At 45.1% G+C, this 222,040-nt stretch overlaps 3 protein-coding genes and 1 long non-coding RNA gene across 14 annotated transcripts; 3 read left to right on the top strand and 1 right to left on the bottom strand.

Moving 5' to 3' along the window:
- Positions 1–8,417: 8,417 nt before the first annotated feature.
- ube3b (ubiquitin protein ligase E3B) lies at positions 8,418–75,956 on the top strand. Of its 6 annotated transcripts, none has more exons than XM_073065864.1 (28): positions 8,418–8,515; positions 18,288–18,480; positions 19,309–19,477; positions 21,470–21,590; positions 23,573–23,632; positions 27,468–27,572; positions 28,608–28,704; positions 30,956–31,041; positions 32,137–32,219; positions 33,775–33,880; positions 36,908–37,028; positions 39,307–39,484; positions 45,367–45,536; positions 47,826–47,993; positions 50,472–50,643; positions 50,999–51,117; positions 52,265–52,379; positions 54,977–55,076; positions 60,945–61,064; positions 63,731–63,907; positions 64,151–64,261; positions 67,400–67,537; positions 69,254–69,319; positions 70,034–70,092; positions 71,486–71,668; positions 72,385–72,496; positions 74,262–74,354; positions 74,747–75,956. In XM_073065864.1, the coding sequence occupies exons 2-28, from the start codon at positions 18,423–18,425 to the stop codon at positions 74,936–74,938; spliced, it is 3,279 nt and encodes a 1,092-aa protein (XP_072921965.1). In that variant the 5' UTR covers positions 8,418–8,515; positions 18,288–18,422; the 3' UTR covers positions 74,939–75,956. The 6 variants fall into 6 exon arrangements, with proteins under 6 accessions (XP_072921965.1, XP_072921963.1, XP_072921967.1 ...); XM_073065862.1 differs by having other exon boundaries at positions 19,282–19,477; XM_073065866.1 differs by having other exon boundaries at positions 19,275–19,477.
- On the bottom strand, positions 52,379–110,361 carry mmab (metabolism of cobalamin associated B). Of its 3 annotated transcripts, none has more exons than XM_073065874.1 (10): positions 110,116–110,361; positions 107,533–107,585; positions 105,547–105,640; positions 104,622–104,679; positions 90,896–90,968; positions 90,040–90,137; positions 88,247–88,311; positions 84,451–84,510; positions 78,661–78,782; positions 52,379–52,396 (listed from the first exon to the last, which is right to left on the bottom strand). In XM_073065874.1, exons 1-9 carry the CDS (start codon positions 110,208–110,210, stop codon positions 78,692–78,694), a joined length of 687 nt encoding a protein of 228 aa, XP_072921975.1. In that variant the 5' UTR covers positions 110,211–110,361; the 3' UTR covers positions 52,379–52,396; positions 78,661–78,691. The 3 variants fall into 3 exon arrangements, with proteins under 3 accessions (XP_072921975.1, XP_072921976.1, XP_072921974.1); XM_073065875.1 differs by lacking the exon at positions 52,379–52,396 and adding an exon at positions 66,321–66,338; XM_073065873.1 differs by lacking the exon at positions 52,379–52,396 and having other exon boundaries at positions 77,313–78,782.
- Positions 110,362–110,450: 89 nt separating this feature from the next.
- Positions 110,451–142,356, top strand: mvk (mevalonate kinase). Of its 4 annotated transcripts, none has more exons than XM_073065869.1 (12): positions 110,486–110,561; positions 112,244–112,328; positions 112,411–112,502; positions 113,032–113,179; positions 114,885–115,032; positions 119,680–119,835; positions 120,817–120,920; positions 133,533–133,578; positions 135,920–136,010; positions 138,017–138,136; positions 139,175–139,328; positions 140,547–142,356. In XM_073065869.1, the coding sequence occupies exons 3-12, from the start codon at positions 112,425–112,427 to the stop codon at positions 140,708–140,710; spliced, it is 1,209 nt and encodes a 402-aa protein (XP_072921970.1). In that variant the 5' UTR covers positions 110,486–110,561; positions 112,244–112,328; positions 112,411–112,424; the 3' UTR covers positions 140,711–142,356. The 4 variants fall into 4 exon arrangements, with proteins under 4 accessions (XP_072921969.1, XP_072921973.1, XP_072921970.1 ...); XM_073065870.1 differs by lacking the exon at positions 110,486–110,561 and adding an exon at positions 110,602–110,782; XM_073065868.1 differs by lacking the exon at positions 112,244–112,328 and having other exon boundaries at positions 110,451–110,561.
- On the top strand, positions 113,196–114,712 carry LOC140738507 (uncharacterized). The gene is made up of 2 exons (XR_012101386.1): positions 113,196–113,301; positions 114,382–114,712. It is a non-coding gene; the product is annotated as an uncharacterized lncRNA (long non-coding RNA).
- Positions 142,357–222,040: the final 79,684 nt, after the last annotated feature.

The raw sequence follows: 222,040 nt of genomic DNA, 5'->3' as shown, positions 1-222,040 counted from the left end.
GCATGGCTCATGCCCAGCTTTGTGAACAGCTTACCCCCTGGCAGGTCATTCACCCGTGGCGATGGGTACTCCTCCAGCTTGGAGACCCGGTCCACCATAAGCTTGTAGTGCCCACATATCCCCACAGTTTTAACTGCCTTCAAAACTGGAACAATGGGAGCCGCCCACCTTGAAAACTGGATGGGCTCAATGATGTCCAGCCCCTGTAAGTGTTTCAGCTCCGCCTCGACTTTGCCTTTCATGGCATAGGGCACTGACCTGGGCTTAAAAAAATGTGGTGTGGCCTCAGGGTCGACATGGAGTTTCATGGTCACGCCCTTCAGTGTGCCCAGCTCATCCCCGAAAACATCACTACTTTATACTGCTGCAGAATGTCCTCCGTCGTGTGTGCATACTTAATTCCATGCCAGTTGAGCCGGGTTTTGCAAAGCCAATCACGGCCCAAAAGACTGGGCCCTCTGCCCATAGCTATTACCAGCCTGGCTTCAGCCTTCTGACCCCCGGCTGAAATATCCACAAATGAGGTATGGGCTGCCCCATATAGGTCCTGAGTTGGAGTTTAGATGGTCTGATGGGAGGCAGGTTGGACCCCCATGTCCTCCTGTAGGTCTCCTCACTAATGACTGATGCAGTAGCCCCTAAATCAATCTCGAACGTAATGTCCTTTCTCTTGACAGTAACTGTGGCATAATATGGTTCAGGTGGTTCCTCATCCGTTTCCACTCCAAACATGCTGTAGGCACACGCTGCCTCCTCGTCTGCTTCTTCTAGATGATGTGGCTGCCTGAGTCTGTTGAGCTTTCCCCTGCCCAGGCTTAACCTTACCCTTTATGCTCCTGCACTTTTTAGCTAAATGTCCCTTTTTGCTACAAGGATGGCAGACAGTGTCTTTGAATTTGTAAATATTTGCACAGTGCGTCCCTCCGCACTAAAAACACTCCACCCACCTTGCCTGTTTACCAGACTCCCTCATGACTTGGTGCACTGCCGCTGACTGCGACCCCCCCCCCCCCCCCCCCATGTCCTTTCTGGATATCCTTGGCATTATTAGCAGCCATCTCCATGCCTTGGGAAATCTCTAGGGCTTTCTTGAAAGTCAACGGTGGGGTTTCCCCCAACAAGCAGCGTTGTTCAGCGTCATTATTAATGCCACATACTAATCTATCACGGAGCATGTCATTTAACCCTGCCCTGAAATCGCAATGCTCCGACAGCTGCCAAAGCTTGGCCGCAAAATTGGCCACAGACTGACCTGGCTTTCTGAAATGGCTGTGAAACTTACACCGTTGGACTATGTTACGAATGTGCCACAGCTCTGAGGGGCCGAAGGGTGCGGGGTAGCCCCCTCCTTTGTGAGAATCGCAAGATCACTATTAAGTCGGGCTTGTAAGTCCAAACTTGGATCTGGTTATGCGGGTAGCCAGACAGGAAACCAGCAAAGATGGACGTGGGTGAATTTATAGAAAACCCAACTCTGGAGGTGCTAGAGGCGGCCACAAAGTCAGAATTGATAAATATTGCGAAAGAACTAAACTTCGCAGAGGTGAGGTTGTCGATGAAAAAGCGGGAGGTACGGAGGGCCATAACTCAGTATTATATTGTGAAGAATGTGTTTTCTGCTGAGGTATTGGAAAATATCCCTGAAAAGGTACCAGCTAGTGGGATGGCTCAGTCAGAGTTGGAGAAATTAAGGTTGGAACATGAAATTAAATTAAAGCAGCTGGAAGCAGCTGAGAAGGAGAAAGAAAGGGCTGAGAAAGAAAAGACAGGGCCAAAAAGGAAAAAGAGCAGCAAAGAGCCGAAAAGCAGCGGGAGCATGCGCTCCAGCTAAAGGAGTTGGAGGTGAAGAGAGAGCAGGAAAGAGCTGAGAAACAAAGGGAGCATGAAATTCAGTTAAAACAGCTGGAAGCAGCTGAGAAAGAGAGGGAAAGAGCCGAGAAGGAGAGGGAGGTGGAGAAACAGAGGCAACATGACTTGGATATGGAGAAGTTAAGGCACGAGCGAAGAGCTCAAGGGTCTGACCGAGAGGAGCGGTTTAATGTTAGTCGGGAGTTGAGGTTAGTACCTCCGTTCGAGGAGACGGATGTTGATAGTTATTTCTTGCTTTTTGAAAAGGTGGCAGTGAATCAGAAGTGGCCCATAGATCAGTGGGTGGCACTGTTACAAAGTGTGTTAAAAGGGAAGGCACAGCGGGCATATACAGCGTTGTCCATGGAGGAGGAAGAGGAGGAGAGTTATGACAAAGTAAAGGTGGCCATTCTCCGGAGTTATGAGCTAGTACCTGAAGCGTATAGACAAAAGTTCAGAAATTTAAAGAAAGGGTGGAATCAGACGTATACCGAGTTTGCCTATGAGAAGGGTGTGCTCTTGGACCGTTGGTGCACCGCAGAAATGGTGGACGAGGATTATTGGCGTCTCAGGGAGTTAATTCTGATTGAGGAATTTAAAGGTTGTGTTTCGGAGGATATCCGGATGTATTTGAATGAGAAGCCGAGTAAGTCCATCTCAGAATTTGCTAGGTTCGCAGATGAATATGCCCTAACCCACAAGACAAAGTTTTCCTCGAATAAAAGTTCCCAGAGAGACCGTGGGAACGATCGAGAAAGCCCGCCGGCTGAGGCCGAGGTCCCGCCGGGAGCTAGTGGTAAAATTGAGGGGGAAAGGCAAGACGGCCAGAGATTTCTGGGCTTGACCTGTTTTAATTGTGGAAGGGGGGGGGGGGCATATTGCATCTAGGTGCTTTGCTCCGAAGAAAGAGACAGGAATAGGGAAAGCAGCAGTCCCTATCGGATGTGCCGTGGTAATCAGTAAATTGACAAGAGAGCCCCGGGTAGACAGAGTACGAGAAGGGTCTGAGACTTGTATGTCAAACGGAACCATGTCTGTGAGGGAGGGAGGCACCCCAGTTCCAGTACGGATCTGGAGAGACACGGGGGCTGAACTATCATTGATCAGCGGTAAGGTACTAGATTTTGGTCGCAAGATGGGAATGGTAGCTGTGAAAGGAATAGGCAAAGGGACGGAAATGGTGCCCTTGCATAGGGTCATTATGAATTGTGAGCTAGTCTCTGGACCAGTCGAAATGGGGGTGCGATTAGAATTCCCGAGAACTGACGCGGACGTCCTTCTGGGTAATGATTTAGCCGGTGGTAAGGTTTGGTCAGCAATGACGCTGACGAGCCGGCCGGTGAGCGTTGCGGTCCCGCCCCTAGCATCCAAGATCTATTCCGCATGCGCGGTTACTCGCAGCATGTCGAGAAAGGCAGCTGAGAACGAGAGCAGTTTAAATCCGGCCAGTGTCGATTTGGCCGAGACGTTTTTACCGACCCTGTACCATGAGGGTTTAGAGGGTGGTAAAACGAAGAGTAGTAAAGTGAAAGAGAGTAAGGGAGAGGAGGTAGACCTGTCCTTAGCGAGGAGAAAAGTTCTAGAGGCAGGAGATAAAGATGAGAAACAGATAGAGCTGTTAAAAGGTCCAGAGTTGGACATGGATGATCTGTCGGGTTTGGCAGAACTGTTTGAAGAAGTTGAAAATTCTAAAGGTGTTCCCGATAATGAAATGAGGGCAGTCCTAGATGAAAAGGATGCCATTACCTTGAAGAAGTCTGCTGGGTTGGCAGATGAGGTTGTTTCAGCCCGCGGGGTTGAGTTTACTCCGGAAGGGAGTTGCCCAGAGAGTAGCTGGGAGAAGCAGGGGAATTTAGAGTTTGGACCGGGTACGGGTATTGAAAACCTGGAAGAGGCAAATGTCCCGTTGGAGTGTGTCCAAGATGTGGATGCTCGTGGTACTGAACCTAGTAATGAAGCTCAGAAAAAGTCTGAGGTATTTGATTCAGTTGACAAGGAAGGCAGTCCTTGTGGGTCAGATAGACTTGGTTCAGCAAAGAAAGGGTTAACCTTGGTAATAGTGGGAAGTGAGAGTTCCCAGGTGTTTGTGCTCGAAGGTGTGCTAAAAGTTAATGCGGAGATCAAAAGTAGGGAGATGAATATTATCATTGAAGAAAACGGGAAATATGTAGTTCCCAAATCGAATGAAGAAAATTTAAAACCTGTGGATCACTTACAGGTTGAGTTGGAAGATGACGGGGCCCCCCATGCTATTGTTATTCCAGAGTGTGGTGTGAAAAGGCAGAATTTGAAATGCTGCTTGAACAAAGAGTTCGAACTGAAAACTAATAGCCTGAAGGGTCTTGACGAGAAAGCTAGCAACTTGCGTACAATTAAAGAATTGGGTGGAAATTCAGAAGATGGTCTAAGTTTGGGACACAGTGTTGATAAAATAACTCCTATGAAAGAAGCGGGCAAAAGCCTATTTCGCCAGGGTACCCAAACTCCCCACGTGGGAACTAACCGGAAAAGAGACGAGGGTTAATAGGGACGCCATTTTTTAAATAGCAGAAACCGGTTTTAAGGGATTTCGACAAAGCCTGTGAATAATAAAAGACAACCCCCATGGAAGCCTGCCTGTTAAGTTTGAAAGCAACATAACGATTGGTATTTGCATGAACTTTTGTAGTATACACGTAAGCTTAAGATCACAACTCTTTAGTTTTGTTTGCTGAAGAAAAAAAATAGGTGGTTACTAAATTGGAGTCTGATGCTACAAGACTTTAGTAGGGTACAAGATGTTAAGATATTAAAGGAAGTGACAATTGTAATCGGTAACCATCTAGATGCTGAATTGAATGTATAACTGTATTATTCTGTAGTGAAAAGGAAAAGCTTTTATATTGTGTTAGATTCTCAAATCCTGTAAGACTCTGTACTACTTCGTTTTCACCGCTGGTGAAAACGCTTTGAAGAAAGGGGGTGTTACGAATGTGCCACAGCTCTGAGGGGCCGAAGGGTGCGGGGTAGCCCCCTCCTTTGTGAGAATCGCAAGATCACTATTAAGTCAGTTCAGGGGACACAGGAAATGAGAGAAAGACATGTAGAATCCACAAAAGGGTAGAATGTGTCCTGGCTTCCGAAAGGCGGACCCATTGATACTGGCTATTGTCTCTTGGAGACGGACTTGTGTATTGCATCCTGCACGATGCATCAGAGCCCCCCCAGGCAATGAACCGAGGGGGGAGGTTGGTGGAAGGATTGCATCATCCCAACCTGATCGACATCTGCGACCCTGTGAGTCAGGATAAGAAGAGGGTCTGGGGGAACAGCCCCTCAGACGCACCAGAAGAAACGCTAGCGATCCCGTAATAGCGAAAGCCGGTGGAAGGCCACGTGCGTCCGCTTCCATTTGCCCCGGAATTGGTGACCTTTGCCACGGAAAAACGGTTTTTAGCTAACAACGGGGAACTCAACTTCCCAATGACTCTTGAAGGATTGACATCATAAAAGGAATCGGCAAGTTTTTCTCTAAATCTCTCTCTCCCCAACGGCTGCAGCCTGTATGAACTGAACGAACTATATATTTCCATCGGACAATTCATTATCCCCTAGACAGCGATACAGCTTATTTCTTATTGATTATTATTATACCCGCACCTTTAGATTTAGTATTGATGACATATAGTATCTGTATATTTGCATTGATATTATTTTTGTGTCTTTTTACTAATAAATACTGTTTAAAAATAGTATCATCAGACTTCAACGGACCTCTCTATATTTGCTGGTAAGTGACCCAGTTACGGGGTACGTAACAACTATCACACAAGGTTTTGGATTGTGGTGGTTCCCCACAAGCTTGACCAGTTCGTCATATGGAATTTCTCCTGGTTTCCGCAGTGTGGCTAAGTTCCTTATCAACTTGTAAGTCTTTGTCCCACACACACTCAGGAGAATAGAGCCTGAAACCAGCCTCTTTTTAAAAACAGCTTCCCGATTGGTATTAACTTACTTTTAATAATACTCACATTACAACATACATGTTTCATCGTTGAGCATAACCTGCCATTCCAGGTTTGTAAGCACACAGGCAAGCTATTCAGGAAAATGTTTCCTGATTCAGAAATAGCAAAAAACTATGCCTGCTGATCAATCAGCTGCAATGTGATGGTTGGCAAAAACAACTCTGACTCATCCTGAGTGAAAGCACAGGCCCCTCATATTTACAGCGTTGGCTGTCCAAGTCACCTGGTCAACATTCGTGCCAAAACTGCTGCTAAGGAGTTCTCAATGTCACCTGAAGAACTGCTCATTGACATCTACTACTACTCTGAAAAAAGTTCCAAACGAAGAGAAGACCTAAACCAGCTTCAAGAGTTTTGCAATGTTGCCCAGCAGGGAGTACAAAAGCATTGTCCTACACACTGGCTTTCTTTAGGAAAAGGTTTGGACCATCTGCTCCACCAATGGCCAGCCTTTATTTCATATTTTGAGTCAAAGAGTGAGAATCAGAAGTCATCTCATATTCAGAAGAGGCTGAAAGACCCCCAATGAAAATATACACATGCTTTCTCCATAATGTCACACAATGTTTTGACAAATTCAGTTTGATTTTTCAAAACAAGGCACCTATCCTCTTCAAGTTGGATCAGAGTGTAGAAGAGCTCCTGCATGACATAGCAAACAGATTTACTGAGCCAAAGGTATTGAGAGAACAGAACATTCAGGAGATAGATGTGAGCAACCCTGAAATACACCGCCCAGATGAAGAGCTTTTTATTGGGTACCTGGCAAGGAGGCAGTTGCTAAGTGAGGAAGCACAAGAGATCCTCCCTTACAAGACAAAGCAGTTCTTCAAAGATGCCAGAACATTCTATGTCAGGTGCTTTCAAAAAATCTTGGAGAAGTTCCCAATGAGAGACCAAATCTTGAAAAATCTGTCAGTGGTCAATACAGAGAGCCAAGATGAGGTGAATCCAGAGCAGATTTTGACTTTTGCAGACAGATTTCCAAATATGATCAAGGCAGATGTGAGAGAACAGCTCCACTTGGAAGTCCTGGATTATGTCTCAACTAACCTTGAAGGACTGGTGCCAAACTACAAAAGTTTGCCAGTTGATGAGTTCTGGGGGTAGCTGTCCAAAGTAAAATCTGTGAGCACAGGGCAGTTGAGATTCAAAGAGCTGTGCTGCCAAATTCTAATTGTGATGTAGAAAGGGCATTCAGCATGGTGAGTCACATTAAGATAGAATTCAGAAGTCAGCTGTCTCACAAAACACCTGTGAATTCAATGTCTTGCAAAATGAACAAATTAATTGACACAGACTGCTATGAGGTTGAGACTTCCGGCAAAATGCTCAAATCTGCCAAGCAAGTCACATCACAGTACAAGGAAAGTTTGAAAAATAAATAGAAAAGCTATTTGCATTAACATTTAGCTATTAGCATTGAGACTGCCAACAAAATACTCAACAAGGAATATATATATAAGTGTGTGTGTGTGGTTAGTTTCAATGTTATCAAATAAATTGTTGTGTTATTTCATAATTAAATGTCCTGTATACATACACCCTTGGAGGTCGACCGGGGCGGGGGGGGGGGGGGTGTGGGGGCGAGGTGGTGGTGCTACCTCCCTGTAATTAGTTTCTACAGGGTGGGATGTCTGCATTTCCCTCTATGGATGCGGTCTGACCCGCTGAATTCCTGTTGCCTCGTGTGTTGCTCCAGATTCCAGCGTCCGCAGTCTCTTGTGTCCCTGTTCTCTCCACCTTCCCATATAGGATAAGAGGCAAGGGAGAGGAGGAAGAGTACAAGCTGGAAGGTGATAAGTGAAAACAGGTGAGGGGAAAGTTGTTGGGGGAGGGGATGATGATGTGAGAAGCTGGGAGGTGATAGGTCGACCCCTCTCTACCTTCTTATTCTGACTTCTGTCCCCTTCCCTTTCAAGTACTGATGAAGGATATTGTCTTGAAATACTGACTCCGTAATTGACCTCACGCATTGTGTGTGTGCTGCACAAGATTTCCAGCACTTGCAGAATCTCATGTCTTGCATCACTTAAACTCTCTTGGTTTCCATTGTGCTGATAATTATTCTCTCAGTTCCCTTCACTATTTCTAGTTTTTCCCCCCAGTTCCAACCAAGGACCACTAAGTTAATCTTATTTTTTTTCTCTCTCACAGATTCCATACATATTTCTAGCATTTCCTGTTTCCTACCTATGACCTAAAGTACTGATTCATCGCAGAGGAGGGACCAATAGGCAAAAGAAGATAAATTGTCCAAAAAATACAGAAAACATGAATTTGAAGAGAAAAGCTTCAAAAGAGAAAAGTCTTCCTTATTGGGTGATCATCCATCCAATAAAGAAAGACAATATTTATACAAAGTTTCTAAATGTGTTTTACTAAGTCTTCAGATATATTACTCCCGACTGTGGGCAACGTCTGCTACCAGTGTCTCCCGGGGCTCCACTGCTGGACAATCGCAGACGCACGCACTCCTTTACCAAGATGGCGGGGCGTCACTGCCTCCATGGAGACGGTCAGCCATGCGTGCGTACTCGGGTTTGCGGTGCAGACTGTGTTGACGCCGGCTCTCGCTAACCCGGAAGCAGTCGCGGTGGATCGGTCTGGTCTTGGTGGAGTTGTGTTGTGCGAAACATAAAGATAAAAATAGAGACAAGGTAAAGAGCCGCGTATTTACTTCTACAGCTAATATTAGTTTATCATTATTGATAATAATATGCTGAGTTATATATATTTACCAGAAAGAAGAGTCCAGAATCATAAGAGGAGGTTTTGGCCTAATTTCTTGTTTTTGTGTTTTGTTTGACCTGATTTCTGAGCATTATACGTTATGTAAATATTACCGGCGGAGTGAAATGATCTTACTTATGCGCTGCGTATAGTGCTCTTAATAATACTAATTTCTATGACATGATACAGCTGGATATTAGGAGCATAGAAACTGGTGCTGTCAAAACAAACCTGTAAAACTTTAAATGGATTACTTCATGTGGTAGTGATAATACTTGAAAACAAATCCTGTAATTTTGTTAATTATGTTTTTACTAGCATTTTGGAAAAAGAAAATGAAAAAGAATAGCTTAAATCCGTGCTTATTATCCAAATAAATTATGCAGTAATTGATTAAGTAATTGAAAATATGTCAAGAGAGCATCATTTTTGGTATTAATTTATTATTGGAACTGGTTTATTATTGTCACGTGTACTGACATACAGTGAAGAGCTTGCCTTGCATACTGTTTTTCAGATCAAATCGGTACACAGTGCATTAAGTTAGAATTAAGGTAAAACAATAACAGTGCAGAGTGTAAAAAATAAGTGCAGAGCAAGTAAGTGATAAAATACAAGATCATTATGAGGCAGATTGTGAGCCCAAGGGTCCATTTTATCTTACAGGATGTCCATTCAAGATTCTGGTAACAGTGGAATAAAAGCATTCCTTGAGCCTGACGGTACATGATTTCAGGCTTTTGTATCTTCTGTCCAATGGGAGGATGGGAAAAGAGAGATGTCTGGTTGGTGGAGACTTTGATTATGCTGGCTGATTGACTGAGGCAGCAAGAAGTACAGACAAGGTCCATAAAAAGGAGGCTGGTTTCCATGATGTGCTGGACACAGCGTCCACAACTCTGCAGTTTCTTGCAGTCATACGCAGAGCATTTGCCATAACAAGCTGTTATATATTCAGACATAACGCTTTCTATATTTCATGTCTAAAACGATGTTGATTTAAAACTAGTATCATTGCAGGGTTGTGATTGTGAGCAGAATCTAGTCCAGTCTAACTTGTGTTCTTTTAATCCACCCTCCCATTCATTTTTCTTATTGATGTTAATGAAAGTACTGGTTTGAGATTTTGGAAGCATTGTAATATACAAGAATTCAAATATCATCTGTAGTCTTACCAATATGAAGTTAAAATTGCTCTATTGTAATTATATTCAAGTGTAATATTCTGAATTTACTCTCCCAGCAATTAATATCTGTTTTAGATGTATGTCTTTTTAAGTGACTCATTGCTCGGGCTAGAGAGGGTGCTAACTTTTGGAAAAGTGTTATTAGCATGAGGGGAGTAAGGAATAGGGAAAATTAGCTTTAGCAGAGTAGTCATTCTGATAGAATGCTTGGGATCTGATTTTTGCCATAACCAACAGCTTATTTCATCAGAAGGCAGGTACAAGTCTTCACAGTATCATCTCCAATCAGCTTTTAAGTAAGCGACTGAAAGGTTGTCTACCTCCTTTGCTGGTCAACCTTTGGACTAACTATCTAATCAGTTTAGTTACCTCTATCACCTGGCCCAGAAAATACCACGGCATCAGAAAATCTGCCGCAGGGGAAAAAATCAATGCCAAATAACAAGGGCTCTCATGAATGCTACCTGATGACTCCTAGCCAACAGGAACCACAGTGCTTGAACAGCCTTGAGATCTACTGTCAACAGTGCCGCGCTTTCTCTGCCAAAAGACTCCATAACTGGTTTGATGAGAAGAACTGGAAATCCACTGTGCCTCAATAGAAAGGAATAGCTCTATTGGCAGCTGATGGTGGACATTGAACATAAAAAAACTGCAGCATAAAGAATACAATGCCGGGTGGAAAGAGTATGGGAAGCATAGAAGCTTTCCGATAATCACGATATGCATAGATTCTTTGTCACTGTCAAGGATACCCACCATCCAAACATCCCGTCTTGTTTAGAGACAAAAGGAGAGCTTATCAAGTTACTGTCTGCTTGAAGGAGAACTTTGGAAATACTAAGCCATGAAAGCATCATTGATTCCATCCAACAACAAAGCTCTGTCTTAGTCTTGCTACTATCCCAGACCGACAGGAAGTTGATATTCTGCATGTCAATTAAAAACAAGGCTTGGAAGCAGGCTGTTCCCCTTGTGTACTAATATTCTACAGAAATGAATTTTGGATACATTCACAACTTCCTTTTCCACATCTGATCGAAGGAAGATAATGCCAGGGGACTTGGTGATACCTTCATCATATTATCGTCATGTGCTGTGTTGTATCACGTGAGTGATTAAGGTTTTGTGATTGTTCTCGGAAAATTTTTTGACGAAAGTGGTTTGTCATTGCCTTCTTCGGGGCAGTGTCTTTACAAGATGAGTGACCCCAAACCATTAAAGGTTCAGAGGTTCAAAGGTCCAATTTAATGTCAGAGAAATGTATACAATGCATCCTGAAATACTTTCTCTTCACAAACATCCACAAAAACAGAGAAGTGCCTGAAAGAATGGACGACAGTTAAATGTGAAAACCCCAAAGCTCCCACGCCCATGCGTCAGCGGCAGCAAGCAACGATCCCCCCTCCCCCCAGCAAAAAAAAGCACACAAGCATGAGCTAGGCAAAAGCAAAGATACAGACCTTGCAGTTACCCGAAAGAGGATCACATTTCATCTGGCATTCGACAAACTACAGGTTCTCTCTCCCTAATAAGGGAGAGGGAGGTGTCCCCCATTTTCACAGCGAGCGGGAGACATAACAATAACCCGCTGGTTTACAATGTTAAAAAGTCCATTTCATTTCTTTTTACGAGCTCTGTGCCTGAAGATCACAAAGACCTCGGGTTTTCGGGCCCACAGTGAAAGATTTTCTGGCTTCCCCGGCGACACACGGGTCTCCTGCTGTGACACTGACTCTCGATCCACCTATCTCCAGAGCCCCGAGATCTTAGGCTTTCAAATTCGTGCCAGACTCTCAGGCCGAACCCTTATTTTTACTTTTCAGAGATTGTCTGCCTGGTGTCAGTGGTCACCTAACCAGGACTTATGATATACACCAGCAGCTCATACGACCATCTACCACCTGCTCCCATGGCTTGATCGGTGGGGGTGGAGGGGTTGTGGTTATACAGGCACTACACCTTGCCCAATGGTAACCTGCAAGCTAGTGGATGGAGGGAGAGCCTTACCCCTCCTATGGCAGAGATGTAATTCCACCTGCCGCCTGACCTTATTCATAGTCAGGTTCAAAGAAAGGAGTCAAATCCAATTATAAAACGTTGCAATACCCTGCTGCCTGCCAGAAGGGAAATCAGTTTTGCTGACCGCTGCAGTTATTACCTCCTAGTGACTAAAATGCCGTGTGAATTCTGTCCAAGTAGAGACACAATGGATATAAGAAATAGGAGCAGGAGTAGGCCATCTGGTCCATCGAGCCTACTCTGCCATTCAATAAAATGATGGCTGATCTGGCTACCTGCCTTTTCCCCATAACCCTTAATTCCCCTACTAGGCAAAACCTGCTGTACGACATCTCGGGGAGACGGGATACCCTCCGTACGACAGCTCGGGGAGACGGGATACCCGCCGTACGACAACTGGGGGAGACGGGCTACCCTCCGTACGACAGCTGGGGGAGACGGGCTACCCTCCGTACGACAGCTCGGGGAGACGGGCTACCCTCCGTACGACAGCTCGGGGAGACGGGGAACCTGCCGTACGACAGCTCGGGGAGACGGAATACCCGCCGTACGACAGCTCGGGGAGACAGGATACCCGCCGTACGACAGCTCGGGGAGACGGGATACCCTCCGTACGACAGCTCGGGGAGACGGGATACCCGCCGTACGACAGCTCGGGGAGACGGGATACCCGCCGTACGACATTTCAGGGAGACGGGCTACCCTCCATACGACAACTGGGGGAGACATGCTACCCTCCGTACGACAACTGGGGGAGACGGGATACCTGCCGTACGACAGCTGGGGGAGACGGGATACCCTCCGTACGACAGCTGGGGGAGACGGGATACCCTCCGTACGACAGCTGGGGGAGACGGGATACCTGCCGTACGACAGCTGGGGGAGACGGGATACCCTCCGTACGACAGCTGGGGGAGACGGGATACCCTCCGTACGACAGCTCGGCAAGACAGGATACCCTCCGTACGACAGCTCGGCAAGAAGGGATACCCTCCATACGACAGCTCAGGGAGATGGGATACCCTCCGTACGACAGCTCGGGGAGACGGGATACCCTCGGTGCGACAGCTCAGGGAGATGGGATACCTGCCGTACGACAGCTGGGGGAGACGGGATACCTGCCGTACGACATTTCAGGGAGACGGGCTACCCTCCATACGACAACTGGGGGAGACGTGCTACCCTACGTACGACAGCTGGGGGAGACGGGGAACCCGCCGTACAACAGCTCGGGGGGACGGGATACCCTCCGTACAACAACTGGGGGAGACGGGATACCCACCGTACGACAGCTCGGGGAGACGGGATACCCTCCGTACGACATCTCGGGGAGACGGGATACCCTCCGTACGACAGCTCGGGGAGACGGGATACCCTCGGTACGACAGCTCAGGGAGACGGGATACCCGCCGTACGACAGCTCGGGGAGACGGGATACCTGCCGTACGACAGCTCGGGGAGACGGGATACCTGCCGTACGACAGCTCGGCAAGACGGGATACCCTCGGTACGACAGCTCAGGGAGATGGGATACCCTCCGTACGACAGCTCGGCAAGACGGGATACCCTCCGTACGACAGCTCAGGGAGATGGGATACCCTCCGTACGACAGCTGGGGGAGATGGGATACCCGCCGTACGACAGCTGGGGGAGATGGGATACCCGCCGTGAGACAGCTCAGGGAGATGGGCTACCCTCCGTACGACAGCTGGGGGAGACAGGATACCCGCCGTACGACAGCTCAGGGAGATGGGATACCTGCCGTACGACAGCTGGGGGAGACGGGGAACCCGCCGTACAACAGCTCGGGGGGACGGGATACCCTCCGTACAACAACTGGGGGAGACGGGATACCCACCGTACGACAGCTCGGGGAGACGGGATACCCTCGGTACGACAGCTCGGGGAGACGGGATACCCTCGGTACGACAGCTCAGGGAGATGGGATACCCTCCGTACGACAGCTCGGCAAGACGGGATACCCTCCGTACGACAGCTGGGGGAGATGGGATACCCGCCGTGCGACAGCTCAGGGAGATGGGATACCCTCCGTACGACAGCTGGGGGAGATGGGATACCCGCCGTACGACAGCTGGGGGAGACGGGCTACCCTCCGTACGACAGCTGGGGGAGACGGGCTACCCTCCGTACGACAGCTGGGGGAGACGGGATACCTGCCGTACGACAGCTGGGGGAGACGGGGAACCCGCCGTACGACAGCTCGGGGGGACGGGATACCCTCCGTACAACAACTGGGGGAGACGGGATACCCACCGTACGACAGCTCGGGGAGACGGGATACCCTCCGTACGACATCTCGGGGAGACGGGATACCCTCCGTACAACAACTGGGGGAGACGGGATACCCACCGTACGACAGCTCGGGGAGACGGGATACCTGCCGTACGACAGCTGGGGGAGACGGGATACCTGCCGTACGACATTTCAGGGAGACGGGCTACCCTCCATACGACAACTGGGTGAGACGGGCTACCCTCCGTACGACAACTGGGGGAGACGGGATACCTGCCGTACGACAGCTGGGGGAGACGGGATACCCTCCGTACGACAGCTGGGGGAGACGGGATACCCTCCGTACGACAGCTCGGCCATACGGGATACCCTCCGTACGACAGCTCGGCAAGAAGGGATACCCTCCATACGACAGCTCAGGGAGACGGGATACCCTCCGTACGACAGCTCGGGGAGACGGGATACCCTCGGTGCGACAGCTCAGGGAGATGGGATACCTGCCGTACGACAGCTGGGGGAGACGGGATACCTGCCGTACGACATTTCAGGGAGACGGGCTACCCTCCATACGACAACTGGGGGAGACGTGCTACCCTACGTACGACAGCTGGGGGAGACGGGGAACCCGCCGTACAACAGCTCGGGGGGACGGGATACCCTCCGTACAACAACTGGGGGAGACGGGATACCCACCGTACGACAGCTCGGGGAGACGGGATACCCTCCGTACGACATCTCGGGGAGACGGGATACCCTCCGTACGACAGCTCGGGGAGACGGGATACCCTCGGTACGACAGCTCAGGGAGACGGGATACCCGCCGTACGACAGCTCGGGGAGACGGGATACCTGCCGTACGACAGCTCGGGGAGACGGGATACCCTCGGTACGACAGCTCAGGGAGATGGGATACCCTCCGTACGACAGCTCGGCAAGACGGGATACCCTCCGTACGACAGCTCAGGGAGATGGGATACCCTCCGTACGACAGCTCGGCAAGACGGGATACCCTCCGTACGACAGCTGGGGGAGATGGGATACCCGCCGTACGACAGCTGGGGGAGATGGGATACCCGCCGTGAGACAGCTCAGGGAGATGGGATACCCGCCGTACGACAGCTGGGGGAGACGGGGAACCCGCTGTACAACAGCTCGGGGGGACGGGATACCCTCCGTACAACAGCTCGGGGAGACGGGATACCCTCGGTACGACAGCTCAGGGAGATGGGATACCCTCCGTACAACAACTGGGGGAGACGGGATACCCACCGTACGACAGCTCGGGGAGACGGGATACCCTCGGTACGACAGCTCGGGGAGACGGGATACCCTCGGTACGACAGCTCAGGGAGATGGGATACCCTCCGTACGACAGCTCGGCAAGACGGGATACCCTCCGTACGACAGCTGGGGGAGATGGGATACCCGCCGTGCGACAGCTCAGGGAGATGGGATACCCTCCGTACGACAGCTGGGGGAGATGGGATACCCGCCGTACGACAGCTCAGGGAGATGGGATACCCTCCGTACGACAGCTCAGGGAGATGGGCTACCCTCCGTACGACAGCTGGGGGAGACGGGATACCTGCCGTACGACAGCTGGGGGAGACGGGGAACCCGCCGTACGACAGCTCGGGGGGACGGGATACCCTCCGTACAACAACTGGGGGAGACGGGATACCCACCGTACGACAGCTCGGGGAGACGGGATACCCTCCGTACGACATCTCGGGGAGACGGGATACCCTCCGTACGACAGCTCGGGGAGACGGGATACCTGCCGTACGACAGCTGGGGGAGACGGGATACCTGCCGTACGACATTTCAGGGAGACGGGCTACCCTCCATACGACAACTGGGTGAGACGGGCTACCCTCCGTACGACAACTGGGGGAGACGGGATACCTGCCGTACGACAGCTGGGGGAGACGGGATACCCTCCGTACGACAGCTGGGGGAGACGGGATACCCTCCGTACGACAGCTCGGCAAGACGGGATACCCTCCGTACGACAGCTCGGCAAGACGGGATACCCTCCGTACGACAGCTCAGGGAGATGGGATACCCTCCGTACGACAGCTCAGGGAGATGGGATACCCTCCGTACAACAACTGGGGGAGACGGGGAACCCGTCGTACGACAGCTCGGGGGGACGGGATACCCTCCGTACAACAACTGGGGGAGACGGGATACCCGCCGTACGACAACTGGGGGAGACGGGGTACGCACCGTACGACAGCTCGGGGGGACGGGATACCTGCTGTGTGACAACTGGGGGAGATATGGAAGGAGCAACATAAATCACCACTATGAATGACCTTCTTTGATCTTGTAAATGATTTTGACTGTGTCAGTTGTGAGGGACTAAAGATTAGCTTATTTCTTTATTTGTCACATGTACATCAAAGCATATTGTGAAATGTGTCACTTGTATGAAATCAAGTTAGCAAGGATCATGCTGAGGGCAGTCTACAAGTATTGCTACACTTCCAGCATCAATGTAGCATGCCCAAAACTCACTGACCCTAACCCGTATGTCTTTAGAATGTGCGAGGAAACCGGAGCACCTGGAGGAGACCCACGCGGTCACTGTTAGAAAGTTCAAGCTCCTTACAGACAGCATTGGGAATTGAACCCCAGTCAGTGATTGGTAGCGCTGAAAAATGATTGCGCTAACCACTATGCTACTGTAGAGGATCTGTAGAGAATCCCAACGTCAAATATGTTTGCACTTCAGAAATTCGTCTCCATTGGACATGAAGTACAGGATAACATTCAAGCTGTGATTTTAATCATTGGGTCCGTAACAAGTAATGTCATTAGGGACTGATTTCAAGCAAGGGGGCACCAGTTTTTCATCTGTGCCACTGTAGTGCTGAAACTCTGCTCTAGTGAGCTTCCAGTTGAGTGGAGCCCAGCTGCAGGGCAGTTGGGAAACTGTTCTCAGCATCCAAGGCCACTCATCCCACAGACATTCGGATCCAGTTAATACTGTGTTACTGGGTGAAGTTTCAGATGGCCAGAGCTGAAAATGTGAGATTCACACCAGTCTTCAACATGGGCTGAGAAGTAGAATAGGTGAGCAGTTTCTGGTCCTTGGGTGTTGGCATCGCAGAGGATCTATTGTGGACCCAACTTATTGATGCAGTCACAAGGAAGGCATGCCTTTATTTATACTTCATTAGGAGTTTGAGATTTGGTATGTCACCAAAGACTAACAACCCTAGCATATTTCTACAGCTGTACCATGGGGAGCATTTTGACTGGTTACGTCACTGTTTGGTATGGAGGCTCCAAAACACAGGATCAGAAATAGTTGCAGAGGGTTGCAGACACACCCATAGCCATCATGGACACAAGCGTACCCACCATTGAGGATATTTTCAGAATGCGGTGCCTCGAGAAGGTAGTATACATCATTAAGGGCTGTCACCATCTGGGATGTGCCTCGTCTCAGTACTATATCAGATGTATATCAGATGAATATCAGAATATCATAAAAGGAGCAAGAGTTGTTATCGTGTGGAATATATTATCCTAATAATGAATTGGGGTCATGCCGGTCCTAACATGCGAAGTCAGTTCGTGGATGAGATCCAAGTGCCAGGAAGGCGGTTCTGCAGTGCTCCATGGAAGTGAAGGACATGACAAAGCACAGAAGATGTCATGGTCATCACAGCAAACAAGGAAGACAGCAGTTTGTGATGCCTGTACATACCACTGAACCTGGACTTATGAGATTGAGAGAGTGGAAGTGTCCCAGTCCAATGGCTTTTCCCCTTTAAAAACTTGCCTGCACAGGTTTCCTGTCATCACGGACAACCACCACACTTAAATTAATGGTTGAAATTAATTAATCATCTTGTTGAAAGGAAGTTTAAAGATCGTATTTAATTGTAAGAAAATGGAATTGGTGTGAAGTTATCAGTGGATCAGCAAAATGACGTGTTGAAGTGTGTGAGGTTGTTTGGGCTCATTATAGCTATGTTGTTTAAGCTTATATTAAGTGCTTACTTGAAATGTCATAACTAAATAGTATTTGCTGTTGAAGGGTCTCAGTCTGAAATGTAAACTTTTTATTTCTCCTCCATAGATGCTGTCTTCAGCATTCTCTGTGTATGTGGCTAAATGGTATTCTTGGCAGCCAAAATAATAGTAGATTTTTAACCACTTCCTTTAATGTGTGTCAGTTAAAATGTGCATTTTTCTAACTCTGACATGCTTTGTTCTTTTATAGAGCTGTCAATATTCCAACTTGAGCAAGTAATTTTGGAAAGGGTAACAGTCCTGAAAAGATGGGTTTGAAGTGATGCAGACTATTCATGTTTTTGGTGTGCATTACCTCAGTCCAGGTCTCTTTGTACCTCAATGAATGCTTCGTGACCATGCACAAGGCCTGAAGAACTTGTATCCAGTCCTGGAAAGCTCAGGTAAACTGATCTTTTACTTAATTATCTTAATTCTCTTTCTACATGATTGTTAAATTACTACGACAGCACTCCGTGTAGATGTACTCAGTGGTAGGGAGGGCTTTACCCAGGATGGACTGCATCATATTTACTACTTTTTGTAGTCTTTTCCATTCAAGGGAATTGGTGTTTCTATACCAGACTGTGATGCAGCCAGTCAGTATATCTCCACTACACATCTTTTGAAGTTTGTCAAAGTTTTAAATGTCAAGCTGAATCTTCACAACCTTCTAAGGAAGTAGAAGTGCTGTCCTGCTTTCTTTGTTACAGTCCTTATGAGCTAGACCCAGGACAGATCCTCTGAAATGATAGCACTAAAGAATATAAAGGTGCTGACTCTCTCCCCCTCTGGTCCCCCTGATGGGGACTGGCTCATGGACCTCAGCTTTCCTCCTCCTGAAGTCAATAACCAGCCACTTGGTTTTGCTGACATTGAATGAGACATTGAGTGCCTAGAGAAGGAAATTTAGAATTGTGTAGCAGTCTGTATATCTGGTTCTGATCTATTCTTGGTGGGAGAAACAGTGTAGTTTAATGCACAAGTTTGTGGCTTTATCTTTGCAATTGCATATTAGTACCAATATATTAAAGAGTAAAGAAGCCCACGAGGCTTTAGATAGAAAACAGTGTGTGCATGCTTTTATGAGGCTGTCAGTGGACTTGCTTCAATTATAATCTCAGTCTTGAATTTCATGTTTCACTGTTCAGCATTTTCATTTGGGTGTAAAGCTGGAAGAAAATAATAATTTAAAAAGGAAGCAGTGGCTTTCCTTGTTACCTTGTTCACAGGAGCAAGAATGTTTAGCACGACACAAACCTCGAAAACACAGTTCCTGGATAAGGCCCGGGCTGCTCGGGAGGAAAGGAAAGGGCAGAAGGAACGTGAGCGTGCAGCTATTCAGATTCAAGCTGTGGTCAGGAGGTATCTCTGCAGATGTCGGCTGCTTCGAGAAATCAGGTCCATTTTAAAAATTACCTTTCATAGTTAAAATATCATGCATTAATAATTGTATCATTCTCTAGTGGAAAAATAACAAGTAAATTAAAATGGCAAAAGTCATAACAAGATGGTAATTATAAAACTCTGATAATTCTCCAGAGGCTTTGGAAATCGCACTGGTTTTGCATGTGGCTTGTCACCCAGTTCCCAGGCTCAGTGATTATTTTACGGGCCCCTGGGCTTCAGTTCTTGATTCAAATTTGTTGATTCTGTTTCCTTTGAAACTTGGCAGGTTAATTGAAAAGTTACTGTGTAACTTTTTTTTAATATAACCAATGAATTAGAGATGTATTGAAATGTCAATAAATAAACATCTGAAAACCAGAACCTCTCCAGTCTACCACCACTGAAGTCCTGAGTGTACCAGATCAACAGATTTCCTGTAACTCTTCTGCACAGTCTAAAAAATTCAACAAAGAACACCATTTCTTTATCAGTGGGGAATTTTTATGAAGTCACAATCTCTCATTCTACATGCAGTTTTCAGAGATTTTAAGTTTCTACATTGTTTTGCGTGAACACTTCAAATCTTAACAATCGGTGTTGTGTTGGTTAGACCTTCTCCACAGAAAGGCACCAAATAAGCCAATTAGTCTATGCTCAACTGGAGAATTCACCAAGGAGTTAAAATGTTGAAAGGAATGAAGTTCTAAAGGCTGTTATTAAATGTCAACAGTTTTGGCAACAGAGATGCCCAAAAAATACCGTATATTCTTCTCAGAATATTTGGCTGTGAAATTGTTAGCCATTCAACAGTACTTTTTCAATCATGATGGCTTAGCACTATAGTGCAAGGGTGTTTATTAGGTGTGTCAAAAATCAAACTTACAAAAATTAACAAAGATAATGAAAACTGTCGATATTTACGAAAAAAGTAAGCACAATAACAGCTCTGCACTTTGTCTAGTGAGAACTCCTGGCAGAGCCAGTCTCTCCCCCTCCCTCCCCCCTTTTTCTAGCCACCAGGACCTACCATCTTTAATTACCCACAAGGTTAATGTAAGACTACACATGAATTACAACATGATGTACCCCACAATGGAGTTACAATCATATTACACAATAAACAGAAGTATCTATTAAATCCAGTAAATAAACAACGTATGCACATCCCCATCACTAAAGAAATGGACTATTCCACCATGAATGGCAGGAAAGGCCTCGTAAAGTCAACTGGAGGGCATCAGCTCAGTTTAGGACCCATTGTGAGAATTTACTGGGGAAGACATTGAAGTGCTAGCATTCAGTGCAATGACAGCAGAATGACAAGGCAGTGTTTGTCTCTGTATAAATACACATGTGTAAGCAGTGTGTTTACCGATTGCCCTCCGTCACAAAATTACAGCATAAACTATATCAATAACCATGCATGACCGCTTCCGTATACTGATCGTCATGTACACCAGTAAATCTCCTTTCTAATCTGCGAGTGAACTGATATCAATAGGGATGATCATAATGGAATGAGGCAGGAAAAAGGGGGTTAATATGCCTGCTTCTCTCACAATAATTGCTTGAGTTTATGCATGGATGATGGATAAAGGCAGTGGGGTGCTGTCTACATGCAGGCTTCAACTAATAAGAAAATGTGTAGAGGATTATTGGATGTAAACAGACAAATAGGCTGACATTTAGAAGTACAGTATGATTGCCCCTTTGATTGGATGTCCTGACTGGTAGATCAGGGGTCATGTGGAATGCTATCTGCTGCCCCTTTCCATCGATAGTGCTTGGCATAGTAATGCCATTCCAATGTTGTAGCCCAATTTCTTTATTTTATTTTTTAATAACTGGCTTGATATAATCTAATTTCTCTGATTTGTATAAAACTGTCTTTTCATATAGGCTTTTAAAATCATTAAAAAATCTACTGTGACCTTCTGAGAGTTACTTTGTGGTTATTTTTTAATAACATGAACATTGATTAATTCAGTAATGTTGCCTTTACAGACAAGAAATCGATAATTTTTTTGACATCAGTGAAAGCAATTCATCGAAAAGAAATGCACTCGCTATTTTTAAAATCGCAAGGAAATTGCTCTTTGTGTTTCATATTAAAGAAGATAATGAGGTAACTCTACAGGCTGGGGCTAAATCTATTACCATAAATGAGGATGGCAGATTCACCACAAGAGGTACTGCAGATGTGAGAAATCCAGAGTAACACACACAAAATGCTGGAAGAACTCAGCAGATCAGGCAGTAACAGAAAGGAAGAAAGCAGATCAGAAAGGAAGAAAGAGTTGATGTTTTGGATTGAGACCCAGTCCTTTGTTCCTTTCCATAGATGCTGCCTGACCTACTGAATTCCTCCTGCATCTAGTATGTGTTACTCTGCAGATTAGTTTTGATCTCTTCCTTGCAGAAACTTATAATTGACCAAGGATTACTAGTACATTTAAGATAGGTTTAATCTAGGGATTGGGATTTTCATATATAAAATATTCATTCTTGTTTGAAAATTAATTTTATAAATTAGTTTGTGACTCAAAGGACTTTAGGCATAGGTTTGCATCCAACTTCAGGAATAGATGGTATGGCAAAATATTATGCCGTTCTTGTAGGAAGTGCAATTTTGTGTTTGAAAAAAAAAGATTATTGGGACAGATATTGAAGAGGCTTCTTAAAATTTAAAGAATCTGAGAATTTTAATTTTTCCAGGATAAACTGTTCTTCTTGTATGTGGAAAATTATCAAATAAAATAAAAATCTTTTAGCAATTAAGACATAATGAGAGAACACCTGGACACCACCGAGACTGAATTTCTTATGTTTAACTTTGTCAGAGCCACATTAAGTAGCAGTCTGCAAATTCGATCTTATGCCAAAATTTTGGTCTTCATCACTATCATCAAATGTAATGAATGGTGGTGCAGTAGTTAAGTTCAAGTTTATTGTCATCCACTCATGTGCCTGTATACCACCAAACAAAACAACATTCCTCTGGACCAAGGTGCACAATAGAGTACATATGCTACAATACGCTAACACCATCATCGGCATCATCATTATGTGCTTTGTTGTATGACGTAGGCGATCATGGACTTTTGACCATGATTGTTCTTAGCAAACTTTCCTACAGAAGTGGTTTGTCATTGCCTCCTTCTGGACAGTGTCCTACAAGATGGGTGACCGCAGCCATTATCAATACTGTTCAGAGATTGTCTGTCTTGTGTCAGTGGTCACATAACCAGGACGTGATATGCACCTGTTGCTCTTACGGCCATCCACCACCTGCTCCCATGGCTTCCATGTGACTTTGATCGGCAGCTATACAGGTGCTACCCTGCCCAAGGGTGACCTGCTGGCTAGAAGAGGGAAAGGGTGCCTTACACCTCCTTTGGTAGAGATACATTTCCACCCTGCCACCCGATGTAACTAACACACAACATATAAAGTAATATTACCACAAATAACTTAACAAATAATAAGGTGTATTTACGAAACAAACTAAAAAGTAAGCAGCATAACTGTGCTCTATTCATGATGGGACCTGGCTGGTGACAGGATATTCAGTAATCTTACGGTCTAGGGGAAGAAGCAGTTTCCCATAATTCAGCCTGGACAAACAATATGGAAAGTGGAGGCCAGATCTCACCAGGGCAGTTGGATTTCAGCTAATTAAATAACATGGAATTTTTATTTTAGGTTACATTTATTTAATAATTAGTGTCAATAACATTAACCACTTAATTGCAGTTTTCAAAACAAAATCTTTTTCAAAAAAGTTTTTCTGTATTTCTACCTTGCTTACCCATCTGCCCCATTTGTGACTGCAATATAGTTTTCTGAATTGTTCTCTACAATGGCTAAATAAGATATTTTTTGTTGTCAAATTAGAAATAAATAGGGCAATAGGCTGGTTTGGATTGCTGTTTGTTTATTAAACTTGCAAGCTGTGATTTAGTAATTCCAAAGTTGATAGTTTTTGTGATTGATCTTCCTTTATCAGTTTGTGCAAATTGGGAATTTCTTTAGTTATTGTATCATTGGCATATTTCTTCTTTAAAACTGTGTTGGTTATTTCAGTAATGACTTGTTACTCTGTTCCAGAGACTTCAGAAACTGTGTCGCTGTATCCTTCATAGCATGGATGTAGAGAGTGAATCGAAGGTCAGTAAGCAGCAGTGGTGCTTTTCTGTTCCATTATGTATTACCCATTCTCTGCATTTCCAAAAGCTTGGGGAAACAGTTGTACAGACACTCAAAACCATTTAATTTCCCAATCATATCAGATTCCTGATATTTCCATTGTGCCCATGCTGCTGGTCATGCAAGTGATCTCCAGCCTAATCTTATCTCCCAGTATATGTTCTATTGGTCCTAGGTCACATCCAGGTAGCCTTTCAATGTGTTTAGCATTTCTGTCTCTGCCAGTGTTTTTCATGCAATCAGTACCGGACTTCCATGTTGTTTGGTTGGAAAAGTGTCTCCTTCTATCTGAACCGTATCAGATCGATTGTGAGAATGTAGCGAGTGAGCATGTGGCTCAATTGATCACGCAGTGAATTGATTGGGTCTCCTTTGTGAGGCGGGCTCTCTCTTGTGTGGGGTTTTGAGTGCACGTGCTTTTGTGTCAGTGAACTCAGCTTGTAACTTCCACACTGTAGCTTGTCCAGAGTGTACCGTTATCAACGTGACTCAGTGGAAACGGTTAATCATACTACCCTGTTGAAGTTCTTCCTTTGCGCAGACAATCTCCTATAATCTTCTGTTTTACACCATGGACTCTTGTTTTTGACACCTTTCCAAGGAAAATCGATCCTTTCTATTTGTTCTTTTTGCACATTTTGCATTTTCATACAGCTTAACTAAGTCTTCTCTCAGCCCTCATGTAAATAAACCAATTCTATCTGATTCAGTTTTTCTTCATGTTACCAGTTACAGATATTACAGTCCGGGTTAAGATGGCGCTGGTGAACCTCAGCGACTTCTAGCTGGTGACTAACGAAACAAGGAAAGCAACTAAATACTTCGTTAACCACACTTTTTCTGGCAAACGATCATCACAAGTAATAGCCTGTAACTTTCCTTTGGACATGGATGCGATTCAATGGGGCAGAACCAAAGCCTGTCATGGGAGTGTGGAAGAGCGTGAGAGGGCAGACACAGGCCAAATCGAAGCTGTGGGGTCCAGGTCCCACAGCGTATTGACGCTACTGAACTTGATGTTCGGACAGAGATTTACAGGCTGAATGGAGGTGGCAAAACCTGGCATATGCCCAATGTTCGGACGGAGAGTTAAGTGCCGGGCCAGATTAAAAAGGTCAAGGTGTCGGGCCCGAGGCGAGGTACGGGCTGATTAAGATTGCTGCTCCATGATGCTTACTCAGCTCTGCACTGAACCAAGGATCTTGGACTCTCTTTGCAGACTTCTGTTCCGAAACACAATTTGCTTACAGTCACTGTTTGCATGATGCTTTTTTTCATTACAGACTGGGTGTTTGACATCCAAGATGGCGGCGCGACGCGGCTTGCAGCGGCCACTCCGGAACTGGTTATCTGTTATTTGTGAAGTGGAGTGCCGTGCGCAATCATAATTGATTGAAAACGGACGTGGAAGCACGGAGAAACATCGGGAAATTCCAGGAAGACCTTCTTCGTTGCTGCTGCTGCTGTGAGGTCCGGGACTCTGCTGGGAAGAACAGGCCCCTAGTCCTTGGGGTCGTGTTGCCGATGGCCATTGGCAGGGCCGTCTTAATATGCTCGGCAGAGGATGGTGCTCGGAGAAGCTGTGCTGGAGGGGATGGTCGTCGGCTCGGAGGTTCGACGGACTCGGAGTCCTTTCGATGGACTCAGGTCGCTTTCGGTGTGTGCTGCGTCTGCGAGGCTGGTTTCGACGGAGCTTCCATTGTGTGCTGCGTCTGCGAGGCTGAGTTGGGCGGCGCCTTGGAAGTCCATAGCAGGGGTATTCCCTTCTGCTGCCGGTGTGGGATGGGGAGTCTGTCGGGACCCTGGGGACTTGTGGAAACTGTGGTGATTTCTTTTGAACTTACAGTCCTTTAACATCTTGGACTATTTTTACTGTGCCCATAGTCTGCTTTTTATCAATTATGCTATTGTTTGTACTGTTGTAACTATATGTTGTAATTATATGGTTTTGTGCAGCTCTTGTAGCTTTAGTTTTTGGTTTTGTTTTTGTCTGGTGGATTTGGAGCTCCTTTCCAGGGAACGCGCTAGATGGTAGCACGATATTAATACACAGCAGCCTCTCCGGACTCTGGATTGGGGATTGCCAAACGTTACATGGATTTTCTGGTGTAGTCTGTTTTGTCATATGCTTTTGTGATATTCTGGGGGAACGTTGTCTCATTTTTTAACTGCATTGCATTTGTGGTTTCTAAATGACAATAAACTGAATCTGAATCTGAATCTGATGGTCTTTTTTATGGGTTATTGTTTTCTTTTATTTTCTTATGGGTATGGTGCGTATTTTTATTCTCTGCACATTGGGTGTTAGACAGTTTTTTCATATATATGAGGTTTGTTTATGGTTTTCTTTGGTTTTCTTTGTTTCATGTCTACCTGTAAGGAGACAAATAATGTAAAGTTGTATAATGTATACATTCTTCGAAAATAAATGTACTTTGAATTTTGAACTTGCAAATTCTGGCAACTTTGCACCTCTTCGAACAAATTTGAACAAAGGTCTCCTCTGCACTTCTCCAGTGCAATCATGTCTCTTCTATAATGTGGTGATCTGAACTGTAGGTGGTATCAAGCTGCAGGTTGTAGCTGCCAATTGGCCATAAAAACTGAGAACTAAGCAGATTTGGTAATCAAACTTGTCTCATTTATTCTACTGAAACTAGGAGAAATATTAAACCAATGTATTTAAAATTGTGCAAAACATTTATATGTACTGTCTTAAGTACTGGTGACTGTCTATAACATTCCTTTTTGTTTTGCTATTTTGATTTGTGAATGAAAAATATGTAATGGTTGTTAGATATTTGTCTGAGTTCAAGCAAATATAGTATAGTGCAGAGAAAATGTACATTGCCAGGATTTGAAGGCCTGAGTTATAGGGAAAGGTTGAATAGGTTTGGACTTTATTCCCTAGAGCATAGGAAAATGAAGGGAGATATGACGGACGTGTACAAAGTTAGGATGGGTATAAGTAGAGTTAATGCAAGCAGGCTTTTTCCACTGAGATTGGGTAAGATGAGAACTAGAGGTGAAAGGTGAAATGTTTAAGGAGAAGCTGAGCGGGAACTACTTCACTCAGAGGTGGATGAGAGTGTGGAACGAGTTGATTTCAATATGCTGGGAGAGTCCAGTACCAAAGGGCATGGTTTGAGAATAAGGGGTAGGTCATTTAGGACAGAGTTAAGGAAAAACTTCTTCTCCCAGAGAGTTGTGGGGGTCTGGAATGCACTGCCTTGGAAGGCAGTGGAGGCCAGTTCTCTGGATGCTTTCAAGAAGGAGCTAGATAGGTATCTTATGGATAGGGGAATCAAGGGATATGGGGACAAGGCAGGAACCGGGTATTGATAGTAGATGATCAGCCATGATCTCAAAATGGCGGTGCAGGCTCGAAGGGCCGAATGGTCTACTTCTGCACCTATTGTCTATTGTCTATAATATTTGGATAAATGCATGGATGGGAGGGGTATGGAGGGCAATGTCCTGGGTGTAGGTTAATGGGACTAGGCAGAAAAGCAGTTTGGTATAGACTAGATGGGCTGAAGGGTGTGTTTCTTTTCTATGGCTCTAATATGACAATTTCTTTTAATTATCTTTTGCACATTATTGAAATCCTATTGACAAGAATGGTGAATTGTGCAGATAATTTATGAAATTTACTGATGATTTTATTTTCACTGGGGCTTCGCAGCTTTTTTGGAACAACCAGGGCATGACAAGGGTACGAAACAGGTCTATTGTGATTGGCCAGATCATTACTGCCATTTAATATTAAGTTTCATGATTCTTCATTTATTCTCAGGTATGGTATGTCTCAATAGCTCTCACCAAAGATCTCACCCTGCTGTGGATCAAACAAGTGAAAGACCTACTCTGGCTCTGTTGTGAATTTCTAAAGCAGCTAAAGGTAAATTGAATCCTTTCATTTTGAATCTCCGACTGTATGGAGAGAAGTGTGTGTGAATAGAAAGCAGTAAATTAAATGTTTGTTCTTAAATGACTAAGTGTAACCAATTGGATTTCATCAGATGAACTTCAGGAGAGGGAAACCAGAGTTGACCCTGATATAGTTATTCTATAGATTTGCTGAGTATGCCCGCAGGAAAATGAACCTCAGGGTTGTATATGGTGACATATATGTAATTTAATAATAAAATTTACTTCAAACTTTAAACTTTGAAGCTGAGTCCTTAATGAATGTTTTTTCATTCCTTGCAGAACTGACTGATCCACTGAGCTAAATGTTCCTGTTATTTTAATAAATGATCTTCTTGCTCACAGAGCTTGTTACTTACAGTTGTACAATCTACTGTCAGGAACAAAGTTGAAGTTAGGACATTGATGTGTAATAACCTGCTGTTGCCATCGGCAATGACCCCTATCATCCAGGCCATGCTCTCTTCTCACTGCTACCATCAGGAAGGAGGTACAGGAGAAACCCCCAGATTCAGCAGCAGTTAATACTCTGATCAGGCTTCTGAAGCAGCTTGGATAACTTCACTCAGCCAAACTTTGAACTGATTCCATAATCTACAGGCTCACTTTCAAGGACCCATGTTCTCAGTATTGTCTGTCTATCGTCTTTTGCACATTGGTTGTTTGTCAGTCTTTGCATGTAATTCTTCATTGATTCTACTGTATATCATTATTTCTCTGTGAATGCCTGCAAAAAAATGAATCTCAGGGTCATATATGGTGACATATACAGAATGTGCTATGATAATAATTTTACTTTGAACTTGTATTGCTTTGTAACTAAAAATGAATGGGAGCATTAGCTAAAGTAAATTTTCTCAATGCAGTTAAACTTAAAACTTTTTTCATCATGACAGTAGAAGAGTTGCGCTCCAGAGTTTGGAGTGGCTTGAAATCCTGTTTCTTTTTATGATGAGGTAACCTGTGGAGCTGTATAACAGGCTGGAAATATTTCTACTTTTTACAGCCAGATGTTCTGCAGGACTCCAAGTTCATCACATTGTATCTCACCATGCTGATCACATTCACAGATGCCTCGAACTGGAAAATACTGAGGGGAAAAGGTCAGTGGCTAATTTCATTTAGCAAAAGACATTTGGATCGGAAAGGTTTAGAGGGATATGGACCAAATATGAGCAAGTGAGACTGGCTGTGGTGGGCATGTTAGTCGGCATGGACAAGTTGGGCCGAAAGGCCCGTTTCTGTACTGTATTGTTCTCTGACTCTATGTGTGTTAGATTCAGTTTTGATATTGCAAATGTTGCTGACAATACCCATCTGGGTTCAAACTAGAAGAAAGCTAACAATATAAGTGGAAAATGTTTTCAGTACCCAGCAGGTCAGGGAGCATCTGAAAAAGGAAGAAGTTAGCATTTCAGCTTGATAACACTTCATCAAAATGTTGATGTGAAGTGCTTGCTCTGTTCTGTCTCCGCAGATGCTGCTCTCCCACTGAGTATTTCTAATGTGCACTGTTTCAGTTGCTCTTTTTCAGCATTAGCTGTATTTTACCAAATTAATAATGAGCATTTGGATAAGCACAATCTGCATAATGTGTGTAAAAATGTCATCTAACAGAAATCAATACTTTCAAATTAAAACAGTTCAGGAAAATGGAATATATTACATTAAAAAATCTTGTATGAGCAAAATCATACTTTTTATTCCAAAAAATGTCACGTTCTTTATTACTTTGTTAACAAGGAATAGAAGATAATGGTAACAATCAACTGTTGCCATAGAGCAAGTTCTTGTTTTCAATTTCAATGATAGGAGAGCACTTTGTGTAAAATAAGCAATTCCTCAGAAATGTCAAAGGGAAAAGAAAATCAACAGCAAACCTGTCCAATTTTCCTTGAGGCACAATGAGGGACTGACACAAGTCCCATGGTTTTAAAATGTACAGATTTAAGATTGCTATGTTTTCTGGTGTTTGGTTCTCTTTCCCTGTGAAAACGTCATCATGCATTCATCTTATTTATGCCCCTCATGATTTTATACTCATCTTTAAGATCATGCCTCATTCAAAGCTTAGCCTGTATGAGTACCTGACAGAAACCCACAAGGTCATGAGGAGAATGTGCGACTTCCTTACAGACATCATGGGAATTGAACTCAGATCACTGGTGCTGCAAAGTGTTATGCTATTTGCTACACTACCAAGGAATAATGCCCTAGCCTGCTTAACTTATCCCCATTAACTCAGGCCTCATGTCTTGGCAACATTCTCATGAACCTTTCACTCATTCCAGCTTAATGATATCTTTCCCATAACAATGAAGTGATCAAAACTGTGCACAGTCTTGTACAACTGCAACATAACATTCCAACTCTTCTACTCAGTGGTCTGACTGATGAAAGCCAAAATACCAATTGTTTTCTTCATCACCCTATCTGTGACACCACTTCCAGAAAATTATGTACTTGTACATCTAGGACTCTCTGTGCAGCACTTCTTAGGGCTCTACCATTTGCTATATAAGTCCTACCCTGATCTGTCTTACCAAAATGCAAAACCTTGGACTTAACAAAATTGAGAGCCATTTCCCAATCCTTGGCCCACTTATGTAACTGATCAAGATAATTTGTGATTTTGGAGAACTTTCTTCACTGGCTATAATATCACTTACTTTATAGTATCATCTGCAAACTTAATAACTATGCTTAATAACTTCATTATTTATACATATGATCTTAATCATTAATGAACAACAAGCATCCCAGCGCAGATCCTTGTGACACACTGCTAATCACAATCTGAGGAACAGTCTTCCTCATCGTTTTCTGCTTCCTACCGTCAAGCGAGTAATGAATCTAGTTTAGCTAATTGTGACTAGCCTACCACGTGGAATTATATATGTGTGTGTGTGTGTGTGTGTGTGTGTGTGTGTGTGTGTGTGTGTGTGTGTGTGTGTGTGTGTGTGTGTGTGTGTGTGTGTGTGTGTATGTCAGACACCGTATGTCTTTTTGTCTAGTGCCCACACAAGTAATTCCAGCAGAGATAAGGGGGGTATATTGAGCAGTGAAAATTCAGTTTTAAGTTCTTTTTTTCCAAAGGCATTTGGGTCACTTTGATCTCCTGATCATCACTACCTAATTCAAGTATGTACATAGTTGTATCTCCAGTACAGAAAATTTACCTAATTTCATCAATTGGCGTATTCAATATAGAGTTGATCATTTGTATCCCTGTTTCGGTAAACCAGTTAATTTTCAATTTTTAACAGCATTAAAATATAATTCTTTTGGAATAGAGTAGAGATTTGGAACTTAATGATCCAGGTTGCCAATGCCATTGATTTCTCTTGACGACAGGAGAAGCCCTGAGACCATCCATGAATCATATTTGTGCTAACATCATGGGACATCTCAATCAAAAGGGTTATTACACAGTTCTGCAGGTATGTGCAAAGTAAATTTATTATCAAAGTACATTTACTATGTCATCATTTTCTTTTGGGAAAACTCAATAAATCTATAGAAATCTCAGAGTGGACCAGTAGCATAGTGTTTAGCACAATACTTTACAGTACAGGTGACCCCGGTTCAATTCCCACCACTGCTGTAAGGAGTTTGTCCATTCTCCTTGTGACCACATGAGTTTCCTCCAGGTGCTCTGATTTCCTCCCACAGTCCACTGGTTGCTAGGTGAATTGGTCATTGTAAATTGTCCTGTGATTAGGCTGGGATAATAACGGGGGATTGCTGGGTGGCACGGCTTGAAGGGTTGGAAGGGTTCTATTCTGTGCTGTATCTCAATAAATGAATAATAACCAGAACAGGATCAATGAAAGACCACACCAACTTGTGCAAAATACAACAAACTTTAGAAATACAAAAAAAAGAAATAATATTTTTTAAAAAATCATTGATAAATATTGAGAACGTGAGATTAAAAAGTCCTTGGAAGTGAGTGCATTGGTTGTGGGAACACTTCAGTGATGGGGCAAATGAATTTGAGTGAAGTTATCCCCTTTGGTTCAAAAGCCTAATGGTTGAGGGGTAATAACTATTCATGAACCTGGTGGTATGAGAGCTGAGTCCTCGTGGTATGTGCAAAAATTCAGCAAACAGTGTGTTGTTAACATTTGGGTTGGGATTATCATTTGTTAGCTGGATGTCTAATTAATAAACCATCATTAAGCTTGAAAAATTTTGAAGAATATTCCTTGGCAACCTACAGAAGTGAAATTACTTTGTGCTACAAGACATGGGCCATGCCCTCAAACGGTTGCATTCTACTTCCTGAATATAAGACAATATCTTTTGTTAAGTTGCAATGTATAATGACCAACATGTATCCCAAAACATGTTGCTATTATTTATGAATGATGTTTGGGCAATTAATCTTAATACAAGTGCTCAGACGGAAGTTGACTGATGTTTCAATGTCTGAATAATTAAGGCTCATGTTTATAGTATGTGACATTCATATGTGGTATAGTGAGTATTTATGTTTTTTGTTGGTGGTGAAATCTAACTTTCTTTATCCCTAGATATTATTAACAAATGGGCTAGCAAGATCCAAACCATCTCTGTCAAAAGCCACTTTAACAGCTATTTTCACCCTTGCATTAAGGTAAGAGAACATGCTGAGCAAACATCATATTTTCTGTTATTTCTTGCTGCAAAGTTACCTAAAAATTGCCAGCAAAGCTTTAAAAATAAATCAAGTCAAGTTCATTGTCATTTAACTATTTATATGTATACTATCAACATGTTTCTCCAACCAGGGTGTACTCGTACAATAGTACTCATAACACACAATAACTTAGGAAAGTAAAAATGAAATCTTCAAATGAATTACACATAAGTAAACGAAGTAAGGTGCATAAATTAAATATTGTCAGGTACAGAACAGATTAACTGGTGACACATTAAATGCGATGTGGCAGAGAGTTCAGAAGCCTAATGGCCCAATAGAAGAAACTTTATGTTTTTATGCATCAGATACCCCTGTCTGATGGTAGAAAGTCAAAGAGGATGCTGAATGGATGGGTGGGATCCTTGATCTAAGGGTACTGGGTACGCAGCGCTCCTGATAAATGTCCCTGATGGATGGTAGGGAAACCCCTATGATCCTCTTGGCTGTTCTCACTGTTCTTTGTAGGGACTTCCGGTCCAATGTTTGGTTGCTCCCATAGCAGATGGAGATGCAGCTTGTCAATAAACTTCACTGATACAGAATTACTCTCTTGAGGAGTTCAGATCAGATCAAGTTCCTTTATTTATCACATGTACAGAAACACCCAACACAACCTGAGGATGAGCTGGGGGCAGCCCACAAGTGTTGCCACACATTCCAGTGCCATTGTAGCATGCTCACAATGTTCAGCAGAGCAACAGCAACAGTAAACCAAGCCCCTTTCCACCCTCTTGTCCACTCACTGACACACAGAGACAGTCCTCCAACACCAAAGCAGACTGCCTCCGGGCCTTCGCCACAGTTACATGAAACATACAACAATAAAGGTAATCAAGCACCATGTGGCACATATTTTAGCTTAATCATTGGTGCTTTAATGCTGCTCATGGTCATATCCAAGTCCTGGCCCAGTATCTTTGTATGAAAACTGAACATGCTTATCTTCCCTTGTTCTTGCTTTTCAGTAAGGGGGATGATATTGCTAAGTGGGCCCATTCAGTGTTCCATACTAACATTTAAAAAAGGTTTTTTAAAATGTTACTTTTTCCTTCACCATCAGACCTACATTCCACATATTTGTTACGTAGATTGTTGGTTTGCTTCCAAATATAGACTTCCAGGCAGATTTTATGGAAATACAAAAAATTAATTTTGCCAATCTTATTATGTCTTTCAAAGATTTTAGAGCTTGTCATGTAGGGAAACATTTCCAAAAGGGGAAGTTGGCAGATTCAGTGCACAATATGATCACACAAATAAGTTAAAAGAATAATTGTTGGTTTTTTTGACAATAATTTAGGATGTTATCTTGTCTAGATGCAGACCTTCCAACATGTGAGTGCATGCAGACAAAACCTCAGCTGAATACTGCAAATTGTCTGCTTAAAAAGGCTTGATACTATAATTCTGGATTCCTTGTGAATGTGTTTGGAGAAAAAGCATCGACTACTAATTAATTTCTTCCACTAATTATGTTCTTTTTCAATAGACCGGTGATTGCTGCACATTTCTCGGATAACCTGCTCCGGTCCTTTCTACTGCATATTATGTCAGTCCCCGCGCTGGTGATGCATCTCTCTACCATAGTACCCGAGGTAAAGCAGGCTCACAGGACATCCAGTGGGGAGGCATGAGTGGACAAGGGAGTCAGGTAGAGAGAGATCACTGTGGGAACTGGAGAGTAGAGGGGAGGCAAAGTGGTAGGATCCCATTGAAGTTGGTGGACGTTATGGAGCATGATGTACTGGATCCGGAGGCTTGTGAGATGGTAGCTAAGGACAAAAGGAACCCTATCCCTGTTATGGTAGTGGGGAGATGGGGGTGAGGGTGGATGTCCAGAAAATGAAGAAGATGAGGGTGAGGGTAGCATCAGCGGTAGAGGAATTGAAAGCCGGTCTCCTGAAGAAGGAGGATACTTCAGACGTTATGTATTGGAAAGCCTTATCCAGATGTGGTGGAGAAGGAAGAAATGAGAAAAGGAAATAGATTTTTTTTAACAAGAGACAGGGTCGGAAGAGGTATCGTCAAGATAGCTGTGAGAATCTGTAGGTTTATAAAAGGTATCAGTAGACAGTCTGTCTTCATCATTGGAGATCAAGAAAGGGGAGAAAGGTGTCAGAGATGGACCAAGTATGTTTGAGGGCAGGGTGGAAGTTGCAGGCAAAGTTAATAAACTGAGCATGGGTGCATGAAGCAGCACCAATGCAGTTGATGTAGTGCAGGAAGAGTTGGGGAGCATTACCAATATATAATAAAATATCTTTCTAAGTCCTCCTTAAGTTAGCAAGATAATTTCCTTCAGTTTTCAAGTTCTTCCAAAGCATTTCTCTGCTTTTGAATAGGGCAACTCATGACTAAATCTCCGTCAATTTCAAATGATGACGATAGTTAACAAATGAGTTCACCCAATGCTGTCTCATGTGTGCAGCTTTTTAAAAGAGATATCTTGAATCGATTAATTGGCATCTCAAGGTGAATCATTTCTCTTCCCCAAGTTCTGATCCTGTCTTGTGGTATTCCATTTCCGACATTTTAATTCTAAATTAGTTATTTTGATAAATTTCTATATTTTCCACACTGTATTCAGTACTCCATGTTCAATTTTCCTGCACTGGCTAGTTAGTGTGTATTGTTTTTCTAGATGGTAGCTCTTTGGGTGCTATTCAAGAAAGCTGAAATCCATTTTGCAGAATTCCTAGAAAACAATATCATCAGTAAGTGAAAACTTCAAAAAAAAAACAATAAATGCTCAAAATACTGGGCTAATCGGGCAAAAGCTGTGGAAAAGGAAGCAACATTAAGAGTTCAGTTTAAAACCCTTTATCAGGGTTTGGTTCTGTAACCGGAAATTCTGTTTCTCATTCCATGAATACTGGTGCAGCGATATCATTGCCAGGTTTGGGCAAGGGTCCACTTGTGTATCAAGAGAATTGATTATTAAAACATTTTTAGTATAGAATTGTTTTGCATATTAAAAGCTCATGATGCATTTTGGGGAGAACGTGGCTTGGGAAGAGAATTCAAAGAGGTTTCAAGGTGGTTCAGGGAAATTATGTAGTAAACAGCTGAATGTTGTTAGAATGGGGAAAATGGGAGTTCCAACCAGATTTGAGTGTCCTTTTGTACCAGTCAATGAAAGCAAGCAATTAGGAAACAAATAATATGTTAGTCTTCTTTGCAAGAAAATTTAAATACAGGAGTAATCTTAATGGACTTGTACAGGATCTTGATATGACCGTTTTGGGAGTTTTAAGTCTGTCGCAGTGTCATTATCTGAGCAAGATTGTTCTTGCCAAGAAGGTCATGAAATGAAGATTTAATATAGTGATTCCTGGATGGAGAATTTAATGTAAGAGAAGAGAATGGGTCAATTAGGCTTGTTTTCACTGGAATTTTGAAAAATGAGGAGAATCTGAAAGAAACATGACATTCTAACAGGACTGGGCAGACAGAGAGGATCTTCCTGATGGCTGAGGAATCCTGCATCGGGGATCACAGCCTTTGGATATATGAAGTGCCATTTAGAATAGAGATTGGGAGAAGTTCTTCACCCACGGCCTGGGAATCTGTGGAATGCTTTTCCTCGAAAGGCAGTGCAGGTCAAGTCATCAAATGCATTTCTTGCTGACTAAGGGGTACTTAAGTTCAAGTTTATTGTCATTCAGCCATAGAGCTAAATGAAGCATCATTCCTCTGGGATCAAGGTGTAAGACACAGTACATAGTCACACAGAGCACATAAAATTATGATCCAACACATAGAGTCACGAAATAAATCAGAAGTCCATGAGTGCTATGTCCTGAAGATTGACAGGTTGGCATAAAGTGTGAATGTATGTTTATATATAATGTTACTGACACTATTATAATAAAACAAGCAGTCGTATAAATATGTGAAACAGGATAAAGGTGGGAATAGAGTACAGTACTGAAGTGGATAAGCATACTGAGCCTTGACCTTCTGCTCTGTTTTTCTATTTCTGCATATTTCTTTTTGTCTTCAAAAACTGTGACTTGCTTCAATTAAGTTCAGACTTTTCCACTTGAGAATAGTTTTCCTCCAGCATATGCCTCGGTTTCTGCTGACCCACTCAATTTTTGTATTTCATTGGGTGCCGCAGTAGCAGAGTGATTATTACAGTTTGGGGCATCGGAGTTCAATCCTGGTGACCTCTTTAAGGAGTCTGTCCGTTCTCCCCACGGAATGTATGGGATTTCTCCAGGTGCTTCAGTTTCCTCCCAGAGTCAAAACACATACCAGTTAGCAGGCTGATTGGTCATTGTAAATTGTCCCTTGATTAGGTTAGGCTTAAATCAGGGGTTATTGGGGGTTCCCGAATGGTGTGACTCAAAGAGTTGGAAAGACCTATTCTGTGCTGTACCTGTAAGTAAATAAATAAATCTCAAGAGAGACGTGTAGGTCTTTGCATAGTGTTTTAAACAAGTTTTGCAGAGTTCAAGGGATTCACTTTGGTGTTGCATAAGTCAGTAATTTGTGATGACTGAGCTGCATGAGGTATAAAATGTGTGAAAATACCTTGAAACATTGTTGCATCTCATACTCCCTTGCTCCAAGTACCCTCTCAGTTCTCACCAGGCCTGTAATTGTTTCTGTACATTTAGTGCATGTCTACTATCCATTCCCATGAGCTGCTGCGAAAATTTATCCTGTTTTTAAGTCGAGATGAACAGTGCAGCGATATCTGTGTGTGCCTGGAGGGAAGCCATACGCTTTGTTTGCTGGGTGAGTGTTCCAAGGTTATCTTTTTATTCAAGGCTATGCTTAAAATGTTGCTTTAATTTTGCAAAAGCAGTCTTTGTTTAGTATTACATGTGCAGATGCTTTAAAGAGTGCTGGGTGGGTATACCAGGCACCCCAGTGCTCTTGATTACAGAACAGGCTCCTGTTGTCCATGTTTGGAAATGAGAGGATATCTAGACTCACTCTGGTGAATTTATAAAAGACATTAAAAGATTAGGAAGCTTAAAACCAAGAATCTAATTCACAGAGAACCAAGTTTAAAGTTCTCTGTATTAAGATTGGAATAGTCTTAGCATCTCAGGAAAAGAAAAAAACCTTTATTTAGAATCAGAATCACTGACCTATGTCATGAAGTTTGTTGTTTATGTGGCAGCAGTACACTGCAAGATGTAAAACTTAACATAAGTTACAAAACAAGAGTGCTAAAGAGGAATAACAAGGTAGTGTCCATGGACCCTTCAGAAATCTGATGGTGGAAGGGGAAGAAGCTGTTCCTAAGCTCTTGCATCTACCTCCCTGACAGTAGAAGAGGGCATTTCTTGAATGGTAAGGGTATTTAATGGTGAATGCTGCCTTCCAGAGGCATTACCTCTTGAAGATGCCCTTGATGGTATGGAGATGACTGAGTCTACAGCAGCTTGATGATCCTACACATTGGTGCCTCCATGACAGCCCGTAATGCAACCAGTCAGAATGTTCTTCTGTGGAAATTTACAAGAGTCTTTGGTGATATATCATCTTCTCAAACTCTAAAGAAGTAAAACAGCTGGTGTGCCTTCTTCATGATTACATCAGTGTTGGGCTAGATCCTTTGTATTATTGTTATCCCTGAACTTGAAGCTGCTCACCCAATCCACCACTCACTTCTCAATGAGGACTAGTTACCCCCTGTCCACTTCCCCTTCCTAGCCTAATTGTCTGTTACACCGTTGGCATTTAAGGCAGCACTGAAGGTCCTCAGTCACTGGTGGTGCCCTGGGCTTCATTCATCATGCCAGTAGCTTCCTCTCGGTTTTCACTACTGTCAGTCATGCAAGTCCTGGGTAGAGACTCATGAATGTCATGGCACTCAGATGTGGAAGGATTCTTCACTGCTATTTTTGTAACAATTTTGTTTTACCAGTCAGGGTTGTTAGCTCTGGGCTGAACCCCCAAACCTGGAGGACCACCTTTTGACCTATTTGGCATAGGTGATGCTACCAAGAGCCAAAGCATAAAGCCCTAACTCCAGCCAACATAGCTCTTGGGTCATTGAGGCAGCAAGCCTTCAAACCACGACAAGGTTGTGGTCCTCTTGGAGGTCCCCTTCCACAATTAATTTCTTTGGCTTGCTGATGTTGAGTGTGAGGATGTTATTGTGATGCTACTCAACCAGCCATTCTATCTTACTCCCATATACCTCCTCCTCGTCATCGGAGCATTTGCAGAAGGCATTTGGGGTGTGTCTAGCCACATATTCACTGAGACTAGACAGAGTAGAGCACTGGGTGAAGCATGCATCTTTGAGGTGTATCTGTGTTGATTGTCAGTCAGGACAATATAATTACTGCTGCACACTGACTGCCATTACCTGATAAGGAAGCTGATGATCCAGTTACAGAGGGAGGTATAGTGTCCAGGTTTTGAAGCTTGGTGATTAGTACTGAGAGGATGATAGTTTTGAACACCGAACTGTAATCGGTTAACAGCAGTCTGATGTATATTTTGCTGTTGTATAGGTGTTCCGAAGGTGAGCCAGTAGATCCATTGTGGTGGTAGGCAAATAGTGGGTCCAAGTCTTTTCTCATGTAGGAAGTCAATTCTAACCATGAACAAACTCTAAAAGCACTTCATCACAGTAGATGTAAGTGCTACTGGACAATAGTCATTGAGGCAGTTCAACCTGCTCTGTTGGCCTGCATGATTGAGGTGGCGGCGACCTCCGATGTAGCAGTGAGAGGCTGAAGATCTCATTGAACATTCTAAACAGGTGAATGGCACAGGCTTTCAATATCCTGTCAGCTACATTGTTGGGGCTGGACACATTGTTGATTTTTGCTGGAAAACTGGTTCTAAATTCTGCTTTTTTCTGTTGAATGACTGGCTGGTTCTTGCTGCAGTTTCTTTTTCAAAACCAGAGGCCAGTGTATTTAGAGAAAACAAGAAGGAAACAGAGGAGAGGTGAACTAAGCTTTGCTTTGGATTACAGAATAGAATATTGACTCAAATAATTTTAAATTTTTAACCTTGATTTTTAATTAAATCTGCCCATCTGATACAGGGAATCTAATTTATCTGGCTTATGTATCGGAGAAGGTTTTGGAGGAGGAGACGAATCATTTTATCAGTGGGCTGACTGCAATGCTGACATATTGCCAGCAATATGTATCTCAGAAGAAGTCAAACCTGACACACTGGCACCCAGTACTGGGCTGGTTCTCACAGACTGTTGACTATGGGTATGTACTAGCATTCATTGTCTGCACTGTTCAATTAACTGTGTCAAACTAGTGTGCTATTCAGTTTTATGGTTTTTGTGTCTCTCAGCTCCATTTTACTCTTTATATTACTGAAAAAACTGTTGGTATCCTGCTTTATGTTATTGGTTGGTTTGCCCTCCTATTTCATCATTTCCCTTCTTATTGCCTTTTGTTGGATTTTAAAACTTCCCTTTCACCTTTGCTACCTTGTATGTCTTTTCCTTGGCTTTTATGCAATGCTTAGCTTCCCTTTTCAGCCAAGGTTGCCTATTCCTGCCATTTGAGAATATCTTCTGTTGGACATATCTATCCTGCACCTTGTGAACTACTCCCAGAAACTTCAGCCACCTCTACTCTGCCACCATCTCCCCCCCCCCCCCCCCCCCCAAGTATCCTCCTCCAGTCCATCTGGGCAAGCTCCTCTCTCATGCCTCTGTAATTCCCTTTATTCCATTGTGATACTGATACGTGTGACTTATGCTTCTCTCTCTCAAACTGCAGTATGAATTCAATCATATTATGACCACTGCCTCCTAAGAGTTACTTTAAGCTCCCTAATAAAATCTGGATTATTACCCAATACTCAATCTAAGCCTTTCCTCAAGCAGGCTGAAGCACAAGCTGCTCTAAAAAGCCATCTCTTAGGCATTTAACAAATTCCCTCTCTTGTGATTGGACACCAACCTGATTTTCCCAATCCCCTTGCATATTGAAGTCCCCCATTACAATTGTGACAGTACCCTTATTACATGCCCATTCCAGCTCCATCTGCAATCTCAACCCAACATCTTACTATTTGGAGGCCTGTATATGATTCCCATAATTTTGTTTTACCCTTGCAGTTTCTTAATTCCACCCACAAAGATTTGATGTTTTCTGACCCGATGTCACCTCTTCCTAAAGATGAACAGGTAGTCCCCGAGTTACAAACATTCGACTTACGGCCAACTCGTACTTACGAACCAAGGAAGGAGAACACCGTCTGCCATTTTAAGTCAGATCTCGACGCCATCCACCATTTTAAGTCATTGCTGTTGACACTGTGTTGAGTGTTTAACTTTGTATTTGGCATAAAATTTTCTTAGTAAGATTCACCCTGACCCCCCCCCCCCCATTCCGGTCGGCTGGTGGCACTGTGAGATCAGCGCTGGGCTGGAGAATGGCGGTTTTCGAGTTCGATCCCGTGACAGACTGCACCCGTGCTGGGTTGATAGCGAGCTCGCAACTCGACCTCGTAAAAAAAAACACTGCGACCTCCAGTTTAAATTCCCACGCGGAATATTGTGGATGATCAAATACCCAAACCCAGCACAGCCCCTACTTGTCCCATTCAGCCTGTCTCAGTGTGGTGGTCCTTAAGACCCAGCGGACCTCGGGAGTTGATGGAGTTTGGGACCCGACGCCCACAGTGTTTCTGTTTCATTGACAGGAAGCGATCGTGATTGAAAATAAAGTGGAAATAATAAAGCGTTTGGAAAGAGGTGAAATGCCATCGGTCATTGGAAAAGCGTTAGGCTACAGTCGGTCAACGATCGGAAAAATTTTAAAGGATAACGGATAAAGTGAGAATAATGGAGCATGTGAAAAGCCCTGCCCCGATGAAAGCTACAATTATTACTAAGCAACGCAGTGGTTTAATTATTGGAATACATTCGTCTCTTAAGTGTTTTATATGCATAGAAAGGTAAAATATATAATATATACTAAGACAAATGTTTGACTAACTGATGCTAAATAATACCAGATGTACTTGTTCCGACTTACCTACAAATCTGACTTAAATACGGACTCAGGAACGGAACTCGTACGTAACCCGGGTACTGCCTGTAATTCCATCTCTTACCAACAGAGCCACACCACTGCCTATACCATTCTGCCTATGCTTTCAATTTCAAAGTTTATCCTTTGATATTAAGCTCCCAACTATGACCACCTTTCAGCCACGACTCAGTGATGCCCACAACATCATACTGACCAATCTCCACAAGTTCATCCACCTAATTCTGAATGCTAAGTGCATTTAAATACAATACTTGGTCCTGCATTCTTCTCCCTTTTGAATTTTGCCTCTGTGGTACAATCTTAACACTTTGCACTGTCTGCATTTGTACTCAGTCATTGGTTTGTCCTTCTTTACATTCATATTACACCCACCATCTACTTGTAAACCTGCTGGCTCATCCTCAGCTCCATCATACTGGTTCCCATCCCCCTGCCATATTAGTTTAAACCACTCCTAACAGCTCTAGTAAACCTGCCCACAAGAATATTGGTCCCCCTTGGATTCAAGTGCAACCCGTCCCCTTTGTATGGGTTTCACCAGAAGAGGTCCCAATGATCCAGAAACCTGAAACCCTGACCCCTGCTCCAATTCTTAAGCCATGCATTTATCTGCCTCCTCATTCTATTTCTATCCTCACTGTTGTATGGCACAAGCAGCAATCCTGAGATTACTACCCTTGAGGTCTTGGTCTCAACTTCCTTCCTAGCTCTCTGTATCCCTTTATCAGGACCTTCTCCCTTTTTCTAATTATGTTGTTTGTACCAATATGTATCACGACTTCTGGCTGCTCACCCTCCCTTTTCAGGATATTGTGGACGCGTTCAGAAACATCACGGACCCTAGCACCTGGGAGACAAACAATCATCCGTGTTTCTTTCTTGCATCCATAGAATCACTTATCTATTCCCCTAACTATTGAGACCCTTTACTGCTGCCATCCTCTTCAGTTCCCCCTCCTAACCTAGCCACAGGGCCCGGCTCAGCGCCAGAGGCACGGCTGCTATTCCTTCCCCAAGGTAGGTCATCTCCCCCAACAGTACTCGAAATGGAGTGCCTTTTGTTGAGGGGGACAGCCATAGTGGTGCTCTCCAGTATCTGTCATTCCCCCTTCCTTCTGCTGACAGTCACTCATTTATCTGCAGCCTTAAGGTGCTGGTCTGTAGTAGCCTTGGGGTGACTACCTCCCTGTAGCTCCTATCTGTCACCTCTTCACTTTCCCTAACAAGCTGAAGGTCATTGAGTTGCAGCTCTAGTTCCCTAACACGGTCTTTAAGGACCTGCATCTCGATGCATCTGGTGCAGTTGTGGCCATTGGGGAGGCTGGAAATCCCACATCTGACACCCAGAACTGAAAACTAGCCCTACAGACATACCCCCTATTCTTTCAAGAGTTAAACAAGAATAAGAAATAAACTTACCTACTTATCTTGCCTCCATCTGTTCTCAGCAAAACATGTTGAGCAAAAGTCTGACTCAGACCACTCCCATGATGACCTAGCAGTTTGTGATACTGAAACTGAGTTTCCAACCTGAATGTGGCTTCATCTTGACAGTAGAGGAGGCCATGGATAGACATATCAGAATGGGAATGGGACGTGGAATTAAAATGTGTGGCCACTGGGAGATCCTGCTTTCTCTGGTGGACTGAGCGTAGGTGTTCAGCGAAATGGTCTCCCAGTCTGTGTCGGGTCTCACCAATATATAAAAGGCCACACCGGGAGGACCGGACGCAGTATAACACACCAGCCGACTCACAGGTGAAGTGTCGCCTCACCTGGAAGGACTGTCTTCGGCCCTTAACGTGAGATAATTGGTTTAGGGAACATCTCGATGGATGGGCAAATGTATGTAGTTATCACCTTTTATTGAAGAGCCTGATGGATGAGGGTTAGTAACTGTTCATGAACTGGTGGTGCGAGTCCTGAGGCTTTTGGGCCTTCTACCAGATGGCAGTAGTGAGAGGAGAGCATGGCCTGGGTGGAGCAGATCTCTGATGATGGATGGTGCTTGCCAACGATAGCATTCTAGAAATGATCAGAACCAGATTTATTTTCACTGACTCATAACATGAAATGTGTTGTTTTGCAACAGCAACACAGTGAAAAGACAATACAGTTGGCCCTCCTTATCCGCGAATTCCGCATTCGTGAATTCAACCAACCGCGAATCGCGAAAACCCGGAAGTGCTCTTCCAGCACTTGTTGTTCGAGCATGTACAGACTTTTTTTCTTGTCATTATTCCCTAAACAATGCAGTATAACAACTATTTACATAGCATTTGCATTGTATTAGGTATTATAAGTAATATAGAGATGATTTAAAGTATACGGGAGGATGCGTGTGGGTTATCATGGATCAGGATAAAAAAAATGGCAAGTTCTCTTACTAAGTAAGTCGGAACAGGTACATCTGGTATTATTTAGCGTCAGTTAGTCAAACGTTTGCATTCGTATATAGTATATATTTTACCTTTCTATGCATATAAAACACTTAATGTATGTTTCAGCGCCGGGCTTGGGAAGTTCCCGAGTTTGATCTAGTGAGAGATCGCTCCCGAGTGCGCTCTCCACCGTGCCGGGTTGATGTGGAGGATCAAAAACCCAAAACCCAATAATTAAACCGCTGCGTTGCTAGTAATAATTGTAGCTTTCATCGGGGCAGAGCCTTTCTCACTTTATCCTTTAAAATTGTTCCGATCATTGACTGACATAGCCTAACGCTTTTCCAATGACCGATGGCGTTTCACTTCTCTCCGATTGCTTTATTATTTCCACTTTATTTTCAATCGTTATTGTGATTATTTTCGTGAACAAAAACACTGCAGGTTCAGATCTTTGCCGCTGGGTCCTAAGATCCACCTCATTGATACAGATTGAATAAGGGACTTGAGCATCTGCGAATTTTGGTATCTGCGAGGGGTCCCAGAATCAATCCCTCGCAGATAAGGAGGGCTGACTGTATGTTACTCTAAATTGCAAAAAGAAATAGAAAAATAAAAATAACAAGATAGGTTTCATGGGTTCATAGACCATTCAGAAATATGATGGCAGAGAGAAAGAAGCTATTCTTGAATCACTGAGTATGAAGCAAAGTGGGGCCTGTACCACTTCTCCAAATTTAGTAACTTGGAGAGGGTCCTTACTGATGGATACCACCTGCTCGAGGCACTGCCTCCCGAAGATGTCCTTGGTGGTATTTAAATGGAGCAGTTCCTTCTTTGTTGAATGTAAGAGTTGTGTAAATGAAACATTTTCTGACAACTTTCATACATGTTGTTGGATTGAGTCCAAATTATCACAACATAATTTGTTACTAAATTCTGCCATTTCAACCAGTGATGCCAAAAGAGCAGCTAATATGGGAAAAGCTGGTGCACAACTTTCTCAAACTGACACTTCCAATCCAAGAGACACCAAGATAGATGATATAATAAAACGGAAAATCTCCCAGTGGTGCAGTTGAAAATGTTCTAATAAAGTGGGGCATGTTGTATCTATACAGAAAGTTAACTAAGCCTTGTTAGTACTGCTTATCTGTTGACCACTGGTACAGTTTCAGATGTACAACCTGCTGTTGGCTTTGAATATAAAAAATGCAAAATGCTCTTTTAGTTCAGGAACAGTTTGTACCCCTCAACCATCAGGCTCTTGAATAAAAGAGGATAACTACACTCACTTGCCCCATCATTGAGATGGCTCACAACCAAAGATCTAATTTTAAAGATTCATCTCATTGTTCTCATGTTCTCATTATTTTTGCTATTTACGTTTATTTGTATTTGCACAGTTTGTCGTCTTCTGCACCCTAGTCGATCTGTCATTCTGTTACAGTTACTATTCTGTAGATTTGCTGAGTATGCCCACAGGAAAATGATTCTCAGGGTTGTAGATGGCGAAATAGATCTACTTTGATAATAAAGTTTTACTTTTTTACTTTGGAGTTAACATGAATGAACATCACAGTTAGAACTTCAGATTTTAAATAATTTCCAGTTTGGTTTCATTTTAAAAGACCATTTATACTGTTTTAATGAGTATTGATGATAACTTAGTGACTGTTTGATTGTGCCCTCTCTTAGGATGAATGAAGCAATGCCATTAGTGACCAAGCAGTTGCAGTACTTGTGGAGTGTCCGGGTCATTCGCATGTTGTTTCACGATGTGCTGAGCAAGAAATTAACTGAGACTCAAGACACGATGCACTCACCTGCTCAGTTCTCTAGCACTTCAAATAACATTCAGGTCAAAAGTAAGCATGTTTTAGTCTTGTGTCTGAGAAGCATAATTCTGAAGGGTTGTTGTAAATAAAAAAAATTGGTGCTGAAAATCTGTGGTAAAACAGAAAATGCTGGAAACACTCAGTAAGTCAGGTATAAATTGTGGAAAGAGAAATTGAATTATTGGCACATAGGACTGAATAACTGTTGCCTTCTAATTCTCCAGCTTCATCGCTATGAGGGCCCAGTGCCTGTCTGAATTGTTCATTGTGATCTTGGGCCCATTTGATTTAACTTTAAGCCCTACAATTGGCCTGTACATTCTTTCACTGTAGGTACTGGTTCAGCACATTGTAGTCAGATTTCTCAGCTGGCTTCCAGAGGCCTGGACATCAGGTCTTGCGATGTGTATTTAAATCCAGTGATAATAATTGGGTATTAAATGAAGAATTAAATAAAGATCAATGATTTAAAAACAAGAATAATAGAGCTGGCTTTGAAGTTACTAGATTGTCCTTAACTAGTCAAATGATGTTGTTTAGAGAAGAAGACTTACTTTTTAGTATCCTGTCTGGTCTATGTTAAAGTGACTGATAATCTCTAGGGATACAACAATTGTGATTGATTATTAATTATCCCCTGATGTAGCCTAGCAAGTAATTCTCTTTGGGCCATAAATGGTGGTGTAGGCACTGGCCATGTCCAGTGAACCTGAAACATTGACTGCTTATTCCTCTCCATAGGTGCTGCCTGACTTGCTGAGTTCCTCTAGCATTGTGTGTGTGTGTGTGTGTGTGTGTGTGTGTGTGTGTGTGTGTGTGTGTGTGTGTGTGTGTGTGTGTGTGTGTGTGTGTGTGTGTGTGTGTGTGTGTGTGTGTGTGTGTGTGTGTGTGTGTTGGTAAAGAAAAGAAATGAATTTTTGGTGTAAGTGAGAAAGTATAATTCATTAATAATACTGTATCTAAATATTAGCTGGGCTTTTATTTACTCACCATTTAGTAGATACAGCAGGTTACAGCTCAGTGCTTTCATATCTAGGATGTGAGTTTGAGTGCAGCCTAGTCTGCCCTGTTCTATACCAGTGAAGTTCCATAACCAATGAATTTGGGGAAAAATACTTTCCTCCCCTCCCTATACCCTGCCACCAGAAGCACTTGGAAAGGAGTGGAGGGAATGCACAAGCTAGTTTGTTAACCTTTTTATATGTAGTAAGATTTCACCCAATTGTTTGGTGTGGTATGCTTGTTAATAGTAGTGTATATGTTTGCATGGTAGACAAGTGCAGATTAGATGAGTACGAGAGTAAGACGAGGATGGTGTAAGGCAAGCTTTTGGGGTTGCATTCAATGCTATTTCCACTATGTTGTTCATCAACATCCCAGGAAGAAAGGCACTATCTAGGCTGTCTCTTCATGTCTGCTTCTCATTGCTGGACAGCTGACAGCAGGGGCAAGTCCCTTCACGTTGATGAGATGGTCCACTGTATACTACATTTATCTATATCTCTGCAATTACTGCTGGGCTCTGTTGTGTCATGTGACCCATTGCATGCCAGCTGCACACATGCATGGTTTGTACATCTTTCAGAGTCATCAGTAGTATTGTACATTTCTGGACCTTGTTACTCAATAACCAATCTCTGGCTTGTGCTGGTGCCTCAGGTATGTCCATGAGTATCATATACAGTGAATATTCATTTTCTATACCCTAAATCCTTCCAGGAAATGCAGTCCCTGCCCTTTGGAACATGCTTTTTAAGGTCTAGGCAAGGCATTTGCTGGAATGTGGAACTAGAAAAAGCAGAGAAGTGTGTTGACTGATTCCATGACCAACCCAAGGGTCTTGTTTCTTATTATAGAGAAGCTTGTAACTATAGAAGCCATAAATTCTGAGATCAAAGATTAGACAGAGGCTGAAGAAGTAGTTATTTCATGATACATCTGTAAAATTTGCTGCCAGAAAATCTGGTGTAAGTAGAAACTTCAACAGATTATAAAAAATTGAAAAAGCACCTGCCATCCATAACCTAACGGCTGATGGATAATGGGAGGACAATGGTTAAATGCAGACTTGTGGTGCAGAAATTTTAAGATTTTTCTCTGCAAAATGTAGATGTTCAGAACAATTTGTCCAAAAATATAATTCTGCTCAGCCCATTTCTAGAGGTATTAATGGCCATGGAAGGATTCAGATTTATGTGTAACAAAACCAGTGGTTTTGTTCCATTGTGTTTAAGTAGTGAAATCTTTGCATTTCTCTGATCCAGTGTTCATGCATAGGTTAGCATAAAGGGAAGTTAAAAGGTTTAAATTTTATTGTAGATCTCTTCAGACGAGCTTTTCAAAAGTCAGCATCCATGCGGAACATTTTGAAACCAATTGGTGGGAAGCGTGTGGACTCTCCTGAGGTGCAAAAAGTCTGCAGTATCTGTGTGTTGTATCAGACGGCATTGACCACTCTCACCCAGATCCGACTCCAGATTCTCACTGGTAAGTCATGATCTGTGTATGTAGTGAATCTGTAAAATAAGCTCTTTGGAGGTGTACAATTAAGATATTTTTCTCATCACTCAAAACCAGAAAAAAGGTGATGGAATTTCAGCTGTTAGCAAGGAAGTTCTGACCTGTGTAGTCCTGGACAGTTTACCCCATCTCAGCTGTCAGCAAGGAAGTACTGACCTGTGTAGTCCTGGACAGTTTACCCCATCTCAGCTGTCAGCAAGGAAGTACTGACCTGTGTAGTCCTGGACAGTTTACCCCATCTCAGCTGTCAGCAAGGAAGTACTGACCTCCATGGTCCTGGACAGTTTATCCTATCTCATGCTCTCGTTTCAAACATGTTTCCTCGTTTTCTCTTAAAATTATAGTAAATTCTGCCTCAACATCTTTCTGAATATTTTCTCCAAACCTTTGTTTTCATCCTTTGGTGATCATCTTGAATTAATGTCCTCCATTTACCAAATATAGTTTTCTCTATTTACCTTTCTGTCTATAATGCATAGTTTCCAACAACTAACATTTAGTTGGTTAAGTAAACAAAATCCATACAACCATATAACCATATAACAATTACAGCACGGAAACAGGCCATCTCGGCCCTTCTAGTCCGTGCCGAACACTTACTCTCACCTAGTCCCACCAACCTGCACTCAGCCCATAACCCTCCATTCCTTTCCTGTCCATATACCTATCCAATTTTTTTTAAAAATGACAATATTGAACCTGCCTCTACCACTTCTACTGGAAGCTCATTCCACACAGCTACCACTCTCTGAGTAAAGAAGTTCCCCCTTGTGTTACCCCTAAACTTTTGCTCCTTAACTCTCAACTCATGTCCTCTTGTTTGAACCTCCCCTACTCTCAATGGAAAAAGCCTATCCATGTCAACTCTATCTATCCCCCTCATAATTTTAAATACCTCTATCAAGTCCCTCCTTAACCTTCTACGCTCCAAAGAATAAAGACCTAACTTGTTCAACCTTTCTCTGTAACTTAGGTGCTGAAACCCAGGTAACATTCTAGTAAATCTTCTCTGTACTCTCTCTATTTTGTTGACATCTTTCCTATAATTCAGTGACCAGAACTGTACACAATACTCCAAATTTGGACTCACCAATGCCTTGTACAATTTTAACATTACATCCCAACTCCTATACTCAATGCTCTGATTTATAGAGGCCAGCATAACAAAAGCTTTCTTCACCACCCTATCCACATGAGATTCCACCTTCAGGGAACTATGCACCATTATTCCTAGATCACTCTGTTCTGCTGCATTCTTCAATGCCCTGCCATTTACCATGTATGTCCTATTTGGATTAGTCCTACTAAAATGTAGCACCTCACACTTATCAGCATTAAACTCCATCTGCCATCTTTCAGCCCACTCTTCTAACTGGCTTAAATCTCTCTGCAAGCTTTGAAAACCTACTTCATTATCCACAACATCACCTATCTTAGTATCATCTGCATACTTACTAATTCAATTTACCACCCCATCATCCAGATCATTAATGTATATGACAAACAACATTGGACCCAGTACAGATCCCTGAGGCACTCCACTGGTCACTAAATCTATCTTCTCTACTCACTGTTATCATTGCAGTCCACTTCCATCACCTTGGCGTCATGATTAAAGAAAATTAGCATTACCTAACTATTAGTTCCTGAAAGTTTAGATTTATTTTTATTTTCTATAAAAGCTGGTTTACAATATAGCTTATCGTTTTGTCATCTTACCTCCGTTCACTTTTAAGGTTAACACCAGGCATATTTACTTCTATATTGGATTTAGATTTAGATTCAGATTTATCTATTGCATTTGCATTGAAACATACGGTTAAATGCAATATTGTATTAACAACCAGCACACAGAAGTATGCGCCGGGGGCAGCCTGCAAGTGTTGCCACACATTCTGGCACCAAAGTAGCATTTTATAAACATGAGAAAGTCTGCTAATACTGGAAATCCACAGCCACACACACAAAATACTAGAGGAACTCAGCAGGTCAGGTGGCACCTATAGAAAGGAATAAAGAGTCAACGTTTCGGGCTGAGACCCTTCTTTGGGATTGAGAAGGAAGAGGAAGATGCCAGAATATCCCTTCTTTCCTTCCCCCTTCCTGCCTGACCCGCTGAGTTCCTCCAGCATTTTGTGTGTGTCACATGTGTTGCCAGTGTAGCATACTCACAATGTTCAGCAGCACAACACAAGCAACAACAACAGCTACAGCAAAATTAAGCCCTTCTCCCATCCCTCCCTCTCACACCCAGTTGATGATTAATTTTATTTGTAGATAAAAGTACATCGTTCATAAATGGGGAAAGGGATATACTAAAGATAAGTATGTACTTATTTTTAATCATATATGGCTCTGAGGAGGAGAGTTGAATGAGCATCCTCAACTCTTATTGTACCCAGGGATGAGTTTTTTAGTTTGAGTGATTGCATTTCTTTGTTTCAGGGTTAACCTATTTAGATGACTTGTTGCCCAAATTGTGGGCATTCATTTGTGAACTGGGGCCCCAAGGGGGCTTGAAGCTATTCCTTGAGTGCCTAAACAATGACACTGAGGAATCCAAACGGCTTCTTGCAATGCTGATGTTGTTTTGTGACTGCTCACGGCACCTTATCACGTAAGTTAACCTGGGTTTGACTTGATGCAGTTTGTAATGTGGGCCCTTAACGTCCTTTAAAAAGGTTAAAGCTCAGGATTTTTTGCTCCATTATTCGGACATTTTATAATACCGTACATTGGGACCAGTACATTTTGGCCTAATTAGCTGAAGCTTCATGGAATGACCATAATAATTCAATTTTTATTCCTCAGCATTGGGAATAGTAATTTCCTTGAGAAATGCTGTAATTTAATTAAATTTCTGTCTGCTATGGAAGTAATGGGAAATTAAATATAATTTGTTTACTATGACAGTTCTTCTGTTTTCTTTCTCATTTGTTTTAAATAATAAATTCTTATTATCTTTATTACAGGATTTTGGATGAAATTGAGGTGTATGACGAGCAAGTATCATTTAAATTGGAAGAGCTGGTCACCATCTCCTCTTTCCTAAATAGTTTTGTATTTAAAATGATCTGGGATGGTATTCTGGGTAAGTTGGCTTGCATAGTATCAGTAATAGTCACTGATTTATCCTCGTGGCAAACCAAGTTAGTGAAAACACTGGCGATTTGAGCATCAAAATGTGAGGAGCGTATATATCTGCTATTCAAATACGTCTTTTGGCCACATTATTAGCTATCTCCTGTACCCAATAAAGTGACCACTGAGTGTATGTTCGTGGTCTTCTGCTGCTGTAGCCCATCCACTTCAGGGTTCCACGTGTTGTGCATTCAGAGATGCTTTTCTGCACATCACTGTTGTAACACCTGGTTATCTGAGTTACTGTCACCTTGCTGTTAGCTTAAACCAGTTTGGCTATTCTCCTCTGACCTCTCACCTTTTCATCCACAGAACAGCCACTCACTGGATTTTTTTTTGTTATTTGCACCATTGTCTGTTCATTGGTCTGAACAGCAACTGAACCTCTTGATCTTGTCTGCATGTTTTTATGCATTGAGTTGCTGCCAGCTAATTGGCTGATTAGATATTTGCATTAAAAGTGTACAGGTGTTCCTAATAAAGTGTATATAAATAGGAGGGCTTTGATGACTTCAATTTGACTTTCAGGGGTCTGTAACTGTTGTGCTTGACAATGTTAGTCAATATCTCCTGGTAGCATGATTTTTCTAGTAGTTTATCTTTGCAGTGCCAATTATGGTTGCTTTATCATCCAAGGATTATTAGTTTGGGCAAAAGCAAACTTTTAATTAATACTGACTGCTGATTAAGTATAGATGTAATGGAAAGTAAGGGACAAGGGTGTTATTTTATGACACTGTACTACTTAAGCTGCCAGATCACCCAGATGAACAGAAAAGAACTGTAAAAAGTTGTTGCTTCCCAATTTTAAAAATATGCATTGTTCCAGCCAGTCATGAAAAACAAAGATGAACTGCTTCTTGAACAATGTAAACACATGCAGAATTGATTCACTGAAAATTACCTCAGCAAATCTTCTTAGACATAAATGTCATTGTCTGACATTCCTCAATGTATAAATGTGTAAAGTAAACAGAATGATTATTTTGTGTGATGCATTTGACATTGTTTCTCAGCTTCAATGTGTTGGGGAGGGGAGAAGCTAAGAGTTATAATTGTGAAAGATCTAGATGAAGAGATTGGTCTTGTATTTGTAGAAAATGCGAATGGAGAGCAACTGGAGCTGTTCCATTCTGTTCATGGATGGTTAATGACCTTGTACGAACGAGACTGCCGACGCCGCTTTGCTCCTGAGGATCACTGGCTGCGCAAGTGAGTGAATAATAGATCTGTAATGTAAGAACATAAGAAAAAGGAGTGGAGTAATCTGTCTGGCCAATCGAGCTTGCTTTGCCATTCAGTAAGGTCATGGCTGAGTTGGCTGTGGACTCAGTTCTGCCTGCCTGCCTTTTCCCCATAACCTTTAATTACACTGCTGTTTGAAAACTGTATGTTTAATGTGGTCACAGTCACTAAAAGAGTAATGCCCTTGTTTGTACCCTTAATCAAAAATGACATGGGCTGCAACCAGACTCTTGTAGGGTTTGTACCTCACCATCAACATCCTTGAGGTTGCCATTGACGAAAACTCAACTGTCTTAGCCCATGTACTGAAAATACACGAAGAAATCGGAGGATGAATATCCTGTGATGAGTGACTCGGTTCCCTAACTCTCAAAGCTTTTCCAAATCTCCTAAGCAAAGTTCAGTGAAATGAAATACTTTGTATTCCCTGCACGAGTGCAACTTCAGCGACAATTGTCGCTCAACACAAACCAGTATAAAGTAGTCAGAATGGGTTCACAGTTCAAAGTAAATTTATTGTAAACGTACATACGTATATGTTACCATATCATACCTTGAGATTCCCATTTACAGGGAAAAAAGAAATCCAATAGAACTTTACCAAAAACTACATAAACAAAGACAAACAATCAATGTTTAAAAAAAGACGAAATGTAAGAAAAGACAAAAAATATTGAGAACATGAGTTGTAAAGAGTCCTTGAAAGTGAGTCTGTAGGTTGTAGAATCAGTTCAGAGTCGTGGTGAGTGAAGACATCCACACTAATTCAGGAACCTAATGACTACCTGAACCTGATGGTATGGGACCTGAGGATTCTGTACTTCCTACTCAGTGGTAGTGAGAAGAGGGCATGGCCTGGATGATGGGGGTGTTTGATGATGGGTGCTGATTGCTTGCAGTAGTGCTCCATGTAAATGTGCTCAATGGTGGGGAGGCCCTTTGTCTGTCACGGACTAGACTGTATCCATCTCTTTCTGCATTCACCACTATAAAGGTTCTCTCTACCAATCACTGGTGCACCAGTGCTGCAATGTGGATGATCTTGCTGAAACTGCTTTCTTAATGCTACCCTAGACTATGACCTTAACCATCTAGAACGGTGGTTCCCAACCTATTTTTTTTTGCCATGGACACCTACCATTAACTGAGGAGTTTGTTGACTCCAGGTTGGAAACCCCTGATCTAGAATAATCCAAATGTAAATGACATTTAGACACAATTATGGGATAAATTAAATGTGTTATTAAATCAAAGGAAGAGGAGTGAGCTCTTTAAGACTGAAATGAAGAGAAATGTCTTCACTCAGGCAGCAGTGAACCCTTGGAATTCTCTACCATTTAACAGATTATTTAATAGATTTCAGGATGTTAAGGCATTTAGAAATAGTGTTGAAGAATGGCACTGAGGTAGAAGATCATCTGTAGTCCTGATTAATGGCAAACTCTTTCAAAGGACTAAATGGCTCCTGCTCCTATTTCTTGGATTAACGAAGAGAGCAGTCAAGCAGGAACAACATCTATAAATTTGTCTCCAAGTTGCGCACTCCCTTGACTTAAGAAAATAGTGCAGTTCCTTGGTAATCTGTAGGTCCTATATACAGAACTCCCTTCCCTAGAGCACTGTAGAAAGACCATTACCAGGCAGATTGTAAAAGTTCAAGAAGATGGTTTGTGTCACCTTCTCAAGAAGATTTTAGGCTTGCAAATTAATGTCGTCATTGTCAGTGAAGCATGTAGGTGATTTTTTTTAACTATATTTTTCTTTTGGATTACAAAATGGACATCTTTTAAAAAATAAAATATGGTTTGATCATTCACTTTGTTGGTAGTGGGATGCTGATGGGAGATTGTTTTTTATGATAATCAGCTTGAAGTGGTTTGAAATAATTTTCAGTGAGATATGAAGAATACTGGCTCTAATTTATTTTAAAAACACATTTATTTATTTAGAGATAACAACACAGAACAGGCTCTGCCAGCCCAATGAGCCACACTGCCCAGTAACCTACCTAGTTAACCCTAGTCTAATCACAGGACAATTTACAATGACCAATTAACCTACTAACTGGTATGTCTTTAAAATGTGGGAGGAAACCTGAGCATCCGGAATAAACCTACGCGCTTTGATGCCGCCTGTAAGGAGTACAAACTCTTTACAAGTGGTGTCGAAGTTGAATTGTAAACTCTGATACCCCAACCTGAAATAGCATTATGCTAACCACAACGCCATCGTGGTGCCCAAAAATATGGAATTATTGTCCAAAGTATTTAAAGGGGCCTTCAAGACACAATTTTCAGTACTAAAAAATCAGCATGCCAGTTGTTTTTGGATGCAGAACACTTGCCGTCCCAAGAGCATTCAATTATTATGAATGAGAATATATTTGCTTTTGTCATGACCCATTTACTGACTTAAATTGCTGATGCCCGAATAAACAATTTTTTTCCTTGAGTTGGTTGATATCATTACCAATTGATTTTCTGTGCTGAGAATTTCTCCTAATACTACCAGATTCTCAAGCTTTTGAACACTTGTACATTGAGCTGTACCTTTTATCCTTAAAGGGACATGAAACCCAGCTTGATATTCCAGGACTTGGATAAAGGCAGGAAGAGAGCCCAGTTACTATTGCTGTACATTCCTCATACTATTCCACATAAAAATGTAAGTATCATCGTGAATAATGTCTGTACATTGAATCCTGTTTAACTGTATTGCTCATGAAACAACTTACTTGATCTGGCAGATTCAAAGATACAAACTACATTTATTATCAAAGTATGTATGCAGTATACAACCCTGAGATGTGTCTTCCCCACAGACAACCATAAAACAAAGAAAAACTGCAGAATCATTCAAAGAAAAGCATACTCCCCGTGCAAAAAAAGCAAAACATGCAAATGGCAACCAAAAAAAACAGTGAAAATCACAGAATATAGAACACAAAGCAAAATAATCCAGACATATTCATTTCAGCTCAGTGGTCATTATCTGCAGGCTGTTCCAATTCAAAATCACCCAAAATAGCAACAAAAAAAGTGATCAGAAACACGTCACAACGTGGACAACAGAGACAATCCATTTGGTATCATGGTTCACTTAAATTAGTCACCTAATCGAAGCAACGACCATTAGTGAGTAAATATATAGCTAATTTTAAGTCATTAAATGAGCTGAGCTATACATTAATTGACTCATGAATATGTGCAATTTTCCCCTAGCCTCAGTGGAAAAAGTCTGTTTGCATTCACTCCATCTATACCCATCATAATTTTATATACCTCTACCAAATCTCCCCTCATTCTTCTACGCTCCAGGGAATAAAGTCCTAACCTATTCAACCTTTCTCTGTAACTCAGTTTCTCAAGTCCCGGCAACATCCTTGTAAACCTTCTCTGCACTCTTTCAACCTTATTAATATCCTTCCTGTAATTCGGTGACCAAAACTGCACACAATACTCCAAATTCGGTCTCACCAATGCCTTAAACAACCTCACCATACCATTCTAACTCTTATACACAGTACTTTGATTTATAAAGGCCAATGTATCAAAAGCTCTCTTTATGACCTGTGACAGCACTTTTAGGGAATTATGTATCTGTATTCCCAGATCCCTCTGTTCTACTGCACTCCTCAGTGTCCTACCATTTACCTTGTATGTTCTACCTTGGTTTGTCCTTCCAAAGTGCAATACCTCACACTCGTCTGCATTAAACTCCATCTGCCATTTTTCAGCCCATTTTTCCAGCTGGTCCAGATCCCTCTGCAAGCTTTGAAAACCTTCCTCGCTGTCCACTACACCTCCAATCTTTGTATCATCAGCAAATTTGCTGATCCAATTTACCACATTATCATCCAGATCATTGATATAGATGACAAGTAACAATGGACCCAGCACTGATCCCTGTGGCTCACCACTAGTCACAGACCTCCATTCAGAGAAGCAATCCTCCACTACCATTCTCTTACTTCTCCCATTGAGCCAATGTCTAATCCAATTTACTACCTCACTGTGTATACCTAGCGACTGAATCTTCCTAACTAACCTCCCATGTGGGACCTTGTCAAAGGCCTTACTGAAGTCCATGTAGACAACATCCACTGCCTTCCTTTCATCCACTTTCCTTGTAACCTCCTCGAAAAACTCTAATAGATTTATTAAACATGACCTACCATGCACAAAGCCATGTTGACTGTCCCTTATAAGTCTCTGTCTATCTAAATACTTGTCGATCCTATCTCTTAGTACTCCTTCCAAAAATTTACCTACTACCAACGTCACACTTATTGGCCTATAATTTCCCGGATTTCTTTTAGAGCAACATGAGCTATTCTCCAATCCTCCAGCACCTCACCCGTAGATACCGACATTTTAACTATATCTGCCAGGGCCCCTGCAATTTCAACACTAGTCTCCTTCAAGGTCTGTGGGAATACCCTGTCAGGTCCTGGGGATTTATCTACTCTGATTTGCCTCAAGATAGCAAGCACCTCCTCTTCTTCAATCTGTATAGGTTCCATGACCTCACTACTAGTCTGCCTTATTTCCATTGACTCCATGCCAGTTTCCTTAGTAAATACAGATGCAAAAAAACCCATTCAAGATCTCCCCCATTTCTTTTGCTTCCATATATAGCCGACCACTCTGATCTTCAAAAGGACCAATTTTATCCCTTACTATCCTTTTGCTCTTAATATACCTGTAGAAGCTCTTTGGATTATCCTTCACCTTGACTGCCAAAGCTACCTCATGTCTTCTTTTAGCCCTCCTGATTTCTTTCTTAAGTATTTTTTTGCACTTTTTATATTCCTTAAGTACCTTATTTGCTCCCTGTTTCCTATACATGTCATACATCTCTCTTCTTTATCAGAGTTCCAATATCCCTAGAGAACCAAAGTTCCTTATTCTTATCCACTTTGCCTTTAATCCTGACAGGAACATACAAACTCTGCACTCTCAAAATTTCTCCTTTGAAGGCCTCCCACTTACCAACGACATCCTTGCCAGAGAACAACCTGTCCCAATCCACACTTTTTAGATCCTTTCTCATTTCTTCAAATTTGGCTTTTTTCCAGTTTAGAACCTCAACCCAAGGACCAGATCTATTTTTATCCATGATCAAGTTGAAACTAATGGTATTATGATCACTGGAACCAAGTGTGTTCCCCTATACACACTTTCGTCACCTGTCCTAACTTGTTTCCTAATAGAACTAATATTGCATCCTCTCTAGTCGGTACCTCTATATATTGATTTAGAAAACTGCCGTTGATCTTCCCGTTGTTTTCCGAAATCCTGTTGTAGTCACCGACTACGACCATAACACGTACGACCATTCTTCAGTGGTGGAATTATCACCCAGGCAAGGATGGACACACAAATAATTGCCCACTGGTCGCACCTTTTCACACTGTGAGCCACTGATTGATTTCCCCGAATCGATCCTCCAAAGCCCCACTTTCCTGTGGGTGCAACAAAGCTCATTCAGTGTCCGAAACTGCATGTCTCATGGTGTGTTCCAGCGGACCTGGCTTTTATCTCCACATGTTGGACACCAGCTTTCCATCAACCTGCTCCGCCGTCCTCTTTCTGCAAAAACTTTAACAAGCAGGCAAGTGTCCTTGCAGAAAGGTAAACAACTTTCAGAGAAACCATAACATCAATCTTTCGAGCAGTTTCTGTCTGTCTGTCTCTCTCTCATTGCACTGGACACCTCCCTCTCTTTCTTTGTAACAGCTCAAACAGTGTCCAAAAGCTAGTCTCATTCTCCCAACATTTTAAAGTGATTGTCCACAGAAAATATGAACCCTAGGGGTACATAACATATCTCTCTGCAGATTTGCTCCTCCAGTTCTCACTGACTATTGGGTGGTCTATAATATAACCCCATTAATGTGGTCATACCTTTACTGTTTCTCAGCTCCGCCATTATGGCCTCAGTAGACAAGCACTCTAATTTGTCCTGCCCTCAGCTTGTCAGCCTTCCCCACAATAGTCCTCGCATTGAAATAGACACACCTCAGAAAATTATTACCACCACATACAACACTTATATTTTTGACTTTGCATGAACCTTTAACATCATTTATTTTCACCCCTGCTCTACTATCTACTCTGGCACTCTGGTTCCCATCTCCCTGCAAATCTAGTTTAAACCCTCCCCCCCAATAGCACTAACAAACCTCCCTGCAAGAATATTGGTCCCCCTATAGTTCAGGTGTAACCCGTCTCTCTTGTACAGGTCCTGCCTGCCCCAGAAGAGGGTCCCAATGATTCTGAAGTCTGAAACCCTGCCCCCTACACCAGTTCCTCAGTCACGTGTTCATCCTCCATTGCATCCTATTCTTACCCTCACTGGCACGTGGCACAGGTAGCAATCCTGAGATTACCACCCTCAAGGTCCTTTTTAACTTCCTACCAAGCTCTCTATACTCACTCTTCAGGACCTCCTCACTCTTTCTTCCTGCTTCATTGGTACCGATGTATATCATGACATCTGGCTGCTCACCCTCCCATTTCAGAATGCTGTGCATGCGATCAGAGACATCCCTGATCTTGGCACCCAGGAGGCAACAAACCATTTGGGAGTCTCTGTAGCAACCACAGAACCTCCTGTATGTACCTCTAACTATCGAGTCCCCTATTCTTCCCCCCTCCCTTCTGCACTGCAGAACCAGACTCAGTGCCAGAGATCCGGCTGCTGCAGCTTGTCCCAGGTAAGTCATCCCCCCTACAGTATCCAAGTCAGTATACGTTGTCTAATGCCCTTCCCTTGGACAACATTGGTGGCGTGGAGAGGGGAGACGCAGCTTGGGCAACTGCCGGTCTTCCATTAAAAAAAACCTTGCCCAGGCTTGCGCCCTGGAAACTTTCCAAGGTGCAAATCCATTGTCTATCGAGACTAACGGAGGCCTACTACTACTACTTGTTGTTGAGGGGATGGCCACAGGGGATCCCTGCTCTGCCTGCCCTTTCCCCTTCCCTCACCTTACGGTAATCCATTTACCTGTGTGCTGCTCCTTTGGCATAACTACCTCCCTGAAACTACTATCTATAAACTCCTCATTGTCCTGAATGATCCGGAGATTGTCCAGCTCCTGCTCCAGTTCCCTAACGTGGTTTGTTAGGAGTTGCAGCTGGATACACTTCTTGAAGGTGTCATCAGGGACACCAGAGATCTCCCTGACTTCCCACATCCTGGAAGAGGAACATTCCAACATCATGCCTGGCATTCTCTCTACTCTAAACAAACAAAACAAAACTTACCAGAACCTACCCTCGCCTTTGCCTGTTCACGCTGAAGCCTGTTGAACCAAAGCCATTCCACTCTGACTCAGTCCACTCCGACAATGGCTACTATATATGGCGGTCTTTTTTTAAACCTTTTGGTGCACTATGTCACGCGCCTGCGCAGTCTAGCCTCTTTTCCCCGATCAGTAAAAGAAAATGGCTTCTCTCCTAGATGCCTTTGGTCCTTCACTCTCAACCTCTTGCTTCGATTATGTTTTATTTTATTTATTATTAGTATTTTTTTTCTCTCTCTGCTAGATTATGTATTGCATTGAACTGCTGCTGCTAAGTTAAGAAACTTCACGTCACATGCGCGGTGATAATAAATCTGATTCCGATTCTGATTCTGAAATGAGTTAATAAATTGAGAAATTGTCCTATAGGTAGTGAGTACAGAGTATTAATTATAGAAAATAAGGAATTGGCCACTGAATTTAAAAGGCCTTTAACTGTAGAGTAGCGTTTCCAAACCTGGGGTCCACAGACCCCTTGCTTAATGGTGTTGGTTCATGCCATAAGAAAAGTTGGGAACTCTTAATTAGAGGATACAAAGAACATCCAAAGGTATCTGAAAAATGGAAATTGGGAGTCACGGAGCTTTACAGCAATATAACAGGCCCTTTAGCGTGACTTATCTATTAGTTAGTCCCATTTGCTTCCATTTGGCCCAATCCCTCCAAACCTTTGCTATATATGTCATTTAATTGTTGTCATTATACCCACCTCAATCACTTCCTCTGGCATCTCATTCTATACATAACACTCTGCAAAATATCACCTCACAGGTTCCAATTCAATCTCTCCACTGTCACCTTAAATCTATGTACTTGAATTATTGACTTTCCCAGCCTTGCATCATCACCTTTTATCTCTGTCCCTTGTGATTTTATACACCTCTATAGGAGAGAGGAACTTGGGAAAATTACAAGGAGCTCTGAGCAACTTATAGAAGCTGCAGACTGGCAGGTTCTTGGGTCCTGATGGGCTTCATCCTAAAAAGTAGCTTTAATTTTACAAAAATCACTTCCTCTGGCCTCCTTCTGTTTCTAACTCATATATTTTTAATAATGTCAAAAATGGTCAAAATTGTAGAGATGATTAAAAGTTATTTAAAATATAGAACTCTTTAAACTTTCATTATAATTTATCCCTATTTGCCAAAAAACTGAACTCGGTGAACAAATTTAAAGCAATACATAATCTGTCCATAACTTATTCGTGCTGATTTTATTTTAAATAGAGGGTGCTGCTTTTTCGGAATATGGTAACAAAGGAGAAGGAATCACTGGGATTGGTGGAGACAAGTTCTGCTTCCCCTCATGTCATCCACGTTACGATCCGCAGATCTCGAATGCTCGAGGTAACCAGGTTTTGGTTGAGATCAGTGCTTTAATGCATAGGAAGTTTAATTGTTCTATTCTCAGGCCTGGTATTCCCCCCCAGTTTGTAAATGTAATGGAGATGAAGACGCATTCCTCAAATTCTCTCAGAAATTCCTGAATTTTTCTACTCTGCATATATCCCAATTTCATGTAGATTTGTTCATTTATTATAAACTGGCTCTGGCATAAGTTGCACAGGTTTAATTTTTCTTTTCATGGGTTTTTGTTTACGATAATGTCAATCCAAGGCCTTTGCTAGTCTCCAGCATTAGTCTTTATGAAGTTCAGTTCTTGATGTTGCAGTGTTTGCAGATGTTTCATCACCAGTCGAGGTGACATCCTCAGTTGTTGGTGTTTCTCTTTGAGAGTATTTGCGTTTATATATCTTTCCCCCCTCCCCCAGTTGTTTGTTTGCCTTGGTCCTGATTGGCTATCCTTTCAGTTGACCTTTGAATTCTATTGGCTCGCATTTCTTTGGCCCACATTAGGGAATCATAATGTCTTAGAGGCAAGTGCCCCAGGGGGGTGGGGGGAGAGGGGGTGTTATTTAAACATGAACATAGAGAGAAACACCAAAGGTGTTGATCAAAAATGTCAAAGGTGCTGATGAATCAGCAAAGAGGAGGGAGATAGAAAATTTGGCTGAGTGGTGTAATAACAACCTCTCACTCACTGTCAATAACAGCAGGAAACTAATTGCAGACTTCAGGAGAGGGAAAGCAGAGGTCCATGAGCCAGTACTCATTGCAGGATCAGAGGTAGAGAGGGTCAGTAACTATAAATTTCTGCGTGTCAGTATCTCAGAGGACCTGTCCTGGACCCATCATATAAATATGATTGCAAGGAATGCATGACAACACCTCTACTTCCTCAGGAGTCTGCGAAGATTCGGCATGTCACCAAAAACCTTGGCAAACTTCTACAGATACGTGGTGGAAAGTGTGCTGACTGGCTGCATTACACCATGAGAACACCAATGCCTTTGAGCAGAAAATCCTTACAGAAGGTAATGGATTTGGCCTAGTACATCACAGTAAAACTCTCCCAAACATTGAGCACATCTACATAAAATGTTGCCATAGAAAAGCAACATACATCATCAAAGATCTTCACCACCCAGGCCATGCTTTTTCCTCACTGCTGCCATCAGGTAGAAGGTACAACAGCTTCAGGACTCGTGCCACCAGGTTCAAGAATAGTTCTTATCCCTCAACCATTAGGCTCTTGAACAAAAGGGGATAACATTCATTCTGTTTCAGGACTATAAGGACTCTTTGTTATTTCATGTTCTCATCATTTATTAGCATTTGCACAGTTTGTTGTTCATTAACCCTGTTTACAGTTACTGTTTTATGGATTGGCTAAGTATGCTTGCAGAAAAAGAATCTTCAGTGTTGTATGTGGTGACATGTATGTACTCTGATAATAAATTTTACTTTTAACTTTGTTCTAACAACTGCACACTGAGGATGTCACTTCAAATGATAATGACATGTCTGCAAGCTGATTGCCAAGCTTGGCAAACACTGCAACATCAAACACCTCAACCCAAGCTACCAATATTCACCACCACCCTAAAGTTCAGTTCTGGCAATCTCCCAGTGAATAAATATAACTGCAAAAAGCCACAACTGAAGCAGTAATGGGGGATGGATGGCTCCCGGATAATGGCTGACACCCTGTCCAAAATCTGGGAGCCCAAGAGCAAAGACTCGGTTAGTCTAGCACACTTCAGATTTCGGTGCCAGAATGGCAGATTTTCCAGACTGTTGGTTGTTGTCCCTATTAATAACCTCAACACTCTTTGAATGCACTTTTGTGGATGTTACATAGCATTGTAAAGAAATTTCCTGTGAGCCCAGTGAGCTGAAGGTAACATGGACAGCAACACTACCTGGTGAGTAAGATACCAAACCATTAGGATTTCTTATAACACTGGACAACAAATATCTTGCTTCTTGAATACTTTTGGGTATATCTAATGGATTTTGGACTGCTGACCATGCACCATTTTTAAAAAATTGCCTTTATCTGTTGTTTTAATTCATAATTCATGTCAGAAATACTGATGCCAAGGTTAAGGAAGGCACTTTTGTTGGTCTACAAATCGAACAGGTCATCAGTGGCTGGCAATTCAAAGAACTTCTAGTAGGACTGGAGAAAATCGCATGGAAGGCATTCAAGGATGATGTTGAACATTTTCTTGGCAACTATAGAGCACCAAGCTATGTGCAGCTGGGTGACAACATACTTCAAGCATAAAAAACCATGAAGTGCAACATGTCACTAAGATTCATTTTCTGCATTCACATTTAGGCTTCTTCCCTGCAAATCTTGGTGCTGTCACTGACAAGCATGGTGAAGGGTTTCACCAGGACATTGTGGTCATGGAGAAACAGCATCAGGGCATCTGGAATCTATCAATGCTGCCTGATTATTGTCGGACACTTAAGCAAGAAGCTTCAGGCACTGAAGTTTTTTTTATCATGTATTGTACTGTTACAGTGTTCACGACATATGCTGGTGATATTAAACCTGATGCTGATTCTGAAGGACTACAAATACAAATTGATGAAATAAAGTAACTTTTCATTGTCTCTCTAGTAATGAGCTGACAGGTGTGATGTGCTTTTTGTATCTCTAGGATGGATATGAACAGTTGCGGCGATTACCTGTGAACACAATGAAAGGAGTCATTAGAGTGAAATTTGTGAATGATCTTGGAGTAGATGAGGCTGGGATTGATCAGGATGGTGTTTTCAAGGAATTTTTAGAAGAAATCATCAAAAAGGTCTTTGACCCTGCTCTGAATCTCTTCAAGGTAACCAGTGTTTGAATCAAAAGTGGAGCAAATATGATTCACAGATATATGTCTCTTTTTTTCACTGACTGACTGAATTGGATTTACTAGTACATTGCCTTATGCAGCTTATTATCTTTCTCTCCCTCTCGCTTTCTAAACTGAATATTATTATCTTATTCCCAGAGATGCAATGTCCTCTAATAATGTTAAATTCTTCCTAGCTCTGTTCTTAGTTTGGACCAATGATTTTGTTTTTTGCAGACAACAAGCGGAGATGAACGACTGTACCCATCCCCCACCTCATACATCCATGAAAATCATCTGCAGCTTTTTGAATTTGTTGGAAAGATGCTGGGAAAAGCTGTCTATGAGGTAAAAATATAACTTCCAAACTTTGTGTTAAATACACACAAAATGCTAGGGGAACTCAGTAGGTTAGGCAGAATCTATGGAAACGAATAAACAGTTGACATTTCAGGCCGAGACCCTCTTCAAAACTTATATAACAGCTTGGTTTATCATTAATTATATTGAAAGATGGTGAAAATCTTAAGACTGACATAAACTAAATGAACAGCCTTGATGGACTTATTTCTTGGCTCTGAAACATCCCATAAATTTACATCCTCCCATTTGATTTTAAATTTCTTTCGTCTACTGCAGTTACTACTAAATCTATCACAGTAATCTCTGGAATACAAATAGTTTTGTATATTTAATGACTCTAATTCACTCACTTCAACAGTCACATTGACTGAGTGTTGGCACAAAAATACATCCTGTTTTATTTTATTTAGAGATACAGCACAGAAGACGGGCCATGCCGCCCACTTACTTAACCATTGCCTAATCACAGAACAATTTTACAATGGCCAATTGCTCTACTAACCAGTACGCCTTTGGACTGTTTACTTAACCCTTGCCTAATCACAGAACAATTTTACAATGGCCAATTGCTCTACTAACCAGTATGTCTTTGGACTGTCACTGCATTCCCTGCTTTCTGCAGCCCCCTAACCCACTCCTCTCTACCAAACATTGGGTCAGTTCCACATGCAAAAGACTTGGGTAAGAATAAATTACACATGGATAGACAGGGTTAAGAGGGATATGGTCCAAACATGGGCAAATGAAACTAATTTGCTGGGCGCCATGGATGAGTTAGGCTGAATGGCCTGTTTCCATTTTGTGTGAATCTATGGTGTTTTCCAAATCAATACCCACAAGAAAACTAAGGGTCAAAGTTGCAAGGTTTGTGATATTTAATTGGGGAGTAGATCAAGAGAGCTTCTAAAACTCATAACTTTGTGAATATAGAATGACAGCAAAACTTTTAAATACCAAAGTGAACATCAGTAGATTAAGCTTTGCTTTATTTGCCTCATGTACACTGAAACATACAGTGAAATGCGTTGTTTGCATCAACAACTAACACAGTCTGAGGATGCGCTGGGGGCACATGCTTCTGGCACCACAACTTACTAACCCTACTCTGTACATTTTTGGAATGTGATGTGAAATCGGAGCACCAGGATTTGAGGTCACGGGGAAAACATACAAACTCCTTTCAGGCAAAAGTAAGTGTTGTAAGCGTTACGCTAACCACTACACTACTGTGACACTCTCAATAGCTTTTGTAGACTGCCTTAGTGAGTTATTTTTCATAGGCAATCGTTTGGGATTGGAAGACATTCTTCCAACCAGATTCCTAGAGTGATAGGGCAATGAAAGCTTCAGACTCTCACTGATGTGGCAGTAGGTTCCTGACAGACGGATAGTCTGTGAGATGATGTTCCTCTGCCACTTATGCCTGATTTCCATGTACTCCTGATGACTACAATGCTATCCCTCTCCATTTTAAACTGTCATGAGCAGATTCCCAGGGGTCAGTGGTTAGTTACATTTTTCTCAAGGAGGATTTGAGATCGTCTTTCAATCTTTCGCTGGTAATTTTTTCACATACCAGAGCATAGTAGGCCATGTCTCTGTCTGTTTGTACACATGCAAATGCTGTGGACAGTTCAACAGAACAAACTGAGTGTAGCTGGGGCTTCAGTACTGGGGATGTTGGACACCGACATTGCTTTGCGTCTGCCTCCAGTAAATGTGGAGGGTTTTGCAAAGGCAGACAGCACTGGTGGTTTATTTCCAGTGCCACCGAAGTGTTCCTTACAGCAGCACTTCAAATCTCAAGCATTCAGTAAGGCAGGGATCGCTGCTGCCAGAGGACGAAGAGTTTTGTGTCAGGTTTGAGGGCTTGATCTTCAAACACCCTTTTCCCTCGTCAGCCAACTGCTGTGCTGGTGCACTGAAAGTGATGATGAATTTCCTCTTTGAGGCTTGCCTTTAGGAGGTAGCTTCTGAGAGATGTGAAAGTTCCAATGTTTTCCAGGGTCTTGCTCCCCCCATATTTCATCATGCTGTGATTTGGGAAGCAAATCTTCAGCCACTGGGAAAACACAATGAGAAGCCTGGCATTGAATTTCTAAGTAGTAGACAATGGTCATACCCCTCTGTAGTTACCACATTGAAATTTGTCTCTTTTCTTGAAGATAGTGCAATTGTGACTATCTGAGATTCTTGGCTCATCCTCCTCTTTCCAAATGTGGGCAATAAGATTGTGGATTTTTCACTGCAATTCCATACTGTGGAGTTTTAGGACCACTGTCAGAACACAGTCTGACCTTGTTTCTTTGGTTGACATTTATGACTTGTAGTAATCAGGGCAGGCAGCGAGGCTGGACAGGATAGACCACCATAATGTCCATATCAAGGGCAGTCAGGACTGAGGAGGCTATCAAAGTATTCCTTCCAGTGTCTGTAACTGCAAATCTATCCTTGATAAGTTCACCTCAGTTCTTGGATCCTACTGGGGGGTAACGTTAGTATTCCAAAGGGCAGGAGAATAGGATGTTGAGCAATACAAGAAGTGCAGTTGTTGACTGAAACCTAAAATGAAAGGATGTAACTGCAGGATATTTTAAAGGGGGGAAAAAAAGGAACCAACAGTGCAGGAAGAATATGAGGAGAGGCAGTGAAGCCAGATCAGCTCTTCTTCTGTTAGTGCTAGGAGCTCAGTTTCAGGGGATTGAAGATGGGAGATATGAGCCTTTAAGCATAACGTAGTGTAGCATAATGGTTAGTACAATGCTAGCGTCACCAATCGGGGTTCAATTCCCGTCGCTGTCTGTAAGAAGTTAGTATGTTCTCCTCTGACCATGTGAGTTTCCTCCATATCCTCCAGTTTCCCCCCATTTTTCCCAAGATTTATGGGTCAGGGTTAGTGAGTTGTGAGCATGCAGTGTTGGTGCCAGAAGCATGGCAACTCTTGTTCAGCAAAATCCTTGCTAATTTGATTTCACACAAACCATGCATTTAATTCGATATTTTGATGTACATGTGACAAATAAAGTTAATCTTAAAGCTGAAGGCAAGAGTGAATTGCAGTAGTTAAAAAACGAGTGAAAATTGTGAGTACAACAAAAAGCATTCTCTGTTTCCTTTCTACAGGGAATAGTAGTGGATGTTCCCTTTGCTTCCTTCTTCCTCAGTCAGGTTCTCGGACATCATCACAGTGCATTGTACAGTTCCATTGATGAACTTCCATCCCTGGACTCTGAGTTCTACAAAAATCTCACCTCCATAAAGGTAATAATGAGAAATAATTGTAATACTGGAATGTTGTTACTCAAAAGTAAAGCAAAAAGAACATTTTTAAATTGCCTCCTTTGACTTTGCATGCTTTGTAATTGGACTCAGTCAAATGGTAATTTCTTTGTCCAGCACTGCTCAAAGGTACCATTTAAAAATTACTCATCGTGTACTGAATAGCACTGTCTTGTGCTTGTATAGGACCTTTTAATGTGTTAAATGTACCAATTTTCCTCACTGAACTATCAAATCCATCACAGAGCCCTTTAGAACAGAGTTCCCAACCTGGGGTACACGGACCCCTTGGTTAATTATATTGGTCTATAGCATAAGAAAAAGTTGGTAAAACCAGCCCTAGAGGAAAAGTTCAAAGTAAATTTATTATCAAAATATATATATGTCACCTTGAGATTCATTTTCTTGCAGGTATTCACATGGAACAAAGAAATACATAAAATCAATGAAAAGCTGCACGCAAAGACTGACAAACCACCTATGTGCAAAAGAAGACAGGCTGCAAATAAATAAATAAATAAAATAAATACGTACATAATACTGATACCATGAGATGTAGAGTGCTGGAAAGTTAGTCCATTGGTTGTGGAATCAATCAGTCAGAGTAGTGGCAATTAAAGTTACCCACAGCAGTTAAGAAGCCTGATGGTTGTAGTTAATGACTGTTCCTGAACCTGATGGTGTGGGATCTAAGGCGTCTGTACCTCCTGCCTGATGGCAGTAGTGAGAAGGACAGAGAGCAGAGGTAGGCTTTGAAGAGCCAGTTCCAGAATGTATGGCATTAGCAGTTGAAAGCATTACTGTGTTAATGACACTACATTTCCCTATTGCACATACAATTTACTGCAACATAATAATTTGACTTGAAATATAAGGAGAGTCAGCTCAACTTGATCTAATAATACAACTGTAATCTTTTTTTTTGGTGGTGGGGTGGAGATACTGTAAGTCTCTACCGAAGGAGGTGTAAGGTACTCCTTCCCTCTGCTAGCCAGCAGGTTACCCTTGGGCAAGGTGTAGCAACTGCTTAGCCCTCCTCCTTCCCAAATCAGGGTCACGTGAGCCATGGGAGCAGCTGGTGTATATTACAGGTCTTGGTTATGCATCCACTGACACCAGACAATCTCTGAAGTGAATTGATAATGGCTGGGGTCACCCATCTTGATAAGATGCTGCCAGAAGAAATCAAGAACTTCTGTAGAAAAGTTTGCCAAGAACACACCCATGTCATATGAATCATTTTGTGGATTGTAACACCTTAGCAAATCAGTGTATTTGGTATTGAGGGAAATCAAAACATCATCAAACCCAAGCTAAAATTAACTAAATTGCTTGTGCCATTGATGCTATAATACTCCTTCCTCCTGTGTTTTTTTTCCACTCATTTTTGCTCAGTAGTTACAAGCCTGATGCAGAAGACTGTATATTTTACTACACAGCATCCATTGGAATAACTTAAGGTTGTTGGGGCATTTCACTTCATTAAAATGCTATTGGTTATAATTTAACCAACAGCTGATCTCTTCTTCAACACATACATTGCCAGTTAAGATTGCCCAATGATTTATTGTATAGTCAACTACACAAAATTAAAAATGATGTTATTACATATGCTTTAGGAGCATCTTGTGTGGGATATAAACTTTAAAAGAATGGATTATTTAATTCTAGTGATTGTATTTCATTGTTGCTTTACAGCGTTACGATGGTGACATTGCTGACCTTGGTTTGACATTATCCTATGATGAGGACGTTATGGGTCAGGTAATATCTGCAAGTTATGATGGACAACTAACTGTAAACTGAGCACAGACTTTTAACTCCTGGAATATTTGATGTATGTGTTCTTATGGATCTGCCACAAGATAACTGGATCCCTTTTTCAAGAGTCAAACTCCCATGTAGTCAACAGCAGTCATGGGTCTTGAGGACGTGTGTTATGGTCTAAGTAATATGGTGTAAATGCTAGGGTAGTTTAAATCAGATTCCCTTGAAAAATCTCGTCCCTGGATTTAATACCTGGTTTTATCAGGTTTGTTTTAACCTGTGATATTGGGTTATCCATAATACTTGATTGTGGCATCTGCTCACACAGATTTGGAACACGTTGTTTAAACTAAATCATTTACGTTGAGAGAATTTTTCTATTGGAATGCTTTTTTTCCATGGGCGTGTAAATGTGGCTCAGTTTGTGTTACTATTGCTCCTCAGTCAATAGGTTGTGGTTTCAAGAGCAATTCCTGAGACTTGAGCCCAAAGTTCTTAAGTGACGCTCTAGTACTATGCTGTTGGACGGCTCTGTTTAGTGTATGTATGTCAGAGTCTGTGAGCTCTCATATTTGTTGGTACTACAGAGCTGTAATCTTAGTCCTGCAATGTTAGCAAATTCAAATGAATATTTCCTTAACTATCTTTTGACTTTGGTTTAATAAAATTAATGGGTATGGAATGTTAACAACTTGCTTTTCAACTCAACAGCTTGTTTGCCATGAGTTGGTACCAGGAGGGAAAACGATTGGGGTAAACAATGAAAATAAGTGAGTCTTCATTCAGCTGTTTCTATATTAATAGTGTAGTGTTTTAAATTAAAATGTCACTTCCATTTACAAATAACTTTTCATGCTATCAATTTTATATTTTCCATTCTCGCAGGATTAAGAAACACACCATTCTCCACAGTATATGTACATCTTTGGTGTTTTAGATCAGGGCTTCTCAACCTTCTTTATGTCATGACCAATACCATTAAGCAAGGGGTCTGTGGGCCCTGAGGTCAGGAATCCTTGGACTAGATGGTGCTGAGGATGCAGTTGAAAGTACTATTATGTGTTCTGACATTGAGTTGGATTGTTCATCCATGCTATCTTTCATCTTTTAAAAGCAATTTTTCCTCTAAGAACTATATTGTTTATCAGCAAAAGGAAGTGGTATTGAGGTAATTTATGTATTGCAGAATTGCCCATCTGTCATCTCAGTAGTATTATGAAATGACAGAGGGACAATTCTTCTTGCTGTGATACCCATTTCCAGAAGAGAATCTCAATCCAGTCACTTAGAACATTTAGCTAAATGTGAAGGAGTAGCACAACGGTTTTACAGTACCAGCGACTCGGGTTCAATTCCTGCTGCTACCAGCAAGGGGTTTGTACATTCTCCCCATGATCACATGGGTTTCTGCTGGTTGCTCCAGTTTCCTCCCAGTCTAAGTACGTATTGGTTGGTAGTCATTGTAATTTGTCCCAAGGTTGAGCCAGGGGAGTGTGGCACATTGTGGTTTGAAGGGCTGGAAGGGTCTCCTCTGCCCTGTATCTCAATCACTGAGTGTTTAGATTTTTATTTATTTATTTATCTGGAGAATGGTTTAAAATTGTATTGATTTTAGCCTCAGGACTAATCTGGACACTCTACTCTGGTTAATAAGTGCCTCTTGTCTCAAAGTTTTCTCTAACGAAAGGTAACTAGACTATGTTTAGGAAGTGAGAAATCTGACCAACTCATGCTGTTCTTCAGCAAGTGGGATCAAGTTGGGAGATTATGTCCTCTTGTCAATATTCATCATAAATTTATCTGATGCAAAATGGTTAAATCATAGTTGAAAATAAGCCTGATTTGATTTTGGATAGTGTGAGAGTCTAGGATCTGATTCTCATACCAAATCAACATCATCCAGGATCCAATGGCAGAATAAAAAATATAGCCGATATATAAAGCACTTGAAATGTTAAACACAAAATACAGTGCATTTTTCTTAATTGCTGACATCCATGGTTTTTCAAATATTTTATTTTTCATTTCTATCAGTTATAATTTTTCTGTTTGCCTCTGCTGCCAATCCTACTTAATTTCTCCTAACCTAGTTTGCAGTACAGAAAATGCATGGTTGTTGTTTATTACTCAGAATGGATGATAATTCTTACCGTTCATCAACAGAATCAGTTACATACACCTCATGGCTCACTTTCGAATGCACACTCAAATTAAAGATCAGACAGTTGCTTTCATCCGAGGATTCCGGTCCATCATTAATCCAGAGTGGCTCCGTATGTTTTCAACTCCAGAAGTTCAGCGTTTAATTGCTGGAGACAATGCAGAGATCGACTTGGAGGACCTCAAGTAAGTCACTGAGGATATTCTGCAAACAGCTGAGTCTTTTTTTAATGTCATTGCAAGAAAGGGATGTTAGTGTTGATGGAACTAAATGGACCAAAGTATCGTTCTTCAATGCTTTGACTTCCATTGCTGTTATGGGAATGTGGGCTTGAGCTCTGATTGACCTCAATTCTGTCAACACTAAGCACCAAGTAGAGGCTACACATAACTCCAGGGCCAGAATCGTGTAAATGAATGCACTGGATTATGACACAGAAATAGCAGCAACGTGTGTATTACTCCAGGGACCAGATGAAGGGTCTCAGCCTAAAACATCGACTGTCCATTTCCCTCTGTAGATGTTACTCAACCCACTGGGTTTCTACAGCAGTTCCTTTTGGCTCCAGATTCCAGCAACTCAGATCTCTAGTGTCTAAGTAGTACTTTCTACATCTCTCAGATAGCTTTTGTTTTGGAGTCTGTCTAATTCCCCATTTGCTTTTTGCTGCCTAGGCATCTGTCTAGTGTAATGAATTTTTTATTTAAGTAGTGGACCTACAGGTCTAATCATGCCAGTGCACATGTGTATCTAATGGATACTTAAAGCAATTTATTGTCAGGGAGTTCTTATGATTAAAACTCTGGGAGAAACACTAATGTAGCTGAAGTTTATCATTTTGTGACACATGATAGTGGATTGTCCCTATGCCATGAACAGTGATCACTTTTCTATTGTACAGAAAGCACACAGTGTATTATGGTGGTTTCCATGGCAGTCATCGTGTCATTGCCTGGCTCTGGGACATCTTAGCTCATGACTTCACAGCAGAAGAACGAGCCACGTTTCTCAAGGTTAGTATATGTTTGCTAGTTTTAAAGACCACCTGTTCTTTGGACAGGTTTAGTTTCAGGTCATCTTGATGCTAACACAGTGATTTCCATCCAGTGAAGACACACTTGTACGGAAAGTAATGGGATAATGTTTAAAGTAAATAGGTGAAAGGTTACACTCTAACATTGAGACAATTGGCTAAGAAAATAATGTACCATGGGTTTGATATTCCATTTATTGAAAAGCCCATTTATACATCTTCCCGCTCAATGCATTTACAACTAATATCTGACTCATTTTATTTTGGACTTAGTACTGCTTGACTGTTTGGTGGAAGGCTGCTCCTTCCCTCCACTAACCGTCAGGGCACCCTTGGGCAAGTTGTGGCATTCTCCAACCCGCCACCCCCAAAATCAGGGTCATATGAAGTTACTTAAAAAACTAAGGTACCAAAAATTGAGATCTGAAGCACACAGGTGATAAGCTATGGCCAAATTTCTGTCATAGATTATCAGGGAAGGTAATTCAGAGCACGGCACCAGAAGGTACGAATGACTTCCATCGGTAGAATGATGTTTAAAATGGGGAATGCTCAGGTCATGATTTCAGGAACACTGAGGCTGCAGTAATGGTCTGAAGGAGGTTACAAAAGTTCAGAGGAAGTAGATTATGGAGGGAGTTGACAGTGCAGATTAGGATTTTTAAAAACCAGTATACTGATTTTTTTGATATCCACTGTAGATTCTGGGTATCAGGTGATCAAGAAAATGTTAAGGTCATGGCAAAGTCACAGGAATAGCCATTTTAATGTCACAGATCAATGTTATTTGTGATTTTTGTACACGTATGGGTTAGGAAGTTTACAGATTGCTGGAGCTACATACATCAATTTTTATTTATTTTGAGGTATAGTACAGAATAGACCCTTTAAACCACACCGCCTAGCAATCCCCAATCATGGGACAATTTACAATGACTAATTAATCTACCAACTGGTACATCTTTGGAAGGAAACTGCAGCACCTGGAGGAAACCCACAGGGGGAACATACAAACTCCTCACAGGCAGTGTGGGGTATTGAACCTTCGTTGCCTGTACTGTGTATATGTACACATTATACACACTCATACAATGACGGGTGCCTCAGGCTGCAAGGGGTGGCAGTGGAAGCAGATATGTTGTTGCACTGAACTGGCTTTTTGGGCAAGCACACTTCTAGATCATGTGCAGAGACAGTATAACCAGGTGGCATTGTGTTTATTGCAGACATCATGGGGTAAAGGCCCTGTTCTATATGACACTGGTAATTGATTTTGGACCAGGTTGTAAACAGTTCTTTTTTTAAAAAGCTTTTGTTACTAGGGTGAGGAAAAGTTTGTTTCAAGGGATGAGAGCTTTTGGCAGTAAATAATAATTAGATGAAACTCCTATGTAGCTATATAATTAAACAATTTGGAGATTTGAGGGAGGATACAATAGGAAGTCAGCCATCAAATTATGCCTAAACTAACATCAAATCCAGTGTTGCAGAACAGCAGTGTCACTTCCCTATGATAATGTCTGCTATTGTCCACACCCTTGCCTCAAAAATAGAAGTGAGAATTTTGAGATGGACGGAAGTCAGATGGAAGAAGTCTATCTGGAATTAAGCAGATACTTGGGGAAACTGGCTACCATGATTAGAAAATTAGAGATTAAATTCTGCTGCTGCCTTCCCAGTAAGTGCTCTGACAGATCTTTTCTTTTCAAGGATTACAACAAATTAACTTTAGTTTCCTTTTCTAGTTTGTCACAAGCTGCTCTCGGCCACCACTCCTGGGCTTTGCTTACCTTAAACCTCCCTTCTCCATTCGTTGTGTTGAAGTTTCAGATGATCAGGCAAGTTGAAGTTCCATTCTCACAATGTTTATTAATAATGCTGGCAGGTTCTAGTGTCTAATTCCCCAAGTAGCTTTAGGCCTTTCAATGCCTTAGATGAATGATCGTCCATCAAGAGTTCAGACAGTAAATATCAACAGGATTACTCAACTACACAAGTTTAGATAGTTAGTAATGGGAGCCAAGCAAGATGATACTCCTGCCTGTTTAAATTCTCTCCTGTCACTCTAACCTTGATCAGTCAATTCAGCGAAAGCAAGGAATAAATTTGGAACATACACAGTAGCAAGAGTTTATATTAAGGGGAATGCATTTACAGATTGGTACGGTTCTTGAAAGCATCCTTTCTATGAACTATGCTCGAGATTATAAGACATATGCAAACATTTCAGGACACGGGAGATACACTGGGGAGCGTGCTGCGGGGTTTCTTCACCATCCGCAAAAAGGAACCAGGTGGTCGGCTGCCAACTTCATCAACCTGCTTCAACCTCCTGAAACTTCCCAACTACAGCAAGAAGAGCATCTTGAGAGAGAAACTCCGCTATGCAATCAGTATGAACACTGGATTTGAACTCTCCTAACTCTGTAAAAAGGACACAGGTGCTTATACACCATTCTTTGCAATGGATCTTTGATTTTTAAAATCATGAAGTGGTTCAGGGCAACACTGAATACCAAGCTCTCTTCACTGTTCAACTTACTTCCTTGGAAGGGCCATAGATTTTAATCTACTGCCAAAAGGATTCAGGGTGTCTATGAGCCAACTTTATATATACACTAGTAATTAATATTAATATTTAAAACAGTATGTATCCAAGATTGGAAAGTTTCTGTATATTGTGTATATTGCCAAATATGGTTAAAACTTCCAGATATTCCTTGAAGGCTAGAAGAGAGCATTTCGAAGCTCAGAGAAAATAGTGCAGAATCAGTCATGAAGGTCCAGCAAAATTATTTCTATCTTGTTCTTTTCATTAGCATTTGAAACAATCACTGAATTCAGTCTGAATTAGCAAACATGTAGAATCAATGCACAAAAATGAAAAATCACTGTTTTAAATTCTGTTCCTACATTCCTTAAAGCTTTGCCTAATCTAAAAGAAATGTCACTGATAAAAGATGCAGCAAGTTCTAACACTGATTCCTATTTTGGCATTAGATTTTGGCAAAGTATGAACAGCAGATTATAAACTTTTATTTTTTTTATTTTACAAAGTGAAACCTAAATAATGTGGAACTTTCTGAATGTTCACAACCACTAAATCACAAATATTTCAGGAGGGATATTGGATGAGCTCTAGTCTTACCATTACTTTAACAAGGCAGCATCTTTTTAAAAAAATTTACCCTGTACTGTATAGTAATTAGTCTATTTAATGTAAAAAAAAATATTGGAATTTGATGCAGCTAATTTGACAACTGCATGGTCTAGCTTATTTCAGGAAATAAGATTTGTGTAATATTTACTATTTTGAATAGAAAGTTAGAAAAGTTTACTGTATGATATGCAAAAGAATTTATGACTAGCCTGTGAACATCAGGCATAGCATGTCTATTTTAAACTGGTTTCTCCATTAAAAGTTACCCATGTATTTTTAATTCAGAATCTGTTTGAGGTTTTGGGTATCATACAAGTTCTGACAGACCATAAATGCGGAGCAGCTAATCAGAATAAAATCACTGATTGGTAACATGCAGATGAAGCTAGTAAGCAGACAATTATATAAAATCAGGCAATACAAGACAGTATCCAAATTTAGTTTCTTCTTAGCCTTTACTCAGCTACAGACTAAGTACAAGTAACATGCCTTTAACATAGGGATGAGCATACTCGTCTGCCTCAAGCATCTGCCATGCAGATAGGGCTAATGGATCCAGTTCTCCACACTAAGCAAAGTGGAGCTACTCTAACCCATATGATCCAAGGACTTGCCTGTTCTGATTGAGATAGAGATACATATAGACACATCCATCTAACATCTCCATATATATATATATATATACACATACACACACATACAGAGGTCATGTATATGAATGTGTGTGTATATACACACACATACAGAGGTCATGAACGTGTGTGTATACACACAGAGGTCATGTATATGAACATGTGTGTGTGTGTATATATATACACACACACACATATATATATGTGACAAATACCTTCTATTTTTCTAGATAGTGTTGAAGACATCCTTAATTGTGTGTGTGGCAAGGATATCACTGCTGTCTGCTAAACAAAGCTTTTACAAACAGCACCGTGAATCTTTCACAAAAAGATTCCCTCCACCACCCCCCCACACAGCAGTTGAAAGCTGTGCTTTTGCACTGAAGATAATTTAATCATTGATGTTCTGCTTCGGGGGGTTAATTTTAAATATAAAAGGACACAGGGTTGTTGAACAAATAGTTGTGGGCAGTATTTGAGATATAGCATGGAATAGGCCCTTTGAGCTGCGATGCCCAGCAATCCCCCAATTTAATCCTAACCTAATCATGGGACAATTTACAATGAACAATTAACCTACTAACCAGTAGGTCTTTTGACTGTAGGAGGAAACCCATGCAGTTACAGGGAGAGCATACAAACTCCTCACAGGCAGTGGCAAGAATTGAACCCGGGTCTCCTGTACTGTAAAATGTGTTAACCACTATGCTACTGTGCTGACACATAATGGTAATTATTTGTGGCTGGTCAAGTTGAGTCCAAATCAATGGTGAACCCCAAGATTAACAATTACTCACACTCCAATCGTTTAGGTTTCAATAACTTAAGTAGCATTCGCTACCAGATATTTGCATAGGAAATTTAAGATGGTTAATGTTAAGAGACTCTACAGAAGTTTAAGGGCAATCACTGGAAAATAGTTTCAGTACAGCCAGGTGAAAACATTTTTCTAATAATAGTAGTTTAAAATAGTTACGTTGGTTCTAAAGAATTCACTTTTCCAACAAATTTAATAGCATTTTTATTTAGAACCCTTGATTTTAATTCATTCACTTTCAATACATCACAAATCAGAAAATGAAAGCCTTGCAGGGAGACTCTCACAATGAACTGACTAAAAGAGTTGCTTAGCCAGCAAACACTGATTGCAATTTAATGGGCTGAAACAAATAACCAAAATTGGAGCTTTCATTTAAATGTTAACTAGGCTCTCTGCTCACACCATCCACATTCAGTTGATGCATCCAATGTTTATCCATTTCTAATCAGGTTGTGCAAAGTTATTTCATTGTAATGCATCCATATTTTAAAATTAATTGTTAATATAGCATCTCAAGTTATGAAATTAAGTTCTTCAGTCCTGCATTACTACCTAATCCTTATTTGCCAAAGAAATCTGGAATAGGTCACCGTATCCTCTCCATTGTTACATGTTCAGAACAAGGAAAGAAAGGTCAATGGATAAAAGGCTCCAAAATTGAGCCTACGTTATCAAAAGGAAGATCTGTAAACATTGTTAATAGAAAGCCGTTTCTCCTAACAGTTACGGATTAGAAATTACCACAACTCAGTATTCAAGAGTCACATCTCATTTTAAAATAACTCCCACTTTGGAACAGTACTGAAGTACTGAATACAGTGTCTCAGGTCACAAAACTGATTAGGGAAATTGAAAATTGTCACATTGCAATAAAAGTACTCTGAATGTGGAGACTGGAGTCAGAGTACCAAAGTGTCAATACTCAAAGGCCATTGGCAAATGATGAAAGCTAACAATATCAGTAAGTTCTAATGTAATATGAAAAATCATTCACTTTTGAGCACAAAAGATATTCTTCTCCCCCTCCTTCCCACACCTCTAGTCTGAGATCAACTTACTGTTCTGACCCCATACTGATAGTAAGCAGCTACTTTTAATCAGTTTTAAATTGCAAACCTTTCAGAAGAGAAAAAGGGGAAACAACTGTTTAGATACAAACTTATACAATGCACCCAGTGAAAACAAGTTTAACCCAGTATGGATTCATTTTATGCATAATGATCGATTTGGCCTAGCTTTCTATTAAAAAGTATCTTTCCATCCAAAATCCCAGGATTAGTGCTTTTATTTAAAGGCACATCACTTTTGCCATCAGCTGCACTAAATAACAAGTGACTGAAACCCATTCTTCCACAAACATGGATATACAAAATATCAGAGTCCAAATAACACCAATCTCCAGGCATCCAAAATACAAAGCAAGACACTATTTTTAAAAACTCCAAATACTTTTGCCACTTATGCAAAACAATATGTATTTATAGTTTAATAAAAATAGTTATGTTCCAATCAGCAGATGAAGGTCTCCCCACCTTCTCTTATGTAGAAGAGTCAGTAACTCTGCTAATCTTCATTTCTCCTCCTGTAAATATGTTCCTTCTTGCCTTCTTTCATGGCAGCGTATCGTGCCAATGTGAACAGGTAGTCACTTAGTCTGTGGAGAAACGGGTCAATCCTGAGGATGGTGTCACCACTGCAGTAACATTAAATATTCTAATTTAACATAAAACAGCCTTCATTGCAGAAGTGGACTGAATTGTATAATGTAGGAAAATGCACCTGCCACACATTTCATACACCATGTGGTGTATGTGTACATGTAAAGAGAAGAATTGATGCCATTGTTTCAAAACCCTGCATTAGGTCAGATAAGATAGCTGGGATGATAAGAGGAGGGACCGAGATAGGGGCTGGCAGGTGATAGGTGGTCTGCGGAGGAAATATGGTTCAATCCCCCTACGTTTTTACCTATCACTTACCAGTTTCTCACTCCTCCCCTTTTCGTTATACTAGATATCTTCAATTTTCAGTCAGTCGCAATAAAAGGTGTAAAACCAGAGTGTAAACAATTCTTTTTCCAATTCACACATACACAGCTTGTCTGATAACTTCTCCAGTAGTTTCTTTCTTTGATACAGTCGGCCCTCCTTATCCGCAGATTCCGCATGTGCGGATTCAACCAACCGCGGATCGGGAAAATGTGGAAGTTCTCTCTCCAGCACTCATTGTTTGAGCATGTACAGACTATTTTTTCTTGTCATTATTCCCTAAACAATACAGTATAACTACTATTTACATAGCATTTACATTTTATTAGGTATTAAGTAATCTAGAAATGACTTAAAAGTACAGGCAGTCCCCGGGTTATGAATGAGTTCCATTCCTGAGTCCGTCTTTAAGTCGAATTTGAAGTTGAAACAAGTACATCTGGTATTGTTTAGTGTCAGTTAGTCAAATGTTTTTCTTAGTATATAGTACATATTTTACCTTTGTATGCATATAAAACACTTAAGAAACATACATATTTCAATAATTAAACCACTGCGTTGCTTAGTAATAATTGTAGCTTTCATCGGGGCAGGGCCTTTCACATGCCCCATTAAAATTGTTCCGAATGTTGACCAACTGTAGCCTAACGCTTTTCCAATGACCGATGGTGTTTCACCTCTTTCCGATCGCTTTATTACTTCCACCTTATTTTCAATCATGATTGTGATTATTTTCGTGAACAGAAACACCATGGATTCAGAGCTACGCCGGGTCCTAATGTCCAACACACTGAACATGTTAAATAAAGTCCGGGGTTCCGCTGGGTCCTAAAGACCACTGCACTGAGCCAGGTTAAACAAGGGACTTAGCATCCGCATTTTTTGGTATCCGCGGGGGGTCTCGAAACCAATCCCCCGCGGATAAGGAGGGCTGACTGTATCTACATTCCAACAACTGCAGTCTCATGTCTCCAGTCAAATTATAAACTCTTTCACTGCTTGAAGAGCTGTTAAGTCCAAGGTCTCTACCAAAGATGGTGTAAGGTGCTCTTTCTGTCCATTAGCCCCACCACCCCTATCAAGGTCACATGAAACCATGGCATTAAGTTATGATGGCTGTATGAGCAGCTGGTGCATATCACAAGTCCTGGTTATGCAACCACTGATGCCAGGCAGACAACCTCTGAAGAGTATTGATAACGGCTGGGGTAAAGACACTGTCCAGAAGGCAATGGCAAATCACTTCTGTAGAAAAATTTGCCAAGAGCAATCATGGTCATTGACAAGATCATGATCACCTATGTCATAGAACACATGATGATGATGCAAGATGCTTAAAAGAAAGGAACAGGATGCATTCAAGCCCAATTTCTAGTTGATAAAGCTACAGTAGAACTCCAAATGGATCATACTACTGAAGAGAAATCTATAAAAATTATCCAGGCAATTTGTATAATTTGGAGACCTGGGATGCAGGTATGTAGTTCCTCAAATGTGATAACAATTAGGTAGTGAAGGCATTTCCACACTTGCCTTTAGTCAGAATACTGAGTACAGGAGTTAGTATGTTATTATAGGATATTAACAAGGCCACATTTGGAGTATTGTATGCAGTTCTGCTATGGGATGGATGTCATTAAATTAGAAAGTGCTAAGATGATTTATCGGGATATCCTGGGAGTGGATGGTTTAACTTTGAGAGATTGGGACTTCCCATGAAACACTGTTTATAAACTCACAAGGGACCATAAATAAGATGGATAGCCACATGGAGACAAGAGATTTTGTAGATGTTATAATTTTGAACAACATAGGATGAACTATGGAGGAACTCAGCAGCTCACACATCTGAGGACAGAAATTAATAGCTGACATTTTGGGCCATCGGCACTAAAGAGCAGAAGTCACCCTCATGAAAGATCTCAGCCTGAACTATTGATAGCTTATTTTCCCCTATATGTTGTCTGATCTGCTGAGTTCCTCCAGTGTTTTGTGTGAGTAGCCGGTCTCCTGCAGAGTAGGAGTCTAAAACTCGAGAACAATGTTTTAAACATTCAAAAGAGACAATGTTTTTCCATACAAGCAACGGCACCTATATGGTATAAGCTACCAGAGGAAGTGGTATGGTACTGTGAACATGTAATGAAGAGCATCATACACAAAATGCTGGAGGAACTCAGCAGGTCAGGCAGCATCAATGGAAACAGTCAACATTTTGGCCCGAGACCCTTCTTCACGACTGAAGGAAGGGGAAAGATGCCAAAATAAAAAGGTAGGGAGAGGAGGCGGCAGCTAGCTAGAAGGAATCTGAAAGGAAAGAAGAGTGGACCATGGGATAAAGGGAAGTGGGTGGGGACCCAAGGGGAAGTGATAGGCAGGTGAGAAGAGGTAAAAGATCAGAATAGGGGATGCGGGGGGAGGAATCGATATTTATATCAGCAGGTTGGAGGCTACCCAGGCAGAATACAGGTGTCGCTCCTCAACATTGAGTGTAGCCTCATCTTGGCACCACAGGGAGACATGGGCCGACGTGCCAGAACTGGAATCAGAATTAAAATGTTTGGCTACCAGGAGGCTTTGCTTGTGTCAGATGGAGCAGACAGGTTAGATGAAGTGGTTTTCCCAATTTACAACGGGTTTCTCCAATGTAGAGGAGGCAGCATTGGGAGCACTGGACACAACAGACGACCCCACCAGGTTTGCTGGTGAACTGTTGCCTCACCTGGAAAGATTGTTTCGTGTCCTGAATGTAGGTGAAGGAGGGTAGGTGTAGCACTTAGACTGCTTGCAGGGATAAGTGCCGGAAGGGAGATTAATGAGGAGGGAATCGCTGAGGGAGTGATCCCTGCAATACTTCTGAAGATGGCAAAAGTTGCGGAGGATGACGTTTCGGATTCGGAGGCTGAAGGGGTGGTAGATAAAGACAGAAACTCCACGACACTTAATGACTCATTTCATTGCTATACCATTAAACAACTCAGTTTATAAGCCGGAAAACTACCCACCATGGATCAAGTGGCTCTTGGATAAGTGGTGAAAGGTCTTCTAGATACACAGCATGTCCAGTTACCTCCATTTACCACTGCTTGATACACAATGACCTAGATGACTAAGAACCTTCATAGACAAAAGAGAAACCCTATCACGTTAAGGCAGCAGGACAATGGGGTGAGCAATGATGTTCGGAAATGGAGATGATGTTGAGGGTAGCATCAATAGTGGTGGGGGGAGGGAAGTGGCGGAGGGAAACGCCATTCTTTGAAAGAGGAGAAAATCTCTGATGTCCTGGGAACAGATATGGCAGAGGCAAAGGGTTAGCATTTATTTTAATACAGGAGATAGGGTGGGAAGGGATATAGCCAAATAATGAATAGGGGTTTTAGAGGAATGTGGTCCAGGTGTAGAAAAATGGAACCAGCCAAGTTGGACAACAGCTGAAGGTTAGGTTTTCAAGCTATATAGCTCTATGACTGTGCTGTGAGTGATTAGATGTGATTGTGGTGTAAAGCTATCAGATGCTCAACAAATGCTGTGTACAATTTTCAAAGGCTAATGTTAAAAGTCACAAAATTACTCCATTTCAAGTATAAAAGCTAAAAGAAAAACAATTTTATGCATAATTGCACTCTGCTCCACACCAGATGGGAAGCAGCTATCATGTTATGGTTTGTAACTTCAAAACATTTCACAAATTCCAAGAAAATGGGAACTGAGATGTGAGAGTCTGATGACATACAGTGGTGTGCAAAAGGTTGGGCACCCCTGGTCAAAATTTCTGTTACTATGAATAGTTGAGTAGAATGATAAACTGATCTCCAAAAGTCATAAAGTTAAAGATGAAATATTCTTCTCAACATTTTAAGCAAGATTAGTGTATTATTTTTGTTTTGTACAATTTTAGAATTTAAAAAAAGGAAAGGAGCACCATGCAAAAGTTTGGGCACCCCAAGAGATTTGAGCTCTCAGATAACTTTTACCAAGGTCACAGGCCTTAATTAGCTTGTTAGGGCTATGGCTTGTTCACAGTCATCGTCAGGAAAGGCCAGGTGATGCAAATTTCAAAGCTTTATAAATACCCTGACTCCTCAATGGGCTCCTCGAAGCAGCTGCCTAGCACTCTGAAAGTTAAATGATGCCCACAAAGCAGAAGGCTATAAGAAGATAGTAAAGCATTTTCAGGTAGCCGTTTCCTCAGTTCATAATGTCACTAAGAAATGGCAGTTAACAGGAACGGTGGAGGTCAAATTGAGGTTTGGAAGACCAAGAAAACTTTCCGAGAGAACTGCTCGTAGGATTGCTAGAAAGGCAAATCAAAACCCCCGTTTGAATGCAAAAGACCTTCAGGAAGATTTAGCAGACTCTGGAGTGGTGGTGCACTGTTCTACTGTGCAGCGACACCTGCACAAATATGACCTTCATGGAAGAGTCATCAGAAGAAAACCTTTCCTGTGTCCTCACCACAAAATTCAGCGTCAGAACTTTGCAAAGGAACATCTAAACAAGCCTGATACATTTTGGAAACAAGTCTTGTGGACTGATGGAAGTTAAAATAAACTTTTTGGCCGCAATGAGCAAAGGTATGTTTGGAAGAAAAAAGGGTGCAAAATTTCATGAAACTCTACAACTGTTAAGCACGGGGTGGATTGATCATGCTTTGGGCTTGTGTTGCAGCCAGTGGCACGGGGAACATTTCACTGGTAGAGGGAAAATGAATTCAATTAAATACCAGCAAATTCTGGAATCTCAAGAATCTCACAGAACTAGAAGCCTTTTGCAAGGAAGAATGGCCGAAAATCCCCCAAACAAGAATTGAAAGACTCTTAGCTGGCTACAGAAAGCGTTTACAAGCTCTGATACTTGCCAAAGGGGGTATTACTAAGTACTGACCATGCAGGGTGCCCAAACTTGTGCTTCAGGCCCTTTTCCTTTTCTGTTATTTTGAAACTGTAGATGATGGAAATAAAAAAGTAATCTTGCTTAAAATATTAAAGAAATGTGTCATCTTTATGTCTTTTGGAAATCAGGTCATATTTTACTCACTTAGCTATTCACAGTAACAGAAATTTTGACCAGGGGTGCCCAAACTTTTGCATGCCACTGTATACATTTCATGTATTTCCACATATAACACAATGAATTATTTAAATGAAGAATGCTTCAAATATATACACAGGATTTCTCAAATATTACTGAAATATTAAATACAAAACACACTACTTTTACTCATTTACCCTGTCTTTACCAATAACAAAACCAAACACTGAAGTACACTTCATTTCAAATGTGAAATGGATTGCCTTGCCTTTTTGTTAAGATACACAATAATTAGTTTACCTGTTGAGATATCTTGCAGCGTTACGATCCGCTTCCCCTGCTCGTACAATAGAGATCATGCTGATAGAGAAAACAGCTTTAATGCAGATTTATGCAAAAAAAATCCGTTTTTAGATGATTTAAGACTAAAATTTCAGTGTTCATAATGGCATCATGGATTGATGACCCCCCTTGCCCTGTGGTTCTTTTTGTGCCTCGTGACCACAATCATAAAAGGACATGCAGAGGTTACAGGGAAGGCAGCTGGAAGAACTGAGAGAAATCAAGACAGCTATTCCGTTCTTATTTGTGCATGGACACAACGGAAAAAGAAAATGATTAACCACTAAAATCCAAGTGCTTTTTTTGGCCTGATCTTTTGGAATACAAACTCCGCTTTGGTTATGTACCAATCATATTTACATGTTTAAATACACCAAATAACTGAATTATGGTGGTCCCAGTATTATATTATAGACAATAGACAATAGGTGCAGAAGTAGACCATTCGGCCCTTCGAGCCTGCACCGCCATTTTGAGATCATGGCTGATCAACTACTATCAATACCCGGTTCCTGCCTTGTCCCCATATCCCTTGATTCCCCTATCCATAAGATACCTATCTAGCTCCTTCTTGAAAGCATCCAGAGAATTGGCCTCCACTACCTTCCGAGGCAGTGCATTCCAGACCCCCACAACTCTCTGGGAGAAGAAGTTTTTCCTTAACTCTGTCCTAAATGACCTACCCCTTATTCTCAAACCATGCCCTCTGGTACTGGACTCTCCCAGCATCTGGAACATATTTCCTGCCTCTATCTTGTCCAATCCCTTAATAATCTTATATGTTGCAATCAGATCCCCTCTCAATCTCCTTAATTCCAGCGTGTACAAGCCCAGTCTCTCTAACCTCTCTGCGTAAGACAGTCCAGACATCCCAGGAATTAACCTCGTGAATCTACGCTGCACTTCCTCTACAGCCAGGATGTCCTTCCTTAACCCTGGAGACCAAAACTGTACACAATACTCCAGGTGTGGTCTCACCAGGGCCCTGTACAAATGCAAGAGGATTTCCTTGCTCTTGTACTCAATTCTCTTTGTAATAAAGGCCAACATTTCATTAGCCTTCTTCACTGCCTGCTGCACTTGCTCATTCACCTTCAGTGACTGATGAACAAGGACTCCTAGATCTCTTTGTATTTCTCCCTTACCTAACTCTACACCGTTCAGATAATAATCTGCCTTCCTGTTCTTATTCCCAAAGTGGATAACCTCACACTTAATCACATTAAACATCATCTGCCAAGTATCTGCCCACTCACCCAGTCACCCTGAATTCTCCTAACATCCTCATCACATGTCACACTGCCACCCAGCTTAGTATCATCAGCAAATTTGCTGATGTTATTTTCAATGCCTTCATCCAAATCATTGACGTAAATTGTAAACAGCTGTGGTCCCAATACCGAGCCCTGTGGCATCCCACTAGTCACCACCTGCCATTCCGAGAAACACCCATTCACCGCTACCCTTTGCTTTCTATCTGCCAACCAGTTTTCTATCCATGTCAATGTCTTCCCCCCGATGCCCTGAGCTTTGATTTTACCCACCAATCTCCTATGTGGGACCTTATCAAATGCCTTCTGAAAATCGAGGTACACTACATCCACTGGATCTCCCCCATCTAACTTCCTGGTTACATCCTCGAAAAACTCCAACAGATAAGTCAAGCATGATTTACCCTTGGTAAATCCATGCTGGCTCGGCCCAATCATATCACTGCTATCTAGATATACCACTATTTCATCCTTAATAATGGACTCTAGCATCTGCCCCACCACCGATGTCAGGCTGACAGGTCGATAGTTCTCTGTTTTCTCCCTCCCTCCTTTCTTAAAAAGTGGGATAACATTAGCCATTCTCCAATCCTCAGGAAATGATCCTGAATCTAAGGAACACTGGAAAATGATTACCAATGCATCCGCAATTTCCAGGGCCACCTCCTTTAGTACCCTAGGATGCAGACCATCTGGACCTAGGGATTTGTCAGCCTTCAGTCCCATCAGTCTTCTTATCACCGTTTCCTTCCTAATGTCAATCTGTTTCATTTCCTCTGTTACCCTATGTCCTTGACCCATCCATACATCTGGGAGATTGCTTGTGTCTTCCTTAGTGAAAACAGATCTAAAGTACTCATTAAATTCTTCTGCCATTTCTCTGTTTCCATAACAATTTCACCCAATTCATTCTTCAAGGGCCCAACATTGTTCTTAACTATCTTCTTTCTCTTCACATACCTAAAAAAGCTTTTGCTATCTTCCTTTATATTCCTGGCTAGCTTGCGTTCGTTCCTCATTTTTTCTCCCCGTATTGCCTTTTTAGTTAAGTTCTGTTCCTTAAAAACTTCCCAATCATCTGTCCTCCCACTCACCTTAGCTCTGTCATACTTCCTTTTTTTTAATGCTGTGCAATCTCTGACTTCCTTTGTCAACCACTGTGGCCCCTTTCCCCCCTTTGAATTCTTCCTTCTCTGGGGGATGAACTGATTTTGCACCTTGTGCATTATTCCCAATAATACCTGCCATTGCTGTTCCACTGTCTTTTCTGCTAGGCTATCCGTCCAGTCAACTTTGGCCAGCTCCTCCCTCATGGCTCCATAGTTTCCCCTGTTCAACTGCAACACTGACACCTCCGAGCTGCCCTTATCCTTCTCAAATTGCAGATAAAAACTTATCATATTATGATCACTACCTCCTACTGGCTCCTTTACTGCAAGATCGCTTATCAAATCCTGTTCATTACATAACACTAAATCCAGAATAGTCTTGTCCCTGGTCGGCTCTCGTACAAGCTGTTCCAAGAATGCATCCCGTAGGCACTCTACAAACTCCCTATCCTGTGGTCCAGCACCAACCTGATTCTCCCAGTTCACCTGCATGTTGAAATCCCCCATAACTACTGTGACATTACCTTTGCCACATGCCAATGTTAACTCCCTATTCAACTTGCACCCAATATCCATGCTACTGTTTGGTGGCCTGTAGACAACACCCATTTGGGTCCTTTTGCCCTTACTGTTCCTCAATTCTATCCACACAGACTCTACTTCTCCTGACCCTATGTCCCCCCTTGCAAAGGACTGAATCTCATTCCTCTAGCTCCAAATTAGAAAGAAATATTCTCCTTTTAAGTTGTCCCAAGTATTTCAGAAGACTGATTTGAATTGGGATATAATTTTATCAGCTCATTCCTAGCCATTCCAAATGACAATTTTTCATCTATAAATGTAGACAGTGTTTATCCAGAAACTGGGGGATATTCTCCCCTTTTAAGCCAATTTTGTCATATAATCAGATGTATACAGTATAGGAGTCCCCTGGTCATCATGATATATTCCAGCCATAAACTATGTTATTTAGTTTACTCCCACTTCCCAGCCCCATTGCAATTTACGACTCTACAGGTAAATCCCTAATAATGAAGGGGTAGAGTTGAGGTGCTAGGGATATTTCCAAGTGTTCACCAGCATACAAATATGGCAAATAAATAAGATTTTCCAGGCAGTTTCAACATCACTTTAGCCAAATTATTTGCTTGACTTCTCCAAAGCAAGACTACAAGTGAAATTAGAACATAATGCCCATTGAATGAAGTTTTACAAAATATGATTATGTATTATATACATTTTTAAAATCAACATTTCCTTACCACAATCCCCCCCTTGCATTTATATTCAACATCTGGGCACCTTCACCCAAGTCCAAAGCACTGAGAGCAACTGATGTCAAATTATCAGGGGCAGTACAAGGGATTAACATACCTTCTCTCTGCCCTGCGACAGATTGATCGAGCCAGGTGCAGAGCTGCACTGCTTTTTCCTCCTGACTGCAAAAACAAAGGCTTATGTTCAGCAAGTTCAATATAGTAGTTTGTAAACAGAATTTCACTCCCAGTGCAGGAGTTTCAATCAATGTTAGATCTCAGGATCTTCTGCTGCTACTATAACCAAATTCAGAAATGAACCAGTGTAACCAATGTTTTAAATCAAATTCATTTAATTATTATTCAACCATACATGAATACAGCTGAATGAAACAGCATTCCTCTGGGCCCAAGGTGCAGAACATACACATCACATTCAAATCAGCAAGAATAAAAAAAGTCACTAAAAAAACATATATAGATCAAGTCCCTGAGCAACACGTCCCGCAAACTGATGGTGCAGCGTGCAAACATATACATGCAATCTTGCCTGTCATTCAACCGTCTGAACACTGGACGGCAACACCGAAGGGACAGGCCAGCCCCCAATCGAGCACAGATGCCAAGCTACACTGCCTCTGTCTCCTCTCCTAGAATGCAGCAGCAGGCAAGCCTGTGGCTTGAGGCCTAGTCCTCGCTACAACTGAGGCCATGCAGCTCCCCAACCGTCTCTCACACCACTAGACAGGCATCTTACGTTGTCAATGTACAACATGGTCTCAAAATCATAAGTAAAACATCCAAAGCAATCACCCACAGTTACAGTGCACGCCACCTTTGCGCACCAACTCTGATTCCTTCCTGTAGCAGGCAGCAACACTGTCTGCACCCAGTCCAGCACCTCTGCCAATGAGCAGTTCACTGATGGGGTAAACTTGCAGTACCCAGAGTTCTTGGAGTCCAGCATTGTGTTGTAGTCATAAAAAAACAGATTTAACAAAGGAAAAAAAAACACCTTTTGTTGGTTCAAATACGCTGCCATCTTACCAGTAGAAGATGCAGATCTGCCAAGGTTTCTCTAGTGCCTGATGTTGATCTGAGTCAAGATATGATGAGCTTTAAAATGGTGGTACATCTCTTTGGAGTAACTTCATACAGAGTTGTGCCAACTTTGTTTTTACAAAATGTGCAGAAGACAATGAAGAACAGTTCAGTTGGAGACAGTGGATAAGGTTTTGCATTGCTTCTATGTTGAAGACTGCCTTGTGTCAGTGTCCTCTGAGGAAGAAACGGTGTCTCTTTATCATGACCTTGTATCCATTTGTGCTAAAGGCAGCCTTTGACTCATACTGGATAAGCAACAGACAGTGCTAGCTAGCTATGATATCAGAAGAGCAAAGAGCGGAAGACATTACGGTCATGAGGGATGAAGTTGATTCAGCATGCCACCTTTGGGATTTCTACCACCTCCTACATGTGAAGGGAGAATTTTCTACTATTACTCCAAAACCTACATCTAAGGATAATGAACAATATCTTGCATCTGCTTACTTCTCCCAATAAATATAATGAATGAACAAATGCATGGAAGAGCACTTTGATAGATTTGGCCTCTGACACATTCCAAACAACTCACTGCAACATTTGGGGAACCAAAAAGAGCTCCATTCCCAAGATTTCAGGCTCAACTCTGGAATTGTCCCACACCACAGACCAGTCCAAGGTTTTTCTTTTGCTCGAAAATAATTCAAGTATCAATTGAACATATTATGACTAGTCTACTCGCACTGTACCTTTTTCCCAGCATGTTATGGTTGATTTAGCAATTTTATCAAGCTATTTCAACAGTGAAGGTAGTGTATCATGCAACAATCATTTAGAACACAACACACTGAAGAAACCCATACATACTGGCAAGATGAAGTTTGTTAGTGGTGGAAGTTGCTCTGTATATCGATCAATCCATTGTTCCAGCTCAGTTACTGGCTTTTCACTAAATGTTGTCCTTTCTAGGAAATACAAATGATAGTCAACATTTTCACTGAAGGCAAAGGATGCATGGATAAAATTCTATAAGCAAAGCTAACTAATTATTCCTAATCAGTCCAATGTACCTTGAAAAAAGAAAATAAACTTAAAAATAGAAAATTTAGAAAACACTTAGATCATACAGGTTGAATGGAATGAGAAAAAAAAATTGCATTTCAAACTGAGAGCCCTTCGTGAGAACTGAAACATCAACTACATATTTCCACAGAAGCCATACGATCTGCTAATATTTCCAGCATTTCCAGCATTTTATTTCAGATTTTCAACATTTACAGATTTGTTTGATTTTCCCTAAATATATACATATTCCTACTTACAAAGTAAACCAAAGTAGCATATTGAAATAGCAATACTTGAGTTTGATCAATTCTGATACTGCCTTATTCCAAAGATATAATGGAGAGGTTTGTTTCATTAACTGCAGCTCCATCTTGTGGCACACTGTACCTGGCTGGCTGAAAAGTGATGAGGCTTCGTTATCAAAAGTACTACTCCCTACTTCAATAACTTAGCCAACTAAAATAACTTTGAAATTAGTGTTGGAAGTAACTACATGTGCAGTAAATAAGTACTATTCTAAAACACAGAGTTCAAGAGAGTTATAAGTGTTAAAGATGAATATTTGAAGAGTCCTTAGGCATAAATGAGCAGAAAAACAACAAATCTGAAAGAAAAGTTTAGAACCAGTCCTAATCAATTTCCTTTAAATGTGTCTTACTGAGGTGGCTCTCTCGTGCAGAAGAAATGGGAGTTGCCACATTGGATCCCACGTCTTGCAACACACACTGGATCTGTAAAGGGAAAAAAAAATTTACCAGCCACAGTTCAGGAATAACATCTACTACCGTTACATCATAGTCATTCATGTCAACTGATTATACTTTTATGCTCAATACAGGTTAGATTTGTCTTTGATATTCTCAAACTGTCCGTATATCTTGAATCCAATGCTTAGATGAATCAGGAATTATATTTTTTTGCTTTCATCTTTCAATAGGTTGACTGAAAACCCACAACAATCTTTGGCAAACCACATTTTTATGCAATTGGCAAATAATCATCATCAATGCATAGGCAAACATTATCTTTCCATTACTATGATTGTTCTTGGCAAATATTTCCTACAGAAGTGGTTTGCCAGACTTCCGGTAAGATGGCGATTGTTTAGCTGCTCCGAACTTTTGTTCTGTTAATGTCGCTACCTTTGCACTAAATGTCTCCATTTTTTAAACCTTAGTTAGGAATTTTTTCAGTATCTCTTACTTGCCTGTGAACATATCTAACTTACAATGTCTAGCAAGAGTTCTAAATCCAGGAGAAAGGAAGCTACGGCTCCCTCAGACGAGACCCTGGCTGCGCTCGGAAAGCTCCGAGACGAAATCTTAAAGGAATTTAAAATCGCTTTCAAACAGTTGGAAGACAAACTGGATCGGATCAACGATAAAGTGGACAAGCATGCCGAACACCTATCTCGCATCGATTCGACTTCTGAAGATTTAGAAAGTCGTGTTCGATACTTGGAGACTCTCTGTTCCAGCTTAGAGGAAAAATGTAACAAACTCCTTTCCAAAATGGTGGATCTCGAAAATCTCAGCAGACGCTGCAATCTTAGAATTCTTGGATTGCCAGAGGCGACCGAACATGGACCAACCGTGAAGTTTTTCGCCAAGTTTCTCTGTGAGATATTCGGGAAAAATTTGCTTCTGAACCCGCCCGAGCTCGAACGGGCACACAGAGTTTATGCTCCCCCCGGAATTCTGGGCTCCCGTCCGCGACCAGTAATCTTGTGCTTCCATCAATACCAGGTAAAACACAGTCTGATTGTAGAGGCACGTCGCAGGGGTTCTTTTCCTTTCCAGGATACAACCATTCGCTTTGTGGAAGATTTTGCACCCCAGACCTTAAAGATGCGCGCTGAGTTTAAAGGCGCAATGAAAGTGCTTTTTGATCGTGGTTTTAAACCCTCTCTTTGCAATCCTGCCAATCTACGAATCAAGCTTAATACCGGAAAATACAAGTGGTTCAAATCAGTGAAGGAAGCTGAAGCATTTGTGGCAAGTCTTCCGGCTATCCAGTCATCTTCGGAATCCGATCGGACCTCCTAAAATGGTGGATAAGTACTCCTCGTAGTAAAATCACTTTTTCTGGACTCAGACATTATTCATTGAAACTCTAAGGGCTGTTGACAATCTCTCCCGGGATTTGGTGTGTGTGTAATCTATTTTTATTCTTGTATAACTTTATCTACAGAGTTCTACAACTGACTCTAACTTGTTTTGGAGGTTCGAAGTCTTTAGTGAAGGCCTCCCTGTTTGTTGGTTCACAGTTTAATTGCTGATTTATTTTTCCTTTTTTAAAAAATATTTATTTATTTATTTATTTGTTTTCTTCACCCCTTTTTTCTAATCTCTGAATTTTTTTCTCTCCTCTCTGTAAATGGTTGATAAATACTCGTCTTGAATTTATAATTTTCCCCTTCCTCTCCTTTTTTTTTACCTTTTTTTTCCCTTTCTCTTACTTTATTCTTCTATAATTTTTCGCGGGTAGGTTAGTTTTGGTTTTCTTCCGATTTTCTCTGTATTAAGTTTTATATTTCTGCAGAAGGTGTTCTAATCTGTAGTTATGTTTTCTAGTGCATAAACTAGTTACTATTTGCTATAGTATTTATACGGAACTGTTGTTAATGACACAGATCTGGAAGTTGTATTTGGGTTAATTTTTTTGGTAGAGCTAGCTACTTGTTTTGGTAGCCGTCTAGTTTTGGGTTGTGTGGGTGGGGTGGGTTTTCCAGTTCCAACATCACTCACTGTATTTATTGTTTCTCTTTATTGCTCAGGACATGTATGTGTTTTGATTTTACGAATCTATGTTTACATCTCTGCTCCCAGACTGCTATTGTACTGCTTGACTTTTTATATGCCTGCTGCCTTTTATGCATTAGTAATTGATAGTGGCTAGTGCACTTAAATTCGTGAGCTGGAATGTAAAGGGATTGAATCACCCTGTTAAAAGGAGGAAGGTATTCTCACATATCAAACAACTCAAAGCTGACATTGCTTTCCTTCAAGAAACTCATATTCGTTGTTTTGATAACTCCCGGCTTCTGTCAAAGTGGGCGGGTCAGCATTTTCATTCATCCTTTGCCGCTAAAGCTAGGGGAGTCTCCATTCTTATTAACTCAAATATTCCTTTTGAACTCCATAATAAAATATCTGATACAAATGGCCGTTTTATTATTGTTTCTGGTAAACTATATAACACTAAAGTTGCACTAGCAAACCTGTATGCCCCCAACTTTGATGATGTTAACTTTTTTGAACGGTTTTTTTCCTCACTACCAGACTTAAACTCATACTCTCTTATACTGGGTGGTGACTTCAACTGTTGGTTGGATCCTAAACTGGATCGATCGTCCTCTGTTACCAGATCACCTACTAAATCTGCCTTAGCTATCCAATCGTTTCTCTCTAATTTTGGTATCTCTGATATATGGCGTTTCCTCCATCCTACGGAGAGAGATTATTCTTTTTTCTCACATGTTCACTAGAATTGACTATTTCTTACTCGATAACCAACTTATCCCATTTGCCCACTCTTGTGACTATCAGAGTATACTGATTTCTGACCATGCCCCAATTACCCTCTCTCTGAACTTTCCTGGTCTCCCTCAGAGGAATAAACACTGGCGGTTTGATTCAACTTTATTATCGGATGATGATTTTGTAAAATTTATTAAGGATCAGATAACCTTTTATTTTAACACTAATACATCACCTGAAGTGCCATCCCAGATTGTCTGGGATGCCATGAAAGCATATCTGAGGGGTCAAATAATCTCTTACACAGCAAATCTCAACAGAAGATCCCGTGCAGATCGATCAGACCTCATTAACCAGATTAAAGATTTGGATCAAATATATGCCCAAACTAAGAACCCTGAATTATACAAGAAGCGCGTTGAACTCCAAACTAAATTTAACCTTCTGTCCACTCAACCTGTCGAACGCCAACTTCTCGAAAGCAAGAGTCGCTTTTACATTCATGGGGATAAGTCTGGTAAGTTCCTAGCCAATCAGCTGAGGCGTTCCAAAGCCAAACAACATATTACAAAGATCCGGAAGGAGAACGGAGACTTTACATCGGATCATTTAGAAATTAATGACGCATTTAAAAATTTTTATTCTCGGCTTTATTCCTCTGAATGACAATATGATCAATTTTTACAGAATCTGAATATCCCCTCACTTTCATCTGATTTCAAAGCCAAACTCAATGCGCCTATATCATCAGAAGAAATATCGTTTGCAATTTCTGCACTGTCCTCAGGGAAATCTCCTGGACCTGATGGGTTCCCTGTAGAATTTTATAAATCATTCTCTTCACTTCTTTCTCCTCAGTTACTTTCAGTATTATCTGACTCGTTTAATTACGGCAAATTGCCACCCTCTTTCAATGAGGCATCTATTACTTTTCTTTTAAAAAAGGGCAAAGACCCAACAGAGTGTTCCTCGTACAGGCCGATCTCTCTGCTCAATGTTGATGTAAAGATCTTAGCTAAAGTGTTGGCACATAGATTAGAAACCGTTATTCCCTCCATTATCTCTGATGACCAAACAGGCTTTATTAAAAACCGTCTCCTTTTTTTTAACATTTGGCGTCTATTTAATATTTTATACTCAGCTCCAACTGGGACTCCTGAATGTGTTATTTCCCTCGATGCGGAGAAAGCATTTGATCGTATAGAGTGGAACTACCTTTTTGCAGTCTTAGAAAAATTTGACCTCGGCCAAAGTTTCATCTCTTGGATCCAATTGCTGTACCTGTGTCCTACTGCTTCTGTTTTAACTAATTTTCAGAAATCCTAAGTATTTTATCTCAAACGTGGCACCCGTCAGGGATGCCCCTTAAGTCCCTTTCTCTTTGATTTGGCTATAGAACCTCTGGCGATAGCATTTCGAAACTGTCCTGAATTGACCGGGATTTGGAGAGGGGGTGTTGAGCATAAAGTTTCTCTCTATGCTGATGACTTATTACTCTTTCTCTCAAATCCGTCTACATCCTTACCTCTAATGTTTTCACTTCTTGACCAGTTTAGCCAGATCTCTGGCTATAAACTTAATTTACATAAGAGTGCACTTTTCCCAATTAATAAAGAAGCACAAGAACTAATATTTCGTGATCTCTCTTTTAAAGTAGTCCATAATCAATTTACTTATCTTGGAATTACAGTCACAAGGAAGTTTAAAGATCTCTTTCGTGAAAATTTTGTCAATCTTTCATATGCTATAAAACAGAGTCTGGTACAATGGTCACCTCTATCTATGTCTTTGGTAGGTCGTATTAATGTTGTTAAAATGTATGTTCTCCCTAAATTTTTATACTTATTTCAATCTATCCCAATTTTTATTCCTAAATCTTTTTTTGATTCCTTAGACTCTATTATTTTGTCATATCTGTGGCAGAATAAGCGCTCTAGAATTAATAAAATCCACCTCCAAAAATCTAAAAAAGAGGGTGGCATGGCTTTACCTAACTTTCGCTTATATTATTGGGCAGCTAATATACGTTGTGCTACCTTCTGGTCTTTCTTCCACGGCCAACCCGAGTGCCCTAACTGGGTGGCAATGGAGTTGAGCTCCACTAAAGAATTATCTATCTGTGCACTTCTTGGCTCTGCACTCCCTAGTAGTCTGCCCAGATCAATAGCTAATCCTCTTGTTAGACACACTTTGCGTATACGGGCTCAGTTCAGGAAATGCTATGGTTTCCAGGGGTTTTCCGTTTCTAGCCCTGTCGCACATAATCACCTTTTTTTTACCTACTACGTACGATTCAGCATTCCATGTTTGGTATAGGAAGGGCATTAGACATTTTGAAAATCTTTTCATTGATAATCGCTTAGCTTCTTTTCAGCAGCTCTCTGTTAAGTTCAACCTGCCTAACGCTCATTTTTTCAGATATCTCCAAATCCGACACTTTATTGCTCCTTTAATTCCTAACTTTCCTGAAATGCCTGCGAAAAATGCTATGGACCTATTTCTTTCCATTAATCCACTGGGTAAACGTTTAATATCAATTATCCGAGATAAACTAGCAGCCTTACAACGGGCCCCTGTGGATAAAATTTAAATGGCCTGGGAGCAGGATTTAAATATCTCCTTATCCGAGGAGAGCTGGGACTCAGTTCTCAAATCGGTTAACTCAACCTCTCTTTGTACTCGCCATTGCCTTTTACAGTTTAAGATTGTTCATAGAGCCCATATGTCTAAATCTAAACTATCTCGATTCTACCCTGGCATTAGTCCGCTCTGTGATAAATGCAAGAGGGGCGTGGCCTCTCTCATCCATATGTACTGGTTCTGTCCTAGCTTGGAGAAATTCTGGAAAGATGTCTTCACTACATTATCAGGTATTCTGAATCAGCACCTAGAACCAAACCCCTTAATTGCTCTGTTCGGTTTTTGGGGTGAGACAGATTTATGTCTGGGTCCGACCAAATGCCGAATATTATCCTTTGCCTCTCTTGGCTAGACGCTTGATCCTCCTTAGATGGAGAGATGTTGCCCCGCCCACTCATGCGCAATGGCTTAACGACATTATGGCCTGCTTGGACCTCGAAAAAATTCATTATTCAGTTCTTAATTCGGATCTAAAGCTCCATAAGGTCTGGGGACCTTTTATCGAGTACTTTCATAACCTTCCTCTTGACTAGGGTTTTTTTTCTTTTTTTTTTCTTCTTTTCGGTCCCTTGCTTTCAGCTCCCTTTTTTTTCTGGTAGTAGGCATTATTATCCTCTGTTGCTAAGTGTATTCACAGTCTGGGAGTTTGACTGTCCTGACTTATACTCTTTATATTATGTTGTGGTCGGTCTGGAGTTGTTGTTTTTTTTTCTTGTGTTGTGGGGCTTGGGGAGGACACTAAGCTTACTTGTCTTTAATTTAGGTGCTTTTTTGTTAAATTCTCTTCCTTTGTAGCATATTGTTATTGTATGCTTAATTTTGCACTGTATTAATGCTCCTCATTGGGATTTGGGGTTTTTAATTTGTAAAATGCTTTGAAAACCTAATTAAAAAATAAAAAAATTTAAAAAAAGTGGTTTGCCATTGCCTTCACCAGGGCACTGTCTTTATAAGACGGGTGACCCCAGCCATATCTATGGTCTGCTTGACGTCAGTGCTTGCATAATCAGGATATGCACCAGCCATTCATACAGCCATCATGACCTGCTCCCATGGCTTCATGTAACCCTGAAGGGCTAAGCATGTGCTACACCTTGCCTAAGGGTGGCCTGCCAATGGGCTAGTGGAGGGAAGGAGCTCCTTACACCTTCTTTGGTAGCGATGCATCTCCACCCCACCACCCAGCAAATAATACTAGTTACAGATACATCAATTTCATTCAGTGTAAATAAGATTTAAAATGCCACACTTAATTACATTCATGAGCTGAACACGTTTTTGGCATTTCTTTCAAAACACTCTCAAATTCCATTTCAAATCTTCTCATCTGCAGATTAATTAAAACTGACAAACGAGTTGAGTCATTTTACTTTTCTTTCATCTACTTGCAAGTTCTGTCTGACTCCCTAAATTCCAGGTAGAGTGGCATGCAAAAGTTTGGGCACCCCTGGTCAAAATTTCCGTTACTGTGAATAGCTAAGCAAGTAAAAGATGACCTGATTTCCAAAAGGCATAAAGTTAAAGATGACATTTCTTTAATATTTTAAGCAAGATTACTTTTTTATTTCCATCTTTTACAGTTTCAAAATAACAAAAAAGGAAAAGGGCCTGAAGCACAAGTTTGGGCACCCTGCATGGTCAGTACTTAGTAACACCCCCTTTGGCAAGTATCAGAGCTTGTAAACGCTTTCTGTAGCCAGCTAAGAGTCTTTCAATTCTTGTTGGGGGGATTTTCGCCCATTCTTCCTTGCAAAAGGCTTCTAGTTCTGTGAGATTCTTGGGCCCGCTTGCATGCATAGCTCTTTTGAGATCTATCCACAGATTTTGATGATGCTTAGGTCAAGGGACCATGTGGGCCATGGCAAAACCTACAGCTTGTGCCTCTTGAGGTAGTCCATTGTGGATTTTGAGGTGTGTTTAGGATCATTATCCTGTTGTAGAAGCCATCCTCTTTTCATCTTCAGCATTTTTAAAAAATAAACAGATGGTGTGATGTTTACTTCCAGAATTTGCTAGTATTTAATTGAATTCATTCTTTCCCTACAGGTGAAATGTTCCTAGTGCCACCGGCTGCAACACAAGCCCAAAGCATGATCGATCCCCCCGTGCTTAACAGCTAGAGAGGTGTTCTTTTCATGAAATTTTGCACCCTTTTTTCTCCAAACATACCTTTGCTCATTGCGCCCAAAAAGTTCTATTGTAAATTCATCAGTCCACAGGACTTGTTTCCAAAATGTATCAGGCTTGTTTAGATGTTCCTTCACAAACTTCTGATGCTGAATTTTGTGGTGAGGACACAGGAAAGGTTTTCTTCTGATGACTCTTCCATGAAGGTCATATTTGTGCAGGAGTCACTGCACAGTAGAACAGTGCACCACCACTCCAGAGTCTGCTAAATCTTCCTGAAGGTCTTTTGCATTCAAACGGGGGTTTTGATTTGCCTTTCTAGCAATCCTACGAGCAGTTCTCTCGAAAAGTTTTCTTGGTCTTCCAGACCTCAACTTGACCTCCACCGTTCCTGTTAACTGCCATTTCTTAATGATATTACGAACTGAGGAAACGGCTACCTGAGAATGCTTTGCTATCTTCTTATAGCCTTCTGCTTTGTGGGCATCATTTAACTTTCAGAGTGCTAGGCAGCTGCTTCGAGGAGCCCATTGAGGAGTCAGGGTATTTATAAAGCTTTGAAATTTGCATCACCTGGCCTTTCCTGACGATGACTGTGAACAAGCCATAGCCCTAATAAGCTAATTAAGGTCTGAGACCTTGGTAAAAGTTATCTGAGAGCTCAAATCTCTTGGGGTGCCCAAACTTTTGCATGGTGCTCCTTTCCTTTTTTTCCCCCCACTCTGAAATTGTACAAAACAAAAATAAAATACTAATCTTGCTTAAAATGTTGAAAAGAATGTTTCATCTTTAACTTTATGACTTTTGGAAATCAGTTCATCTTCTACTCACTTAACTATTCACAGTAACAGGAATTTTGACCAGGGGTGCCCCAAACTTTTGCACTGTACCTTTCAGTAAGTCTGCTACCTAAACCAATCATTTCCTCACCTGAAGAGACATTTTAAGGAATGCCTTCATGTGACAAGAATTAAATTTTGGTTTATAGCCATGCATAGTGTTTGAAGAATCTAATCCGATATGTGAAGAGCAAGAGAATAAGATGTGAAAGAATAGGACCTATCAGGTGTGACTGTGGGAAAGTGTGTATGGAACCAGAGGAAATAGCAGGGATACTTAATGAATACTTTACCTCAGTATTCATAATGGAAAAGGATCTTGGTGACTGTAGTGCTGACTTGCAACAGACTGAAAAGCTTGAGCATGTAGATATTAAGAAAGAGGATGTGCTGGAGCTTTTGGAAAGCATCAAGTTGGATAAGTCACCGGGACCAGATGAGATGTACCCCAGGCTACTGTGCGAGGCGAGGAAGGAGATTGCTGAGCCTCTAGCAATGATCTTTGAATCATCAATGGGGACGGGAGAGGTTCCGGAGGATTGGAGGGTTGAGGATGTTGTTCCTTTATTCAAGAAAGGGACTAGAGATAGCCCAGGAAATTATAGGCCAGTGAGTCTTACTTCAGTGGTTGGTAAGTTGATGGAGAAGATCCCGAGAGGCAGGATTTATGAACATTTGGAGAGGCATATAATGATTAGGAGTAGTCAGCATGGCTTTGTCAAAGGCAGGTTTTACCTTATGAGCCTGATTGAATTTTTTTGAGGATGTGACTAAACATATTGATGAAGGAAGAGCAGTAGATTTAGTGTATATGAATTTCAGCAAGGCATTTGATAAGGTACCCCAAGCAAGGCTTATTGAGAAAGTAAGGAGGCATGGGATCCAAGAGGACATTACTTCATGGATCCAGAACTGGCTGCCCACAGAAGGCAAAGAGTGGTTGTAGATGGGTCATATTCTGCATAGAGGTTGGTGATCAGCGGTGCGCTTCAGGGATCTGTTTTGGGACCCTTACTCTTTCTGATTTTTTGTAAATGACCTGGATGAGGAAGTGAAGGGATGGGTTAGTAAGTTTGCTGATGACAAAGGTTGGAAGTGTTGTGGACGGTGTGGAGGGCTGTCAGAGGTTACAGCAGGACATTGATACGTTGCAAATCTGGGCTGAGAAGTGGTAGACAGAGTTCAACCGAGGTAAGTGTGAAGTGGTTCATTTTGGTAGGTCAAATATGATGGCAGATTATAGTATTAACGGCAAGACTCCTGGCAGTGTGGAGGATCAGAGGGATCTTGGGGTCCGAGTCCATAGGACACTCAAAGCAGCTGCACAGGTTGACTCTGGTTAAGAAGGCATATGGTGTATTGGCCTTCATTAATCATGGAATTGAAATTAGGAGCCGAGAGTTAATGTTGCAGCTGTATAGGACCCTGGTCAGACCCCACTTGGAGTACTGTGCTCAATTCTGGTCACCTCACTACAGGAAGGATGTGGAAGCCATAGAAAGGGTGCAGAGGAGATGTACAAGAATGTTGCCTGGATTGGGGAGCATACCTTATGAAAACAGGTTGAGTGAACTCAGCCTTTTCTCCTTGGAGCGACGGAAGATGAGAGGTGACCTGATAGAGGTGTATAAGATGATGAGAGGCATTGATCATGTGGATAGTCAGAGGCTTTTCCCAGGGCTGAAATAGTTGCCACAAGAGGACACAGGTTTAAGGTGCTGGGGAGTAGGTACAGAGGAGATGTCGGGGTAAGTTTATTTACTCGGAGAGTGGTGAGTGCGTGGAATGGGCTGCAGGCAATGGTGGTGGAGGCGGATATGATATGGTCTTTTAAGAGACTTTTGGATAGGTACATGGAGCTTAGAAAAATAGAGGGCTATGGGGAAATCTAGTAATTTCTAAGGTAGGGACCTGTTCGGCACAACTTTGTGGGCCGAAGGGCCTGTATTGTTCTGTAGGTTTTCTATGTTTCTAACACATAGCTCACTGACACTTCCAAAGCTAATTACTGCAAGACTCCAATCTGGCTGATGGCACCAGACTGGCAGTTTTCCAGATTACTGGGGTATTAATTGAAGTAATATTCAATGTACTGGCATCTCACTTATTTATGTAATGAACACTGTAATGGATTTTACAGTGAATACAGCAAGTTTAGGAAGTAGGAAACCAACCCTTGTAAATGGAGAAGGAAATACAAGCTGTTAAGTTTCACTATCAAAGCAAACCAGAACATACAAGTACTCTGGACCCAAGTTCTGCCTGTAAACCCGTGCTTTAAACCCCACTCCTAACCCACACACATCTCCTCCCCATACCATTCCCCCACCCCAAATCAAACTCCAGACCCCACCCCCAGCTTGCACTTTAAAGCAATGAGCAAACTGGAAGCTAAACTATCAAGATTTTCACACAACTGGACTGGAATTTTACTGTACGAAAGTAACATTTTAAGCATGTGTAAATTCACATGACATTGCAGAGCAGTTCAGAAAACAATAATGGATCTCAGATCAAAAAGGATGACTATCTTGAACCTTTTGCTATTGTGGTAAACAGCTTCATTCAGTCCTCATCCAAGTCTTGTGTATGCATTTTTCAGCCATTGCCCAATGAATAGCAATAAGGAAATCAGGCATTCAAGTTCTTCATTGCCAAGTCAAACCTGCAACTTTGATCCATACAGCTGATGCACATCAGTGAATATATATAACCTAAGTTCTGCAGTATGCAAAGTTGTGATTAAACTTATAAAGAGCTCTAACACAGCAAATTAGAAAACATGATTTCCACTGATAGATTCCATTCCCAATGGAAAGAATGGCCATTGAACACTTTACAACTAGTATTTAACCCTTAACATCTGTTAATCAGTCTTTTTGATCTGAAACTTGATTCTACTCACTCATGGAGCTCATTTCTAATGGTTACCTCCCATTCCTGGACATTCCACTGTGACAGAAACAAGACAGTAGCCTCGGACATGGCTGCTATTGGAAACCCACTCACACAGACTTATAACTCAATAACTGCCACCATCACGCCACTTAATATAGAGCAGTTCTTTCCACTTTGATTAACCATGCAAAAGCTATTCTGGACATGGACAGTCCTGGAGGAAATATAACAATTACAAATGACATTCCTACAGAATGGCTACAAGGTGAAGAAAATCAGTCGGGCCCTTAAAAGGGCTGATAGAAGAATTAGGAAACCTAAAAAGGAGGAACCCATTGCTACCACCTGCCTTCCCTACATTTCCAGTTTCTGGAAGGACTGCCAGGATCTAGAGGAAATACTGGATTAATACCATCCACAAGCCCACAAGGAAGCTCAAATCACAATTCATATGGGTTAAAGAGGAACTAGGACTCAAGACAGCTGGCAAGACGACTGTGAATGCGGAGCAGCGTTTATCAGCCAGGCAGGATGCATGGTGGAAACCTGCATCAAGAAGCACAGGTGCATCCACTTGGGTTACCTGGAGAAATCAATGGCAGCAGAACATTGCATTCTCAATGGCCATAGGATTGATTTCTATGGCACAAAACTTCTGTGTCATGCCAGCAGCTTTTGGGACCACCTGGTAAAGGAAGCCATTGAAATAAAACTAGGGGAAAAGAACTTTAACAAAGACGAAGGTCTCACTCTCAAGTGTTACGAATGATGAACAACTCTGATGGGCAGAAGGGTGCAAAATTGCCAATGCCCCCCCCCCCCCGGAGAATCGCAAATCGCTACTATTCCGATGCTGTTATCAAGGAAGTGAGAATCACAGGACTCTGCCAGGGCAGTTGTTATTGATTAACAGCTCATGAAAGTTAATGAGAGAGAGGCACAGCTAAGGTGGAATGTCTCCTAACAAAAGCGGAACGGAACCATTGATTACTGCTATTGTCTTTTGGAGAAGGATTGTGTACTTGGTACTGTTCTATTCATTGAAACCCCTCAGGGGACAACCAGAGTGGGCTGGTTTGATGGGTTACATCATCTCAACCTGATTGACACCTGAGACCCCGTGAGTGGGGATAAAAGTAAGGTCTGGGGAACACCCCTCAGACGCACCAGGAGAAACGCTAGTGAGCATCAGAACCCCCACAAGACAGGGTGGGAGACCGGAGACCGAACGAAGGGTCGGTAACTTTTAACTCAGTGTTTCGTAACGAGACCGATGGGGGCTTGTGTGTGTGTCCACCCTTGCCTGGGTGACGAGTCCACCACGGAAGAACGGTCTAGCTAAAGGATGGAGGGGTCATACGTGAATGGCCACAACAACAACGGATCAAAATCGTAAAGGAAAGTTGGCAAGTCAATAGCTGTTACTGTTCTCTCTCTCTCTCCAACCATTGAAACACCGCGACCAACAACTACCGCAGCCTGCATGAACTGAACTTTATATTTCCATCTGACAATTCATTATCCCCCAGACAATGATAGAGCTTATTTCTGATTATTATTATACCCGCACTTTTAGATTTAGTATTGATGACGTATATTATGTATGTTTGCATTGATATTATTTTTGTGTATTTTTACTAATAAATACTGTTGAAAATAGTATCACCAGACTCCAACAGACACTTCTATCTTTGCTGGTAAGACACCCAGTTACGGGGTTCGTAACACAAGAAAGAACTGGAATTCAATTGTAAACAAGATGGATCAGCGGAAACCTGATTGAATGAGGACTAACCAATCAAGAAGGATGGACGTTGAGAGAAAAAACACCACCGGACTAGACATGCCCAGGCATCATCCCTGATGAAGATGGCAAAGTTTGTCATTGAAACATTGGTTAAAATCAATACCCATAGCTGGCTGGTAGCCCAAGAAGAGTTTATTTGTCATGCATCCCAGGAAAGCACTAGATCCTTTTTCATTTATCGTTCAAAAATGGCATTTAAAAATTAACCCAGGGCCTTGCATTTTCATGTGAGTGTGCATTACATCTTCAAACCTCACGTGTTTCCCAATTTCAAATGAAATGAGTCGGATTTTAAGTTTGCATATTAGATTTGCCCAAAGTTTTGAGAATCACTCCATCTCACCCATCTACTCCTTTCAACATGTTCAATACTCTTATTCTGCAATCTAGAGAATACAAGACTGGTAATACAAATCGAGAATTCGATAACAGACTAATTATTCTGTCCATTTGAAAAACCAATATACCCTTTCCTTAAAAAAAGTGTGGTTTTCTAAAATTGTGCACAGTACAATAAGACTAGACAGGTTTTTGAAAGAGCATAAACATGCATAATGAAATAAAAGACATCCTCTGCTATTTGATTCATTATACCTTATAAAGTTCCTCTACAAACTCATGGCCTTGGTCCAAGCAGAACTCCATTGCTAGCCTGAAAGAAAAACAAAAACTGATGAACACTGACATTTCACAACAACTGTAAATATTAGCAGCCAAGTTCCTTTTCCATACAACATCTGCCCCTGAAATGGAGGTTAAAGCTTGATAGTCTTCATCCAGTTTCCAAGCTGACAGTGTGGTAATGTGGAGTGTGCACACACACTAAATGTTATTAGTGAAGTAAAAAATGTTATACTGACAGAGGCAGAAAACTGAAGTTGGAATAAATAAAGTCAGTACTGAATATGGAGTCACTATCAGTTTGCTGACCCAGTTTTATAGTGTTTATATTGAATGCAACAAGCAGTACTTTTCACTTTAAACAATTTAAACTGGTAACAGAGTAACTAAACACGCCCCAGCAATGAATTAACTCCACAATGCACAAGACTAGAGTATTGTCCAATACACAAAAAGTGGCAGAACAAGCTATTTAGGTGATGCAGTATAGTGAATATTCACCCCTTTTATACATTTAACTTTCTCCACAGCATTTCCACATTTTCTCCCCTTTTCTTTCATAGCTCCTGCTTGAGTTTTGATCCATGGGTGAGAACTTAACTCAACCAGCTAATGTTTAAGCAGTACATGATTTAACTATGGAGGTTGGAAAGCAATTGGTTTATGCAATATCTTTTTAAGTAACAATTTCCCACACAAGCAGAGGTGAAAATCCAGTGTGATTGTACTCCTCACAACCACTGTCCAACACCTTCTCACTGCTTAGTGGCCACAGTTACACTGTTTTACATTATGTTAATCCAGTGACCAAGCCGTTCTGCTCTGTAATTTCAATGTGCAATGCTTGCAGACCTTTAATATACAAAAGGCAACATACAACATGTTAAACTTTACGTACCCAATTGAAGATGTCAATTCATCTGTACTGCCCAAAGCTTCAAATACATCATCATCCTTCCTCCTGCGCTCTCCAGTGAATGTACTGGAAAACCCTTCCAAAACATAGAAATTATAAGTTCCCAAGCAATAACTGCCACTACACCAGACTTACTAAGGTACATTAGAACTTGACTTCATGGCTATTGACTATGTTAAAAGGTTGTGCAAAGGGCAAATAGGATTCACAATTGTTTTATTTCACAGCTGTACAGGACAAATTTAAATCTTTTTAAAAAATTTTATTGAGATGCAGCATGGAATAGATTCTTCTGTCCCTTCGAGCCACACTGCCCAGCAATCCCAACTTAATCGTAGCCCAAGCATGGGACAATTGACACTACCCATGTCTTTGGACTGTGGGAGGAAACTGGAGCACCCCGAGAAAACACACAGGTTCACAGGGAGAAGGTGCAAACTCCTTACATGCAGTGAGTCACTGGTACTGTAAAGTGTTGTGCTAAACGCTATGCCACTGTGTTACTTGAAAACAAATCAAAACCACTCAGAGACTAAGCATAGGATTCACTGTATGGCATGCTCCGAATAACAAACTTTATTAAAAATAAAGATCCTTTATTAAGAAACAAGCAAAGACGAACAGTATTGTAGGAATAAAAAATCTAATGAAACTAAAACTAGTGATAGAAGGAAATAAGCATAATAAGCTTTCAAGCAATAACTGCCACTACTTAAGGAGAGGCAGTGGATGTCATTTACTTATGATTTTCAGAAGACAATTGATAAGATGCTTCACGAGGCTGCTTAATATAAAATCCTACGGCGTTACAGGAAAGATACTGGCAATGGATAGCGGAATAGCTGACAGGCAGGAGGCAGCGAGTGGTAATAAAGGGGACCTTTTCTGGTTGGCTGCCAGTGACTAGTGGTGTTCCTTGGGTCAGTATTGGGACCACTGCTTTTCACATTATTTGTCAATAAATTGATGGTTTTGTAGCACAGTTTGCAAATGATACGAAGATAGGTGGAATGGTAGGTAATGCTGAGGAAGCAATGCAATTGCAGCAGGACGTAGATAAATTGGAAGAACGGGCACAAAATGTGGCAGATGGAATAGTGTTGGGAAATGTACGATAATACATTTTGGTAAAAGGAACAATAGTGAGGAATCTATTATCTAAATGTGAGGAAAATTCAAAATTTGTATGCAGAACTGAAAACAATAAACATTGAATCAGAATTAGGTTTAATATCACCAGGGTATGTCATGAAATTTGTCATCTTTGCAACAACAGTATAATAACAGAAAAAATGTGAATTAGAATAGTTACTGTTTTTTTGCATTTTTTTATAAATAGTTAAATTTAATTAGTGCAAAAATAAAAATGTAGTGATGTAATGTTCATAGGTTCAATATCCATTCAAAAATCGGATGCCAGAGGGAAAGAAGCTGTTCCTGAGTTGCTGAGTGTGGATCTTCAGGCTCCTGTACCTTCCCCCTGATGGTAGCAATGAGTACAGGGCACGTCCTGAGTGAAGAGGATCCTCAGTGATTGATTGATGGATGGATGGATGGACGCCGCCCCTTTAAAGCATCACTCCTTGAAGAGCTCCTAAATACTATGGAGCTTAATATCCATGGTGGAGCTGACTGAGTTTCCAAGTCTACTAGTGCATACTAATATTACCAATCTCAGCAACAGCAAAGCAGTAACACCAGCTTCTAAACAAGTTTTCTCTCAAATTCACGACTCAATTGCTCTCATTTGCTAACTGCTGGCCTGCATTGAGTAGCACTGACAACAGCAAGTGGGGAAGTTGGGGCACAAGTACAACATGAGTACTAAATCTTAACCAAAATTATTAATGAATATTCTTCTGTCCCATGTACAGGAAGGCTGGATAAGGAACAAATTTAAAGGATTCTCTAGAAGTAATTTTATTCATTCTTCACTTGGCAACCAAGGGATTATATGTCATCACATACCTTTGTCTCCTGTTTTGGTGTAAATCTTTGGTTTCTCTGCTTTACAGTTCAAACTACAAAATAAACCAAAGGATAGGTGAAGCAATTCATTAACATTAGCCCCTAAACAGTAAATATTTGCAATTTCAAAAGTTAATTAGAAGTGCATCAACCCAAAGGTTCTATCACAACATCTAGAACTTCAAACTACAGATACATTATAGAACCGTGAGATTCATCTCCTTACAGGCAGCTATAAAATAAAGAACCCCAATAGAACTCATCAAAAACAAAAGACTGTTGAACACCCAATGTGTCAAGAGAGAGGAAAAACAAACAAATCAAGCAAACAATAAATCAAAAAGCATTCAGAACTGAAGTTCACAACACTAGGCATCACTGCAACTGATTTAGAAATCCACAGAAGGCCTCAGTCCAGCAGAGTCGAGCAAACTGCACAGAGCAGCGAGCCGAAACAGCTCGTCTCTCATTCATTCTATTTTGGCTGCTTTACAGTTAGCTTATGACACCAACTAGGGTCTCCAATTGATATGAATTACAAATAAAGGTGGTCTCAGGACCACTAAATTGGATCTGTGATCCCTCCTTTTCACCCATATAATTCCCATCCTTCACTCCACCCAACTAAACCTAGCACAGAAGCCAGATCAGTTCTCATTTTCCTAAAGAACAAAATGTCAGTTTCACTCAATATTTTAGAAATTCTTCCCACACCTTATCCAGAAGGAAAGCTCCATCCATCCATCACGTACAAACCAGATTCAAGAACTGGTTGTATCCGATTAAAAATAATTCTGGGAAAACTGAATTTAAATCTCAGTTTTTTTTTTAGTGCCCACAAGCTCAATGGTTATGAGACTACTGCCAACATTTACTGTAACCATTCACTAAGTATCTGAAATGTGACACCTCAAATTACCAATCATCAGTTATCACCTTTTGTCCACTGCCGAAACTCTGCCTCATTTCCACCAATGTTCCCCCATAGAACAAAAAATTGGAGTATGCCAATATGACTTTTGAATCTGCTCCAATGCTCCATCTCAAAACCACATTCCATTCTCTTACCTTTCAATGACATCCATCCACTTACCTTCTTAAATATTTTCAGCAATTTCCAGAAATGTGTCATCTCAATTATAATCACACTCCAAGAGCAAGTCCCATCCTTACCAAACCATTAGCCCTATCTTATATAAGAATATTCCACAATTCTGCCCAACACTCTCTCCTTATTGATTCTCCAAGGGTTTCTTTGTTACAACCCACAAATTTTACACTCCTATCACCTTGGTTTAGAAGTAACCAAAGTGACCAATTTAAAGGACAATACAGGCCCTTCAGCCCACAAAGCTGTGCCGAACATATCCTTACCGTAGAAATTACCTAGGCTTACCCATAGTCCTCCATTTTTCTGAGCTCCATGTACCTGTCCAAGAGTCTCTTAAAAGACCCTATCGTATCCAGCTCCACCATAGTCACTGGCGGCCCATTCCACGCACTTACCACTCTCTGCGTAAAAAACTTACCCCTGACATCTCCTCTGTACCTACTTCCAAGCACCTTAAAACTGTGCCCTCTCGTGCTAGCCATTTCAGCCCTGGGAAAAAGACTCTGACTATCCACAAGATCGATGCAATACTTTGACAATTAAATACCGTCATTACCACTTGTATTCATTCATAAATATCAACTGCATGTTTTCAAAACACTAACAGGACCTAACATACTACAGTATATAAGATTGAGAAATATTGCTTAAAATAATAAATATGTATTAATTCAGCACAGTCCAATTGTAAATAAAGCACAAACTCAGCACATAATTCTTATTTGGACCAGTTGATTTAGATTGTAACATGCATATTGCTTTTTAATAATTACATTTGTAATAAAACACTTAAATTTACAGTAAACAAAAAATATTGGCTATATTCATCCAAAAACAAAAGTGGTCCAATCTAGATGGAGCTCTATGTGCTTATTCAGAGTTATGCTATAAATAGTCTTTATCCATCCATATCAACTGTGGCAAGGGACTGTATTCAGTTGTGCTACATTTCATTTAGGCTGCAGATTCCAGGATCATTTCAGAAATTTAAAAACCTAGAATAATCATGAGAATGAGAAAGTGCACTTTCAAAGTTAAGACATTTAATCAATGGTATGACTACCCATACGTACACAGTCTCATGGCTTCTATGTCAAAGACATCAGAACCATGGAGTGTACATTTGACACAACTAAAATGCTGGTACTCCAATTCGTCAGACACCACCAGGGAGAAACAGTTAACCATTCACATCTACAGCTGGATATTAGAATGAACATCATTAACTGTCTTTATTTCGGGTTTCCAAACCGTGGCGTCCTAGCCAACGTTGACCAAACAGTTATGCATGGAACATACTGAGGTTTCTACCACTGGGTCGTATCACTAAGTTACTTCACTAGCTGTAATGTGCAGGGGATGGCCTTGGACACCTCAGGAAGGTTCCCTAATGTCCAGTGGGAAGGGAACTCACTCCCCCAACCGTACGACGCGAACAGACTCCTCCTTCCTTGGACTGAGCCCGGCCTCACCTATCCACGTCCATGCTGCAGTAGTTGCGCCTAACCCTGGCGCATGTCCAAGCCGCCCTTCCACAGGCGGCCCACCGAGCACACCCCAAATACATCCCGTCGCCTCTCTCCAGCACGCGCACTCAGGCCACTGCACGACCCCGCGACGCAGGGCGGGGCCCGCAACCTCATTGGTCAGCGTCCGATCGGACCGGCTCACCAGACCCTCTCATTGGTTTCTTGCGTTGGACGGTTGATTCTTCGCCTTCTGCTCGACCTGAGAGATGATTTGATTGACACGGGAATCTATCGGTCTACTGGCTGTGTGGAAGAGGATCTCTTGTTTCATTGGCTGTATAGATTGTGTCCCGCCCCTCATGCGGTTCGCCGAGGGAGGCGGAGCGGCGGAAGTCGCGTGGTGGGACGATTGAGGGTCGGTCGGTCGGTCGGTGTGTGTCTGGATGCAAGTAAGAAGTGTTTTATCTTTTTATCCTTGTTGGAAACACGCTATGCCAGTTGATCGGGCTCGAACCACGGATGTTGTGTTCTACAATGTGGAGAGCGGGAACGGCAGAGACCGACACCGTTTGGCACCACCGACGTGACAGGAGTTGTCAGTCGGTATTGAACTCAACGTAGGACTCCAGCGCCGGGATTTTCCTCGGGGTTTACTCCCAAAACCTCTCCCGTGAGTGGGTGTAGCCGCAAAGCAGCGGAGGTTTGAGATCGGAGCTTTCTTTCTCCTAGATGAGCTGCCAACCAGGGCTGACGAGTCCCATCTGCCCGAAGCACCTGTCACCGGTCTTTATCTCAATGGAAACGGTTCCGTTGGGTTTAGTAGCTGAGCCACACATGAGCCCCAAGTGCCTTCTGTCATCGTATCAGCAAAGCTGGACGAGGGAGGGTGTGGGAACAGCACAGCTGCACACCTGTTAGGACATCTAGACGAGCACGGAGCCGATGGACCGAAGGGTCAGGTCCCATTCTGCTCTCCCCCTGCGATCTTTCCCCGGGATTTCCGGTACTGAGGGTTAAGCGTACTCTGTGCAGGACTCAGCTACCCAGCAATGGTCTAGATGCGAATCCTGTTTCCGTGGATTAATGTGGAACAAAACTTGGCACGTTTTGAAATGGAGACGTGGTCATCACGCTTTCTGTCAGTTGTGTAAAAACAGCAATGTAGTAACTACATTTCAAAACCAAGCGCACAACTTTTGCAGCTTTTTGGAAATCTGCAGCACATGCTGATGGTTCTTCGTCAGGTCCTCATCAGAGTCTCGGCCCGAAACAGGCCGATGGGCCAAACGGACTGATTCTGCACCTATATCTGATGGAAATCTTGACTATATATTTCCCTTCATAGATGCTGCCTTACGTGCAGTGCTCCTTAACATGATAAGCAAGTTCAGAACTCTTGTGTCTCTGTCCATTCTAATGTTGACAAAGACGTGAAAGATCAACTGCTTTTTTAGAGCTTGTAAATTATCTGTTGTGCCCTACCCAACTTCACTGTGGGAATCCCATTAGCAGAAAGTTGACTTGATTCAGGAGATGTTCAAAGCAAGATTGTGAGCTTTATTAGTAGTTTTCTTCATAGTTTAGTCTGCACATTTTCTGCTGTAGAAACATTGGATTGAAATAGTGTGTAGCCTCACTGAAGGCTTCTGTAGGATTTTTATTGCCAACATTCTGACTGTTGATGCTTTTAATATGTAGTCCTATGACTTGATGGGTGAAGGTTTAGCCCCTAAGAAAGTGTGAGATTGCTGTAAGTTTTTCAGCACAGAGGATCTGGGATTCTAAGAGACATTGGGATGAGAAAGATGGAGAGATATGGACATTGTGTCGGTAGGAGGGAGTAGTGTTAAGGTGTTTTTGATTTGCTTTTTAGCTGGATCGGCACAACATTCCTGTGCTGTACTGTTCTGTGTTCGATAGAGTTAGATAGTGTTCGCTGCAGACTGTTGAGTGATGTGTATGATATTAAGACTATTGATATTAAATAGTGCTATCTGAGTAAGATATTAAACTGCTCCCTGATGGATTTAAAACTTATTTTGAGGATGTATAGTTGTAAAGGGTTAATCCCAGTGTCTTCAAACAATATCACTAAAACAGAACCTCATTATGGTTATATTTTTGTGTGCAGATTAGCGGCTCCATATTCTACAATAATTAAACTCCATCAAGTGCTTCATTGATGATAGCATTTTCGAATGCCAAAAGTCCTGAAAGTGGGTAATGCATACTAATCTTTTTAATCAATGAGTAATTCAAGGACTTATTATTAATACAGTTAACAATTATTTGTTATAGGATAATCCTCAACAATGACAAACAAGGCACTCATTATATCTGCTCCTGGCAAGGTTATTTTACATGGAGAGCATGCTGTGGTCCATGGAAAGGTGAATTCTTATTTAAAACTTGCAAATAAGCAATCCATATAATTAAACTTTAAAATATATTTCATTTGACTGTAAAACGTTTTGGAGCATCCTGTGATAGTCAAAGACATCATTAAAGTAAATGAGTATCTGTGTAACTAGTTATTGTAACCCTATTGACTTCGCTTTTCTGGTTTGGCTTCTCTTGAAAATGTTTTCTGATTAAGGCACGGTATTATCTGCATCTTAATCTGAGAAGTTAACTTTATTTTTGGTGATATCTAATCATTTATTGGGTGATTATATGGTTGAGTAATAAAATATGGTACAGTAAACTTTTCCCTACTTTATTCATCTGAACGAGTGGAATTTTATTATTTTCTATTTCTTGCCTCCACATTGTAAATGATATTGCTAGAAGTTTAAAAATGGAGTGCTTTCTTAGTATAATTAATACAACATATTGGCTCTCAGGTCTTGAGCATCAAGTGAAGGATACTTGTACTTTGGAATTCCTAGATGTTCACACCATTTCCTTTTGTAATTGTAGGTGGCTCTCGCAGTCAGCCTAAACTTAAAAACATATCTCCGGATGCAACCACGTGCTGATCAACAAATACAATTATATTTGCCAAATATTGGCACCCATCTTAGTTGGAAAACCACAAACCTTCAGTTCCTGCTGACAGCAATTGATGGTAAGAAGTAACCAAGTGAAGAAAATATAAAAGAATAAAAGACCTTGTATCGCTCATAATGATTACTTTGAAGGGACAGATGAATATCAGTTCAAAAGGATACAACTTATCACTGCTATAAGGTGGGTCTATACAGGGTTTCCCAACCTTCCTTATGTCAAGGAGCAATACTGTTAAGCAAGGGTCCAAGTTGGGAACACAACCACTATCTTGATGAAAAAAACAACCGATAATGAAAATGCCTGGCCTAGAATAAAAGTCCAGTTAATTCATATTGTCAGATATAAGTTCTGAATGATTGTGGAAACTTATTAGAAATAGTTGATAAAAGGATGCCTCAAATGACATCAAATGCTCATGTATCGAAGATTTGTTGCTAAAAGTGGTTCAGTGATATAAATATTATTCATTGATGTGCACTGTTCATTAGTTAGAACAATGATGACAGCATAATTTAATTTCAAGCTAATTATTATCTTCACCCTTCTCTGCTTCAGTGCCCTGATGGAATGGAATATTATGGTCAGATGTATAGTGGAAAGTTTTGAAGTACTTTCTGCTCCTTAGCTGATTAAGTTCTAATTTTAGATGCACCACTTATGCCTGGCTTGGGTGGAATAGACTGCATATTTATTGGTTTTCCCCTAGTGGAACAGAAGAGACAATTTTATTCATGCAGTTTTGTTAATGGGGTTTAGAAACTGTTGTTTGCAAATAAATTGATTGGGATTGTGTCACTCTGTCCCTGAAACCTGCTTCATCCTTTAATAACTTCATTACTGATCTAATTGTAACTTCAGCATTTCTGTCTAGGTGTGATAACTTAGCAACTCCTGTGCAAAGTATCATTTACCCTCTCCTTAAAAATATTTAAGAGATCTGCTTCCATTGTTCTCTGAAGAAGAGACTTACAAAGATATTCACCCTTTGGAAGGACAAAAAACTGCCTCATCTGTCCTAAAACTTTAAAAGACAGAGCTCTTGATCTAGACCACCCACCACTTGCTTCCATGGCTTCACGTGACCCTGATCACAGGGCTAAGTAGGTGCTACACCTTGCCCAACGGTGACCTGCAGGCTAGTGGAGGAAAGGAGCACCTTACAGTCCTTTGGTGGAGACATATCCAATTCATAACCTCCACCTCGCCACCCAATTCATAATCATAATTTGTATTAACTAATAAACATGAGAAATTTTGCAGATGCTGGAAATCCAGAGTAACATACACAAAATACTGGAGGAACTCAGCAGATCAGACAGCATCTATGGAAATGGATAAATAGCCGACGATTGAGTCGAGACCCTCATCCTGAAGAAGGGGCTCAGCCCAAAACATCAACGTTGTGTGTTTCGCCTTGTATTAACTGATGCCCTACATCCTGCCAATATAAGACTAGTCACCTGTGCAGAACTTGGTATTTAGGTAGCTGAAATGAATGTTTTTGATATAACTCTTCCTTTAGTAAACCAGGTTCTCTCTGTAACCACTTTGTAACTTCTTTAAATAAAGAATATACAATATATAAAACTTACTGAATTGTAGTTTCTCAAATTTCTGTTAGTATATTTTTTGCTTGACAATTTATATACTTTTTATAAGCTAAGGATTAGGAGCAGCACAACGTCTATTAATTCTGGCACTCATCTTTCCATTCAGAGTTTTTTCCATGAGCTATTAAATGTGTAAATCATTTTTCTTTGTAGCTGATGTCCGGAATCCAAAGGCTGCGAGCCAGGAGCTAGTGGAGCAACTGAGACAGAAAGCAGAAATACCAGAAGGCTATACAGACATGATGAGCCTCAGTGTCCTCTGTTTCCTTTATTTGTATGGTGCTATCTCCAGCAGCAAAAGGTATTGATTACTTTCTGTCATAATAAAATACTGCAACCTGGCCGGAACACTTAACAATTGTTACCAATTTTGATTGCTGTCAGGAAGGGAACATATTAATGGTCAGTCCTTCAACTGTTAACAGCTTCTCATAGGGAAGCCGCAGTAAATGCATGCATTGCGGTACAGGGGCCCCCAACCATTTTTATGCCATGGACCAATACCATTAAGCAAGGGACCCATGACTCCAGATTGGGAGCCCCTGTTGTAGGTGAAGTTTTGGTGAACGTAAATATAACCTAACTATTTTCTTTAAAAACAATTGCAACATAATAGAAATAAAAATGACACAACTAGTCTAATTAGAATAAAATATCTCAGAAAAATAAGTTGGCATAATTGAACAATGACGGGGATAAATGAACAAAATGGCTTCCGAATGTCAGTTAAATACTGCAAGCAGAAATTATGTAGACATTGTAGCAGGAAAAGGTGTAACCATCAGATGAATAGGAACAGATTTATTTTCTTTTTAGTTTAGATCTAGGAAGTTTGTTTGTTCATTATGTGCCATGTCATATGACATTGGAGATCATGGTTTTTCCGTGACTGATTGTTCTTGGCAAATTCTTCTACAAAAGTGGTTTGCCATTGCCTTCTTCTGGGCAGTGTCTTTACAAGACAGTTGACCCCAGCCATTATCAATACTCTTCAGAGATTGTCTGGTGTCAGTGGTCACATATCCAGGACTTGTGATATGCACCAGCTACTCATACGACCATCCACCACCTGCTCCCATGGCTTCATGTGACCCCAAATTGTGGGGGGGGGGGGGGGGATACTAAGCAGGAGCTACACCTTCCCTAGGATGACCTGCAGACTAGTGGAAGGAAGGAACACTTTACACCTTCTTTAGTATATATGTTATCTCTGCTGACTCCCCCCATACCCAATTAGGAGGCATCAGAGCCACTTATAAAACTTCTAGAAAGAAATGATAAGCTATTGACACAAACTCCACCAGAAATGGAGGACTTACATACCTGTTCTAAACGCAGCAGCGTTACAGGCAGGAGGAGAAAGAACCGATGAACCGTACCCTCCAAAATAGTAACCAATAAAATATATTATAAAATGTCAAAAAGCTAATATGAAAGTGCTGTACCTGGATATTTGCAAAGAGGTAAGTGAATTAATGGCATCAGTAGCAGTCCAGGGGTATGTTCTCATTGCCATCATGAAATGGGGCTGCAGGGTGACTGAAGCACGGAGCTAAGTATTCCAATAATGTTTAGCAAGGACAAGGAAACAGAAAGCAAGGGTGTAATGGCGTTACTAATGAGGGGAGAGATTAGAATAATGGTGTGAAATTTGGATATTATCATTCATAATGTAGAACTTGAATCAGTTTGGATCAAACTAAGAATTGACAAAAGTGAGAAAGTATTGATAAGAACTATTTATTAGACTATTAGTTGCAATAATAGTCAAAGATTCAAAGTACATTTATATTCAAAGTTTGTATGCAGTATACAGCCCTGAGTTTCGTCTTCCCCACAGACAGCCATGAATCGAAGAAACCAAAGAAAATCATGGAACCAGTTCAATGAAAAACATCACTACCTCCCAAGCACGGAGAAAAAACAAATTGCACAAACGGCAACAAAAAAAGTGAAAAACACAAAATCGAAAGAGTCTAGGAATATTCAGTTCAGCTCAATTCGTTATCTGCAGTCACCCTGATCAAAAACACCCAAAATAGCAAAAAAAAAACAGCAGCCAGAAACATATCATAACGTGCGCTACAGAGTCCAATCCACAAACATGCATACATACATCAGTAGTTTAATCAGAAGTGTGTTTAAGTTCTTCATTTTGATCTGGGGGGTTTTTTATCTGTAGCTATGTAGAAAATGTATAAAAAAACTAATAAAAAAAAAGAAAAGTGTGTTTAATGGGGGTAATACAGTAATGTTGGTAACATTCATTCTATATTTGAACTGGATTAATCAATTTACTGCAATGAGGTGAAAAACAGAGTCATTAAATGTAGACAGGGTGCTTTACTGGAATGATATGTTGCAGAACCAACCAGGTAAAGGCCAATTTTGGATTTCTTTATTACTATTAGAAAGGGTTATTTGGTAATCTTGTGGTTAAGAGAGCTTTGGAAAAGAGTAGTCATAATAGGAGAGAATTTCATACTGGATTTGAAAGTGATGTTAAAGAAGGCTCTTACATTTAAATGAATGAAAGCATGAGAGGACTTTAAGCAATGGTTTAAGAGGAGAATGTATTGAAAGGCAGAATAGTTGACAGACAATCCTGGTTTTTAAAGAAATAGTGCAAAAACAGATACTCTTCTAAGCACTCAAACCAACAGAAAAGGAAATTCATCCATGGCTCAGGAAAAGTTATTTTGCACCAGTCTTCTTGAAAGCTGGATGTAGTAACAGAACAACTTGATGAACTCAAGACTGAGCAGAGCCAGTATTGATTGGTCAGGTGAAAATTATGATTGACTAATTTCTTGCCATTCTTTGAGGATGACTAGTAGAATAAATTGTGTACATGGGGTGGGGGGTGGGAAAACCAGTGTATCTGGATTTTTGGAATGCAGTCATTAAGGTTTTACACAGAAAATTGATTAATAAGGCTTCTGCACAAGGATTGAGAATAGTTATTGGACAGAAAGCAAGGAGTGGAAATATACAGTTTATTCTCAGCTTGACAGGCTGTGAGTAATGCAGCACTACAGAAAACTGTACTTGGTCATTTGATTATACAATCACTCCAAATAATGCATCACCATCTGGTATGGGGGCACTGCACAGGATCGAAATAAGCTGCAGAAAGTTGTGAACTCAGTCAGCTACATCATGGGCCTTAGTTATCCCAGCAACCAGGACATCTTCAAAAGGCAATGCCTCTAAAAGGGGATGTCCCATCACTAAGGACCCCCATCACCTAGGATTTGCCCACTTCTCATTGTTACCATCAGGGAGGAGATACAGGAGTCTGAAGACACACTCAACAATTCTGCCATCAGATTTCTGAGTGGGTATTGAACCCCTCATTTTGCACTACTTATTTAACTTTTTTAACATATATGTTTACTGTAAGTTACAGTTTTATGTTTTGCAATGTACTGCTGCTGCATAACAGCAAATTTCATGACCCATACCAGTGATATTACACTTGATTCTGATTCTAATGTAACCAAAAGGACCTAATCTCATATTTCCAAATGTGCAAATAACTAAACAATGTGGTTTATGAGTATGGAGGAAGGTCTAAAAAGAGTTCAGGGGTTTTGAACAAGCTAGGTGTATGCTAGATGTAATATAATGTGAAATTAGTCACCTTACTGTTCACACAGAGTGGAATGTTTATTCAGTAGTGAGAGATTGAATAGTGTTGCTGTTCAAAGGGACTTAATTGTGTTTCTGCACAAGCCACTGAAGACCAACACACAGGTGCTGCAGTGAGTAACAGGATAAATTGACCCTTAAACTTTATTATGAAAGATGTTTCACTGAAAATACATCGGACCAAGTCTGAACGATCCTGTATACTTCTGATCCCCTATCTTCAGAAAGGGTATTACTGCCATAGATGGAGTACAAGGAAGATTCCACAGACTAGTTCCGGGTGAGGTGGGTTTGCCTAATTAGGGGAGAATGACCAGAGTGGTACTGAGGAAATTTCAACATACATACATAATTATTAAAGAGCTTCACCCGTTAAATGCTGGAGGAACTCAGGCAGCATCTATGGAAAAGAGTAAACAGTCAACATTTTGGCCTGAGACCCTTCATCAGTCCTGTTTACCTCAACTGCTTACTCTTTTCCGTAGTGCTACCTAGCCTGCTGAGTTCCTCCAGCTTTGGATTTCCAGCATCCTAGAATTTCTTGTGTTTGTTTTAAGGAGCTTGCCAGGTTACCTGCAGGGAAGTTGTTTCCTTTTACTGAGGAAACAAGGAGTAGGATACATGGTTTCAGGATCTGCGGTAGGCAACTTAAACTGAGATGAGAAGAAATTTCTTCAGTGTGGTGAGCCTTTGGCATCCTCTACCCTGCTGGGCTGTGGAGACTTAGCTGTTGTATTTATTCTGAACATAAGGGAATCGGGTGCCATAAACTAATACCTGGATTAGGGGTTCCCAACCTGGGGGTCCACGGACCCCTTGCTGAATATTTGTCCATGGCATAAAAAAAGGTTGGGAGCCCCTTGCCTAGATAGAAGATCAGCCATGGCCAATGAATGGCAGAGTAGGCAGAAGTGAGTAATATATTCTGTTCATGCTTCTTTAAAAAAAGTTAGCTTATTTTGTCACAGGTACATCAAAACATACTGTGAAATGTGTCATTTTTGCCAATAACCAACACAGTCTAAGGATGTGCTAGGGATAGCCCACAAGTATTGTCACACTTCCAGTGCCAACATAGCACTCGCACAACCTACTAACCCTAACCCATATGTCTTTGGACTGTGGAAGGAAACCCATGCAGTTACAGGGAGAATGTACAAACTCCTTACAGACCGTGGTAGTAATAGAATCCAGATCGCTGGCACTGTAAAGCGTTACACCACCTGTACACTACTGTGTGTCAATATTAAAGTATTTACTGTATTATTGCACTAATATCATATATTTCTAATTCCAGTCAGTTGCCAAGTGTAGACATTGTAGTTTGGTCTGAGCTTCCAATAGGAGCTGGCCTGGGATCCAGTGCTGCATATTGTGTGTGTCTTGCAGCTGCTCTTCTGACTGCCAGTGGGGCCATAACTTGTCCAGACCTGCAAGAGAAAGACATCGCCAGGTAAGCAACACTCTGCTTTGAAAATATTATTCAAATTATTAAATTAATTCTTTTTTCCGAGAAGAAATAATCAATAGCCACGTGAATATCTTGATTCTAAACATATTAACAGTTTTGTGATGGAAAAGAACACTTTACACTTAATGGAAAGGATAGAAACAGGATTGATGAAGGGTCTCGGCCTGAAGCATCAACTGTCTTCTTTTCCATAGATGCTACCCAGCCTGCTGAGTTCCTCCAGCATTTCGTGTGTATTGCTAGAAATTTTTTTTTAAAAAGCCCTTGGTAGTATCTGCAACATTTCAGTCCACGGCCTCTTGTGCCATGATGAGGCCACCCTCAGGGTGGAGGAACAACACCTTATATTCCGTCTAGGTAGCCTCCAACATGATGGCATGAATATCAATTTCTCCTTCCAGTTTAAAAAAAAATCCCTTTCCCTCCCCTCTTCTTCTATTCCCCACAAAGGTCTCTTACCTCTTCTCATCTGATAATCACCTCCTCCTGGATCCCCTCCTTCCCTTTCTCCTATGGTTCACTCTCCTCTCTTATCAGATTCACTCCTCTCCAGCCTTTTATCTTTGCAACCCACCTGGCTTCACCTTTCACCTTCTATCTACCCTTCTTCCCCTCCCCCTGCCTTTTTATTCTGCAGTTTTCCCCCTGCCTTTCCAGTCCTGAAGAAGGTCTCAGCCCGAAACATGGACTGTTTATTCATTTCCATAGGCACTGCCCGGTTTCCTCCAGCATCTTGTGTGTTCCTTTGGTAGTATGACAGGAGGTATAATTTAGAATCTATTCAATTGCTCTTCTAATGCTGAAAATGTAATCTTATTGTTTCACCTAGAATTAATACATGGAATGGGAAGTAGAAAATGCTGATTACAATTGGCCTAACAAAATAATATCTGTTGCTTATTTTTATGAGAAATTATTTTTATTGACATGTATATCCTTTCTCAATCTTTTACACACAATCAGATGGAATGATGATGAACTGGAACTGATCAACAAATGGGCTTTTCAGGGAGAAAAGTTGATACATGGGAACCCATCTGGTGTGGATAATGCCGTAGGAACATGGGGTAACTTTTATTTCTTAATTCAAGTTTGAACATTTTGCACTAATTAGAACTGAGCAATTTTTTTTTACTAAATATGGCTCTTAATGAGGTAGATGATACGAATTTTGTCTTTCTAAATGCCTCTGACCTAACTTGGTGAGGATCTATCTAATCTTCATCGTAGCTATGTGCTGTGTCATTTGACATGGGTGATCATGGTCCTTTCACCATGGTTAATCTTGGCAAATATTTCTACAAAAGTGGTTTAACATTGCCTTCTAGGCCATGTCTTCACAAGAGGGGTGACCCCAGCCATTATCAATACTCCTCAGAAATTGCCTGGCATCGGAGGTCACATAACCAGGATTTGTGATATGTACCAGCTGCTCATACGACCATCCACCACCTGCTCCCATAGCTTCATGTGGCCCTGATCGGTGGACTATGCAAGTGCTACACCTTGCTCAAGGGTGACCTGCAGGCCAGCAGAGGGAAAGAGTGCCTGTCTGATTACATATAATGAAAAGCTACTGTTTAATGTATGCTGGGTTCACCTGCAGCTGAAGAAGATACATGAAATGCAGTAATTTAAATCTCTGCTATCTCTATTCTCTTTTTCTTCTTCTGTCAAAATGCTTGGTCAGCAATTTTGAATCAACATGAAACCTATAAACCCTTTATCCATATTATGATTCATTCTTCATCAAAAAGAACCACAAAGAAATCAAACTTTGTTTAGTGAGAAATTTTCATAATTGCAGTTGAGACCTGATTTAATAATGAAACTATTAGGGAAAGCAGCACGTGTCAGAAGTCTTGCATATAGAATGCAGAGTATAAATTTAATCCTGTATCTTATTCACATCCATTCTGACTTGTAGTATTGGAACATGTGTACAGGGTTGGAGGGAAGACTGCATATATGTTCAGAGTAACCTGGTCAACAGCCAGAAAGAATTTACACAGATGACCATCTTCCTCTATAAGCAATACTAACTGGAGGGAAACTGAGGATTTGCAATCCTCCATTAAAAAGTAAACATCATTAAATAAATTAACTACCTGCTGCTGATCACTTTTAGGGCAATTATATTGAAGGAACTTCTGACAATATCTCTATATGAGTGTCCACAAAGATATAAGGGTTAATTGCCCCCCAGTACTCTAATATTTTTGGGGGGGGGGTGTGTGTGTGATTTGTTTTATTAAGCTCAGCAGTCAGCAGTTACTGTAATCAATGGTCAATTCCTTCATTGACTGCACTTAAGTCACTCTGTCCTTCGAGTATAAAATACTACCTTATCCTCTACCTGTTTCTCTCTAATTCTTTGTGGCTCTTTGCTGTCATTTATTGAACATGGGATTTATTTCCATATGAAGAGATGCTGTTTGGCTCAACTATTTCATATGAAGTGATACACAATGGAGAAAGAAATAGAAAGTTATACTAATAGGATTAGATTAAATTAATTGGGAGAAGGTTCAGGCAGTCCAATCACAGGCTAGATCTCTTGGGTCAGATAGTCTGTACTGTAAATTTCATTGGTATTTAAGAAAGTATAACAAGCTACATAACCTTTCCATTGGGGATTGACTAACAACTGTAATGATTCCACTCTGTATTTGTTCTGATTGTGTTCCTGTGAAACACTTCCATTAAATTGTGACACTGGATAGGATGCTCACTGCAGCACTTGGATTTATCACTTGCACATTATTTAACTACTTCCCTGAAGATCTGGAACTTCTTGCTAGAAGCTTGTAATTGGAGGTGGGTAGTCAAAGAATACATTAGAAAAATCTTGTAATTTGTCATGAAAGTTGTGAGGGGGATCCAGCAATTTGAATATGGAAAGGGCAGGATGTGGAAAAACCTGGAGCTGCAGGCAGAAAACCAAACAATGTACCAAGAAAATGATTATTTTTCAAGAATTTGAATGATCAGAATAAGGGAGTATGCATGTTTCACCAAAGTAGGAAAGAGCTGCGCCTTATAATAATAGTTGGATGATAACATTGGATGGTGAAGGAATTTTTGCTCTGAACTCCTTAATCAGACCAAGATATAGTGAACACTCTTGAGTTAAACAATATTAGGAAGGAGCAAGGAAAGAAGAATGTGCGCTATAATCTCAGAGAAAAGGAAGGAAAGGTTATACAAACACTTTATTTGCAATAGTCCAGATATGTTGTAATTGAGATTACTTGCAACAGGCGAAGTTGCAAACTAAATCCTTGTAACAAGCAGTATTTGTAGTTTAAAGAATTGATTAACAGTCTTTCTTAGAGTCGATATGCTGTTTATTAGATGAAAGTGGTACAAGTGATTTGGGGAGTTTCTTCCTGCTTACTTGAAATTAACTAACATCTGACAATAGTCATTGATACAAACAAGAGAAAATCTGTAGATGCTGGAAATCCAACCAACACACAAATTGCTCGAGGAAATGCCAGGCAGCACCTATGGAAAAGAGTACAGTTGACTTTTCAGGCTGAGACATTTCTGGTCCTGCTGAAAGGTCTCGGCCTGAAACATCAACTGTACTCTTTTCCGTAGTCATTGATACAAGTCGGTTTTCAATTCTATATTACCTAGCCACTCATTAAAATATTAGCTCAGGAAAATAATGTTATTCACTTAGAATATGTACTGTTCGCTCTTCTAATTCATTAGTTGGTTCATTCATATATTGGTCAGCTAAACAGGAACTAAATAATTAACATAATTATCTTAATAAAAAAAGTCGAACATCAAACATTATCTTTTGTTTCTCTTTTGGCTAGAGATTTAATTCTTCTTAGGTGGAGAGACGTTGCCCCACCCACTCAAGCTCAATGGCTTAATGATATTCTGTCCTGTTTAGATCTTGAAAAAATTCACTACTCACTTCTTAATTTGGACATAAAGTTTCATGAGGTATGGGGACCTTTTCTTGAATATTTTTATAACTCCTCTTTAGATTAAGTCTTTTTTTTCAGTCCCTTTCAGCTTTTTTCTTCTTTCTTTGGTAGTAGGCATTATTATTATTATTGTTTGTTCTTATTTTCATTTACAGTTTTGGGGGTTTGAATGCTCCGACTAATATTTCCAACAGCTTGCAGTGGTTGGACTGGAGCTTTTTTTTCTGCGGGGGGGGGGAGGATACTAACTTTACATGACTTTATTTTGGGTGCTTTTTCATCATTATTTTGAACCATATTATTGTATGTTTATTTTGCACTGTATTAATCTTTATTTTGTAGAGAAAGAAAGAAAGAAAAAGTTAATCCCAGTAACAGTAGTAGTGAAATTACAGAATTGTCATTAAAAACTCACCTGCTTCCTGAATTCCATCAGAATCAGAATCAGACTTTACTTTCTTTCTTTTCAAATCTTTTTATTAGTTTTTTGAAAAAAAACAGAAGAAAAATATTGTTACAAGACATTTGAGAGTACATAATAGATTGATAAACATTCAAATATATATTGATCCATACATAGAATCTCTCAAACTCATATAATAATATAAATGATTAAGAAAAAACCCCCCCCCAAAACAAAAAAAAACAACAACTAAATAGAAAAAAAAAACTAACCAACATGGGCAATCGCATAATGTTATATATATACAGTAGTGCCTATGACTCCCAACCTCCATCCACACAATTCAGGATAGTGACAATAAGGTTCAGGATCAGACCGTATAATTCATATGAAAATGCTGAATAAATGGTCTCCAAGTTTCCTCAAATTTAACTGAAGGATCGAAAACCACACTTCTAATTTTTTCTAAACTTAAACAGGAAATAGTTTGGGAAAACCACTGAGATACTGTTGGAGGATTGGCTTCTTTCCAATTCAGTAAAATGGATCTTCTAGCCATTAGTGTAATAAATGCAATCATTCGTTGGAATGAAGCGGATAAACACTTATTATCCATCATTGGTAGGCCAAAAATTGCAGTAAAAGGGTGTGGTTGGAGATTAATATTTAAAACTCTTGAAATAATATTAAAAATATCTTTCCAATAGTTATGTAAGCAAGGACAGGACCAAAACATATGAGTCAACGAAGCTATATCAGAATGACATCTATCACAGGTTGGATTAACATACGAGTAAAATCGAGCAAGTTTATCTTTAGACATATGAGCTCTGTGTACGACCTTAAATTGTATTAGAGTATGTTTAGCACATATAGAGGATGAGTTTACCAATAATAAAATTTTTTCCCATTGCTCAGTAGAAATAGGGCAATGCAGTTCTTCCTGCCATTCCTTCTTAATTTTTTCAGATATATCTGGTTGTAGATTCATAATCATATTATAAATGATAGCAACAAGACCCTTTTGACAAGGATTAAGAGCTAAAATTCTTTCTGTAATGTCCAATGGACATTCTTTCGAAAAAGACTTTAGTTCATTATATAAAAAATTTCTAATTTGTAGATATCTAAAAAAATGGGTTTTAGATAAATTATATTTATTAGATAATTGTTCGAAGGACATAATGTTATCATCCAAAAACAGATCACGAAAACATGTTATACCTTTTGTTTTCCATAAATAAAAGGCTTGATCTATGGAAGATGGTCGAAAAAAGTAATTAGCTGTTATAGGGCTTGACAGTATAAACTTATTCAAACCAAAAAATTTACGAAATTGAAACCAGATTCGTAATGTATACTTGACTATAGGATTAGTTATCTGTTTATTCATTTTAAATAACGAAAAGGGAAGTGAAGATCCTAAGATTGAAATCAATGAGAAATCTTGCACAGATTTACATTCCAAATTTACCCATTGCGGGCCAGCAACTGTAGTCGATTCTTGTGTCCAAAATATCAAATACCGTATATTAACTGCCCAATAGTAAAATCTTAAGTTTGGTAGAGCCAAACCGCCCTCCTTCTTAGGCTTCTGTAAATATTTTTTAGCTAACCTAGGATTTTTGTTCTGCCACAAATACGACGATATTTTAGAATCAACTGTATCAAAAAAAGATTTAGGAATAAAAATTGGTAATGCTTGAAATAGGTATAAAAATTTAGGTAGTATCATCATCTTAATGGCATTAATTCTACCTACCAAAGACATAGATAGTGGGGACCACCTATTAGCAAGTTGCTTAATTTGATCTATTAAAGGCAAAAAATTAGTTTTAAATAAATCTTTATGTTTTTTAGTAATTTTAATACCTAAATAAGTAAAATAGTCTGTAACAATTCTATATAGTACCCGATTATAAATTGGAGTATGCATATTTAATGGAAAAAGTTCACTCTTATTAAAATTCAATTTATACCCAGAGAAGTTACTAAATTGAGCAAGCAAAGAAGAAATAGCAGGAATAGATCTTTCAGGATCAGATATATATAATAACAAATCATCTGCATATAATGATACCTTATACATCGTCTCCCCGCGGGTAATACCTAAAATATTGGGTGATTCACGAATAGCTATAGCCAAGGGTTCCAAAGCAATGTCAAATAATAAAGGGCTTAAAGGACAACCTTGCCTTGTACCCCGAAATAGTTGAAAAAAAGGGGATCTTTGATTATTAGTGAAAACCGAAGCTAAAGGTTTCTGATATATTAATTTAATCCATGATATAAATTTTGAACTAAAATTAAAATGTTGCAAAGTATTAAATAAATATGACCATTCGACTCTATCAAATGCTTTTTCGGCATCTAAGGAGATGACACATTCTGGGATTTTAGATGAAGAAGTATAAGCAATATTAATTAATTTTCTAATATTAAAAGATGAATAATGATTTTTAATAAATCCAGTCTGATCCTCAGAAATAATCCGAGGCAATATATTTTCTAATCTAACAGCCAGGATTTTACTAAAAATCTTAAAGTCCATATTCAGCAAAGATATAGGCCGATAAGATGCACATTCGGTGGGATCTTTATCTTTTTTAAGAATTAAAGAAATAGAAGCTTCATAAAAAGATTGTGGTAGTTTACCTATACTTAATGCATCTTTAAAAATTTTACAAAGCCAAGGAGAAAGTATAGAAGAAAAGGATTTAAAAAATTCTGCAGAAAAACCATCTGGGCCCGAAGCTTTACCAGAGTTCATTAAGAAAATGGCCTTTTCTATTTCAGACTCCGTAATAGGTGTATCCAAAATTACACTATCCTCAGCAGTTACTTTTGGAATATTCAATTTCCTTAAAAATTCACTCATTATAGAAGAGTCTTTAGTACATTCTGATTGATATAAAGAATTATAAAAATCTTGAAAGGCTGTATTTATCTCTTTGTGATCAATCGTCAGAGTACCATCTTGTTTACGAATCTTAGTAATTTGTCGCTTATCCGAAACAATTTTCAATTGGTTAGCTAGTAATTTACCAGACTTATCTCCATATGTATAAAATTGAGCTTTCGATTTAATGAACTGACTTTCAATCGAAGAGGTTAACAATAAACTATGCTCCATTTGAAGTTCCACCCTTTCTTTATAAAGTTCTTTACTAGGGGTCAATGCATAAATCTTATCAATTGCCTTAATTTTATCAACTAATGTTGATATTTTAGAGTTAGTTCGTTTCCTAACTCCGGCAGAATATGAAATAATCTGTCCACGAATATATGCCTTAAAAGTGTCCCAGAGAGTTCCACTAGAGATGTCTGCTGTGGAATTTATTGAGAAAAACAAATCAATTTGCTGTTTAATAAAGTTAATAAAGTCAGAGTCCTGCAGTAAAACAGAATTAAACCTCCAACTTTTAGTACTAATATGTGAATCCGTCACCTTAATAGATAACTTCAAAGGTGCATGATCAGATATAACAATAGAGTCGTATTTGCAATCCATGACATCTGTAAGGAAGTGCTGATCAATGAAAAAGTAGTCAATCCTTGAGTAATTATGATGCACATGGGAAAAGTATGAGAACTCTTTATCATTAGGGTGTAGAAAACGCCAGATTTCACAGATAGCTGAATCAATCATAAAAGAATTAATAAGAGAAGCCGATTTGTTCGGAAAAGTTTGAATGGGTTTGGATCTATCCATCAAAGGGTTTAAACAACAATTGAAATCCCTGCCCATTATCAATCTGTATTGATTCAAATTAGGAAAGGATGTAAATAAACATTTAAAAAATTCAGGACAGTCAGTATTTGGAGCATAAACATTAACTAAAACAACTTTTTGATTAAAAAGCAACCCAGTAATAAGCAAAAATCTACCTTGCGGGTCTGAAATTGTTTCATAATGTATAAAAGCAGTTGATGAGTCTATAAAAATAGAAACACCTCTCACTTTGGCTTGCGAATTTGAGTGATACTGTTGGCCCTTCCAAAACCTAAACAACCTCTGACTATCCACCTTCCTAACATGAGTCTCTTGTACAAAAATAACATTCGCATTCATTCTATGGAATACTTTGAATACTTTTTTCCGTTTAATCGGATGATTTAAACCATTAGTATTCCAAGAAACAAAGTTAATAGTCTTATCCATATTGACAATATATATTACAGTTAACATATAGGTTTAAAAGAAAAGTGAACTCATGAACTCGGAAGGGGAAAGTAAGTTCAAAGGGAAGCCGGAAGTCACAGCACCGCAGCCATTTTAGTAGTTTCATATAAGCCCATGAAGTAAAACTAAGCAAAAAGCAAGCAGAAAAAAGAAAAAAAAGAAAAATCTCCCTCCCACCACCCTCAAAACCCCAGGAAAAAAGCCAAACAGAGGCAAGCGAGCGATCTAATACTAAAATTACCCCCTTGTCTCAAGACGGCAACTCAGACGTAACAAAGTTAAAAAAAAATACAAACAACCCACATTATAAAAAAAGGGTTGATATAGGAAAAATTAAAATATAAAATTAGTGTTATAAATGTATATTATCAAAAGGGTTAAAAAAAATTAAAACAATAAATGAAGATTTAACACTTTCGAACAGATCAAAACAGTTATGACGCTACAGACACTGGAGTCTGTCGGGAAGAAGAAACGCCATTTTATTCTTCCAAATCTTAATATTCAAATGCTAAAAATATAAAAAAAGAGCGTATATCGATTAAAAAAAAGAAAAAAAAATAACCCTAATAGGTCATCTTCAACATTAATCGGTTAGTAATATATAAAAATATGAAATCGGAATAAACCCGGTAGAAAAAAGAGAGCTTTAATCGTATATAAGAAATATATATGAACCGTATCAAAAAAGAACCCAAACGTCAATCTATACCAGATCCAAATCTATAGGCTAGATTACATTGATCAGCCCGATCAAATGTCATTGTTCCAGGAAACCTTGAGCATCCGCTGGCGATTTAAACAGCCGAAAAGATCCATCTTGAAGGGTGACTCTCAGGTGTGCTGGAAACAGCAACGCTTGCTTGTAGCCTTTCTGGTGAAAATTCGACATAACCGATCTGAAAGCCAGCCTAGCCCGTAGTACTTCAGGGCTATAGTCCTCCAGAATGCGAAAATTAAAATTTTGATAGGTTATCATACCTTTTTTACGAGCCGCACGAATCAGTCGTTCTTTGATGTGAGGATAATGGATCCTGAGAATTATGTGCCGTGGTTTCAGACTTGAATCTGCCCGATATCTAGAGACTCTGTGAGCCCGATCGATTAATGGGGGGTTATCCAGGACATCTTCGCCCAGGACATCCACTAGAAATTTGGAGAAGAAAACGGTCAGATCACCGCTTTCAAATTTTTCCGGGATTCCAATTAACCGAAGATTTTGTCTTCGAGAACGATTTTCCAAATCAGTAATTTTAGCTTTATAGCGATCCATCTGTTGGGTCGTCGAAGTTTGCTCTTCTTGCATTTTTTCGATTATACGATCCTTCTTACGAGCAGCTTCTTCAAGAGCCAAAATGCTTGCTTGTTGTTCATTTGATTCCCGTGAAAAGGTCAGGAACTTTTCTTCGAGTGATCTCAAACGATTGTCATACTGTGCAAATCTTCCAAGTAATTTTTTCTCCAATTCATCAAATCTAGCGTCTATAAACTTCACAACAACTTCTAAAGTTAACGGTTCTTTCGTCTGTTTCGGTTCTTTTGCTCTAGACATTTCAGCGGGTTGAGAGTAATTCAAATAGTTTTTAAGAAAATTCTATATGTTTAGACCCCTTTAAAATAAGTTTAAGGGGTGTTTGTAGGTTAAAAAAAAACGTAAAAGGTTTGGAGCAAAGCCTAGATGCGGTTTACTCCATGAGCGCCATCTTGAGACTCCAGAATCAGACTTTAATCGCCAAGTACCTATGCACATACAAGGAATTTACTTCTGGCAGATGTTGTCTCTCTGCTCATAACAATAATAATGATAAATATAAATGAAAATATAGATTATACATACAGGTAGTGCAATCCAAGTAATAGTTAGCCGACAGTTAACCAGCAGTTAACTGTTCAGCAAAGTGACCGCAGTAGGGAAAAAACTTCTCCAGTGCCTATTAGTCTTAGTCTGGAGGGATCTGAAGCGCCTACCAGACAGAAGCAGATCAAACAGTCCGTGCGCAGGATGGGAGGAGTCCTTTATGATGTTCCCCGCCCTCTTCTTCAACCTGGAAGAGTACAGGTCCACAATAGAGGGCAGGGAGGCTCCAATGATGCGCTCGGCAGTCCTCACTGTGCGCTGTAGTCTGGTTCTATCCTGCTTGGTGGCGGCTCCAAACCACACAATGATGGAGGTGCACAGGACAGACTCAATGACTGCAGTGTAGAACTGCAGCAGCAATTCCTGAGGCAGACCGTATTTCCTCAAGAGCCGCAGGAAATACATCCGCTGCTGGGCTTTCTTCAGGATGGAGCTGATGTTCTGCTCCCACTTCAGATCCTGAGAGATGGTGGTTCCCAGGAACCTGAAGTTCTCCACGGTGGACACAGGGCTGCTGAGGACTGTGAGGGGAGACATAGCGGGGGGATGTCTCCTGAAATCCACTATCATCTCCTTTGTCTTGAGCATGTTCAGCTCCAGATTGTTCCGACTGCACCAGAGCGCCAGTTGGTCCACCTGCTGTCGATATGCAGACTCATCACTATTCTGGATGAGTCCGATGATGGTAGTGTCGTCTGCAAACTTCAAAAGCTTCACATAGGGGTTGGAGGAGGTGCAGTCATTGGTGTAGAGGGAGAACAGCAATGGAGAGAGGACACACCCCTGGGGGGCGCCGGTGTTGGTGATTCGAATATCCGAGGTGACCTGTCCCATCCTTACCTGCTGACTTCTGTTGGTCAGGAAGCTGTAAATCCAATCTCAGAGGTCAGGTGGCACAGCAAGGTGAGACAATTTGGAGCAGAGGGTATGAGGGACGATGGTGTTAAACGCCGAACTGAAATCCACAAACAGCAACCGAGCATAGGTCCCAGGACGATCCAGATGTTGCAGGATATAGTGCAGTCCCAGGTTGACTGCATCGTCTACTGACCTATTTGCCCGGTAGGCAAACTGCAGGGGATCCAGCAGGCTGCTGGTGAGGGTCTTCAGGTGGTTCAACACCAAGCGTTCAAAGGATTTCATGACTACAGATGTCAGTGCGACAGGTCTGTAGTCGTTCAGTCCTGTGATGGTGGGTTTCTTGGGGACCGGGGATGATGGTAGAGTGCTTGAAGCAAGTTGGAACCTCACTCAGCTCCAGAGATCTGTTAAAGAGCTGAGTGAAGATGGGAGCCAGCTGATCAGCACAGGCTCGTAGACAGGAGGGGGAGACCCCATCTGGGCCTAGAGATTTTCGGGTCTTAAGTCGCTGGAACAGTCGACATACTTCTCCTTCGCTGATTCTAAGCTGTGATCCAGGGGGGCTGGGCAGAGATGGTAGGGAGGTGATTGAAGTGATTGGGGGATGAGTGCCAGTGAGTGATGGTCGAGGGAAGGCAGGAAGAGAGACCGAAGAGGGGGGAGGGACAGGTGTAAGATGGACCCTCTCAAATCTACAGTAAAAGGTATTAAGGTCGTCAGCCAAAGCTTTGTTAACCTCAGCAGGGGGGGCAGGGCGTCTCCTGTAGGCAGGAAGGAAATGTAACATTCTTTTCAGTAAAACATTCTTTACTGACTCAACAGTTGAAGAACAATTAGACATGGTGTTACTGCCAGTTTTCTTGTCATGTGAACAAATAAATATTATTTTATTTATTCATAATGTGGGTGTCCCTGGCAAGACCAACACATATTGCCCAATTTTCATTGTTAATGATGGTGGTAGGTGCCATGAAATGCTGCATCCCATATAGGAATGGTTCTTTGAGTAGTATCCTATGACTAAGTTTAGAACAATGAGGTTTTATTTTCAATTATGTCCTAGTGTAATGATGGGGTTTGTGTCAGCATTGTAGCACAAGGATAATGTGGGAGCCTGAAATTTTGCAAAATTCTAATGCTACAAGGGTATTCATCAATTAAACCAATATACACCTTCAGTCTAATGGTCAGAATCAGGTTTATGATTCATGTGATGTGAAATTTGTTAATTTAGCAGCAGCAGCTCAATGCAATACATAATCTAGCAGAGAGAGAAAAAAATAATAATAAATAAAATAAAACATAATTATAAATAAATAAGTAAATCAATTACCTATATTGAATAGATTATTCAAAAAATGTGCAAAAAACTGAAATACTGTATATTAAAAAAGGTGAGGTAGTGTCCAAAGCTTCAAAGTCCATTCAGGAATCGGATGGCAGAGGGGAAGAAGCTGTTCCTGAATCACTGAGTGTGTGCCTTCAGGCTTCTGTATCTCCTACCTGATGGTAACAGTGAGAAAAGGGCATGCCCTGGGTGCTGGAGGTCCTTAATAATGGATGCTGCTTTTCTGAGACACTGCTCCCTAAAGATGTCCTGGGTACTTTGTAGGCTAGTGCCCAAGATGGAACTGACTAGATTTACAACCTCTGCAGCTTCTTTCGGTCCTGTGCAGTAGCCCCTCCATACCAGACAGTGATGCAACCTGTCAGAATGCTCTCCACGGTACAACTATACAAGTTTTTGAGTGTATTTGTTGACATGCCAAATCGCTTCAAACTGCTAATAAAGTATAGCCACTGTGTTGCCTTCTTTAGAACTACATCAATGTGTTGGGAGCAGATTAGATCCTCAGAGATCTTGACACACAGGAACTTGAAGCTGCTCACTTCAAGTGATGCAGATTTCACTATTATCACCAGTTGCATTTTTACTTCCTTCAGCATTCATGTTCAAACTAAATTGCTGATGAAATGGATTTTATTTATGAGATTGTGTATCTTCAAAATTAGTGATTTCTTTGCCAAGTTGTAATGTCAAAATCATCCAACAATGCCTTTTCTTCATTCATCAATCTTCATAGGTGAGTACGCTCTGTGGGAATTATCACACCAATCCAAAAAGGTGCGTTTTAGTAAGAGTTGCTAGGTAGTGATCAAAAATTCCAGCAAATTTACCTTTTGTAATACAGAGTCAGTAGTGAACTGGTAGTCAGTCACACGTTGTCAGGTGAAATTGGTTGCTGGACACAAACTTGTGATCAAACTAGCTTATCCACTGAAACTATCTGCTGTTTAATTGACATTTAATTAAAAGTTTACCCCACAGATTCAATAAATGATCTCAGAATCCAAGTTATTAAATGTACTTTTTCATGATAGTACACTGCTTCCAATCTTAAGAATTTGTGTTTTTTTGTAATTTAGGAGGAGTGTTGAGATATCATGCAGGTAAAATTATCCCTTTATCCAGGTACCTTTTTTTATATTCATTATTAATAACTTTAAAAAATTGTTCTCAACAGAATGTAGTATTAATTTTAAGAACACTATTCTATTTTGAAAGTATACAACAATAAAAATAATGCATTTAATGTATCATTGACAACATTATTAAGTTAATATCTTGAATGATAATGAAGGGTTTATTTGGTAATTTAACTAATTCAGTAATGTATTGATTTACTTAAAATTATTGATTTTGTTTTCTGTTCTTAGCATGATTTAATTATATTTGATGTTCTAGTTCCATACTGTAACTCCAATAATATAATCCTCTTTATCCTGTATATTTTACATTCATTTTGTTTTGCTTAAAAATTGTAGCAGTTTGACAAGTGCTGTTGTTTCCTTTCTCTCTTCCTGGGCACCACAAGGAAGTTTAAGACAGTTGGATGTAGGCATGAAGTTGAAAGGGCATAATAATAAATAGATAACATTTTATTAATAAATGTATGTAAAAATAATAAGCATAATAATAAATAGACAAAAGAGCAGGCCACAATAGCCTATACATTATTCTGAAAGGTCTTAACTGATCCTGAGCCTCTACTCTAATAAGTTATCTCCACATCCCCATAAGTTTCTAAAAATGTACCATTGTTGACTTTTAATATCATCAGCTGAGAATCCACACTCCTCTGAGGTAGAGAGTTTCAAAGATTTACCCACCTGTTAAATAGTTTTCTCCTGGCCTCCATCCCAAATTGGTGACTTTTTATCTTGAATTTCCAGCCTCTACTTTAAGACTGAACGAAGTGAGCCTCTTGGCATTTTTTTTGCCAATACTGACTGATATGTACCCTTGTCCTGATATGAGAAAGGTTGCAGTCAACATCTACATCTTAAAGTTTGTTAAATGTTATGTACTTTATCCAGACACTGCGGGGATGGTGTAGAGAACTGAAATGAGTGGCCTTTTTTGTGTACATAACCACCGGAGATGCAATACTTTACCATTTTGCACAGGAACCACTGGAGATGCAAAACTTTGCTTTGCATCTTCCTTTCCCACTGTCCAGAGACCCAAGCAGTTCTTCCAGATGAAGTATATATAATTCACTTGCATTCTTACAATTTAGTATGTTTGGTGCCCATGACCTAGTCTCCTTTATACTGATTGGGTAACAGTTTTGCCGAGAATGTGTTTTAAGTACACAAAACTTCCACTAGAATTCTTCATTTCACTTACACACTGATCTGTCTGGCTCGCGGAACGGATCCATATCTTCTGGCTATCTATATTGCTGTGCTGTGGACTATATCTTCAATCCAAGAATTTCAGATAGCCAGCCAACTTGGTTAGTTCTGTCATAAGATCATTCATTCACCTGGACCACAGTGAGCCTGCTATGACTGCTTCCAGCATTCTCCTTAATTTCAGATTTTCAGCAGCTATATGGTCTGCATTTCATGATTAGAGTATTAAAGTAACAAAGTTACTTTGATATTGTACAAGCTTCATGAGATTTTTGTAGGAGTTCTGTGTGCAGTTTTGCAGTTGTATATTTGCCATGGATTCATTGTAGCATTGATTCAGTAGTTTAATTTATGCAATGTAGGCACTGTCCTTTAAAAAGAAAGCAAGTGAGATTGACCTGGACTCTCAAGAGTTTAGAAGAGATGTGAATTTATTGACACCCAAGACAACACTGACTTTTTTCTATAGATCCTGATGATTTGTTATATTTCTTATATTTTCTATTTCTATTTCTATTTCAGGCTTTCCAGCATTTTAACTTGTTTTTCAACTTTTTATTAAGTGTTGAGTGCTTTTTCTCTACAAGACTTCAGAATTTGAGGCTATTTCCAACCTGTGGTTCATATACCACTCAGTTAATTGTAGGGGTCCATGGCATAAAAAAAGTTGGGAACCCCCCCCCCCCCAAGTGCCCCAAATATTCTCCATTTAGGATGGAGATGAAGTCAATTTTTCTCAACCAGGTGGTTGTAAATCTTCATATTTTTTCCACAGAGTGCAGTGGATTCTCCATTTATGAGCACATTGGAGGTTAAGGTGGATAAATAATAGGATTGGAGTGTATAACAATTTGGTGTGAATGTGAACTAAGACATGGTTTCAATCACCATCTTTTTAAAAGGCTGGGATGGTTCACAAAGCCACAAGTTATAACCCTGCTTCTAACATTCAAAGATGTCAGGTCTGCAAATGGGACTTATATTATTGTACCTCAGAGGCAGCTGTGAGGAGGAGTTGAAAATAAAATGGTAAAATTCCTTTCAGATGTTTGCAGTGGTTCTTGTTATTTTTTTTGTTGTGATATTAAGGTTTGAACTGTCTTGCTTTCTTTCAGAGTCCCCACTCTACGGATACTGCTTACTAATACAAAGGTCTCAAGAAGCACTAAAGTATTAGTAACTGGAGTAAAGGACAAACTTAATAAGGTTTGTTATTTCTGTTTCTTTTAATGCCTCCTGACAGCAGAAACAAAGGTTTTGGATTTTGATCTGACAAACCTCTCTCCTTATCCTTTTGCTCTTCTATTTCCCTTTATAATCTACTATGTGGTGGTTGTTCTTTGTGTCCTGATGATGACAGGAAACCTGTGCTGTTGAGCTTTTAAAGTGAAAAGGCCATTGCACTGGGGCCATTCCACTTTCTTGATCTTGGAAGTCCCGTCCAGAGATACAACAAGTGTCACAACTATATCTTCTATTTAAATCATTGCGAATCAACACATTTTGTGATGGGTGAAGTGATTTTCTTCCTTCAGTTTCACATTAAGGACACGTAGTGCTGTCCCTAATGAAAACCTAGGTTTGGTATCACCTAAACATTGCCAGGACTGTAGAGATGGAGTTATAGAGAGAAGTTGGGCAAGCTAAGAGTCTATTCATTGGAGTAAAGGAGGCTGAGGGATGATGTATAAAATCATGATGGGTATTGATAGATTGGGTGAATGCACCCTGTATGTCTTTTTTCCCCTGGAATAGGAATGAAAATAAAACTAAGGGGCATGGATTTAAGGTGAGAGAAGAAAGATTTGAAAGGGATCTAAATGGTAACTTCACACAGAAAGTGGAACATGCTGCCAGAGGAAGTACGGTAGTTGAGGAAAGTACAGTAAAACACCTAGAAGTTACTTGGACAAATACACGTACAGGAATGGTTTAGAGCAGGGGGTCCCAAACTGGAGTTCACAGATCCCTTGCTTAATGGTATTGGTCCATGACATAAAAAAGGGTTGGGAATCCCTGGTTTAGAAGGATACAGGCCAAAAACAGGCAAGTGGAATTGGCTTAAATGGGCATCTTGATCAGCATGTATTTCAGCATGTATTGCTGTATTTCTTTACAGCTCTGATCTGCGTCCTTGTAACCACTGAATCAAAAAGGAGCAGATGCTGGAAATCCCAAAACAAAAGCAAAAAACATTGGAAGAATTCAATAAACCAGGCAGCATTTGTAGAGGAGAAATTGAATTAATATTTCAGGTCAATCTCCTTCCTTTGTAGCTGTAAAAGTGACAAAGCAAGTGTGTTTTTGTGTGGCAGGGAGAGAGAGCAGGGTGCAGACCAAAATTGTTGAGGTAACAATTATTTAACACTAAATTTCACCCCTGCCCCTACTACTAATGTCAGGCTAGCTGCTTTCCACTCAGTGGGTACTTTTGGAAGATGTTTGCCAGTGCATCCATATCTTTTTAGCTTCCTCCTCCTGAACCTTAGGATGCAGGATATCAAATCACAAGGATTGATCACCTTTCACTGCGATTATCTTCAACAGTATTGATATTTTACTAATGCTAATTTAACATATCTTGAGGAACACAAAGTACTTTGTGTTTACAAACACAATGATGTGTACAAGGATGCTGTCGGGTCTGGAGGACCTGATTTAGCAGGAAAGATTGAATAGTTTAGGATATTATTCCTTGGTAGGAAGCTGATTGAGGGGAGATTTGATAGAGGAGTGTAACATTATGAGAGGTGCAGACAGGGTAAGTGCAAGTGTGCTTTTTCCACTGAGGTTGGGTGGGACTACAACTAGAGGTCATGGGTTAAGAGTGAAAGGTAAAGAGTTTAAGGGGAACATAAGGGGAAACTTCTTCACTCAGAGGGGTTGAGACTAGAATGAGCTGCCAGCACAAGTGGTGCATGCAAGTTCGATTTCATCATTTAAGAGAAGTTTGGATAGGTACATGATTGGTAGAGATATGGAGTGCTATGGTCCTGGTGCAGGTCAATGGGACTTGGCAGTTTAAATGGTACGGCATAGACTAGATGGGTTGAAAGGCCTGTTTCTGTGCTATATTTTGTCTGTGACTCCGTGTTGAAGGAGAACTCCAGTGGAAAAAATCTGGAAAAATTATGGCTTGGCTGTCTTCTCTGTCACCCCTTGTCATAATTACATAAAGGACAATAGTGAATAAAGTTATTTTCTTGTCTTAGCTACCAAGCATAATAAAACCCGTGCTAGACTCAATAGATGCTATTTCCTGCGAGTGTGAACGTATTCTGGCTGCTATTGCATCTGGTGGTGATACAAATGAACACTACACAACCCTGGAGGTAAGCTTCCATTATAAATTAATCTATTAGTAAAAATCTGGGCACATTATAATGATGTAGTTGATGGCTGCTAGATTTTTGAGGAAGAAACCACAACTTCTGTGGGTTTTTTTTAGCTTGTACTTGTTCAGGTGGAAATAATTACTATTTCATGCTAGGGTGCCCAGATTTTCTAAATGAGTTTGATGACAGCACCTGTACATGCTAAGGATGATTGATTATCTCCAAACTAATTACTGTACACTCAGGCTTTGAGAGTGAGTTCTGAGAACATGGTCCTGTGATGAAAATAATAGCAATGTGAAGTTGTCTGTTGAATAAAAAATCCTGCTAATACCTTGGAACTCTGGTCACTGGAGACACAGTAGCACAACACTTTGCAGTACCAACAACCTGGGCTCAATTCCCACCACTGTCTGTAAGGTGTTTGTACATTCTACCTGTTCCACTGTGTGTGTTTCCACCAGGTGTTCCAGTTTCCTCCCACAATCCAAAGATGTACCAGTTGGTCAGTTAATTGGTCATTGTCACATAATTAAGCTAGGATTGCTAGGCAGTGTGTCTCAAAGGACCAGAAGGCCATATTCAGTGCTGTGTCTCAATAAATAAATTAAATAACTATCAAGATACTAATCAAATAATAAATATTTTATTTGTTGTACAGAGCTTAGATGTGCAGTTGATATAAAGTGAGAATAAAAGTAAGAAAATAGTGGCAAAGTGAGGAAATGCAGTGTATGTAGCAGGATTATGTCATACATTTTGAGAGATGCAATAAAGCACTCAAAATTTGTTTTAAGCAACACTGAGCGCATCGGTCATTGTAAATTGTCCTGTGATTGGGCTAAGCTTAAATAGGTGGTTGCTGGACAGTGCCATGGTCTGTTCCATGCTCTGTCTCTAAATATATAAATAATTATATAGTTGTTGGCAATATTAGTGGACTACAATCTTATACAAACTTAAGATTGCATGCAAGATGAGCAGAACAAACATCTCAAATTGTCAATTACAATTGTGATTGCTCCATGATTTCAGGAACTTATTGACATTAACCAGCATCACCTGAATGTCATTGGAGTGGGTCATTCCTCATTGGACAAGTTATGTCAGGCAACAGCAGCGTATGGTCTGCACAGCAAATTGACTGGAGCGGGAGGTGGCGGATGTGGCTTAACACTGCTTAGACCAGGTACAGTGACTATTTTGGTGTGTGATCTTTAGTGAGTGTACATTTTTCAAACCTAGTACAACATTTATTTGTTTTGTTCTTAACTATGTAAGCTTATTTATGATAATACAGAGGAGGCTGTTGGATTCATGCAGTGTTGATGGAGGCCTTTCCTCTTTATAGTGAATTCTATACTTTCTGAATCTGAAGGGTCTTATCCCAAAATGTCTCTATAGATGCTACCTGATTTGTTGAATTTCTCCAGCATTTTCTGTGTGTGACTTCTCTCTGTCCCTTTCTGTAATTACATCAAAACTCCACTAATCAGATTTTTATGAAATCCTGATGCTTTGGCATTTGGCTGTATAAACTCATCTACCACTGAGAACCAATAATGTATTGAATTATTTCAGATACTGATTTTTCTTCTCTAAAGTTATTTTTGAATTTGTATGTTTGGCTCATCTGTGCTCCTTGTTAAATAATTTGGGCCCCATTGTCCACATGCCCTCTATTTTCATTGGGGCACCAATTCTTGAGTTTCTTTCAAAATCTTTTGAGCCCCATTTTCCATGCTTTGTTTAAACTCATGATTAACTTAAAAATGTTATTACATTACTGTGTAACATCTTTAAAAAAACTGTTACAAGAGTATTGGTGTTCTAATGGGAATAATATCAAATTGTCTGGAAAGGCTGCCAGTCCAGCACCACCAGAGTCCTGATGCGGTTGGATTGTCTGGCATTTTTCTCTAATTACCTTTGCTGTATTGTACCTTGGGTAGCTGGCTAGGTGATTAGTGGAGGAGAGGATGGGGTGATGCCAGACGATCTCTGAAGAGTATTGACAATGCCTGGGGTCAGACATCTTGTAAAGACACAGTCCAAGAGAAAGCAGTGGCAAACCACTTCTGTAGAAAACTTTACTGAGAGCAATCATGGTCATGGAAAGACCATGATTGCCTGCATCATGTGACACGGCACATAATGAACAAGTGAACTTGCAGACTTAGTTGGCTTTTTCAGCACCACGTTATCTCACCACCTATTTGGTATATGGAAATACTTGTATTTTATTAGCCCACTCAACCCCAGCTTATACTTGCATATTTGTTTGGTATATCCTGATTATAAAAAGGTACTTGAAAATTTCCCTTGCAAAAATCCTGTCATGAGAAAAAGTACTTTAGATTCTACTGTGGTTCAACTCTAAATGTGTTCTGTTAAATATGTCTTTCAGATACAAGTCCTTCTGTGGTAGAAGCTTCTAAACGGGCTTTAAAAGACTTTGGGTTTGATTGCTGGGAGACAAATATTGGTGGATTCGGTGTGTCTTTGCAGTTGCCATCCTCCCTGCGGAAGGACGTATTTCAGATTTTATGTGACATGAAGAGTTACCAATAAGGAACTTTGGAAGCATATTGTAATTATGCTGATCATTTGCACATACCATGTTTGTTTAACAGATTCTGTCTGTGTACATTGGACTTGATCACCTCATTTTCAATCATCTCATTTTTAATTTAATTTCTGTTCTTTTCTTTCTCTCTATACCCCCCTCCTCTTCTCCCACAAAGCAGGGATTCCCAACCTTTTCTTATGCCATGGACCCCTACCGTTAACCAATGGGTCCATAGACCTAAGGTTAAGAACACCTGCATTAAAGGAACATTCTGCTCATTTAAAAAAAACTTATTTGGTTTTTCATTTTCACCTTTTAAATGAGATCATCCGAAAGTATTTTCATTGGAAAGTGCTGCTTATTTTCAGTTTGGTTCCTAATTGAAGATTAGTTCTTGTATAAATAAATGCTTGAAAAGTGAAGGCATTCATCATCCAGGAAGGAGAAACTATTCTTGTAGAGTATAGCTGGAAGAAGGTTCACCAGTCACGTTTTGAAATGGCAACCTTTTAATTCAAGCAAATTACTGGTTATTGGTGGTTATGTCTTCTGTTATAAACAATACACTGAATATAAATTTTCTGAAGGAGCATAATGAGAATTTAGTGGAAAAAAAACACTACAGGAAATTCATTAATATGTTACCTGGATTGATGAATTTTAGTTATGGAGAGAAATTGGAGAGGCTGTATTTATTTTCCTTTGGAGCATAGGAGACTGAAGGGGACCTGACACAGGTACCATATATAAAAGGTGTAGATGTCAGAATCCTTTCCCATGGTAGGGGTATCAAAACAAAAAGGTATAGGTTTAAGGTGAGAGAAAGGAGATTTAAAAGATATTTGAGGGGATTCTTATTCATCTCTGTAGTGAATGGTTAATATCTTGAACTCACTATCTAAATGTCTCTTTAAATGCATAGTGATTGTACCTGACTCCACCTCATCCTCAGGCAAAGATAGAAACAAGAGTTGGAAGGATTTAGACCGTGTATATACAAATAAGTTCTAGATGGGCAGGGAGGTTTGCATGAATGTGATGGGCTGAAGGGCCTTATTCTGTGTTGTACAAATGTATGACTCTCTGATCTCTTAGGATAGTTTTCATGTACTTTTCTCTCAAAACCAAAGAAAAGACATTAATCAGGATATTAGAGTAGCCGGCATCCATGAAATGAAGACTTATTGAAATCTAATTCTGTCTGTATGTGGTCTTGTATGCCTCACAGGGACAAGAAATGTGCAGTGTGTGGTTTTGTTTGTGGTGTATCACCGTTGAATCACCACTCAGCTTTATTCCTCTTCTCTGAAAGATGCTGCCTCACACCGTTCACATTAATTGTTAACATTATCAGTTAGGGTTGGTATGGGCTGACGTTGTTGGAAGAGGAGCTCGGATAATTGTAAACAGGTTTCAGAATTTGAAATCTGGTTTCTGTCTATGCCAATACATTTTTCCAGTTAGAATCCTGAACAGTATTTATAATTGAAAATTTCTATTTTTTGTTTACTTTCATGTTGCTATGATGTTATAGGACTGCTGTCCAAAGTGTATCAGCATTAACACAAGATTTCAAGAATGTTTGTTCAAATGCAGGTAACTAGCTCTGTGCAAATCACAAATTAAAATTAAAAGCAGAGTTACATGATGGATGTGTAATGTGTATTTACTAAAAGATACACTCTTCATTTTAACCCTGATACTTGTGATGTGAAAATATAAACTTTAATGGACTAACTAAACAGCAGCTGTGATCTTGTAGAACATTGCCTCATTGAGCATTTGAAAATATTTTACAGACAAAAATGGATAAAAGAGGGCTTTTTTGGTTTTCTGTTTTCAAAATAACATGGAATTCAGCTATATGGACAAAAGTTTTATTTAAGATTGCTTTAGAGTAATAAATATGCAGATCTAGCACATATTTCAGGTTCAGGTTTATTGTTTATTTAACGGTATACATGTATACCACCAAGCGAAACAATGTTCCTCCATGCTAAATTACACAACACTGTACATATAACTCACACAGTACGCAGAGTAATATTACCACAAATAATAAGTTGCATTTATGACACCAGTCCAAAAGTAAACAGTAATATGCGACTGGCACTTCACATTTGATGAGACCCGGGAGCTGGCAAAGAGTTCAGTAGCCCTACAGAATGGGGGAAAAAGTGTTTCCCAACATATCAGTCCTTGGTCTGATGCTGCGGTATCTCCTGCCTGATGTCAGGGGGTCAGAGAGAATGTTGGACGGATGGGAGGGATCATTGATAATGCCAAGGGTCCTGCGAAAGCAGCACTCCTGATAAAAATCTCAGATGGGTGAGAGGGAGACCCAGATGATTCTCTCAGCAGTCCTTGCAATCTTTTGTAGGGACTTGGGGTCAGATAATAATAACTTTATTTATAAAGCAGTTTTCATACAGATAATTTAGATCAAAGAGCTGTACAATGGGATAAAAGTGCAAACATAAAAATTAAAATAAGCATGAAAATTAAAGATATAAATATGTTAAAAGCAAGGTTAAATGAGTAAGTTTTGATCAGGTGTTTAAAAAGGGTCAACCGAGTCTGCATCCTTTATAGTTTTAGGTTTTAAAATTCCACAGTTTAGGAGCATAGTTCAAAAAAAGCTGACCTACCAATTATCTTTTGAGGGAGATTGTTTAAATTTAGAACAGCAGAAGAAGTCCTGAGAGCTCAAGTAGAATTATAATGGTCCCAGACCATTAGGAGCTGTAAAAACAAGGAAGAGAACTTTAAAATCAATCCTAATTGATTAAGATCCAAGATGCCAAAATGCCTTGAAGTTCCATACCAGATGGTGCTCAGGTGCTTTCTTGGCTGAAGAGATGGTGTTGAAGGACCGGGTGAGATCATAAGTTACGTGCACTCTCAGTAACTTGGTACTCCTAACTCTCTCCATGGACATTAAGCTAAAGCAATCATAGTCAAAACTGTATTGAATTATGTGATGGATCCTTCACCCACTGTGGGGAAATACAGCTTTGGGAGAATGGACTTATAGTTAAAGACCGACTCAGTAGCTGTCCAGTACAATAATGTACCATGCACTACCCTAGAACAATGTCAAATCTGATCTAAGAACATTTGTAAAACAAACTCACTTTGTAGTCCTATGTAGAAATTGAACATTAGAGCTCATTACTACAGTCTACTTGCTAAAGAAATTGTTGTAGATTTAAGGTTTTGATACTATTTGAGTAATATTATAAATTGTTTGATTAAGCATTCTTTGTTTCCATAATTCATTACGGATTATATGCAAGACCATAAGATGCAGCAGCAGAAGTAGGCCATTCGACCCATCGAGTCTGCTCCGCCATTCAATCATGGCTGACCCAATCCTTTCCATCATTCCCACTCCCCTGCTTTCTCCCCATATTCTTTGATGCCCTGGCTAATCAAGAACCTATCTATCTCTGCCTTAAATGCACCAAATAATTTGGCCTCCACAGCCACTGGTGGCAATAAATTCCACAGATTTACCACCCTCTGAATGAAGTAATCTCTCTGCACCTCTGTACTAAATGGACATTCTTCAATCCTGAAGTTGTGCCCTCCTCCCTACCACGGGAAATAACTTTGCTATATCTAATCTGTTCACCCTTTTAACATTGGGTATGTTTCTATGTGATTCTGCCCCCCCCCCCCCCCCCGTTTACCTGAACTCCAGGGAATACAGCCCAAGAACTGCCATACATTCTTCATATGGTAACCCATTCATTCCTGGAATCATTCTCGTGAATCTTCTCTGAACCCTCTCCGATGTCAGTATATCCTTCCTAAAATTAGGAGCCCAAAACTGCACACAATACTCCAAGTCTGGTCTCACAAGTGCCTTATTGAGCCTCAACATCACATCCCTGTTCTTATGTTCTATACCTCTAGAAATGAATGCCAACATTGCATTCACCTTCTTCACCATTGACTCGACCTTTAGAGTATCCTGCACAAGAACCTCAAGTCCCTTTGCATCTCTGCATTTTGAATTCTCTCCCCATCTAAATAATAGTCTGCCTGTTTATTTTTTCCACCAAAGTGCATAACCATACACTTTCCAACATTGTATTTCATTTGAACATACGAACATCAGAAACAGGAGAAGGAGTAGGCCATCCGGCCCATCAAGTCTGCCCTGCCATTCAATAAGATCATGGCTGATCTGTCCGTAAACTCATCTCCATCTACCTGCCTTTTCCCCATAACCCTTAATTCCCTTACTATGTAAAAACCTAATTGTTTCTTAAATATATATAGTGAAGAAGCCTCAACTGCTTCCCTGGGCAGAGAATTCCACAGATTCGCTACTCTCTGGGGAAAAAGTTTCTCCTCATCTGTCTTAAATCTTCTCCCCTGAATCTTGAGGTAATGTCCCCTAGTTCTAGTCTTACCTACCAATGGAAACCACTTTTCTACTTCTATCTTATCTATCCCTTTCAAAATTGTGTATGTTTCTATAAGATCCCCTCTCATTCTTCTGAACTCCAGAGAGTATACTCCCAGGCAACTCAATGTAGATGGTAAACAGCTGCGGGCCCAGCACCGACCCCTGCGGCACCCCACTCACCACTGACTGCCAACCGGAGAAACACACATTTATATCAACTCTGCCTTCTATTGGTTAACCAATCCACTATCCATGCCAATACACTTCCTTCAACTCCATGCATCCGTATCTTATTTATAAATCTCTTGTGCGGCACCTTATCAAACACCTTCTTGGAAATCCAAGAATATGACAATCACCTGTTCCCCTCTACCCACTGCACTCATTATGTCCTCAAAGAATTCCAGTAAGCTTGTCAAACAGGACCCGCCCTTTCGGAATCCGTGCTGCGTCTGTCTAATGAAACCACTCCTTTCTAAATGTTTTGCTATTCTTTTCTTTTTCAATCTTATTATTATTAATATCAACAAAATAAAATTGATACATAGATAATGGGATTACAAACATACACATTTCAACTGAACATGAAAAAATACATAAGCAATGATTACAGTATAAATGAGTATAACCAAATCATGGATGATACAATTTACAAATAAACAAGGCAAACCTAGGTATATCATAATATTTATTTAAAAAAACAGGAAAAAGAAAAAAAATGCAAGAAAACTAATCTAATAATCTAATAACTAATAAGGAAAAAACAAAAAAAGAAAAAAAAAGAAAAAGAAAAAATGGAGAAAAAAAAGGGCTGTTTATAATATCTCACAAAAATACAAAATCATCAGTGTCGTCAACACCGATCCTCTCAACATATATAAAATCGAAACTGGAAAAACAAATAGGCTTGGAACAGGGTCATATTATATCATATGAAAATATTGAATAAATGGTCTCCATATCTTTTCAAATTTAATAGAAGTATCAAATACAACACTTCTAATTTTTTCTAAATTTAAACAACATAGTTTGAGAAAACCAATGAAATACGGTAGGAGGATTAATTTCTTTCCAATTCAACAAAATAGATCTTCTAGCCATTAATGCAAGAAATGCAATCATTCGACAAGCAGAAGAGGATAAATGGAGTGAGTCCATCATTGGTAAACCAAAAATTGCAGTAATAGGATGAGGTTGTAAATCAATGTTCAATACCGCAGAAATAATATCAAAAATGTCTTTCCAATATTTTTTCAAAAGCGGACACGACCAGAACATATGAGTTAAAGACGCTATCTCAGAATGACATCTGTCACAAATAGGATTTATATAGGAATAAAAATGAGCCAATTTATCCTTGGACATATGAGCCCTATGCACAACCTTAAACTGTATTAATGAATGTTTAGCACATATAGATGATGTATTAACTAATTGAAGAATTTTATCCCAATTCTCAATAGGGATAGTAAGGTTAAGTTCTCTTTCCCAATCATTTTTAATCTTATAGAAGGGCTCTGAACGTATCTTCATAATTATATTGTAAAGTTTTGATATTAGCCCTTTCTGAGAAGGATTTAGTTCAAACAAATTCTCCAAAATACCTGAAGACCCAAAATTTGGAAAAGTAGGAAGTACAGTATTTAAGAAATTCCTAATCTGTAAATATCTAAAAAAAATTAAATCTAGGCAAATTATATTTATTAGATAATTGCTCAAAAGACATAAAACAATTATCCAAAAATAAATCGGAAAATCGTAGTAATCCTTTAGTCTCCCAAGCTGAATAAGTTTGGTCTATAATAGAAGGATAAAAAAAGCAATTGGATACAATAGGAATATTTAAAACAAACTGAGTCAACCCAAAAAATTTCCGAAATTGAAACCATATACGTAAAGTATGTTTAACTATCGGGTTGTCAATTCGTTTCGGCAATTTAGCAAGAGCAAAGGGAAGAGAAGTCCCTAAAATAGAACCCAATGCAAATCCTTGTACAGATTTAATTTCCAGGTTCACCCAATGAGGGCTAAAAGACATATCCCAATCCTTTAACCAACATATCAAATATCGGATATTAACTGCCCAATAATAAAATCTAAAATTAGGCAATGCCAATCCACCTTCCTTCCTTGCCTTCTGTAAATATATTTTACCTAATCTAGGATTTTTATTCTGCCATATATATGAGGAAATTTTTGAATCAACATTAGCAAAAAAAGATTTCTGAATAAAAATTGGTACCGCTTGAAATATATATAAAAACTTGGGTAAAATAACCATCTTAATAGCATTAATCCGACCTATCAGAGATAAAGGTAGTGGTGACCATTTAGTAAACAAACATTTAATCTGATCGATTAAGGGTAAAAAATTAACCTTAAATAAGTCCTTATAGTTTTTTGTGATTTTAATCCCTAAGTAAATAAGAGTCATTAACTAATTTAAAAGGTAAATTTCCATAAATTGGAACCTGTCTATTTAAAGGAAACAATTCACTCTTATTAAGATTTAATTTATACCCGGAAAAATCACTAAATTGATCCAACAATGATCTAACTGCAGGAATGGATTTCTCAGGATCAGAAATAAATAATAATAAATTATCTGCATATAATGATAACTTATGTATATCTGTCCCACGATTAATGCCAAAAATGTTCTGTGATTCTCTGATAGCAATTGCCAAGGGTTCTAAAGCAATATCAAATAATAATGGACTAAGAGGACAGCCTTGTCTAGTACCCCGAAATAAACGAAAAAAGGGAGAACTTTGATTGTTAGTAAGTACCGAGGCTACTGGAGTATGATATATCAGTTTAATCCAGGAAATGAATGTCGGACTAAAATTAAACTTCTCAAGCACATTAAATAAGTATGGCCATTCAACTCTATCAAATGCTTTCTCCGCATCTAATGAAATGACACATTCTGAAGTGCTATGTGAAGGAGTATAAACAATATTCAATAATCTCCTAACATTGAAAAAAGAATAGCGATTTTTAATAAAACCAGTTTGATCTTCCGAAATAATTTGGGGTAATACCTTCTCCAGCCTGGATGCCAGTAACTTGGAAAAGATCTTGGAATCTACATTCAATAAAGATATTGGTCTATAGGATGCACAGTCAGTAGGGTCTTTATCTTTTTTCAATATTAAAGAAATGGAAGCTCTATAAAAAGATTGTGGCAAATTGCCCAATCTAATTGCTTCTTCAAAAACCCTGCATAACCAAGGAGAAAGAGTAGCGGAAAAACATTTTAAAAATTCTACTGTATACCCATCTGGACCTGGTGCTTTCCCAGAATTCATAGAGGAAATAACCCCTTTAATTTCTGCATCCGTAATAGGAGTTTCTAATATTGAAAGATCATCTGATGATAATTTTGGAAAATTCAATTTCCCAAGAAAATCACACATGGTATTACGATCATGAGGGAATTTGGAATAATACAGGGAGGTATAAAAATCTTGAAATGATTTGTTTATCTCATCATGATCAACTGTCAGATCCCCATTCTGCTGACGGATCTTAGTAATTTGATGTTTAACCAAAGCATTCTTCAATTGACTAGCTAACAGTTTACCCGCTTTATCACTATGTATATAAAAATCAGATCTGGTTTTCATTAATTGATTTTCAATCGAAGATGTAAGTAATAAACTATGTTCCGTTTGAAGTTCAACCCTTTGTTTGTAAAGCTCCTTACTAGGAGTAATCGAATATTTCTTGTCAATCTCTTTAATTTTATCAACCAATAAAAGAGTTTCCTTCTTAATGCGTTTTCTCAGACCAACAGAGTAGGAGATAATCTGTCCACGTATATATGCTTTAAAAGTGTCCCAAAGTATTCCGCAAGAAATATCATCCGTGGAATTAGTTGAAAAGAAGAAATCGATCTGTTTCTTGCTATTTCTTCCTTAATGACAGCTTCAAGCATTTTCCCAACTACAGATGTTAAGCTAACTGGCCTATAGTTGCCTGTCTTTTGCCTACATCCTTTTTTAAAAAGTGGGGTGACATTTGCTGTCTTCCAATCCGCCGGGACCTGCCCAGAGTCCAGAGAGTTTTGATAAATGATTACCAAATCGTCTACTATAACCTCCGCCAATTCCTTCAACACCCTGGGATGCATTCCATCAGGACCAGGGGACTTATCTACCTTCAGGCCCTCTAATTTGCTCATTACTATCTCTTTAGTGACAGTGATTTTATCGAGGTCCTCACCTCCCATTTCATCCATAACATCCTTCTTTGGTATATTAGTCATGTCCTCCACCGTGAAGACTGACACAAAATAGTCGTTCAATGCCTCAGCCATTTCCTTACCACCCAATATCAATGTCCCCTTCTCGTCTTCCAAGGGGCCTGTGTTGACTTTAGCCACCCTCTTCCGCTTTATATATTTATAAAAACTTTTGCTATTTGTGCTACTTTCATACGCGATCTTCCCTTTCCTTATTTCTTGTTTAGTTGTTCTCTGTTGCTTTTTAAAGTTTTCCCAGTCCTCCCACTACTCTTTGTGACTTTGTACACATGAGCTTTTAGTTTGATACTATCTTTTATTTCCTTAGTTATTCAAGGCTGGCTCTCTCCACACTTACTGTCCTTACTTTTAACTGGAATATACTTTTGTTGAGCACTGTGAAAAATCTCTTTGAAAGTATTCCACTGTTCCTCAACTGTCCTATCAAATAGCCTGTGTTCCCAATCCACATTAGCCAACTCCTCCCTCATCCTATTGTAGTCGCCCTTGTTCAAGCATTATACACTAGTATTATTTCATCCTCCATCTGAATGTGAAATTCAATCATACTATGAGCACTCTTTCCAAGAGAATCCCTGACAAGATCATTAATCTGACCTGTCTCATTGCACAGGACTAGATCCAAGATAGTATTTTCCCTTGTAGGTTCACTAACATGCTGCTCAAGAAAGCCATCATGGATGCATCCTATGAATGCTATTCCCCATTCCCAGTTCCTCTGTCTCCACTGCATCTGCTCCCAGGATGAGGCTTTCCATTCCAGGACATCACAAATGTCCTCTTTCTTTAAGGATTGTTGTTTCCATTCTACCATCATCAATGATGCCCTCACCCGCATCTCCTCCATTTCCTGCACTTCAGCCCTCATCCCATCCTCATGTCACCACAACAGGGACCGAGTTCCCCTTGTTCTCACCTTCCACCCCACCAGCCTCCGGATCCAGCACATTATCCTCCACAACTTCCGCCACCTTCAACAGGACCCCACCACTAAGCACATCTTTCCCTCTCTACCCCTCTTCACTTTCCGCAGGGATCGTTCCCTCTGTGACTGCCTGGTCCACACGTCCCTCCCCACAGATCTCCCACCTGGCACCTAGTCCTACAAGCGTAAGTGCTACACCTGTCCCTACACCTCCTCTCTTAACACTATTCAGGGCCCCAAACAGTCCTTCCAGGTGAGACAACACTTCACTTGTGAGTCTGTTGGGGTCATCTATTGCATCCGGTGCTCCCGGTGTAGCCTCCTCTACATCAGCAAGACCCGACGCAGATTGGGGGACCGCTTCGTCAAGCACCTCTACTCTGTCCGCCACAACAGACAGGATCTCCTGGTTGCCACCCACTTCAACTCTGCTTCACATTCCCATTCGGATATGTCCATCCATGGCCTCCTCTACTGCCACGATGAGGCCAAACTCAAGTTGGAGGAGTAACACCTCATCTACCGTCTGGGTAGTCTCCAGCCCCTTGGCATGAACATTGAATTCTCCAACTTGCAGTAATACCCTCCCCCACCTTCCCCGTTTCACTCTGCCTCCTCCAGCTGTCTATCACCTCCCTCATGGTTCCACCTCCTTCTACATTCTTTCCCCTTACATTCTTTCTTCACCCTTCCTGCCTATCCCCTCCCTGCTCCCCCTCCCCCACCCCTTGATCTTTCCCCTTACTGGTTTTTCACCTGGCACCTACTAGCCTTCTCCTTCCCACCCTCCCCCACCTTCCTTATAGGGCCTCTGCCCCCTCCCTCTTCAATCTTGACAAAAGGTCTCAGCCCAAAACGTTGACTGTTCGTTTTCACGGATGCTGCCCAACCGGCTGAGTTCCTCCAGCATGTTGTGCGTGTTTCTATGAAGTCCTCCTCAAGACTTCCTTCACCAACCTGATTCACCCAATCTATGTGGAAGTTAAAATTCCCCATGACAACTGCCATTCCTTTCTTACAAGCCTGAGTTATTTCTTGGTTAATCGCCTCTGCCACTGCAATATTTCTATTAGGTGGCCTATAGACAACACCCACCAGTGATTTTTTTTCCCCTTTACTACTCTTAATTTCTACCCAGATGGACTCAACATTCTGCTCTGTAGATCTTACATCATCTCTCACAATCATCCAGATCTCATCCCTAATCAAGAGTGCCACTCCACCTCCTCTGCCTTCCTGCCTATCTTTCCAAATTACCTGATACCCTTGGATATTTAATTCCCAGTCATCACCACCTTGCAACCATGTTTCTGTAATGGCCACGAAATCATACGCCTTGGTACTGATCTGTGCCACAAGTTCACTCACCTTGTTTCTAATACTACAGGCATTTAGATAAAGTGCCCTTATACTCATTGTCCTTTTAGAATCTAGTGACCTGTGCAATTTTTGCTTTTTACTTTTATGCACTCTACTCTTACTTTTTTCTTCACTAACTCTAGCTTTGGTCTCTGCATCACTTCCCTCTTCTTTTCTGTGTGGGTTCCCATCCCCCTGCCATATTAGCTTAAAGCCTCCCCAACAGCACTAGCAAACAATCTCCCTAGGACATTGATCCCGGCCCTGCCCAGATGGAGACTGTCCGGATGATACTGATCCCACCTCCCGCAGAAGCAGTTCCAATGCCCCAAGAGTCTGAAACCCTCCCTCCTGCACCACCATATTCATTCCTGCACGCCACATATTCATACTAGCTATCCTGCTCTTCCAACTCTGGCTAACACATGGCACCGGTAATAATCCTGAGATTATTACCTTTGAGGTCCTACTCTTTAATTTATCTCCTAGCTCCCTAAATTCACCTTGTAGGATCTCATCCCGCTTTCTTCCTATATCGTTAGTAGCTACATGCACCACGACAGCTGGCTGCTCACCCTCCCCTTTCAGAATGCCCTGCAGCCCCTCCAACCCTTGCACCCGGGAGGCAACACACCATACGGGAGTCCCGTTTGTGGCCACAGAAGCTCCTCTCTATTCCCCTTATCATGGAATCCCCTACCACCACAGCTCTGCCACTCTTTTTCTTGCCCTCCTGCGCAGCAGAGCCACCCACGGTGCCACGAACCTGGCTACTGCTGCCTTCACCTGATCAGCCATCTCCCCCAACAAACTCCAAAGTTTTGGAGGGAGATGACTGCAGGAGACCCCTGTACTACCTTCTTGTTCCTACCCTTCCTGTTGGTCACCCATTCCCTATCTTTCCTTAAACTGTGGTGTGACCAGCTCCCTACATGTGCTATCCACAACATTCTCCACATCTCGGATGCTCCAAGGTGAATCTGTGCACAGCTCCAGTGCCGCCATGCAACTGGACATACTTCCTGCACACGTAGCCTTCCTGAGTTCCCACACGTCACAGGAGAAGCATGGCACAGGTCTGAGCTCACCTGCCATGTCAGAGTAACGGATGTTAGCAGAAAAGGACCACGGGAGAAGGGAAGAGCCCGCTGGGGAAGTCGAAGGCTGTTATCTGGGAGTCTCTGCAAATCAGTTCTTCACCTTGACCCTTCTTTGCCAAAGCCCCGTTTGAGCCAAAGCCCTCTCACTCGGCCACTTCTTTGCCCATTCCCCTAAACTATCTAGGTCTCTCTGCATGCTCTGTTTCCTCAACACTACCCATTCTTCCACCTATCTTTGTATCGTTGCAAATTTTTAGCCACAAATCCATTAATCCCATAGTCCAACTCATTGACATACATTGTAAAAGGCAGCAGTCCCAACACCGACCCCTGTGGAACTCCACTGGTAACCGGCAGCCAGCCAGAATAGGATCCCTTTATTCCCATTCTGTTTTCTGCCAATCAACCAATGCTCCACCCATGCTAGTAACTTCCCTGTAATTCCATGGGTTCTTACATTGCTAAGCAACCTCATGTGGCATCTTATCAAAGGCCTTATGAAAATCCAAGTACACCACATCTTCTGCATCTCCTTTGTCTAACTTGCTTGTAATGTCCTCAAAAAATTGCAGTAGGTTAGTTAGGCAGGACTTCCCTTTTAGGAAACCATGCTGGCTTTGGCCTGTCTTGTCATGTGCCTCCAGGTACTCCATAATCTCATCCCTAACAATTGATTCCAACAACTTCCCAACCACTAATGTCAGGCTAACAGGTCTATAGTTTCCTTTCTGTTGCCTCCCAGCCTTCTTAAATAGCGGAGTAACATTTGCAATTTTCCAGTCATCTGGTACAATGGCAGAATCTATCGATTCTTGAAAGATCATTGTTAATACCTCCACAATCTTTCCAGCTACTTCCTTCAGAACCCAAGGGTGCATTCCATCAGGTCCTGGAGATTTATCCACCCTCAGACCATTAAGCTTCATGAGCACCTTCTCAGTCAAAATTTTCACTACACATACTTAACTTCACTGACACTCTTGAATGTCCGTATACTGCAGATGTCTTCCACTGTGAAGACTGATGCAAAATACGCATTCAGTTCCTCTTCCATCTCTGCATCTCTCATTACAATATCTTCAGCATCATTTTCTATTGGTCCTATATCTACCCTTGACTCTCTTTTACCCTTTATGTACTTAAAAGCCTTTAGTATCTTTTTTGATATTAGTCGCCAGCTTCCTTTCATAATTCATCTTTTCCTTCCTAATGACCTTTGTTTCCTTCTGCAAGTTTTTAAAAGCTTCTCAATCCTCTATCTTCCCACTTGCTTTGGCTTCCTTGTATGCCCTCTCTTTTGCTTTTACTTTGGCTCTGACTTCACTTGTCAGCCATGGTAGTGTCCTTCCATTCAAAAATTTCTTCTTGTTTGGAATATATTTTGCACTTCTCATTTTTTTGCAGAAACTCCAGCCATTGCTCTGCTGTCCTTCCTGCTAGTGTCCTTTTCCAGTCAACCTTGGCCAGTTCCCCTCTCATGCCATTGTAATTTCCTTTATTCCACTGAAATACTGACAGATTGGAATTTAGTTTCTCCTTCTCAAATTTCAAAGTGAACTCAATCATATTGTGATCACTTCTCCCTCAGGGTTCCTTGAGCTTAAGCTCTCTTATCACCTCAAAACAACATGCAATCAGGACAGCTGGTCCCCAAGTGGGCTCGAGGACAAGCCGTCCTGAAAAGCCAACCTTCAGACATTCTACAAATTGTCTCTCTTGAGGTCAACTATTGGCCTGGTTTTCCAAATCCACTTTCCTGTTAAAAACCCCAACGATTGTCATGACATTGCCCTTCTGAAATGCCTTTTCTATCTCCTGCTGTAATTTGTAATCCACATCCCAGCTGCTATTTGGAGGCCTGTATACAACTGCCATTATAGTCCTTTTACCCTTGCCACCATTTCTTAAATCTACACCTTCCAATCCTATGTCATCCTTTCTAATGATTAAATTTTATTTCTTATATACAGGGCCACATCACCCCCTCTGCCTCCTGACCCATCTTTCCGATACACCATATATCATTGAACGTTCAGCTCCCAATGGCAGCCATCCTTTAGCCAAGTTTCAGAGATGGCCACAATGTCATACTTGCCAATCTGCAGCTGAATTTCAAGATCGTCAGTTTTATTTCTTATGTTGCGTGCATTCAAATATAACACTCTCAGTCCTTATTTGTTGCTCTTGGAAATTGCTCAATGGAAACAGCAGAGATGCAACTGAGTTGCAGTCAGGAATGAAAGTGAGCGTTTTAAAAAATTGTAACATCCAAATATGAACTGGCCTGGCTGAAAAAAAACTATGTTATAGTTGTGACGGGCTCACATACACCAGAATAATGCAGATGTAAAGACTAAACTTGCAGAAAATGGAGATGGCCCACCTGGGGGAAGCAACAGTGGTTGCGCCTCTGACACAGAGTCTGGCCCTGTGGCTCAGACGGGTAGGGAAAGGAAGAGGAAGGCAGTAGTGATAGGGGACACTATAGTTAGGGGGTCAGACAGGCAATTCTGTGGACGCAAGAAAGAAACACTGATGGTAGTTTGCCTCCCAGGTGCCAGGGTCCGGGATGTTTCTGATCATGTCCACGATATCCTGAAGTGGAAAGGTGAACAGCCAGAGGTTGTGGTACATATTGGTACCAATGACATAGGCAGGAAAAGAGTGAAGGTCCTGAAATCAGACTACAGGGAGTTATGGAGGAAGTTGAGAAACAGGACCTCAAAGGTAGTAATCTCGGGATTGCTGCCTGTGCCACGTGACAATGAGAATAGGAATAGGATGAGGTGGTGTTGTTACGTACCCCGTAACTGGGTGTCTGACCAGCAAAGATAGAAGAATCCGTTGGAGTCTGGTGGTACTATTTTCAAACAGTGTTTATTAGTAAAATATACAAATCAATATCAACCATGCAAATATATCGATAATACACATTAGCAATACTAAACCTAAAAGTGTGGGTATAATAATAATCAATAATAAACAAGCTCTATCGATGTCTAGGGGATAATGAATTGTCATATGTGAATATAAAGTTCAGTTCAGTTCATACGTGCTGAGGTAGTTGTTGGTGGTTTTGTTGTAATTGTTGGGGAGAGAGAGAGAGCACGAGCAAACAGTGACAGCTACAGTCAGTCAAACCTTCCTTTACATGTTCTTGATCCGTTGATGTGTTGTGGCCATTCAGGTATGACCCCTCTGTCCTTCAGCTAGACCGTTCTTCTGTGGTGGACTCGTCACCCAGGTAAGGGCGGACATACACACAAGCCCCCACCGGCCCTGCTATAAACACTGTGAGTTAAACTGACCGATCCTTTGTTCGGTCTCCGATGCCCCACACCTTCACGTGGGTTCCAACACTCAAGCAGTGCTCACTAGTGTGTCTCCTGGTGTATCTGAGGGGTGTCTCCCCAGACCTCACTTTTATCCCCACTCACGGGGTCTTGTCGTGGTTTTTCGTGCCTCACAAATGACCAAGAGATGCAGAAGATTCTTCAAGAAGGGTTAAACTTTAATTTGCAAATCAAAGCTGAGACAGTCATTGAGCTAGTCGCTGATTGCCCCCGGACACAGCATTTTTTATAGCAATCTCCTGGTCCAGTTGCATTAGCATATGTAATCGATCTATAGTTGCGTACTACACGTACATCATGTCCCTATTGTTTCTATTAATTGACTTAATCATGTTCTAATCTATATCTCTTAGCTACTTCTCATTAACACATCATTGTCTTCTACATTTTTAGGATACATGCATAGCAAATAGCAAGCTCTTTCTGTAGCTACCTCTCATTAACACACCATTGTCTTCTACATTCTTAAGATACAACTGTAGCTCAGAACTGACTTCATAGTTTTGGTAAATTTATACTTTTATACTCCAATAGTCTCAGGTGTCAATCAGTTTTGAATGGCTTAGCCCATCAAACCAGCCCACTCCGGCTGTCCGCTGAGGAATTTTAATGAACAGAATGGTACCAAGTAAACAGCCCTATCCAGAGCCATAAGTCTTTCAGGAGTCATAATATGGTGGGTCAACAAGTCTCTCTCCTCCGGTGTTATCTCTCCCTTGTCTGAAGCAGATGTTCCAGTCCCAGTATGTTTTCCCTTTGTCTCTCTTTCTCTCTCATTAGCAGCGTGGTAACAGTAACAGTTTGTGTTTCTCCCGGGGGAGGGGGGGGAACATGGGCAACTCTGTACCCTTCTGCCCATCAGAGTTGTTCATCCTTCATAACAGTGGATAAATGCGTGGCTGAGAGATTGGAGCAGGGGGCAGGAATTCAGATTTCTGGATCTTTGGGACTTATTTTGGGACAGGTGTGACTTGTACAAAAATGACGGGTTGCTCTTGAATCCCAGAGAGACCAATATCCCAACGGGGAGGTTTGCTAAGGCTGTTGGGGAGAGTTTAAACTGGAATTGCTGGGGTGTGGGAACCGAACTGATGCAACGGAGGAAGGGGAGGTTGGATCACAAATAGAGTGAGCTTGGAGGATAGGATAGTGCAAAAGCAAGGATAGGCAGGTGATAGAGAAGAGACACACTCAGACCAATGGTTTGAGATGTGTCTATTTGAATGTGAGGAGTATTATGAACAAAGCGAATGAGCTTAGAGCGTGGATCAGCACTTGGAACTATGATGTTGTGGCCATTACAAAGACTTGTATGGTGCAGAGGCAGGAATGGCTATTTCAAATGCCAGGCTTTAGATGTTTCAGAAAGGACAGGGAGGGAGGCAAAAGAGGTGGGGCGTGGCATGTTGATCAGGGATAGTGTCACGACTGCAGAAAAGGAGGAAGTCGTGGAAGGGTTGCTTGTGGAGTCTGTGGGTAGAAGTTACGAATAGGAAGGGGTCAATAACTATTCTAGGTGTTTTTTATAGACCACCCAATAGTAACAGGGACGTTGAAGAGCAGATAGGGAGACAGATTCTGCAATGATGTAATAATAACAGGGTTGTTGTGGATGGAGATTTTAATTTCCCAAATATTGATTGGCATCTCCCTAGAGTGAGGGGCTTAGATAGTGTGGAGTTTATTAGGTGTGTTCAGGAAGGTTTCTTGATACAATATGTAGATAAGTCTACAAGAGGTGAGACTGTACCTGATCTGGTATTGGGAAATGAACCTGGTCAGGTGTCAGGTCTCTCAGTGGGAGAGCATTTTGGAGATAGTGATCACAATTCTATCTCCTTTACCATAGCATTGGAGAGGAATAGGAACAGACAAGTTAGGGAAATATTTAATTGGAGTAAGGGGAAATATGAGGCTTTCACGCAGGAACTTGGAAGCATAAATTGGAAACAGATGTTCTCAGAGAAACGTACGGAAGAAATGTGGCAAATTTTCAGGGGATATTTGCGTGGGTTTCTGCATAGGTATGTTCCAATGAGACAGGGAAAGGATGGTAGGGTACAGGAACTGTGCTGTACAAAGGCTATTGTAAATCTAGTCAAGAAGAAAAGAAGAGCTTATGAAAGGTTCAAAAATCTAGGGAATGATAGAGATCTAGAAGATTACAAGGCTAGCATGAAGGACCTTAAGAATGAAATTAGGAGACCCAGAAGGGGCCACAAGAAGGCCTTGGCAGACAGGATTAAGGACAACCCCAATGCATTCTACAAGTATGTGAAGAGCAAGAGGATAAGATGTGAGAGAATAGGATCAATCAAGTGTGACAGTGGAAAAGTGTGTATGGAACCAGAGGAAATAGCAGAGGTACTTAATGAATACTTTGCTTCAGTATTCACTATGGAAAAGGATCTTGGCATGTAGGGATGACTTGCAGCGGACTGAAAAGTTTGAGCATGTAGATATGTAGGTACACTTTGGAAGGGCAAACTCCAAGGCAGAGTACAAAGTAAATGGCAGGATACTTAGTAGTGTGGAGGTGCAGAGGGATCTGGGGGTACATGTCCACAGATTCCTGAAACTTACCTCACAGGTAGATAAGGTAGTTGAGAAAGCTTATAAGCCAAGGGATAGAGTTTAAGAGTCGTGAGGTAATGAGGCAGCTCTATAAAACTCTGGTTAGGCCACACTTGGAGTACTGTGTCCAGTTCTGGTCGCCTCATTATAGGAAGGATGTGGAAGCATTGGAAAGGGTACAGAGGAGATTTACCAGGATGCTGCCTGGTTTAGAGAGTATGGATTATGATCAGAGATTAAGGGAGCTAGGGCTTTACTCTCTGGAGAGAAAGAGGATGAGAGGAGACATGATAGAGATATACAAGATATTAAGAGGAATAGATAGAGTGGACAGCCAGCGCCTCTTCCCCAGGGCACCACTGCTCAATACAAGAGAACATGGCTTTAAGGTCAGGAGTGGAAAGTTCAAGGGGAATATTAGAAGAAGGTTTTTCACTCAGAAAGTGGTTGGTGCGTGGAATGCACTGCCTGAGTCAGTGGTGGAGGCAGATACACTAGTGAAATTTAAGAGACTACTAGACAGGTATATGGAGGAATTTAAGGTGGGGGATTTATATGGGAGGCAGTGTTTAAGGGTCAGCACAACATTGTGGGCCGAAAGGCCTGTACTGTGCTGTACTATTCTATGTTCTATGTTGATATTGAGGAAGAGTATCTCCTTGAGCTTTTGGAAAGCATCAAATTGGATAAAACCGGATGGGATGTACCCCAGGCTACTGTGGGAAGCAAGGGAGGTGATTGCTGAGCCTCTGGTGATGATCTTTGCATCATCAATGAGGATGGGAGAGGTTCCAGAGGATTGGAAGGTTGTGGATGTTGTTCCCTTATTCAAGAAAGGGAGTAGAGATAGCCCAGGAAATTATAGGCCAGTGAGTCTTACTTCAGTGGTTGGTAAGTTGATGGAGAAGATCCTGAAAGGCAGGATTTATGAACATTTGGAAATGTCAGGGGTAAGATTTTCACGCAGAGAGTGGTGAGTATGTGGAATGGGCTGCCAGTGGCGGTGGTGGAGGCGGAAACGATAGGGTCTTTTAAGAGGCTCCTGGATAGGTAAGCCTAGGTAAGGACATGTTCGGTACAGCTTTGTGGGCCGAAGGGCCTGTATTGTGCTGTAGGTTTTCTATGTTTCTAACAAAGTGAGACAAATTCATAGAGCATGTTGGGCGGACAAATGTAAACAGACTGCACAGGAAAGAGGAAAAGATAAAATGTCAAGTTGCAGTTTTAAAATGAGCACTAATCTTCATGCTGTAGAAAATTTTGATAATGATGAGGACAGAGTATCCTTGAGATTTATAATGTGAAAGCTAACAGGAGACAAGCACCATGGCTTAGATCAGAAATGAATGGCAAATTAATTCAAATGGAATTGGACACTGGCTCAGCTGTTTGTCATTCCACAGAATGTATTTGAATAGCATTTCAAAGATACTGAACTGCAGCTTACAGATATCCAACTAAGAACTTATACTGGAGAAAAAGTAACTTCTGCACGAATGACATTTGCGACAGTGAAATACAACAACAAATAAGCCACATGGGGCTTGCATGTGCTAAAACAGAATTGTGGTGACATGATTGGCTGAAATAACTGCAACTTGATTGAAGATAGATCCATCATTTGCAATGGAGTCAACTGACAGAGAATTAAGAAAGGTATTGGATGATTCTACAGATGTGTTCAAGGATGACAATGGAAAACACGAACAAGGGTAAAATAATGTTAAATGAAATGCCACCCAGTTCCTTATGCCATCGTTGATAAAGTAGCTAGTGAGCCAGATCACAGGGAGGCTGAAGGAATTGAGTGCAGCCCATGGGCACTGCCAGGGGTCCCAGTAGCCAAGAAGAATGGGTCTGTGCCCATTCTGCAGGGAAGCGCTAAGCCTACCTACAGATGGAGATGGAAGAAGAGTCCAAATTATTTCTCACTATAAACACTCACAAAGGGCTGTATCGCTATTAAAGGTTTGTTTTTGGAATACTATCTGCATCTGCGCTCTGGCAGAAAGCTATAGGCCAGATGCTTCAAGGCTGCCCAGGCAGTCAGTGTTACCTGGATGACATCATTGTTACATAGAAACACAGAAAACCTACAGCACAATACAGCCCCTTTGGCCACAAAGCTTTGCTGAACATGTCCTTACCTTAGAAATTACCTGGGGTTAACCATACCCCTCTACTTTTCTAAGCTCCATGTACTTATCCAGGAGTCTCTTAATCGTATCCGTCTCCACCACTGTTGCTGGAAGCCCATTCCATGCACTCACCACTCTGTGTAAAACATTATTCCTGACATCTCCTCTGTACCTACTTCCAAGCACCTTAAAACTGTGCCCTCTCGTGATAGCCATTTCAGCCCTGGGGAAAAGCCTCTGACTATCCACATGATCAATGCCTCTCATCATCTTTTACACCTCTATTGGTCACCTCTCATCCTCTGTCACTCAAAGGAGAAAAGGCCGAGTTCACTCAACCTATTCTCATAAGGCATGATCCCCAATCCAGGCAACATCCTTGTAAAACTCCTTCACATCCTTTCTACGGTAGCCACATCCTTCCCGTAGTGAGGTGACCAGAACTGAGCATAGTACTCCAAGTGGGGTCTGACCAGGGTCCTATATAGATGCAACATCACCTCTTGGCTCCTAAACTCAGTACCACAATTGATGAAGGCCAATGCACCATATGCCTTCTTAACCACAGAGTCAACCTGTGCAGCAGCTTTGAGTGTCCTATGGACTCGGAACCCAAGATCCCTCTGATCATCCGCACTGCCAAGAGTCTTGCATGAATACTATATTCTGCCATCATATTTGACCTACCAAAATGAACCACTTCACACTTATCTGGGTTGAACTCCATCTGCCACTTCTCAGTCCAGTTTTGCATCCTATCAATGTCCTGCTGTAACCGCTGACAGCCCTCCACACTATTCACAACACTACCAACATTTGTGTCATCAGCAAATTTACTAACCCATCCCTCCATTTCCTCATCCAGGTCATTTTAAAAAAATCATGAAGAGTAGGGGTCCCAGAACAGATCCCTGTGGCACACCACTGGTCACCGACCTCCATGCAGAATATGACCTGTCTACAACCACTCTTTGCCTTCTGTGAGCAAGCCAGTTCTGGATCCACAAAGCAATGTCCCCTTGGATCCCATGCCGCCTCACTTTCTCAATAAGCCTTGCATGGGGTACCTTATCAAATGCCTTGCTGAAATCCATATACACTACATCTACTGCTCTTCCTTCATGAATGTGTTTAGTCACATCCTCAAAAAAATTCAATTAGGCTTGTGAGGTACAACCTGCCTTTGACAAAGCCATGCTGACTACTCCTAATCATTTTATGCCTCTCCAAATGTTCATAAATCCTGCTTCTCAGGATCTTCTCCATCAACTTGGCAACCACTGATGTAAGACTCACTGGTCTATATAATTTTCAGGGCTATCTCTGCTTCCTTTCTTGAATAAGGGAACAACATCTGCAGCCCTCCAATCCTCCGGGACCATTCCCCTCCCCATTGATGATGCAAAGATCATCGCCAGAGGCTCAGCAATCACCTCCCTCGCTTCCCACAGTAGCCTGGGGTACATCTCATCTGGTCCCAGTGACTTATCCAACTTGATGCTTTCCAAAAGCTCCAGCACATCCTCTTTCTTAATATCTACATGCTCAAGCTTTTCAGTCCGCTGCAAGTCATCACTACTATCACCAAGATCCTTTTCCATAGTGAATACCGAAGTATTCATTAAGTACCTCTGCCATCTCCTCCAGTTCCATACACACTTTTACACTGTCACACTTGATTGGTCCTATTCTCTCACATCTTATCCTCTTGCTCTTCACATACTTGTAGATTGTCTTGGGGCCAAGGCCTTCTCATGGCCCCTTCTGGGTCTCCTAATTTCAGCTCGTTCCTGCTAGCCTTATAATCTTCTAGTTCTCTATCATTACTTAGTTTTTTGAACCCTTCGTAAGCTTTTCTTCTTGACTAGATTGTACTAGATATACACCATGGTTCCTCTACCCTACCATCCTTTCTCTGTCTTATTGGAACATACCTATGCAGAACTCCACACAAATATCCCCTGAACATTTGCCACATATCTTCCATACATTTTCCTGAAAACATCCGTTCCCAATTTATGCTTCCAAATTCCTGCCTCATCACCTCAGATTTCCTCTTACTCCAATTAAATGTTTCCCTAACTTGTTTCTTCCTATCCCTCTCCAATGCTACAGTAAAGGAGATAGAATTGTGATCACTATCTCCAAAAAGCTCTCCCACTGAGAGATCTGACACCTGACCAGGTTCATTTCCCCAATACCAGATCAAGTACAGCCTCTCCTCGACATATTGTGTCAAGAAACCTCCCTGAACACACCTAAGAAACTCCACACCATCTAAACCCCTTGCTCTAGGGAGATGCCAATCGATATTTGGGAAATTAAAATCTCTCACCACAACAACCCTGTATTTATTAAACCTTTCCAGAATCTGTCTCCCTATCTGCTCCTTGATGTCCCTGTTACTATTGGGTGGTCTATATAAAAAAAAAATACCTAGTAGAGATATTGATCCTTTCCTGTTCCTAACTTCCAGCCACAGAGACTCTGTAGACAATCTCTCCATGTCTTCCTCCTTTTCTGCAGCCGTGACACTCTCTCTGATCAACAGTGCTATGCCTCCACCTCTTTTGCCTTCCTCCCTGTCCTTTCTGAAACATCTAAAGCCCGGCACTTGAAATAGCCATTCCTGCCTCTGAGCCATCCAAGTCTCTGTAATGGCCACAACATCATAGCTCCAAGTACTGATCCACTAAGCTCATCCACTTTGTTCATAATACTCCTTGCATTAGAATAGACACATCTCAAACCCTTCTCTGTCACCTGCCTATCCTCCCTCTCGCACTGTCTACAAGCTTTATCTCTTTGTGAGCCTACTACCTCTTCTTCCGTCTCTTCAGTTTGGTTCCCACCCCCCAGCAATCCTAGTTTAAACTCTCCCCCAATAACCTTAGCAAACCTGCAAGGATGATAAAGAACATCTTCAAAATTCATTAGAAGATTATAGGCTCAGAACACAACACAAAAAGTGTGAATTCTTTAAACCAAGCATCACTTACTGTAGTCACCCAAAGTGCTGCTCCCCCCTTTGGGATGAACTGACCCTTGACAGAGGTTGCCTTATGTGGGAATTGAGAGTTGTTGTACCATTCAAGCTAAGAAGCAAGGAGAAAAAGTGTTGGAGGAGCTACATGCTGGTCATCTAGACATTGTTCAAAATTAAAGCGTTGGCTTGAAGCTTTGGTGGTAGCTTGAATAGCTTTCCATGCCCTGTTTGGGATGCCAACGTGTCCAGAAGATGTCAAGATCAGTGTTTCTCAGTCCCTGGGAATAGCTTGCATTGCCTTGGCGGAGGATTCCTGTGGATCTCACTGGACTATTCATGGGCACAAATTTCAGGAAAGTAGTAGATGCAGCTACAAAGTGGCCAGAAGTGTTCCCAATAGCCTCCACTATAGCCTCGCGCAATGTTGATGTGTTAAGATCCTTTTCTCAAGGACTGGTGTTCCAGAACACTTAGTCAGTGACAACAGGCTATAGTTTGTTGAAGAACAGTTTCAATCATTCCTAAAAATGAATGGAATAAAACATATTACCATAAGACCAGAAAACACAAGAGCAGAATTAGGCCATTTGGCCCATCGAGTCTGCTCCACCACTCTATCATGGCTGATCCTTTTTTTTCTCCTCCTCAACCCCATTTCCTGACCTTCTCCCTGTAACCTTTGATGCCATGTCTGATCAAGAACCTAACAATCTCTGCCTTAAATACACTCAATGACCTGGCCTCCACAGCTGCACGTGGCAACAAATTCCACAAATTCACCACACTATGGTTAAAGAAATTTCTCCACATCTCTATTTTGAATGGACACCCCTCTATCCTGAGTCTGTGCCCTCTTGTCCTAGACTCTCCCACCATGAGAATCATCCTTTCCACATCTACTCTGTCTAGGCCTTTCAACATTCGAAAGGTTTCAGTGAAATCCTCCCTCATCCTTCTAAATTCCAGCGGGTGCAAATCCAGAGCCATCAAAAATTCCTCATATAGCTCTTTCATTCCTGGAATTATCCTTGTGAACCTCCTCTGGACCCCCTCCAACGCCAGCATATCTCTTCTAACAGTATACAATACTCAAGGTGCCTTATAAAGCCTCAGCATCAAATCTCTGCTCTTGTATTCTAGACCTCTTGAAATGAATTACATTTGCCTTCCTCATCATCGACTCAACCTGCAAATTAACTTTTAGGGTGTTCTGCACAAGTCCCTAAGCGTCTCAGTTTTTGGATTTTCTCCCCATCCACACACGTATTTCTGCTACCAAAGTGCATGACCATGGATCTTCCAACATTATATTTCACTTGCCACTTTCTTGCCCATTCTCCTAGTCTGTCTAAATCTTTCTGCATCCTTTCTGTTTCCTCAACCACTATCCGCCACTCCACCAATCTTTGTATTCTTTGCAAACTTGGCAACAAAGCCATCTATTTCATCATCTAAATCATTTATATACAGCATAAAAAGAAGTGGTCCCAACACCGACCCCTGCAGAACACCACTAGTCACTGGCAGCCAGCCAGACAAGGACCCTTTTATTCCTACTTGATGCCTCCTACCAATCAGCCAATGCTCTAACCGTGTTAGTAACTTCCCTGTAATACCATGGGCTCTTAATTTGGTAAGCAGCCTCATGTGTGGCACCTTGTCAAATGCCTTCAGAAAGTACTAAAATATGCAACATCCACTGCATCCCCTTTATCTATCCTACTTGTAATCTCCTCAGAGAATTCCAAAAGGTTCATCAGGCAAGATTTTCCCTTAAGGAAACCATGCTGACTGTGTCCTATCTTGTCCTGTGTCACCAAGTACTCCATAACCTCATCCTTAACAATTGACTCCACCATCTTCCCAACCACTGAGGTCAGGCTAACTGGTCTATAATTTTCTTTCTGCTGTCTTCCTCCTTTCTTAAAGAGTGGAGTGACATTTGCAATTTTCCAGTCCTCTGGCACCATGTCAGAGTCCGATGATTTTTGAAAGATCATTGCTAATGCCGCCACAATCTCTAACTCTACCTCTTTCAGAACCCTAGGGTGCAGTTCATCTGGTCCGGGTGACTTATGTACCTTTAGGTCTTTCAGCTTTTGAGCACCTTCTCCCTTGTAATAGTAACTGCACTCACTTCTCTTCCTTCACACACCAACATCTGGCACACTGCTGGTGTCTTGCACAGTGAAGACTGATGCAAAATACTCAGTTAGTTCATCTGCCAACTCCTTGTCACCTGTAATTATTTCTCCTGTCTCATTTTCTGGTGGTCCCATATCTTCTCTCATCTCTCTTTTATTTTTTACATACTTGGAAAAAGCTTTTACTATCCACTTTGATATTATTTGCTAACTTGCTTTCATATTTCATCTTTTCCCTTCTAATGATTCTTTTAGTTGCTCTCTGTAGGTTTTTATAAACTTCCCATTCCTCTATCTGCTCACTAATTTTTGCTTTGTTGTATGCCCTTTACAATAGCATTGACTTACTTTCTCAGCCACAGTTGTACATTTGAGTTTGCTACCCAATTTACTTTGGCCAACTCTTCTCTCATACCAGTGTAATTTCCCTTACTCCACTTAAATACTGCCATGTCAAACTTTACTTTCTCCCTATTAAATTTCAAGTTGAACTCAACCATATTGTAATCACTGGTTCCTAAGGGTTATTTTACCTTAAACTCCCTAATTGCCTCAGGTTCATTACATAACACTCAATCCAGTATAGCTGATCCCCTAGTGACAAACTGCTCTAAAAGCCATCTTTTAGACATCTTTTAACAAACCTATCTTTAGATCCATTACCAATGTAATTTTCCCAATCGGCCTGCATGTTAAAATCTCCCATCTCCCAAATCTCATAACATTGTCCTTTTGACATGCCTTTTCTATTTCCTGTTGTAATCTGTGGTCCACCTCCCAGCCACTGTTTGGAGGCCTGTATACAACTGCCATCAGGGTCCTTTTACCCTTGCAGTTTCTTAACTCAACTGACAAGGATTCAAAGGTTTTAAAGGTACATTTAATGTCAGAGCAATGCATACAATATACATCCTGAAATACTTTTCTTTCACAACCATCCACAAAAACAGAGGAATGCCCCAAAGAATGAATGACAGTTAGATGTTAGTACCCCAAAGCCCCCCAGCTCCCCCTCCCATGCATAAGCAGCAGCAAAGCAACAATCCCCCTCCCCCACCAGCAAAAGAAGCATCGGCACCCCCCCCCCCCACCGAGCACTCAAGCGTGCAGCAAAGCATCAGAAAAGACACAGACTTGCAGTATCTCTAGACTACTCGTTCACCCAATATTTGATATACCACGGGCTCTCTCTCTCCTTAACAAGGGAAAAAGAAGTGACTCCATTTCACAGAGAGAGGGGAGACATAACAAACAACTTGCTGATTTACGATGTTAAAAGTCTGTTGTGCTGCTTTTTCTGAGCTCTGTGCCCAAAGAACTCCGTGCACGAAATCCCAAAACCCTGAAGGCGAGATAATCTTCTAGGTTGCATCCTTGGCATATCGAATAATGGCCAGTTGTAAGATCCTGAGAGCAGGTCCCATTCCCGCAAAGAACTCCAGGTCAGGGTCTTCAGAAGAACAGAGATAAAAATAGAGATATTAAAGATAGAAATAGAGCTGTTTCTGAAGATGCAAGTAAAGGAGTCGCTGTTAGGTGCCATTGTCTCTCCTAAGCTCTTCCTCAACATCTTCTGATCCTATGTCACATGTTTCTAATGATTTGATGCCATTCTTTACCAGTAGAGCCACACCTCCCCTTCTGCCTACGTGTAACCTTGGACATTCAGCTCCCAACTGTAACCATCCTTCAGCCACGATCATATCTGGCAATCTGTAATAGTGCAACAAGATCATCCACTTTATCTCTTATACTCTGCACATTGAGATACAACACCTTGATTACATCTGCATTATACCACCCAGCTACAAATGACTTGGTGGAAAGGTTTGTCCAGAGACCAAAGAATGCATTGCAAACAATATCAGAAGAACACACTACACTGACACCATCAAGAAGTTTGCCAAATTCCTCTTTGCATATTTCAATGCAACTCACTCCACAACCAGCAACTCACCATCACGCTGTTCCTGGATAGTCCCTTGCACCATGCTTTGAACTCCTCAAACCCCATCTCAGGAGTATGTAGGACAAGCCGCTGAGATCTCCTCAAGCAAGGGAGATAGATGTTTTACTTCTGGACAAGGGACTACAAAGGTGATCAAAAATGGGTACTTGGCAAGATTAGTGACAGAAGTGTAGCACTCTCCTATGCAGTGGAGATTACATCTGATGTCATCTGGAGATGATGCATTGATCGGTTAAGGAGAGCAGAGTGTTACATAAGAAAGGCTGTCCAGAGCTGTCAGAACCACTTGCTGTAGTCCCAGAGTCAACTTGTACAACTCCCAAGGAAAAGGCCCCGGAATATGACACTGTTTCAGAGCCACAAGTCTCCCCTGCCAAACAGGGTGCATCACCCCCCACACAACAACAAGTTCAGGAGAGACATTATCCCACAAGAGTAAGAAATACACCATAGTGATTAAATCTTCAGGTTTGAATAGGACAATTGAAAATTTACTATGTTGTGGATGTTTATATAGTTGTATTATATGCTATATTGTGTATGTACATATAGATGATTTGAAAGTAATATGTTACCTTTTTGAGTTGAGCTACGTTCTATATTGAGTTGAAGTTTATAGCTAAGCTGGGAGGCGTGTTGTATATTTAATATTTCAGTAATATTGTAAATATATTGCTTGATTAAACATTCTTTGTTGTTTACATAATTCATTATGGGTTATATGTAAAAGCCCGTAAATGGTGTATGTTATCACACCACCACATCATAGGTGCATCCCTCACTAAGAGTAAAAATGAAAATTCCATGTATCTCTTGGGCTGCCTGGTTTTTCTTTCAATTAGTTTTATGCTTTGGAGTTACAAAACATTACAGAAATCACCCTATAATGTTTGATTCTTACAAACTCGACAGGCTATGATGTGCTCTGCTTAAAAGGAAATAATAAAAATTAATTTTAGAATTGTATGTTAACAAGATAGAATTAGAGTAAATAGCACAAATGTTTGCACATCAGTGTTTTCACTGCAAAGTAATTTTCCTTCAAGTTTTAAATAATGTCATCTACACATGGTAATTGGAGAGTGTATATCTCCAGAAAAGTATTGAGATACCTTAGGGACATCTGAGTATTTGACAAGATGTACATAACTGTTTAATTCAAATGATCCATTTGTTCCAAATTACTTGCAATTTGAAATAAATGTTTTAAAGTAATTGCTGTCTATCCACTTAATGTCCCTAGGAAAATCACTGTGATTTCCTTTCAGTTCTCATAGGCTGATCGTCCAAACCTTGTTGCGGCAGACAAATCCCAATGTTGCCAATTTTTGTTCACTTCTGAAGCCACCATGTGTCCTTTGACTAGCAATGCCCATACTTACCCTGATAACAGTTTAGTTCTTTGCAGGATAATGTTAAATCGGAGATTGCCTTTCCATGTCGCTCATACTGATTTGATGTGTCTGGAAATAGCCTTCACTTTCTGTAATATACATGCTGATTTTGCTCACACACTAACCAGGTTTTATACGATACAGGAGCATGCTAGTAACATTGATCCCAATGAAGCCGGTTTTTCATGCTTTTTATTTTTATTTAGAGATACAGCACAGTTACAGGCCCTTCCAGCCCAACGAGCCCACAGTCCCCAGTTACATCCATGTGACCAATTAACCAACTAACCTGTACATCTTTGAAATGTGGCAGGAAACCAGAGCTCCCGGAGGAAACCCACACAATCACTGGGAGAGTATACAAACTCCATACAGGCCAGCGGTGGAATTGAATCCTATGGATACAGTCACTATTCCCATGAAGAATAGCAGCAGATTTGTCCACGCACTATTAAATGGCATTGTGCAAACAACCAGAAATTGCAGATGATGGAATTCTTATTGGTCCTGCTGTTTGAAATACACTCAGTGGCCACTTTATTAGGTGTCTCCTATACCTACTAAAGTAGCCACTGAGTGCATGTTCATGGTCTTCTACTGCTGTAGCCCATCCACTTCAAGGTTTGATGTGTTGTGCATTGAGAGAAGCTCTTCTGCACACCACTGTTGTAGCATGTGGTTATTTGAGTTATTGTCACCTTTCTGTCAGCTTGAACCAGTCTGACCTTTCTCCTCTTACCTCTCTCATTAAAAAGGAATTTTTGCCCAAAGAACTGCCACTCACTGGGTGTTTTTGCTTTTCACACCATTCTCTGTAAACTTTAGAGACTTCTGTGCATGAAAATCCCAGGAGATCAGCAGTTTCTGAGATACTCAAACCACCCCATCTGACACCAACAACTGTTGGTTGTCCATGGATTTTGACAATGACTATTGTGTTTGTGCATCTCACAGATGTGTGTTTGGAGGTGAGTGTAGAGGCCAATCCTTGAACAGCATAGATGTTCACAGTGGGGAACTCCGTAGGCATGGCTGTTGCTACTGGTTTCCTCTTCTGACGGATGGTTCTTTGTTGATATGACGGTGATTAGACCGTTCAAAATAATGTGGGCTCGGATCTTATCATCGATTGACAGCAGTAGGATGCCGCGGTGATTACCACAGTCAGTGTTGCTGCCTTTGTTCTGGAAAAGAGATATGATCAAAGCGCCTCTGAATTTATTTGGCATGTCCTCATCTTCCTGCATGCTCGTCAAAATGTCATGGCAACTGGACTGATTGACTTCCCAGAGCTCTTCCAGAATTTAAGCGAGCATTGGCTTGTTTAACCTTAACCTTTGGAGGAGGGAGGTTAAGGCTATCGGCAGTGAGTTTCTGGGGGATCTGAGTGATTGTAGCCTGGTCTGCAATAGAGGGTCTGTTGAACAAGTTGCTGAATTGCTCTCATTAATGCTCTTGATACCAACAAGTTGTGGTGTTATAAACATCGAGAGCAATTTGCAAACAGTCTCAGTGAAGCATTGGTGTCCCCTAGGCCCCTGGATGGAAGCATAACATAGAAGGGGGCTCAATACAAGACACCAGCAAAGTCAGTCCTCAGTCCAAAGAAGAGAGCTCATCGGAGTTGGTTTGACAAAACTATCAGCAGGATAATGGAACAGAAGCAGAAGGCATTTCTTGTATGGCAGAGCAATGTTTCTTTCCATCCTGAAATGCAATCATTTGAAGCATCTTCAGAGGCAAGCACAGACTGCAAAATGCAGAATGCAAAATGAATACTGGCTGAGGAAGGCAGAGGAAATCCAGTGCTACACTGACACCAAAAACTTTAACATGCTCTTCAGTGCCATCAAAGCACCCTATAAACCTAACAAGCCACGCTCCACCCCACTTCTGTCAGCAGATGGCACAGTCTAGCTCGGAGAGAAACATAGCAAACCTACAGCACAATACAGGCCCTTCAGCTCACAAAGCTGTGCCAAACATGTCCCTACCATAGAAATCACCTAGGGTTACCCATAGCCCTCTATTTTTTCACATCTGACACCAAGCACAGAACACTGGCCTCACATACATACTTCCTGTCTGTATTCTACACAGGCAATCTACTTCGCCTCAACCCGTTGTCGCTGAAGCCCTGTTGAGCCAAAGCCCTCCTACTCTGTCTCCCTCTACTCCGTTGCCCACTCTAGAAAGCTGTCTTCTTTTAAACTTTTCTTGACGTCCACGTGCTTGCACAGTTGTGCCTCGATCAAACCACTGAATAACGGTCTCCTTTTAAACTCTTCTCGCTGTTCTCACTAGCTGACGTCCACACGCTTACGCAGTCATGCCTTGATCAAACTGCTGAAGAAAAGGGGCACTAACAATTATTCAATTGTCAAAGCCACTTGGATCAAATTTCTTTCCCATGCTGAAAAGCAACTGAACCTCTTGATCACGTCTACATGCTTTTATGCATTGAGTTGCTGCCACCTGATTGGCTGATTAGGTACTTGTATTAATGAGCAGGTGTCCAGGTGTACCTATTAGAAGGGGCCACTGAGTGCGGCTCAGTGGAAAGATGTGGATCTACCTCAGAAACCAGAGAATCGTGTTCTAAACTTTCAACTGAAAATATAACATAACCTCAAGATGACACACACGAAGTGCTGGAGGTCAGGCTGCATCAAAGGAGCAGAAGAAACAGTTGACATTTTGGGCTGAGATCCTTCATCAGAACTGGAAAGGAAGGGGGCAGAAGTTAGAGGAAGGTAGGAGGAAAGGGGTTGGAGTCCAAGCTGGCAGGAGATAGGTGAGACCAGGTGAGGGAGAAGGTATGTGAGTGGGGGAGGGGAGATGAGGTGAGAACCTGGGAGGTGATAGGTGAGGAGGAAGGTGTGTGAGTGGGGGAGGGGATGAGGTGAGAAGCTGGGAGATGATTGATGAGGGGGAAGGTGTGTGAGTGGGGAAGGGGATGAGGTGAGAAGCTGGGAGGTGATAGGTGAGGGGGAAGGTGTGTGAGTGGTGGAGGGGATGAGGTGAGAAGCTGCGAGGTGATAGGTGGGGGGGAAGGTGTGTGAGTGGGGAAGGGGATGAGGTGAGAAGCTGGGAGATGATTGGTGAGGGTAAAGGTGTGTGAGTGGGGAAGGGGATGAGGTGAGAAGCTGGGAGGTGATAGGTCAGGGGGAAGGTGTGTGAGTGGGGGAGGGGATGAGGTGAGAAGCTGGGAGATGATAGGTGAGGAGGAAGTTGTGTGAGTGGGGAAGGGGATGAGGTGAGAAGCTGGGAGGTGATAGGTGAGGGGGAAGGTGTGTGAGTGGGGGAGGGGATGAGGTGAGAAGCTGGGAGATGATTGGTGAGGGGGAAGGTGTGTGAGGGGATGAGGTGAGAAGCTGGGAGGTGATGGGTGAGGGGGAAGGTGTGTGAGTGGGGGAGGGGATGAGGTGAGAAGCTGGGAGATGATAGGTGAGGGGGAAGTTGTGTGAGTGGGGAAGGGGATGAGGTGAGAAGCTGGGAGGTGATAGGTGAGGGGGAAGGTGTGTGAGTGGGGGAGGGGAGCTGAGGTCAGAAGCTGGGAGGTGATAGGTGAGGGGGAAGGTGTGTGAGTGGGGGAGGGGAGCTGAGGTGAGAAGCTGCGAGGTGATAGGTGAGGGGGAAGGTATGTGAGTGGGGAAGGGGATGAGTTGAGAAGCTGGGAGGTGATAGGTGAGGGGGAAGGTGTGTGAGTGGGGGAGGGGATGAGGTGAGAAGCTGGGAGGTGATAGGTGAGAGGGAAGGTGTGTGAGTGGGGAAGGGGATGAGGTGAGAAGCTGGGAGATGATTGGTGAGGGTAAAGGTGTGTGAGTGGGGAAGGGGATGAGGTGAGATGCTGGGAGGTGATAGGTGAGGGGGATGGTGTGTGAGTGGGGGAGGGGATGAGGTGAGAAGCTGGGAGGTGATAGGTGAGGGGGAAGGTGTGTGAGTGGTGGAGGGGATGAGGTGAGAAGCTGGGAGGTGATAGGTGAGGGGGAAGGTGTATGAGGTGATGAGGTGAGAAGCTGGGAGTGATAGGTGAGGGGGAAGGTGTGTGAGTGGGAGAGGGGATGAGGTGAGAAGCTGGGAGGTGATAGGTGAGGGGGAAGGTGTATGAGGTGATGAGGTGAGAAGCTGGGAGTGATAGGTGAGGGGGAAGGTGTGTGAGTGGGAGAGGGGATGAGGTGAGAAGCTAGGAGGTGATAGGTGAGGGGGAAGGTGTGTGAGTGGGGGAGGGGATGAGGTGAGAAGCTGGGAGATGATTGGTGAGAGGGAAGGTGTGTGAGTGGGGGAGGGGATGAGGTGAGAAGCTGGGAGGTGATAGGTGAGGGGGAAGGTGTGTGAGTGGGGAAGGGGAGCTGTGGTGAGAAGCTGGGAGGTGATAGGTGAGGGGGAAGGTGTGTGAGTGGGTGAGGGGAGCTCAGGTGAGAAGCTGGGAGGTGATAGGTGAGGGGGAAGGTGTGTGACTGGGGTAGGGAATGAGGTGAGAAGCTGGGAGGTGATAGGTGAGGGGGAAGGTGTGTGCGTGGGGGAGGGGATGAGGTGAGAAGCTGGGAGGTGATAGGTGAGGGGGAAGGTGTGTGAGTGGGGGAGGGGAGCTGAGGTGAGAAGCTGGGAGGTGATAGGTGAGGGGGAAGGTGTGTGAGTGGGGAAGGGGATGAGGTGAGAAGCTGGGAGGTGATAGGTGAGGGGGAAGGTGTGTGAGTGGGGGAGGGGATGGGGTGAGAAGCTGGGAGGTGATAGGTGAGGGGGAAGGTGTGTGAGTGGGGAAGGGGATGAGGTGAGAAGCTGGGAGATGATTGGTGAGGGTAAAGGTATGTGAGTGGGGAAGGGGATGAAGTGAGAAGCTGGGAGTGATAGGTGAGGGGGAAGGTGTGAGAGTGGGTGAGGGGATGAGGTGAGAAGCTGGGAGATGATATGTGAGGGGGAAGGTGTGTGAGTGGGGGAGGGGAGCTGAGGTGAGAAGCTGGGAGGTGATAGGTGAGGGGGAAGGTGTGTGAGTGGGGGAGGGGATGAGGTGAGAAGCTGGGAGGTGATAGGTGAGGGGGAAGGTGTGTGAGTGGGGAAGGGGATGAGGTGAGAAGCTGGGAGGTGATAGGTGAGGGGGAAGATGTGTGAGTGTGGGAGGGGATGAGGTGAGAAGCTGGGAGGTGATAGGTGAGGGGGAAGGTGTGTGAGTGTGGGAGGGGATGAGGTGAGAAGCTGGGAGGTGATAGGTGAGGGGGAAGGTGTGTGAGTGGGGGAGGGGAGCTGTGGTGAGAAGCTGGGAGGTGATAGGTGAGGGGGAAGGTGTGTAAGTGGGGAAGGAGATGAGGTGAGAAGCTGGGAGGTGATAGGTGAGGGGGAAGGTGTGTGCGTGGGGGAGGGGATGAGGTGAGAAGCTGGGAGGTGATAGGTGAGGGGGAAGGTGTGTGAGTGGGGGAGGGGAGCTGAGGTGAGAAGCTGGGAGATGATTGGTGAGGGGGAAGGTGTGTGAGGGGATGAGGTGAGAAGCTGGGAGGTGATAGGTGAGGGGGAAGGTGTGTGAGTGGGGGAGGGGAGCTGAGGTGAGAAGCTGGGAGATGATTGGTGAGGGGGAAGGTGTGTGAGGGGATGAGGTGAGAAGCTGGGAGGTGATAGGTGAGGGGGAAGGTGTGTGAGTGGGGGAGGGGATGAGGTGAGAAGCTGGGAGATGATTGGTGAGGGGGAAGGTGTGTGAGTGGGGGAGGGGATGAAGTGAGAAGCTGGGAGGTGATTGGTGAGGGGGAAGGTGTGTGAGTGGGGAAGGGGATGAGATGAGAAGCTGGGAGATGATAGGTGAGGGGGAAGGTGTGTGAGTGGGGGAGGGGATGAAGTGAGAAGCTGGGAGGTGATAGGTGAGGGGGAAGGTGTGTGAGTGGGGAAGGGGATGAGGTGAGAAGCTGGGAGGTGATAGGTGAGGGGGAAGGTGTGTGAGTGGGAGAGGGGATGAGGTGAGAAGCTGGGAGGTGATAGGTGAGGGGGAAGGTGTGTGAGTGGGGGAGGGGATGAGGTGAGAAGCTGGGAGGTGATAGGTGAGGGGGAAGGTGTGTGAGTGGTGGAGGGGATGAGGTGAGAAGCTGGGAGGTGATAGGTGAGGGGGAAGGTGTATGAGGTGATGAGGTGAGAAGCTGGGAGGTGATAGGTGAGGGGGAAGGTGTGTGAGTGGGGGAGGGGATGAGGTGAGAAGCTGGGAGATGATTGGTGAGAGGGAAGGTGTGTGAGTGGGGGAGGGGATGAGGTGAGAAGCTGGGAGGTGATAGGTGAGGGGGAAGGTGTGTGAGAGGGGAAGGGGAGCTGTGGTGAGAAGCTGGGAGGTGATAGGTGAGGGGGAAGGTGTGTGAGTGGGTGAGGGGAGCTGAGGTGAGAAGCTGGGAGTTGATAGGTGAGGGGGAAGGTGTGTGACTGGGGTAGGGAATGAGGTGAGAAGCTGGGAGGTGATAGGTGAGGGGGAAGGTGTGTGCGTGGGGGAGGGGATGATGTGAGAAGCTGGGAGGTGATAGCTGAGGGGGAAGGTGTGTGAGTGGGGGAGGGGAGCTGAGGTGAGAAGCTGGGAGGTGATAGGTGAGGGGGAAGGTGTGTGAGTGGGGAAGGGGATGAGGTGAGAAGCTGGGAGGTGATAGGTGAGGGGGAAGGTGTGTGAGTGGGAGAGGGGATGAGGTGAGAAGCTGGGAGGTGATAGGTGAGGGGGAAGGTGTGTGAGTGGGAGAGGGGATGAGGTGAGAAGCTGGGAGGTGATAGGTGAGGGGGAAGGTGTGTGAGTGGGGGAGGGGATGAGGTGAGAAGCTGGGAGGTGATAGGTGAGGGGGAAGGTGTGTGAGTGGTGGAGGGGATGAGGTGAGAAGCTGGGAGGTGATAGGTGAGGGGGAAGGTGTATGAGGTGATGAGGTGAGAAGCTGGGAGGTGATAGGTGAGGGGGAAGGTGTGTGAGTGGGGGAGGGGATGAGGTGAGAAGCTGGGAGATGATTGGTGAGAGGGAAGGTGTGTGAGTGGGGGAGGGGATGAGGTGAGAAGCTGGGAGGTGATAGGTGAGGGGGAAGGTGTGTGAGTGGGGAAGGGGAGCTGTGGTGAGAAGCTGGGAGGTGATAGGTGAGGGGGAAGGTGTGTGAGTGGGTGAGGGGAGCTGAGGTGAGAAGCTGGGAGGTGATAGGTGAGGGGGAAGGTGTGTGACTGGGGTAGGGAATGAGGTGAGAAGCTGGGAGGTGATAGGTGAGGGGGAAGGTGTGTGAGTGGTGGAGGGGATGAGGTGAGAAGCTGGGAGGTGATAGGTGAGGGGGAAGGTGTATGAGGTGATGAGGTGAGAAGCTGGGAGGTGATAGGTGAGGGGGAAGGTGTGGAAGTGGGGAAGGAGATGAGGTGAGAAGCTGGGAGGTGATAGGTGAGGGGGAAGGTGTGTGCGTGGGGGAGGGGATGAGGTGAGAAGCTGGGAGGTGATAGGTGAGGGGGAAGGTGTGTGAGTGGGGGAGGGGAGCTGAGGTGAGAAGCTGGGAGATGATTGGTGAGGGGGAAGGTGTGTGAGGGGATGAGGTGAGAAGCTGGGAGGTGATAGGTGAGGGGGAAGGTGTGTGAGTGGGGGAGGGGAGCTGAGGTGAGAAGCTGGGAGATGATTGGTGAGGGGGAAGGTGTGTGAGGGGATGAGGTGAGAAGCTGGGAGGTGATAGGTGAGGGGGAAGGTGTGTGAGTGGGGGAGGGGATGAGGTGAGAAGCTGGGAGATGATTGGTGAGGGGGAAGGTGTGTGAGTGGGGAAGGGGATGAGGTGAGAAGCTGGGAGGTGATAGGTGAGGGGGAAGGTGTGTGAGGGGATGAGGTGAGAAGCTGGGAGGTGATAGGTGAGGGGGAAGGTGTGTGAGTGGGGGAGGGGATGAGGTGAGAAGCTGGGAGATGATTGGTGAGGGGGAAGGTGTGTGAGTGGGGAAGGGGATGAGGTGAGAAGCTGGGAGGTGATAGGTGAGGGGGAAGGTGTGTGAGGGGATGAGGTGAGAAGCTGGGAGGTGATTGGTGAGGGGGAAGGTGTGTGAGGGGATGAGGTGAGAAGCTGGGAGGTGATAGGTGAGGGGGAAGGTGTGTGAGTGGGGGAGGGGATGAGGTGAGAAGCTGGGAGGTGATAGGTGAGGGGGAAGGTGTGTGAGTGGGGGAGGGGATGAAGTGAGAAGCTGGGAGGTGATTGGTGAGGGGGAAGGTGTGTGAGTGGGGAAGGGGATGAGATGAGAAGCTGGGAGATGATAGGTGAGGGGGAAGGTGTGTGAGTGGGGGAGGGGATGAAGTGAGAAGCTGGGAGGTGATAGGTGAGGGGGAAGGTGTGTGAGTGGGGAAGGGGATGAGGTGAGAAGCTGGGAGGTGATAGGTGAGGGGGAAGGTGTGTGAGTGGGAGAGGGGATGAGGTGAGAAGCTGGGAGGTGATAGGTGAGGGGGAAGGTGTGTGAGTGGGGGAGGGGATGAGGTGAGAAGCTGGGAGGTGATAGGTGAGGGGGAAGGTGTGTGAGTGGTGGAGGGGATGAGGTGAGAAGCTGGCAGGTGATAGGTGAGGGGGAAGGTGTATGAGGTGATGAGGTGAGAAGCTGGGAGGTGATAGGTGAGGGGGAAGGTGTGTGAGTGGGGGAGGGGATGAGGTGAGAAGCTGGGAGATGATTGGTGAGAGGGAAGGTGTGTGAGTGGGGGAGGGGATGAGGTGAGAAGCTGGGAGGTGATAGGTGAGGGGGAAGGTGTGTGAGAGGGGAAGGGGAGCTGTGGTGAGAAGCTGGGAGGTGATAGGTGAGGGGGAAGGTGTGTGAGTGGGTGAGGGGAGCTGAGGTGAGAAGCTGGGAGTTGATAGGTGAGGGGGAAGGTGTGTGACTGGGGTAGGGAATGAGGTGAGAAGCTGGGAGGTGATAGGTGAGGGGGAAGGTGTGTGCGTGGGGGAGGGGATGATGTGAGAAGCTGGGAGGTGATAGCTGAGGGGGAAGGTGTGTGAGTGGGGGAGGGGAGCTGAGGTGAGAAGCTGGGAGGTGATAGGTGAGGGGGAAGGTGTGTGAGTGGGGAAGGGGATGAGGTGAGAAGCTGGGAGGTGATAGGTGAGGGGGAAGGTGTGTGAGTGGGAGAGGGGATGAGGTGAGAAGCTGGGAGGTGATAGGTGAGGGGGAAGGTGTGTGAGTGGGAGAGGGGATGAGGTGAGAAGCTGGGAGGTGATAGGTGAGGGGGAAGGTGTGTGAGTGGGGGAGGGGATGAGGTGAGAAGCTGGGAGGTGATAGGTGAGGGGGAAGGTGTGTGAGTGGTGGAGGGGATGAGGTGAGAAGCTGGGAGGTGATAGGTGAGGGGGAAGGTGTATGAGGTGATGAGGTGAGAAGCTGGGAGGTGATAGGTGAGGGGGAAGGTGTGTGAGTGGGGGAGGGGATGAGGTGAGAAGCTGGGAGATGATTGGTGAGAGGGAAGGTGTGTGAGTGGGGGAGGGGATGAGGTGAGAAGCTGGGAGGTGATAGGTGAGGGGGAAGGTGTGTGAGTGGGGAAGGGGAGCTGTGGTGAGAAGCTGGGAGGTGATAGGTGAGGGGGAAGGTGTGTGACTGGGGTAGGGAATGAGGTGAGAAGCTGGGAGGTGATAGGTGAGGGGGAAGGTGTGTGAGTGGTGGAGGGGATGAGGTGAGAAGCTGGGAGGTGATAGGTGAGGGGGAAGGTGTATGAGGTGATGAGGTGAGAAGCTGGGAGGTGATAGGTGAGGGGGAAGGTGTGTGAGTGGGGGAGGGGATGAGGTGAGAAGCTGGGAGGTGATAGGTGAGGGGGAAGGTGTGTGAGTGGGGGAGGGGATGAGGTGAGAAGCTGGGAGGTGATAGGTGAGGGGGAAGGTGTGTGAGTGGGAGAGGGGATGAGGTGAGAAGCTGGGAGGTGATAGGTGAGGGGGAAGGTGTATGAGGTGATGAGGTGAGAAGCTGGGAGGTGATAGGTGAGGGGGAAGGTGTGTGAGTGGGGGAGGGGATGAGGTGAGAAGCTGGGAGATGATTGGTGAGAGGGAAGGTGTGTGAGTGGGGGAGGGGATGAGGTGAGAAGCTGGGAGGTGATAGGTGAGGGGGAAGGTGTGTGAGTGGGAGAGGGGATGAGGTGAGAAGCTGGGAGGTGATAGGTGAGGGGGAAGGTGTGTGAGTGGGAGAGGGGATGAGGTGAGAAGCTGGGAGGTGATAGGTGAGGGGGAAGGTGTGTGAGTGGGGGAGGGGATGAGGTGAGAAGCTGGGAGGTGATAGGTGAGGGGGAAGGTGTGTGAGTGGGGGAGGGGATGAGGTGAGAAGCTGGGAGGTGATAGGTGAGGGGGAAGGTGTGTGAGTGGTGGAGGGGATGAGGTGAGAAGCTGGGAGGTGATAGGTGAGGGGGAAGGTGTATGAGGTGATGAGGTGAGAAGCTGGGAGGTGATAGGTGAGGGGGAAGGTGTGTGAGTGGGGGAGGGGATGAGGTGAGAAGCTGGGAGATGATTGGTGAGAGGGAAGGTGTGTGAGTGGGGGAGGGGATGAGGTGAGAAGCTGGGAGGTGATAGGTGAGGGGGAAGGTGTGTGAGTGGGGAAGGGGAGCTGTGGTGAGAAGCTGGGAGGTGATAGGTGAGGGGGAAGGTGTGTGAGTGGGTGAGGGGAGCTGAGGTGAGAAGCTGGGAGGTGATAGGTGAGGGGGAAGGTGTGTGACTGGGGTAGGGAATGAGGTGAGAAGCTGGGAGGTGATAGGTGAGGGGGAAGGTGTGTGCGTGGGGGAGGGGATGATGTGAGAAGCTGGGAGGTGATAGCTGAGGGGGAAGGTGTGTGAGTGGGGGAGGGGAGCTGAGGTGAGAAGCTGGGAGGTGATAGGTGAGGGGGAAGGTGTGTGAGTGGTGGAGGGGATGAGGTGAGAAGCTGGGAGGTGATAGGTGAGGGGGAAGGTGTATGAGGTGATGAGGTGAGAAGCTGGGAGGTGATAGGTGAGGGGGAAGGTGTGTGAGTGGGGAAGGGGATGAGGTGAGAAGCTGGGAGGTGATAGGTGAGGGGGAAGGTGTGTGAGTGGGAGAGGGGATGAGGTGAGAAGCTGGGAGGTGATAGGTGAGGGGGAAGGTGTGTGAGTGGGGGAGGGGATGAGGTGAGAAGCTGGGAGGTGATAGGTGAGGGGGAAGGTGTGTGAGTGGTGGAGGGGATGAGGTGAGAAGCTGGGAGGTGATAGGTGAGGGGGAAGGTGTATGAGGTGATGAGGTGAGAAGCTGGGAGGTGATAGGTGAGGGGGAAGGTGTGTGAGTGGGGGAGGGGATGAGGTGAGAAGCTGGGAGATGATTGGTGAGAGGGAAGGTGTGTGAGTGGGGGAGGGGATGAGGTGAGAAGCTGGGAGGTGATAGGTGAGGGGGAAGGTGTGTGAGTGGGGAAGGGGAGCTGTGGTGAGAAGCTGGGAGGTGATAGGTGAGGGGGAAGGTGTGTGAGTGGGTGAGGGGAGCTGAGGTGAGAAGCTGGGAGGTGATAGGTGAGGGGGAAGGTGTGTGACTGGGGTAGGGAATGAGGTGAGAAGCTGGGAGGTGATAGGTGAGGGGGAAGGTGTGTGCGTGGGGGAGGGGATGAGGTGAGAAGCTGGGAGGTGATAGGTGAGGGGGAAGGTGTGTGAGTGGGGGAGGGGATGAGGTGAGAAGCTGGGAGGTGATAGGTGAGGGGGAAGGTGTGTGAGTGGGGAAGGGGATGAGGTGAGAAGCTGGGAGGTGATAGGTGAGGGGGAAGGTGTGTGAGTGGGGAAGGGGATGAGGTGAGAAGCTGGGAGGTGATAGGTGAGGGGGAAGGTGTGTGAGTGGGAGAGGGGATGAGGTGAGAAGCTGGGAGGTGATAGGTGAGGGGGAAGGTGTGTGAGTGGGAGAGGGGATGAGGTGAGAAGCTGGGAGGTGATAGGTGAGGGGGAAGGTGTGTGAGTGGGAGAGGGGATGAGGTGAGAAGCTGGGAGGTGATAGGTGAGGGGGAAGGTGTGTGAGTGGGAGAGGGGATGAGGTGAGAAGCTGGGAGGTGATAGGTGAGGGGGAAGGTGTGTGAGTGGGAGAGGGGATGAGGTGAGAAGCTGGGAGGTGATAGGTGAGGGGGAAGGTGTGTGAGTGGGGGAGGGGATGAGGTGAGAAGCTGGGAGGTGATAGGTGAGGGGGAAGGTGTGTGAGTGGTGGAGGGGATGAGGTGAGAAGCTGGGAGGTGATAGGTGAGGGGGAAGGTGTATGAGGTGATGAGGTGAGAAGCTGGGAGGTGATAGGTGAGGGGGAAGGTGTGTGAGTGGGGGAGGGGATGAGGTGAGAAGCTGGGAGATGATTGGTGAGAGGGAAGGTGTGTGAGTGGGGGAGGGGATGAGGTGAGAAGCTGGGAGGTGATAGGTGAGGGGGAAGGTGTGTGAGTGGGGAAGGGGAGCTGTGGTGAGAAGCTGGGAGGTGATAGGTGAGGGGGAAGGTGTGTGAGTGGGTGAGGGGAGCTGAGGTGAGAAGCTGGGAGGTGATAGGTGAGGGGGAAGGTGTGTGACTGGGGTAGGGAATGAGGTGAGAAGCTGGGAGGTGATAGGTGAGGGGGAAGGTGTGTGAGTGGTGGAGGGGATGAGGTGAGAAGCTGGGAGGTGATAGGTGAGGGGGAAGGTGTATGAGGTGATGAGGTGAGAAGCTGGGAGGTGATAGGTGAGGGGGAAGGTGTGTGAGTGGGGGAGGGGATGAGGTGAGAAGCTGGGAGGTGATAGGTGAGGGGGAAGGTGTGTGAGTGGGGGAGGGGATGAGGTGAGAAGCTGGGAGGTGATAGGTGAGGGGGAAGGTGTGTGAGTGGGAGAGGGGATGAGGTGAGAAGCTGGGAGGTGATAGGTGAGGGGGAAGGTGTATGAGGTGATGAGGTGAGAAGCTGGGAGGTGATAGGTGAGGGGGAAGGTGTGTGAGTGGGGGAGGGGATGAGGTGAGAAGCTGGGAGATGATTGGTGAGAGGGAAGGTGTGTGAGTGGGGGAGGGGATGAGGTGAGAAGCTGGGAGGTGATAGGTGAGGGGGAAGGTGTGTGAGTGGGAGAGGGGATGAGGTGAGAAGCTGGGAGGTGATAGGTGAGGGGGAAGGTGTGTGAGTGGGGGAGGGGATGAGGTGAGAAGCTGGGAGGTGATAGGTGAGGGGGAAGGTGTGTGAGTGGGTGAGGGGATGAGGTGAGAAGCTGGGAGGTGATAGGTGAGGGGGAAGGTGTGTGAGTGGGAGAGGGGATGAGGTGAGAAGCTGGGAGGTGATAGGTGAGGGGGAAGGTGTATGAGGTGATGAGGTGAGAAGCTGGGAGGTGATAGGTGAGGGGGAAGGTGTGTGAGTGGGGGAGGGGATGAGGTGAGAAGCTGGGAGATGATTGGTGAGAGGGAAGGTGTGTGAGTGGGGGAGGGGATGAGGTGAGAAGCTGGGAGGTGATAGGTGAGGGGGAAGGTGTGTGAGTGGGAGAGGGGATGAGGTGAGAAGCTGGGAGGTGATAGGTGAGGGGGAAGGTGTGTGAGTGGGGGAGGGGATGAGGTGAGAAGCTGGGAGGTGATAGGTGAGGGGGAAGGTGTGTGAGTGGGTGAGGGGAGCTGAGGTGAGAAGCTGGGAGGTGATAGGTGAGGGGGAAGGTGTGTGACTGGGGTAGGGAATGAGGTGAGAAGCTGGGAGGTGATGGGTGAGGGGGAAGGTGTGTGCGTGGGGGAGGGGATGATGTGAGAAGCTGGGAGGTGATAGCTGAGGGGGAAGGTGTGTGAGTGGGGGAGGGGAGCTGAGGTGAGAAGCTGGGAGGTGATAGGTGAGGGGGAAGGTGTGTGAGTGGTGGAGGGGATGAGGTGAGAAGCTGGGAGGTGATAGGTGAGGGGGAAGGTGTATGAGGTGATGAGGTGAGAAGCTGGGAGGTGATAGGTGAGGGGGAAGGTGTGTGAGTGGGGAAGGGGATGAGGTGAGAAGCTGGGAGGTGATAGGTGAGGGGGAAGGTGTGTGAGTGGGAGAGGGGATGAGGTGAGAAGCTGGGAGGTGATAGGTGAGGGGGAAGGTGTGTGAGTGGGGGAGGGGATGAGGTGAGAAGCTGGGAGGTGATAGGTGAGGGGGAAGGTGTGTGAGTGGTGGAGGGGATGAGGTGAGAAGCTGGGAGGTGATAGGTGAGGGGGAAGGTGTATGAGGTGATGAGGTGAGAAGCTGGGAGGTGATAGGTGAGGGGGAAGGTGTGTGAGTGGGGGAGGGGATGAGGTGAGAAGCTGGGAGATGATTGGTGAGAGGGAAGGTGTGTGAGTGGGGGAGGGGATGAGGTGAGAAGCTGGGAGATGATTGGTGAGGGGGAAGGTGTGTGAGGGGATGTGAGAAGCTGGGAGGTGATAGGTGAGGGGGAAGGTGTGTGAGTGGGGAAGGGGAGCTGTGGTGAGAAGCTGGGAGGTGATAGGTGAGGGGGAAGGTGTGTGAGTGGGTGAGGGGAGCTGAGGTGAGAAGCTGGGAGGTGATAGGTGAGGGGGAAGGTGTGTGACTGGGGTAGGGAATGAGGTGAGAAGCTGGGAGGTGATAGGTGAGGGGGAAGGTGTGTGCGTGGGGGAGGGGATGAGGTGAGAAGCTGGGAGGTGATAGGTGAGGGGGAAGGTGTGTGAGTGGGGGAGGGGAGCTGAGGTGAGAAGCTGGGAGGTGATAGGTGAGGGGGAAGGTGTGTGAGTGGGGAAGGGGATGAGGTGAGAAGCTGGGAGGTGATAGGTGAGGGGGAAGGTGTGTGCGTGGGGGAGGGGATGAGGTGAGAAGCTGGGAGGTGATAGGTGAGGGGGAAGGTGTGTGAGTGGGGGAGGGGAGCTGAGGTGAGAAGCTGGGAGGTGATAGGTGAGGGGGAAGGTGTGTGAGTGGGGGAGGGGATGGGGTGAGAAGCTGGGAGGTGATAGGTGAGGGGGAAGGTGTGTGCGTGGGGGAGGGGATGAGGTGAGAAGCTGGGAGGTGATAGGTGAGGGGGAAGGTGTGTGAGTGGGGGAGGGGAGCTGAGGTGAGAAGCTGGGAGGTGATAGGTGAGGGGGAAGGTGTGTGAGTGGGGGAGGGGATGGGGTGAGAAGCTGGGAGGTGATAGGTGAGCGGGAAGGTGTGTGAGTGGGGAAGGGGATGAGGTGAGAAGCTGGGAGATGATTGGTGAGGGTAAAGGTATGTGAGTGGGGAAGGGGATGAAGTGAGAAGCTGGGAGTGATAGGTGAGGGGGAAGGTGTGAGAGTGGGTGAGGGGATGAGGTGAGAAGCTGGGAGATGATATGTGAGGGGGAAGGTGTGTGAGTGGGGGAGGGGAGCTGAGGTGAGAAGCTGGGAGGTGATAGGTGAGGGGGAAGGTGTGTGAGTGGGGGAGGGGATGAGGTGAGAAGCTGGGAGGTGATAGGTGAGGGGGAAGGTGTGTGAGTGGGGAAGGGGATGAGGTGAGAAGCTGGGAGGTGATAGGTGAGGGGGAAGATGTGTGAGTGTGGGAGGGGATGAGGTGAGAAGCTGGGAGGTGATAGGTGAGGGGGAAGGTGTGTGAGTGGGGGAGGGGAGCTGTGGTGAGAAGCTGGGAGGTGATAGGTGAGGGGGAAGGTGTGTAAGTGGGGAAGGAGATGAGGTGAGAAGCTGGGAGGTGATAGGTGAGGGGGAAGGTGTGTGCGTGGGGGAGGGGATGAGGTGAGAAGCTGGGAGGTGATAGGTGAGGGGGAAGGTGAGTGAGTGGGGGAGGGGAGCTGAGGTGAGAAGCTGGGAGATGATTGGTGAGGGGGAAGGTGTGTGAGGGGATGAGGTGAGAAGCTGGGAGGTGATAGGTGAGGGGGAAGGTGTGTGAGTGGGGGAGGGGAGCTGAGGTGAAAAGCTGGGAGGTGATAGGTGAGGGGGAAGGTGTGTGAGTGGGGGAGGGGAGCTGAGGTGAGAAGCTGGGAGGTGATAGGTGAGGGGAAAGGTGTGGAAGTGGGGAAGGAGATGAGGTGAGAAGCTGGGAGGTGATAGGTGAGGGGGAAGGTGTGTGCGTGGGGGAGGGGATGAGGTGAGAAGCTGGGAGGTGATAGGTGAGGGGGAAGGTGTGTGAGTGGGGGAGGGGAGCTGAGGTGAGAAGCTGGGAGATGATTGGTGAGGGGGAAGGTGTGTGAGGGGATGAGGTGAGAAGCTGGGAGGTGATAGGTGAGGGGGAAGGTGTGTGAGTGGGGGAGGGGATGAGGTGAGAAGCTGGGAGATGATTGGTGAGGGGGAAGGTGTGTGAGTGGGGGAGGGGATGAAGTGAGAAGCTGGGAGGTGATAGGTGAGGGTGAAGGAGTGTGAGTGGGGGAGGGGATGAGGTGAGAAGCTGGGAGGTGAGGTGAGGGGGAAGGTGTGTGAGTGGGGGAGGGGAGCTGTGGTGAGAAGCTGGGAGGTGATTGGTGAGGGGGAAGGTGTGTGAGTGGGGGAGGGGATGAGGTGAGAAGCTGGGAGGTGATAGGTGAGGGGGAAGGTGTGTGAGTGGGGGAGGGGATGAGGTGAGAAGCTGGGAGGTGATAGGTGAGGGGGAAGGTGTGTGAGTGGGGGAGGGGATGAAGTGAGAAGCTGGGAGGTGATAGGTGAGGGGGAAGGTGTGTGAGTGGGGAAGGGGATGAGGTGAGAAGCTGGGAGGTGATAGGTGAGGGGGAAGGTGTGTGAGTGGGAGAGGGGATGAGGTGAGAAGCTGGGAGGTGATAGGTGAGGGGGAAGGTGTGTGAGTGGGGGAGGGGATGAGGTGAGAAGCTGGGAGGTGATAGGTGAGGGGGAAGGTGTGTGAGTGGTGGAGGGGATGAGGTGAGAAGCTGGGAGGTGATAGGTGAGGGGGAAGGTGTATGAGGTGATGAGGTGAGAAGCTGGGAGGTGATAGGTGAGGGGGAAGGTGTGTGAGTGGGGGAGGGGATGAGGTGAGAAGCTGGGAGATGATTGGTGAGAGGGAAGGTGTGTGAGTGGGGGAGGGGATGAGGTGAGAAGCTGGGAGGTGATAGGTGAGGGGGAAGGTGTGTGAGTGGGTGAGGGGAGCTGAGGTGAGAAGCTGGGAGTTGATAGGTGAGGGGGAAGGTGTGTGACTGGGGTAGGGAATGAGGTGAGAAGCTGGGAGGTGATAGGTGAGGGGGAAGGTGTGTGCGTGGGGGAGGGGATGATGTGAGAAGCTGGGAGGTGATAGGTGAGGTGGAAGGTGTGTGAGTGGGGGAGGGGAGCTGAGGTGAGAAGCTGGGAGGTGATAGGTGAGGGGGAAGGTGTGTGAGTGGGGGAGGGGAGCTGAGGTGAGAAGCTGGGAGGTGATAGGTGAGGGGGAAGGTGTGTGAGTGGGGAAGGGGATGAGGTGAGAAGCTGGGAGGTGATAGGTGAGGGGGAAGGTGTGTGAGTGGGGGAGGGGATGGGGTGAGAAGCTGGGAGGTGATAGGTGAGGGGGAAGGTGTGTGAGTGGGGAAGGGGATGAGGTGAGAAGCTGGGAGATGATTGGTGAGGGTAAAGGTGTGTGAGTGGGGAAGGGGATGAAGTGAGAAGCTGGGAGTGATAGGTGAGGGGGAAGGTGTGAGAGTGGGTGAGGGGATGAGGTGAGAAGCTGGGAGATGATAGGTGAGGGGGAAGTTGTGTGAGTGGGGAAGGGGATGAGGTGAGAAGCTGGGAGGTGATAGGTGAGGGGGAAGGTGTGTGAGTGAGGGAGGGGATGAGGTGAGAAGCTGGGAGATGATTGGTGAGGGGGAAGGTGTGTGAGGGGATGAGGTGAGAAGCTGGGAGGTGATAGGTGAGGGGGAAGGTGTGTGAGTGGGAGAGGGGAGCTGAGGTGAGAAGCTGGGAGGTGACAGGTGAGGGGGAAGGTCTGTGAGTGGGGGAGGGGAGCTGAGGTGAGAAGCTGGGAGGTGATAGGTGAGGTGGAAGTTGTGTGAGTGGGGAAGGGGATGAGGTGAGAAGCTGGGAGGTGAGGTGAGGGGGAAGGTGTGTGAGTGGGGGAGGGGAGCTGAGATGAGAAGCTGGGAGGTGATCGGTGAGGGGGAAGGTGTGTGCGTGGGGGAGGGGATGAGGTGAGAAGCTGGGAGGTGATTGGTGAGGGGGAAGGTGTATGAGGGGATGAGGTGAGAAGCTGGGAGGTGATAGGTGAGGGGGAAGGTGTGAGTGGGGGAGGGGATGAGGTGAGAAGCTGGGAGGTGATAAGTGAGGGGGAAGGTGTGTGAGTGGGGGAGGGGAGCTGAGGTGAGAAGCTGGGAGGTGATAGGTGAGGGGAAGGTGTGTCAGTTGGGAAGGGGATGAGGTGAGAAGCTGGGAGGTGATAGGTGATGGGGAAGGTGTGTGAGTGGGGGAGGGGATGAGGTGAGAAGCTGGGAGGTGATAGGTGAGGGGGAAGGTGTGTGAGTGGGGGAGGGGATGAGGTGAGAAGCTGGGAGGTGATAGGTGATGGGGAAGTTGTGTGAGTGGGGGAGGGGATGAGGTGAGAAGCTGGGAGGTGATAGGTGAGGGGGAAGGTGTGTGAGTGGGGGAGGGGATGAGGTGAGAAGCTGGGAGGTGATTGGTGAGGGGGAAGGTGTGTGAGTGGGGGAGGGGATGAGGTGAGAAGCTGGGAGGTGATTGGTGAGGGGGAAGGTGTGTGCGTGGGGGAGGGGATGAGGTGAGAAGCTGGGAGGTGCGAGGTGAGGGTAAAGGTGTGTGAGTGGGGAAGGGGATGAGGTGAGAAGCTGGGAGATGATTGGTGAGGGGGAAGGTGTGTGAGTGGGGGAGGGGATGAGGTGAGAAGCTGGGAGGTGATAGGTGAGGGGGAAGGTGTGTGAGGGGATGTGAGAAGCTGGGAGGTGATAGGTGAGGGGGAAGGTGTGTGAGTGGGGAAGGGGATGAGGTGAGAAGCTGGGAGATGATTGGTGAGGGGGAAGGTGTGTGAGTGGGGGAGGGGAGCTGTGGTGAGAAGCTGGGAGGTGATAGGTGAGGGGGAAGGTGTGTGACTGGGGTAGGGAATGAGGTGAGAAGCTGGGAGGTGATAGGTGAGGGGGAAGGTGAGTGAGTGGGGGAGGGGATGAGGTGAGAAGCTGGGAGTTGATAGGTGAGGGGGAAGGTGTGTGAGTGGGGGAGGGGATGAGGTGAGAAGCTGGGAGGTGATAGGTGAGGGGGAAGGTGTGTGCGTGGAGGAGGGGATGATGTGAGAAGCTGGGAGGTGATAGCTGAGGGGGAAGGTGTGTGAGTGGGGGAGGGGAGCTGAGGTGAGAAGCTGGGAGGTGATAGGTGAGGGGGAAGGTGTGTGAGTGGGGAAGGGGATGAGGTGAGAAGCTGGGAGGTGATAGGTGAGGGGGAAGGTGTGTGAGTGGGGGAGGGGATGGGGTGAGAAGCTGGGAGGTGATAGGTGAGGGGGAAGGTGTGTGAGTGGGGAAGGGGATGAGGTGAGAAGCTGGGAGATGATTGGTGAGGGTAAAGGTGTGTGAGTGGGGAAGGGGATGAAGTAAGAAGCTGGGAGTGATAGGTGAGGGGGAAGGTGTGAGAGTGGGTGAGGGGATGAGGTGAGAAGCTGGGAGATGATAGGTGAGGGGGAAGTTGTGTGAGTGGGGAAGGGGATGAGGTGAGAAGCTGGGAGGTGTTAGGTGAGGGTGAAGGAGTGTGAGTGGGGGAGGGGATGAGGTGAGAAGCTGGGAGGTGAGGTGAGGGGGAAGGTGTGTGAGTGGGGGAGGGGAGCTGTGGTGAGAAGCTGGGAGGTGATTGGTGAGGGGGAAGGTGTGTGAGTGGGGGAGGGGATGAGGTGAGAAGCTGGGAGGTGATAGGTGAGGGGGAAGGTGTGTGCGTGGAGGAGGGGATGATGTGAGAAGCTGGGAGGTGATAGCTGAGGGGGAAGGTGTGTGAGTGGGGGAGGGGATGAGGTGAGAAGCTGGGAGGTGATAGGGGAGGGGGAAGGTGTGTGAGTAGGGAAGGGGATGAGGTGAGAAGCTGGGAGGTGATAGGTGAGGGGGAAGGTGTGTGAGTGGGGGAGGGGATGGGGTGAGAAGCTGGGAGGTGATAGGTGAGGGGGAAGGTGTGTGAGTGGGGAAGGGGATGAGGTGAGAAGCTGGGAGATGATTGGTGAGGGTAAAGGTGTGTGAGTGGGGAAGGGGATGAAGTGAGAAGCTGGGAGTGATAGGTGAGGGGGAAGGTGTGAGAGTGGGTGAGGGGATGAGGTGAGAAGCTGGGAGATGATAGGTGAGGGGGAAGTTGTGTGAGTGGGGAAGGGGATGAGGTGAGAAGCTGGGAGGTGATAGGTGAGGTGGAAGTTGTGTGAGTGGGGAAGGGGATGAGGTGAGAAGCTGGGAGGTGAGGTGAGGGGGAAGGTGTGTGAGTGGGGGAGGGGAGCTGAGATGAGAAGCTGGGAGGTGATCGGTGAGGGGGAAGGTGTGTGCGTGGGGGAGGGGATGAGGTGAGAAGCTGGGAGGTGATTGGTGAGGGGGAAGGTGTATGAGGGGATGAGGTGAGAAGCTGGGAGGTGATAGGTGAGGGGGAAGGTGTGAGTGGGGGAGGGGATGAGGTGAGAAGCTGGGAGGTGATAAGTGAGGGGGAAGGTGTGTGAGTGGGGGAGGGGAGCTGAGGTGAGAAGCTGGGAGGTGATAGGTGAGGGGAAGGTGTGTCAGTTGGGAAGGGGATGAGGTGAGAAGCTGGGAGGTGATAGGTGATGGGGAAGGTGTGTGAGTGGGGGAGGGGATGAGGTGAGAAGCTGGGAGGTGATAGGTGAGGGGGAAGGTGTGTGAGTGGGGGAGGGGATGAGGTGAGAAGCTGGGAGGTGATAGGTGATGGGGAAGTTGTGTGAGTGGGGGAGGGGATGAGGTGAGAAGCTGGGAGGTGATAGGTGAGGGGGAAGGTGTGTGAGTGGGGGAGGGGATGAGGTGAGAAGCTGGGAGGTGATTGGTGAGGGGGAAGGTGTGTGAGTGGGGGAGGGGATGAGGTGAGAAGCTGGGAGGTGATTGGTGAGGGGGAAGGTGTGTGCGTGGGGGAGGGGATGAGGTGAGAAGCTGGGAGGTGCGAGGTGAGGGGGAAGGTGTGTGAGTGGGGAAGGGGATGAGGTGAGAAGCTGGGAGATGATTGGTGAGGGGGAAGGTGTGTGAGTGGGGGAGGGGATGAGGTGAGAAGCTGGGAGGTGATAGGTGAGGGGGAAGGTGTGTGAGGGGATGTGAGAAGCTGGGAGGTGATAGGTGAGGGGGAAGGTGTGTGAGTGGGGAAGGGAATGAGGTGAGAAGCTGGGAGGTGATAGGTGAGGGGGAAGGTGTGTGAGTGGGGGAGGGGAGCTGTGGTGAGAAGCTGGGAGGTGATAGGTGAGGGGGAAGGTGTGTGACTGGGGTAGGGAATGAGGTGAGAAGCTGGGAGGTGATAGGTGAGGGGGAAGGTGTGTGCGTGGAGGAGGGGATGATGTGAGAAGCTGGGAGGTGATAGCTGAGGGGGAAGGTGTGTGAGTGGGGGAGGGGAGCTGAGGTGAGAAGCTGGGAGGTGATAGGTGAGGGGGAAGGTGTGTGAGTGGGGAAGGGGATGAGGTGAGAAGCTGGGAGGTGATAGGTGAGGGGGAAGGTGTGTGAGTGGGGGAGGGGATGGGGTGAGAAGCTGGGAGGTGATAGGTGAGGGGGAAGGTGTGTGAGTGGGGAAGGGGATGAAGTAAGAAGCTGGGAGTGATAGGTGAGGGGGAAGGTGTGAGAGTGGGTGAGGGGATGAGGTGAGAAGCTGGGAGATGATAGGTGAGGGGGAAGTTGTGTGAGTGGGGAAGGGGATGAGGTGAGAAGCTGGGAGGTGATAGGTGAGGGTGAAGGAGTGTGAGTGGGGGAGGGGATGAGGTGAGAAGCTGGGAGGTGAGGTGAGGGGGAAGGTGTGTGAGTGGGGGAGGGGAGCTGTGGTGAGAAGCTGGGAGGTGATTGGTGAGGGGGAAGGTGTGTGAGTGGGGGAGGGGATGAGGTGAGAAGCTGGGAGGTGATAGGTGAGGGGGAAGGTGTGTGCGTGGAGGAGGGGATGATGTGAGAAGCTGGGAGGTGATAGCTGAGGGGGAAGGTGTGTGAGTGGGGGAGGGGATGAGGTGAGAAGCTGGGAGGTGATAGGTGAGGGGGAAGGTGTGTGAGTGGGGAAGGGGATGAGGTGAGAAGCTGGGAGGTGATAGGTGAGGGGGAAGGTGTGTGAGTGGGGGAGGGGATGGGGTGAGAAGCTGGGAGGTGATAGGTGAGGGGGAAGGTGTGTGAGTGGGGAAGGGGATGAGGTGAGAAGCTGGGAGATGATTGGTGAGGGTAAAGGTGTGTGAGTGGGGAAGGGGATGAAGTGAGAAGCTGGGAGTGATAGGTGAGGGGGAAGTTGTGTGAGTGGGGAAGGGGATGAGGTGAGAAGCTGGGAGGTGATAGGTGAGGGGGAAGGTGTGTGAGTGAGGGAGGGGTTGAGGTGAGAAGCTGGGAGATGATTGGTGAGGGGGAAGGTGTGTGAGGGAATGAGGTGAGAAGCTGGGAGGTGATAGGTGAGGGGGAAGGTGTGTGAGTGGGGGAGGGGAGCTGAGGTGAGAAGCTGGGAGGTGACAGGTGAGGGGGAAGGTCTGTGAGTGGGGGAGGGGAGCTGAGGTGAGAAGCTGGGAGTGATAGGTGAGGGGGAAGTTGTGTGAGTGGGGAAGGGGATGAGGTGAGAAGCTGGGAGGTGATAGGTGAGGGGGAAGGTGTGTGAGTGAGGGAGGGGTTGAGGTGAGAAGCTGGGAGATGATTGGTGAGGGGGAAGGTGTGTGAGGGAATGAGGTGAGAAGCTGGGAGGTGATAGGTGAGGGGGAAGGTGTGTGAGTGGGGGAGGGGAGCTGAGGTGAGAAGCTGGGAGTGATAGGTGAGGGGGAAGTTGTGTGAGTGGGGAAGGGGATGAGGTGAGAAGCTGGGAGGTGATAGGTGAGGGGGAAGGTGTGTGAGTGGGGGAGGGGATGAGGTGAGAAGCTGGGAGGTGATAGGTGAGGGGGAAGGTGTGTGAGTGGGGAAGGGGATGAGGTGAGAAGCTGGGAGGTGAGGTGAGGGGGAAGGTGTGTGAGTGGGGGAGGGGAGCAGAGATGAGAAGCTGGGAGGTGATCGGTGAGGGGGAAGGTGTGTGCGTGGGGGAGGGGATGAGGTGAGAAGCTGGGTGATTGGTGAGGGGGAAGGTGTATGAGGGGATGAGGTGAGAAGCTGGGAGGTGATAGGTGAGGGGGAAGGTGTGAGTGGGGGAGGGGATGAGGTGAGAAGCTGGGAGGTGATAAGTGAGGGGGAAGGTGTGTGAGTGGGGAAGGGGATGAGGTGAGAAGCTGGGAGATGATTGGTGAGGAGGAAGGTGTGATCATGGGGGAGGGGATGAGGTGAGAAGCTGGGAGGTGATAGGTGAGGGGGAAGGTGTGTGAGTGGGGGAGGGGATGAGGTGAGAAGCTGGGAGGTGATAGGTGAGGAGGAAGGTGTGATCATGGGGGAGGGGATGAGGTGAGAAGCTGGGAGGTGATAGGTGAGGGGGAAGGTGTGTGAGTGGGGGAGGGGATGAGGTGAGAAGCTGGGAGGTGATAGGTGAGGGGGAAGGTGTGAGTGAGGAAGGGGATGAGGTGAGAAGCTGGGAGGTGATAGGTGAGGGGGAAGGTGTGTGAGTGGGGAAGGGGATGAGGTGAGAAGCTGGGAGATGATTGGTGAGGGTAAAGGTGTGTGAGTGGGGAAGGGGATGAAGTGAGAAGCTGGGAGTGATAGGTGAGGGGGAAGGTGTGAGAGTGGGTGAGGGGATGAGGTGAGAAGCTGGGAGATGATAGGTGAGGGGGAAGTTGTGTGAGTGGGGAAGGGGATGAGGTGAGAAGCTGGGAGGTGATAGGTGAGGGGGAAGGTGTGTGAGGGGATGTGAGAAGCTGGGAGGTGATAGGTGAGGGGGAAGGTGTGTGAGTGGGGAAGGGGATGAGGTGAGAAGCTGGGAGATGATTGGTGAGGGGGAAGGTGTGTGAGTGGGGGAGGGGAGCTGTGGTGAGAAGCTGGGAGGTGATAGGTGAGGGGGAAGGTGTGTGAGTGGGGGAGGGGAGCTGAGGTGAGAAGCTGGGAGGTGATAGGTGAGGGGGAAGGTGTGTGAGTGGGGAAGGGGATGAGGTGAGAAGCTGGGAGGTGATAGGCGAGGGGGAAGGTGTGTGAGTGGGGAAGGGGACGAGGTGAGAAGCTGGGAGATGATTGGTGAGGGTAAAGGTGTGTGAGTGGGGAAGGGGATGAAGTGAGAAGCTGGGAGTGATAGGTGAGGGGGAAGGTGTGAGAGTGGGTGAGGGGATGAGGTGAGAAGCTGGGAGATGATAGGTGAGGGGGAAGTTGTGTGAGTGGGGAAGGGGATGAGGTGAGAAGCTGGGAGGTGATAGGTGAGGGGGAAGGTGTGTGAGTGAGGGAGGGGATGAGGTGAGAAGCTGGGAGATGATTGGTGAGGGGGAAGGTGTGTGAGGGGATGAGGTGAGAAGCTGGGAGGTGATAGGTGAGGGGGAAGGTGTGTGAGTGGGGGAGGGGAGCTGAGGTGAGAAGCTGGGAGGTGACAGGTGAGGGGGAAGGTCTGTGAGTGGGGGAGGGGAGCTGAGGTGAGAAGCTGGGAGGTGATAGGTGAGGTGGAAGTTGTGTGAGTGGGGAAGGGGATGAGGTGAGAAGCTGGGAGGTGAGGTGAGGGGGAAGGTGTGTGAGTGGGGGAGGGGAGCTGAGATGAGAAGCTGGGAGGTGATCGGTGAGGGGGAAGGTGTGTGCGTGGGGGAGGGGATGAGGTGAGAAGCTGGGAGGTGATTGGTGAGGGGGAAGGTGTATGAGGGGATGAGGTGAGAAGCTGGTAGGTGATAGGTGAGGGGGAAGGTGTGAGTGGGGGAGGGGATGAGGTGAGAAGCTGGGAGGTGATAAGTGAGGGGGAAGGTGTGTGAGTGGGGAAGGGGATGAGGTGAGAAGCTCGGAGGTGATAGGTGAGGGGGAAGGTGTGTGAGTGGGGGAGGGGATGAGGTGAGAAGCTGGGAGGTGATAGGTGAGGGGGAAGGTGTGTGAGGGGATGTGAGAAGCTGGGAGGTGATAGGTGAGGGGGAAGGTGTGTGAGTGGGGAAGGGGATGAGGTGAGAAGCTGGGAGATGATTGGTGAGGGTAAAGGTGTGTGAGTGGGGAAGGGGATGAAGTGAGAAGCTGGGAGTGATAGGTGAGGGGGAAGGTGTGAGAGTGGGTGAGGGGATGAGGTGAGAAGCTGGGAGATGATAGGTGAGGGGGAAGTTGTGTGAGTGGGGAAGGGGATGAGGTGAGAAGCTGGGAGGTGATAGGTGAGGGGGAAGGTGTGTGAGGGGATGTGAGAAGCTGGGAGGTGATAGGTGAGGGGGAAGGTGTGTGAGTGGGGAAGCAGATGAGGTGAGAAGCTGGGAGATGATTGGTGAGGGGGAAGGTGTGTGAGTGGGGGAGGGGAGCTGTGGTGAGAAGCTGGGAGGTGATAGGTGAGGGGGAAGGTGTGAGTGGGGGAGGGGATGAGGTGAGAAGCTGGGAGGTGATAGGTGAGGGGGAAGGTGTGTGAGGGGATGTGAGAAGCTGGGAGGTGATAGGTGAGGGGGAAGGTGTGTGAGTGGGGAAGGGGATGAGGTGAGAAGCTGGGAGATGATTGGTGAGGGTAAAGGTGTGTGAGTGGGGAAGGGGATGAAGTGAGAAGCTGGGAGTGATAGGTGAGGGGGAAGGTGTGAGAGTGGGTGAGGGGATGAGGTGAGAAGCTGGGAGATGATAGGTGAGGGGGAAGTTGTGTGAGTGGGGAAGGGGATGAGGTGAGAAGCTGGGAGGTGATAGGTGAGGGGGAAGGTGTGTGAGGGGATGTGAGAAGCTGGGAGGTGATAGGTGAGGGGGAAGGTGTGTGAGTGGGGAAGCGGATGAGGTGAGAAGCTGGGAGATGATTGGTGAGGGGGAAGGTGTGTGAGTGGGGGAGGGGAGCTGTGGTGAGAAGCTGGGAGGTGATCGGTGAGGGGGAAGGTGTGTGACTGGGGTAGGGAATGAGGTGAGAAGCTGGGAGGTGATAGGTGAGGGGGAAGGTGTGTGCGTGGAGGAGGGGATGATGTGAGAAGCTGGGAGGTGATAGCTGAGGGGGAAGGTGTGTGAGTGTGGGAGGGGATGAGTTGAGAAGATGGGAGTTGTTTGGTGAGGGGGAAGGTGTGTGAGTGGGGGATGGGATGAGGTGAGAAGCTGGGAGGTGATAGGTGAGGGGGAAGGTGTGTGAGTGTGGGAGGGGATGAGGTGAGAAGCTGGGAGGTGATAGCTGAGGGGGAAGGTGTGTGAGTGGGGGAGGGGAGCTGAGGTGAGAAGCTGGGAGGTGATAGGTGAGGGGGAAGGTGTGTGAGTGGGGAAGGGGATGAGGTGAGAAGCTGGGAGGTGATAGGTGAGGGGGAAGGTGTGTGAGTGGGGGAGGGGATGGGGTGAGAAGCTGGGAGGTGATAGGTGAGGGGGAAGGTGTGTGAGTGAGGGAGGGGATGAGGTGAGAAGCTGGGAGATGATTGGTGAGGGGGAAGGTGTGTGAGGGGATGAGATGAGAAGCTGGGAGGTGATAGGTGAGGGGGAAGGTGTGTGAGTGGGGGAGGGGAGCTGAGGTGAGAAGCTGGGAGGTGACAGGTGAGGGGGAAGGTCTGTGAGTGGGGGAGGGGAGCTGAGGTGAGAAGCTGGGAGGTGATAGGTGAGGTGGAAGTTGTGTGAGTGGGGAAGGGGATGAGGTGAGAAGCTGGGAGGTGAGGTGAGGGGGAAGGTGTGTGAGTGGGGGAGGGGAGCTGAGATGAGAAGCTGGGAGGTGATCGGTGAGGGGGAAGGTGTGTGCGTGGGGGAGGGGATGAGGTGAGAAGCTGGGAGGTGATTGGTGAGGGGGAAGCTGTATGAGGGGATGAGGTGAGAAGCTGGGAGGTGATAGGTGAGGGGGAAGGTGTGTGAGTGGGGGAGGGGATGAGGTGAGAAGCTGGGAGGTGATAGGTGAGGGGGAAGGTGTGAGTGGGGGAGGGGATGAGGTGAGAAGCTGGGAGGTGATAAGTGAGGGGGAAGGTGTGTGAGTGGGGAAGGGGATGAGGTGAGAAGCTGGGAGATGATTGGTGAGGGGGAAGGTGTGTGAGTGGGGGAGGGGATGAGGTGAGAAGCTGGGAGGTGATAGGTGAGGGGGAAGGTGTGTGAGGGGATGTGAGAAGCTGGGAGGTGATAGGTGAGGGGGAAGGTGTGTGAGTGGGGAAGGGGATGAGGTGAGAAGCTGGGAGATGATTGGTGAGGGGGAAGGTGTGTGAGTGGGGGAGGGGAGCTGTGGTGAGAAGCTGGGAGGTGATAGGTGAGGGGGAAGGTGTGTAAGTGGGGAAGGGGATGAGGTGAGAAGCTGGGAGGTGATAGGTGAGGGGGAAGGTGTGTGAGTGGGGGAGGGGAGCTGAGGTGAGAAGCTGGGAGGTGATAGGTGAGGGGGAAGGTGTGTGAGTGGGGAAGGGGATGAGGTGAGAAGCTGGGAGGTGATAGGCGAGGGGGAAGGTGTGTGAGTGGGGAAGGGGACGAGGTGAGAAGCTGGGAGATGATTGGTGAGGGTAAAGGTGTGTGAGTGGGGAAGGGGATGAAGTGAGAAGCTGGGAGTGATAGGTGAGGGGGAAGGTGTGAGAGTGGGTGAGGGGATGAGGTGAGAAGCTGGGAGATGATAGGTGAGGGGGAAGTTGTGTGAGTGGGGAAGGGGATGAGGTGAGAAGCTGGGAGGTGATAGGTGAGGGGGAAGGTGTGTGAGTGAGGGAGGGGATGAGGTGAGAAGCTGGGAGATGATTGGTGAGGGGGAAGGTGTGTGAGGGGATGAGGTGAGAAGCTGGGAGGTGATAGGTGAGGGGGAAGGTGTGTGAGTGGGGGAGGGGAGCTGAGGTGAGAAGCTGGGAGGTGACAGGTGAGGGGGAAGGTCTGTGAGTCGGGGAGGGGAGCTGAGGTGAGAAGCTGGGAGGTGATAGGTGAGGTGGAAGTTGTGTGAGTGGGGAAGGGGATGAGGTGAGAAGCTGGGAGGTGAGGTGAGGGGGAAGGTGTGTGAGTGGGGGAGGGGAGCTGAGATGAGAAGCTGGGAGGTGATCGGTGAGGGGGAAGGTGTGTGCGTGGGGGAGGGGATGAGGTGAGAAGCTGGGAGGTGATTGGTGAGGGGGAAGGTGTATGAGGGGATGAGGTGAGAAGCTGGGAGGTGATAGGTGAGGGGGAAGGTGTGAGTGGGGGAGGGGATGAGGTGAGAAGCTGGGAGGTGATAAGTGAGGGGGAAGGTGTGTGAGTGGGGAAGGGGATGAGGTGAGAAGCTCGGAGGTGATAGGTGAGGGGGAAGGTGTGTGAGTGGGGGAGGGGATGAGGTGAGAAGCTGGGAGGTGATAGGTGAGGGGGAAGGTGTGTGAGGGGATGTGAGAAGCTGGGAGGTGATAGGTGAGGGGGAAGGTGTGTGAGTGGGGAAGGGGATGAGGTGAGAAGCTGGGAGATGATTGGTGAGGGTAAAGGTGTGTGAGTGGGGAAGGGGATGAAGTGAGAAGCTGGGAGTGATAGGTGAGGGGGAAGGTGTGAGAGTGGGTGAGGGGATGAGGTGAGAAGCTGGGAGATGATAGGTGAGGGGGAAGTTGTGTGAGTGGGGAAGGGGATGAGGTGAGAAGCTGGGAGGTGATAGGTGAGGGGGAAGGTGTGTGAGGGGATGTGAGAAGCTGGGAGGTGATAGGTGAGGGGGAAGGTGTGTGAGTGGGGAAGCAGATGAGGTGAGAAGCTGGGAGATGATTGGTGAGGGGGAAGGTGTGTGAGTGGGGGAGGGGAGCTGTGGTGAGAAGCTGGGAGGTGATAGGTGAGGGGGAAGGTGTGTGAGGGGATGTGAGAAGCTGGGAGGTGATAGGTGAGGGGGAAGGTGTGTGAGTGGGGAAGGGGATGAGGTGAGAAGCTGGGAGATGATTGGTGAGGGTAAAGGTGTGTGAGTGGGGAAGGGGATGAAGTGAGAAGCTGGGAGTGATAGGTGAGGGGGAAGGTGTGAGAGTGGGTGAGGGGATGAGGTGAGAAGCTGGGAGATGATAGGTGAGGGGGAAGTTGTGTGAGTGGGGAAGGGGATGAGGTGAGAAGCTGGGAGGTGATAGGTGAGGGGGAAGGTGTGTGAGGGGATGTGAGAAGCTGGGAGGTGATAGGTGAGGGGGAAGGTGTGTGAGTGGGGAAGCGGATGAGGTGAGAAGCTGGGAGATGATTGGTGAGGGGGAAGGTGTGTGAGTGGGGGAGGGGAGCTGTGGTGAGAAGCTGGGAGGTGATAGGTGAGGGGGAAGGTGTGTGACTGGGGTAGGGAATGAGGTGAGAAGCTGGGAGGTGATAGGTGAGGGGGAAGGTGTGTGCGTGGAGGAGGGGATGATGTGAGAAGCTGGGAGGTGATAGCTGAGGGGGAAGGTGTGTGAGTGTGGGAGGGGATGAGTTGAGAAGATGGGAGTTGTTTGGTGAGGGGGAAGGTGTGTGAGTGGGGGATGGGATGAGGTGAGAAGCTGGGAGGTGATAGGTGAGGGGGAAGGTGTGTGAGTGGGGGAGGGGATGAGGTGAGAAGCTGGGAGGTGATCGGTGAGGGGGAAGGTGTGTGAGTGTGGGAGGGGATGAGGTGAGAAGCTGGGAGGTGATAGCTGAGGGGGAAGGTGTGTGAGTGGGGGAGGGGAGCTGAGGTGAGAAGCTGGGAGGTGATAGGTGAGGGGGAAGGTGTGTGAGTGGGGAAGGGGATGAGGTGAGAAGCTGGGAGGTGATAGGTGAGGGGGAAGGTGTGTGAGTGGGGGAGGGGATGGGGTGAGAAGCTGGGAGGTGATAGGTGAGGGGGAAGGTGTGTGAGTGAGGGAGGGGATGAGGTGAGAAGCTGGGAGATGATTGGTGAGGGGGAAGGTGTGTGAGGGGATGAGATGAGAAGCTGGGAGGTGATAGGTGAGGGGGAAGGTGTGTGAGTGGGGGAGGGGAGCTGAGGTGAGAAGCTGGGAGGTGACAGGTGAGGGGGAAGGTCTGTGAGTGGGGGAGGGGAGCTGAGGTGAGAAGCTGGGAGGTGATAGGTGAGGTGGAAGTTGTGTGAGTGGGGAAGGGGATGAGGTGAGAAGCTGGGAGGTGAGGTGAGGGGGAAGGTGTGTGAGTGGGGGAGGGGAGCTGAGATGAGAAGCTGGGAGGTGATCGGTGAGGGGGAAGGTGTGTGCGTGGGGGAGGGGATGAGGTGAGAAGCTGGGAGGTGATTGGTGAGGGGGAAGGTGTATGAGGGGATGAGGTGAGAAGCTGGGAGGTGATAGGTGAGGGGGAAGGTGTGAGTGGGGGAGGGGATGAGGTGAGAAGCTGGGAGGTGATAAGTGAGGGGGAAGGTGTGTGAGTGGGGAAGGGGATGAGGTGAGAAGCTGGGAGATGATTGGTGAGGGGGAAGGTGTGTGAGTGGGGGAGGGGATGAGGTGAGAAGCTGGGAGGTGATAGGTGAGGGGGAAGGTGTGTGAGGGGATGTGAGAAGCTGGGAGGTGATAGGTGAGGGGGAAGGTGTGTGAGTGGGGAAGGGGATGAGGTGAGAAGCTGGGAGATGATTGGTGAGGGGGAAGGTGTGTGAGTGGGGGAGGGGAGCTGTGGTGAGAAGCTGGGAGGTGATAGGTGAGGGTGAAGGAGTGTGAGTGGGGGAGGGGATGAGGTGAGAAGCTGGGAGGTGAGGTGAGGGGGAAGGTGTGTGAGTGGGGGAGGGGAGCTGTGGTGAGAAGCTGGGAGGTGATTGGTGAGGGGGAAGGTGTGTGAGTGGGGGAGGGGATGAGGTGAGAAGCTGGGAGGTGAGGTGAGGGGGAAGGTGTGTGAGTGGGGGAGGGGAGCTGTGGTGAGAAGCTGGGAGGTGATTGGTGAGGGGGAAGGTGTGTGAGTGGGGGAGGGGATGAGGTGAGAAGCTGGGAGGTGATAGGTGAGGGGGAAGGTATGTGAGTGGGGGAGGGGATGAGGTGAGAAGCTGGGAGGTGATAGGTGAGGGGGAAGGTGTGTGAGTGGGGGAGGGGATGAGGTGAGAAGCTGGGAGGTGATAGGTGAGGGTGAAGGAGTGTGAGTGGGGGAGGGGATGAGGTGAGAAGCTGGGAGGTGATAGGTGAGGGGGAAGGTATGTGAGTGGGGGAGGGGATGAGGTGAGAAGCTGGGAGGTGAGGTGAGGGGGAAGGTGTGTGAGTGGGGGAGGGGAGTTGTGGTGAGAAGCTGGGAGGTGATTGGTGAGGGGGAAGGTGTGTGAGTGGGGGAGGGGATGAGGTGAGAAGCTGGGAGGTGATAGGTGAGGGGGAAGGTATGTGAGTGGGGGAGGGGATGAGGTGAGAAGCTGGGAGGTGATAGGTGAGGGGGAAGGTGTGTGAGTGGGGGAGGGGATGAGGTGAGAAGCTGGGAGGTGATAGGTGAGGGTGAAGGAGTGTGAGTGGGGGAGGGGATGAGGTGAGAAGCTGGGAGGTGATAGGTGAGGGTGAAGGAGTGTGAGTGGGGGAGGGGATGAGGTGAGAAGCTGGGAGGTGAGGTGAGGGGGAAGGTGTGTGAGTGGGGGAGGGGAGCTGTGGTGAGAAGCTGGGAGGTGATTGGTGAGGGGGAAGGTGTGTGAGTGGGGGAGGGGATGAGGTGCGAAGCTGGGAGGTGATAGGTGAGGGGGAAGGTATGTGAGTGGGGGAGGGGATGAGGTGAGAAGCTGGGAGGTGATAGGTGAGGGGGAAGGTGTGTGAGTGGGGGAGGGGATGAGGTGAGAAGCTGGGAGGTGATAGGTGAGGGTGAAGGTGTGTGAGTGGGGAAGGGGATGAGGTGAGAAGCTGGGAGGTGATAGGTGAGGGGGAAGGTGTGTGAGTGGGGGAGGGGATGAGGTGAGAAGCTGGGAGGTGATAGGTGAGGGGGAAGGTATGTGAGTGGGGGAGGGGATGAGGTGAGAAGCTGGGAGGTGATAGGTGAGGGGGAAGGTGTGTGAGTGGGGGAGGGGATGAGGTGAGAAGCTGGGAGGTGATAGGTGAGGGTGAAGGAGTGTGAGTGGGGGAGGGGATGAGGTGAGAAGCTGGGAGGTGATAGGTGAGGGGGAAGGTATGTGAGTGGGGGAGGGGATGAGGTGAGAAGCTGGGAGGTGAGGTGAGGGGGAAGGTGTGTGAGTGGGGGAGGGGAGTTGTGGTGAGAAGCTGGGAGGTGATTGGTGAGGGGGAAGGTGTGTGAGTGGGGGAGGGGATGAGGTGAGAAGCTGGGAGGTGATAGGTGAGGGGGAAGGTATGTGAGTGGGGGAGGGGATGAGGTGAGAAGCTGGGAGGTGATAGGTGAGGGGGAAGGTGTGTGAGTGGGGGAGGGGATGAGGTGAGAAGCTGGGAGGTGATAGGTGAGGGTGAAGGAGTGTGAGTGGGGGAGGGGATGAGGTGAGAAGCTGGGAGGTGATAGGTGAGGGTGAAGGAGTGTGAGTGGGGGAGGGGATGAGGTGAGAAGCTGGGAGGTGAGGTGAGGGGGAAGGTCTGTGAGTGGGGGAGGGGAGCTGTGGTGAGAAGCTGGGAGGTGATTGGTGAGGGGGAAGGTGTGTGAGTGGGGGAGGGGATGAGGTGCGAAGCTGGGAGGTGATAGGTGAGGGGGAAGGTATGTGAGTGGGGGAGGGGATGAGGTGAGAAGCTGGGAGGTGATAGGTGAGGGGGAAGGTGTGTGAGTGGGGGAGGGGATGAGGTGAGAAGCTGGGAGGTGATAGGTGAGGGTGAAGGTGTGTGAGTGGGGAAGGGGATGAGGTGAGAAGCTGGGAGGTGATAGGTGAGGGGGAAGGTGTGTGAGTGGGGGAGGGGAGGGGATGGGGTGAGAAGCTGGGAGGTGATAGGTGAGGGGGAAGGTGTGTGAGTGAGGGAGGGGATGCGGTGAGAAGCTGGGAGATGATTGGTGAGGGGGAAGGTGTGTGAGGGGATGAGGTGAGAAGCTGGGAGGTGATAGGTGAGGGGGAAGGTGTGTGAGTGGGGGAGGGGAGCTGAGGTGAGAAGCTGGGAGGTGACAGGTGAGGGGGAAGGTCTGTGAGTGGGGGAGGGGAGCTGAGGTGAGAAGCTGGGAGGTGATAGGTGAGGTGGAAGTTGTGTGAGTGGGGAAGGGGATGAGGTGAGAAGCTGGGAGGTGAGGTGAGGGGGAAGGTGTGTGAGTGGGGGAGGGGAGCTGAGATGAGAAGCTGGGAGGTGATCGGTGAGGGGGAAGGTATGTGAGTGGGGGAGGGGATGAAGTGAGAAGCTGGGAGGTGATAGGTGAGGGGGAAGGTGTGTGCGTGGGGGAGGGGATGAGGTGAGAAGCTGGGAGGTGATAGGTGAGGGGGAAGGTATGTGAGTGGGGGAGGGGATGAGGTGAGAAGCTGGGAGGTGATAGGTGAGGGGGAAGGTGTGTGAGTGGGGGAGGGGATGAGGTGAGAAGCTGGGAGGTGATAGGTGAGGGTGAAGGAGTGTGAGTGGGGGAGGGGATGAGGTGAGAAGCTGGGAGGTGATAGGTGAGGGGGAAGGTGTGTGAGTGGGGGAGGGGATGAGGTGAGAAGCTGGGAGGTGATAGGTGAGGGTGAAGGAGTGTGAGTGGGGGAGGGGATGAGGTGAGAAGCTGGGAGGTGATAGGTGAGGGGGAAGGTATGTGAGTGGGGGAGGGGATGAGGTGAGAAGCTGGGAGGTGAGGTGAGGGGGAAGGTGTGTGAGTGGGGGAGGGGAGCTGTGGTGAGAAGCTGGGAGGTGATTGGTGAGGGGGAAGGTGTGTGAGTGGGGGAGGGGATGAGGTGAGAAGCTGGGAGGTGATAGGTGAGGGGGAAGGTATGTGAGTGGGGGAGGGGATGAGGTGAGAAGCTGGGAGGTGATAGGTGAGGGGGAAGGTGTGTGAGTGGGGGAGGGGAGCTGAGATGAGAAGCTGGGAGGTGATAGGTGAGGGTGAAGGAGTGTGAGTGGGGGAGGGGATGAGGTGAGAAGCTGGGAGGTGATAGGTGAGGGTGAAGGAGTGTGAGTGGGGGAGGGGATGAGGTGAGAAGCTGGGAGGTGAGGTGAGGGGGAAGGTGTGTGAGTGGGGGAGGGGAGCTGTGGTGAGAAGCTGGGAGGTGATTGGTGAGGGGGAAGGTGTGTGAGTGGGGGAGGGGATGAGGTGAGAAGCTGGGAGGTGATAGGTGAGGGGGAAGGTATGTGAGTGGGGGAGGGGATGAGGTGAGAAGCTGGGAGGTGATAGGTGAGGGGGAAGGTGTGTGAGTGGGGGAGGGGATGAGGTGAGAAGCTGGGAGGTGATAGGTGAGGGTGAAGGAGTGTGAGTGGGGGAGGGGATGAGGTGAGAAGCTGGGAGGTGATAGGTGAGGGTGAAGGAGTGTGAGTGGGGGAGGGGATGAGGTGAGAAGCTGGGAGGTGAGGTGAGGGGGAAGGTGTGTGAGTGGGGGAGGGGATGAGGTGAGAAGCTGGGAGGTGATAGGTGAGGGGGAAGGTGTGTGAGTGGGGGAGGGGATGAGGTGAGAAGCTGGGAGGTGATAGGTGAGGGTGAAGGAGTGTGAGTGGGGGAGGGGATGAGGTGAGAAGCTGGGAGGTGATAGGTGAGGGGGAAGGTATGTGAGTGGGGGAGGGGATGAGGTGAGAAGCTGGGAGGTGAGGTGAGGGGGAAGGTGTGTGAGTGGGGGAGGGGAGCTGTGGTGAGAAGCTGGGAGGTGATCGGTGAGGGGGAAGGTGTGTGCGTGGGGGAGGGGATGAGGTGAGAAGCTGGGAGGTGATAGGTGAGGGGGAAGGTATGTGAGTGGGGGAGGGGATGAGGTGAGAAGCTGGGAGGTGATAGGTGAGGGGGAAGGTGTGTGAGTGGGGGAGGGGATGAGGTGAGAAGCTGGGAGGTGATAGGTGAGGGTGAAGGAGTGTGAGTGGGGGAGGGGATGAGGTGAGAAGCTGGGAGGTGATAGGTGAGGGGGAAGGTGTGTGAGTGGGGGAGGGGATGAGGTGAGAAGCTGGGAGGTGATAGGTGAGGGTGAAGGAGTGTGAGTGGGGGAGGGGATGAGGTGAGAAGCTGGGAGGTGATAGGTGAGGGGGAAGGTATGTGAGTGGGGGAGGGGATGAGGTGAGAAGCTGGGAGGTGAGGTGAGGGGGAAGGTGTGTGAGTGGGGGAGGGGAGCTGTGGTGAGAAGCTGGGAGGTGATTGGTGAGGGGGAAGGTGTGTGAGTGGGGGAGGGGATGAGGTGAGAAGCTGGGAGGTGATAGGTGAGGGGGAAGGTATGTGAGTGGGGGAGGGGATGAGGTGAGAAGCTGGGAGGTGATAGGTGAGGGGGAAGGTGTGTGAGTGGTGGAGGGGAGCTGAGATGAGAAGCTGGGAGGTGATAGGTGAGGGTGAAGGAGTGTGAGTGGGGGAGGGGATGAGGTGAGAAGCTGGGAGGTGATAGGTGAGGGTGAAGGAGTGTGAGTGGGGGAGGGGATGAGGTGAGAAGCTGGGAGGTGAGGTGAGGGGGAAGGTGTGTGAGTGGGGGAGGGGAGCTGTGGTGAGAAGCTGGGAGGTGATTGGTGAGGGGGAAGGTGTGTGAGTGGGGGAGGGGATGAGGTGAGAAGCTGGGAGGTGATAGGTGAGGGGGAAGGTATGTGAGTGGGGGAGGGGATGAGGTGAGAAGCTGGGAGGTGATAGGTGAGGGGGAAGGTGTGTGAGTGGGGGAGGGGATGAGGTGAGAAGCTGGGAGGTGATAGGTGAGGGTGAAGGAGTGTGAGTGGGGGAGGGGATGAGGTGAGAAGCTGGGAGGTGAGGTGAGGGGGAAGGTGTGTGAGCGGGGGAGGGGAGCTGTGGTGAGAAGCTGGGAGGTGATTGGTGAGGGGGAAGGTGTGTGAGTGGGGGAGGGGATGAGGTGAGAAGCTGGGAGGTGATAGGTGAGGGGGAAGGTATGTGAGTGGGGGAGGGGATGAGGTCAGAAGCTGGGAGGTGATAGGTGAGGGGGAAGATGTGTGAGTGGGGGAGGGGATGAGGTGAGAAGCTGGGAGGTGATAGGTGAGGGTGAAGGTGTGTGAGTGGGGAAGGGGATGAGGTGAGAAGCTGGGAGGTGATAGGTGAGGGGGAAGGTGTGTGAGTGGGGGAGGGGATGGGGTGAGAAGCTGGGAGGTGATAGGTGAGGGGGAAGGTGTGTGAGTGGGGAAGGGGATGAGGTGAGAAGCTGGGAGATGATTGGTGAGGGTAAAGGTGTGTGAGTGGGGAAGGGGATGAAGTGAGAAGCTGGGAGTGATAGGTGAGGGGGAAGGTGTGAGAGTGGGTGAGGGGATGAGGTGAGAAGCTGGGAGATGATAGGTGAGGGGGAAGTTGTGTGAGTGGGGAAGGGGATGAGGTGAGAAGCTGGGAGGTGATAGGTGAGGGGGAAGGTGTGTGAGTGAGGGAGGGGATGAGGTGAGAAGCTGGGAGATGATTGGTGAGGGGGAAGGTGTGTGAGGGGATGAGGTGAGAAGCTGGGAGGTGATAGGTGAGGGGGAAGGTGTGTGAGTGGGGGAGGGGAGCTGAGGTGAGATGCTGGGAGGTGACAGGTGAGGGGGAAGGTCTGTGAGTGGGGGAGGGGAGCTGAGGTGAGATGCTGGGAGGTGACAGGTGAGGGGGAAGGTCTGTGAGTGGGGGAGGGGAGCTGAGGTGAGAAGCTGGGAGGTGACAGGTGAGGGGGAAGGTCTGTGAGTGGGGGAGGGGAGCTGAGGTGAGAAGCTGGGAGGTGATAGGTGAGGTGGAAGTTGTGTGAGTGGGGAAGGGGATGAGGTGAGAAGCTGGGAGGTGAGGTGAGGGGGAAGGTGTGTGAGTGGGGGAGGGGAGCTGAGATGAGAAGCTGGGAGGTGATCGGTGAGGGGGAAGGTGTGTGCGTGGGGGAGGGGATGAGGTGAGAAGCTGGGAGGTGATTGGTGAGGGGGAAGGTGTATGAGGGGATGAGGTGAGAAGCTGGGAGGTGATAGGTGAGGGGGAAGGTGTGAGTGGGGGAGGGGATGAGGTGAGAAGCTGGGAGGTGATAAGTGAGGGGGAAGGTGTGTGAGTGGGGAAGGGGATGAGGTGAGAAGCTGGGAGATGATTGGTGAGGGGGAAGGTGTGTGAGTGGGGGAGGGGATGAGGTGAGAAGCTGGGAGGTGATAGGTGAGGGGGAAGGTGTGTGAGGGGATGTGAGAAGCTGGGAGATGATTGGTGAGGGGGAAGGTATGTGAGTGGGGGAGGGGATGAGGTGAGAAGCTGGGAGGTGATAGGTGAGGGGGAAGGTGTGTGAGTGGGGGAGGGGAGCTGAGATGAGAAGCTGGGAGGTGATAGGTGAGGGTGAAGGAGTGTGAGTGGGGGAGGCGATGAGGTGAGAAGCTGGGAGGTGATAGGTGAGGGTGAAGGAGTGTGAGTGGGGGAGGGGATGAGGTGAGAAGCTGGGAGGTGAGGTGAGGGGGAAGGTGTGTGAGTGGGGGAGGGGAGCTGTGGTGAGAAGCTGGGAGGTGATTGGTGAGGGGGAAGGTGTGTGAGTGGGGGAGGGGATGAGGTGAGAAGCTGGGAGGTGATAGGTGAGGGGGAAGGTATGTGAGTGGGGGAGGGGATGAGGTGAGAAGCTGGGAGGTGATAGGTGAGGGGGAAGGTGTGTGAGTGGGGCAGGGGATGAGGTGAGAAGCTGGGAGGTGATAGGTGAGGGTGAAGGAGTGTGAGTGGGGGAGGGGATGAGGTGAGAAGCTGGGAGGTGATAGGTGAGGGTGAAGGAGTGTGAGTGGGGAGGGGATGAGGTGAGAAGCTGGGAGGTGAGGTGAGGGGGAAGGTGTGTGAGTGGGGGAGGGGAGCTGTGGTGAGAAGCTGGGAGGTGATTGGTGAGGGGGAAGGTGTGTGAGTGGGGGAGGGGATGAGGTGAGAAGCTGGGAGGTGATAGGTGAGGGGGAAGGTATGTGAGTGGGGGAGGGGATGAGGTCAGAAGCTGGGAGGTGATAGGTGAGGGGGAAGGTGTGTGAGTGGGGGAGGGGATGAGGTGAGAAGCTGGGAGGTGATAGGTGAGGGTGAAGGTGTGTGAGTGGGGAAGGGGATGAGGTGAGAAGCTGGGAGGTGATAGGTGAGGGGGAAGGTGTGTGAGTGTGGGAGGGGATGGGGTGAGAAGCTGGGAGGTGATAGGTGAGGGGGAAGGTGTGTGAGTGGGGAAGGGGATGAGGTGAGAAGCTGGGAGATGATTGGTGAGGGTAAAGGTGTGTGAGTGGGGAAGGGGATGAAGTGAGAAGCTGGGAGTGATAGGTGAGGGGGAAGGTGTGAGAGTGGGTGAGGGGATGAGGTGAGAAGCTGGGAGATGATAGGTGAGGGGGAAGTTGTGTGAGTGGGGAAGGGGATGAGGTGAGAAGCTGGGAGGTGATAGGTGAGGGGGAGGTGTGTGAGTGAGGGAGGGGATGAGGTGAGAAGCTGGGAGATGATTGGTGAGGGGGAAGGTGTGTGAGGGGATGAGGTGAGAAGCTGGGAGGTGATAGGTGAGGGGAAGGTGTTGTGAGTGGGGGAGGGGAGCTGAGGTGAGATGCTGGAGGTGACAGGTGAGGGGGAAGGTCTGTGAGTGGGGGAGGGGAGCTGAGGTGAGAAGCTGGGAGGTGATAGGTGAGGTGGAAGTTGTGTGAGTGGGGAAGGGGATGAGGTGAGAAGCTGGGAGGTGAGGTGAGGGGGAAGGTGTGTGAGTGGGGGAGGGGAGCTGAGATGAGAAGCTGGGAGGTGATCGGTGAGGGGGAAGGTGTGTGCGTGGGGGAGGGGATGAGGTGAGAAGCTGGGAGGTGATTGGTGAGGGGGAAGGTGTATGAGGGGATGAGGTGAGAAGCTGGGGAGGTGATAGGTGAGGGGGGAAGGTGTGAGTGGGGGAGGGGATGAGGTGAGAAGCTGGGAGGTGATAAGTGAGGGGGAAGGTGTGTGAGTGGGGAAGGGGATGAGGTGAGAAGCTGGGAGATGATTGGTGAGGGGGAAGGTGTGTGAGTGGGGGAGGGGATGAGGTGAGAAGCTGGGAGGTGATAGGTGAGGGGGAAGGTGTGTGAGGGGATGTGAGAAGCTGGGAGGTGATAGGTGAGGGGGAAGGTGTGTGAGTGGGGAAGGGGATGAGGTGAGAAGCTGGGAGATGATTGGTGAGGGTAAAGCTGTGTGAGTGGGGAAGGGGATGAAGTGAGAAGCTGGGAGTGATAGGTGAGGGGGAAGGTGTGAGAGTGGGTGAGGGGATGAGGTGAGAAGCTGGGAGATGATAGGTGAGGGGGAAGTTGTGTGAGTGGGGAAGGGGATGAGGTGAGAAGCTGGGAGGTGATAGGTGAGGGGGAAGGTGTGTGAGTGAGGGAGGGATGAGGTGAGAAGCTGGGAGATGATTGGTGAGGGGGAAGGTGTGTGAGGGGATGAGGTGAGAAGCTGGGAGGTGATAGGTGAGGGGAAGGTGTGTGAGTGGGGGAGGGGAGCTGAGGTGAGAAGCTGGGAGGTGACAGGTGAGGGGGAAGGTCTGTGAGTCGGGGAGGGGAGCTGAGGTGAGAAGCTGGGAGGTGATAGGTGAGGTGGAAGTTGTGTGAGTGGGGAAGGGGATGAGGTGAGAAGCTGGGAGGTGAGGTGAGGGGGAAGGTGTGTGAGTGGGGGAGGGGAGCTGAGATGAGAAGCTGGGAGGTGATCGGTGAGGGGGAAGGTGTGTGCGTGGGGGAGGGGATGAGGTGAGAAGCTGGGAGGTGATTGGTGAGGGGGAAGGTGTATGAGGGGATGAGGTGAGAAGCTGGGAGGTGATAGGTGAGGGGGAAGGTGTGAGTGGGGGAGGGGATGAGGTGAGAAGCTGGGAGGTGATAAGTGAGGGGGAAGGTGTGTGAGTGGGGAAGGGGATGAGGTGAGAAGCTGGGAGGTGATAGGTGAGGGGGAAGGTGTGAGTGGGGGAGGGGATGAGGTGAGAAGCTGGAGGTGATAGGTGAGGGGGAAGGTGTGTGAGGGGATGTGAGAAGCTGGGAGGTGATAGGTGAGGGGGAAGGTGTGTGAGTGGGGAAGGGGATGAGGTGAGAAGCTGGGAGATGATTGGTGAGGGTAAAGGTGTGTGAGTGGGGAAGGGGATGAAGTGAGAAGCTGGGAGTGATAGGTGAGGGGGGAAGGTGTGAGAGTGGGTGAGGGGATGAGGTGAGAAGCTGGGAGATGATAGGTGAGGGGGAAGTTGTGTGAGTGGGGAAGGGGATGAGGTGAGAAGCTGGGAGGTGATAGGTGAGGGGGAAGGTGTGTGAGGGGATGTGAGAAGCTGGGAGGTGATAGGTGAGGGGGAAGGTGTGTGAGTGGGGAAGGGGATGAGGTGAGAAGCTGGGAGATGATTGGTGAGGGGGAAGGTGTGTGAGTGGGGGAGGGGAGCTGTGTTGAGAAGCTGGGAGGTGATAGGTGAGGGGGAAGGTGTGTGACTGGGGTAGGGAATGAGGTGAGAAGCTGGGAGGTGATAGGTGAGGGGGAAGGTGTGTGCGTGGAGGAGGGGATGATGTGAGAAGCTGGGAGGTAATAGCTGAGGGGGAAGGTGTGTGAGTGTGGGAGGGGATGAGTTGAGAAGATGGGAGTTGTTTTGGTGAGGGGGAAGGTGTGTGAGTGGGGGATGGGATGAGGTGAGAAGCTGGGAGGTGATAGGTGAGGGGGAAGGTGTGTGAGTGTGGGAGGGGATGAGGTGAGAAGCTGGGAGGTGATAGCTGAGGGGGAAGGTGTGTGAGTGGGGGAGGGGATGAGGTGAGAAGCTGGAGGTGATAGGTGAGGGGGAAGGTGTGTGAGTGGGGAAGGGGATGAGGTGAGAATCTGGGAGGTGATAGGTGAGGGGGAAGGTGTGTGAGTGGGGGAGGGGATGAGGTGAGAAGCTGGGAGGTGATAGGTGAGGGGGAAGGTGTGTGAGTGGGGGAGGGGATGGGGTGAGAAGCTGGGAGGTGATAGGTGAGGGGGAAAGTGTGTGAGTGAGGGAGGGGATGAGGTGAGAAGCTGGGAGATGATTGGTGAGGGGGAAGGTGTGTGAGGGGATGAGGTGAGAAGCTGGGAGGTGATAGGTGAGGGGGAAGGTGTGTGAGTGGGGGAGGGGAGCTGAGGTGAGAAGCTGGTAGGTGACAGGTGAGGGGGAAGGTCTGTGAGTGGGGGAGGGGAGCTGAGGTGAGAAGCTGGGAGGTGATAGGTGAGGTGGAAGTTGTGTGAGTGGGGAAGGGGATGAGGTGAGAAGCTGGGAGGTGAGGTGAGGGGGAAGGTGTGTGAGTGGGGGAGGGGAGCTGAGATGAGAAGCTGGGAGGTGATCGGTGAGGGGGAAGGTGTGTGCGTGGGGAGGGGATGAGGTGAGAAGCTGGGAGGTGATTGGTGAGGGGGAAGGTGTATGAGGGGATGAGGTGAGAAGCTGGGAGGTGATAGGTGAGGGGGAAGGTGTGAGTGGGGGAGGGGATGAGGTGAGAAGCTGGGAGGTGATAAGTGAGGGGGAAGGTGTGTGAGTGGGGAAGGAGATGAGGTGAGAAGCTGGGAGATGATTGGTGAGGGGAAGGTGTGGTGAGTGGGGGAGGGGATGAGGTGAGAAGCTGGGAGGTGATAGGTGAGGGGGAAGTGTGTGAGGGGATGTGAGAAGCTGGGAGGTGATAGGTGAGGGGGAAGGTGTGTGAGTGGGGAAGGGGATGAGGTGAGAAGCTGGGAGATGATTGGTGAGGGGGAAGGTGTGTGAGTGGGGGAGGGGAGCTGTGGTGAGAAGCTGGGAGGTGATAGGTGAGGGTGAAGGAGTGTGAGTGGGGGAGGGGATGAGGTGAGAAGCTGGGAGGTGAGGTGAGGGGGAAGGTGTGTGAGTGGGGGAGGGGAGCTGTGGTGAGAAGCTGGGAGGTGATAGGTGAGGGTGAAGGAGTGTGAGTGGGGGAGGGGATGAGGTGAGAAGCTGGGAGGTGAGGTGAGGGGAAGGTGTGTGAGTGGGGGAGGGGAGCTGTGGTGAGAAGCTGGGAGGTGATTGGTGAGGGGGAAGGTGTGTGAGTGGGGGAGGGGATGAGGTGAGAAGCTGGGAGGTGATAGGTGAGGGGGAAGGTATGTGAGTGGGGGAGGGGATGAGGTGAGAAGCTGGGAGGTGATAGGTGAGGGGGAAGGTGTGTGAGTGGGGGAGGGGATGAGGTGAGAAGCTGGGAGGTGATAGGTGAGGGTGAAGGAGTGTGAGTGGGGGAGGGGATGAGGTGAGAAGCTGGGAGGTGATAGGTGAGGGGGAAGGTATGTGAGTGGGGGAGGGATGAGGTGAGAAGCTGGGAGGTGAGGTGAGGGGGAAGGTGTGTGAGTGGGGAGGGAGTTGTGGTGAGAAGCTGGGAGGTGATTGGTGAGGGGGAAGGTGTGTGAGTGGGGGAGGGGATGAGGTGAGAAGCTGGGAGGTGATAGGTGAGGGGGAAGGTATGTGAGTGGGGGAGGGGATGAGGTGAGAAGCTGGGAGGTGATAGGTGAGGGGGAAGGTGTGTGAGTGGGGGAGGGGATGAGGTGAGAAGCTGGGAGGTGATAGGTGAGGGTGAAGGAGTGTGAGTGGGGGAGGGGATGAGGTGAGAAGCTGGGAGGTGATAGGTGAGGGTGAAGGAGTGTGAGTGGGGGAGGGGATGAGGTGAGAAGCTGGGAGGTGACAGGTGAGGGGGAAGGTCTGTGAGTGGGGGAGGGGAGCTGAGGTGAGAAGCTGGGAGGTGATAGGTGAGGTGGAAGTTGTGTGAGTGGGGAAGGGGATGAGGTGAGAAGCTGGGAGGTGAGGTGAGGGGAAGGTGTGTGAGTGGGGGAGGGGAGCTGAGATGAGATGCTGGGAGGTGATAGGTGAGGGGGAAGGTGTGTGCGTGGGGGAGGGGATGAGGTGAGAAGCTGGGAGGTGATTGGTGAGGGGGAAGGTGTATGAGGGGATGAGGTGAGAAGCTGGGAGGTGATAGGTGAGGGGGAAGGTGTGAGTGGGGGAGGGGATGAGGTGAGAAGCTGGGAGGTGATAAGTGAGGGGGAAGGTGTGTTGAGTGGGGAAGGGGATGAGGTGAGAAGCTGGGAGATGATTGGTGAGGGTAAAGGTGTGTGAGTGGGGAAGGGGATGAAGTGAGAAGCTGGGAGTGATAGGTGAGGGGGAAGGTGTGAGAGTGGGTGAGGGGATGAGGTGAGAAGCTGGGAGATGATAGGTGAGGGGGAAGTTGTGTGAGTGGGAAGGGGATGAGGTGAGAAGCTGGGAGGTGATAGGTGAGGGGAAGTTGTGTGAGTGGGAAGGGGATGAGGTGAGAAGCTGGGAGGTGATAGGTGAGGGGGAAGGTGTGTGAGGGGATGTGAGAAGCTGGGAGGTGATAGGTGAGGGGGAAGGTGTGTGAGTGGGGAAGCGGATGAGGTGAGAAGCTGGGAGATGATTGGTGAGGGGGAAGGTGTGTGAGTGGGGGAGGGGAGCTGTGTTGAGAAGCTGGAGGTGATAGGTGAGGGGGAAGGTGTGTGACTGGGTAGGGAATGAGGTGAGAAGCTGGGAGGTGATAGGTGAGGGGGAAGGTGTGTGCGTGGAGGAGGGATGATGTGAGAAGCTGGAGGTGATAGCTGAGGGGGAAGGTGTGTGAGTGTGGGAGGGGATGAGTTGAGAAGCTGGGAGGTGATAGGTGAGGGGGAAGGTGTGTGAGTGTGGGAGGGGATGAGGTGAGAAGCTGGGAGGTGATAGCTGAGGGGGAAGGTGTGTGAGTGGGGGAGGGGAGCTGAGGTGAGAAGCTGGGAGGTGATAGGTGAGGGGGAAGGTGTGTGAGTGGGGAAGGGGATGAGGTGAGAAGCTGGGAGGTGATAGGTGAGGGGGAAGGTGTGTGAGTGGGGGAGGGGATGGGGTGAGAAGCTGGGAGGTGATAGGTGAGGGGGAAAGTGTGTGAGTGAGGGAGCGGATGAGGTGAGAAGCTGGGAGATGATTGGTGGAGGGGGAAGGTGTGTGAGGGGATGAGGTGAGAAGCTGGGAGGTGATAGGTGAGGGGGAAGGTGAGTGAGTGGGGGAGGGGAGCTGAGGTGAGAAGCTGGGAGGTGACAGGTGAGGGGGAAGGTCTGTGAGTGGGGGGAGGGGAGCTGAGGTGAGAAGCTGGGAGGTGATAGGTGAGGTGGAAGTTGTGTGAGTGGGGAAGGGGATGAGGTGAGAAGCTGGGAGGTGAGGTGAGGGGGAAGGTGTGTGAGTGGGGAGGGGAGCTGAGATGAGAAGCTGGGAGGTGATCGGTGAGGGGAAGGTGTGTGCGTGGGGGAGGGGATGAGGTGAGAAGCTGGGAGGTGATTGGTGAGGGGGAAGGTGTATGAGGGGATGAGGTGAGAAGCTGGGAGGTGATAGGTGAGGGGGAAGGTGTGAGTGGGGGAGGGGATGAGGTGAGAAGCTGGGAGGTGATAAGTGAGGGGGAAGGTGTGTGAGTGGGGAAGGGGATGAGGTGAGAAGCTGGGAGATGATTGGTGAGGGGGAAGGTGTGTGAGTGGGGGAGGGGATGAGGTGAGAAGCTGGGAGGTGATAGGTGAGGGGGAAGGTGTGTGAGGGGATGTGAGAAGCTGGGAGGTGATAGGTGAGGGGGAAGGTGTGTGAGTGGGGAAGGGGATGAGGTGAGAAGCTGGAGATGATTGGTGAGGGGGAAGGTGTGTGAGTGGGGGAGGGGAGCTGTGGTGAGAAGCTGGAGGTGATAGGTGAGGGTGAAGGAGTGTGAGTGGGGAGGGGATGAGGTGAGAAGCTGGGAGGTGAGGTGAGGGGGGAAGGTGTGAGTGGGGGAGGGGAGCTGTGGTGAGTAGCTGGGAGGTGATTGGTGAGGGGGAAGGTGTGTGAGTGGGGGAGGGGATGAGGTGAGAAGCTGGGAGGTGAGGTGAGGGGGAAGGTGTGTGAGTGGGGGAGGGGAGCTGTGGTGAGAAGCTGGGAGGTGATTGGTGAGGGGGAAGGTGTGTGAGTGGGGGAGGGGATGAGGGTGAGAAGCTGGGAGGTGATAGGTGAGGGGGAAGGTATGTGAGTGGGGGAGGGGATGAGGTGAGAAGCTGGAGATGATTGGTGAGGGGAAGGTGTGTGAGTGGGGGAGGGGGATGAGGTGAGAAGCTGGGAGGTGATAGGTGAGGGGGAAGGTGTGTGAGGGGATGTGAGAAGCTGGGAGGTGATAGGTGAGGGGGAAGGTGTGTGAGTGGGGAAGGGGATGAGGTGAGAAGCTGGGAGATGATTGGTGAGGGGGAAGGTGTGTGAGTGGGGGAGGGGAGCTGTGGTGAGAAGCTGGGAGGTGATAGGTGAGGGTGAAGGAGTGTGAGTGGGGGAGGGGATGAGGTGAGAAGCTGGGAGGTGAGGTGAGGGGGAAGGTGTGTGAGTGGGGGAGGGGAGCTGTGGTGAGTAGCTGGGAGGTGATTGGTGAGGGGAAGGTGTGTGAGTGGGGGAGGGGATGAGGTGAGAAGCTGGGAGGTGAGGTGAGGGGGAAGGTGTGTGAGTGGGGGAGGGGAGCTGTGGTGAGAAGCTGGGAGGTGATTGGTGAGGGGGGAAGGTGTGTGAGTGGGGGAGGGGATGAGGTGAGAAGCTGGGAGGTGATAGGTGAGGGGGGAAGGTATGTGAGTGGGGGAGGGGATGAGGTGAGAAGCTGGGAGGTGATAGGTGAGGGGGAAGGTGTGTGAGTGGGGGAGGGGATGAGGTGAGAAGCTGGGAGGTGATAGGTGAGGGTGAAGGAGTGTGAGTGGGGGAGGGGATGAGGTGAGAAGCTGGGAGGTGATAGGTGAGGGGGAAGGTATGTGAGTGGGGGAGGGGATGAGGTGAGAAGCTGGGAGGTGAGGTGAGGGGGAAGGTGTGTGAGTGGGGGAGGGGGAGTTGTGGTGAGAAGCTGGGAGGTGATTGGTGAGGGGGAAGGTGTGTGAGTGGGGGAGGGGATGAGGTGAGAAGCTGGGAGGTGATAGGTGAGGGGGAAGGTATGTGAGTGGGGGAGGGGATGAGGTGAGAAGCTGGGAGGTGATAGGTGAGGGGGAAGGTGTGTGAGTGGGGGAGGGGATGAGGTGAGAAGCTGGGAGGTGATAGGTGAGGGTGAAGGAGTGTGAGTGGGGGAGGGGATGAGGTGAGAAGCTGGGAGGTGATAGGTGAGGGTGAAGGAGTGTGAGTGGGGGAGGGGATGAGGTGAGAAGCTGGGAGGTGAGGTGAGGGGGAAGGTGTGTGAGTGGGGGAGGGGAGCTGTGGTGAGAAGCTGGGAGGTGATTGGTGAGGGGGAAGGTGTGTGAGTGGGGGAGGGGATGAGGTGAGAAGCTGGGAGGTGATAGGTGAGGGGGAAGGTATGTGAGTGGGGGAGGGGATGAGGTGAGAAGCTGGGAGGTGATAGGTGAGGGGGAAGGTGTGTGAGTGGGGGAGGGGATGAGGTGAGAAGATGGGAGGTGATAGGTGAGGGTGAAGGTGTGTGAGTGGGGAAGGGGATGAGGTGAGAAGCTGGGAGGTGATAGGTGAGGGGGAAGGTGTGTGAGTGGGGGAGGGGATGGGTGAGAAGCTGGGAGGTGATAGGTGAGGGGGAAGGTGTGTGAGTGAGGGAGGGGATGAGGTGAGAAGCTGGGAGATGATTGGTGAGGGGGAAGGTGTGTGAGGGGATGAGGTGAGAAGCTGGGAGGTGATAGGTGAGGGGGAAGGTGTGTGAGTGGGGGAGGGGAGCTGAGGTGAGAAGCTGGGAGGTGACAGTTGAGGGGGAAGGTCTGTGAGTGGGGGAGGGGAGCTGAGGTGAGAAGCTGGGAGGTGATAGGTGAGGTGGAAGTTGTGTGAGTGGGGAAGGGGATGAGGTGAGAAGCTGGGAGGTGAGGTGAGGGGGAAGGTGTGTGAGTGGGGGAGGGGAGCTGAGATGAGAAGCTGGGAGGTGATCGGTGAGGGGAAGGTGTGTGCGTGGGGGAGGGGATGAGGTGAGAAGCTGGGAGGTGATAGGTGAGGGCGAAGGTATGTGAGTGGGGGAGGGGATGAGGTGAGAAGCTGGGAGGTGATAGGTGAGGGGGAAGGTGTGAGTGGGGGAGGGGATGAGGTGAGAAGCTGGGAGGTGATAAGTGAGGGGGAAGGTGTGTGAGTGGGGAAGGGGATGAGGTGAGGAAGCTGGGAGGTGATAGGTGAGGGGGAAGGTGTGAGTGGGGGAGGGATGAGGTGAGAAGCTGGGAGGTGATAGGTGAGGGGGGAAGGTATGTGAGTGGGGGAGGGGATGAGGTGAGAAGCTGGGAGGTGATAGGTGAGGGGGAAGGTGTGTGAGTGGGGGAGGGGATGAGGTGAGAAGCTGGGAGGTGATAGGTGAGGGTGAAGGTATGTGAGTGGGGGAGGGGATGAGGTGAGAAGCTGGGAGGTGATAGGTGAGGGTGAAGGAGTGTGAGTGGGGGAGGGGATGAGGTGAGAAGCTGGGAGGTGAGGTGAGGGGGAAGGTGTGTGAGTGGGGGAGGGGAGCTGTGGTGAGAAGCTGGGAGGTGATTGGTGAGGGGGAAGGTGTGTGAGTGGGGGAGGGGATGAGGTGAGAAGCTGGGAGGTGATAGGTGAGGGGGAAGGTATGGTGAGTGGGGGAGGGGATGAGGTCAGAAGCTGTGAGGTGATAGGTGAGGGGGAAGGTGTGTGAGTGGGGGAGGGGATGAGGTGAGAAGCTGGGAGGTGATAGGTGAGGGTGAAGGTGTGTGAGTGGGGAAGGGGATGAGGTGAGAAGCTGGGAGGTGATAGGTGAGGGGGAAGGTGTGTGAGTGGGGGAGGGGATGGGGTGAGAAGCTGGGAGGTGATAGGTGAGGGGGAAGGTGTGTGAGTGGGGAAGGGATGAGGTGAGAAGCTGGGAGATGATTGGTGAGGGTAAAGGTGTGTGAGTGGGGAAGGGGATGAAGTGAGAAGCTGGGAGTGATAGGTGAGGGGGAAGGTGTGAGAGTGGGTGAGGGGATGAGGTGAGAAGCTGGGAGATGATAGGTGAGGGGGAAGTTGTGTGAGTGGGGAAGGGGATGAGGTGAGAAGCTGGGAGGTGATAGGTGAGGGGGAAGGTGTGTGAGTGAGGGAGGGGATGAGGTGAGAAGCTGGGAGATGATTGGTGAGGGGGAAGGTGTGTGAGGGGATGAGGTGAGAAGCTGGGAGGTGATAGGTGAGGGGGAAGGTGTGTGAGTGGGGGAGGGGAGCTGAGGTGAGAAGCTGGGAGGTGACAGGTGAGGGGGAAGGTCTGTGAGTGGGGGAGGGGAGCTGAGGTGAGAAGCTGGGAGGTGATAGGTGAGGTGGAAGTTGTGTGAGTGGGGAAGGGGATGAGGTGAGAAGCTGGAGGTGATGTGAGGGGGAAGGTGTGTGAGTGGGGGAGGGGAGCTGAGATGAGAAGCTGGAGGTGATCGGTGAGGGGGAAGGTGTGTGCGTGGGGGAGGGGATGAGGTGAGAAGCTGGGAGGTGATTTGGTGAGGGGGAAGGTGTATGAGGGGATGAGGTGAGAAGCTGGGAGGTGATAGGTGAGGGGGAAGGTGTGAGTGGGGGAGGGGATGAGGTGAGAAGCTGGGAGGTGATAAGTGAGGGGGAAGGTGTGTGAGTGGGGGAGGGGATGGGGTGAGAAGCTGGGAGGTGATAGGTGAGGGGGGAAGGTGTGTGAGTGAGGAAGGGGATGAGGTGAGAAGCTGGGAGATGATTGGTGAGGGGGAAGGTGTGTGAGTGGGGGAGGGGATGAGGTGAGAAGCTGGGAGGTGATAGGTGAGGGGGAAGGTGTGTGAGTGGGGGAGGGGATGGGGTGAGAAGCTGGGAGGTGATAGGTGAGGGGGAAGGTGTGTGAGTGAGGAAGGGGATGAGGTGAGAAGCTGGGAGATGATTGGTGAGGGGGAAGGTGTGTGAGTGGGGGAGGGGATGAGGTGAGAAGCTGGGAGGTGATAGGTGAGGGGGAAGGTGTGTGAGGGGGATGTGAGAAGCTGGGAGGTGATAGGTGAGGGGGAAGGTGTGTGAGTGGGGAAGGGGATGAGGTGAGAAGCTGGGAGATGATTGGTGAGGGTAAAGGTGTGTGAGTGGGGAGGGGATGAAGTGAGAAGCTGGGAGTGATAGGTGAGGGGGAAGGTGTGAGAGTGGGTGAGGGGATGAGGTGAGAAGCTGGGAGATGATAGGTGAGGGGGAAGTTGTGTGAGTGGGGAAGGGGATGAGGTGAGAAGCTGGGAGGTGATAGGTGAGGGGGAAGGTGTGTGAGGGATGTGAGAAGCTGGGAGGTGATAGGTGAGGGGGAAGGTGTGTGAGTGGGGAAGGGGGATGAGGTGAGAAGCTGGGAGATGATTGGTGAGGGGGAAGGTGTGTGAGTGGGGGAGGGGAGCTGTGTTGAGAAGCTGGGAGGTGATAGGTGAGGGGGAAGGTGTGTGACTGGGGTAGGGAATGAGGTGAGAAGCTGGGAGGTGATAGGTGAGGGGGAAGGTGTGTGCGTGGAGGAGGGGATGATGTGAGAAGCTGGGAGGTGATAGCTGAGGGGGAAGGTGTGTGAGTGTGGGAGGGGATGAGTTGAGAAGATGGGAGTTGTTTGGTGAGGGGAAGGTGTGTGAGTGGGGGATGGGATGAGGTGAGAAGCTGGGAGGTGATAGGTGAGGGGGGGAAGGTGTGTGAGTGTGGGAGGGGATGAGGTGAGAAGCTGGGAGGTGATAGCTGAGGGGGAAGGTGTGTGAGTGGGGGAGGGGATGAGGTGAGAAGCTGGGAGGTGATAGGTGAGGGTGAAGGTGTGTGTGAGTGGGGAAGGGGGATGAGGTGAGAAGCTGGGAGGTGATAGGTGAGGGGGAAGGTGTGTGAGTGGGGGAGGGGATGGGGTGAGAAGCTGGGAGGTGATAGGTGAGGGGGAAGGTGTGTGAGTGGGGAAGGGGATGAGGTGAGAAGCTGGGAGATGATTGGTGAGGGTAAAGGTGTGTGAGTGGGGAAGGGGATGAAGTGAGAAGCTGGGAGTGATAGGTGAGGGGGAAGGTGTGAGAGTGGGTGAGGGGATGAGGTGAGAAGCTGGGAGATGATAGGTGAGGGGAAGTTGTGTGAGTGGGGAAGGGGATGAGGTGAGAAGCTGGGAGGTGATAGGTGAGGGGGGAAGGTGTGTGAGTGAGGGAGGGGATGAGGTGAGAAGCTGGGAGATGATTGGTGAGGGGGAAGGTGTGTGAGGGGATGAGGTGAGAAGCTGGGAGGTGATAGGTGAGGGGGAAGGTGTGTGAGTGGGGGAGGGGAGCTGAGGTGAGAAGCTGGGAGGTGACAGGTGAGGGGGAAGGTCTGTGAGTGGGGGAGGGGAGCTGAGGTGAGAAGCTGGGAGGTGATAGGTGAGGTGGAAGTTGTGTGAGTGGGGAAGGGGATGAGGTGAGAAGCTTGGAGGTGATGTGAGGGGGAAGGTGTGTGAGTGGGGGAGGGGAGCTGAGATGAGAAGCTGGGAGGTGATCGGTGAGGGGGAAGGTGTGTGCGTGGGGGAGGGGATGAGGTGAGAAGCTGGGAGGTGATTGGTGAGGGGGAAGGTGTATGAGGGGATGAGGTGAGAAGCTGGGAGGTGATAGGTGAGGGGGAAGGTGTGAGTGGGGGAGGGGATGAGGTGAGAAGCTGGGAGGTGATAAGTGAGGGGGAAGGTGTGTGAGTGGGGGAGGGGATGGGGTGAGAAGCTGGGAGGTGATAGGTGAGGGGGAAGGTGTGTGAGTGAGGAAGGGGATGAGGTGAGAAGCTGGGAGATGATTGGTGAGGGGGAAGGTGTGTGAGTGGGGGAGGGGATGAGGTGAGAAGCTGGGAGGTGATAGGTGAGGGGGAAGGTGTGTGAGTGGGGGAGGGGATGGGGTGAGAAGCTGGGAGGTGATAGGTGAGGGGGAAGGTGTGTGAGTGAGGAAGTGGATGAGGTGAGAAGCTGGGAGATGATTGGTGAGGGGAAGGTGTGTGAGTGGGGGAGGGGATGAGGTGAGAAGCTGGGAGGTGATAGGTGAGGGGGAAGGTGTGTGAGGGGATGTGAGAAGCTGGGAGGTGATAGGTGAGGGGGAAGGTGTGTGAGTGGGGAAGGGGATGAGGTGAGAAGCTGGGAGATGATTGGTGAGGGTAAAGGTGTGTGAGTGGGGAAGGGGATGAAGTGAGAAGCTGGGAGTGATAGGTGAGGGGGAAGGTGTGAGAGTGGGTGAGGGGATGAGGTGAGAAGCTGGGAGATGATAGGTGAGGGGGAAGTTGTGTGAGTGGGGAAGGGGATGAGGTGAGAAGCTGGGAGGTGATAGGTGAGGGGGAAGGTGTGTGAGGGGATGTGAGAAGCTGGGAGGTGATAGGTGAGGGGGAAGGTGTGTGAGTGGGGAAGGGGATGAGGTGAGAAGCTGGGAGATGATTGGTGAGGGGGGAAGGTGTGGTGAGTGGGGGAGGGGAGCTGTGTTGAGAAGCTGGGAGGTGATAGGTGAGGGGGAAGGTGTGTGACTGGGGTAGGGAATGAGGTGAGAAGCTGGGAGGTGATAGGTGAGGGGGAGGTGTGTGCGTGGAGGAGGGGATGATGTGAGAAGCTGGGAGGTGATAGCTGAGGGGGAAGGTGTGTGAGTGTGGGAGGGGATGAGTTGAGAAGATGGGAGTTGTTTGGTGAGGGGGAAGGTGTGTGAGTGGGGGATGGGATGAGGTGAGAAGCTGGGAGGTGATAGGTGAGGGGGAAGGTGTGTGAGTGTGGGAGGGGATGAGGTGAGAAGCTGGGAGGTGATAGCTGAGGGGGAAGGTGTGTGAGTGGGGGAGGGGAGCTGAGGTGAGAAGCTGGGAGGTGATAGGTGAGGGGGAAGGTGTGTGAGTGGGGGAGGGGATGGGGTGAGAAGCTGGGAGGTGATAGGTGAGGGGGAAGGTGTGTGAGTGGGGGAGGGGATGAGGTGAGAAGCTGGGAGATGATTGGTGAGGGGGAAGGTGTGTGAGGGGGGGAGGGGATGAGGTGAGAAGCTGGGAGGTGATAGGTGAGGGGGAAGGTGTGTGAGTGGGGGAGGGGATGAGGTGAGAAGCTGGGAGGTGATAGGTGAGGGGGAAGGTGTGTGAGTGGGGGAGGGGATGGGGTGAGAAGCTGGGAGGTGATAGGTGAGGGGGAAAGTGTGTGAGTGAGGGAGGGGATGAGGTGAGAAGCTGGGAGATGATTGGTGAGGGGATGGTGTGTGAGGGGATGAGGTGAGAAGCTGGGAGGTGATAGGTGAGGGGGAAGGTGTGTGAGGGGATGAGGTGAGAAGCTGGGAGGTGATAGGTGAGGGGGAAGGTGTGTGAGTGGGGGAGGGGAGCTGAGGTGAGAAGCTGGGAGGTGACAGGTGAGGGGGAAGGTCTGTGAGTGGGGGAGGGGAGCTGAGGTGAGAAGCTGGGAGGTGATAGGTGAGGTGGAAGTTGTGTGAGTGGGGAAGGGGATGAGGTGAGAAGCTGGGAGGTGATAGGTGAGGGGGAAGGTGTGTGAGGGGATGAGGTGAGAAGCTGGGAGGTGATAGGTGAGGGGGAAGGTGTGTGAGTGTGGGAGGGGATGAGGTGAGAAGCTGGGAGATGATTGGTGAGGGTAAAGGTGTGTGAGTGGGGGAGGGGATGAGGTGAGAAGCTGGGAGGTGATAGGTGAGGGGGAAGGTGTGTGAGTGGGGAAGGGGATGAGGTGAGAAGCTGGGAGGTGATAGGTGAGGGGGAAGGTGTGTGAGTGGGGGAGGGGATGGGGTGAGAAGCTGGGAGGTGATAGGTGAGGGGGAAAGTGTGTGAGTGAGGGAGGGGATGAGGTGAGAAGCTGGGAGATGATTGGTGAGGGGGAAGGTGTGTGAGGGGATGAGGTGAGAAGCTGGGAGGTGATAGGTGAGGGGGAAGGTGTGTGAGGGGATGAGGTGAGAAGCTGGGAGGTGATAGGTGAGGGGGAAGGTGTGTGAGGGGATGAGGTGAGAAGCTGGGAGGTGATAGGTGAGGGGGAAGGTGTGTGAGTGGGGGAGGGGAGCTGAGGTGAGAAGCTGGGAGGTGACAGGTGAGGGGGAAGGTCTGTGAGTGGGGGAGGGGAGCTGAGGTGAGAAGCTGGGAGGTGATAGGTGAGGTGGAAGTTGTGTGAGTGGGGAAGGGGATGAGGTGAGAAGCTGGGAGGTGAGGTGAGGGGGAAGGTGTGTGAGTGGGGGAGGGGAGCTGAGATGAGAAGCTGGGAGGTGATCGGTGAGGGGAAGGTGTGTGCGTGGGGGAGGGGATGAGGTGAGAAGCTGGGAGGTGATTGGTGAGGGGGAAGGTGTA

Source organism: Hemitrygon akajei, chromosome 14, assembly GCF_048418815.1.
Source record: "Hemitrygon akajei chromosome 14, sHemAka1.3, whole genome shotgun sequence".
In the NCBI taxonomy this organism is placed as follows: Eukaryota; Metazoa; Chordata; class Chondrichthyes; order Myliobatiformes; family Dasyatidae; genus Hemitrygon; species Hemitrygon akajei.
The sequence above is the reverse complement of the archived record's forward strand: the minus strand, read 5'-3'. Positions and strand labels throughout refer to the sequence as shown.

Bases quoted from the DNA above. Each gene is read 5' to 3' on its own strand.
- mmab (XM_073065874.1), bottom strand. From the start codon at position 110,210: ATGTATTTGGGGTGTGCTCGGTGGGCCGCCTGTGGAAGGGCGGCTTGG. The intron at 84,511-88,246 runs GTATGTTAATCC...TTTCTCTATCAG, and splicing joins TGTCGCAGGGCAGAGAGAAG to CATGATCTCTATTGTACGAG. The intron at 78,783-84,450 runs GTAAACTAATTA...GTTTCTCCACAG, and splicing joins GCTGCAAGATATCTCAACAG to ACTAAGTGACTACCTGTTCA.
- ube3b (XM_073065862.1), top strand. From the start codon at position 18,423: ATGCTTCGTGACCATGCACAAGGCCTGAAGAACTTGTATCCAGTCCTG. The intron at 50,644-50,998 runs GTAAGTTAACCT...TCTTTATTACAG, and splicing joins TGCTCACGGCACCTTATCAC to GATTTTGGATGAAATTGAGG. The intron at 52,380-54,976 runs GTGAGTGAATAA...TTATCCTTAAAG, and splicing joins GAGGATCACTGGCTGCGCAA to GGACATGAAACCCAGCTTGA.
- mvk (XM_073065868.1), top strand. From the start codon at position 112,425: ATGACAAACAAGGCACTCATTATATCTGCTCCTGGCAAGGTTATTTTA. The intron at 120,921-133,532 runs GTAACTTTTATT...TTTGTAATTTAG, and splicing joins TAATGCCGTAGGAACATGGG to GAGGAGTGTTGAGATATCAT. The intron at 138,137-139,174 runs GTAAGCTTCCAT...CCATGATTTCAG, and splicing joins AACACTACACAACCCTGGAG to GAACTTATTGACATTAACCA.